The sequence below is a fragment of the Pecten maximus genome, chromosome 6 (assembly GCF_902652985.1).
Source record: "Pecten maximus chromosome 6, xPecMax1.1, whole genome shotgun sequence".
Classification (NCBI taxonomy): domain Eukaryota; kingdom Metazoa; phylum Mollusca; class Bivalvia; order Pectinida; family Pectinidae; genus Pecten; species Pecten maximus.
Genome location: NC_047020.1, coordinates 40641946 through 40904460, shown reverse-complemented (window position 1 = coordinate 40904460; position 262515 = coordinate 40641946). Strand labels below are relative to the sequence as shown.

General features: G+C 36.0%; 6 protein-coding genes and 1 long non-coding RNA gene across 22 annotated transcripts; 3 read left to right on the top strand and 4 right to left on the bottom strand.

The window, feature by feature from the left end:
- Positions 1-8626: 8626 nt before the first annotated feature.
- LOC117329792 (CD109 antigen-like) lies at positions 8627-41266 on the bottom strand. Of its 9 annotated transcripts, XM_033887934.1 has the most exons (36): positions 41245-41266; positions 39867-39925; positions 39353-39513; positions 38876-38901; positions 38475-38628; positions 37225-37295; positions 36378-36503; positions 36013-36052; positions 35733-35817; positions 34902-35013; positions 33263-33493; positions 32374-32601; positions 31827-31925; positions 31132-31200; positions 30230-30421; positions 29750-29899; positions 29073-29255; positions 28392-28455; positions 27195-27450; positions 19014-19131; positions 18325-18438; positions 17682-17783; positions 17267-17395; positions 16672-16810; positions 16133-16309; positions 15153-15391; positions 14741-14815; positions 14178-14355; positions 13148-13362; positions 12100-12249; positions 11765-11827; positions 11534-11643; positions 10616-10763; positions 9670-9772; positions 9030-9112; positions 8627-8755 (listed from the first exon to the last, which is right to left on the bottom strand). In XM_033887934.1, exons 2-36 carry the CDS (start codon positions 39917-39919, stop codon positions 8744-8746), a joined length of 4455 nt encoding a protein of 1484 aa, XP_033743825.1. In that variant the 5' UTR covers positions 39920-39925; positions 41245-41266; the 3' UTR covers positions 8627-8743. The 9 variants fall into 9 exon arrangements, with proteins under 9 accessions (XP_033743825.1, XP_033743826.1, XP_033743829.1 ...); XM_033887935.1 differs by lacking the exons at positions 27195-27450; positions 41245-41266 and adding an exon at positions 27866-28115 and having other exon boundaries at positions 39867-39919; XM_033887938.1 differs by lacking the exons at positions 27195-27450; positions 41245-41266 and adding an exon at positions 26150-26342 and having other exon boundaries at positions 39867-39919.
- An 8131-nt stretch (positions 41267-49397) lies between these two features.
- On the bottom strand, positions 49398-59951 carry LOC117329790 (putative ankyrin repeat protein RF_0381). The gene is made up of 3 exons (XM_033887932.1): positions 59844-59951; positions 58172-58739; positions 49398-57645 (listed from the first exon to the last, which is right to left on the bottom strand). The coding sequence occupies exons 2-3, from the start codon at positions 58700-58702 to the stop codon at positions 56944-56946; spliced, it is 1233 nt and encodes a 410-aa protein (XP_033743823.1). The 5' UTR covers positions 58703-58739; positions 59844-59951; the 3' UTR covers positions 49398-56943.
- A 2555-nt stretch (positions 59952-62506) lies between these two features.
- Positions 62507-75074, top strand: LOC117329791 (NEDD4 family-interacting protein 2-like). The gene is made up of 7 exons (XM_033887933.1): positions 62507-62632; positions 65165-65264; positions 65636-65763; positions 67086-67161; positions 67694-67818; positions 68877-68943; positions 71870-75074. Exons 1-7 carry the CDS (start codon positions 62606-62608, stop codon positions 71971-71973), a joined length of 627 nt encoding a protein of 208 aa, XP_033743824.1. The 5' UTR covers positions 62507-62605; the 3' UTR covers positions 71974-75074.
- A 2091-nt stretch (positions 75075-77165) lies between these two features.
- LOC117329789 (DNA-binding protein SMUBP-2-like) lies at positions 77166-95934 on the bottom strand. Its single transcript, XM_033887930.1, has 16 exons — positions 95838-95934; positions 93517-93680; positions 92729-92921; positions 91777-91877; positions 91117-91277; positions 90075-90275; positions 89267-89491; positions 87980-88077; positions 85524-85706; positions 84764-84885; positions 83912-84006; positions 82914-83037; positions 81909-82085; positions 80692-80899; positions 79477-79609; positions 77166-78116 (listed from the first exon to the last, which is right to left on the bottom strand). The coding sequence occupies exons 1-16, from the start codon at positions 95906-95908 to the stop codon at positions 77361-77363; spliced, it is 3012 nt and encodes a 1003-aa protein (XP_033743821.1). The 5' UTR covers positions 95909-95934; the 3' UTR covers positions 77166-77360.
- A 6872-nt stretch (positions 95935-102806) lies between these two features.
- LOC117329788 lies at positions 102807-103165 on the top strand. Its single transcript, XR_004533264.1, has 2 exons — positions 102807-102883; positions 102931-103165. It is a non-coding gene; the product is annotated as an uncharacterized LOC117329788 (long non-coding RNA).
- A 114-nt stretch (positions 103166-103279) lies between these two features.
- On the bottom strand, positions 103280-183276 carry LOC117329787 (protein furry-like). Of its 3 annotated transcripts, none has more exons than XM_033887927.1 (65): positions 183203-183276; positions 182660-182754; positions 181866-182074; positions 176364-176417; positions 175109-175245; positions 174563-174593; positions 174254-174304; positions 173290-173369; positions 172705-172788; positions 172042-172165; positions 171363-171500; positions 170709-170807; positions 168019-168179; positions 167445-167601; positions 166838-166918; positions 165151-165455; positions 164533-164673; positions 164128-164195; positions 163659-163783; positions 163047-163232; positions 162501-162590; positions 161724-161983; positions 160452-160628; positions 159653-159808; positions 159296-159445; positions 158455-158627; positions 157628-157739; positions 156297-156456; positions 155271-155282; positions 148874-149028; positions 148466-148746; positions 147638-147888; positions 146819-146953; positions 146146-146420; positions 145196-145272; positions 144091-144241; positions 143634-143734; positions 142696-142878; positions 141833-141998; positions 141112-141322; positions 140191-140289; positions 139457-139688; positions 138348-138559; positions 135681-135791; positions 134723-134822; positions 133108-133205; positions 132407-132574; positions 131341-131481; positions 130736-130898; positions 129172-129344; positions 128327-128398; positions 125634-125651; positions 117785-117875; positions 117418-117509; positions 117027-117221; positions 115544-115668; positions 114144-114363; positions 113518-113608; positions 110909-110973; positions 110257-110355; positions 109679-109762; positions 109203-109313; positions 105745-105944; positions 105422-105519; positions 103280-103489 (listed from the first exon to the last, which is right to left on the bottom strand). In XM_033887927.1, exons 2-65 carry the CDS (start codon positions 182700-182702, stop codon positions 103323-103325), a joined length of 8775 nt encoding a protein of 2924 aa, XP_033743818.1. In that variant the 5' UTR covers positions 182703-182754; positions 183203-183276; the 3' UTR covers positions 103280-103322. The 3 variants fall into 3 exon arrangements, with proteins under 3 accessions (XP_033743818.1, XP_033743819.1, XP_033743820.1); XM_033887928.1 differs by having other exon boundaries at positions 138348-138556; XM_033887929.1 differs by lacking the exon at positions 125634-125651.
- A 33292-nt stretch (positions 183277-216568) lies between these two features.
- Positions 216569-249393, top strand: LOC117329785 (uromodulin-like). Of its 6 annotated transcripts, none has more exons than XM_033887920.1 (8): positions 216801-217069; positions 238686-238895; positions 239894-240058; positions 243646-243690; positions 244310-244436; positions 245835-245893; positions 247316-247360; positions 248921-249393. In XM_033887920.1, the coding sequence occupies exons 2-8, from the start codon at positions 238889-238891 to the stop codon at positions 248962-248964; spliced, it is 492 nt and encodes a 163-aa protein (XP_033743811.1). In that variant the 5' UTR covers positions 216801-217069; positions 238686-238888; the 3' UTR covers positions 248965-249393. The 6 variants fall into 6 exon arrangements, 5 of the variants coding, with proteins under 5 accessions (XP_033743809.1, XP_033743811.1, XP_033743813.1 ...); XM_033887919.1 differs by lacking the exon at positions 216801-217069 and adding an exon at positions 231131-231455; XM_033887922.1 differs by lacking the exon at positions 239894-240058 and having other exon boundaries at positions 216803-217069.
- The last annotated feature ends 13122 nt before the right edge of the window (positions 249394-262515 follow it).

The window sequence follows — 262515 nt, the reverse complement described above, 5'->3', positions numbered from 1 at the left end:
CTGTTACCGTTTGGAAACGTGTGTACCCGGACTTAACACTCTACCGTTTGTCGGGTTGCATTAGCAAGGCTATGTGGATCCAATGTCAGTATTTTGATGAACATCTTAAAACGCATTTAATTCAATGGGACAACTTCACGATTTATAATGTCATTTCATTTAACTGTTCAATATTTCATATCGCAGGTGCATTGGCATGGCATCTCGCTAAGTCAATTTCTATTATACTCTTGAAACCGGAATGAACAAGTTGTTCCTTTTTACAAGAACAAATTAATAACTTTCGTGTGTATCGGTCAGGAGACAGAACCCAACGCCTTCCTCTCATAGACGAAAACTAAAGGCAAAAAATGAGGTAGTGTCAAGGGAGACATGTCGAGGGAAGAAAGCCGTTGTTGAAAAAAAAGGAGAAAATATAATATTTCAAATCTTGTCACCTGCTGCGATCGATTTGGCGAGGTAAATGGGTACACATCTTGAGATAAGATATATTATCCAACAGTTCACAAATTAATCTCTAGTTTTAGACGTTAGAAATTTCTCTGTCAACACCTAGGGTATCACAGATTGCACGCGCTAACCTTCAGAACAGGAAGTAGTTCCAGAACTACTTTTTGTTCACAATTCGTCGTCGTCTGCTAATAGTAAAACAAGCAAAAATATACAAGCAAGCTACTTATTTCCCTAAAGATGACGTTTGAAATAGGGGAAACGTTTACTTTTGGTGCTAATGGTTAGAAGGGCAACACTATTGGATCATTCCGCCATATTAGTGCATATGTGATGTATAAGGTACAAATGAATGACTCAGGTGAGATCGTCAGTGCAGCCAAGAATGAACTGGTTAAATGACAACCAGATGAAGATAAATCTTCCTCGCACCTCGGACAGGGAAATCTCACGTGATACCCAGTGCTAGATTTTTCTATCTCGTCCGATTTGTCTGGTACCTTTACGTGAGTTTTGGCGGAATTTCAACCCATTCATGTATTCATCCGCGCAAGTTAACCAATATTATTAGAAACATGTGCATTCAAACTGTTTTTGTCTTGTATTTAATTACTATGCATTGTTTGGTTGGTTGTTGTTTATTATTAACATAATATGTACCGATTGATCATTGTTTTTCTTCTTTGATATAACCGAACTATATTTTTACGCGAAAGGACTGAATTCGAAGCGCAGATGAAGTGGTTAATCGGCTTTGAACCGGGAGGCCCCAGACGGGATACTCTTACACTCTAAACGCATATATAGATGGGTTGTTATTATACAACTAGATATATGTAAGAGGTGCGAGAAAAAAAATCTATTAATTGTAAGTGATCGAGATCGGGTTATCGCAGTCTCGGGCTAAGATTCGTTAACGCCTCGGTTGGGACTATGTTACAGAATCTTAGCCCTCGACTGAGATAACCCGATCTCGATCACTTACAGGTAATAGGTTTTATTAGTCTCCATTAGACCTGCCCAAAAACCTACATCAACAGCTCCACCCCCTCTTATGCATCCAGCCTTCTTTGAACCTCCCCAACCCTTCCCAACAAAGTAATTTCTCCGTCATCCAATTCTAAGATTTGTAGAAATGAATTAGAAAAGTATAGCGAAGTTTATGCATGAACAGGAACAGAGATTCATTCACCACGACATTTCAGTTGTAGAGCTCAATTTATACCTAGCGAAATTTTTTGTTTGCGCCAAAAAGATGGTTCTGAGTACCAGCCAGGTTACTTAGGAGGAATGATGGGGTAATTTCAAAGGTACTTAAGGAGACATATAGGTCTAGAGTCGTCTAGTTATAAGCTACAGGATACCTTAGTTCCAAACCAAAAAGACCCGAAAAAACAGGGTTTGGGGAATAAACTGTTAGCTGCTAGGATCGAGGAAAGTTGGGTAACCACTCAGTTTCCTGTATTGGGGGTGGGGAGGGTGATACAACCATACAACTATGTTACGACAATAAAACAAACTTCGAATAGCTTACCTACAATGAACGTCAGACAAAAACAAGGACGGGGAACAACCTAAACATCATACATGACAGCAAACCTAGAGTGTATGATCCACCAGAAAATCAATCACAATGTCCTGTTGAAACCTAGAAAGTGTTTAATGACAAAAGACCATCAAACTACAGTAATAATGACCACCCATTTTATCATGCTCCTGTAACGAACGTGTCCAAGCTCCTACAGAACAGTGGATTCTACGGAGTCTAGTTGGTCGACACATAAACTTGGACAGATGTTGAAAAATCTTGTTAACAAGTGTGAGCTCCTGGAAATTGATAACAGGCGACTGACAAACACCAGCGTAAGAAAACGACTGTGTCAAAGGTTGATGAATAATAACGTTCCCGACACACAATACACATCACTGGACACAGAAATTCCCAGTCTCACAGCAACTTTAGGTATTTAAACAATGTTCAGAGACAAAAAATGTCCGCGATTCTCTCTAACACAGTAACATTTGAATGTGAAGTCGTCGACAGTATACCCACCTCCCATCATGGTGATCGTTAATTCATGCAGCTATCACAAGTGAAGATTTTGCCCAACACCATTTCCCTGTGCTCAACTCCCACCGATTTGACAAAATCGGTGTTTTATTAGGCTCACAATCAGTGGTGGAACTTTTAATATCAACATTCACACCCATAATCACTCTTTAAATAAAATTCCAAAGTGACCGCGCGTGTTGTACTCAGATTCTGAGATAAATGATTAACATAGGCATGTCAATTGATGAAAGAGTGACGTCACTGTAGTTCCCGCGTTGTTATTTAATGTTAAATATGCGTAAGAGACATAAAATTTTATGAAATAACAAAATGTACTTCTGTTAACATCAGAATAGCATCACTGATACCCTATCTTAGTGTCTATTTGAATAAATATTGTGAATTAATTTTATACCTTTGTTTTCTTTTGTAATGATATTGGTATGCAAATGTTTTGGGTTGTAATGGGTACTTCTTCAAATGAGGATATTATTGCGCCGACAATGTGCATTTTTTTTTCAAACAGACTTTGATCACCGATGGGATATGCAGTTAAATCAAATTGTCAATGTCGTCACACAGGGGCTCGTTGTCGAATTGTCAGAAATGCTAGACACGACAACATTTAAAGAGAGGAATTTATAAAAAAAACATCTTGCGAAAAATCGGAAGTATCGACATGGTTTCTGGATGTGTATGCATACAGAGTTATAGTTATGTGGTTATTCACTGATGTACAGGAATACCTCACTCCAAAATCGAGCCCCTGTGAAGTTGAACATCGTCTGCTAACCTAGATAGCGACACTGATATGACGAGTTAGACTGGATTCTGTTTCGAACGAAATAACTTGGAATCGTTTTCACCTACTGTCAAGACGACTTTCATTTAGAATTTAAGAGATTATATTCCTCTGAAAATAACATTAATCCAGTAGACAGAAACAAGTGTTTCGGAGGAATCGAGTATGTCCTGTGCAATACCCGTTCAACGCCGCATCATTTCTAAATGTTAACCGTATATCATTGCGCCAAAAACTGTTTTATTTTAAACAATCAGAAATTATGTAATTGTGAACAATTTTAAGATATCTACAAACGTTTATAAAACATAATATAAAGCCAAAATTGTGCAAAAAACATTTCATGTGATTGCTATTAATAACGACATGAGGGACTATATTATTCCTTCTGGAAATTTCGGCTGTTCCGGTATTTGAACTTGATGACGTCAGTTATGGGGGTAGGGGCAAATTTAAACGCGTCTTAAGCTACAGTAAATAAAATAAAATTATGAATGTAAATATAAGCATTGAACTATTACCAAATGGTAGTATAAGTCGATATGAATAAAATTTGGGTGACAGAGATAAATATTTCATGTCTCCCCTAACGGGCGACATTCTATTTATCTGTCACCCAAATTGTATTCATATCGACTGTATACTACCATTTGGTGACAGTTCAATGCTTAAATATATATCAGGAATTCCGAACCCACGGTCCGTACATACATATAAGTTATATAGACAGTATGTTGGAAAAGTATGCCGATCCCCGAGATGTATATGCTGATGCTTAGGTATTAGTAGCACTGGTGTTGTCTGTCTAGTACCTGCTGCCCACATTGCATGATCGTAAGATGCGACTAAATTTTGAATATCTTTGTTTCTTTCTTTCTAAACACTTTCGGCCTTTAGTTGCGCGTTCGCCCTTGTGAGGAAGGCTTTGGGTTTTGTCATCTGCTACAGACATACCAGTGTCTAAAAAATGGTAGTTGCTACTCGTTTAACGCTCAGCACTTCGGGAATAGGACGACTGGATTGCCCGTTGGCAGTATAATGTGATCGGGTGAGATATGCTGCTGGATGTCTTCTGTAATATACTCCAGTAAGGTAACACTATAAAGTCGGCTTCAGTTTCGAACAAACACGAACATACAACAGCATGCCTAAACACGCACACAAACCACTCATGCATATTTCACAAACGGAAGGTCCTCCTTGAATGACCACAACTGTGAACATGATGTAGCATGATTAAGATTGTTTAAAAAAAATTCATTCGCCTCAAAATAAATAAGAACATTGGTAAACTAAGATGAACATTGTGGCGGGGAGGGGGGATCTACGTTACCAGTCCGTAGTGGGTGGTTCGAGGCGACCTGACCGTGTGGGTGCAGGGTTCAGTATGTTGTTCAGTGCAGTAGTCATCAACTACTACAGGAAGACCCCTGCCTCAAAATAACTCTGGCTGATAACGGAGCAAAGATTTCAGCAAACAGACAAACAAGGCATACATTTTGTTCAATATAAACTTCCACATTAGTAAATCAATTTAACCCATTGATATTTCCGATATTGTATCTTTGTATATATATGAATAGGTTGGACAAGCAAACTAAGTGTAATATATTAACTCCGCAAGCAAAGGGTGTTGGAATATAACTTAATATACATCGATCGTAAGGGAATAAAAATGTTGCAAATCTGCACAAAGAATATTAAGATTTAAATCAAGCGATCGGTCTTGATAGTATCTTTTAAACATAATCGGTTTGGATAGAACATTTTATTTTATGACAGTTTTGTGGTCAAATGAAATTGATTTCGATGACATCTATCAAAATAAATTAAAGGGAGGACTTAGTCAAGTTTATTTACTTTGTTATCATTTCTAAAGTATTTCATGAAAGTGTATTTCAGTACTCCTTATGAATTATCCTTGGCCATTAATTGATAACATCTTATGTGTTCCATGTTTTTTTTTAATTAATTGTAAGGAGGATTCTGAATCGTATAATCAAACAACTGTGCAAATGTGCGGAAGTCGTCTGCACACTTTGACTTGTGAGCAAACGCAAACCCGTCTCATGACTGTAAATATTGGTTTGCATTTGAAACCGTGAGCGGATAGTTTCACAGGTACGGGTCTCGTACCAAACGGAAGCAGTAAATTGTTGAAAAACGATTACTGTAGGACAGGAATATAACAGACGTGACTTTTTCAAACGAAGGGACAGCAATGAAGAATTTGCGATCGAGTCTTCTAAAATAACGTAATATTGCTACCTGTATTGTTAGTTGACTGCACGCGTCCATATTGTGCAAAATGTATATTTTCTACAATTTAGTCTGGACGAAAAATATGTGGAGGGTTGGGAATCGGGTAAGTGAATGGTAACTTTCCATGTTTTTTTCCAGTTGCACTCGGATTTCTGTAAACCCAATGATCTTTCCTTGAACCAGATATGCACACCATTCTTAAAATTCAGGGACAAAAAAATATATATATAATTTCAAATAATGTAACATCCGACTTCCGTATGTATTTCTATCACAGAAATGGGATGCTACATAATTAGATAAGTAATATGCATTTGCCCATAGAATACTAAATAATACAATATTTTAATAAGTATGAGATCAAGAATTAAATTTGTATAAGTGCATCAAATACTTATTTTTAAAAACACTCGATTTCTGTGGATATACAATGGGAATAAGCCAACTAAAGGGAACATTAGCCGTACTCGATTTATTTTTAAAAGAGTAACTTAGTTTCAAATAGCTGCTTATCAGAAAAAAAATCAAATAAGTTAACAATTTTCTATATAAAATGTTAGTCTAGCCAGATACCTATCATATTGTTATTTAGTTCTATAGCCAAGCACTTGCCATATAGAAATGATTATTATAATCGTAATATTGCACCATATGCCAACATGGGGATCCAAAATCCAATAAAATTTATCATTGATAAAGTTATTTACCATCAACCTGATGTTGAGATTTGATACTCAATATTTATTGAGTATAGTAATTATGAGTTTTGATCAACCTTAATTATCAGGCATAAGAAATTCTTGATATACTTCTCTGATGTGCAACATGACCTTCAGGATATACAATGTATACTGCCCTACTTTACAGTTAGTGAACCATCTAATTATCAGAAACATATAAGCATACGTCTTATCTCATTGTAAATTTAAGTATTAGTTTTATGTAACATGAAGTTACAAAGAGTTCATTAGTTTATAGCTTTCACAGCATATCAATAACTGACATTCACGAGGACTGAATTAAAATGAATGTTCTACATGTAATCACAAGGATGAGGCACGATTCCGAACCCAGAGATTTTTTTATATATTGTCAAGAACCTCGATCTGGTCGTTTATAAATTAACAGTATTTATACCATTTGTAACGACCGTGACATGCTCTTATTAGAATATTGAGTTATGGATATTAACCGAAAACTATCCAATAATCATGAGGACAAATCGAGGCCCGTATGACATCATAGTGATATTTTAAGTTTTATTAAGTTTATTTCAGTACAGGATTTGAACAATCCTCTTCATCGGACTCAAAAAATAAAAAGCAATAGTACATAATACTTATAATATAGACAAATGTACATGTTAAATAAATAATATGGACTGTAAGGTTATATTAATAGCCAAATTAATTGTTTGACTCTTAAAATAATAAGGTCTTGGTTTGTCCAATTTTATGTTTTAAACGGTTTATGTTAGCGGCAGACATCAAATGTTCTCTTAGAGTATTAAATATCATATTCATCTGCGCTTAGTGGCCACATCTTTCAATAATAATTGCATCTTCTGTGTTATGTGAACGTAGACATACCGGCCGAATATGTATGTGTACATAATTTCATGAACACTAATTCTCCTATGGTACTCCTTTGTGTACAAACTGTAAATAAATCTGTCTTTGGTCGATTTACATCGGCAAAACATGATTCATCATTAAATCAATTAATTGCGATGCATTTAACAATGTTGTCAAATCAAAATCACAAGAAATAAGTATGCGTGAATCACTCTGTGTTTCGATCGCTTGGATATGTTTACAACCAACTTTGTTCCCGCCAGAGGGCGCAAAATGTTGCACTCTGTTTGGAGTATCGCTATATTTGGCGTGAGCTGACGATACTGGACAGGGCTACGTAGCAGATAACTATTGACTGAGGATTCTTTTGTCAGGGTATGTATTTTATCGATTCTGTTTGAATTAGCATGTTTGACAAAATTGTCCTTTTAAGCTAAATTTTACGGTTATATTGATGTTAATGCATTTATCGCGGTAATCTAATCTGAGCTCCTCATGTTTCATAAAGAGAAAGAAGAATTGATGACGTTTACTGTAAACGCGGAAATTTACGCGAAGGGGGAATTAACGTTAAAAATGCGAAGGTCTTAGGCCACAAAACATTTACCTGCAAGAATATTTTGTGATGTATATGGTATTCATGGAACATGTTCAAAATAAAAAAGGGTACACCGATCGCGTAAATGAATAACCCCCAAGGGTATAGTTTATTTGTATAAAATCGCGATATTATACCATCGCAGAAATAACCACGTTTACAGTAGATTGGCACATTCTATGAAAGTTTAGAGAGTATAGAGACGTGGAAGAGGAAGATATGTTACGCGACTCCAATTTCAAAGGACATGCCTCAAGATTCATGCAGGCGGTCGGTGCGGCGGTGGATAACATTGATGACATTTGAAACAGTATTTACGTCATATTTGACTTGGAAAGAATCATATCAAGTTTAACGATAATAAAATCAAACAAACCCATCATGTTCGCTGTTAAATATTGTCTACATTTGATATTGCGTGAAGTACTTGAATCTGTCATCATTTCCTCGTCATGATTACCTCTGATTAAACAATTACTGTGAAATAGTTCATTTTCGTGGTTGTGTCGTGTTCCCTGATTATTTATAACTCTTAATCCACAAATTGATAACGAATGCTCATTAATAACTCTATTCTTAAGTTAAAATATTTATGAAATACTGCCATCAATCACGATAATTATATGAATATTCTTAAATATAGGCCCTAAAAATGGCAACATCATGCTGAACGGGAACATTGCGTCCAAAGCATGTACATGCTTTATATTTTCACTTTTCAAAGTGTTTTTAATTTCAATTTGAATTTATGAGTCTATTTTACGTGTATCATTTATCTGTGAATTCAATCAAGCGCTACGTGGTGTTTTTACAAAAACCTCGAAGTTTGGGTCCCAACGCAAATAATTTGTTTTGCAGTATGTAAGGTAAAAGAATAAAAAAAGAAATTTATTAACAAATCATCATTTATTTACATAGAGAGAACAATATAAAATGGACATATATGTGAAAATAAAAATAAAGTTCAAAGATCAACAAACTTCAACCTATTTACATGCTCCAGTTTAAGGCTTTCCCTGAAAAATAAAATATTATTGCTATTTCACACCGATATTCCCATTTGATTTGAGTTTGTACAAAAAATATTTGAATTAACATTATTTCAAATTTAGTTAATTGCATTTTTTTTAAGATCAATTGAGAGGAACGTTTTTCAAGTTCATGGATTTTACATTATTTCACACCGGAATTATCAGCATCATGCACGACATTTATTTCTAAACATAAACATAATTAAGTATTTACTGCAATATTTAATAACTGAGCATTTTCACGATATTTGTTACTTACTGGGCATCCACATTCCTGACAAACGTCACAGACACCGGAGTTCTTCAGCACCGTTGATTGGTAGAACTTTGTCACTTGGTTAGCTGTTTTGAAAGAAAAAAATACGAAGCATTGAAATAATTTAATTAACATTCGTTTACTGAAACGATATGTAAATTTTGTTTTATTCCTTTATAGCCGAGTCATTGCCCGACACTCCTCAATCGAGAACCGTCGGTATTTTCCGTATAGGAATCTTTGACGGAAAGTTACGACGAATCCCGATTGGAACATTATTTAGATTAATATTTACATACTAATATGAATACTTGGTTGCTAAATGACTTTATTCACAAATTAGCACTGGGTAACATTGAAAGATTAAATAAGGTACATTTTGCACTCATTGTTACTGATTTAACCAGTAATGAAAAAGAAAAACCCAATTCTGCACTTTGTTATTAATATTACAGCGGTCAGAAGGTCAGGTTATATTCCAATATTCATTATTGATGTTTTTTTTCTTCGCAGATACTTCCTGGATTCATTAAAAAATCGCGAAAAACAAGTGATTTATATAATATTTAACAGACCATATATAGCATTCCTACAGAATGTTTACAGCATTCTTACAGAATGTTTACAGTCGAGTGTATCTTACTTGGTTCGTAGTAGTCGTAAACCCTGATAGGAGCTGGCTGCGACTTAGCGACCTGGTCCGTCCTGAAGGCGTCCATAGTAACACACAGAGGGGTTGGTGTAATCTACATCAATAGAAATGGAGACATGCCATCAATATTTATCACCAAATCTCATTGGACATTACGAACATATAATTGTTATATTAAGATTATTTAAACGAATTCAAATAGTTATTTGAGGGAGGAAGACAAAGCAACGGTCCGCTTCCTAAGGCAAAAAAAATATATATTTAAATCAAAAAGTCAATTTATTTTGTAAAATTTCCGAAAACGCAAAGGAAACACGATACAAAAACCATGGTCATTGGACTATTTTCATATGGCGTCTATAGCCGAAATTACGGACACATGATATTGTATTGCCTTTATATGCATGCTATCTACTATAAATGCACATTCATGACAAATCGATGGTTAAACTATGATGAATGCCAAGGGTCGATTTTCTCATCCATTATAAGTATGCAGGTAACGTGCCATCTACATAACTAAGTGGATTTTCTAAAGATAATCCTGTTTCTCCTCTCATGATACTACTATTGAAGCCAGAATGCAGATAAACCCAAGTTAAAAGATATTTCGTATTGTTTGATAATTCGCTTAGCCCGAATGAATTCATATCGTCATAAATCATTCCTTCAATAACAGTATTTTAAATTTGTACAATACAGTTATCAGAGTGAATATCTAATTTTGAAATTTCTAAATTGTTAGTACTGACGTCACTCATGAAACAACTTAAATGTTTGCGCCTTACGGGGCCTCACGATATACAACACAGGAACAAGCGTCAAAAGGACGCTGATCTAACGAGTCAAGATGCCACTATGATTATGATTTAATTAGGATAGTGGCTCTATGAATGCAAAGAAAATGTGATAATGTATTCTTCTAAACGATACATACCTCGTCGAAGTACAAAATGACCTTGCGGTTCTCTGTCTCGGCTTTCTTCAGAGATGGCAGTTTGTCTATGCTCTCGAGGTCTGCGGCGAAACCGGTTGGTACACCAATTTCCTGCACGGCCATACCGCTAGCCCCAGTTTTCAGCCACCTGTCATAAAATAATTGAAATTCAAATTACCAGACAGATATTGAAGCGTCAGCCTCCCGTTGGAGAGATTACTAACTTTTCCTTTCAAATATATCCAGTTACATATTAGCCGGGAGCCACTCATCTTCGCTAGACAAGGCTTCTGATTACGTTACACAAGCCTTGGCTAATTCAGATGGGATTCACTCGGAACGCAAATTCATGGTCTGAACTTATACATGAAACACGGATATGTCGAAGTTGACGGAAGCAAGTAAAGCTATTCGACTTATTCGGTAGTTCGACTTTAAAATGGTTCTATGTACGGGCATATACAATAACGCTTTTTTATTACCAATAAATCACAATTCATGGGTTGGCTACCATGTGCATGTATAATAACATGACGTGCCAAAACATGAAACTGCATATGAAACCAAACATTTTATATCACAACAATGAAAGTTAATGAATTAAACATATGCACACAATACAGAAGAGTATACAAATCTAGTAGCTAGCACTGATCATACCACACATAATGCAATACACAAGCACACTCGTGTTGACATTTTCTGGATAAAGCATAAACTTTAAAATATTGTAGCATTATCTTTATCGTTCCATTATAACTATTATACCTTTTATTGATTATATGAGGTGGATATTTCCTAGACAATGAAGAATTTAAACCAAACAATCCAGCACACATTGTCACCCTAACTATAACAAAACATGTATAGTTACTTACTATGATCTTAAAAACTAATAGAATAAAAATAGTTTCTTACTTAGTACACGAGCGGACCTTCAGAGAGTTGATCGTTTCCTCAATAATCGTAACATCAACTTCAAATGATGGCTCCTCTACCTCTTGCTCAACGTTGAAGAACACAGATACCTGGAATAAATGTTACTGCGTGAGCCAATGTTTAAGGGGACTTAACGGTGAAAATGGACTCCTATTTTCAATAATATTATCAGCATTTAGTTGCTATTTTTACAGTTTTCAACTGACAAACCTCGACGAGGCCCATTCCACTTCCGGATGCTGTAACAGCCACGTGACTTGGTACAGATGACAGCTGAAGGAACAGAATTGAATCAATTTATTTTTCATTCATGAAAGGATGTTCTTCTCTGTTGCTATAACCAGTTCCTAGTGATTAAGTTTTTTTGGTCTAGATACCATCATTGCATTTTTATAATCGGTATTTATTTGATATGACTTAAATATGGAAGAGACAAAATGCTACTTAAATCTCTAGTAAAAAGGCGAGTATTACGACATACAAATATTTATTAAATTAACTTTTTTATTTTTTTATTTTTTTTTAAACAAACAAAAAAAACTTACTTCTAGTGATTGAAGAACCAACGCATTCTGTCTGGTAACATTAAACATGTGTGTCACTTGTCCAGCTGTGATTCCGATTTGCATGTCGAAGTGATCAGAATAACCAATACGGGAGAATTCGGACAGAGCTTGCAGTGCCACAACAGTATCCTAGTTAAACAAATCAGAGAATATCGACACGAAAAATTAATGATAGCGTAATATTTATCATCGACAAATCGACACAACAAGGGCAGAATACTGACATATTTACATACAAGGAGACTATTGAAAAAGTTCCGAGACAATGAAGCAAAGTGTTCCAGAGAGTACAAATATGAGGACTTTTTTTCAGAAGCAGAGCATCAAATCTTGACACGGATTATACAGTATAGGGGCACATTTTCCCGATGACAAGAAGGGTCTTTGGTAATTTTTACTTTGACTCGTTATCAACAGTTCTTATCAGGTACAGATGAACTGTGGAAAGAAGAGTTGATTCGAATTGTACAAAGGACTCACGGTGATAGTAATAATACATGGAAATGTGAATTTTGGGAATAGAACATTGAAATGTGAATATAGGGAATAGAACATTGAAATGTGAATAAAGTGAATAGTACATTCCAATGTGAATATAGGGAATAGAACATTGAAATGTGAATAAAGTGAATAGTACATTCCAATGTGAATATAGGGAATAGAACATTGAAATGTGAATAAAGTGAATAGTACATTCCAATGTGAATAAAGTAATAAATGCAGCACATGTCGAATGCAACGCATCATACAACATCATATAGCTGTTTCGTCATTCAATTACTCATATAATTCCAGAGTTCAGGAAAATCACAAAAAGGACATGAAAAAATGTTAAGATAAAGAAGGAGAGGGGCACTTAACACATTTTTTAATCAGTTTTAAAATTCTTATCTGGATGATTTTAAAAAGGCATAGAAAATTGTTCCCATTCAAATTACAAAATCGTTTCACCTTCCTCCGGTATAAACTATCATTATTTAATCAACCTGCAACCCGAGTTTCCTTCCTGATATGGGTAGATGCTTACCTGGGTAGATGAAAATCCGCCGTTTGGATTTCTCTGCTTTGTAATCCATTTCATGAAAGGCAGTCCCTCTGTAAACTGACTGTTTTGAGCAAAGACCATGAGGCCGTATGAGGTCATCTCAATGTCAACAGGCTTGGACTGTTGATGGGGTGGTGACCAGTAATGACTTGATGTTGGCCTGGCTGATTCTGGTTCGTGCCAGTGAGTCATACCATCTGTGAAAAACATTGTTGTAAGTCTAGTGATGCATCATATCTAATAACTTCTTTTTCTCTTTAAGTAGATTTCAAGAATTGGAATAGCACTTGCTAAGTTTTATATGTCGAGTTCCATTTCTAGATGGTAACATTCCTGCTTTACCATTATTTTCATGCAACAGTTGATTTGATATTCTAGAGCGTGTTCCATGTATCAGTTCTCCGTTAAAACCATTATAAACACCCAAGCATTAATCAAACAATAGGCTAATCGGAGAGTCCACACTATATTGAGCGGTTACAAAAGAAACAGATCGTTAATGTTGCAATGCTGTCTGTCGGGTAGCTTACACTTGTGTTCTATAGTGTCCTTAATAAAAGAACATTTAAGATTCCCTGTATATATGTGGTACAATAACAGTCACTTGGAAAGCTGACGAATTTGTTTCCTTGCTGAGGAAGATAGTCAGGAAAAAAATTGAAGCAAACACGTGTACGTCAACAAATCATCGCTCTTCAAGAAACAACTGGCGGTCAAAACGATATAATTAATGACATTAAGACATCAGGCTCTCTTTATCAAATTAAAAGTTTAGGTCAATTGATGGCAAACAAAGGGCCGTGGTGGCCGAGTGGTGATGGTGTCCCGATGCTTTATCACTAGCACTCCACCTCTGGGTTGAGAGTTCGAAACCTATGTGAGGCAGTTGCCTGGTGTTTTTTCTCCGGGTTCTCCGGCTTTCCTCCACCTACAAAACGTGGCACGTCCTTAAATGACCCTGGTTGTTAATAGGACGCTAAACATAAGCAAACAAACCAACAAGATTACAAACCTTTTCTGATTGCAGATGCCATGAGCTTGTGGAAGACTGATCCAGAGACAGAGCTTTGTGCTAATGTTAAAGCGTAAGTGGAAATCGCTAGGCCATAGGGGTCGGTCATATGCGCCACTTCTCCCTCCAGGTACGTCTTCGCTTTAGTGGCAGCTGACTGGATCCTAAGGTGCACCCCCTTTTTAGAAAAAAAATTACCGGTCCAAATTTAGCATTGAGAATTTATAATTTAATTGTCTTAAGATTGTTCGATGCAATTTCAAATGCATCCGTATGCAAAATATTTTTTTTTAAACAAAGACGCTATGAATATTTCGTCACTTCATCTCACATTTTACAAATTTTAATAGATAGGTGTGGCGCGCTTAAAACAAAGCGCATAATTGAACTGCACATTTATGAATTGGTGCATTCATAATACTAGAAAAGATAGAAATTACAATCAACACAATGATAATCAAGCGGAATGCTTTCAGCGCGAAAAGTTCTGAAATAAATATTAGTCATCACTGGACACATATTCGTAGATATATTGCAAAGCACTCTTCTCAAATATTACTTACACCCTGCAAGTCATTGTTCTCCATTAAGGCAATAAGAACGAAGGCGGTCAAAGAGGCTCCGGAGGCGGACCCACCCTAAATGTCAAATAGATGAAAAAAATGAGTGTTTTTTATGGATAAAATGGTTATTGTAACAGATTAATTCTCAACGAGTTCTATTTCTGTTTATTTTTTGTTTGCAAAGATTGGGTAAATTTGAAAAAAAAAAAAATATTAATCAGAAAAATGTTCATTATGTCTACATATTTAGAAACAACCTCGAACTTTTGAACACAAATAGACTTTTACATTATGTAATGGTCATCAATGAAAGCGCGAGATACGTGTATAGTAAAGTATTTGAACTATCTAGTACTTATTTATTGATTTCCATAACAACCAAACATCTCCGTATGTGGTTACGTCATCATACCTGCATATTCTTATGAATAATACGGCCAGGCTCGGGGAATGAACCATTGGACGCCTGGCGGTTTATCATCCAATCAATAGCTCTGGTTAGAGTTTCGTCGTCGATAAAGATGTGACGTTTAGCCTGGTGGAATGACTTTGCAACAAAGGCCGTTAACCACATGCTACCTGAAGGATCTCGGTCTCCAAACGCACTGAATGACCCGTCCTTGTGTTGGAAAGTCAGTTCTCGTTGGTATCCTTCAAACAAGGTTATACAAAATTGTAATCACGTTTATGTTTAAGTAAATTGTATGACAACTGACGTAAGACTACTAAAAACATTCCCTTCTTTTTGGAGAGAAAATAAAATCGCGAAATATACATTGAAGATGAAGTCAAAAGAGAAAATGTTTTATACAATTTGCTTTTGGTAAAACCGCGGATATTTTAATCAACGATAAAAACAACATTTACAGAAATTGATTTGAACAATAAATTTAGTTAAAAGTTCATACAAATGAATATGACATTGTAGTTGAATTGTTGAGCTATAGGAGAACAAAATTGCTATACAGAATAAAAGTACAAACTTTCGAAAAAAAAAAATACTAGAAGTACAAGAGCTCTTCTTTTTCAGAAATGTATTGCTGCGGTAGAGATCAATCGACCAACGTCCTTTAAATAGGTATCTTCATTAGTAGCAGAAGAAATTATTGATCTTTTCGAATGTTTGAAAGTTAGTTATTAATGACAGCACATTTATGATTATATTCATGTATTATAACCTAACTGTAGGTTTTGATGTGCCAGTGGTAAAACTGAACGGCATAAACTCTTTGAATTGCATAAAGTTCGTCAAAGGAATATCTATCAAAAATTTAACAACTACTTTACTTTTTTTAGTAATTGATAGATAAATATAAGTTAACGTTAGGTGTGGAATTTTCATTTGAGAAAGGACATAACAATTATAGGATTGACATGGATAAACAATGAAACCTTTCTCCATGAAGCTAATCGCTTTGTCTTCGACGCTTGATGTCAACTGGTGCGTATCGGTGAGATAGTTTGTAACAAACACATCAGGTGCAAAACCCAGCATTGTCTGTTCTCCACATCCGGTCGGCATGCGCAGAAGCTTGTCCAATCCATTGACTGTTGGTCCCATTAAATCACCTGAAGGAAACGGAGTAGCACATATTGATAAATGGGAAAAACTAATACATTTTCACATATTGTAATATATTGCACAAAATTACTCGAGTATGTGTAGATGTTTTGTCGTTAAAATCCATTATGTACCTGGTTGTTCCGTTATAACCGCACTGATTCTCTCATTTTGAAACTTGACATTGTCGATATTTTAAATGGTGGGCGTCGTCGATGAAGCAGAAGACCCTCTCTGAACACATGGTATAGTTTTCATTGTATTTTGTCAAGGGTCTCAATCTAAATTTTGTTTATATTTTACGCTCGTTTTATTAGTTTATTGTTTTTTCTGTTTATTTATTGTTTATTTCAAATAGAAGAAAACTTACCAATGGCCGATACACGTACTCTCTGTGACCCGGCGACTACTCCCACCGGTAGGGTGACATCAACTGTCTCCGCAAAGTGGATGTTATGTTTGAGGTCAACAAGCATCGGTATGTTGTACTCTTTCGGAACACCTTCAGGCTAATTTTGATAAAATATATCACATATCCAGGTTACATTTAATTTAATAAAAACTTAAGCATACAAACCAGCAAAACGATATCGATTACTTTCAATTTGAGGATGTGCGTGCATGAAATACACCATCAAATGTATTATAACTCAAAGTACAAATATTTGCAAGATAGTTATTTTCGCATCATATTGAGTCACCGTGAGGTAAGTGAAATTGAATACCCGCTAATATTACCTTCTATTCAGTATGTTACCTGTGGTTATAAAAATATCATTATCCTGAATACGCAAAATGGTCGCAAGAAAGCACACAATACCCATATAAAACATTTCACATCGTTTTGCTTGTGCCTGTTTAGAATGTACAAAAGATATTAAAAAAAAGATGTCCGTGTTGATGATCCTAGCAATAGGATACTTAAACGTAGAATGACAAAAACCTGAAAATGTGAAAATCTGTACCTCGATCAGGAGCTGCCGTCTAACGGCGTCTGCGGCCAAGGTAGACTGGGCTTTCACATTGATGCTGGCAGATCCCAGGCCGGAAGGAACCACGGGGAAGAACACAGACTTTGATCCACCGGCCGTAACCTTACAGGGAAAAAATGTGTTGATTTCGGAGATCATTCGTTTATTTATTACCAAAGAAAAGAAACATAGTTAAAATGCCTTCAAAATAATGGTCTTGATACATTAAATGATGTGAGCATTATAGCGATATATTGATATTGCTTATCATCGTGTAAAATTGTAGCATAATTTATCATGGAAAACATATTTAACCTAACACATAAATCAGACGAGTTATAAAGACACCATTGCATGTGATTATAAGTCTAAGATATGGTATACACAATATATATTATTTATTACTTACATGGACGGTTTTCCTTATTGTCTGGGATGCGTAAGACTCGGCGCCTTGTGTATCAAACACGACATTTACCAAATCATCGCTCTTGTCTAATGTAACAACGACCTGGTAAGAAAATGCATCGCTATATTTAAATACAAGAATGAGAAAGAAACGTTACATTTGTTCATGTTGTAGTCAATTTAGGGCGTCTAAAGGAACACCAACAGATGAAAAAATACAGAAACAAATTAAAAACAGACAAAGAAAATCAAAAACAAAAGAATTACAAAGATAAAGATCAAAAGCAATTAAGGCTGTTTATTGTCCTCTAACTACAAGACACAATTTTCACAGGAAGCTCCACTTTAATTCGGTCAAATGATCAACACACAATGGGATGCACTGTCCAATTAACAGAAAGCATTACAGAAATTTTCCCGATACATTAGTGGATGAGTATAACAAGGATATTGTAGACGAATAATTACTATTTTAATCAAATTAAATGGGATCATTAGTGATTGGACATAGTGATTTTACTGTAGTTGTTCATATGAAATTCGGGTTAACTGTATGTATCATCACTCAGAAATTGGTAAAAAAATAAATAATAATAAAATATCAACTGATAAAAATATACAAAGAATTTGAATTCTATACGTACGTCCATATCCATTGTCATGTAATTGAACACATTGGCCTGTAATACAAGTTGTTCTCCCCTTACAACGGAGTAAGGCAATGTCAGACTGACAAAGAAGGGTCTGAAGGCTTCAACCTGTAAAACAGAGAGGCCTTTTATTATTACATCGTAGTGAATGGACAAATAGATGAAAATAGAGACAGTCATGTAATAGGTAAAAGGAACCGCAAATAATTATCGTATTTTTCCCGATGCACTTCTTTTTTTGATACACTTGGTGCTACTGTATTTTTAGCATTCTTATTCATTATTGTTTGCCGAAAGATGATTGGATAAACTAAACAAGATATAAACCGTATTTGATATAACCCACGAAAACATTTTAAATGAAAATATAAATATATATGCTAACAAGACACTTGTTTGACATTAACGGGTTGATGTCTTTTTTTTCAGATGCTGAATATGAAACTGGGCGTCATTTGTACCCGTTGAACATTTACTGTGAAGAATGTAATTTTCAGGAGATCTTTGTTTTCTTTATTTCCAATGATAAGATGAAATCGCGAAAATTTTATGAACCATAGCCCGTTTAATAATTTCCGATTTTCAAAGCGTTTTTTGTAAGAGATATAAAAAAAAGTTTTATCGGTTAAAAATGAGACTCTTTACGGTGTATATTTGGCGTTTGTGTTTAGACAGAAACTTGCCTTGGCGCTTGTAGGAGCGATCCCCAAACCACTTTGTGTGTGGACAGCAAAGGCGCTAGCTACCCATGAGGTAATCGTATCTGGAACTGTGGCAGCTATGCTCACATGACCGTCAGCTCTACGGAGGTAAACAAAACGAAATATCAAATAGATGATTGTCATTTGTTAAATATTTACAGATAAAAATTTGAGCAAAGAAGAACAATAATGACTTAAAGAGGTGTAAACGAAGACATACGTCATATATGCAAACGAATGTTAACTTAAATTCAATTCAAGATTCAAAATTCATTAATTCACCACAATGCTTAGTATTTTAATATTGATATAAAGATTGCAAACAAAACTAGTGACGTATTAAAGACTTTGAAAGGAAACAAAACGTAGGTATACGTCATACGCGAATTTTTTTTTTTTTTAATTAAACTTGTTATTTCATTGAATTATTTTAATATACAAATCATATACAAATCATTGTTATTGACGAGATACAGAACAAATAACATTTAACAGGTCATAGTTCATAATATTCAGAGTGTGCGTAAGGAAATATAGCATTAGCAAAGCACAAAGAAAAGCTTCTACTATATCAACACAGTGGGAATGCAGGAAAAAGTTGTGATGTCTGGTTAATAGCGGAAATATTCACAAATGCTGGCAAAGGCTCGGTAATGTACATATAAAGGATGTCTTGTAAAGAAAATGAAAACACAAAATTGATGGCAATCTCCATATACATGAAAAGGTGATGAACAGATAGCAAAAATAAAAATAAAATGTAATTTAAAAAGTCACAAAACGAGACCAAAAACCAGAGCCTTTAAAGATAGGATAGGACAAGACCCTTTCTTTACACATAAGAGTAACACAGCTATGAAGAAACATTAATTAGTCTGTCTTCTGATACTGTTATTGATGAACAGGCTTCATTTAGTTGGCACATTTCGTTTCACGTTCGTATAATTGTAAATCTATCGATGAGATGTTATAACGTATTAATTATCGGCAAAAGTTACCCGACAGATTTATTGAGCCAGAGCCACGTTTCAGGGAAATCGGAGCGAATTGTCTCCACTTCTTTAAGCGCAGAAGATCCCATACCACCAGAGGACGCACCGCTAGCCATACCAGCACCGGCTGGAAACATTCCGGCAACAGTTGAGAAAACCCCGCCTCCCGCCATAAAAGGAGGCATCGTTGGATACATGTCTTGAAAAAATAAAACATTTAGCAATCCTAATTAGTACTTAAAGTTAAAGGAAATTAAGAGACAACATTGTATCACTTTTTCAAACCAATACGTCTTCGGTTCAGCGAAAGTACACATCCACTGAAAAGTCATCATATCAACTACAAATGAACCGTGCTGTAAGTCGTCCCCATACGGCTGCTTTAGTAAATACCGGAATCATCCGAGGGTAGCCAATCCTGGGGATATCTGATATCGGCGGCGGAGGTGGCTTGGGGAGTAGGCACTCTTATGCGATATCGAGAAGGTAGTAAATATATGCTGCGGATGTTTACTTTTCGCAATTGTAACTGTTTATATACGGTCGCAAGGGCATTATATTTCGGTTTTAAAGTGAAACGCCGATCTACAACACTACCTTAGTACTAGCTATGGCATCTACGGAGTGATCTATATTTTATGCATAGAGATGTGACAAGAAAAATGTGTATGCAAAGTATTTATAGACAAAGGCATGCAAGGACAAAAGCGTATAAAAGGTCATGTTTGTGTAGACAGGAGTGAAAGAAAGAAATACAAAACAACTACAGCTATGATGTAAAGAAATTCCTTAAGACAGTTTTAGCTATAAATAGATTGTCTCTTTATTAATATATATTATATTTCTTCTAAGAAATATATTGTTAATGTAGCTATAAGTCAATGAAGGCACCATTCGCTTCTCGCCTGTATAATTTAGTTACTATTGTTTTTACCATAAAGATGTTTTAACGTATATCAATTCCCCAGAAAGAATATTTTACCCGACGGTTTCATTTAGCCAGATCCATGTTTCTGGGAAATTGGAGCGAATCGCCTGGACTTCCTTAAGCTCAGATGAGCCCACACCACCAAAGTACGAACCGCTAGTCATACCAGCACCGGCTGGAGCTACTCCGGCAAGAGGTTGGAAAATACCAGGAACCGCCGTGGGATCTTAAAACGAATAAAACATTAAGGAGTCCTACAAGGTGCTAAGTTATACGTTTCAGCAACCAGAACAGTATCGAGCTTCCTGATTACCAAAGTATGTGGTACAGTATTTCAAACATCCACCGAGATGTCAAAATGTCAGCACTCGCCAGATTTCGTGCATGCTGGAATCAACAGAGGGTAGCTGATTGTGGAGAATATGAGGAGACAGCAGAGGTCGAGTCTACTCTTCCAGAAGAGAAGAATGTTTACGTTTCGCAATTTATAGATGTTTACCGTTTTCAGTTTAAACTTCTGTTATTGTCAAGTAACGAGACAAAGGTATTGGGCACAAGTTATTTCAACTGATGAAATACCGTCTGTCTTAGACGTTTAAATGTTTGTATTAGGTCTGAAAGACAATTTATTCAGTTTTAAAGATAGATTAAGGCGCCAAACAAAAAGACCACTATAACACTTATTTTATAGCCAAGTTATATATGGTACCTAATAGGATTTCGACTATTTGTCTTAAGTAATAAACAAGTAGCCTTTAACGTCATAGTGGTGATATTAATCCTCTAATCAACTCCTATTCAACGGACCAAAATTGTTTTATATAAATATAGTTTAGAGGTCCAAAGGTTGAAAAAGTGTGGTATTTGTTATAGCTGGTATTCGTGCACAATCGCCAAAAGCAGACGAATACATATAGGGCTGTGGTTTCAAATGTAATCTTTAAAAATGAGTTTTAAAGACGCCCTATCCTTCTCTATGCTCAATAACTGAATCAAATAAGACGATAAAGTGGCTTAACATATCTGTTTTATTTTTATATCAAATATTTCAATACGCAATTTTTGAGTTAGTCTCCCTTTGTGAGCTCTTCAAAAAGGAGATAAAATACACTTCCAATTTTCCGATTGATAGGGCAAAACAATACAATACACATACTGTGGATACCTGATGCAGGGGCTCAGTAGAAGTAAACAAATATTAGCTTGATGAGTTTTAGACTTATTTGAAATGTAGTTACATTTATCGTATGTACAGATAATAAAACAATATCGAAAATGAAACCTTAAACCTAGCAAAAAAGAATCAATTGAAAATATCATCTATCAGTGTTTCAAGCCTGGCTAGCTATCAAGTGATTTAATGTGCAAAGCGTAATCTAGCTAAGACGGGACCTTGCTTGATTGTTTGCTGATACGGTATTAAAGAAAAGCTGTTTACGAAAATAACGTTTACCCAATCGTATTATTAAGCCATAGCCATGTTTCTGGAAAATTGGAGCGAATTGTCTCAACCTCTTTCAGCACAGAGGGTCCTATCGAACCTTGCATCGGCGGTGCAGTAGCCATAGCCATCGGGCGAAACGTAGCAAAAGTGGTGTCTTGAAACAAATAAAAACGAGCACCCTTCAAAACTTTCCTGATAACCTTAGAAGTTATAACAGTACTAAGATGACGTTTTCACCCAATACTTTTATTGAGCCATCATGTCTCCGGGAATTGTCTCCACCTATTCTAGCACAGATCCAGATGCAGATGTAACAAAACCGCCAGCATCTACAGCTGGGGCAATACCACAAAAACTGCAATTTACACAAATAACTTCTGATCATCCAACCAACCTGGAGGTCTGTTAATAATGTCTTAAGTCGGCCAGTGCAATGCGACAATCGCAGACTTGATCAAGTACATGATTGTCAATCCGCATACAGTAATCATCGAAGACTGCCGCAATTACACGCTTAGGTCCAGGTAAAACTACCACCGCTGTGCAGCAAATCTAATTAAAATAGATCTCTCATTACACTACGTAATCTTTATAAATACAGTCAAGGTCGAAAATGAATTTGAAACAAACTGTGTCATATCAAACTGCATTTAAGAATTTGAGGGAGATGATAGGATCCTAAAGATCAAGAGGAGCAGTTAGAAAAAACAAATTTGGCCTGAACACTTGTGAGACGTTGAATTTCTTATGGCATAGAGAAAATAGCTGGGGCGTTGACTTAATAACAGATTCCTAGCATTTTCTAGAATGTAAAAGTGGGGCGTTGACCATTATCTCTATACAGCACATTACATGGTCATTGAATTACAGCAGGGCTGGCCTGTATTAAAGACACGCATTTGAACAGAACCTTAAAATATATATTTGGAAATAGACGATATTCTGGAGAAAAAACATTACTGTAGCATAAAGCTGTTTCGCCCTCCTTGAAATCCTAATTCGAGTGTAGAATACCAGCAGATAAAAACAAAAACTAGCAATAAACGATAAGCAATGTATGGATAAAGCTTAAATATATATATATATATAAGGAGCAAAGAAAGGAGCTTGAGATGGTTACGTTTTATATTATATAACTACTTATGACGTTTACCCAACGGTTTTGTTGAGCCATAGCCATGTCTCTGGGAAGTCGGAGCGAATTGTCTCAACTTCTTTCAGCACAGACGTCGCTCCAATACTTCCGGTGCTTGCTCCAGAGCCAGATGGTGGCATAACGCCAGCATTTATAGCTGGAGCCATACCGCCCATGGCCATTTGTGGAAAAATACCGCCACCAAACCCACCGCCACCGCCAATACCCGGTATACCTGGGTCTGGAAGTAAACAGAGTATAACAATTCTTCTACCAACTTCCAGTAATGCACTATCTAGATCTTAACGACTCATTTTCATAGTATATGAAGTCGGTAGGTAATGTTGTCAGCTTCCGCAACTCTCAAACTGCCTGGTTCCAGTCAACGATCGATAACGTGAATACGTACATGATTTCCTCTCATCCCATGCTGAAGACAACTAAATGTTTAGATTCGGGTAAACTTGGTTATTATCTCAGCCGTGTAGTTTTAAAACTAAATGCATTTCTTTGGTCAATGAAAAATGAAATAGCCACCATTCCATTTATGTCTTCATGTATCCCTTTTTTATTTCGTGGTTGGGTTCGTATTTCATGAAATGTTGTTGTCTCTGTTTTAACTCTTTTGTTTTAATAGAATATAAATCAAGTAAACTATTGCGTAAGTTTTGATGTAGCATTATTCTGAAACGCAACGGGCCTAAAAGTTAGACATGCACAGATGAGAAATGAAACCGTCATAGCTGTGTCTCGATACGACTTCAGGCATCACAGAGAAAAAGCTGACAAAGCATTTTTAAGTAAAAAAGCAGAAAGGTAGGTAGGTTTTGATTACTACTTTATAACAACTACGTGTGATGTTTACCCAACGGTTTCGTTGAGCCAAAGCCACGTCTCTGGGAAATCGGAGCGAATCGTTTCCACTTCCTTTAGAGCAGCACCATTGCCGGGATTGGCGCCACCACCAGGTGCCATAGGTAGTTGTGGACCTATTCCTGGTCCCGCTGTTGGCTGATGATTTGGTGCAAGCATTGGGTAATCGGGAAATGAGGGATCTAAAATGAAGTTATAGTCCTGACCGTATTGTTTCACATATAAATAAAGGTCTCCTGATGAGAAGCATGTGAGTGACGTACGTAAACATCTCACAAAGATACTGTAAACGTGGAAATTAACGCGAGGGGGGAATTTACGCTCGAACTCAAAACGAAAGTGGGTCAATCGCAAAAATTACCCCCGCGCGTATAGTTTACTTATCGAAATCGCGAAATTACCTGAAATCGGCAATATTCATTTTCAAATAATCGTTGATAATTCTTTAACTGAAGTCACATAGGGAAAGTGCGCTATCGCTGAAAAGGCAAGGGCAATTGTTTGTTGTTTTTTTTTAATTTAAAAAAATGGGTCATCGAAAAGATCCCCAACCCCTCCATACAAACACACACACACGTTATGTTTACGTGAGTTGTGGCTTGTATCGATTTCATTTACTTAAAATGAATATGGTAGTTTGTTATGCTTGTAGATTTCTAGTGTTGTTTAAAGCAATTTTTGAAATGGATTAAGAAGCACATATAAGCCCCTAAATGCGACAGATACATTCCCTGTGAATTGACATCATGCATAGGGCTGATCTTGATTTTGGTAAAGCAGAAGACAAAATAACCTATCGATGGGTTAAAGAGGGAACTAGCATTTGAAGAAAGAAAGCATTAATATCTAATAGATCACTGCAGAAATCTACAATTTTACTCCGTAATATAGCCAATTCGCTCTGACAGCATTTACCCGATTGTTTTGTTCAACCATAACCATGTCTCTGGGAAGTTAGAGCGAATCGTCTCCACTTCTTTCAGAGCGGTATTACCAATAGGAACACTAGGGTCATTGGGGACCATACCAGGCATAGGAATTGGTGCTACAGCACCGGCATTAATAGCATCAACGAATTCTGGATCTATAAACGTAAAGAAAAACATGTTCGGGTGTATTATGTTCAAATCTTACGTGAATTTTATCGTGTACTTATGCTGTCATCTTCGAATTTTGCGCTGAAAATATTCCATGAAGGTGTAAAGAATTGCCTTGATGCAAAAGCCTGGCAACGTATGGAGGCACGTTCTAGCATATATCAACCTCCCACTTCAAATCTGAAATGATTAATAATCTTAATAAAAATTCAGTCTCTTTTCTAAAAGAGACCATCCGACATTGTGGTTTAGGTACAAGGAAAATGTAATTATTTACATCTATATCGAGAACAAGCAACGGATAGGATATGCTTAAAATACCTCTGTTTTGATTTTTTTTCCAATCCTACTCCAGACAGCCTTGCTTCCTAAACCTATTATGCTACATTTTTAACAATGATTATTTTTTGATTGATTATAAAATCAAGGAAGGAAACTATTGCACAGATTGATTCAGTCGTATTCGGCAACGCCATAGGCCGAAGAGTTGGAAACTCAGCAGATATAAAATGAAACCGTCGAAGATTTGTCTCGATATGATTATAAGCAAAACAGAGGTAAAGCCGATGATGCTTTTTTTTTTAGATAAAAAGCAGACAGGGAAGGCAGTTTAGATTACTTTTTTAACGCAACTACTTATGATGTTTACCCAACGGTTTCGTTGAGCCAAAGCCAAGTCTCTGGGAAATCGGAGCGAATTGCTTCCACTTCCTTTAGAGCAGCACCATTGCCGGCATTGGAGCCACCAGGTGCCATAGGTTGTTGTGGGCCAATTCCTGGTGCCGGTATTGGCTGCGGCATTGGACCATGAGGAGCCAAAGCAATATCAGGAAATGAGGGATCTAAAAAGAGTTTATAGTCCCGGACATATTTGAACATTATTGAAGGTTTCCTGATGAGAAGCGTGTGAGCGACTTACGCAAAGGTCTCGAACTCTCACAGTGACAACTAAAAAGTTGCGACATGAGTTTCACAAAACCCATATACTTATTAATGGGGAAATATCTGAAATCGGCAATATTTATTTTTCAAACAGTAATTAATAATTCTACAAATAATGTTACATAAAACTTATCAGGGAAACCGCTCGATCAGTGAAGGGAAATTATAAATTACTCACGACATCGTAGTACAAACGGGTTTGCAAAAGTTGGCGCTAACGCATACACACACATTTTTATTTTTTACGTCGGCTTTGGCATTTTTATCGAACGTGGCAATATTAAACAATAAGTATTGGTATCATTAACTGATAATATATGTGGTCGTTCTTACTGCTTTTAATTCTCTAGTGTTCAGGAAATATAAACTATAGTGTAGTGACATTATCTATCGGTATTTTTGGCTGTCCAAATCAACTTTGGAAATGGATGAAGAAGCAAACATTAATAGCACATTAACAATGATAAAACACCACTTTTGATGCCATGAAATTCTCCAAAGATACCTGTCCAATAGTTATTTTCGTATCTTATGTATTCCTATAGCTGGAAACAAAGCTACAAACTTTAAAAAGGTATACTTAATATCTGCTGTACCCTTACATTGTAGGAGTATTAAAACTAACCATGGGAAAGCGTGCAAGAGTATATATATATGTAGCTACTACTACACAGATTGAGGTGGAATAACAGAGTACATAATATGCAAAAACATATGTTACGACAGAAGATCACACACAAAGGAACATCTACCCGACTGATTTATTCGTCCAGAGCCACGTTTCTGGGAAAATAAGGCGAACACGGGCTGGTTCTTTGAGATTCGCTGATGCGTGACTATCTACTGGTACATGTTGCGGTTGAGGATTTGATGGAATAGCCGCACTACCGGCCGCCACGCCACTGCCCATTGCAGCTGCCCCGGGCAATGCTGCTGCACCAGCCAAAGCATCAAGTCCGTTAAATCCTCCAAATCCACCAAGGAACCCGTGATGGCTGAACTGGGGGTCTTCAGCAGAAGAGAACAGTCAATTTGTTTGCTTAAGTGTTAATTTTTTTAATAACAAATGAATAAATAAACTTGTAATGTATCCAGACACAAGAGAATACGCCATTCGTTTCGTCATGAAATCCTCTTTCTGCAGCGGGACTGTGGTACACATATATACAAAGCGCTCCATCAATAAAATGAATCTTTCAAGTTGTGTGAATATAAAATATCTTGTACATAAGCTTTGCCCGGACGCACAGACATCGAATTATATATAAACCTTTTACAAAACGGTAGGTTAATCACCTCTACAGGGTAGGATACTAATCGTGAAGATTGGTGTAGCAGCGTGCAGGTTATAGTAACTACATACTGCAAAACAGGGTTGATGCATATGTTATGGCAGAAGTTTGTACACAAATAGAACATCTACCCGACTGATTTATTTGTCCAGAGCCACGTTTCTGGGAAAACGAGGCGGACACGGGCTGGTTCTTTGAGATTCGCTGATCCCTGGTTATCTACGTGTGGTGCTTGCGGTTGAGGATTTGAAGGGATAGCCGCACTCCCTGCTGCCATGCCAATATTGCCGATTGAAGCAGCAGGTAATGCAGCACCAGCCATGGCATGGATGCCATTGAATCCTCCAATCCCACCAAGGAATCCGTGGCTGAACTGCGGATCTTTGGTACAAGAGAACAGCCGATTCGGTTTTTCCCAGTTGTCTCAAAACTTGCATTACACATTAAATAGTGACTAAATGAATTGATAGTAGCGCCCTGTTATATCATATCAGACTACAGGTACCGGAATTCATAATAAAATTTGATGTGTTGTTAGGATAGGTGCCTATTTCCATGACCATTTTTTTCAATATAGATTTTTTTTTTTTTTTTGGAAATTGCAAATATGATCTATGATTTCACCACTGATTTAAATGATAAAAGACATCTACTTACAATAAACCGGTGGTTCTACATGGTGATATACCAGTGCATCAGTGAAGATGATAACTCCAGCGTTCTGTAATCGAAATAATATGCTCGTAGACCTTAAAAATGATTGATCAGAAATCGAAGTTATTACTTATTTCTGAAGATACCTGCGCATGAATTATGAAAAAAGAAATGATATTTTATGAGAATTAATAAATACATTTCAATATAAAAGGAAATTGGTCACAGATATCAAATTTACATATAAGTTGTGAATAAATGTATGTATCAAATGAGAAACTGTTGATCTTATTAATTAACAAACAAAAATAAATAAAAAGTGAAAATAATTAAATAAAAAGTAAAAATAAATAAATAAAAATAAAATGTAAAAAATATCTTCAAAACACCGCATCAAAAAGGGAAAAACCTTTAAATACTAATAAACAATACCTTCATTTTTTATTATTAATAGAATGACACACTATCTAAACAAATAAGAAATATTAATATAAAATTCCCTGAATTTAATCTAGGATTTTGAAATATGAGAACCGGTCTATCAAAGAAATAGCTCACTAATGAAAAATGAAAACAATAAGATCTTATTCATAGAACAGTCCAATGTGTCAAGAAGTTGAACGTCTGTCTTTGTGGCGAATTATAAAAAATGAGCTGTCTGAAACATTAAATATGTGCACTTACCGCAAAAATCTGCTTTGCGTCAGATCCACCATAATATGTTGTATAGGGCCACCATATCATCCGCTTCCTCCTGCCGATAGCAGGCGCGATTCCACCTCCAAAGTTACCTCCAATTCCACCTCCAAAGTATATTGGTCCGTTGTCATGTGTAATAGTATCATACGTCTTCAATTCTGCGGTGACCTATAAAGTATCGATTCAACCCAATTAGACGAAACAAATCATAAACAACGCAAACATGAACGTTCACACATACACACGCAAAATCGAATATCATGAACGCACAATGTGATTATGTAGCCTTGCGCAATAAGGCAGTGTTGCTTTGCGCACTGCTTTTGGGTACACCACTACATGATTATGTAGTAGTACTCAAATATCATTATCATTATTACTGGTGTGATTTTTAGCGAACCGAGTCTGTGGTGCCACGTGATATCTAAATGAAGCGTAGGAGGAGTTGCTGAATATTCAAGTGCGGATGCAGAGTGGCAAAGTTTTACGTATTTTCTGTACAAATATGATATCTATTCCATCACAGTTAATCATAAATATGAATGTAAGCTTCTTTAATTTATAAATCTTATAAATTACTGCACAGCACACATGTGACGAAGGAATGCCCCTTTAAACAATTCAATGCTAAAAAGAACATGTATTGTACACGTGGACCGTACCTCTGCCGGCGTGATGTCATTTCCGCTCTTAAGAAGAAGGACACTCTGGTCGACGGCAAGTAAATTGACAATGGAGTTGGGGTCAGCTGATACGTCAACGTTGATGCCTTCACCGGGTTGGGCTTTTGTTTTGTCGAAACTGATGGATACCTACAATAATGTAACTCCTAATAACTGATATCCAAGCATGAAAACATTTGTCATGATTAAGTGAAGTTTATATCTTTCGAACGATGCCTTTATCCAATGTTCTGATTATGTTACATTTATATATTCTTGAAATCCCTAATTTGCATAGCATACGCTCGTTGAGAACAATATACTTTGTCAATAAGGTTTGCTGTACAAATATCAGTAATTGGAATATATTTCAGCTGTTATTTTTTGAATAAAATGTTTAATTCTTTTGTTATACATCTTATATTTTAATGCGGGTTTGACCAAACCAGTATGATGAGAAATCAATGTATCTTTATTTACCTCGTTTTCAAACGTTCCAGAAACGTCAAAGCTTATGCTGTCTGTAACAATTTCTCCATCCGGTCGGACGTAGTAAGCAACGATTCTCGCATTTGGTGCCATTTTAGAATTCAGCGGAACATGGAATGGGAATGCTGTAGCACTGCCCCCATCGACTGAACCTGATACTGCAATAGTGCCTCGACCGAGCACCTATAATAACGACATGCATCGTCATCATACAGAGTGCCTAATATTCAAGATAAATAGTGTAAAAATAGTAATATATATGTTGTAATATTTTTTTCGGTTGGTAAAGTAACTATGATAGAAGTTATATGACATAACCAATATGATATTTAAGAGTGTGTAGTGTCCGAGATGGTAAAGATGTCAATAGGATCATGATTAGGACGAAACATCCTTCAGAGTAGATCAAATTCTTTTTCCATTTCGGACACTACATAAAACAGTGCTAGTACGCTTCACATTGGTCATTAGTCTGATGAAGGCGACAGTGTAGTCATCGAAACGTCACACTCTTAAACATCATATTAGTTGCGCCATTTAACTTTTATCATATAGTAATTGATATGATAAAACAAACGCAAAGACATAATAAACCAAAATGAAAACTTAATAAAGGCATGGGCACTCCACTTAGCAGAATATCTCATATTTAAGATAATACGCAAAATATTGAGGCGCATCTAGCTTTAAAGACATAATAAGTCCCAACGAACCGTGAGTTGCATTCGACAAGACTGCTCGGGTGAACCCAATACATATCACGGTTGTTAATTCTTATGGACTCAAGTTTATATAAAAAAAATGTGAATGGCTAACCACACAACAATTGTTGTTTTTGCTTTTTTTTTTTTCTTTTTTTTTAAATAAATACGTTTTACCAAATTATTTCTTACCTGGTAAACTAGCTTTTGGATTGGTGATGTGGACACTACCCGAAAGTCAATAACGTTGTCGTGACCGGCCTTCAAAAGATAAAACATTGTTAAAGAGAACATTTCATTAACCATCGCCAAGAAAGCATCCGCATGAAATATGTAAACGATAACTTCAGCTGCATCACATTTTGTATATGATAGAAATTTATTGATAAAATTTTCAAACTGTTACGTATACACTTTCTGTCAATAAATGGTTCTTGAAAATTCCCGCTGAGATATCATCATTAAGCTCTGCTTTCAAATTGTAAGTAGGACAACGCTCATGACAGTACCATAAAACAATCAATTTTCGTTGGATTTTAATTTTCATTAACTAATACAAACGTTTAGTCCGCGAATTCATCAGTCTGTGGATAAGCTTTGTGTTAGGAACATATTGAGTTATATACGGCGACACCTCGACATTTCCGTCAGAACAGTGAAAAAATACTGTCTCAAACGGAAGGATTTGCAATTCTAAATGACATCCTATTCTCTTATCAAGCCGTTTTTTCATTTTAAATTTCGATGTTCCGGTTTCATTTGATTTTGGATGTAGTATTAATTTGTAAGATCAAGCAACCGCAAAATTATACTTTTATGAAATCCACGAAATGTTAGCACCACGAAAATATCTCATTTTACAGTAAATCAAAAGTAGTATAACTCACTCGCAGGTTATTTGACTCCAGGAATATCTGCATGAAACTGTCTGAGGGAGAGTAACTCCTCTGTATCGTCTTATACTGCGTAATGGATCCGTACTTAAACTGAAAATAGATTTTTTTTTTTAAATATTCTAAATTATATTTTATTTTGTACAAAGTATGAAGATCAGATTGTTGACAACGTGAATCTAAATATGATCATCAAATGACTTCAAGAACTGAACTATGGCAATGATTTATGACATTTATTGGTCCTGACCTGGAAATAACAGAATCTATAAAATAAATAGATATAGCTCCTGCATAACATTAAGCATTTTATGAGTGGGCGACTGGTTCGCCTACTGTCACAATGAGACAACAGAAACATACCACAGTCTCTAAAAAAACGCACACACGATCACCATTCGCAAGCAGCTCGCACATAGGTGAGACCATTCTTGAATTAACATAGCGCGTTAAACAATAAAAATAAAATAAAAACCAAAAGAAAACAAAAAAACAAAGACAAAAACAAAAACAAAAACAAAAACGAAAATTAATCAATCACTGTTAGGTAGATGCTGGTTGCATTTTGTGGGATGTCAATCTTAGCCTGGACGAGTCCTGTGTCTGTGAGGGTAAATGTCTGATCTTTAAGCTCAAAAAACATCGTACGAGGGCCATAGTAATACAATGGTGTAGTGGTTTCTGGTAAATTGGCAGTAACACACGTATGTACAGTCAACCTGCCCGAGGACGCGGTCAGTGGTGTGTCATCTTGTTGGACAACCTTGGCCTGAAAAAAAAATAAAAACGAAAATGTTGATAAATGTGCGATCGTAATTACTAAATTACAATACCGACATTTGAGCGGATAAAAACTGAGATGTAATAGAACAAACATGAATTATACTACATCATACATATTCAATTTCAATATTGCAATTAATTCCGAACCGTGTCACTTTTCGAATGAATCAAAACGTGACGGTGACGTAACGATAAACCTCTACTAGCAGTCTTAAAGAATTATACAAAAGACATAGTTCTGCATTTGATTGTACATGGAGACCTCTGAATTTGTGCCTCCGAAAAGAAAAATAATATTTTGGACGAAGCCGAAATTCAAACACAAAATCAAGGGGGAAACATAAATTTATACTTGATTGTACACATACACCATTGAATATAGTACCCAACGTCTTCTGCTTAATCGACAACGCATTCATATACATCTAGTCCAAAACCAAGTAATTTCACGTTTTCAAAAATAGAGGCGTGGTTGTGATAGCGTAATTACTAAGGATATTATACAATATGCTGTTTTTCAGTAATGAATATGTGTATGATTACATAACAGCAAGGACATAAAATTCAGACGGATTGGCATACGGAATAGTCGTTATTCACAATATCCTAGACGGTTTGTAGAAGTATTAAACGTTGGTCATACTTACATATGCAATGTATTGAAGACCTGGCTTGAACGTTGTAGGGTTAGATGGGAGAAGTTCAATCTTCTCGGCGTGAGTGTAGAAGGACATCTCGCTGGAACCGTTAAGAGTAACCTGTGTGAGGCTTTCAGTTACGTTGGCCTCAACTATGACTTTATGACTGTTCAAGTAGTTGTGGTAGTGTTGGTCTGTCAGTCCAGACATAGGCAGTGTAAACTTAGCTTCACCGTTTATCTAGATATCAAACATAAGTACATAATTATTAGGAATTAATCACGAGAATATGATGTGCAGAAATTCAAGAAAGCCATGCATCTATATTAAAGATTTAATTCCACTGTCCAATAAGTAACACAAAAATACTTTGTCCAATGAAACTAGCCCGAATTAAAGTATCAACAAAAAGTCATGGATTTCGTTAAAAAAAAGAAGTTCTAAACCGGAAACAAGTCATTCATAATCCTAGAAGGGATGAATCTGGGTTTCCATAGTGCATGAAGTCTGGAAACTTTTATCTGAAACGGACTGTAATGTATTATTGTTTGAATAGGATGGTCGGTAATACCCGGATGTTGTCGATACTACCCAGTAGATACAGATGTTAACCATGAAGGTTATTACAAGGTCGCATAACTTGTGTAGGCTAAATACCTTGTACATGTAATTATTTATCTTAATTATGGAAAATGTTCTGAAAATTGAAAGTATTTCATTTGTGTCCATGAAAAACTATTTAATAAATGAAATTTCAAATTAATTTTACATCAAATGACATATGGCAGATATTATGATATGTAGTTTTTTTTTTTTTTTGTCTTTTCAACACACATTTCACACGACCTAGATATATAATATCACTATTTTTCAATCAAACAATGATTGAAATAGTGTAAAACAAGAAGAGAATGTAAACTATTAAACAACACAGAACTTTTAAAAGTTGAGATAAGACGATGGCAATATAGGAACAAAAATAAATTGATACGAAGACAATTAAAAAAACACGTGGATAATAGACGAATTGTTTCAGGGGAGTTATCGTCTGTTGACATGTAAATCCTAATAAAAACTCAGTGGTGGTTACTGTAAGATATCAGCGGAATTCTCGGACTGCATACACAGACCACCCAACTCCATCAATGACTGCTCGCGTTCTGGTTTTTTTTATTCGGACCACTCGTATAATAATAAACAAAAGGTAGATGAAAGAAAATGTGTTCCGGGAGGTACTAAAAAACATCACAGATGCTGACCTCATTATATGTAGCTAGACTGAATTCACTACAGTTACAACAATACTATACAGGCATTGACGGATTTAGTTCATGTCAGCCTTTATATCACAGAGGGAAACATTTTGATATAAAGCAGTATACAAAGGAAACACAAAACGTGAGCATCTTTCAAGACAAAGAGAGTTAGATACTTTTGAGCCAAAATGAGTTAAACTGCGTAATACAGCTGTTTCTGTGTTCTAGAACTCAATGATTTTACTAGTACTACTCGTTCAAAATCGTGATGGTGAGATGAAAATGACCCCGAAATTCCAATAAATTTTCAATGTTGAATTTTTAAAAGAACATTAAGTACATGTACATGGGTATATTCTGAACCGTCTCACTAACCCTAGATTACAACTTACATCCATCGTCAGTTCAGTGGTTGGAATAGGTGACGTGGAGTAGTAAGAATGGTAAAAGTCGACGTGAGCCCTGAGTTTTACAGTTCCATTCACCGGCTTTCCATAGGTATACCTGTGTATAGGGAAAAACAACAATTATTACAAAGAATATGTTTCAATAAAATCTATTTGACTTAACCTCGTAATACTAGGTAATCCGAATTAAATCATTGAAATGAAATTGCTGAATTGATAAAAACTTAGAAATGCACAAAAATTGCGACATCATCTATTGATACTTCACAGGCCTGGGGTTTATGGTTTATAATATCCAACATATATTGGATTTCAAAGAAATAAAAGAACGTTGTTCAAACTAGCTATAATAAGAAGCTGCAACAACAAGCATACTTTGGACGTCTATGGCAGGATAATTGACCAATATGTAGTTTTATACCATTGACCCTTGACAAAATACAAGGAAAATAAAATCTGGTCTTCTGCTTCATCGCCATGTAAACCTAAGTCGAATGAAGGACGTTTCATGCTCTCAAGATAAACACATACCTTTAATGCGTATGTATCCTTAACTTCATTTTCATATTTCATCGCTTGTATGTAACAGAACACACGAATAATCAAATTTTAGATCATTGCCTCCGAACTTTTTAGATCATTTAACCAGGACCTCTGGCTTACTAGTCTTATGCTCAATCGACCGAGCTAAAGAGAAGATCTCTCCAGCCGAATAGCATATTGCGGATAGTATTTACCAGTGTTACATGTATGTAATAATTTTGATCTCTATCCTGATTTAGTTGCAAATGCATTGGTCAACAATATAACACTTACTTTGCCTTAACTGTTCCTTTAATGTCTGTTGCCGAAGTCAACGAGTAGGAGGGCAAGTCAACTGTTACTTCGAATTTCGGCAAGACTGAAAAGAGCAAAATGATCTGCCTAAATACATTGAAACGTATTTCTTCATACCCTTAGATCATACATGTAACTAGAAATTGCTGTTTAAAAAAAAAGACAAATAAACCCTGTTATTCCCATTTTTACAAAGGGTGAGCATGTCAATAATGAATTTACAGTTTCATGCTTAAAAATACAAAGACATATTACTTACCATACTGAGCAACCGTGAACATCTTGTCTTTGGTCATACCCTGAAACGATCAGATGTGGCAGTACAGAACAAGCATTTAACGTTTCATAACCAACCAATTATAAGAATAATTTTTTTTTTTTCAAAATTTATTTCATTTTGAAAAACAAATATCAAAAACTAGTTTTAATTGTTAACTCTTCAGCAGTCAAGATGATGAAATTGTTTTAAAACACTGATAAAAAGTATTTTTTTAGTAAATCACATGAAAATTAACTTTTTAATAAATCTGTCAAATTGTATTACTTTTATTGAAATATTTCTTTATCTGTGTCAATAGTTTAAAACAGAGTTGCACAATATCTATAAAATAGAAATCTACTTACGTGTGTCTTGACCCGGATTTTCCAGTCTCCGAGTACCGGCTTTGTGTCCATTATCATGAAATTAGTAAGTACTCCGGTGGAATCTTTTACTCCCAGTAATTGCTTTATTTTATTGCTGTTTGGATCCTGGGTAAATTGTTAAAAAAAATGAAAATATAACAAATCAGCGTACCAATCGATAAAAGATGTCATACCTCAGTATTATGATGTAAGAATTTACTATATTTTTTTTTCGATTGAAATCGAAACTCAACTGATTACGTTTCCATGCTGTATTTCAATTTTGCGTTCAATTCGTTTCTATTCACGTTATTGTACAAATGAAAAGTAGTTAGTGTTGAAAAGCACCTCGGTTGATTTTTTCAGGTTAACAAAATCCTGTATCGATCTCATGAAAAGGCTATAATTAAACACTGTGAAAAATATGTTAGCTAGTGATGAAGTGAATAACATTTTGATATATGAATTCAGTAACAGATACTGTATTCGGCGAATAATAAATAAGTTTACAGCTGTTTTGTTTTCCTAGTGCCTTATTAGCGATGGTGGTTGCAAATTGTGAGCAAATTTCAACAGTTGTAAATTAAACACCGTAGAAGATTTTTTTGCTGACAATTTTTGCACTGTTCTAATTTAATTCAAAAAGAATCAGAAAATTAAACTGTGTGAAGCAGCTTCTTACATTGTAATTAAAGTAATAATTTAAAAGAAATGTGCTGCGGAAGATGACGGTCCGCACATATAATTTGTATGATGGAAAATCAAAATACTTTATAGAATTGAAATGATTATTATAGATTAAAAATGGAGGGAATTATGTATGAACTATTTTGACACTATCACTTACGTAAATCTCAATATCCATTGCTCCAAGGTACACTGTCAAGTTTGGATATATGGCAAATGCTCGGAAGTTGACTGAAAGTATACATTATATAGAATACATTACTGAGGAAATTTTAATGGAATTCCTCGAAGAAATATAATGCAAAATACATCAATATTTATATAGATATATATATATACTTAAAACAAAACATTATATTGTATCAATTTTCAAAAGCGACGAATATCAATAATGATTTTTTGCAACAAACGGGATGAAACAAAACATTCGAGATATTACAACAATACTGAACGAAGTCGGAGAATATATACATCATGCAATAGCGGGGATATTGAAGATGAGTATCACTTTATAATAATATGTGAATGTTATAAACATATAAGAAACAAGCTTATAAAGAAATATTATTCTCTAAAGCCTAGTATGTTCAAATTTATTCAATTATTGAAAACAGATAACAAAAAAGATTTGTCAAATTTAGCAAAGTTTCTCAGATTAAGTAACAAAAAGCGAATAGTTAATTAATGCTATGCAACAGCGATAGACAAATATGATATGTGGGTCATACATTAATGTGAGATTGGTTAATATGATGTGAGAATAATAGTTTGATGAGCAGATGAATGGAATACGAAAAAATTCATAAATGTAATGTGAGGATGATAGATAAAGGTAATGTGAGAATGATAGAATGTTAGATAAATGTTTTGAGAATATTGTATCATAATATATATATACTGTGAGAATGATAAATAAATGTATATATAAATAAATCCCTAGAGTAACATTTGAATGTGATGTGAGAATAATATATGTACTATATATATAATAGATGTAATATGATATATAATAGATGTAATTGTAGGTAATTGTAATGTAGGATGTCTCTCTACACTATATATGTTGTGAGTGTTGTGTCTGTATATAGTTTGTGTCGTTTTTGTTTGCACTGTATATATATGCACTGTACTGATGAACCAAATGGTTTAAAGTAATAAAGAACATGAACCTGAACATGAAGGTAAATGATTCTTTAATCAAATGCTGGGAATGTTATATCAGGATTTCAATTTGCTCTTTTTTCAAACATAAAAGAAAATAGGTTAAAATAGAATTATTAAAGAAGAAACATGTAGTATGTTTAATAATTTCCTAAAAGACAATGCATTGCTTTTGCTTCTATACTTTTTTCATCCTAAGAATTTGAACCGTGTAAATGTTATTACTGTTTTAGTATAAAGAGAGCTGACCTGTCTGTCCTGGTTTGTACATGGCTTTATCCGTTTGTACAAAAATGGACATGCCCTTGGCTGCATAATGGAGACTCATTGTGTTTGTGAAGTCGAGACCATTTGCGCCTTCAACGGTAAGTTCATACGATCCACTATGAATAGTATCTGGGACCTAAAAGGAAATAAATGCGAAAATGAAATAAAACCTGAAACTCTTAAGAAAGTGTGGCAAGCACATTAGCTGTTTACAAATTGCAATATCAGCTCTTGCGAATTACAATTAACGAAAGAATTGTTAAATTGCATTTCACTTTATTTTATATCAGTAAGATATATATTGAACCTATATAAATTAACGAAAATTGAACAATATATTTGTCTTTTTTGAATTTTGCATAACTTAACAAAAGAATGCTTACCGCAATTTGCATGGTACCGGGTGCATCTGAAAATGGATTTAGATATTTTTGTTTTAAATGCTTGTAAAGTGCATTCCAACATTTATGATACGATGTAAGTAAAACATATATTCCATGTTTTTGCTTATTAATAAATCAATCAATTTCGATGTAATAGTAAATGTTTTCTGAGCAAGATCGACACATTTGAAAGTACAAAAGAAGAAAAACAACTTGTAGCTCAATGTCATGACTGTCTTTTTTCCCAATTTTACATTATTGTAGAAAAGACGCTGATGTGAGTAACAGCACATACAATTGGGATGATCGGTCCGGAAATATAGAAATTCCGAAATGACAAAATCAAATGTCAAAATAAAGAAAGGGAAGTGCACAAACAATACAATTTGACTAATTTGGTACATCTTGGATACTAGATAATCTTACAAGAACAGGAAAAACGAAATAAGAACACATGCAGTAAAAACATGTACATACGTTGTTGGAATGTAGCAGACGAAGAGGCTACCACCGACTTGTCGGAGTGCTGAACGAGTTTCGCCGTGACGAGAACATCCCCAGTGGCGCGTAGGATGTTGACACTGATGTTCAGAGGAACGCCTGGCCGGACGTCTTTTGGAGCAATGACGACATATGTGCTGAAATGATAATGGATGTAACGTCATCCTTTTTACAATATAAACTTATAATATTTTCTGTTTGCCCTTTCAACAAATTGACATAAAGGACCGCACTGCACTCCATGAGAAATTGACAACTGGTGTTTATTTCAGATATGTGTGTCACTACCGATAGATGTTTCATTGATTTCATCGTGATAGTATATATATATAAAGATTATATCACCGCTCCTGAAACAATGAAATTGCCTTGATTTCTAAAAAGCCTTCAATTTCAATAAAGCATACACAATTTATTATTGCAATACGATGTTTGATCGCGGAACTACCGTTAAGACTACAATTAAATGAAAAATAGATATCAAACTTACTCTTTAGCCGCAGTTAACCCTAAAAATAGGGTGAATAAACAAGCCGAAATCATTTTTATCTGAAATAAAAATATAATAAGTCAAATAGCATGCTAAATACAAAGTAGTGCTCTTTGAAAAAAAAAATAAAGAAGAAAATGTATAAAATTCCAAGTTTATACTTCTGTAAAATATTTTCGGTAGGTAGCATTTCATGCATAAAACTCGAAAATATCAAAATCGACAGGACCAAATAAATGCGACCTGTCCGATAGTTAACTTTAGCATGGAATTGTGAATGAGTTGTAATCGTCATATTTTACCCCGTAAATTAAGTATTTTTCCTCAATTTGATCAGCTATAATGACAAATATAATATAGTCAGACATGGTGAAGTTAGTATATCAACCATCGTCGTCGTCGGCGTTATCAGTAGTCGACGCAGATGTCGCCGTCGACGTTTGTCTTATGCATTAGGTCGACTATACCAGCATCGAGAAGCATTAATAACGTTGATGTAAGGTAGCGCAGAGCTGGTATTTTTCGAGGATGCTGAATTACTTGACCCCACATTCAATGAGGTTGTCAACAGAGGTGTCGACACGAAGCCACAAAATGATGTGATTTCAAGCAATGTAATGTTAATTTTTAAATTTATGTATCCATACCTACTGCAAACGTACATATTTTAGCGATAATCTTATTTCTGCGATTTTGGCGCCGGACGTATTCCGCTAAATTATAATTGTGCTAATACTAAGTAGTATTTTCTATATACTGATGCGATAGAAAATAACTTGTGCGCAAATTTGTCAATGCTGAAATCTGTAAGACATTTGTTTAGCTATTTCATAATCACCAATGAAAACCAACGTCATAAGGTGATAAGCGTCCACATTATTTCAATCTATCTGCAAGGACTTATTAAATTCACCATCAGCAAATATTCATAACAAAAACTCTCTCCATGTATTCACATTGTATGCAATTTGCATTTTAAAAACGTACGTGTAATTAACGGAATAAACGGTGTCAAAATTAGTTAAAATTTATCAAATTAAAATATCCTAATATGAAAGAAATTCTTAAAAACTCACGAAATGTGACTGATTTCGCCTCAAAACGGTTCTCTAGTAAGATTTATAATGTGTCCACTTTACTGAATAAGAATTTATATTTTGATATCAAAATAAAATAAAATAAAGTTTTAAGAAGTCCCAAAATATGTCTAGTTAGCCTCAAAACCAGTCAGCAGGAAAAAGTTTAAGTACTTTGAATTAATGAAACATAAAACTTGTCAGATTTAATTTTGATTACAGATCTACCCCTTGAAATAACCCCATTTATGACGGTACTTATTTTAAATGTAGCAGCTGATAATGAAAATAAGACACCTTACCTGTGAGGAGTTTGCCTCCAGATGATCAAGGTATCGCTGGTCTCGAGGTATTTAACCTCCCTCCCACGTTACTGCGGTATGCGTCACGTGTTGATTGGCAAGTGAGTTCTGCAAAGTCTTCATAAAATACTGTATTAGCCCATATCTCAACAGGATGCGACACTCCATTCTTCTGTGGCTCATCAGGTTGGCCCCTTATCTGTTACCGTCTGGAAACGTGGGTTCCCGGACTTACCACCCACCGAGTAGCACCATTTGTAGGGTTACATTAGGAGGGATATGTTGATCGAATGTTAGTATTTTGATTAACCCCTTAAAATACACTAAACACATTGGGTCAACTTGACAGTTTATGGCGTCATTTCGTTTTACTGTTAATTAAATTAATTAATTAACTTAATTGTTTAGAATGTCTCGGCAAAGAGCCAGAACCCAACGCCTTCCTCTCATAAACGAATAAACGAAAACTCAACAAAATGTCAAAAATGAGGTAGTGTCAAGGGAGGCATTAGGACGAAAGCAGTTGTTTGAAAAAAAAAGATAAAAAGGATACTATCTCAAAACTAATCATCTGAAATCACGGGCCGTTCTGTGGTCAGTGGGGAAGTCAAAAATTTATTAAAAAAAAAAAAAAAAAAAAACAATTTATTAAAAAAAAAAGTTTTACTCATGGATAATTGCTGCAATGGCAAAACAACACAGAATGGTTCTTAATCTCATCTCAGCTTCCCAAGAAACACAAAGCTCTCCGGATAGGAATCGAACAAAAAATAACAGTGAAAATGTAGATGTGAGCATATTTTAAAGAATAAAATATAAACAGAACACAATCATAAATATGATATTCAAGACAATCAAAACAACACCGTACAGGTTGACTTTTTTTCTACTGTTATGTATCTATTACTTATGATTCCATGCAGGAAAAAAAACTTGAGTTGATAAACTTGGTAAATTGAGGTCAATGATGAGTCTTGTTTAAACTTGTAAACAGATTTTAGAAAATAAAACTAAGGTTATCTGTTTTTGAAGTGGTTAACTCCTTATCTAACAAATTAGCCAGAAATATTGACATATTTGGTGTATGAAACAGTTTTTAACATATCTATCAATAGAACCACATTGCTGAATTGTCATGGCTGTAATTAAAGAATAAACACTGCTGGTCTATTAAGGACAAGATAGATTTGCCGAGGTGAAAGGGTACACAACTTGAGATAAGATATAGACAAGGTGTGATCATCCGCTAAATACAACAGGAATTCCCAAACCACTGGCAATAGATACATATACGCTATTAGACAATATGCTGGAAAATCCCGATGTTTAGGTGTTGGTACCACTAGTGATGCCTGCCCTACAGGTAGGGCGTGAGACTTTAACCTGCTGCCCTGATCGCATGGTGTCATCCTGTTTCTCCCAAAACTGAAAAATATATATCCTGTTTCTCCCAAAAACGTATGTAAACAATATAGGGGGAGTGTTGTTTTAACAGTTAAGTTAACTGCTACCTGTACAGGTAAATCAACGTTCCTGTTACCTGTACAGGTAAATTAAGGTGTCTATTACTGAATTTATCAGTTGAAAAATAAATAAAATAAAAGATTTATCCATATATTCACAGATGGTTTGAATTTACAAATAAAACGTGTAATTTAATAAGAAATAAATAGATAAAAATTAAAAGTTATGTATGTATACATGTTTATCTATGATAAATTTATAGAAGTGATTATAATTGACTTCTTTTAGATTTATCCATATATTCATAGATGGTTTAGATTTTAAAATAAACTTGGAATTTAATAAGAAATAAATAAATGAAAAATTATGTATATAATTTATAATAAATTTATTGAAGTGATTATAAATGACTTCTTTTAGATTTATCCATATATTCATAAATGGTTTGAATTTAAAAATAAAACGCGCAATTTAATAAGATAAATTAATTTTTACATTTTTTATATAATTGACTTATTTTTATATGTACCTCCATATTATAAATTATCAACTTCAGGAAAGGTGTCACTATAATTCAGGAATGATTTTATCTGTACCAATTAAGCTATTCGTTCAATCTCAGAAGAGTATGGTGGTAGGACTTTACTCCGGGTTGGATACCGGGTACATGGTGAAGAACAACTACAGAGACACTACCTACTGGAGATGCTGTGATAAAGACTGCCCTGCAACCATCAATACTACCAGAGACATATATATATCTGTATATATGTCTCTGACACTACCAAGGATGTTCCTGTAAAATTCGGTCATCAACACAACCATCCACCTAACCATTTCCAGGGGGAAGTTCAGAAGATAATGAACAGCATCAAGAAGAGGTGTAGGAAGGAACTCAAACCCATACCCGCCATCTACGACGAAGAAGTATCCAAACTATACAGACACAGGACTGGGCAGCTGACAGACCACTACAATTAACGGCGACATCGACTACATCAACTATGGCGACCGAGCAACATATTTATTACATATGGAGTGATAAACAACATACATGTACTACATATATGTAGTTACATAAAGTTCTGTGAACAATGTATCATCCTTGCTATAAATTCAACTTTTGTTATACAGTACAAATATTATAGAGAAAGTAAACTATTGGTTTATTTATGATATAAATAGTGTTCATTTGTAATGTATGTATGAATGTATATATGGTGCTTATTATATTGTATTTTGAAGATAATATAGTGCTTTTAAGTTATCCATTGTACAAGTATCATATCACCAGTAAAAAGTACATATATGTGTGTAATACATTATTTTTAACTTTTTAAAGTTTAGAATATGTTTGAAATATACATGTATATTCACATATATATGATTTTGTCAAGGAAATAATATGTAATTTAATATCTCAAAGTATAACATTAAATTGACATTTTTGTAGTTCTATCACCCATCTACCTGTATTTACATGTATTTACCTGGATTTTGCAATAAACGAATGAGAGAGATAATTACCTTCTGTGTTTACTAAATAATTAGACCCCTGTGTAAACAAATCCTGTTTCTCCCAAAAAAATTTTACCTAGATTTTCAGTTTTGGGAGAAACAGGATTAAACCGATCGCATGATCATAAGAGGCGACTAAATTTGAGATGTTTTCTGAACAATTGTCTTCCTATTGTCCTCCCTTGACACTGCCACACTTGGGCCTTTAATTAGTCGCCCCTGTGAGGGAGGATTTGGGTTCTGCCATCTGACCGGGACATACCAGAGTATCTAAAACTGGCAGTTATCGCTGAAAACAACTTAGGCATTTATACAAATGCGTTTCTTCTTTAGAACAATTATCGGTAAAAAAGGCTATGCTCTCATCTGTTAACCAAATGATGACGTCGCTTTTGTGTTTTTGAATGGCGAAAAGAGTTGTTTAGTAATATTTTCAGTCGAAAGAGTCAACAAAAAAAACAACAACAACAACAAATACCACAATGTATTCACCTGTGACACAGAATGGAGTATTTAATTTTTCGTGGTTTAAATCTGTTTTTAAGCGAATGTTGTTTGTATACTGCAATCTTAATCATGCTAAATCACTAGGGATTTTTTTTTTTTTTTATCAGCAGCTGTTGTCATTCAAGGACGATCCTCCTTGTTCGCAGGTGTATTTTTTGTCCTGCTAAAGTTGAAGATTATAAAACTACTACAAAAACTGGTCCAATCCTCGAGCTCTGTTTGCTCCAAAGTTGTAGAATATAAAATACCAAACAATGTGAATGGCTGTAAAATCTTGGCATACCCCTTGATGAAAGGGGGCAGGCGTTTATTATAAACTTTTAACATATATATCATATATTTTATAATTAAAAACGTAATTTTTAGCAAAGGTAATCGAGAACTGTGCCATACTGGCCTTAAAAGGAGGCCAGGCGCCACCCGAATTACACTTATTAAGAAACTTTCCAAGATGGCGTCATAAACTTCCAAGGATGGATTATATAGTGGGGATAACCTTAGTGTTGCAGGGGCTTGACTGAGCCCTTGACCAATCAAAGCTATGTATTTAGCACGGGGGTCACTGAGGCCCCACAGTGACCACAATGACCCTTGACCAATGGGAAGACACTAATTAGCATATTATAATTACATGCATATTAACCCAATAATGTGTGAATCTTTATTGTACAAAAATATGTCTATAAATAGACATTTGTTGTGAGTGTGTAAGTGTTTGCGTGTGTTTGGGGAGGCTGCGATATATTTGTGTTTGTCTCCTTGTGATAGCGAGGAACTGATGTTGACTTTATAGTGCTACCTCACTGAAGCATACTACCGAATGCATCCAGCAGTACATCTCACCCGGTCAAACCAGCCGTCCCATTCTCAAAGTGCTGAGTGTTAAGCGAGAGTAGTAATGGATATTCCCTGTTGGTGCTATGGAGTTATATCATTGTTTTTCTTCAGTGATTTTCTTTTTCGTTCATTATAAACGTATATACCATTACGAGTTTGTATCTGCATATACTACGATAGGCTGTAAAAGCAAATTAAGTGTGGTGGATTTAACGAACGGAAAATCGACCGTTAGGGAATGAAAATGTTGTTAATCTGCGATGTGTCTTCCATTTTGTTTTATGACAGTTTTGTGTTTGAATGATACTTATTTCGATGACATCTATCAAATTAATTTAAATTTAGATTACAAATGTGTCCAATGTCAAACACAAACATTTGATCAAACAGTATTCCTAGGTTTCAGACATCATTTAAAAGATCTTGTACTTTAAACTAGCCGAGTCGTTACCAAGCAGTATTAGTAACGACCTTCGGAACTACGACGTATGTACGTATGGCTAATCCAGTGGTCATCTTCAATCGGTTTGGAACCCGATGACTAAGGCATACGTGATATATTGTGTCAGATGTCTGAAACACTTTACAGTGACCTGGAAACGCACAAGATAGCTAGGTTGTTTATCACCGTTAAATAAACAAATCGCTAATCTTCACTTCAAATCTTCAAGGTCGGCGACCCAGATAAAGTACAATTCGGTTATTTTGTTTAATAAACAAATGGAGTCGCCTTAGACGTTCATTATTTCCAATATAAATAATAAGCATTAAATGATTAATGTTTAAGATTTTTAATAAAACGTATTACTAGTTAAGATAGCATTTTAATAAAACATTCAATAAAGACCAATTTTCGTGGTATTTATCTAGTCGGAACTGAACGAACCCATTGACCTCAGACAGACAAAATGCTACCAAATCGGTATCTAAGCAAAACTATCACTATTAACGGTTATTTTGTATTTCTTGTGAATGTTTCATATTATCTATAGAAAAGGACATTTCTCACGCACACAAAATACGCAATTTAGGTACGAAATAGTTATATAAATATGAGGACTACGGGGTGGACTATGGCCTTCACATATGCTGTTTAAAAAAAGATGCTGTTTTGTTACGCGATACGACGTTTGACATTTTCGTTGCTCCTTAATATGGCAGGATTCCGCTGTCGCTACCCCATTTCTCATTTTAAGGGTGTTGCATTACCAGGATTAGACAAAGTTTGACGTGACGAATGCACATGTACTTAATGTGGGCAGGAACTAGTTATAATGAAATTGTCTAAGTTTAATTTGTAACATCATTTCTTGTCTATTTATGCACCGATATAACATTGGAATCGATTATGTAGTAAAACAACATGAAACGTTTTTTTTTTTTTTTTTTTTTAAAGTGCTTTATAATCGATTCCAATGTTGTATATAGACAAGAAATGTTTTTACAAATTAAAATTAGACAATTTTATTATAACTTTAGTTCCTGACCCCAAGTACCTGTGGACGAATGCCCTCGATGGAGCAGACACCGCTAACCTACTGGAGCTCCCTTGTCTTATCCCCTTGTTCATTTATACTTTTTCGTAATCTGTCCTCATTTTATGGATGCCGAGACTCGCATTGTATTGCTGACTTCAATCTTAAGTTGTGTTTCAAATATGTAAGGACGTTGGGGCTTCAAGCTGAAATCACGCAACAGATAAATTTCTAAACGTCGGTAATAATAATACAGAGAATATATCGTATATCTGCCTGGCACATACTAGATACACACTTCAGTTTCTTTCTTTGTTGAAACGACAAAAATTGTCGTTTGAAAGTGCAGTGGCAATTTGAACTGTTGTCTCGAATAATAAAATGAGCATTTTTAACAAGTACTCAGGGTTTGTTTGTTTGTTTATGTTTTACGGCCCATCGACAACTAGGGTCATTTAGGGCCAAACAATATACTAACATGTTTTATTTTTAAAGTTAAAATCAGACAACGTCATTTTTAAAAGCGTATTGTATATTTAGATCATTATGATAAAAAAGTTGGTTAAAAATGGTAAAATATGTATATGTACGGATAGATTATATGAACTTTGTTATATAAATAGAACGTCAAAGACAGTAACGTAAAAGACATCAAAGTCTATAAAATAGATCGATTTCTTTTAAGTAGCTAAATATTGTTTTCGAATCCACGGAACTGAAAAGGGTTTTCATATCCGGGACTCGAAAGTATTTATCACGAATGTGCTTGAAATCGGAACATTCTATTAAAAAATGCTCCACTGTGAATTGAGCATCACATGCTCCAGCACCACACACGGTGGATCCTCTCGTTTCAAAAGGAACGAATGAGTAGGATATGTGTGCCCGGTACGGAGCCGAGAGAGGACTATTTCCTCTCTACGATCCTTCCGACTTGGTTTTGATGTTTTAAGTTTTGGTTGTACTTTAAAAAGTTTGTTGCTCGTCTCGAGAGACCAGCGTTGCTGCCATTTACTCTGAATGGCAGAACTAATTACAGGTTTGAAATCTGTATATGGTATTTTAATATTTGTTTGTTGCAGATTTAGAGCAAGTTTTACTTGGCGGTCAACCAGTTTGTTGCCTTTAATTCCGACATGGCTCGGAATCCAAAGTAATGTTATTTTGCATTTTTTTAAGATACGAGATATTCGTAAAACAAGGTTTTGTATGAGTATATTCTTTGGATCTCGTGATTGTAAATTCTGAGGGACAGATAGAGAGTCGGAACAAATTATTGCCTTTCTAATGCGTTGTTCTTCGATATGGTCGAGGGCCAAATCGATGGCACATGCTTCCGCAGAGAAGATAGAGGCATCATCTGGTAAGCGGATTGAAGAGCAATGGTGATCGGAATAGCATGCTGCGGAGACCTTTACTCCATCTTTTTAGCCATCAGTGTAGATCTGAACGTGATCGGGAAAATCTTTAATGCATTCCCGAAAGGAGGATTTGTGTTCTTCGGGTAATGCACTCGATTTTGCCCTCACGTGTAGAGTAAGGTTAATATCAGTTGTTTCGACAAGCCATGGCGGTACATCCGATACGGTATATTCGCCTATGTTAAGTTCATGAAGAAAATTCGAAATTCTAATGCCAAATGTTGGTAAGAGTTTTTGGTTTTGAGTGAATATGTTTCGGTATTGCGGATTGACAACAAGATCAAAAGCCGGATTTTTCGGGTTGGATTTCAATTGGGCGGTATATTAAAGCGCAAGTTTTTTTCCTTCGGTCATTTAAAGATGGTTCATTTGCCTCTACATAAAGGCTCTGCACTGGTGTTGTACTCAGGGATATAGTAATAGACTACAGCTCGAAAACTGTCAATTTGTCAGACGTTTGAACTAAAAGTATTGCATATCTTTGGATGAGATACTGTTTGATTAATATATGTCTCCCAATAAATATAGTACATCTAGAATTAAAACATTTTTTGCTGTTTTAACTCCACAACTGCAACAATTTGGTTGTTTGAAATTTAAATTTTGTTTTATTTTACAAAAACGTAAAAGTCCAACAACTATCTCGTCAGAAGGTTAAAGTGTCCGGACATGGGTGGATTGTTTATTAGGGGGTCACAACTCTACCGCACTAAACGCCATGTTTATTGAATGTGCCGACTGCTCTGACCTAGCTTGTGATTGGTCTATATTTGTATTGTCGTATTTTTAAGATATTTGTGATATTGATGTATAACTGTACCGCTTCCTTTTACAACACAATTACAAACATATTGTCAGTCCAGTTAGTCCTCATTTAGTCTGCCATAAATATAAAATACCTTAGAGTTACCGTCAAATAATTCAAAGATCATTAAATTTTGTAGAATTTTATTCAATAATTCAAATTAACATTTAAAAAAAAATCTAAATGTAATCTTTGTATTCATTGAGGTAATATCAGATTTTTTTTATAAGACAGGTACAATTTTTATATAGGGTAGAATCAAATAGGCAGTAACCAAACACAAAAGATGACACAAAGAAAGTGTGTGTGGCTCGACTGTTATAGACACAGAGTGTGTGTGGCTCGACTATTATAGACACAAAGATTGTGTGGCTCGACTGTTATAGACACAAAGAGTGTGTGGCTCGATTGTTATAGACACAAACAGTGTGTGGCTCGACTGTTATAGACACAAAGATTGTGTGGCTCGACTGTTCCAGACACAAAGAGTGTGTGGCTCGACTGTTCCAGACACAAAGAGTGTGTGGCTCGACTGTTATAGACACAAAGTGTGTGTGGCTCGACTGTTATAGACACAAAGTGTGTGTGGCTCGACTGTTATAGACACAAAGTGTGTTTGACTCGACTGTTATAGACACAAAGAGTGTGTGGCTCGACTGTTATAGACACAAAGATTGTGTGGCTCGACTGTTATAGACACAAAGAGTGTGTGGCTCGACTGTTATAGACACAAAGATTGTGTGACTCGACTGTTATAGACACAAAGAGTGTGTGGCTCGACTGTTATAGACACAAAGAGTGTGTGGCTCGACTGTTATAGACACAAAGATTGTGTGACTCGACTGTTATAGACACAAAGAGTGTGTGGCTCGACTGTTATAGACACAAAGAGTGTGTGGCTCGACTGTTATAGACACAAAGAGTGTGTGGCTCGACTGTTATAGACACAAAGAGTGTGTGGCTCGACTGTTATAGACACAAAGAGTGTGTGGCTCGACTGTTATAGACACAGAGAGTGTGTGGCTCGACTGTTATAGACACAAAGAGTGTGTGGCTCGACTGTTATAGACACAGAGAGTGTGTGGCTCGACTGTTATAGACACAGAGAGTGTGTGGCTCGACTGTTATAGACACAAAGATTGTGTGGCTCAACTGTTATAGACACAAAGAGTGTGTGGCTCGACTGTTATAGACACAAAGAGTGTGTGGCTCGACTGTTATAGACACAAAGAGTGTGTGGCTCAACTGTTCCAGACACAAAGAGTGTGTGGCTCGACTGTTATAGACACAAAGTGTGTGGCTCGACTGTTCCAGACACAAAGATTGTGTGGCTCGACTGTTATAGACACAAAAAGTGTGTGGCTCGACTGTTATAGACACAGAGAGTGTGTGGCTCAACTTTTCCAGACACAAAGAGTGTGTGGCTCGACTGTTATAGACACAAAGTGTGTGGCTCGACTGTTATAGACACAGAGAGTGTGTGGATCGACTGTTATAGACACAAAAAGTGTGTGGCTCGACTGTTCCAGACACAAAGATTGTGTGGCTCGACTGTTATAGACACAAAGATTGTGTGGCTCGACTGTTATAGACACAAAGAGTGTGTGGCTCGACTGTTCCAGACACAAAGAGTGTATGGCTCGACTATTATAGACACAAAGAGTGTGTGGCTCGACTGTTATAGACACAAAGTATGTGTGGCTCGACTGTTATAGACACAAAGAGTGTGTGGCTCGACTGTTATAGACACAAAGAGTGTGTGGCTAGACTGTTATAGACACAAAGAGTGTGTGGATCGACTGTTATAGACACAAAGAGTGTGTGGATCGACTGTTCCAGACACAAAGAGTGTGTGGCTCGACTGTTATAGACACAAAGAGTGTGTGGATCGACTGTTATAGACACAAAGAGTGTGTGGCTCGACTGTTATAGACACAAAGATTGTGTGGCTCGACTGTTCCAGACACAAGGAGTGTGTGGCTCGACTGTTCCAGACACAAAGTGTGTGTGGCTCGACTGTTATAGACACAAAGATTGTGTGGCTCAACTGTTATAGACACAAAGATTGTGTGGCTCGAGTGTTATAGACACAAAAGATTGTGTGGCTCGACTGTTCCAGACACAAGGAGTGTATAGCTTGACTGTTCCAGACACAAAGAGTGTGTGGCTCGACTGTTATAGACACAAAGATTGTGTGGCTCGACTGTTATAGACACAAAGAGTGTGTGGTTCGACTATTATAGACACAAAGAGTGTATGGCTCGACTGTTATAGACACAAAGAGTGTGTGGCTCCACTGTTATAGACACAAACAGTGTGTGGCTCGACTGTTATAGACACAAAGAGTGTGTGGTTCGACTGTTATAGACACAAAGAGTGTATGGCTCGACTGTTATAGACACAAAGAGTGTGTGGCTCCACTGTTATAGACACAAACAGTGTGTGGCTCGACTGTTATAGACACAAAGATTGTGTGGCTCGACTGTTATAGACACAAAGATTGTGTGGCTCGACTGTTATAGACACAAAGAGTGTGTGGCTCGACTGTTCCAGACACAAAGAGTGTGTGGCTCGACTGTTATAGACACAAAGATTGTGTGGCTCAACTGTTATAGACACAGAGTGTGTGGCTCGACTGTTATAGACACAAAGAGTGTGTGGCTCAACTGTTATAGACACAAAGAGTGTGTGGCTCAACTGTTATAGACACAGAGTGTGTGGCTCGACTGTTATAGACACAAAGAGTGTGTGGTTCAACTGTTATAGACACAAAGAGTGTGTGGCTCCACTGTTATAGACACAAACAGTGTGTGGCTCGACTGTTATAGACACAAAGATTGTGTGGCTCGACTGTTATAGACACAAAGATTGTGTGGCTCGACTGTTATAGACACAAAGATTGTGTGGCTCGACTGTTCCAGACACAAGGAGTGTTTGGCTCGACTGTTTCTGACACACAGAGTGTATAGCTCGACTGTTCCAGACACAACGAGTGTGTGACTCGACTGTTACAGACAAAAGAGAGTGTGTGGCTTGACTGATCCGAACACAAAGAGTGTGTGGCTTGACTGTTTCCGACACAGTGACACACCAGGAGTTAGTATCTGCTTGTAGATTGTGGCTTCCTCACTGAAAATACGAGACACTCACTGCATGTTATGAAAGATACCAGGGGAAAATGTCTGCCAATGAACAAACATAGAAACACAGGACATTGCTCTGTGATCTCAGCTTCCAAAGAAATCAAACTCCTCCAGGTAGGGATCAAACACTTACCTCAGATCTGCACTTCTCTACAGATAGAACCATCATGACACCCTGAAGTCTTAGCATTGTAGTAATGGACCTAAAACCTAATGTTCAGTCAGGATGTTGCATAGAGGGATTACAAACCAATGGAATTGGCAAACACTTGGTAAAGACCTCAAAACAGATATTCTAAGTAACTAAGCTAGTCACCAAGCCCAAATCTGTAATATACACCTGTGTATCAATCAGAGTTGAGCCACACACTCTTTCACACCGGTGTATCAATCAGAGTTGAGCCACACACTCTTTCACACCGGTGTATCAATCGGAGTGCAGCCACACACTCTTTCACACTGTTGTATCAATCAGAGTGGAGCCACACACTCTTTCACTCCGGTGTATCAATCAGAGTTGAGCCACACACTCTTTCACACCGTTGTATCAATCAGAGTCAAGCCACACACTCTTTCAGACCGGTGTATCAATCAGAGTTGAGCCACACACTCTTTCACACCGGTGCATCAATCGGAGTTGAGCCACACACTCTTTCACACCGGTGTATCAATCAGAGTTGAGTCACACACTCTTTCACACCTGTGTATCAATCGGAGTTGAGCCACACACTCTTTCAGACCGGTGTATCAATCAGAGTTGAGCCACACACTCTTTCACACCGGTGCATCAATCGGAGTTGAGCCACACACTCTTTCACACCGGTGTATCAATCAGAGTTGAGCCACACACTCTTTCACACCGGTGTATCAATCAGAGTGGAGCCACACACTCTTTCACACCGGTGTATCAATCGGAATGCAGCCACACACTCTTTCACACTGATGTATCAATCAAGAGTCAAGCCACACACTCTCTCACACCGGTGTATCAATCAGAGTTGAGTCAGACACTCTTTCACACCTGTGTATCAATCAGAGTTGAGCCACACACTCTTTCACATCGGTGAAAAAATTGACATAGACGTACTAAACTCAGTATCAATGCTGCATTAGGAACTATGAGAACCATGACAGCTGTTCTGAATAGACTGGACTACATGTACAAGTATCACAAAAACCATACACAATTTATATACATGTAATTGCAAAACATGATGGAAAGATCATGGCATACACAGAGTAATAGTACAAGCTTGTACATATTTTAATTTTAGCAGTAATCTTATTTGAGTGCTTATAGCTTTCGGAAGTATTGAGCTAAATCATGACAAAATTTGAATGTGCTAAAATTATTACATTATACTGATAATTCTCCGTGTACAAAACACAGCTATAAACATTCCCATGATCTGCACATAGGCAACATTTACCAAGACAAGATCACAGTCAGTGTTAGAAAGTAAACGTTCTAGTACTCAATATAGTCATAAATCTTTATGGCACATGCAGAATTATTGGCAATTTGCACATTCCAACTGAAGTTGGTTCATTTCTCAAAATTGCAATTTCATTGCAAAAACATATTTTGTTTTTTCTCTGTCTTAGGCATAAAAAAAGTACACTGTAATTATATGTATACAATGTATATATAATATGGGGTGGGAAAATATGGCCATCCAAAATTCACTCAATAACTGATAAATGAGAGGTAATTATGAAAATATTGAATATTGAAGTCTCACAATAAAAAACTCAATTTTGCACATGACTTCAAAACATTAGTTATATTCATACTGAACTCTTAATTAATTCACCTGGGAAATAAATAAATAATACTCAACTCATCCCTGTGTAAAAACATCTTTGGTGGGTTCATCATATTACCTCCCTTCAACAATGATCGCAATTCATTAAAAAAAAAAAAAAAAAAAAACCTTCAACAATGATCGCAATTCATTAAAAAAAAAAAAAAAAAAAAAAAGTTATACATAAAGGGCCATAACTCTGTTTAAATGGGGAATGAGGCTTGACTTACAAGCACAACACTAAATTTGTGAATATCTTTAATGCAGCAGATTCGGTGAATGTATGAAAAAACATAAATTTGAAAACAAGGGCCATATAACACTAATATATAACATGTACAATGTAAACTAGAGATTGTCTTCCCTTGTCACATTTACTGTTCATTGCAAAATAATATTAACCTTGCAGTTGACATGACCTACATTTTATATGTATTTTATCCATAACCTTGAATCATAGACATGGGCATGAGCCCTTTTTTAATTCAAGCAATATTTACCAGTAGATAGATTCATAATTTTACTGTGATCATTGACTTGTAGACTTAACTTAGCTTCAATTTCATGACAAAGAATGATCACAAAAAATCACTTATGACAAATAATAAATAATCAAAATCTTTTGTAATAGATATATTCATAGTAACAGTGACCTTCAGTTGAAAGTTGCAATGACCTAACTACAGTACAAATAATAACATCTGTATGTAAAGTTTCAACAAGAATCTAGATAGCAACATAATAATAAATCTTATCATATGTGAAATCCTGATATAAGCTCCTAATCCTAACGAATGTCAATTACTTCAACTTGGCCTTATTGACACAGGCAGATTTGATGTATCACAAAACAATGCAAAACATAAATGATAAAAGGAAAGAAACTTCACAGGTGTTCTTTCAAATTATACGTTGCATAAACTGATTACAATTCACTCTATTGTGTACGGCACACAACACTATTATAACATAAATCACCATCTTTTGGAAAGACATTTACACACAAATACAACACATTCAGTTAAATACACTATACTAGGTATATTATCATAAATCTGCAAATTATTCTTAGAATAACAAACTAAAATCATTTGATTTATAATCAATATTGCAAATAAAGCTTGTAGCTTTTGAATATAAGTGAAAAAAGTTTTTTCCTTCAGATGATATGAAAAAAACAAGATGCCCACAGTGCCTTTATCGCTCACCTGGATATGGCTGTAAATATGAAGAAACTCTACCTTTCAACAGAAGAAGGATTTGCTATATTTCCCCTACTTGTCCCACCCCCCACTAGAGGCCCCTGGGGGGCCAGGCCCACCTTTAATGCAAAATTGATTCCCCCTCACCCAAGGATGATTTAGACCAAATTTTGACAGGATTCGATGCACATTTCCAATGTTTGAACCTGCCCCTTGGGGAGGCGGGGCTGACCCAATTTTTATACAAAACTGGTTCTCCTTCACCAATTTGAAAGGATACCCCATATCAAATTTGGTTGAAATCTGCTCAGTGGTTCAGGTTTATGACTAGTACTAGTACTAATGTAATGTTGACAGAGAGGACAGATGCTATGCCATGGCATATAAGCTCATTGGTTCTTAGGACTCGGTGAGCTAGAGTGTTCTGGAAGTATGCAGGTATATAAACTGTATGATCGCATGAGTTGAACACATTTCTAAGATTTTTTCAATATTCATATAAAAGTTGCATAGTGATGATGATCTCCAATTAGTTCAACACCATTTAGGGTGATCGGGCCCCAATTTCATCAATATTCCTTAATTTCAACATTTCCATAGAAAAGGGTTACCGTACCGTACCGTATTTAAGGAATGTTTCTTAACTACATGCAAAAGATTTCCTTAAATCCATTAAACGCTTTCCTATGGAATAATTTAAGGAACGTGGATGAAATCAGTGCCTAGATAAACGGATTGTAGCACTAATACTGTGGATACCTCCTACATCACATGACGATCATGTCATGTAATTTAGTTGATGCCACATGTGCAGTCTTGGCCTTCTTTCCAAAAACACCTTACAGATCGAATCTGATATCACATATATATATTATAGTTTTTATAATTTATACAGTGTTATTTTCAATCTTATTTTCCAGGAAACTGTGACTGCATAAATTGGAAAAATGTTTTCATCACTTTGGGAAAATAATAGAACACAAAAACTATCAGTGTTAATAGTTTCCCATCAATCATTTAAATGACTATGATTTTCAGGAAGCTATTCCAAAAAATATTAAAAACATACAAAACAAAACTTCATAACTTGATCAAATAGACTTGAGAAAATCAAAAATAATCTGTGAAATGAAAATATAATCACCGGTATCTATCAGTGTTCAGACATTATCTACTGTCACTACAAAAGCAGTCTTTGTGAAACATATATGTGAAGGTCGGTGTTTATGGGCATTTAAGCTGTATAACCCAATAACTAGCTTCCAGTGTGGTCAGCACTTCGATTAGGTGACTGTTTCATTGTGATCCGGTACACGCAACAAATGCTGATCATTACATTAAGTAACCATAACAAGATGTCATATTTAGCTGTTGTCCACATTACCTTCATAATGACAATATATAGCATCTGAGGAGCTGGGGTGTATTTTCTCGATGCAAAAAAGAAAAAATGGCCATATATAAAATTATAACATTCCAGCAGTAATATGCATGTCTTCAATTACATCTTTCACCTTTAAAGCTACTTCATCTGCGTCTCTGTGTTTGCAAATTCGGTAAATAAAAGGAAGTCTTTCAATGATTTAGGTAGTGTCATTTCCCTGATATTATCATCAATACTGGCAGGTATGTTATTTCTGATGGAGATCCGGCAGATCTCCTTCAAGGAATACAATGGATAAAGCATACTTTGTATCCATGGCGATATCTTATCGTAACTACTGCAGATATTGAGCTGCTGCATCTTGTATGTCAGCTGTGCACTCTGACTCGAAGGCTGAAACCCAGCAGCCAATAGAAGACGCCAGGACATCAACTCTTTGCTGTATGGACCAATCACTTCCGGGTTTTCAAGAATGGATTTGGAAAAACTTAACGACACCAGTTCCGTCATTTCATCTGGTGTGAGGGAGGCCCCGTACGACAGAAGCAACCGTATCTTTTCAACAGAATTGTGAACATAGGCAAAGATGAGTGGTTTTTGCTTCCTCCACCCGCCTCCTTTGTTGACATCAGCACCGTGCTCAAGAAGAAGCTTGACAATGTTGCAGGGCACATTGACAGAGGAGCAAGCAGCCCCAAGAGGTGTACATTGATTATCATCCAGCATGTTGATGTCCATGCCTAGTTCTAAGAGTTCTCGTATCAGCTCAGCATCTTTGTATTGCACAGCTGTTGGCAACAGTGTTGCTTTGGAAATATCAGCATTGGCCTGCAGCAATACCTGTAATGATAAGATTTTCTTTCTTTACAGAACTAGATTTAAAAGAGAATTATAGTACAAGCAAACCATGTTATATCTCCTCCAAACAACATTCAGTTACACAACGGCTAAGATCACTTGACCTTCGGACAGGTGAGGTAACAAATAGGATAGCAGAAAAATATACACCCATTTATAATAATGTCACCGTTCACTACAAAGTCAATGTTCAATTTTCTAACAGTTGGAGGAAAATAGTCTTCATTCTATTAAACACAACCTAATATCATGATTATTATGTTTCAATGAAATCGATAGAAAACCATAGAAAAAGATCTCCGCATAAGAGATCTTTTGTGTTTGTCTCCTTGTGATAAGTGCACAACTGATGCCGACTTTAAAGTACTACCTCATGATCACTGAAGCATACTGCTAAAGATATCTGACTTTGAAACTTTCATCTGCAAAGAAATTTATAAATGAAAGAACTACAAATGAATATACCTATATATAGATGCTGGATGTTAAATATCTGTAGTTATTTTACCTTTGTGATCTGTATCGGAGGGAAATAACTTGGATGGCTTTGGCCAAGATTGCTGGAGCCTGGTCGATGCGTCCAGAATTTAGCATTACGACATGTAACTCTGATTGGACAGTCACCATCAACGGTCTGAATGTTAACATCACAGTTGTGTCGTACCAATAATGATACCATTGCTAAATCATCTGCCTCGCAAGCTGTGAACAAAGGTGTCCGGCCCATGTTGTCTTTCCAGTCTACATTAGCACCACTGTCAAGCAAAAATTGTAGAATTTCTAGAAAATCGTCCGTCTTTTCATCGTCATTTCCATCTATTATTCTGTCACCTCCTTCACAAGTGTAATGCAGTGCAGTCTTACCATCATTTCCTGGAGCACCTATATCAGACCCCTCCTGCACTAACATTTTCACCATTTCTACATTGCCCTGCTTACAAGCCAGACTCAGTGGTGTGAGGTTATTAGTTTCTTCGGGCACAAAATCTGGACAGTCCAGTGGCTCAAAGCCGGTCTCAACTCCATCACTTGATGCCATGCTCTCTCACGTCACAAAGGCAGCCATTGTGTTGTTTCTATGGCAACAAAATTCATATTACCAATTATCACATTAAAATCTTCAGTGTGTTGCATTAACAATATCTTATCTTGCAACAAGCATTGTATAACTTTAGAGTATAGTCAATAGCTTAGAATCATGCTTTATTATAAGTTATCAGTACTTATCATTGGTCAATAAGATTTAGAAAAGGTATTTAACTTTAATTGATTGAAAATGAGAATATGCTGTTGTATATATTCTTTACACCATTATAACTGCCTTCCAAATGTTTTGAGCTTCTTATTTTAATATGAATTTTGAGTAAATATATAATTATCATAGCATCCTGAATGAATCTGTCATGCTCCTCCCGAGTCCTATTTTTTTTTTTTTTTTTAATATAACTTTCTGTCTGAAGCGATCATTTTTTTTTGGTCTTAGTTTTCATTTGATTAAGTTTTGGATGTTTCTTAGGTACCTTGACCAGTGGCAGTCCTAAAATAAACCACAATATGAACATACAAAGACTTATATTAGCGTACTACAGTCACAGGGTGTCATTTTATACATTTTTGTGATGAGCAGTGTAAATTATATACTTAGCTAAGGGATGTATGAAATTAACATCTTTAAAATGAAAAGATTATAATTAATTATCGATCAACCATCGATAACTAGGATTTTATTCTAGTTTGGGTATTTTATAAATAGGGATCCTTTTGAGATTAAGGGGACTTCCAGAAGATAGTGTGGCACTTTTCATTTTGATTTTTTTTTCTTCAAATGTTTACAGGGACGGCTTGGTGGATATTACTTTTTTATTAGGCTAACTTATATTCGTTAGCTTCATATGCCTTGTTATACAAAATTATCTATATGCCTGCATGCAAAAGTGTCATCCTTAAAGTGCTCTAATATAAACAGAGAAGTGGATTATTTACGCTTGTCATAACATCATGCAAAAACCTGACAATATGAACCTGGTCACCACAAGGCCTAGTATACGCACTAGTCTGGCACTGGTATAAATTAGGTCAGGGTTACCGAATTCCTTTCACGATAGCAGCATATTTATCAGCTTTAAGGACGTCATTTAGCCCTGGTAAAATAACATATTAACAGGGTTGTAGATGCTCACGTTTCAGCCAGATGTCTAGGTATTTTGAACGGTCAGGAAAAGGCTGTAGTGTCTCTATTGCAGACGATCATTTACATCAGGTCTGGCCGAGTTATAGTTGACATGCAGAAAGCACATGCAAATTACTATCGACCAATCAGCGAAAAGAACTATCAAAAAGTAGACTGATTTGTTTACACTTAATTATTTAACGACATAACTTTTCCGTCATAGATTTTCTAGTTATTCTCATTTCTAAATTATTCCAATAAATTCTTTATTTCATTTAATTTCACATGGCGGTTTGATTATTGAATCTAAATCGATATGACAACTAAGGGACTTGCATCGATGTCGCAAAATCTTGTTTGGTGCTAAATAAGAACCGCAATAGTTACATAGGCCTAGTTGATTGTCACGCCACTTATGAACGCCAAATTAACATATATTCAATTAATTGATCCTATCTTCAATTAATTGAAGATAGGTTCAATCTAATTGAAGATAGGTTCAATTTAATTGAAGATAGGTTCAATTTAATTGAAGATAGATTCAACTCAATTAAAGATAGGTTTAATTCAATTATAGAGATAGGTTCAATTCAATTAGAGATATGTTCAATTCAATTAGATATAGGTACAATTCAATTAAAGATGGGTTCAATTCAATTGAAGATAGGTACAATTCTATTAAAGACAGGTTTAAATAAGACTAATTGAACCTATCTTCAATTGATTTGAACCTATCTCTAATTGAATTGAACCTAGAGCTCTCGAATTGAATTGAACCTATCTCTAATTGAATTGAACCTATCTCTAATTGAATTGAACTAATATACATTGTATACATGCACATACAATACTGTCTGATAATTGGCCTACTGTAATTATGTATAGCTATTCCTCAACAGAATTACATCAAATGGTTCTTTACTGACTTATATAAAAAGTCAAGTCAAGGTATTGTATGTCATGATAATTATGAAAATGTTTGTACTGTTCCCTATATGCTTGTTTTGCATTTGGATGAAATAAAAACTTAAAAACTTGTAATTGGCGTTTGCTTGACATTCATTCAGTTTTCACAGATCTTTTGATCAGTATTCGTTCTCTTTGATATTAAATTCATAAGGATTTTCAAACTCAGGTTGTTTCTAATACCTTGTCAAATAATTCAGTATCTGACAATAATTTGTATTTTACAATGCTGCAACTTGCAAGTGATTACATTGCTGTACTAGTCTATTATCTTATTATTAGTTAGAATCACGTCACTTGATAAATATACTGTTTGGTGATATTGAATAAACTTGTACGTTATCAATAAAATTAGCTCATTATTGTTCAACTAATTAAGTTACTACCTGGTATATATATTTTTTTCTTGCAGTCAATATTAAGTCCAGATTTGTTACTTTTCTTGCAAACCACAACGACTTAATAAAATGTGTTCCCTCCACCCCCATCCAAAATGTCAAGACTGATGGTGATCACAACTATTTCATCAACATATGAAAAAAAGAGGTTTTAAGGAAAACCTTCAAAAGGTTCTAATTTGTTACTCTCTATTTTTAGGTTTATGACGCACTAGAATGCACCAAAGAGCTTTATATATTTCTTTTTTTTTTCGGGCGGGGGGAGTAGCCGCACCCCCCCCCCCCCCCCCCCCCCCAAAAATCCTGTACCGCCACGTGACACTCACACAGTGACACTCACAGTGTGCACAGCTAATTATCAGTCGTTCGGCAGTCAGTCACGTAACAATAACATATAAACACATGTCCTTCTGGACTCAACTATTAACGAGGTCAAGATGATATTATTTTTACCGTTTGTTCTGGAAATATAATGGCGGATGGCGGTATGCGAGTTTGGCGGTAAAACGGATGCATTAGCGGGGTAGGAAATCCGTTCTGAATAAATTCATGGCGATAAGCGAGTTTGGCGGTATAACGGGTGGCGGTATAACGGGTGGCAATATAACGGGGTTTTACTGTAAATTTGTAATTTAGAGATCCAGCCGCGCGATATCTGTCATAATTTAAAATACACCTAATATGTTTTAATTAGATGGGTACAAATCAAACATCTTGTCATATTTGAAACGCAGATATCTTTAATTCAAATACAGATACACAGTTCAATAGGAAGTTACTATATCTTTATTTAGAATAGATCGAAATGTCTTATTCCAGATACTAAATTTAAAGATATCTGTATTTTAAATAAAGATATCTGTATTTTAAATAAAGATATCTGTATTTTAAATAAAGATATCTGTATTTTAAAATAAATATGTCTGTAATCTGATTATAGTTATATATATTGTCAGAGTCTATATTCTCTCTCAGTTTAATAGATATAGAGAAGTTTGTAATTTGACAGATTATAAATGACAAAAAGGGAGATATATCTATCTCTCTTTTAATTCAGACAGCTGCATGTACATTTTGTATTTGCCAAAACCCCAAGCTGTGTGTTGGGAAATTGTACATTTGTGGTAAATGTTAGTATGCTTGGTGAAAATTTTGCTCTTCCTCAAAGTATTTTATTTGTAGAATGTTTATTTTTATTGGTTCTTTTATAAGACGTTAGTAAAAAAAAAAACTAACCGATGGTAAAAATGCCTAAACATAGTTATTTCCCCTTGTTATTTCCGGATCATATATCGAATGTTGATTCGTTGTTTATATACATGACAGGTGCGAGCGACCGGATATTGTTGAGCGACCTCAATATCCATTAGTGGATGGACGAAGAAGAGACTTTTTGACGATTTATACAATGGATAGACCAATTAGATATCAAGTTGTAAGTATATACAGGTCTTTGATGGCGTCTGTGATCCATATAAACAGATATCTGATGTTGGAGACACCGCGTAAGCCGTTTCAGTAACCAAATCGTCAGTCGTTTTGTCGCAGCTGTCGCGAACACGATCAGCTGTCAGCCATGTTGTTGGTTTTGTATACAAAATATCATTTGGTCATCAGTTGTCAAGATGTCTATATATGGTATGAGCCAATTTATATTAAGGACACAAGGTTGAGATGGAATCTTGTGAAAATAAAACATAAATACTTGTGACACTGCCTGGCGAACTCGAGTAAGCGCTAGTAATAGAAATCATAGAGAGCATCCCACTTGTGCATATTACTTCCTATGATACATTGTAGTTAAGTAATACTTCATGCAGACACTGGTTATATAGTCTATAGCTATTTCAGATAGTTCGAACATGTCAAATGAAGAAGGTAAAAATGTTTTTTTTTCCGGCAAATTCCATTGAAAGCTTACAGTAATTGGCACCACAAAAATAATAGGCCAAAAGACTGATCAACAGACACATTATATTAGCAGGTTGTATACATTGCAGTTCAGCTATGACCAGCTTACCCATGGCTAGCTCAACTGGGAAACTATGACACAAGTATTCCACAAACTGTGCATATGATACATAACAACCATATTAAAATTATTGGATTATTAGTTAACCGATATGCGAATTACAGTCACAATGTCTACCTTTTTCATTAACGACATATTCTAGTTTTTATGACCAACTTCATCATCATACTCTGAGTATATATTATGTATTTTAGAACTTTTAAGGTGTATATGCAATTTTATGATACTAAAGTGTGTGCATGGGGCAGTGCAACCAGAAGGAAGTCGCGAAAGATAAATTCCAGTTATGGGAAAACGCCACCATACATCACAGAAGTCAAACCAGACTTATATTGATGTCATTCAGTGATTCAGTGACAGACAAATCATAATTATATGCCTCAGATTTTAGTATTTAGTTATTACTATATATTCATTGTTTAAAAATACACCGTGCACGAGACAGCTATTTATAACCTGTGATCAGTACAAGCTGATGTCATGCTCTGTGGTAAACTAAGAAATTATCCATGTATGTATTGTCAAACATAGTGTTAACAAATCATTTTGATTTTTTGATAACAACAGACATCTCTTAATTATTGGCAAACAAGGTTTTACATGTAAATGTTGCGCCCTCACACTAGGTAGGGCAGGCCATGTGAGGTATTGCGGTAAAGTTGGAAAGATTGACCACCTGGTCATGGTGAGTGATCTGGATTAGCATTCATGTCCAGTCAAAACAATCCACAGGTGTCCCAACTAGCGACTGGTAATTTTGAAGATCTCAAACAAGTTTGTTAGATATTTAATAATGGACTGTGTTTGCCTTTCTAATTTAAAGGCCGACTTGTGATGTTGTGACCTAATTCTTTACTAATATATACTGAAGTATAGGTATATGGTTACAGTTACACTTTCGTTAATACAACATGTTATGTAGACTGTGTTTTCAGTTTATTAAACAGGCCATTTTTTACGAAATAATAAGCCTATATTCAATAGTTTTTGATTCAAATAAAACATAATTATACCCCCGCAACGAAGTTAGGGGGGGGTATACTGGAATCAGGTTGTCTGTCTGTCCGTCCGTCCGCCTGTAGACACATTTTGTCCGGACAACTCCTCCTAAACCGATGGGCCGATTCAAAAGAAACTTCACACAAATATTAATGATCATTTGTAGATGTGCATACCACTTTCTTTTTCTCAAAATTATGGTTGCTATGGCAACTGGTCACTATAAATAGGTTTTCCGATAAGAACCATAACTTTAAGTTTGTCCGGACAACTCCTCCTAAACCAAAGGCCCAATTTCAATGAAACTTCAAACAAATATAGAGGACCATGTGTAGATGTGCATGCCCCTTTCTTTTTCTCAAAATTATAGTCGCTATGGCAACTGGTCACTATATTACTGGGTTATCTTAGTTAGCCTCTAATTAAAAGTTCCAATTCACCATTGACTCGTGCAGATTGCGGGGGTATTAGTCAGCCATCCTGGCGACAGTTCTAGTTATATAAACATATATATACATACTCTCAGTATACAGGTTTCAGGTAGTCTAACTTTTTGTCTTACTTGTTGTGAAATGTATATACTGGTTTGGATACAGTATATTTGCATCTTATTAAACTCATCGCTGAGATTTTTGCCGATATCGTCTCTGATAGTTTGAACTCACACCTATTTTCTGAAACATAATTTCATTTCTTTCGAATAGATTCATCAATATTTATTTTTGTTCAAATTGACCGGAGGGTTACAGTATTCTAATCTGTACAAGTAGACAATATTTGTGAACACAAATTTACAAGGATGTAAAAATACAATAATTCTGCTGCCACTGTTATAATCAGTGTCCAGTTTGATTTCTGAGGTAAAGATTAATTAGCTGCAATAGCATAGATATGTTTGAGTGATACTTGAAGTTCTAATATGTGTATTATTTCCAGTTGACGAGCGAGGAAGATGATGTACCTGCTCAACCTCTAGCTGTTGCTATGGTGCTGCCCCCAGTGGAACAACCACCAGCGCCACCTAGTGAGGAACCTGGTATGTGAACTAATATCATATTGTTGGGGCCTTCAAAGTTGAACATGGCATGTAATAATTGATGAAGTATAGAAGTAATGAATGAGATTTGAAGAAAAGCTACTGTAATGTATAGGTTTCTAGCTCTTCGTCTGTCTTGCACATATAAATGCAAACCAAATTTTGTCAGTGCTCTTGCGGCTTCCTCTTCAAAAAGACCATGACTGTTTACAGGGCAATAAACCTGACAAACACCAGCAGTTGGTAATTTGTTTATTGTCAATCAATAAGTCCACCCCCTATTTTGAGGCAAATTTGAAGAGTGGCTCCCTGGCCTGGGTAGATAATATGATAAATATATTTAATATTGTTTTGATGGTTTATTTTATCAGAACACATGTATGGCACAAAGCTTCCGACTTATGATGAGGCCACAACTTTACCTACTTATGAGGAGGCAGAGAGATCAAAGGCTGCAGAGGCTGAGCGACAACAGGATGTGGAGGGACAGAACCAGGAGGTAGATATATCAGTAAATATTGGCCAGAAAAAATAATCCTTTGTCCTGATTACAATATATAGGCCCTTGGATATTAAATTCTGTAATGTTTTCCTATTCTTAAACGAATTAAAGTAATGAGTTTCCTTGACTTAAGGAATGTTGATGAAGCTGTCCCTGTATGTTGATGAAGCTGTCCCTATGAAGCTGTCCCTGAATGTGTTGATGAAGCTGTCCCTGTATGTTGATGAAGCTGTCCCTGAATGTTGATGAAGTTGTCCCTGAATGTTGATGAAGCTGTCCCTGTATGTGTTGATGAAGCTGTCCCTGAATGTTGATGAAGTTGTCCCTGAATGTTGATGAAGCTGTCCCTGAATGTGTTGATGAAGCTGCCCCTGTATGTTGATGAAGCTGTCCCTGAATGTTGATGAATCTGTCCCTGAAAGTGTTGATGAAGCTGTCCCTGAATGTTGATGAAGCTGTCCCTGAAAGTGTTGATGAATCTGTCCCTGAATGTTGATGAAGCTGTCCCTATGAAGCTGTCCCTGAATGTGTTGATGAAGCTGTCCCTGTATGTTGATGAAGCTGCCCCTGAAAGTGTTGATGAAGCTGTCCCTGAATGTTAATGAAGCTGTCCCTGAATGTTGATGAATCTGTCCCGAATGTTGATGTAGCTGTCCCTGAAAGTGTTGATGAATCTGTCCCTGAATGTTGATGAAGCTGTCCCTGAAAGTGTTGATGAATCTGTCCCTGTATGTTGATGAAGCTGTCCCTGAATGTGTTGATGAAGCTGTCCCTGTATGTTGATGAAGCTGTCCCTATGAAGCTGTCCCTGAATGTGTTGATGAAGCTGTCCCTGAATGTGTTGATGAAGCTGTCCCTGAATATTGATGAAGCTGTCCCTGAATGTGTTGATGAAGCTGTCCCTGTATGTTGATGAAGCTGTCCCTGTATGTTGATGAATCTGTTCCTGTATGTTGATGAAGCTGTCCCTGTATGTTGATGAAGCTGTCCCTGAATGTTGATGAAGCTGTCCCTGAATGTTGATGAAGCTGTCCCTGAATGTTGATGAATCTGTCCCTGAATGTTGATGAAGCTGTCCCTGAAAGTGTTGATGAAGCTGTCCCTGTATGTTGATGAAGCTGTCGCTGTATGTTGATGAAGCTGTCCCTGAATGTTGATGAAGCTGTCCCTGAATGTTGATGAAGCTGTCCCTGAACGTTGATGAAGCTGTCCCTGGTTGCCACATTGTCTGAAAACCTTCATATAACCTAAGCTGTTGTAAGTTTTGAAAGCCATGTTGTAAGCATCTATTTACACAATTATATGTCGATATGTTTCAGGATATGGAACACAGCAGACATATGCTTAGAGTAACTTCCCTTGGAACAGATGGCATGTTTCTTTGCGCGTTTGTTGGTAAGAACTAGAAACCTGACAGAAATATCTAAATATTAAACTTATCTTAAGCACAAAACCACAACATTAGTTTCACTAAAAACCCACCAGTATATATGATTTCAATTGCTGATTGACTAATAAGGATTTTTATATATGTGTCTGTTAACTTTTTTTTGTCTTCGGTATCGACTTTTATATATCAACCAGTCTCTTTGAAACTCTGTAGGCTTTATAATCATTACATTGAGATGTGTTTCACTTTGCCTGAGCTGCATTTTGATTCAACAAGTTTTGAAAGAGTTATTGCCCTTTATTTATTTCAGTATTTTCTTCTGTATCACCTTTCAATTTTAGACTGATCACTTCAAAGGTTGGTAGGCTTTATAAATAAATCATTACACATAGTTCATGAGATTTTTGGAAGTATTTTGGTTGATAATTTCTATATTTTATACTTTTTGACACAGGGACTTTGGTAATGGACATATATTGTTCTGCACTGTGATACTCTCGTGAAATGATTGTTATATTTTGAATGATTGTATTTCAGTTGCATTCTTTTTTAATTGGATTGGATTCCTATTCTCCATCTGTGTGTTCACCACCATTGCTGGGCGATGTGGTGCCCTCTCGGGACTTGGTCTGTCCATCGTCAAGTGGGTGGCCATTGTGAAGGTAACCTATTAAAACGCTTAGTATTCTACACCTTCAAAGTAAAAAAAAAACCGACTTTGTATGAAAGTTAACACCGTCATATTGAGTCAGAATATCAACCTAGAGCTATAGAATCCAGTAATGATAGATACTGCATGCATTGTATTCGGAGATAACATGCCATTATGTTGTAGATAGACTTGGGCTTAATCTACTTTCACTTTCACTTTCGAAATTGTTTGACCCATGGGACTTATCCTGTAATAATAAATAAATGGAAGATCTAGTGTTTGGGGATCAAATCATGGAATTGGAGAATTTTGATTTATGGATAAAAATATGGGAGCAAGAGACATGTGAATATGAATCGGACAAATTGAACAAGAAAAACACAATCGGTTGACTATGGATGGGCTTCTAACAAAGGCATTTGATTATTGCCTCAACTTTCACATATTCATTACACTTTATGAATATAGTTAAATAATTCATGTGAAAAGCATTAATAAACTGGTTGCATATTCATCTGCTGTTTGAAAACTTGTCCAAATAAATGTTGAACTTGTGTAGGGGTAGGGGAGAGTAGACTGGCTATTACATCACTGCTTGACATCAGAATTGGCTACATGTGTGCCCCCATCCCCTACAGGCTGTGGATTCTCTCAGATTTCTTTCTTCTATTTGGGAACATTGAAGAATCCTGGAATAAGGCCTGCTATATCTCATTGTATGTGATAGGAGGAGGCAACTGAAAATGGCCTGCAAAATATGGGACATTTTCTTTAGCATCTTCTACTTTGTTGAAGAGTAAGGCCTGCTATATCTGACTGCATGTGATAGTAAGAGGTAGCAATTAGTTGGCTTCCTTGAAAATTTCGTTTGTGTTATTTCTTTGAGAGACATTGAAGATCTATTGACTTCATTGTAACATTTTGTGTTTTGAAAAATTCATTCTGTCTTTCTGTGCCTTATTTTCTCTGTTGGATGAATCAGGCTTTTGTAGTGTCATTTTCAACCCCTAAATGAGTCATATTTGGACTGTGACAAGAACATCAACCCTTTTTTTTTTTACTTTTCAGCAAAACGACTGGGCTTCTGGTTATGCAGAGAGCGACTCCTGGATATGGTGGCTTCTTATACTCTGTGGTATGTAGACTAATCTATTCTAAGCGATTCCTGTACTGAATAAGAAAATCAAAAGGGGTGCACTTTTTGTGATAATCTTATTTTGTGATATTCTTGCTTGATTATGATTGCACCTGGTCCAATGGTAGTTAAGTCATATGATTTCATATTTAGCCCACCATCATCAGATGGTGGGCTATTCAAATCGCCCTGCGTCCGTGGTCCGTCGTCCGTCCGTCCCTCCGTCCGTCCGTCCGTCCGTCCCTCCGTCCGTCCCTCCGTCCGTCCGTAAACAATTCTTGTTATCGCTAATCCTCAGAAAGTACTGAAGGGATCTTTCTCAAATTTCATATGTAGGTTCCCCTTGGTGCCTAGTTATGCATATTGCATTTTGAGACCAATCGGAAAACAACATGGCCGACAGGCAGCCATCTTGGATTTTGACAATTGAAGTTTGTTATCGCTATTTCTCAGAAAGTACTGAAGGGATCTTTCTCAAATTTCATATGTAGGTTCCCCTTGGTGCCTAGTTATGCATATTGCATTTTGAGACCAATCGGAAAACAACATGGCCGACAGGCAGCCATCTTGGATTTTGACAATTGAAGTTTGTTATCGCTATTTCTCAGAAAATAATGAAGGGATCTTTCTCAAATTTCATATGTAGGTTCCTCTTGGTGCCTAGTTATGCATATTGCATTTTGAGACCAATCAGAAAACAACATGGCCGACAGGCAGCCATCTTGGATTTTGACAATTGAAGTTTGTTATCGCTATTTCTCAGAAAGTACTGAAGGGATCTCTCTCAAATTTCATATTTAGGTTCCACTTGGTGCCTAGTTATGCATATTGCATTTTGAGACCAATCGGAAAACAACATGGCCGACAGGCAGCCATCTTGGATTTTGACAATTGAAGATTGTTATCGCTATTTCTCAGAAAGTACTGAAGGGATCTTTCTCAAATTTCATATGTAGGTTCCCCTTGGTGCTTAGTTATGCATATTGCATTTTGAGACCAATCGGAAAACAACATGGCCGACAGGCAGCCATCTTGGATTTTGACAATTGAAGTTTGTTATCGCTATTTCTCAGAAAGTACTGAAGGGATCTTTCTCAAATTTCATATGTAGGTTCCTCTTGGTGCCTTGTTATGCATATTGTATTTTGAGACCAATCGGAAAACAACATGGCCGACAGGCAGCCATCTTGGATTTTGACAATTGAAGTTTGTTATCGCTATTTCTCAGAAAGTGATGAAGGGATCTTTCTCAAATTTCATATGTAGGTTCCTCTTGTTGCCTAGTTATGCATTTTGCATTTTGAGACCAATCGGAAAACAACCTGGCCGACAGGCAGCCATCTTGGATTTTGACAATTGAAGTTTGTTATCGCTATTTCTCAGAAAATAACGAAGGGATCTTTCTCAAATTTCATACATACGTTCCCCTCAGTGCCTTGTTATGCATACTGCATTTTGAGACCAATCAGAAAACAACATGGCTGACAGGTAGCCATCTTGGATATTGACAATTGAAGTTTGTTATCGCTATTTCTCAGAAAATACTGAAGAGATCTTTCTCAAATTTCATATGTAGGTTCCCCTTGGTGCCTAGCATTTTGGGACCGATTGGAAAACAACATGGCCGACAGGCAGCCATCTTGGATTTTGACCATTGAAGTTTGTTATCGCTATTTCTGAGAAAGTACTAACGGGATCTTTCTCAAATTTCATATGTAGGTTCCCCTTGGTGCCTAGTTATGCATATTGCGTTTTGAGACCAATCAGAAAACAACATGGCTGACAGGCAGCCATCTTGGATTTTGACAATTTAAGTTTGTTATCACTATTTCTGAGAAAGTACTGAAGGGATCTTTCTCAAATTTCATAAGTAGGTTCCCCTTGGTCCCTTGTATTGCATTTTTGGACCAGTCTGTCCTGAAAACAACCTGGCAAACAAACAGCCATTATCGTTAAATCTCAAATTTCTTATATAGCTTGGATTCCCTTGTTTGAAAAGTACTGGAGGGATGTCTCAATTTGCACAGATTAGTAAAATGAAAGGAAAAGTAGAGAAAAGATCAATCCGACATGGAACCTATGAAGATCATTCAATGGTGGGCGCCAAGATCCCTCTGGGATCTCTTGTTCATATATTTCGGTCTAAATTCAGATTTGTGAAATCTTCAAAGTCACGGGGTTTGCAGCATTATTTTTAAGAGTATGGACCGCAAAGATGTATCATTCATTGCCCAACTGTTAATTTGACAGAAATGTTCTAAAATTCTGTGTGGTTGGAAATTTCTGTCAAGGAACCCAAGCATCTGCATCTGGTTAGTATTCATTGAAAAAAATATTGGCTTCTACTCCTACTATATCAACAAGGTGTAAGCTCTAACACAAAGTTGGGAAGTTATGGGTAGGCTTTGATTCACTTTGAATGATAGTTCCATTTCACTAAAATATCAAATACACACAAACAGTAAATTACCTTGGTTTAGAATCCTTACATGCATGTTATTCTTTTTTTGTGTGACAATCATTAAAGATGAGAAAATGGACAAAAAGCGGTTGTGATAGCCCATGATGCATCAACTGTGGAACGTAAGAAGGCTATGTATTTCCGAGGAGTTTTGAAATGGGCGATCTGATTGGTCGACAACTCTGTAAACAATGTTAACTTTAAAATTAATTGTCTACCAATCACACTTTCCATTCTTCAAGCCTTACACATCGTTGACAAAGTAGGAGTAAAGTCTAATTTTGTTTCTGTAAATACTTAACCAGATACAGAGCCCTGTGGTCAAGGTGATCTTGGCATGGTATGTTGAACTGGAACTGCATCCATGGCTAGTTTAATATCTGCAATTCATATAGTAAAACATTTAAGTTTCTTTGTTGGTGTCTTTCGGTCAAGTTGTAACATTAATCTCTTGTATCTTTACAGGGTTCATGATCTTCCTGAGAGGTGCAATACATTACGCTAAGATCAAGTACGAGTGGAATCGTCTAGCTCACAACATTCGCTCCCAGTATTTCTTTACACTGTGAGTTGATGCGTCTCGCTGGACGAATCGATCCTGGATACTTTGATCAGAGGTGGTGAAAGATTAATATTGGAACTCTGGGTGAATCCATATTACCTTGATGCGAATCCATATTACCTTTATGGGAATCAATATTAACCTTGATGGTATAATTTAATCGTGAATTAATTTTTTTTCATCATATTCATTGTATATGGAACCAGCAAGAATGCCATTAGTGAGGAATTGATTTATTTTGATGCTGACAACGGCAAGACGTCTGTTGCCATAGTAAATATATTGTATCAGTTTTGCTGCAACTTCAGACGAAATCTTTTCCCGGATTCAAGTTTTCAGCTTTTTGATAAGTAGCCATGTGGAAAAAATATGTAGGGTGTGTGCCAAACATGACCTGACTGCCATGTGTATCTGGTAACGATGTATTCAGTCTTGAAAAGTAAATAAATTTTAGTGAATGTGAAAAAGTTTTGCACACACCATAGTAAAATTTTCTTCAATATTTTATTTCCCAATGAATTGTTGAGTAAGGGTTCTACAACTCGTCGGAGTTAAAAAGAACATGCGACTCTTCCAAGGTTGTATTTGGTTTCTATTATTTAGTTTTTGTGAATTTTTTACATAAAACTTAAAGAAGATAATGGAAACAGTTCATCTGTGGTAACTATATATTCTGTAAATCCATAAAAAAATGTCACAATACATAAAAACTTCAGGTGATGATGGAGTACCATTAATTAAGAAATTTGCAATGTAGACTATTTTATCTAGCTTTGATGAAATACATGGTAGTGCATGTTTATACAATGTAGTACATGTCAGGTTTGGACAAAATTGAATGTTCTGGTGTTATTAATGAATACTTTCAATACACAGATCTCAAAGTCGTCCCCACACATGTATTATATTGTATGAAATAATGTATAGACTGCATTATATTTGATGCACTCCTTTTTATACATATTTAAATGTTGTTGTGCTGCCCAAAGTCACTTGCAGAATACAAATCCTCTTTGTACCATGTAATTTAATATTATTATATGATCTTTTGACATTTTGTAATTCATAATTCATTTCTTGGATTGGTTCGATGGTTCCTTAGCTTGCCAGCTTTTTTTTTTCGTTGGGATGCAGGCATGTTAGTTTCATAAATTCTCTAGTTGAACGTCTTGTAGATTTTTGCAAAACCAAACGACACGCCCCTCCCAAGTCTTTGGAAAAATAATTAACATTACTTCCATCCACTCTAGACTTCAATTATCACATTCAGTGGTTGCTGGTTAACTTTGATTAATATTTTTATGATTTCTTTGCTGTTTCTGGCCTACTGTAAGAGTGTAAAGGTTGTAATTAAATTTAAATACTGGTTAATAAACAGTAAAGCTGTGAATTATGCTTGAGTATATCAAATATATGCATGGGTCAGACAATCAAAGATTTCCTAAAATCAAATTTTTTAACGTCAAGCATCTTTAATAAGTTCCTCAAGGCAACTCATTGTGTATATAGGAAACTAAGCACTTTTGTCAGCGTCCGTTTTAAAAATATTGACCACAAAATTCTTCTTCACTTTCTTTGTTCGTGTTAATCAGTGATGAAATTTTGTTGTGCTTTGTGTCATCCGAATGTGACATTTCAGCATCTCTGGTGCTTTATCTTGGACTGCTTTCTCATAACCTGGTTGAAGCAATGCAGATGGCACAATACTACTGCAGGATAATATTTATTTAACATGTTTTTTTACAAACGTGCATGTACCCAACTACAGTACCATGATGAATAGAGCTCAAATTGCACAGTTTTGAAGTTATCCATCATTTATATGTTTAATTATAAAACATAACAAACTGAGAAAGTTTATTTTTTTCTTCTTCAAAAATACTGAATATTTTACCATTTGCTGGGATATTTGAATTAACAGACCTTGTTTTACATATAAATTTTGAAAACTAGTGACATTTGGCCTTATTGTTTCGCACAGGCATATCTGTACAGGTTTCCAGTGTTCGGAGGCTCAGTCCTGAACTGTACCTGTTGCTATTAATTCCGATTCCAATGTTTCGACCGCCTATGTGAAAGCAGTCTCACATACAATATTGTGCCTGTGTATGATTGGTTGTCTTCCAGCTGGGTCAGTCTGTACCTCGTTTGCTTACCATTATGGTAACCCATATTTCTCGACCTTCTGTAGCAAAAACAGTCTTCACTCTTTTACTAGACTCTCTTAAGTTGATTATATGTTCAGAATGGTACACCAAAAGTTTGATATTCTCAATGATATAAGTACAGGGTTATTTGTTAGTATTCTTAATTTTGGTCATTTTTTGGCATGGTTGGGTTTTTGATTTATGAAATCTGACGGACCAAGTGATTCTGTTTTAATTTTCTGCAAACCTTGACAAAGACTTAACAAGTCCTGTATTAACATAGGCAAGTCGAATAAGATTGCAGTTATCGCTTAATGTGTTAAATTTAGAGATAAAATGGTTTGTCCAAGTAAAGAGAGCTGAAGTGATAGCAAGTCTCAACATCGTAGCTCATTTACATATTATAAATGTATATTTATATTTAACAAGTTACTTGGCAAGTCTTGGGAAATTTTTATTTACTGCAAAATCATAATGCTCAATTATACAAAGTCATTAATTATACAGGACAGTTTTGGTACCAATTTTTTGGGGGGTAAATGTATAATTTTGTATATTTTTTTTTTAGAAGATTAATAGATGTATCTTTCATGCACACAAAATCTTTGACTTATAAATTAATTAAGATTTAGAATGATAACATGAACTAAATTAAGATTCGGAATAATGAAATAAAGGTTTAGAATGAATAAGCTGGAAGTTTTTAAATTCAATTTTATGAATTAATGATTTTAGTCCTAGGTATATCTACAGAGTTATAATGGTCCTTTATAGATTTGTCTTTCATTATGTGATGTATTGTCAGAAATGTGTAACTATATTTATCTAGTGATACAGATACTTACTGTGAGTTTATATAGAAGTTTCCATCTTATTTCTATGTTGATATACTCCCAGTAGTCTGTAGCGACAAGATCTTCCAGAGTATGGAAATTAAAAATAAATTGATTTTATCATCACAGGTATGGTTTCTTGTCTTTGTTATAGATCAACTAGCTTTGGAATCTGATGGTTAAGTTCTCAATTCTGGACACCTGTATTAACCAGACTAACTAGATCATCCTAGTCTGTATACATTTCTATGTAAACAGAACCTGTATAAGCTGTACACCTGTATAAACCAGAGAATCTATAATTTGAACACCTGTAAACCAGACCAACTAGATCAAACTCGGTCTGTATAAAGTTCTATGTAAATAAAACCTGTATAATCTGGACACCTGTATAAACCAGATCTCTAGGTTCTACTGTATACATTTCTATGTAACCCTGTATAATCTGAACCCCTGTATAAACCAGAGAACCTGTGTAATCTGAAAACCTGTATCAACCATACTTACTAGATCAAACTATGTATATATTTCTATGTAAATAGAACCTGTATAATCTGGATACCTGTATAAACCTGATCTCATGGTCCCACTGTTTACATTTCTATGTAACCCTGTATAATCTGGATACCTGTATAACCAGACAACTAGGTCCTACTGTATACATTTCTATGTAACCCTGTATAATCTGGATACCTGTATAAACCTGATCTCATGGTCCCACTGTTTACATTTCTATGTAACCCTGTATAATCTGGATACCTGTATAAACCAGACAACTAGGACCTACTGTATACATTTCTATGTAACCCTGTATAATCTGGATACCTGTATAAACCTGATCTCATGGTCCCACTGTTTACATTTCTATGTAACCCTGTATAATCTGGATACCTGTATAAACCAGACAACTAGGTCCTACTGTATAAATTTCTATGTAACCCTGTATAATCTGGACACCTGTATAAACCAGATCTCTAGGTCCCACAATACATTTCTATGTAACCCTGTATAATCTGGAAACCTATAAAAACCAGATTTTAGATCATTCTGTATACATTTCTATGTAACCCTGTATAATCTGGACACCTGCATAAACCAGACAGCTAGGTCCTATTGTATACATTTCTATGTAACCCTGTATAATCTGGACACCTGTATAAACCAGACAACTAGGTCCCACTGTATACATTTCTATGTAACCCTGTATAATCTGGACATCTGTATAAACCAGACATCTAGGTCCCACTGTATACATTTCTATGTAACAACCAGACAACTAGGTCCCACTGTATACATTTCTATGTAACCCTGTATAAACTGGGCACCTGTATAAACCAGACAACTAGGTCCTACTGTATACATTTCTATGTAACCCTGTATAATCTGGACACCTGTATAAACCAGACAACTAGGTCCCACTGTATACATTTCTATGTAACAACCAGACAACTAGGTCCCACTGTATACATTTCTATGTAACAACCAGACAACTAGGTCCCACTGTATACATTTCTATGTAACAACCAGACAACTAGGTCCTACTGTATACATTCCTATGTAACCCTGTATTATCTGGACACCTGTATAAACCAGACATCTAGGTCCCACTGTATACATTTCTATGTAACAACCAGACAACTAGGTCCCACTGTATACATTTCTATGTAACCCTGTATAATCTGGACACCTGTATAAACCAGGCAACTAGGTCCCACTGTATACATTTCTATGTAACCCTGTATAAACTGGGCACCTGTATAAACCAGACAACTAGGTCCTACTGTATACATTTCTATGTAACCCTGTATAATCTGGACACCTGTATAAACCAGACAACTAGGTCCCACTTTATACATTCCTATGTAACCTGTTCAATCAGAACTTCAACCAGGTTCAATAGACCAACCATCTATACCATTAACTCCCCTTCACCCAAGGATGCTTCAGATCTATTTGATCAAAGTCTATCCAGTCGTTCTTGACAAACTTATAATTTAAATAATTTACATAATCCATTTCCTCGATTGGGTCCACCTCTCTGGCATTTGGGGAGTAAACATCCTCTATTTATACATGTTCCACATCAGATCGCCTTCCACCAATAATCCTCCAGACAATTTGATCAAAATCCATTTTGTTGTTTAGCACATGAAATAGACGAATGACGAACTTACAGGACCTAGTGATCTCATAAAAGTTTATAAAACTTGCTCCATAACTGGGGATAAAAAATATTTTAATCAATCCGAAGGAATCGAGAGAAAAACATTTAATTTTTAATCAACAATATTTGGACATGGAACATCATGAGTAACTCATAATACATGTGTTACCGTTTTTCTAAGGTGGTCCCAAGAAAATGTATCCAACAAAACAGCACCAATATGTTTCAGTGTCCATCAATCTACATATTATCATTTTTTCTTCTTTTTACCCGACTTTGAACGCTGTGAAGTCAAGTCGCTCAATTTTTTATCAAGTTTTCTGTGGAGGGCAGCCTGGCGTGTTGGATCCGGAGGTGGAGGCTTCGTCATACTACTACGATACAATACGCCCTCCTTGACATGTACGGAACGTGCCTGAGCTTTTGCTACATCTCCACAACCATGAATCTCCGGAATATGATGAGACAGGCAAAAACGCCTCATACAAAACTCACAGTTTTGACCCAGGGTCTTCACTTTCACTTTGCATTTTTTGAAACCACAAACTTCATCAAGTTTCTGAGCAGCAGCTATCAGTCCATCAAAATCATCAGCATCCACTTTTTCAATTTTTGCAGTGGCACTTGGTGGACGTACCTTTTTCATGCCATTCTGCTGCTTTGCCGAGTCCTTACGAGAAGAAGTACTTTGAGATTTTTCAGCCGCTTTTGCTGAACATTCCTTTTGTTTTCGTAAACAATGGATTTCATGTAGGCTAAAGTTTGCATTGATGACATCTTTACTACAATGTGGGCAAACCAGCTTGTCACTTTTCTTCTCCTCTTTCTGTCTTGATTTTTCCTCTAAATGACCTGTACTTTTGGTCTCTTCTCGCTCATCTAGAGATGGCTGAACAGACGTATCGGTTGTCATGGATACAGACTGGCTGCCAGGTTTGGAGACCACAATGAACCTTTCCTTGTCTTCTCCCTTACTTATATGAGTTAGAGACAGCTTCTCAGCCAGCTATAAGAAGCATAAAGTCATATATTTAATCAGAGGATTATATATCCCTGACCATTTCATGATACAAAAAAAAATCATTACTTCAATAAGAATTCTCCAAAAGACACATTCTTTCAAAACTTATCACATTATATTAACATTTGGCACCACAGCCTCCCATTGTCTCAATGTTAATCTGGGCTGCATGTATGAGCATATAGATGCAGTCAAGATCACATGACATGATTGTTATGTCATTTTGATCAACATCATGGAAATGCTTCACTGTGCACTACAAATCAATCAAACGCAGCGAAGATAGTGATTGAGAACAATTGTGTTACTATGGCATCATTTTGGCGCTACATTGATCATCGTCATGGCAACACTTTGTAATGTGGGTCAGATTGTTTGCAATTCAATCACAGAAAGGAAGTTGATTTTGAAATGTTATACTTTCAAATGAACATACTAGGAAATATTTGAAAATGGAGAATATATTATTTAAGAAAGGCAGAGTTAACATAAGCAAATGTAAATTTAACAATTAAATGCTTGTTAGATTGTATTTATTTTCAATACAAATGCAATCTGGGTGACAGATAAATATTCATGGCACTTAACAGGCGCCATTCTTTTGATCTGTCACCTGGATTGAATTTAAGATTTAATTGCATTTAATTGTTAAATAAAGACGCTATATCTCTAACAAAAATTACTGAAAACAGGAATAGACTTATGTATTTTTTTACAATACCAAGTTAATACACTATAACAACCCTCCACAATTTGAGCTTCCTTTTTTATCTTTTAAATTCAAACTAAATATTAGATAATCAATTGCTTCCCAAGGAAATTCTTATTTAATTAATGGCATTAAATATATCCAACTAACACCAATAAACGAAAAAAAAAAAAGAAGAAAAATCAGAAAAATGGTCACAGATGAGACCAAAAGTTACATACAAAGGTTACAGCGCTACAACATCATAATTTATAATGAAATGTCAAATGTCATCATTTTATTGTTTCCTGTAACATCATAGAATTGTTGGGAATATGGAATTCCTTGTCTCAAACCTTAAATAGTCTGACTGGGAATTTGTATATGTTTGAGTATATGAGAAAATTATTAAACAAGAGCTTGTTTTGTGGACAGAGATATCTCAACCCTCATGTAAGAGTTTGGTTGCCCAGCTCTCGACAAGCATCATGCTGAACAGCCAAACTCACACACCTGAGTTGAGATATACCTGCCCAAGGAACAGACCCATGTAAGATTCTTACCGTCTACCTTAAATTTATTCACAAAACTCATTAATCCAGAAATGAAAATCTTCAGAACAATTGATACGAGTCAAATTACATTGTTTATACATACCTCGTGTACCAGCATTCTCTCGAAAGATGTTAGTGTTGCAGGGAATTCCATACAATTCACTTCTGTATTGGCAACAAACTTTTCCAGCATCTCACGATACTTTTCTGTCTTTTTCTCTGTTTCTGCTTCATCACTGAAAGAAGATTTTATATAATTTACATGTAATAACAACTATATCACTATTATTAAAATTCAAAGTCACTGAAAGAAGATTTCATATAATTAACACGCAATAACAATTATATCACTATTATTAAAATTCAATATCATAAATACTGTTCCATATGATTGCCATTTCAAGATTTAAAAATAAAATTTTCCACATTGATGAATTAGGGTTTGTTGGGGTCAAAAGTATGAATTTTGTAACAATGGTCTGCTTCACTCAACAGGTGTGCTGTTTGGGGCAAAAAACCTTTACCCAAACTTGACATAATATCATGAATACGGTAGTCAACGAATAGTAGCGTCACCAACCTGATAAGGCCTTACCATTGTATTGTCATCACATTTGTATGTATTTATTAATGACTATACATAGATAATTATATTTCATGATATGTTTAAACATTTATTAATTTATTTTTTATGATTGTTTAGCTTCGAATTTAAAAGACAGATATCTAAATCTTAATTAGTGATGAAAAGTATGGAAATATCAAGTAATTCCAGCATTTTTCATTTTATGAGCAGGTGATGATACCAGTGTTGTGGATATGTGTCTTTACCTGCCCCATACCTGTATATTTACCTGTCCAACACCTATGTATTTACCTGTCCAACACTTGTATTTAGCTGTCCAACACCAGTGTATTTACATGCCCAACACCTGTATATTTACCTAACCAATACCTGTATTTACCTGACCCACACCTGTATATTTACCTGTCCAACACCTGTGTATTTACCTGTCCAACACCTGTGTATTTACCTGTCCAACACCTGTGTATTTACCTGTCCAACACCTGTGTATTTACCCATCTAACACCTGTGTATTTACCTGTCCATCACCTGTGTATTTACCTATCCAACACCTGTGTATTTACCTGTCCAACACCTGTGTATATATATATTTACCTGTCCAACACCTGTGTATTTACCTGTCCAACACCTGTGTATTTACCTGTTCGACACCTGTGTAAGTACCTATCCAACACCTGTGTATTTACCTGTCCGACACCTGTGTATTTACCTGTCCGACACCTGTATAATTACCTGATATGTTTTTCATGGTGTTTCCGATCCTTTGAGGGGCCAACGACAGATGCAGCACTGCTCTTACTATCAGAAGAACCATGGCTCTGTTTAGACTTTGATACAGAAGATTTTGGCCTGGCTCCACTTCCTTTACTCCTTCTAACAGAGTTCAGAGTCAAGAGATCATCAAGATGCTCAGGACGAATGCTTTTACTGAAAACTCCAGCTGAATATCCAGAAAAGGTTTAAAAGATAAAATTGTTGCGATCATTATCATAACATGGAAATCTCTCTACAAAGGCAACTCTCTGGTTTTGTGTTATAAATCTGGGAACCATTTACAAAATTTGAGAAAGATTCTTTAAATAATTTAGTAAGAGGAAGAGTTCTTTACTACTATGATAGAGAGAAAGATTGAAATTCAGACACAAACTAAGCAATTTTAAAAATATCTTTTACTGAATACAAATGTATACCATGATAAATGTGGTGGTTATTGTATTTTATACGGAATTAGAACTCGAACATGTACCTGGTAATAATCACTTAATCAAACATAAATGCAACTTAATCAAAACTATTGTCACCTAATCTTAATCTAAGCCACCCTTTAATCAGTTCTTAATACCATTTTATCTTTAGAGTGTGTCGTTAAATGTTCCCAGTTTTGCAAAATTTGCTTTGAGTTCAGTTAAAACTTTTATAATCAATATTTTGATCTTTATCTGTGTATGTTTATTTGCAACATTACTTACAAATCAATTAAAAAAGAAAACAAATTATAAGAATTTAACTGGTATAATTATATACATGTATATATAATTCAATAGAAGTACTGTTTGCAGAAGCTTAAGACACCTATTCCCTTTCTGCTAAATGAATAGTGCTATGAGGTTTTGTTTTTTGTTTGTTTGCTTGGTTTATCACCCCATGAAAAGCCAGGGTCATTTTGAGGCGTGGTCTCCTTGTAGTAGTTGTTGACTACCGCACTGAACAACATACGGGAGGCTTGTCGCATGCCATCCAGAGCAAATTGGGTAAAGTGTCTTGCCAAAGGACACAACCATGACGGCACATTTTTCTCAGTTTTTCGAGAAACATAAGCCAACACGGGTAGGGAGCGTCGGACCACGTACCTCAGATCTTCACCTGAGGTTACGTGAACTGCGCTCTAATCGACAGAACTATCACGGCCCTGCTATGAGGTAGATCTTGTATATCACAAGTGCACCTACAATCTATGTAGTCCTGGGCTGTCTGCACCTCTCCATGACTGGACAAGTAATCTACAAGGGACTTCAGGAACTCGTCATGTGACACTGTCTCACTGTCACAAATCACCGCCAGGTGGCGCCGTGCCCTTGTCACTGCTACGTTTATTCTTCGTTTCTCGGACAGAAATCCAACTTCACCTGAAACATTTTAGCAGAACACTCTGCACATACAAATCCGATCTGTTGATAACCCAGGTATTTGTTTGTGGTCTATGCAGACAAATGAATTAAGTTTACCTACCAAAACAAGATCTAGGTCCTCTCAGAAGACTCCAAATCATAATATTGAAATATTTTATAATATGCTATAAAGTAAGTTTGTCTATATCTAAATATAAAGTTTGTCTATTTTTAAATGTCAGCATTTCAGGCATACTAGATACTGATCAGACAACCCCTTCCCTCTCCACCTGCGCCCTCTCCACTCTCTCCACACCTGACTCCACCCCCTCCCTTTTCTGCTTCCCCCCTCCTCCCTATTGAACATTGTGACCCCTTCCTCTCTCTCAGCCCCTGACTCCATCCCCTCCCCTTTCTCCATCCCCCCCCCCCCACCCCCTCGCCTCTCCCCACCACCGAACACTGTGACCCCTTCGTCTCTCTCAAGCCCTGACTCCATCCCCTCCCCTTTCTCCATCCCCCCCCTTTCTCCATCCCCCCCCCCCCCACCCCCTCGCCTCTCCTCACCACCGAACACTGTGACCCCTTCCGCTCTCTCCACCCCTGACTCCACACCCTCCCCTTTCTCCATCCCCCCCACCCCCTCGCCTCTCCTCACAACTAAATACTGTGACTCCTTCGTCTCTCTCAACCCCTGACTCCATCCCCTCCCCTTTCTCCATCCCCCCCCTCCTCACCACCTAACACTGTGACCACTTCCTCTCTCTCCACCCTACACTCACAACCCCCTTCGCACACTCCCTCCTCCTCCACAGATTCATGCTTACTAGTAGAATAGTGTTTTACCTCTCCTGTTACTTCGAACAAGTGTAATGATGACCGCTTCCTTCTCACGTCCTTGAAAGCCGTCAACTGACTTTATTTCCACATCTGGAAACTTTGGCCAGATTCGAAGACGTAACAGTTCCACCTGGATTAAGATGTGATAAAATAATTGGTTAACATATTTTCATCTTGTGACAAGGGAAAGGAATTGTTTTCATCAATTATGTTTCCCTAGTTTTCCTAGCAAATTATTAAATTGTATGCATTTTTTTTAATCAATTTTAGTTTATTTATTTGTGATGAAATGAAAAGCTCAAGAAAATTGATTCTGATTTCAAAATTTAAAGTAAATGCAAAAAGTAATTTTCAAAATTAAAAAAATGGAATTTCATGTAACAGTGACAACTTAAAAACCAAATACCTGTATCTTGTTGTGAGTTAGGACTTACCTGTAGCCTGTGGTGAGATATAGGACTTACCTGTAGTCTGTGGTGAGGTATAGGACTTACCTGTAGTCTGTGGTGAGATATAGGACTTACCTGTAGGCTGTGGTGAGATATAGGACTTACCTGTAGGTTATATGGAGCTATGACATTAGGACTTACCTGTAGCCTGTGGTGAGATATAGGACTTACCTGTAGGCTGTGGTGAGATATAGGACTTACCTTTAGGTTATATGGAGCTATGACATGAGGACTTACCTGTAGGTTATATGGAGCTATGACATGAGGACTTACCTGTAGCCTGTGGTGAGATATAGGACTTACCTGTAGGTTATATGGAGCTATGACATTAGGACTTACCTGTAGGTTATATGGAGCTATGACATGAGGACTTACCTGTAGGTTATATGGAGCTATGACATGAGGACTTACCTGTAGGTTATATGGAGCTATGACATTAGGACTTACCTGTAGGTTATATGGAGCTATGACATGAGGACTTACCTGTAGGTTATATGGAGCTATGACATGAGGACTTACCTGTAGGTTATATGGAGCTATGACATGAGGACTTACCTGTAGGTTATATGGAGCTATGACAGCTATCTCCTGTTGTTTCACTCCTAAGGTAACCAGTCTATCTACATGACTACTGACAATGTCTGCCTCTCCTGCACGAGCAAAATGATTCTTAAAATATCTGGTCAATCACCATAATTGCTTAAAAAGTTTTTATAAGAAATTTCCAAAGACCAAAATAATAACTTTACTAATAACTTTAATATACTTTTAACACAAAATGATTGATTCATGCTTTTTCAAAGAGTTAAATTATAACACATCAACTCTGACAAAAAGTAGGAAGACAGCTTATTGCAGGACACTGTGAGAGAACTTTTACTGAAATTGGTGGACTTATTTCTGGACAGAAATGGTACTAAAATGACTCATTTCTGGATAGAAATGGTACTAAAATGACACATTTCTGGATAATGACTCATTTCTGGATGGAAATGGTACCAAAATGACTCATTTCTGGATGGAAATGGTACTAAAATTACTTATTTCTAGATAGAAATGGTACTAAAATGATTTATTTCTGGATAGAAATGGTACTAAAATGACTCATTTCTGGATAGAAATGGTACTAAAATGACTCATTTCTGGATAGAAATGGTACTAAAATGACTTATTTCTGCATAGAAATGGTACTAAAATGACTCATTTCTGGATAGAAATTATACTAAAATGACTCATTTCTGGATAGAAATTATACTAAAATGACTCATTTCCGGATAGAAATTATACTTAAATGACTCATTTCTGGATAGAAATTATACTAAAATGACTCATTTCCGGATAGAAATAGTACCAAAATGAGTCTTTCCTGGATAGAAATACTACTGTTAAACCTTCTATCACTCTGACCTTCATTCCCTTTAGATATTTCCTCAGGTGTGTCCATTTCTGGCAGATCACAGCCAGCTGTATCGATCAACAGTAGGGGTAAGCTGGCCTCCTCCTCCTCTGCGTTCACATCCTCCAAGTCACTACAATGATAAGGGGTCTAAGCATGTAAGTTCAACAAACTGGGGGTTCGATCGGTGAGGCCCGTCTAAAGTAAAGTTTGGTTTGTTTTGTTTAATGTTCTATTAACAGCCAGGGTCATGTAAGGACGTGCCTGGTTTTGGAGGTGGAGGAAAGTAGGAGTACCCAGAGAAAAACCATCGGCCTACGGTCAGTACCTGGCAACTGCCCCACCTAGGTTTCGAACTCGCAACCCAGAGGTGGAGGGCTAGTGATCAAGTGTCAGGACACCTTAACCACTCGGCCACCATGGCCCCCTCTCAAGTAAAGATTACAGTTACCAACAGCAAAGGGCATATATAAGGACATGTGTCAATGAGACACCAACAGCCAACACATATGAGGATGTGTTTAGGAAGACACCAACAGTAACATGATGATGTGTTTAGGGAGACACAAAGCCAGAGTCATATAATGGACACCTGGGGACGGATATGTGGGGAGACACCAATAGTCAGCGTCATATGATAATGTGTTTAGGGAGACACCAACAGCCAGTCATAAGAGGTTAATATCTGGGTCAGTGTATTGCAAAACGTCTTACGTGGGAAGATTACCAACCACTGTCCGGTGAGTGGTCAGTGTATTGTCACTGCCTTACCTGAGAAGATGACCAGCCACTGTCGGGTGAGCGGTCAGTTTGCTGTGGTAGAGTTTGTCAGATGACCATTGCATGATGACCTGGTGCATTCTGTATTGTGTGGTCAGCATGCGGATGACTTTGGTGTGGTAGAGGTCAATGATTCTCTCCATCAGGGTCAGTTCCAGCCCATCTTTGGCCGCTCTGCAAAATACATAAATTTTTAAGTGAAACTTGTATGAGTAAACATTCATAATATATACCGTTCCATATGACAACTCAAGGACTAAACCTTGATATATTTATTACATTATGGATGCAGGCTTATATAGCCTCTATATCCATATCAATGTATTACAACAACAAAAAAAAGTTTTAATTTTATCAGTTCGATGGATAAAGTTAGTGATCATAAATCATAACAGAAGCAATTGTTTGTCCAGTATTCATCTAGCAGTATTTAAAAGGATTCTTGAATTTATAACACATAACACAATTTATTCAATTGATCAACTCTCTGAAGCTGAAGAAATTCCTCCTTCCTTCCAAATGACATAAGTTTTTTTCAGTATTGTAATTCATAGAGTGGCCTCTGGTTTCATTAAATTTGTCCATCTGGAGAAAGTTTCTTGCAACTCTGCTATATCATATACCGTAAATATTCGCGTATAGTGCGCACTTTTTTTCAAAAATTGACAAGTGAAAAAGACCACTGCGCACTATACGCAAGTACAAGCCTTTTCCCAGTCAGAATGGATGTGATTTGACTGAGATTTGTGATCGTTTCCTTTCACAGCAGGATTGATTTAATACTTATATATAACATATATAAAGCATTAAGAAAGTAATAGTTAACAAATAATCAAAGAAATGAATAGTTATTTTAATGTTTAATTTCTTGAAATTGTGTATTTAATATCAGCAATTACGTGGATTTATCTAAGTCGATCGTGAGCCACATGTTCCGTACACATACGACTCACTTGAGCATGTTCCCGTATTCAGGTCCAAAACGATGTATAACATCTCAATTAACATCAAACAAAACTTGAAATGATATAGCAGTACTTAGTTATTTCATACTTCTAAATTAATCACCTTATAAATCCAGAATGTTGCCAGAAACTGATAATGTTCAACTTGTTTATTTACGGAAGCTGTAACAGCACGCATGCGCAATTAGGCACGGGTAACACTAATGCTTTGATCTCGTGCGGCAGTCACTGACCAACTGGCCTTATAAAATACGATATGACTGTGAAAACTACTGGGTTACTCTTATTTATCGTCTGCACTGTAGATTTATCCATTACACATGTTAATTCATTGATATAAAAGTTGTGACCAGCACGACGACTGCAGACTTGTTTCCGTGCTGTACTGTATACAAAATGGCGGCCTGTGTTACATTACGTAGCAGTCAGCTTACTAGTCAATCTTGTTATAATTGAGCTTAATTAGCTTTGTATGTTCGTGGAAAGATACCACAAGAGACCATACCTGCGTGAAAATCACAAGGTAATTGAGGTTAGGATTAATTATTTTGTTGGTACAACAGTGTAGATGGGACCGCTGCAATTTGCAAGCTGACTAGGCCTGTGGCGGTATAATGTAAACAACCTGTCAATCCAATGTGTCAAATCTGACCGGTGATTCCAATTAAATGTGGTACATTGTGAATTAGCTTTCATAAGTTACAAATTCCTATCATCTTATGCTTTAGAATTCATCTACCGCTCAGTTGAAAATAGAAAAAAAAAATTGTTATTTTTTTTTTTTTTTTTGAAAATGAACCTCAAAAACGTACCTGCGCACTATACGCGAGTGCGCACTATACCCGAATATTTACGGTATATTATTCAGTATTTTGAAAACGTTTATCATGTCTCCTATTGGCTGTTCGTGCATAAGTGTTGTAAGATTATTAAATATTGCCATATTTGTTGTTCAGTGTTAAGTGTTGAAGCAATCCTCAGTTTTTTGAAGCATGGAAATGAAATGGACTTCTCAGATTTCAGGAAGTCTATTATCATACATTTAACCTGGAAAGCACCTCCTTTATAAAATACCAAGTGCAAACCCTGTTATTTATAAAACCCTCATATACTGGCATATTTATAACTTCATATATACCACAAGTTTAATCATGGTTGAACTTCTGTATATTGCCACCATTTGTCAGTGGAGATTTGTTTTACAAGGGAATGAGGCAATGTTCAGAGGGAATGCTCCAGCAAGTCAGATAGCAAATGAAATGAGGGAAATATAATGAAGTTTGAATAAATGTTAATTGTTTCCCCAGTTAGTCTACCATATATAACTTGTAACAAGGTATTGCTAAATGATAATAGTCCCTAAGATAAGTTCTTTGCTAGAGACTGCATTGTCATTTTTCAAAGGAATTTATTGGTTCTAAAATCAAAATTTTCTTTTTGAAGACTTTTATTTAGTGTAACATTTCCTGAAGAGTTACTCACTCTTGACTGAGGATGGTTGGCGGTAACTGAAGGTGATCTCCAGCAAGTACACATCGAGGGGCCCTCAGAAGGGGAATCCAACACGCAACCTCAATAGCCTACAAAAGAGAATTTCAATAAATGTAAAGAGAATATATCAAATTAGTGGGGCCCTCAGAAGGGGAATCCAACACGCAACCTCAATAGCCTGCAAAAGAGAATTTAAATAAATGTAAAGAGAATACACCAAAATAGTGGGGCCCTCATAAGGGGAATTCACCATGCAACCTCAATAGCCTGCAAAAGAGAATTTAAATAAATGTAAAGAGAATACACCAAAATAGTGGGGCCCTCAAAAGGGGAATCAAACATGCAACCTCAATAGCCTGCAAAAGAGAATTTAAATAAATGTAAAGAGAATACATCAAAATAGTGGGGCCCTCAGAAGGGGAATCCAACACGCAACCTCAATAGCCTGCAAAAGAGAATTTAAATAAATGTAAAGAGAATACACCAAAATAGTGGGCCCTCAGAAGGGGAATCCAACATGCAACCTCAATAGCCTACAAAAGGGAATTTAAATAAATGTAAAGAGAATACATCGAAATAGTGGGGCCCTCAGAAGGGGAATCAAACATGCAACCTCAGTAGCCTACAAAAGAGGGTTCATGTAAAGAGAATTAATAAAAATAGTGGGGCCCTCAGAAGGGGAGTCCAACAAGCTACCTCATCTTTGACAACAAGTTTATGATTACTGTACAAAGTATCAATCAAACCAAAAGCCTTTGATTTTGCCATGAAATGTTATTCTAGGGGTAAATAATGCAAAAGTGAATATAGCCCCTTTAGCATCGATGATGGCTGAAGTTAGGTGTAACACTCGTTCGATGAATAGAAACAATTGTTTGCATGAGTAATGTGAATAGCAAAGAATATTACGGACATAGTCAGGGACAGATAGACGAATAGAGGTATCAAACAAGCATGCTGGGTATTACTAAAGCAATACATGTCCCCTACCTGTCCCTGCTAAAAATTGTAACATTGACCTTGACGCAAAAACCCTGAAACTAAAACTTCATATTTTTTGTTAATCAAAGTGAAGTTACATACCAATTTTCACCCACATACCTTTAAGCATGGGTGAGAAAAAAATGTGGAAAACTGAGTAGACGGACGGACCGGCAAACAGACAGACATACAGGAGGAAACCTGCAGTCCCACCATTTTCACTTATTAGGGGACTTGTATAAGAAATGGTTTTAGGGGGATACAATTTTTTTTGAAGCTATAAATAGCACAGCTTACCTGGGAACATTCATCAATAACAGTCAAATTAAAGTGTTTTTCATCCAGAAATTTTAATGGTCCCTCTGGCGAGGCCGACGTGAGTGTTGCCAAGACAACATCTGCTCGTTTCAAGATCTCTTTTGTAGCCGCCTGCTCACGTTGCGCTAATTCTTTCCGAAGGAATTTCATTTCTCCCCGCAAAGTGTGCTTCTCTCCTTTGTCCCTAGTTCTCTTCATCTGTGACTGTAACACAGAAAGATTCTCCGATTACCGTCTTTAAAACTCTTAGACTAAAAGCAGAACTAATAATAATATTATCATTATTTTACAAATTAATGGAATTGTTGCTATGGTGATTTGGCAGTTTACTGTTAAAATTAATATATACACAGATTTTATTCTGACTGAAGGACTTGAGAGTGTATCTTTTCCAAATATTTATCTAAGAATGTACTGTATGTTGGTAAAATTCAAGGGTGACTTGATTTAGCTATATACATGGTTATTAATATTATGCAAAAATAATGGTTGCTATTGTTACCGTACCCACACCTTTTCTAGGTCCTTGTTGATAGGTGGAATGGTTGCTATGGTTACCTTACCTAGGCCTTATCTATGTCCTTGTTTAAAGGTGGAATGGTTGCTATGATAACCCTACCCAGGCCTTATCTAGGTCCTTGTTTAAAGGTGGAATGGTTGCTATGGTTACCTTACACAGGCCTTATCTAGGTCCTTGTTTAAAGGTGGAATGGTTGCTATGGTAACCTTACCCAGGCCTTATCTAGGTCCTTGTTAATAGGTGGAATGGTTTCTATGGTTGTCTTACCCAGGCCTTATCTAGGTCCTTGCGTACATCTTCCACTAATTTTGTTTCTTCGCTGTTGGCTAAAATGGCGTCAAGTGAGTATTTCTGAATGTGCGGTAGAACACGTGCAGGATGGCCGAGTCGTACGATTTTTAGTTTGTTTCGGGCAAGTCTTTCCACCAGATTGTCTACAGCAATGTTAGACGGGGCACACGTCAATACCTGAAATCATGTAACAAATTCAGACATAATATTAGTAAGAGATCTTAGGGATCTTAATATATATATTTTTATTGAAAATCTTTGCGTTTTAATGCAATATAGACTTGGGTGGGTTTATTACTGAAGATGGACTTATTGACGGATACATATGGCTGACAATACTGTAAATAACTTTGATTTCGCAAATATTTTATTTTGTGAACGTCAGATATATTAGCATAAACATGATTTTTGAATGCTGATCTAGGAATGACTTTGAATTCACAAATGATGAGCTATCAAATTTAAAGTCATAGACTCTACAAGTCTCCCATATTGGTAACCGAAAGCTTGTTATAGGTGGGTTTTTCTGTACAAATAATGGCGAAGGATTTGAATTTGCAAATTGACTCTCCTCACATATTAACATGAAAATAAATCCCACACAAAATACAAAAGTGATTTAGAGTATATCAGTTCATGTACCATCCTTCCAGTGTTCGGGTATTTCTTAATAAATCCTCCGTGCCTTTTTGAAAGACGAGTGTGTTACCACTGTGCCACCTCCAGGCTATCTTATCTAAGACCATAGCATCTTTGGTACTAATCATGTCTTATAAAAATTGGCTAAAAGAGAAAGTAGACTAAATCTTTACTTGGAAAAAAGTTAAGTCTACAGACGAATGTATCTGTAAGACTACTCATATGAGCGTATCCACTGTAGGTTTTATCTCGGCAACCACTACTACAAATATGAACTTTTGACCCGCTTTCATTTACCTTCATATCCTATATCACATTTTTATTTCTATAACTCCTATAATTAGTTTTAATCTATTTTAACCCCAGATTAAACTTATACCTTCATGCCGAGTTTGACAGCCTGTGTGATGACCTCCACAACTGTTGTAGTTTTTCCTGTACCTGGAGGGCCGTGAATCACAGCTACCTCGGGTTGAGACAAAGCAAATCTCACAGCCTCTCTTTGGGAATCATCCAAATTTTGATTTATGAAGGTAATTTCTAAGAAAAAAACAATTATAATAGTAATGAATGAAAGAAAAAAGAACACTATAATAAGGACAAAGCTAATCTCACAATCTCATTGCTTCTTTTTACGAATGTGATTTCTGAAATTTTTTTAAGAATAAGCAAATATTACAGCCTCCACTTGAGAATCATCAAGATTTTGTTAAATAACATAATTCCTTGAAAAAAAAATACAAGGCAGCATATTATAGTGATGTCCTCTACTAGCCCCTGCTAAAATATACTATCAGTGACCTTGACCAAAAACCCTGAAACTCAAACCTTTCCAAGATATTATGGCCCTTTATCATTGTGTGAAGTTTGAACAAAATCGATAAACGAATGAAGCCGCTAGATTGCTGACAAACTTTGGTGTTATGTGCATACATGTACGTACAAGACAGATGGAAAGGGAACCTATAGGCCGCAATAAAAATTTCTCTTATATCTTTAAATTCAGACTTAGACTTACCTTAGACTTACTCCGACTTACCTTTAGGGATATACGGCGGCGTTAACTCCCTTTCCCCAAATAGCACTCCTACAAGTTGAGTGGCAGGACAAGGAGGAAGGGACTGCAGGTCACGGAGGGCTCTGTGTGGAGAGATCGTGAATCAAGTATTATTCTGCTATTATTCTGTACATCTAACATAATTCATTGTATTTTTCATCATGGTGATCAACATACTTCCCTTTGAAAAGGCAATGACAAACATTGGCAGAAATTTGTTTAGAGTGAACTCCCCTGATTATAGGTGGTGCAGAGTACATTGCGGCCCTCTGACAATGCGCTAAAATCTGAATGTCAAACAATTGTTGTTCAATACGTCTTTGAGTAAGCCATTCTCTTACAGAGAACTGAGGCGAAGAATGAAGATGAAAAGGAATGGTGGTCACCTTCTCACAACATGAGGTTTTTTGGTTTCCTTCCAAAGCAAGATCCCTTTTGTGCTTTCATCCATGCCAACAACAGAATACACACAATTGTTTGGCAAGTGTTGTTAAACATGCATGCTGGGTATTATTATTGAAACCGGCCCCTGCTAAAAATAGTAACAGTGACCTTGTCCCCAAATTTCTGAAACTCAAATTTAATTTGTCAGAGATATTATGGTCCTTCATTATTGTCTAAGGTGTAATCAAAATCCCTTAACCCCTTCACCCCTACTGACCATATTGGACTTCAAATTATGAAAGAATGGCAGAGTCCACTGAAGTTTCTTAGGGTTGAAAGGGTTAAGGAATGACGCTGCTAGAGCACCGACAAAGTTTGTCATACATACATACATACGTAACAAGGTACACGACGGACTAACAAGGTACACGACGGACAGAGAGGAAACCTATAGTCCACCTGACTTCACTGTAGAGGACTAATACAGTTTATAGCTATGACAGCAAAGCTGAAATTTTTTTTATATAATATTACACACATATTCACTTACTTTTTTAATCGCTTGTATGTCACATCGTTGGCTAGTTTCTGTAGTTTGTACGGGCCCTCATCACTCAGAAGAAAGAGATCCTGGTTATCGTCAAAAGCTACACAAACAGAGGTTTTACTGGCCCGAGTAACTATCCCTGACCCCATATCCTCGGCTTGGTCACCTGAAGACTGACTCAGCCCAGCGATGTCTCCTGTAACAAGTTATTAAAACTGGCATACACATTGTTATTTACCTTTTTAATAAGCTATATTGCCTGTACCAGACAACTACCTCATCTATCCTGTAATAAGCCTAAGAGGCCAATATAACCTATGACTCAATGTCTTTGTAAGGTGCTTATTACAGGACACTGAATTTTGGTAATTTTATCAAACAGTAATTGTGTAATAAGCAGAAATCTGTATTAAGTCCATCCTTCTTAATAAGAATTTTTAATATATATACATGTATATATATATATAAGCTTAGGGTGGTCGGGTGGCACAGTGGTAACACACTTGCCTTTCACCTAGGCGGCCGGGGTTTGATTCCCAGATCGGACGTGAAGAAGTATGGGGTCACCTGCCCGACCACGTGGGTTTCCCCCGGGGTACTCCGATTTCCTCCACAGTAAGACCCCTCGCGCGCTTCCATCCGGGCCAACAAGCGTGATTACTATAAGTTAATATAACTTGTTTCGCAACTGTTGTAAAATAAATAAAGTTTACCTATACATATATAAGCTTACAGAAATTTTATATCAGATAAATTTAAGGACGTAATTGTTTATATCATTTAAACAATACCTGGAGTGAAATTATGGGAAGGCAGTTCCTGTTGATTCCTGCCCATCTCAAATGTAATGACGATTCTCCCATAAAATCCTGTCCGTCGTCCCACAATGCATAGTTTGGGAAGGCATACTCCTCTTCTCTGTAGCTCTTTGATTGGCAATTTCTCAGTCAAAGCCCTGTATTGGAAATCAAATGCAATTATTGTCAAGCATTCTAAACCTGGCACTTTGAAAATAAATCTAGACTGTCTCAGTCAAAACCCTGATTAATGAAAGTCAATTGAAATGAGTTTTAAGTAAATGTAACCCTGGTAAATACTAGCCACAATATACCACTCGGCTAGAGAGATCTTCTCTTTAGCTCTGCAATCAGTTGAGGGTAAGTCTAGTAAGCCAGAGGTCCCAGTTTGATCCCTAGCGGAGGCATTGATTTAAATTTAATTAATTATGTGCTCTGTTACATAAACATGACTCCTCCGAACTAGTTAAAGACTGACACAACATGTTTCAATTCCAATAAAATATGGCGCCGCTCTAATTTACACACAAATTAATTACAGTAAACCGAATAATTCGCTCCTGTTTCCACTTTATTCAAAATACCAAACTTGGCCAAGTTGATTGAATTACGAGGTTGGTGTGTCTCCTTTTCACTAAAACATTTCTTCAGGTAGAGTTCTAAATTCTTTCAGAACTTCTGGATTTTCATCAATTTTAACCCTTGCAATACTAAAGAGTCTTAGAATGAAACAGCTGATACACTAATTTGTTATTCATTTTATACAACATATACAGCATTACTAAATGTACATTATCTTGAGGTACTATTTAATAACTTGTGTATAATCATTTTTATTCAATATTGGGCTTGTACAGTACCCGCTCACATGGTCAAATCAAACTTCACACCAAATCTTATTCAAGCAAACTTTTTCTTCTTACGTTTAAGTAACAGCCATCAACAGAGGTTGAAGATTGCTGTCCAGAGGCCATTTAAATGAATAAATAAATAAATTTATAAATTAATTAATTAAAATATGAATTAATAAGAGTCACATCACTTTGCCATATACACAAACAACCATATTTGAAGTAAGGGATGGGCATCATGGAACAACTTCCAATGAAAATAAGACACTGAATAGCTTTTATGAGATTGATGACTTAAGAAATGAAGTCCCAATTAAACAACCATAATGACGGACAGGATATCAAGATTTTACATATGTAACAGGAGAAGGAGAAAATGTAGCAGCCAGACCGGGGTTTGAACTCGGGACCCTTCAAACTCTAGACGGACACTCTACCGCTGAGCTACATGTACCTGGTCACTGATGATCGACCCAGTCCAGTTCCCCTACACATTATATGAGTCACCCTTAATGTATAGCTGTATTGTAGTAGTGTATTATCTGGGCATGGTAGTTAAAAAGCTCAGGTATCACAAAAACAAAGGAATATCGCGATCGGCCTACATGTAAATCAGTAGTGACATTTAGATTTTGGGACTTTTTTGGCTTAGTTCATCGATTTTTTGAAAAGTAACACTTAAGACATAAATTTTGACAGACCTGTAGATGTTAATAAATGTCTTAAAAGTCTTTGTCAATGATGTCCATCTTTAGACTATTTCATAAACGAATAACTCGGGTCACATTGGTCAAACCGTTAAGCAAACACAACAGACCCATAAATACCAACAAGCAGGCAATCACAAATCATTTCAACTACCACACTGAAAAACCATGGTTAGAAAACAATCATTTTTTCCACATACAATATATATCTGAGTGGAACAAGATCGCACCAGATATCATATATAACCTCCTGTCCAACAGCTGAATCTTTTAAGACTGCCCTCCTGTCAGTATATATCCCACAAAATCAATTAATACCTATACACACATATCTTTTTTGGCTTTTTAGGAAACGACTGCATCTCTTTTTCTCTCTGTCATGACATCATCTTCAACTTGTTGAAGTTGGTCATTATCATGTAGAACTAGTATAGAAGCACAGCTAACTTTTTTCCTCAACAAGTTGGAGACGACGCTCCCGTAACCACAGGAATTGGACGTTCTGTGATTAATTAATAAATTAATATAAATATTATCAGGAGTTTTCTTTGGCCTTGAAACCAGATCTAGACATGTACCTATTTTTACTGACGGTCGGAACACAGTGGTCGTTCGTCTATGGTCGGAAATAAAACCACGAAAACGAAAGCGACTTATATCAGATTGGTCAGTATCGACGTTTGGCAGAACCTAATCGACTAGAAATGCAGGATTATATATATTTTCCTTCCTCGTGAACTTTCTGTGTTGAGCGTACCTTGTTTCTTCTACTTCTGTCTCCCTTTCCTTCTCCAAAAGTCGCAAATGCTTACTGATGAACTTTTCCATGCTTGCTGTCAAACATCAGACGGAAGTTTATAGGTGTAGATAAACTCCATGACGAAGTCGGAATCCGGACCGGAAATCTGGATCGTGTAAAATAAATGAACTTACTTTGAGGGTTCACTTTGTGTGAAATGGGTCAAACATATCAAAATTTTTAAACATCTTCATCTGAATATCTGAATTAATAAAAAACAAGAGATCCCAGAGGGATCTTGGCGCCCACCATTGAATGATCTTTATAGGTTCCATGTCAGATTGATCTTTTCTCTACTTTTCCCTTCCTCTAAGTCTTACTAATCTGTGTAAATTCAGAAAAAGCCCTCTAGTACTTTTCAAACAAGGGGAACCTATATATAAAATTTAAGATTTAGCGATAATGGCTGTCTGTCGGCCATGTTGTTTTCGGATTGGTCCCAATATGCAAAACTAGGCACTGAGGTGAACCTACATATGAAATTTGAAAAAGATCCCTTCAGTACTTTCACAGAAATAGCGATAACAAACTTCAATTGTCAAAATCCAAGATGGCTGCCTGTCGGCCATGTTGTTTTCTGATTAGTCTCAAAATGCAATATGCATAACTAGGCACGTAGGGGAACCTGCATATGAAATTTCAGAAAGATCCCATCATTACTTTCTGAGAAATAGCAATAACAAACTTCAATTGTCAAAATCCAAGATGGCTGCCTGTCGGCCATGTTGTTTTCTGATTAGTCTCAAAATGCAATATGCATAACTAGGCATCGAGGGGAACCTGCATATGAAATTTCAGAAAGATCCCTTCAGTACTTTCTGAGAAATAGCGATAACAAACTTCAATTGTCAAAATCCAAGATGGCTGCCTGTTGGCCATGTTGTTTTCCAATTGGTCTCAAAATGCAATATGCATAACTAGGCACCAAGGGGAACCTACATATGAAATGTGAGAAAGATCCCTTCAGTACTTTCTGAGAAATAGCGATAACAAACTTCAATCGTCAAAATCCAAGATGGCTGCCTGTCGGCCATGTTGTTTTCTGATTGGTCTCAAAATGCAATATGCATAACTAGGCACCAAGGGGAACCTACAAATGAAATTTGAGAAAGATCCCTTCAGTACTTTCTGAGAAATAGCGATAACAAACTTCAATTGTCAAAATCCAAGATGGCTGCCTGTCGGCCATGTTGTTTTCCAATTGGTCTCAAAATGCAATATGCATAACCAGGCACCGAGGAGAACCTGCATATGAAATTTGAAAAAGATCCCTTCTGTTCTTTCACAGAAATAGCGATAACAAACTTCAATTGTCAAAATCCAAGATGGCTGCCTGTCGGCCATGTTGTTTTCTGATTAGTCTCAAAATGCAATATGCATAACCAGGCACCGAGGGGAACCTGCATATGAAATTTCAGAAAGATCCCTTCATTCCTTTCTGAGAAATAGCGATAACAAACTTTAATTGTCAAAATCCAAGATGGCTGCCTGTCGGCCATGTTGTTTTCTGATTGGTCTCAAAATGCAATATGCATAACTAGGCACCGAGGGGAACCTGCATATGAAATTTCAGAAAGATCCCTTCAGTACTTTCAAAGAAATAGCGATAACAAACTTCAATTGTCAAAATCCAAGATGGCTGCCTGTCGGCCATGTTGTTTTCTGATTGGTCTCAAAATGCAATATGCATAACTAAGCACCAAGGGGAACCTACATATGAAATTTGAGAAAGATCCCTTCAGTACTTTCTGAGAAATAGCGATAACAAACTTCAATTGTCAAAATCCAAGATGGCTGCCTGTCGGCCATGTTGTTTTCCGATTGGTCTCAAAATGCAATATGCATAACTAGGCACCAAGGGGAACCTACAAATGAAATTTGAGAAAGATCCCTTCAGTACTTTCTTAGGATTAGCGATAACAAGAATTGTTTACGGACGGACGGAGGGACGGACGGAGGGACGGACGGACGGAGGGACGGACGGACGACGGACCACGGACGCAGGGCGATTTGAATAGCCCACCATCTGATGATGGTGGGCTAAAAATCTACCCATGCATACAGAGCCAAAATGAGTCTCAAAAGGATTTTTTTTCTCCCATAGTATGGAATAGTATCGATCAGTTACAGGAACCTGCCAGAACACGTAACTATGCCCAATGTGTGAATTAGCTAACTTTATTCATTTGAACAATTTTTGTTGCCATTCATACAATCATGCTTCATTTTGGTTATTAAAAAGATATTGGTAATGAATTTTAACACTCTTGTGACCTGTTCTGATTAGTATGTTACTAGCTAAATACAACCAGACAAGCATTTAGCTTAATTCATCCACATGGCATCTGGTATTAATAGCAGAAACATATTAGCCCTTACTGATCCTACTTTATTTTCATCTTACAATAATTGCAAAACAAGTTATATCAACTTAATATATTGTTGGCCCAGATGCGACGGGTCTTATAATTAGTGTTAGGAAACTAGAGAAACTGAGAACAAGAGCTCCATCATGCCAATAGTTGAAACACAAGCCAAAAACCTGCAATTTATGTTAAACATAATTGCCTTTAGAGGTATTGTGCAAAATCTAAGAGAAATTGAATAAAAAATAGAAAACTTCTTGCATTTTCTACACAATGCCCATATTTGGCAATAAAAGGGGCATAACTCTTCTTATAATCGTGAAATTCCATAACTCGAACTCACTTGAGCTATTGTGCCATAGAATATTTGAAGCAAGTTTCCTAAAAATCTGTTGATAACTAAAGGCTAGAGAGCGTTAACAAGGAAAAGTTAACGGACAGAGAGATCGATGGACGAACGGACGTACAGCGCTTTTGTTTTTGTTTGTTTTGTTTTTGTTTAACATCCTATTAACAGCCAGGGTCATTTAAGGATGTGCCAGTTTTTCGAGGTGGAGGAAAGCCAGATTACCCGGAGAAAAACCACCGACCTACGGTCAGTACCTGGCAACTGCCCCACATAGGTTTCGAACTCGCAACCCAGAGGTGGAGGGCAGCTGTGTTAAAGTGTTGGGACACCTTAACCACTCGGCCACCGCGACGTACAGCGCAGGGTATATCATAATACGACATGTCATGTGGTAGGTCAGGTGACCACCATACCTTTTCATGTCCGATCTGGGAATCAAATCCAATCCACCAAGTTGAAGCTGTAAGTCAAAACTTTCACTGAACTAATAATATAACAAGAAAACAAATTACATTCTTAATTATTTATTCAAGAATATCACTAATCATTTATTCAAAATCTTTGATTTTAAAAATATTCATGAAATTAGCATGCACAGATCTTACAGGAATTCATATATATATTTATATACTGAACATATAGGATACACATACAATATGTAAAGTGTAATTACCGTATTCAACCTAAGAATTGCCCCGTGTATTTACAAAACATGAGGAATGCACTTATTCAAATCATTAACAGGAAAAAGCTTCCATATGAAGTCCAGATGGGGAAAATAGATAAATAAATAGATAAGGCCAGTAATGATCAAAATGAAATACAAAAAAAACCTGTTTTCTTTTGTTTCTAAGCAGCATATTTTATGGACCCTTAAGAAGGTGAGAGTGCTCTCTAAAAGGGGACAGGTGCATTTTTTAGGTTAAATACGATAGTTGAATGTTCTGTGATTGTATTGCGACATTACAGTATTATGCAGATTATTATAATGGAGTACCTCTCGCTTAGTCTAGCACTTGTTAAATCTCTCTCGATTAAAGAAATTAAAATTCACAATCATTTAGCACCACAGATTTAGTCCAAATCGATGGATTATTACGGTACATATATATGCCTAAACTGAAGAGAAATAGCAAATTTACAGTGATAATTATAATTGGGATACGACACCTTTGATAAATATCCTACTGTGTTTCTTGTGAAACATTTCAAAATATTAAAACGGTCACATTTTCTTAAACTTTGTTAATTAAAAACTGACCCGTCAGGTCTCAATGGGCTAAATTACAAAATGGGAAACTATTTACTCTGGGCACTATTAATATTCTTTTGAAATAACATACAACCAAAATTTGGGGACAGAATTACCCCTTTTTCAGTTCGAGTAATAAATGAATTTGTGACTGAAGGCTAAATAACATTTATTTCACATGTTGACAAAATTTGGCACAAACAATGTTCATGCAATCTTTTTAAATATTTATATTTGATTGCATTTCCAAACAAATAAAATGACTTGAAAAGGAACAATTTTCAAGGTTTGTTTGGAGTTGTCAATAAATGATACATTTAAATTAAACATTAAAAAAATCACTTGGAAATCTTGATAAAACAAACACCATAAATATTTAAAATGCATATCTATCTAAATGCCATATAAAAAATTCTAAAATGCCAATTAAACCAAACGAATATTCAAGAATCCAAAATATTGATAAAAATAATCACATTAAGTTATACATCAATTTTTATAGATTGAATACATATTTTGTAATTGCTTATCTTACCTATCAATAAAACCATTCATGACGGTCGATCAGAACCGGGTATATACATTGTTACATGTTTTGACACTTTTGTTTTAGAGGGAAGACACATTTATGTTTCCATTCATTATCTACAAATATTGTAAATAATCAAAATGTACTTAATAAATACTAGAATTTCAGAAACATACAGTTAGTTCCCATTTCTCTGCAAATAGTGTGATTATATTATGAGAGAGAGCAAGGATGTATCTTTATATACTACATACATCTCTGCAGAGAGATCCAGGATGTATCTTATTATAAACTACTGGTAACTACACTCTCTGGAGAAAGAGATATATACATTTTCAGAAAAAACAACAAGTGCAATCAATGATTGCGAAAGCTCACCGGCGGCAGCAATCACAATATTCAATCATTTTTTATGTATGTATAAACTTGTCATTTTGAACTTGTACGTGACGTAATATCACTCCTAGACCTCCTATGGATGTATACCGTAAACCAAATTAGAAGGGTGTGGACTTACAAGCTTTCCAAAAACTTACCCCAGAATCTTTAAGCGGGTTTTGGTGCCAAAAAAATTAAGTCCACAAAATGGTAAAATACGAAAAAATCACAATTTTTTTCTGCATGATTTTGCCATTACATCACTCCTGGACCACTAATGAATGTATAAACCAAACTAGAAGGGTGTGAGGTGTATACTTTTGGACTTACAATTTTTCCAAAAACTTACTCCAAAATCTTTAAAGTGGGGTGGGAGGCCGACGCGGACGCCGGGGGTACAGCATTAGCTCAGTTACTCGTAACAGCTAACATTAAAATCAGCCTTCCAAAAACACAAAATATATACATGTACATGAAGCAGTTATGAATACAATACATTAAGCTATTTGTCAACGAATAAATACATTAAGCAGTTGTTCCTATTGTTATTTATAAAATATTCACAGACCTTCATACTTGTTTATTATACTCTCCTCTAGTGAGTTATCTCCCTTCTCTTCCTCAAATCCAAGTCCATATAATTATATATCTGTCAAATTTATAACTGACAACTAATCAAATTAATACCTATTAATTGTCTTTAAAAGAAGATAAAGTGATGTCTTATAAACTAGATGGAAAATCAGATATTTTCATGGTGCCCTGTAGTTTTCATTATCATCATGTTACCGTTTGGTAGTACTTGAAAATGACACACACAAAATCAAATGAAATCTTTTTATTTCAAACAGCACATAGTTCTGTTTGTGATAATATATACCAGATTTCATCACATTTAGGTACAAAGAGAAAGAGTCCATCATTATGCTGTCAAAAATGTGTGGCAAAGTTTTTTTTTGTTAACATTAGCCAAGAGTATCCCCAAAAATAGACGAAAAATAAAACCCCACAAAAATGAATGACTTCACAGTAAGTGTTATTTATAATCAATATACATTATGTAATCCAAATACATACAGTAAACATACTACATCCTTTGTTAATACTATACACTTAAAATCGTATTTGTTAGAAATAAAAAATATCTAGTTTTCAAAATGGTTAGTTACTGCAGATCAATGAATTTTTGTAGTGCTTAATTTTTATGGATTCTGCTCTCTTGGATCATTATGCAGAGAAATATTTTTCTTAAGGAAAAAGATGAGAATTCTCAGCTTTTACTTATTAAATAGATGCATATACACTTAATTTGTTAGTGCCATGGAAACCGACTTCAATGTGATTATCCTAACAAGCAATCATTACAAAATTGATTAGCTTATGAATATTTAGTAGCTTTTAGTATATTAGTTAACACATAAATATTTTATTATTTTACATATAAATACATATAAGAGATACAAAGATAACTGTATACGTTCATCACAAAAGCTATTACCTCTTGACTAGAATATTTTCTTAATAAGATATATAATAATATATATATATATACCTCCTAACAACCTTGTCATACATTTATTCAGAAAATAGGTCATGGGTGCAAAACAGAAAGAATGGCATAATAGTTTAAATATTTCTCCAAATAACCGGACAAACAAGTCATGTGTACAGGAACTCCTGTTGCTAGGGTTCCTCACGTATTTACTTCTCACTGTTCAGGTTAAAAAAAATGTCTACAGGAAAAATGCCATCAATATTAGGATCACAGGGACTAAAATTTGATTAATATATATACATTATTGCCAACTTCCAAATTTCCTCAACATCCAATTTCAACTAGTAAGACACAACATTCCTAGAATGTATTGCTTATCCTTGTCATGACTGGTTCTCTTGTTCAGCACTCAGTGATATTTCCATTCGTCCTACAATAAAGTCATTTGACAATGTCAGATGACCTTTCAGGTTTGTCAAATGACAATGTTGGCTGACCTTCAGGTTTGTCAAATGACAATGTTGGCTGACCTTCAGGTTTGTCAAATGACAATGTTCGCTGACCTTCAGGTTCATCAAATGACAATGTTGGCTGACCTTCAGGTTTGTCATATGACAATGTTGGCTGACCTTCAGGTTCATCAAATGACAATAAAGTCATTTGACAATGTCAGGTGACTCAGGTTTGTCAAATGACAATATCAGCTGACCTTCAGGTTTATCAAATGACAATGTTGGCTGACCTTCAGGTTCATCAAATGACAATATCAGCTGACCTTCAGGTTTATCAAATGACAATGTTGGCTGACCTTCAGGTTTATCAAATGACAATGTTGGCTGACCTTCAGGTTCATCAAATGACAATGTTGGCTGACCTTCAGGTTCATCAAATGACAATGTTGGCTGACCTTCAGGTTTGTCATATGACTATATCTCCCCTTTAGACGATGGCCCCTAGCCACATAACCAGCTGGTCTCTAATCAACCCTTGGCATTGATTGTAACATGATTCTAGAAATGACGAATGTGACCTCCTACATCATTACATCGTACTAGAAGATGGCACTTCCTCTAGTCACAATGTGCTTGAATCCGATGTAAGACTAAGGTGACTAAGATCTGGTGTAGACTTTGACACTCCGAGCGGGAGAACTGACCATCCCGACATCTGTACACTGATCGTCATCAGCTGACTGTGTATGTGGTTCAGGTCTACGTCCAGTCCAATCAGGGCGAAGATACCTGTAGATGAAATTATATCAATGTCATCACTTTTGATGTAATCAGTCTCACTTTGACATGTAATCAATTCTGGCATAATTTCCATTCTTGATTTGAGTCCCCTTTTATACAAATCTTGCAGCAATTTTTGTACAGAGCATTTATCAATTTTTGTACAAAGCTTACATTTGGAATAGAGTTTATAGAAATTTTTATACGTATCAATTTGAACAGAGCTTCCAAACATTTCTGTACATATTAATTTGCATGGAGCTTATATCAATTTCTGTACAGTGATTGATAAATTAACTTTCAACCACTTTTTCTTAAAATTTTAAAGGGGAAATAATTAGCTGTATTTCTACCCATAATTTCACTGCCAATCTCGTAAATATTTGCAGAATCATTGCATTGTATTATATACAGAAAAATTCCATTCCCATTTTGAAACAAACTGATATTCTCTCAAAAAATTTTATCTATAGAGCTGGCAACAAAATCATCCCCTAGTGACTGCTCTTTAATGGAAGACTTGATGGATTCGAGACTCTGAGAGAAAAGAAGATTTAAATATTTCATATTGAAATTTCAATAAGTGATCTTTTTGTCCATCAATGTTAATACCAATAAACTGTCACATGATGTAATACAATCTTCGGGAAAAGAGCCAACGCCATTCTTCTAATTTAGGTTCTGTGGGTTCCGTAATCCCGGCTTGGATACCTCTGAGTATGCAGGGCGATTGAGAAAGTGGGGGCAATATTATCGTAGAATTCAATCGTCAAACAAGCAACAGGATTTGAGGGTTCTTGGATATTTATTTGGTCTACCGGTTTCGCCCATACAATGGGCTTCTTCAGGACAAAGTTGTAGGCTATTTCTACCCCTAAAGTACTAAAAATGTGGGACCATATGTATTGTTGTCTATGACATCATTAACAAAGGTGAAAGTTGTGACAGCATTAACAATAGTCAGTATTGTGACGTCATCATAATGGATAGTATTATGACGTCATAATTGAATTAAAGATAGATAACTCTATTCTAACAAGAGAGATATAGCTATAAAAGGTGATAAGTAATTGATGTTGACTTGCAAGTCATAAATAATTACTAGTTAGTGAACTACAAGCATGGATTATCGTCCCAACACAATGACCTAGCAGATGCAAATCTATTAGAGGTATATATAGATGTACAATGAAGAATCAACCCAGGATGGCAGGGATCCATGCCACATGGGAAGTTATTTTAGGCCATATTAAGAGAGGACCTTTCCTTCAACAGGCCTTGGACTGAGAAAACATTGAACTTAATAGCAAGATATTTAAGCAATTGTACCTTAGCCTAAATCTACTTTGATATTTTATAGCATTCATTTTTGATAATATTATATATATATAGCTTTTGTTAATTACCTAACTAGTAATTATTTATGACTTGCAAGTCAACATCAATCACTTATCACCTTTTATAGCTATATCTCTCTTGTTAGAATAGAGTTATCTATCTTTAATTTAATTATGACGTCATAATACTATCCATTATGATGACGTCACAATACTGACTATTGTTAATGCTGTCACAATTTTCACCTTTGTTAATGATCTCATAGACAACAATACATATGGTCCTACATTTTTAGTACTTTAGGGGTAGAAATAGCCTACAACTTTGTCCTGAAGAAGCCCATTGTATGGGCGAAACCGGTAGACCAAATAAATATCCAAGAACCCTCAAATCCTGTTGCTTGTTGCGATTGAATTCTAACGATATGATGTAATACACATTTTTTTCTTCCAATATTGAAAAAGAACAAAATATTCTCCAAGGTATCATTATCCTTGAGCAACAAAATCATCTGAAAATTGCCCTGAAACTTGTATCTGCAGTCACATGTTCTAATATCCACTGACTGCCTGACCCTATTTGCATGTTCTATAAATAGCTTACCTGTCCTTTTCTCAGCCTGAGATGTACAGAATATGTTGAGGAGGACAGTGACATCATCCTCTGTTGCCTGTCCAAACATGTCATTTGGCCACAGGGACCTGTAAAAATGAATACAATATTATCACAGGGACATGTGATAAAGGATATTTTACCTCTGGGACTTGTAACAAAAGGATAATTATTTCACCAACAGACCTGCTGCGAACACTGGTTATATACTGGGTAAATTAAAGACAAATGTATAATTAATGAAATAACCGCTCTGATCACTGAATTTGTAAAATTATTATGTAATATCTAAAGTAATTGCAATGAGACCTTACCTATAGGAGCGGAGTAGCTGTATGGCTTTCACGTGTTGCTGACCATTGAGGTACTCGGCCAGACTGGACATAGCCTCCTGTTTGGTCAGAACTTTTCCGGAGTCAATGTTGACCGGTGAGTCTTGACCATTCTCCATCTCGCTGAGAGCCTGTGTAATCTCCTCCTTGAGTGACGACACTTGGGAGGAGATATCTACCACCTGTGTTTAAAAAATACCTGGGTATACATGATAGCTACACACTAAGATATATTTCACAATAGGTTACCTTAAAATAAAGACACATAATGTATACTTGGTACTTGTTTTTGCAAAAAAAAGAGGGAAAAACACATTTCTGTCGTGTGCTCAGGGAAAAACACATTCCTGTCGTGTGCCCAGGGAAAAACACATTCCTGTCGTGTGCCCAGGGAACAACACATTCCTGTCGTGTGCCAAGGAAAAAACACATTCCTGTCGTGTGCCCAGGGAAAAACACTTTTCTGTCGTGTGCCAAGGGAAAAACACATTTCTGTCGTGTGCCCAGGGAACAACACATTCCTGTCATGTGCCCAGGGAACAACACATTCCTGTCATGTGCCCAGGGAACAACACATTCCTGTCGTGTGCCCAGGGAACAACACATTCCTGTTGTGTGCCCAGGGAACAACACATTTCTGTCATGTGCCAAGGGAAAAACACATTCCTGTCGTGTGCCCAGGGAACAACACATTCCTGTCGTGTGCCCAGGGAACAACACATTCCTGTCGTGTGCCCAGGGAACAACACATTCCTGTTGTGTGCCCAGGGAACAACACATTTCTGTCATGTGCCCAGGGAAAAACACATTCCTGTCGTGTGCCCAGGGAACAACACATTCCTGTCATGTGCCAAGGGAAAAACACATTCCTGTCGTGTGCCCAGGGAACAACACATTCCTGTCGTGTGCCCAGGGAACAACACATTCCTGTCGTGTGCCCAGGGAAAAACACATTCCTGTCGTGTGCCCAGGGAAAAACACATTTCTGTTGTGTGCCAAGGGAAAAACACATTTCTGTCGTGTGCCCAGGGAACAACACATTCCTTTTGTGTGCCCAGGGAACAACACATTCTGTCATGTGCCCTGACAGGAACCAGGGTCTCCAGTGAGATAATCACCTTCTGAGCCAATTCAAAGAAGTTTCCTCCATCAGCTGAGTGACAGAGACTGTATCTAACACTATGTACAAGTCACACTGACCCACTCCATCAGCTGAGTGACAGAGACTGTATCTAACACTATGTACAAGCCACACTGACCCACTCCATCAGCTGAGTGACAGAGACTGTATCTAACACTATGTACAAGTCACACTGACCCACTCCATCAGCTGAGTGACAGAGACTGTATCTAACACTATGTACAAGCCACACTGACCCACCCCATCAGCCGAGTGACAGAGACTGTATCTAACACTATGTACAAGCCACACTGATCAACTCCATCAGCTGAGTGACAGAGACTGTATCTAACACTATGTACAAGCCACACTGACCAACTCCATCAGCTGAGTGACAGAGACCATATCTAACACTATGTACAAGTTACACTGACCCACCCCATCAGCTGAGTGACAGAGACTGTATCTAACACTATATATGTACAAGCCACACTGACCAACTCCATCAGCTGAGTGACAGAGACCATATCTAACACTATGTATAAGCCACACTGACCCACCCCATCAGCTGAGTGACAGAGACCGTATCTAACACTATGCACAAGCTATATTGACCCACTCCATCAGCTGAGTGACAGAGACTGTATCTAACACTATGTACAAGTCACACTGACCAACTCCATCAGCTGAGTGACAGAGACCGTATCTAACACTATGTACAAGTCACACTGACCCACTCCATCAGCTAAGTGACAGAGACTGTATCTAACACTATGTACAAGTCACACCGCCCCACTCCATCAGCTGAGTGGCAGAGACAGTACCTAACACTATGTACAAGTCACACTGACCCACTCCATCAGCTGAGTGGCAGAGACAGTATCTAACACTATGTACAAGTCACACTGACCCACTCCATCAGCTGAGTGACAGAGACCGTATCTAACACTATGTACAAGCTATATTGACCCACTCCATCAGCTGAGTGACAGAGACTGTTTCTAACACTATGTACAAGCTATATTGACCCACTCCATCAGCTGAGTGACAGTGACTTTATCTAACACTATGTACAAGTCACACTGACCCACTCCATCAGCTAAGTGACAGAGACCAAATCTAACACTATATGTACAAGCCACACTGACCCACTCCATCAGCTGAGTGACAGAGACTTTATCTAACACTATGTACAAGCCACACTGACCTGCTCCTTTTACATTTCATCAAACATTATCATCAATAACAAGAGGCCCAAAGGGCCTTAACGGTCACCTGAGATTTGAAATATTTCGGCCAACTAAATTGACCCTTTTTGGCCCCACCCATCAGTCCTAATGGGGTCAGTCTATGAAGAGTATTTGATTCTAACATATAGTAGATAAGAAGATTTTTGAAATTTCAGTCAATTTGACCCTTTTTGGCCCCGCCCACCAGCCCCTGGGGGTCAACCAGGGCCAACATGTACATAACATCAAACTGTAATCCCATGCTGATAATTTGAACCAAGTTAGAATGAATTCCAATAGAAATCAAACAAATAATAGTCAAAAATGTGATTTCCCTATATAAACTATAGTAAAGTTTACCCCCTCCCCAAGGGCAAACGTGAGACCCCAGGGTCATGAAATTCACAATTTTGGTAAAGCACCTGAAGAGCCTTCCATCTATGAAGAGTATTTGATTCTAACATATCTGAGAGTAGAGAAGAAGATTTTTGAAATTTTAGTCAATTTGACCCTTTTTGGCCCCGCCCACCAGCACCTGGGGGTCAATTAGGGCCAACATGTACATACCATCAAAGTGTCATCCCATGCTGATAATTTGATACAAGTTAGAATGAATTCCAATACAAATCCAACAAATAATAGTCAAAAATGTGATTTCCCTATATAAACTATAGTAAAGTTTACCCCCTCCCCAGGGGCAAACATGAGACCCCAGGGTCATGCAATTCACAATTTTGGTAAAGCACCACAAGACCCTTTCATCTATAAAGAGTGTTTGACTCCACCGTATCTGAGAGTAGAGAAGAAGATTTTTGAAGTTTTAGTCAATTTGACCCTTTTTGGCCCCACCCCTCAGGCCCCTGGGGGGTGACCATATAATTCACAATTTTGGTTGACCTTCAGCCATAGAAACTTTCTGCCAAATTTCATTGAATTTTGTTAAGTGGTTTTGGAGAAGAAGTCGAAAATGTAAAAAGTTTACGGACGCACGACGGACGACGACGGACAAAAGGCGATTAGAATAGGTCACTTGAGACTTCGTCTCAGGTGACCTAAAAAGTTATTCCAACATTGGTTTTCACTACACATACCTGTGGGGAGGCACGGACACTTGTGAACACCTCCATCAACTTGATGTAGTTCTCAAACAGCTGGACTAGCTGGAAGATCAGGCGATACAACTTCCGACAGAGATCCAACTTCTGTAAAACAGTTAAATAATGGATATTTACAATTCTTCATTGAAGCCGTCTATCTATGACCTCTGAACTATATTTTTCGACCAATGACCACAAAAAATCTAATCTGTGCAGGGGTTTATGCTAAGAAATTTTGAATACAAGCGTTTCATTTTTAAAGTGTGGTGTTTGATCTCTGACTGATCTGATGAACACCAAAGTCTAATCTGGTGTAAACCTTGATGGTGTGATGCTATGGTGTGAATATGCACCAAATCTGCCCAGATGTTCATGAGACGTATGGTAATTACTACATACACTCTCCCTTTACTTACTAATTAAGTGTTACTAATTAGTGGAGAGGGGTATAATTACTGTATCATCCTTACCTGTTCCTCGCTACAGCCGACAACACTGTTACCACCGTCCCCTAATGACTGCTGTTTGATGGAAGACTTGATGGATTCTAGACTCTGATGGGCAAAAAAAATCAATTAAATCAAGATTTAAATTATATGAAGTACTGAATCTTCTTTTCTCTTAATATTCATACCATTAAACTGTCATCACATAATGAAATACCAGTTCAAATTTTCTTCCAATATTGAAAAAGAACAAAATATTCTCAAAAGTATCATCATCCTCGAGCTTGTATATAAACTATAACAGCCCACCACTTCCCCAGGGCTAATGGCAAGCCAGGGGGTAATGAAATTCACAATTTTGATAAAAGCACTTTCAAGCATTAAGATCCTCCCATCTATGAAGAGTATTTGTTTCAGTCATATAATCAACACTTTCAGTGGATCTTTAAAGCTATGGAAGATGCTTATGAAATTTTATTAGAACTGGTTCAGGAATTTCTGAAGAGTCAAAAATGTCAATAGTTTATGGACAAACAGGCTACAACTTGGGTGACCTAAAAACCATGACAGGTCCACAACATCCACATCAACAGAGTTCTGACCTGTTCTGCCTGGTCTTTCCTCATACAGTAGGTTTCAAAGCACTCCTTCATCTCCAGTAGGTTAAACTTGTGTCTGTCCGCCACTCGACTTCCACTCAGCTGTGTAATAAAAGAACATTTTGTAAAACAATCGGCTAAATATCAAAGATAAAATGTACAAATATTAGATTCAAGGTCAAATATTTTTTACAAGTTCAAATTGTACTTTAATGTTAGTTTTTATCAAATTTTTGTAGTTTTATGATAATAAAAGGTTAATGTTGGCCAATAAGTATGAAGTTCATGAAAATTATGAAACAGAATAAAAATAATCTGAAACAGATCATAATTTTTACTATTGATTTTTTTAAATGTTAACATTTAGTATTAAAGCTTGGGGAGGGCTACTAGCTTGTTTTTGTGAACTTCTTATAGCTTACTATTTTACAGATAATACTGCAAAATGAAATGGGCTTATTTGTGAGCAGGAGCTAATTATTTGCAGATAAATACGTTAATCACATATACTCTCCTCTTTGACATTTTTAAAGACAATCAATCTTATCGTTAGGAAATCAGTTTAAAACTGACAGGTGCTCACAAGGCTATAGCTGTTTGTCCATAAGTATATGTAGAAACTCTTGATAAAATACAGAATATGTGAAATACTCACCGTATCGTTATCAGTGAAGAAGTAAGGACAGTCAATGTGGACAAACATGGTATCCAGAAGCTGTCCTGGGCAGTGTTAAGGTCTCAAGTGTAACGTAATATTTCTTCGACATTATTTGAGAATTAAAGCTACACAACATACCAAATTTGTTTTAAACAAGAGGCTCATGGGGCCTGTACCGCTCACCTGGATGGATTAGACCAAACGTCAAAATAATGTTCATATTCAATTTGTTTTATTTGTAAATCTCTAACAATGCTATATATGGTTATAGTGTGGGATTCCGAACTGCTTTAAAGATTAATGAAGTCCAGACTCTCTAAGGTCTGAAAGACCTCAAGAATTGTTTTTAGAACATGCATTTATAACTTTATGACAAGTAGCGATTTAAAGGAATTACCTCTATTTCCCCTATTGGGCCCCGCCCATTTGTCCCCTTTGGGGTCAGAGTCACCATTTATGCAAAATCTGTTCCCCTTCCCCAAGGATGTTTCTGACCAAATTGGGTTCAGATCCATTCATAACTTTATGACTAGTAGCAATTTAAAGGAATTACCTCTATTTCCCCTATTGGGCCCCGCCCCTTTGGCCCCTTTGGGGTCAGAGCCACCATTTATGCAAAATCTGTTCCCCTTCCCCCAAGGATGTTTCAGACCAAATTGGGTTCAAATCCATTCATAACTTTATGACTATAGTAGCGATTTAAAGGAATTACCTCTATTTCCCCTATTGGGCCCTGCCCATTTGTTCCCTTTGGGGTCAGAGTCACCATTTATGCAAAATCTGTTCCCCTTCCCCCAAGGACGTTTCTGACCAAATTGGGTTCAAATCCATTCATGACTTAATAACTAGTAGCGATTTAAAGGAATTACCTCTATTTCCCCTATTGGGCCCCACCCCTTTGGCCCCTCGGGGGTCAGAGTCACCATTTATGCAAAATTTATTCCCCTTCTGCCAAGGATGTTTCTGGCCAAATTGGGTTCAAATCCATTCATAACTTTATGACTAGTAGCGATTTAAAGGAATTACCTCTTTTTCCCCTATTGGGCCCCGCCCCTTTGGCCCCTCGGGAGTCAGAATCACCATTTATGCAAAATCTGTTCCCCTTCCCCCAAGGATGTTTCTAACTAAATTGGGTTCAAATCCATTCATAACATTTTGACTAGTAGAGATTTAAAGGAATTACCTCTATTTCCCCTATTGGGCCCCGCCCCTTTGGCCCCTCGGGAGTCAGAGTCACCATTTATGCAAAATCTGTTTCCCTTCTGCCAAGGATGTTTCTGGCCAAATTTGGTCAAAATCCAATAAGGCCTTTTTGACTAGTAGCGATTTGAAGCAAATGTTGACGGACGGACGACGGACGGACGGACGACGGACGCTGCGCCATGACATAAGCTCACCGGACCTTCGGTCCAGGTGAGCTAAAAATGCCCAGCGCACAAAGAACTGTTATTAGTTGGTAATATTGAAGGGGTTTAATTTTGCTATACATGTATTTGCGTCAATAATATAGTGCGAAAATAAATACCCCACAAATATACACACACAAAAACATCTGAAGAGCTAATATATAGTGAAAATGTTGGTGCAAAATGTAAAATCTTCTTGAGTCAATTTTCCATTTTTGTATATAATTTACTTGCATTTCGACAATCCTTTTTTTCTTTACATACACCATATCTATAGTATTTATTAGGTGGTGTTGCTACAAATTTAACACATGCAAACTAGCTCTGACCGAGACAACCGGGAAATGTAAGCATTGTGAAATTAGATGACTGACACCCCAAAAGTTTTTTTTTTCTTTTTTTTTTTTTAAATATAGTGTTACTAAATTTCTATTTTCGAATCAGATTGTATTATAATAAATGTGGATAAATTGTTCTCTGTACATCCTGCTGTATTGATTCAGCAATTATATGTTGCCTGGTAATAAGCTACTTTGAGTCAGGACAAAATCAGTAATAAATTGGTGTACCTTGTGCATGGAGTATAAATTGATCTACTTTGAGTCAGGACAAAATCAGTATAAATTGGTGTTCTTGTGCTCGGAGTATAGGTTGATAAGATATGGGACTGATATAGGCACCTAGCTAGCTATATAATGTATCTTATTGATGTTTAAAGTGCCCTTTCCCTTTATCAGCATCCTATTGATAATTTTTGGTCTAGCCATCCCGTCTCTACCATTCTTGTAGTAACTAGGTGCTACCTAAATTGGAGGCCCATCACTTGCTATGAAGTGCGATTCGGTAAAGTGTCTTGCCCAAGGACACAATGACCTTAGCGCAGGTCAGTTTGTGATCGCTGCTTCCCTGAGAAATACACATTGCCCGAGGCAGGGATTGAACACTTACCTCAGATCTTCACCCGGGGTTACATATATTGGGACCCTTTGTGAACTCGAGGCCAGTCCTATAGCAGGGACAGCTCCCATGACCTTAAAGGTCAGCTTTCTGTCAAAGTGATATGCCAGACTAGTACAGCAGATTTGGTCCAATTTTAATAACTATCTCTTTATGATATGATGAATATTATTCTTATAAAGTGAGTTCTAGCATTAAAAACTTTATAATACACAGCATTAAGACTAGGAACTTCAAGGATACGGAAATAGGTGGCAATCTGTTTCAGGGACTCTGTTTTTGCGATGTAATAACTTGATTCTTTAGTCATAGTGTCCAGTCTCCTACGCAGCTCCTATGATAAACACAAATCAGAAACAGACTTTTAATTAATGTTTAGTATAAATCTATAACAGATATTGTCATCATATAAGAAACAGACTAAAGTATTTAATGCAAATCTATTTATAATAACAGATATCATTATCATATCAGAAACAGACTATAATATTTAGTGCAAATCTATAACAGATGTCATCATCATAATTTATCAGAAACAGACTATAATATGTTGTGCAAATCTATAACAGATATCATCATCATAACTAATCAGAAACAGACTATATATAGTATGTAGTACAAATCTATAACAGATATCATCATCATAACTTATCAGAAACAGACTATAATATGTAAGAGCAAATCTATAACAGATATCATCATCATGATTTATCAAAAACACTTTAAAATGAACATAAATTATAGATGATCAACAAACTCTAAGTTAACATGATTCTGTAAACTATTAAAGAGAATTTTTTTTTTTATCATAGCTGGCACAAATAATTCAGATTTAACAGATGGTTTTGACAGAAAAGTAAGTTTCTCACCTTGTACAACCTCGGGAAGATCTGGGTGGTGTTTAACATGAGGGTGGCGGATGATCCGGACATTATTCGATCCATGTGAGTCTTCCATGCATCCTCGACCTCGTCACTCTGCATCGTCAGGTAGAAGTAAACGCACTGAAGACCAGAGAAACTCGGGGATGCCGTACTGGAGCTCAGATCTACCAGATCTAGTTCACTGTTTGTGCTGTGTAGACTATGACTATAGATAACAAAATCAGGAAAAATAGTGTTAGTAGTAATCAAACAAGCACAAATGCCTAACTCTGGTATCACCCAGAGAAAAAGTTGAACCATCACAAATCATGGTTAGTACAACTTTTATCAAACAATATTCCAGGACTATTCAAGGACTTTTCAAGGCCCTTTTTCACATTTTCAAGGCCTGTTTTTAACAAAATATTAAACCATTGTACACAGTATATGACTAGAGACAGCATAACAAAAAGTTGTTTTTTTTAATAAGCCTGGCGTGTTGGTGTTTCGCACATTTTGTGCGACTCTTCAAAGCTTCCGCCTCCATTCTGTGTAGATCGATGATTTTAAACATCGCAAACATCGGGGTTTTTAACAGTCACATTTATCGTCCCTGATCATGACCCAGTTAATGTGTCACCTCCCACTTCATGTTGTATATATACAACAACTACTCAGCATGACAAACAGAACTTGACACACAAGTGGTGACTGCGGCGAAAAACGGATGTGCATGTACATTGCGCATCATGTTTTGCACAGTTAGAATTACCTCCCTTACTGCACCGGAATTGTAACAGAAACACTTGAAGTCAGGATAATGCAGTCGATAAAAGGGGTGCTAAACTAGATGGAATTTAGGATCTTTTAGACGGATGACATTCTCAACCATCGGGATCGAAGCGAATCACTACGTTTGTGAAAATTTCTTTATTATTAAATCAGACACATTAAACATTGAAATATGGCTAATGTTGTAAAATTCAAGTACTTTTCAAGGCCCTTTAGCTGAATTCAAGGAGTTTCAAGGCCAAAAATTGTTTTCAAAGACCTTTTCAAGCACACCCTCTAAATTCAAGTACTTTTCAAGACTGTGTGACATGCAAATGCCTAATGCTGGATCACCCAGTGAAATTAATAAAATAAGGCACTGAATCCGACAAACCTTCACAACTGTAAAGAAATCATTCTACAAGTTTGATAAACTTTTTTGTTGCTAACTTAAGTTTGTTAATTTTCTGATCTAAATAGTTCATAATTTTCAGGTGTGACCCGCCGAATGCGGATGACTTGACAGGTATGCATGCAATATCACCAATGTTGACCTCTGGCAAATCCAGAAATGGGGTCAAGTTGATTGACAGATGACACCAAAATGATCGTAGTTATGGGATAAATGTACTTACGTGGAGCTTGTAGTTAGTGGACTGGAATGGCGGCGTTCGTCCAACATCGGATTTTGTATAGTAATGGTTGTACCCATGGGGAGATTCTGGGGCACGCCGTCATCCTCCGGTGTCATGTTCTCGCTCTGCAATCAGATATAATAACACATTATGATCATACACTTAGAGTCATAAAAATCTTTCTATGTTTTAAGGAATCGTTTTCGATTGTGCTAATTCTTAAACCATCTTTACAAGGAACAAGAGGCCCAGAGGGCCTGTATCGCTCACCTGGTTTCATGAGATATGAAACAAGAACTATGCTTAAGTATATTTGCCACTGGTATTGCTATGTCAATATATATCATATGCATTTTATATGGTTACATGAACATTGTTTTTATTGTAATTCTAAAAATGTCAATTTAGCCAAATTGATCCCTTTTGGCCCTGCCCCTCAGCCCCCCGGGGGTCAGCCCCACCAATTGTACAATTTTGAATCCCTACCCCAAGGGGATGTTACCAAGCGAATATGAGCGATATATATATATCCACTGCTTAGTTTCAGAGAAGAAGTTGTTTATATCAATTTAGGCAAATTGACCCCTTCTGGCCCACCCCTCAGCGCTCAGGGGGTCAGCCCTATCATTTGTACAATTTTGAATCCCTATCCCAAGGGGATATTACCAGTCAAATATGTGAGATATCCATTGCTTGGTTTCAGAGGAGAAGTAGTTTATATCAATCTAGCAAAACTGGCCCTTTTTGGCCCCGCCCCTAAGAAACCCAGGGGGTTAGCCCCACTAATTGTACAATTTTGAATTCCTACCCCAAGTAGGTGCTACAAGGCAAATACGTAAGATATCCATAGAGGAGAAGTTGTTTATATCAATTTAGCCAAATTGACCCTGTTTGGCCCCGCCCCTCAGTGCCCCGGGGGGTCAGCCCCACCATTTGTACAATTTTGAGTCCCCACTCAGTAGTGATGCTACCAGGCAAATATGAGCGATATCAATTGCTCGGTTTCAGAGAAGAAGTCGTTTATATCAATAGAGCCCAATTGACCACATTTGGCCCCGCCCCTCAGGCCCCTGGGGGGTTAGCCCCATCATTTTTACAATTTTGAATCCCCACCACATAGTGATGCTACCAGGAAAATATGAGCAATATCCAATGCTCGGTTTCAGAGAAGAAGTCGTTTATATCAAAATAGCTAAATTGACCCCTTTTGGCCCCGCCCTAGAGGCGCCCGGGGGTCAGCCCCATCATTTGTACAATTTTGAGTCCCCTACCCATAGGGATGCTTCTGACCAAATTTGGTGAAATTCCGATCAGCGGTTATGAAGAAGAAGTCAAATAAGTCAATTGTTGACGGACGGACGGACGGACGGACGGACGATGGACGCCACGGTATGGCATAAGCTCACCTTGGTCCTTTGGACCAGGTGAGCTAATAAATAAATTTCAAAATTAAAGAAAAAATATTCATGTTGAAATGTTTAACCTCGTTATCGGAGATTCTCTCCTCTTTTAAACTGATACTGTCACTTGGTGTCACTGGCTTTTCTGCAATGGCCAGGTGACCAATTAGCTTGAGGTCAGGCACACTGCCGAAATGGTGGTGACGTTCCCTTTCGATTTCTGGAGAGTTTAGGTTGAATGAGTGCCGTCTGTCCAAGCTTGGATAGAAATCATTCTCCTGGCAAAATCAAACATTAGAAATTTAATGTTAGTCCATAAAACACAACCATATCAAAGTTCGGAAACAGAAATGATCAAAATTGAGTATAATCACATTTATGACTAATCAAATGGTTTTTTTTTTTTTTTTTAAGGGCTATGGCCAGTCAAACATACCCTAGTTAGAATATTTCAGACAATTAATACCATCTTACCTCAGAATCCTCCAACTCATTGTCCAGGAAGTCAAAGCCTTTGATGGTCAGGTTGATGTCATTGACATTAGGCTCACTCAACAGAATGTCACCTACAACATCCCAGTACAGGTAAGTACAGTTATAGACATGTAAAGCTGTCAGTCTAATGTCTGTTTAACAGCAACTGGTTATAACAGATTGCAATTCTGGGTAACATAAATGGCCACATTTAATAAATTCATCAAAAACTTGAGAAATTATTTCTCATCTCCCGGCCAGTTACTTTAAGAAATGGATGTTAAAGGAAAAGGGATGGGATATCTCAAAAGTTATTTTAGTCAATATGTCAGGCATGGAGGATATGCGGGGATGTCTCAAAACTTACTGGCTGCATTATCTGGTATAGAGGTCTCCTCTCCACTAGAGGCCACACTATGCTGGTGATCTAATGTATCACTTGACTGACTGAAGATCACCTAAAAGGGAGACAACCACAACAGAACATTTCAAAGTTGGGTAACTTGCAATTATTTACATAATTCAGCTTTGGTTGATGATGAAATAGTTTGTTGTGTTTTAATTAAAGTCATTGGATTGGTTTTCTTGTATGTGTATTACTAATCTTTTTCAATATATAGCAGACCTCCACCAAATAAAATTTACAAAACTTTCACATGATTCCATGATCTCATCTACGAATAACTGTCAGATCAGGATTGAATTGTTTATAATCAACATTAACTCTATATAATCATATAGCTAGAGAATGCGAAGAAAAAAATTGAATAAATAAAAACAGTTTTTATTAGTAAATAGGAAACAAATTCAGCTAACTCAACCATGGGTCAAGCCTCAAACACCATGCTGTCTTTGTTGAGTAATTTAGGGAAAAATGATTTTAACAAAAAGTCCACATGGCCTGGATCCTAAATAGATCAACATCATCCATACCCAGGATAAGCCAATTATAAACACAAAAAAAAAAAAAAAAACCACCATAGATCATCATGAATGTGTCCCATATTGGATAGAAATAAATTAGCCAACATCATCTCAGACAATTGTCCAAGACCTGTACTATGAACTTGTCAAGAGACCTTACACCATCAACTTGTAAAGAGGCCTTGCACCAAGAACTTTTAAAGAGGCCTTGCGCCAAGAACTTTTAAAGAGGCCTTGCGCCAAGAACTTTTAAAGAGGCCTTGCACCAAGAACTTTTAAAGAGGCCTTGCGCCAAGAACTTTTAAAGAGGCCTTGCGCCAAGAACTTGTAAAGAGGTGTTAAGCTTATACCATCAACTTGTAAAGAGGCCTTACACCAAGAACTTATACAGACACCTTACACCAACTAGTCAAAATGAACACACAGCCCTATCCTGTATCATGGAAATATCAGCTCAAAACCAACACTAAGAATATATCTAGTACACATACAATATCTGAAAGTCAAGAATATTCAATATAAACATACTGGCTTAGATCTCAACTATGAACATATCTAGAAGAGATATGCCCAGCTGAAACTCTGATAACAGGGAAAACCACACAATATAACAGGCCCAGACACCTGACACAGCTAAGTCAGTGGACAATGGTCAAAACATTCTCACATGTTTACAAATGCCGAATTCTGGTCCGAGGTACAAGCTCTTTTTTTAAGCTCTAACTTGAAAAAAAAAGCACTTTTTAATTTGAAAATTATTATAATTACAAAAAAATGGTTTCAAAAAAGAGCTTCGCGTGCAACACCAGAGAGCTGATAGCAGTCAATATGGATTTGGGCAAATTCACCCAGTAGGAAGGCATGATGGTTAGTGGACTTTCCTGGCAATTAACAGACAGCCATATAAACCTTCAAGCTCCTAAACAAAGAGATCAACTCTAAAAGAAATGAGATTAAAGCAGAACAATTTTTGGTGTAAAAGCGCTGAAAGCTGAACATCTTCAGTTATACTTCTAAATCAAGAACAAAAACAACCCTTGAAATTCTTCACTTTTGTCTGTGGTTAATTCGAATAAAATAATGTGATAATTAAGAATTTCTCAATTTCTAAAATCAAGGGACTTAATCAGAATCCGAAATTACTGAATCTACTGAAATAGGGAAAAAAAATTAGAGTACATCAAAAAACACATTTTATTTACTGAAGACATATAGCAAGAGTTTCACTGTTACAGTAAAAACAAGCATTTCATATCTAAACATAATGTATTCGTGAGCATTAGAACTCAAGACAACTTTTAAGCAAGCTTAAGACTATATACTGTATACACCTAGAGAGAGAGTTTAATATTCAAACTACCAAAAAGATTTACATATTGTATATCAAAACTGAGTACACATAGAGTAAATTTCTACAAAATTTGAAGAAATAAAATAGAAGTGGTTGTAAAAACCAAGCCTCGGGTAATGTAGAGTTTTACCCAGAATGCAAACTCAAGAAATATTTAGACCAGAAGGAACTAAAAATAGAACTTTGTCAGGCATCATTAATGATGAATACATAATACGATCAAAGTATCAACATTATTCTCAATCCGCCACCTCTGACACCCCTCCACCAAGCCGACTACCATGTACACTAAGTAAAAGCTCTGTCCTGATACACTTTCCATCAGATCTCTGTGTAAAAACTTCACAAGGGAAATCAAAACAGGTACAGTATAACCTGGCTAATCCAGATCCCTGTCCATTCTGGCTTTGAATTTTGGTCAAAGTATTTCCCTTTTCAATCATAAAACCTGTCTTTTCTGGACACTGTCTATTCTCACGGATAACGATCTAAACCATCTTTACAATTTGAAGAAATCCGTCAAGACATATGTTTTACAAGAACAATACATTTTATGGGCCTATTGTTACGTTGTCACCACCCTTAGTCTCCTTTTGAGGATGTGACTTAACCCAGATTTGACCTAGATTTGTATGGTGGGTATCAATCCTCAATGAATCAGGATGAGCTCTATGTCTTTGCGATAATTAGTGATACTTTGGGTCGAAATTAAGACTTTTCAGAACTTAATACTCGAAGAACTTTAATTTATCTTGAGAGTAAAACTGCCTTATCAATGTAAAGATTATAACTTTTACTACTTTGAGAAAATACATGTTTTTCCAAAAAGTTTAATTTTGACGACCTAAACTTTACTCAAACGAAGGAATGTCCCTTTAAATCTGTTTTGGGAGTGTCCCAGCATCAGTATCTTATCCGGGATGATGTTGTAATAAGTATGTTTCTGTTCAAGAATTAATTGATTTGTAAAGGAAAATTATATTCACCAATTTATGCTTCGAATTCCCATATCTACCAACCTTTTATAATTATATGTAAAATAAAAACAGGCCAAAACTATTCCTGTCCAGGAAACATCTGGTTTAGAGAGAGTTATACTGTACAAGTTTGATTTCAGTAATCTCTGAATAATGAACTTCTAACCATGTGCACAGTTGAATATGATCATTCCCTAAGTACCAATTAGCTGTAAGGAAAATCTGATGCCTAACATTTGCCTATAGATCTTCATGTTATCAAAATATTCAATGCCACAGGCAATATAACACCATGGTGATTTCAAGATCAACATATCCTCAAAGGTGACATATCACCATATGCATGGTGATCCCAAGATTCAATATATTCTCAAAAGTGAAATAGCATCATGATGATCTCAGAATCAACATGTCCTCAAAGGTGAAATATCACCATATGCATGGTGATCCCAAGATTCAATATATTCTCAAAAGTGAAATAGCATCATGGTGATCTCAGAATCAACATGTCCTCAAAGGTGAAATGTCACAATGGTGATCCCAAGATTCAATATGTCGACCATTGACAAGTCAGATATCACCATGGTGATGTAGATACAAGTCAAATATTGTCACAGTGATTCAAAGATTCAACATATCCACATAGGCAAAGTATTATTGTGGTGATCCAAAGATTCAACATGTTGACACAAGTCAGATATCACCATGGTGATCCCAATATTCAACACATTCACAGAAGTCAGATATTGTCATGGTGATCCAAAAATCAACATATCACCAAGTTAGCCTGAGAATCAACATATGCCCAAACAAGGTATGACAAAGCACTGGAGAGAATCAACCTGTTAAAATGGGGACAAATAGCTGATGTAACTTTCTGGTGTTAAATCAATTGGCAATGGAAAACAGTCGGATGGTAGCGGGTATAAAAGGACTCTGGGTAGTCTGGGTAGTTTGGACGGTGAATCAAAAGATGCAGGAAGGGTCGGTGTTAATAACTTATAACTAATTACTGTACATTAAAATTTTTTGTGTTTAAACAGTGAAATCTTTGAGTGAAGTACTTGGAAATAAATCTTCTTTCTTAAAACAGTGCGCAATACTGGACAAAATCTGAGCATTTAAGAAAGTTACTATCTGTTTCTAAACTAATCATTAAAAAAGCTTTACAATAATCTGTATCAATTAAAATTCGTCCTATAAGTTTACATGGTTCACCTGCAATGATATTAACTTAACAAGAAAGATTGATGTACTGTTTTAATTTCATGACTTTTTATGAATGATGCATTTTTTTGATGGTTTTTACGAATGATGCATTTTTTTTGGCAACCACACGTGTTTGAACTGAATTTGAAGGAATAGGATTTCTCCCCAACTGGTATATGTGAATATGACTCAATCTTAATAAAATATCTAACTTTGAATCCTTAATCAATAAAATTTTAGCAAATCTCAGTATACATGTCCATTGAAATTTAGGACACCGCCATTAAAAAAGGTAAATTCCTAGGATTTATTCCATCAAATCAACATCACTATCTATTCCATTAAGTAGATAAACCCTAATGCTTGTATCCATTAATATTTGGGTAGACCTCAATGCCTGTATCCTTTCTGTAAAACTCTATGCCTGTATTCATTCCATTAAAAGGAAGGTAAAAGTAAATGACTGTATCCAATAAAATGTAAGTAAACCTCAATGCTTGTATCCATTAAAATGTAGGTAAACCTCAATTCCCGTATCCATTAAAATGTAGGTTAACCTCAATGCTTGTATCCATTAAAATGTAGGTTAACCTCAATGACTATCTATTAAAATGTAGGTAAACCCCAATGTCTGTATCCATTAAAATGTAGGTAAACAACAAAACCTATATCCATTAAAATGTAGGTCAACCTCAATGCACGTATCCATTAAAATGTAGGTAAACCCCAATGTCTGTATCCATTAAAATGTAAGTAAACCTCAATTCCTGTATCCATTAAAATGTAGGTAAACCTCAACGCTTGTATCCATTAAAATGTAGGTAAACATCAACGCTTGTATCCATTTAAATGTAAGTAAACCTCAACGCCTGTATCCATTAAAATGTAGGTTAACAACAAAACCTATATCCATTAAAATGTAGGTAAACATCAACGCTTGTATCCATTAAAATGTAAGAAAACCTTAACGCTTGTATCCATTAAAATGTAAGAAAACCTTAACGCTTGTATCCATTAAAAGATTTAAGCATACTTGATCGACGTGACCTTGAATGTGAGTCAAGGTCATTCATTTGAACAAAATTGGTAGCCCTTTACCGCAGCATGCTACAGTCCCAATATCAACTCCCTGGGACTCTTGGTTATTGAGAAGAAGTCGTTTAAAGATTTTAGCCTGTTGACCCCTGTGACCTTGAATGAAAGTCAAGGTCATTCATTTGAACAAACTTGGTAGCCCTTCACCCCAGCATGCTACAGGCCAAATATTAGGTCTCTGGGACTGTTGGTTATCGAGAAGAAGTCGTTTAAAGATTTTAGCCTTTTTGGCCCCTGTGACCTTGAATGAAGGTCAAGGCCATTCATTTGAACAAAGTAGGTAGCCCTTCATCCCAGCATGCTACAGACCCAATATCAACTCCCTGGGACTGTTGGTTATTGAGAAGAAGTCGTTTGAAGATTTTAGCCTTTTTGACTCCTGTGACCTTGAATGAAGGTCAAGGTCATTCATTTAAACAAACTTGGTAGCCCTTCACTCCAGCATGCTACAGACCCAACTCCCTGGGACTCTTGGTTATTGAGAAGAAGTCGTTTAAAGATTTTAGCCTTTTTGGCCCCTGTGACCTTGAATGAAGGTCAAGGCCATTCATTTGAACAAAGTAGGTAGCCCTTCATCCCAGCATGCTACAGACCCAATATCAACTCCCTGGGACTGTTGGTTATTGAGAAGAAGTCGTTTGAAGATTTTAGCCTTTTTGACTCCTGTGACCTTGAATGAAGGTCAAGGTCATTCATTTAAACAAACTTGGTAGCCCTTCACTCCAGCATGCTACAGACCCAACTCCCTGGGACTCTTGGTTATTGAGAAGAAGTCGTTTAAAGATTTTAGCCTTTTTGACTCCTGTGACCTTGAATGAAGGTCAAGGTCATTCATTTGAACAAACTTGGTAGCCCTTCACCCCAGCATGCTACAGACCCAATATCAAGTCCCTGGGACTCTTGGTTATTGAGAAGAAGTCGTTTAAAGATTTTAGCCTTTTTGACTCCTGTGACCTTGAATGAAGGTCAAGGTCATTCATTTGAACAAACTTGGTAGCCCTTCACCCCAGCATGCTACAGACCCAATATCAAGTCCCTGGGTCTTTTGGCTATTTAGAAGAAGTCGTCTAATTTTTTTTTAGCATATTCGACTCCTGTGACCTTGAATGAAAGTCAAGGTCATTCATTTGAACAAACTTGGTAGCCCTTTACCCCAGCATGCTACAGACCCAATATCAACTCCCTGGGACTCTTGGTTATTGAGAAGAAGTTGTTTAAAGATTTTAGCCTTTTTGACCCCTGTGACCTTGAATGAAGGTCAACGTTATTCATTTGAACAAACTTGGTAGCCCTTCACCCCAGCATGCTACAGGCCCAATATTAGGCCTCTAGGCCTTTTGGTTATTGAGAAGAAGTTGCTTGAATGGAAAGTTGACGCCGGACGGACGGCCGGACGGCCGGACGACGGACGCCGCGCCACGGCATAAGCTCACTTGCCCTTCGGGCAGGTGAGCTAAATATAGGTAAACCTCAATGCCAGTATCCATTAAAATGTAGGTAAACCCCAATGTCTGTATCCATTAAAATGTAAGTAAACCTCAATTCCTGTATCCATTAAAATGTAGGTAAACCTCAATGCTTGTATCCATTAAAATGTAGGTAAACCTCAACGCTTGTATCCATTTTAATGTAAGTAAACCTCAACGCCTGTATCCATTAAAATGTAGGTTAACCTCAACGACTTGTATCTATTAAAATGTAGGTTAACCTCAATGACTATCTATTAAAATGTAGGTAAACATCAATGCCTGTATCCATTCAATTAAAATTCCTGGTATTTCTTAATGCCTTAAGGTTGTCCATTGCATTAAAAAATCTAAAGAATCCTCAATGCTATTATTATTCATTTATCGAAAATTTAAATAGACTTAATGTCTGCATCTGAACACATTATCCAGCTTTGTTTATTAATAACCAAATCTCAATAGAACACACATATCCAACCTAGAATCAAAGTGTGTCATCAAATATATCAAACAAAAAATATGAAAATCAACATGGATTATTCTTTTTCGTGAAGGCAAATTAATATTATGTTCCCTTTATCATAAAATTAACACAAACATATTAAGATTCCATCATATAAACATATCAACATCCTTATTGACATAATACATATAAAATCCTCATCATAAACACACATTGTAACATCCTCATCATAAATTCATTAAGAACGATTATATCAGATATTGATGAGTGAGACTAAATGTCTGATGAAGCGTCTATCTAATGCTGTGAGCTGTGAAATGGGCTCTGGAGGTGGAGGCAGAGAGGAGAAAGGATAGGTCCCAAAGCTAACCATAACAGTCAGTATACAACAACGACCAACATTTCCTTTTACCAACATTTCCTTTTATAATTTCTTTGTCAACAAAAATCTAAATTAAAATAATTTTTGAAATCAACATATCAACAAAAATTGCTGTTCTTCTTTCATACCTGGATATATCTAAAAAAAAAAAAAAAAAAAATGTTTATCTCTTTAATAAAAATGTAAAATATTTTTATGAAAATGAATAATTATGAACATTATCATTTCTAAGAATGAAATTTGGACATAAGCATTTGATAAAGGAAACTGTTGGCGCTGTTTCCATAGGCATGCAGCATGCAATGACTTTGCCTGTCAGTAACCATGGTAACCGGTCTCTCCCCCTTACCTTGTTAATAAATGTATCCTAATGAAGCATACACAGCATAGATAAAAGATAAGCAGGTTAATGTATAAGGCCTGTCGACATCACTATATACCCTATACATTTCATACATTATCTCAAATTATCTTATAAGGCCTGTCGACATCGCTATATCCCTATACATCTCATACATTATCTCAAATTATCTTATAAGGCCTGTCGACATCGCTATATCCCTATACATCTCATACATTATCTCAAATTATCTTATAAGGCCTGTCGACTTCACTATATACCCTATACATCTCATACATTATCTCAAATTATCTTATAAGGCCTGTCGACTTCACTATATACCCTATACATCTCATACATTATCTCAAATTATCTTATAAGGCCTGTCGACATCGCTATATCCCTATACATCTCATACATTATCTCAAATTATCTTATAAGGCATGTCAACATCATGATATACCCTATACATCTCGTACATTATCTCAAATTATCTTATAAGGCCTGTCAACATCACTATATACCCTATACATCTCATATATTATCTCAAATTATCTTATAAGGCCTGTCGACATCGCTATATCCCTATACATCTCATATATTATCTCAAATTATCTTATAAGGCCTGCAACTTCACTATATACCCTATACATCTCATACATTATCTCAAATTATCTTATAAGGCCTGTCGACATCACTATATACCCTATACATCTCATACATTATCTCAAATTATATTATTTTTCAATTTCCATATACATTATCAGTTTGTTTTCATCACAATTTACCTTATCTTTAAATACCTAATTTTAAAATTAAAATAATCAATTACATTATCATAATTTGCATGTTAAATTATCTTTTTCGAAAGAAAACACTTTTTTGAAAAATTGTCTTATATTATTTTATTTTTCATCTCACATAATCATTGTTAAAAAATTATCTTATCTATCAAGTCTCACACATCAAAAAATGTCTTTAACATTATTTCATAGGTTAGAAAATTATCTCCAAGACTAGAGATTGTCATATCTTATAGGTTTATATCTTACGTGATCTCAAAGATGAGGAATAACTTCATGTTGTCTAGCAGATTGAAAATAATATCACATTATGTAATGGATATGGATATTATCTAAAATTATGTAATAAGCATGGGAGCAATCTCAAAGGATGAAAATTACCTAAAATTTCCCAAAGAAATGAAAAATGTCCATGTTATTTTCCACTGTCACAATTCACATTATCTTCTATATAAAAGCATTCATTGATTTTACAATATTTCATATTCATATCTAATTTTACATCTTTTCAAATTGGCTTCCTGGATTGAAAGGCATTTATATCCTTGTAACTGCCACTGGTCTGTGTTAACTTGCTAAAGACAGTGAATAACCCATTTTTCTTTCATTTCCCACCTCTTCACAGGCACAATATGATAATACTAATGATAAGTTTATCATCAAGGGGTTTAATGTCCACTAATTGTGGCCTTTCAGCCTTTCAGTAGATGAGACTAAGATATTGTTGAATCAATGATTCTTGAAGGATATAGACAAATATCATCTCAAGTGGTGACCTATGGGTGATGTTAATTTAAGCAAAGGAGAAATCAGAAAAAAAAAGAGTTAAATATATAACAACTATGTCCCCTACCGGCCCCCATTAATGTATAATTATGGACCTTTAAAAGTGTCTGAAGTTTGATCCAAATCCTTGAAGAAATGAAGCCTCTAGAGTACTGACAATAATTTTCTAAAAATAGTAATGGTGACATTAACCCAAAAACCCTGAAACTGAAACTTGTCCCGAGATATAATGGTACTTAATTAGTATGTGAAGTTTGATGAAAATCCTTAAAGAAATGAAGAAGCTACAGAGCTAACAAGTAATATTGACCTTGACCCAACATCCCTGAAACTGGAAACAAGTCGAGATATCATGGCCCTTTGTAGATGTGATAAGTTTGATCAAAATCCCTCAAGGAATGAAGCTGCTAGAGCACTGACAAGGATTTTCTAAAAATAGTAACAGTGACCTTGACCTTGACCAAACAACCCTAAAACTGGAAACAAGTCGAGATTTTATGGCCTTTGTAAATGTGTTAAGTTTGATTCCTCAATTCCCTTAAGCTTAAAATCCCTCAAGGAATGAAGTTGCTAGATCGCTGACAAGGATTTTCTAAAAATAGAAACGGTGACCTTGACCTTGACCAAACAACCCTGAAACTTCAACTTGTAAAGAGATATTACGGTCCTTTATCATTTAGACAGTGAAGTTTAATCAAAATCCTTTATTCCATGAATGCAAAAGAGACTAAACAAACTTTTGTGTTAAAAAAAAGTCTGTACATACAAGACAGACGAAAAGAGAGGAAAACTAATAATAGCCCCCCCCCCCCCCCCCCCCCCCCCCCCTTTCCTTTCACCGGTAGGGGACAAATTATTATTGTTAATAAATTTAAAATGTTTTTCTAGAATTAGCTTGTGTTCTATTGGATGCCAGAATAGAGATATGTATTTAACTATAAGAATGATCTGTATGAGTATATGACACACAACCTACGGGGTACTACTAAACATAATGTATACAAAAATCTGAGGAAGGGTCTACTTCTTCACGAATCACAGACAATGTTGGTTATCGGAGCCAGCACACAATACAGATCTACAATGCGAGATGATCAATGTCCTGATACGTACCGACGGACTCTTGGGTAGGCGTTTCTGTCCGTAACATGTCAGCAGTTCGGCCAGTCTTTCTCTTACCCTTGTCTGTAACACAGCCAGTAACAACAATCACTCAGTAAGATTCTGTAGTTTGGCTCTTAAAACTTTATCTATTTTACAACTACGATGAAATAAGTTCTACCAACTACTTAATATTAATCCCTCTTGTTGGCCCGGGTGATGCCTGCAAGGGGTCTTACTGTGGGAGGAAACTGGAGAAAACCCATGTGGTTGGGCAGGTAATCGTATACTGTAAACGTGGTTATTTTCGTGGGGGGTTTGCGATTTTGTTATGTAAACTATATGAGTGGGAGAAATTTTGACGATCGATCATGGGGGGATTTGCAATTTTAATACCAGGTATGTTAATTATATGCGTGGGAGAAATTTTTCAAAATCGATCCACCCATTTGTAGTTTGAAATTACGCAAATTGATATCCAAATAATATGCATGGAGGAAATTTTCATGATCAAATCACATTTACGGACCTTTTCTTCTCCGAATGGGAATCAAACCTTGGCTGCCTAGGTGGAAGGTAAGTGTGTTACCACTGTGTCACCTCACACATCTAACCCCTTCTTACTATTTATCAGCTACCTAATTTGCCAATGTATAATCTCTTACCAAAAAGTAAGAGGTGGTCATATTACAGGATAAAGAAATTGCATTTATGTGTATTTTCTTCTTCTTGCAATATCTATATATACCATACTTTCTTCTTCTTGCAATATCTAAATATACCAGAGGATAAGTGGACTAGCCATGTTTCCTTGACAACAGAAATCCCAGAATTTCTTATCACTACAGATTACGTACCTGTGAATTTTGTGGTTTTTTCCAGACAGAGTCGTGATCCTGGTTTCCTTTCCGGACTGGAGAGGACTGGACCTCTGGGATACCATCCAGTGAGCCATGGATTTCCGTGTTTAGGTATCGTCTCCCTATGATACCGACCTCACTGAAGTCTACAGCAAAGTCCAATGTCCGTCCTACAAAACACAAAATGGCAGTTTCATCAACTTTAACAATGTAAGAGGAAAGTATACATCCTTTTAATATTTACAGTTCATACCAACTTTTCAGGACAATACTAAAACACTTTTCCAACTGCACCATTTTTATTTTTTTTTTTGTAATTTTCAAGGACATCTTTTAAATCTTTTCTGAACATTGGGTTAATGTGTTTATTTGAATCATTGCACTTGAGGTCCAAGGTCAGCTGTTAAGTAACATAAACAGGCAGTTGGAACTTTATTGTTAATAGAACAATTCTGTTGCATTATATAGCTCCTTCATTCCACCTGAAAACCCATCAGATCACAATACAGTATATTTTCCAGCACTTTCGAATTTGCTTTTCATGGCCCAAGCAACAAACCATACCTATTCAATACCTACAGAGTATCAGTATTAGTGTCACGTTTTTGTGACTACACTCCTAAACACAAATGACCACTGCAGTGCATGTACACTCGGGCGTGAATGTACAATATGGTATTAAATCAAACTTACAGATCCATTTTATCTACATCATAATCTTATGTTCACTAAGATGGTCAGCAGTGTAAAACTTGATTTGTCTTTAAATGTCAAGATGGCTAGAGAGTCTGTGGGTTTCTTGTCTCGGTTTAGAACTGGCCTGCTGCGGCCAACTAGTAGTTCAAGAGATAATTTGTGGGTTTGGTTTGGTTTATTTGGTTTAACGTCCTATTAACATCTAAGGTCATTTAAGGACGGCCTCCCGTGCGTGTGACATGTATGAGTGTGGTGAGTGCGTATGTGTGTTTTGGGAGGCTGCGGTATGTTCGTGTTAAGTCTCCATGTGATAGGCCGGAACTTCTGCCGATTTAAAGTGCTGTCTCACTGAAGCATACTGCCGAAGACACCCAGCAAGCACACCCCACCCGGTCACATTATAATTCCTGGGTAAATTCACAGGCAAAGAAGCAGACAAAGAATCAGATCAACAGAATAATTTTAACATGTCCCTCAATTCATGATGAGATCATCTGGCAAAATTCATCAGATGGATTGAAGATCCAATATTCAACTCAATCAGCATCTGATTTCAACCAGTACCATTTTTGGTTTGTTTTTGTTTAACGTCCTATTAACAGCCAGGGTCATTTAAGGACGTGCCAGGTTTTAGAGGTGGAGGAAAGCCGGAGTACCCGGAGAAAAACCACTGGCCTACGGTCAGTACCTGGCAACTGCCCCACGTAGGTTTCAAACTCATATCCCAGAGGTGGAGGGCTAGTGATAAAGTGTCGGGACACCTTAACCACTCGGCCACCGCTGCTCCCAGTACCACCCAACACACTAGATTTACATGGGTTAGTTTCCAGGAATAAACAGTGTAATCCAACACAAATTAACTTACCTGGTAATTCTTTCCTTGTAATGACCTCTGCCTCGGCGAAGGATGTGTGGGACATGAATGTGCCAACGTCAGTGGTGTGGGACGATGGTGGAGCAGCAGTGAGTGTCGACGAACGTCCTACAGCTAACTTCAGAATCTTCAGAGCTTCTTTCCAGTGGAAACCCTATCAACAGTACATTGAACTTTGACCCTACTCCAACCTCTTGGTTTCAAAGAATATAGTGTAAATGCTGAAGAAATTTTTATAATAGCAAAACCTACTGATTCAATGACCATATATTTGCACTAGGAGATCTTCAAACCTTAAATTGTAACATTCAAGCATGGTTTTAGACAAAAAAATTACTGTATAATTTAATAGTTTTAAGTAAATTACTGTAATTTGAACTGCTGGTAATAAAAGAATATTTTTTGAAAATCAGAGGTAAAAAATGACAATGACAATGTCTAGCTGGGATTCTTGACTGAAATCCAAATGTTTACTAGTTTCGTTAGGATCTCCCACTCTCCGTATATCATATTTTTTGAAAATGTTATGGAAATATTGAATACCCTTTCTGGCCTTTTGAAAAGAATCCAATTTTTGCTGGAGTGAAACAATGTACCTGTACATGTCTGGAAATCGTATGGAAAAGTTCAGGGTTGAGGGAAGATGCTGGAGTCGTGTTGATATCCATGTAGTGAACCATGCAATGTAGGATCTGGAAGACTGACAACTGGTTTGTCCCAGGACCTTTCTCCAGGACCTATTAAAAGAATATAATCCATTTAGTGAGCCATACAATGTAGGATCTGGAACACCACCAAGTGGTTTGGTCTAGATCCTTTCTCCAAGAGCTGTTTTTCCGATCAATCTCAAAATTTAACTGAACATGCACAACTACAAATAAAGAAAAACCTATACATCAGATTTGAGACAAGAAATAGTGATGATTAGGGCTGATTAAAACAAGATGCCTAATGGACCTGTATTCCTCACCAGCTTTTATTGAAACTTTGAAGTTGATCTAGGTCATTTATGCAGATGATTATCTGATTAGTACTGAATTCAAAATAAAAGAAGGCTAGGTCTATTCATTGAAAAGGCTTTTGTTACGCTTTACTTCAGCACACTAGTGGCCCAATATCTAGGTCTCTGAAGTCTCTTGGTGAAATATTATTTGAAGATTTTAGCACATTTAATCCCAGTGACCTTGAAAATCTGTCAAGGTCATTCATTTGAACAAACTTGGTAGCCCTACACTCATGCATGCTACAGGCCAAATATCAGGTCTGTGGGATGTTTGTAGAAAGTTGTGTTTAACATGTTTAGCCTATTTGACAACTATGAGCTTGAAAGTAGGCTTTAATGGCACATGAGTTCAAACAGGGCTTTTTCGGAGTGTTTTTTGGGGCCGTTAATAGACCCCATTCCCATTTGAAATTATTTCAAATTTAAGTCAAATTCCCAAAATTTTCAGTTTACTCTGGAAAAAATCTTTCCAATTCATCAATTTTCTTCCCAAAATGAGACAAAAAATCAAATCCGTGAGAAAAAGCCCTGTCAAAATATAAACAAAAAAATCAAATCAGTGAGAGAAAGCCCTGTCAAAATATAAACAGACAGATTGCCATACAGAAGAAACAAAGTAATCATACAATGACGTTCAGATAAAGATGTTGATACGTTACCTCTACGAGGAAGGAGATGAGACTGAAGGAAGCCTGAACATAGACGTCGAGGAGATATTTGATGACACACTTTGTCCATTGGAAACTGTCCTTGCCAAATGTTCCACGGCTGTATAAGGACATGATAGTCCCCAGGTTGTTGAGGCGATCAGATCTCTGGGAACACACCTGAAAAACAATTGTTTATGGTGAACGTTTGAAATGGTGCCAAATGACAATCTAGAAGTACTCTTTACAACAAGAAATATGGGTGACGTTTGACAATAATTTAAGGTTCAGCTAAAACACTGAAACTGATTTATTCTTAATTATAATACCCAAGCATGAAAGAATTTTGGACACCAAGGCAACAATTCTTTTAATAGATTCTTATTTCTATTAGAAAAGTATGACTGATAGTTATAAATTGGATCAAGGATATAATTCTTCTTCAGAAGCATTGAGTACTGTCTATATAGGCCTCTCAAGGGAGTAGAACAATAGCTTTAATAGGAAGGTAACCTTAAAAGTTTATAAAGAGGCTCATAGAATGAGATCAATGAATTGTGTTACGTCGGGAGCTGAAACACCTGTCAATTTAAGACTATTCTGATTTGAAGTAATATTAGAAACTTCACTAAAACTTACAGGTACATGACGATTATATTGCAAAATTAAATAAACATTTGAATGAACTTCTGAATCAATAGGTATGCATGTACCTGTGCAATATGGTCCGCAGCATCCCGACAACTCTGGCTGGGGTTCTCATAATTCTGCACCAATAACGGCAGGAGGGCAACAACATTCATCGGGAAACCTGGAAGGCAACAAATTCATTGTATCCAATGAAACAAATTTTGGGGGAAAAAAACAACTTCTATAGCTATAAACAGCTGACCACCAGTCAATACTATGGAGTCAGCTTTTTCTTGTAGTCTGTTTTTGTTCATTTTTTAGATTCAGTACATTAGTGCAAGTGTATGATATTACATATTTTTCTTATAAAAAAATTACGTATTTCAGGGAAATTATTTTCTTTATTGATTTCATGTGGCTAAACCACAGGGATACTGAAAATCGACCATCTGAAGTTTCGTTGGTTGTAGTTGACCATATACTGGTAAGGGTACCGACATTCCCCACGTTTTCTATGGGGCCCAGCACAGGGACACCAATATACCCACCCAAATTTTCTGTGACAACTAACACCCGGGGAATCACCATATTCACTCAAATTTTCTGTGGGGTCCTTCAAAGGGGCACCGGCATACCTGCCAACATTTTCTGTAGGGTTAGCCAGAAGGGTACTGTTCTATTCACCCTAACTTTCTATAGGGACTTACACTGGGACATCAACATACCAGGTATTCACTTATATTTTCCATGGGGTTCACCACAGGGACACAGAAATACCAAAACTTTATGCTGGGTCCACCATATGGGTACTGACTAGCTGCGATAACGTAGCTCTGGACGACGGACGGACAATTTCTGACAGATGGTCGTCGTCAGAGCTACGATTCCCTCCCATTGCTCGTAATGTAGCAAAACAGTGAACCTCGAAAATGCTACAAATAGCGGATATCGTTTAACTTTGGAGTAATAGTTTGTATAATTAAACGTTTCTAATACAATTTTGCAATGTATTAGCCTACCGTCTAATCTAGAAATATCATACTGCTCAGAGTTGTCTCCGTAATCCGCCATGATACTTCTCGAAGAACTCTCGCGAGGATTCTAACCCAAATATGGAACCCTTGATCCATATATGGATGAAGCTACTACGATAAATAAATACATAATCAGAGATATTTAACCAATCTTTTGTAACTCTTGTGAAGAAAGCGAATCTTACTTTGCATAATTAAATAATTTCAGAATGAATTGACCTTCCTTACCGAGATATATTACTCCGAATCTGTTTTTCTGTTGAAATCTCGCAGGAAACCTCATTAGCATCAATTTATTTTGATTTCCTTATAAGGAAATTGACCTTTACACTTGTATCAAAGATGGCGATATGTTTGAACTGATATCTCTGTGTGTCTTGCTCGTTTTGGATTTAACTATTTATTGTCAAACATTTGAAGTAATGTGCAGGTTTGTGGCTTGAATATTGATAATAGATACCAGAATCATCAATTTACATGTGTTTTTTTCATCCGAGAAAATTTTTACCACCGCTAATACTGCCCGATGTGAATCACATCGGGGCTTGCTACACTATCGGCAATGGGAGGGACTTCATACCCTGCCGGAGAGCAGTGTAGGCAGGGTATGAATATTCGTTCTAGGTACCAACATACTCAACCATAGAGGTGCTGACATACTCACCCAAATTTTCTGTGGGGTCCACCACAGGGGCACCAATACACACTGTCAAGCGAGACATCAGGGACCAGGTCAGCTCTGATAATGCACCCGATGTAAAACCCTGCAATGAAATGCCAACATTGATCAATATATAGGTAATATTTACATTAAATTCACTAAATATTGTGGTCTCTCATCACAAAAAAAAAGAAAAAAAGAAGAAGACAGCAAGCGTGATAATTTGGGCAGAAAACAGTTTGAACACTCAGTGATAAAGCAGGCCATTGTCTATGATTTTTACAAACGTTTTTCTATAATATTTTTATCTCAAACAGGTGTTTCGACCATATAAAAGCATAAATCATATTACAAAATAACAAACAAATAATTTGCAGTAGGAGATAGTGTTGTTTTTTTATTTATTTATTTTTTAAAAATTATTTGGTTTCATCCTTAACTCATTTGAATTTATCGTAAAAATTAGCAATAGGTGATTCCTCCAGGTGTTCCAAATGATTTAGTCCTCGATATCTTGGCCAGGACTAGTAGATGTGGCTGTGCAAAGCAAAGCATCTAAAAACTCCGGGATCAAGAATTCGAAAGAACGGTCCATACACCTATCTATGATCAGGTTTCAAACAAAGCTTGCCAAATCAACTTCTACAGAGTAGCCAAATTAAAGTAACTTGTATATTATTTAACATCTCAGATTAGGTTACAAGATTATAGTGTAACCATAAAGACCTGTTAATTTTTGCACAAATACCTTGTTCATTTGTCTGATGAAGGTGACAGAGTATAGTCACTGAAATGTCACCTAAAATCCACAATCTACAACTGGTTGTGATATATGAACATCCATTCTGACCGCCTCTCAGAAATTATGTGGACATTCTGACCGCCTCTCAGAAATTATGTGGAAGATATAAACAATATTCTCGACACTTGCACAGCGGAATCACACCAAATATGAAATTACCTTTAACAAAAGAGTCTGGATCCCTGGAAAGTTTGTCCACTTTATTTGTTGTTGGATCTTTTCCAAACGTTCTCGACACTCTGGTCGCTCCGGTTGTATGTTTGTTAATATCTGCAATTATTTACAAATTCAGAACAAAAAAGTTTAGTATGAATTCATCAATTTGTCTTCATACTAATTATGTCTCACATGAATACCGACTAATGCAATTAAGAAAAAATTACTCAAAACCAAAGAGCATTATTTAATACTTAAAAAAATTACATTCTGGGAAATAATTAAAGAATACACAGATGTATCTTTATCAAGATGTATGTGATCAAATGACATAAAAATGTCAACTTAAAAGACACATTATGTATTTTTTAATCATTTCCCAGAATGCAATTTTTTCAAGTATTAAATAATGCTCTTTGGTTTTGAGTAATTTTTTCTTAATTGCATTAGTCGGTCACTAAAATAACTAAATTCGGTCATCAATGATGACTTTATGACACCATATGTTTATCTGGGTAGTGCAAAACATGCCATACAAGTAACAAGAGATCCCAGAGGGATCTTGGCGCCCACCATTGAATGTTCTTCATAGGTTCCATGTCAGATTGATCTTTTCTCTACTTTTCTCTTCTTCCAAGTCTTACTAATCTGTGTAAATTCAGAAGAAACCTCTAGTACTTTTCAAACAAGGGAAACCTATATATAAAAGTTAAGATTAAGGCACCAAATGGAACCTATATATGGAATTTGAGAAAGATTCCTTCAGTACTTTCTGAGAAATAGCGATAACAAACTTCAATTGTCAAAATCCAAGATGGCTGCCTATCGGCCATGTTGTTTTCCGATTGGTCTCAAAATACAATATGCATAACTAGGCACCTTGGGGAACCTACATATGAAATTTCAGGAAGATCCCTTCATTAGTTTCTTAGAAATAGCAATAACCAGTTTCAATTTTCGAAATCCAAGATGGCTGCCTGTCGGCCATGTTGTTTTCTGATTAGTCTCAAAATACAATATGCATAACCAGGCACCAAGGGGAACCTACATATGAAATTTCAGGAAGATCTCTTCGGTGCTTTCTGAGAATTATCGATAACAAACTTCAATTGTCAAAATCCAAGATGGCTGCCTGTCGGCCATGTTGTTTTCTGATTGGTCTCAAAATGCAATATGCATAACTAAGCACCAAGGGGAACCTACCTATGAAATTTGAGAAAGATCCCTTCGGTACTTTCTCAGAAATAGCGATAACAAACATCAATGGTCAAAATCCAAGATGGCTGCCGGTCGGCCATGTTGTTTTCCGATCGGTCCCAAAATGCAATATGCATAACTACGCACCAAGGGGAACCTACATATGAAATTTGAGAAAGATCTCTTCAGTACTTTCTCAGAAATAGCGATAACAAACTTCAATGGTCAAAATCCAAGATGGCTGCCTGTCGGCCATGTTGTTTTCTGATCGGTCCCAAAATGCAATGTGCATAACTAGGCACCAAGGGGAACCTACATATGAAATTTGAGAAAGATCCCTTCAGTACTTTCTCAGAAATAGCGATAACAAACTTCAATGGTCAAAATCCAAGATGGCTGCCTGTCGGCCATGTTGTTTTCCGATCGGTCCCAAAATGCAATATGCATAACTACGCACCAAGGGGAACCTACATATGAAATTTGAGAAAGATCCCTTCAGTACTTTCTGAGGATTAGCGATAACAAGAATTGTTTACGGACGGACGGACGGACGGACGGACGGACGGAGGGACGGACGGACGGACGGACGACGGACCACGGACGCAGGGTGATTTGAATAGCCCACCATCTGATGATGGTGGGCTAAAAATAGACCTGTTCTATAGATAGATAAATTTTAGAGTTTTTTCCTAATGGGGATCTTATACATGAATGCCTACATTGTATGGAATTTATTGAACAACAGATGTGTTTCTTTACAACTATCGTAACATCGTAATCTATTTATGTCACAGCACTGTTATAGCATGTCTTATGATATTTACGATATAGTTATATTACATGGCTGAACAGATCAATTATGTAATAAAATTATTTTTGCTGATTTCTGAAAAACATAAATTTCATTATACATGGAGTCACATGTTAATAAAAACTTGAATCTATTATTTAAACAGGGTTCATACGGATTTTGTCAAACCAAACCTTTTCAAGGCTTTTTCAATGTCTTAATTAAATATTCAAGGCCCATTTTACCCGTCATCTAAGTCATCTTGAGAGGGAACAAGAGAACAAAAAGGAAACTTATAACTATCCACTTGATAAAAATACAACTTGACATGGTAATTATTAATGTTTGTAGGGGAGGCGACATGGACAAAGTTGAATCCAAATGATCAGTGACCAGGGTTTCACTTATCCTAATGAAACTTTAATATTCAAGGCTTTTTCAAGGCTGTAAATCAATTTTCAAGGCTTTTCAAGGCCCAAGGTGAAATTCAAGGCTTTTCAAGGCCAAAGGTGAAATTCAAGACTTTCTCAAGGCCCGTGCTAACCCTGATTAAATAAAATAATTAAAATAATTATAACTGAATATAACACTTGCTTAAAATCTTGTGACATAGATCATTCAACTTGTTTTATAATAAATTTTGTATTACATTGACACGTTTGCAAGATCCTCAACGTACTAACCTTTTTCAGTAGCCTAACAGACAGTGAGAATTCGTACTCAAAGTCACTTTCTAAGAGCGACACAGCTATCCAGAACATCTGAGACATGATGGTCAATTTGTCCTCCGTACCGTTCTGGTCAAGGTTCTTGAGAGAGTGTGCACTCCGTGACCTCGGCATGTTGGCCCGCATGCGGCTCTCCACCTCAGTTCCACTACGAATTCGCAGGTCTACTAAGAGGGAAACAGTATAGTAACATAGCAGAAGTGATGATTATTCATTTTCGCAGGAGAGGAAAAAAGCAATGACCAGACCGGGACCACACTCAAACCCAAATTTAATTTAGCAGCAATCACTTTTGTTTAATAACCAGTAATCTCCTAAAAATCTTTTTTTGCAAAATTTCCTCCAGTTTTTCCAGAAATATCTAAGTCATTAAAAGTGTTCATACACTAAACAGAAATAAAAGTATTTTCATATACGCCTCCCGTGATTTTCTTTTCTGACTAAGGGGTGAATTTGAAATGTTCTTAGTTGATATTTAAATATGTAATATAGTTAAGATTAGAGGCGGTTCATTTCTGTTGTTGTCTTGACATTTCATTTCAAAAAATTTTTTATTAACAAAGTTATTAACAAGTTAATTCGATTGATTAACACGCAAAGTCTATATAAATTATCTCTGAATAAACTGATTATCCATTATTTTGAATCATGAAAATTACAAACACAAACAGATGAAGGGAGATAACTCATTCCTGAATTTGAAATAACTAGAAAATGTCTGTAAGACATAAATGCCCCTACTGCCACTTGACACCCCAAAACACAGTTTGGTGAGGATCGCATCAGCTGTTCCTGAGATTAGCTAGTTACATTGCATCAGGCTGGGATGGGACACGAGGGGAAGGGACACAGCGGGACCAGACATGGCGGACATGGGTAACACTATATGCCCCCCTTCCCTATCATGGTGGGGTCGTAATAATTCATTCACACAATATACACATATGGCAGTCAAACTACCATGCCACATAGTCCTCACATGTTAACATCGTGAAAATGAACTGCTCACAACCAGTTTAGAGTTATCTATTTACTTAAAACAAACTGATGGATCCAGCACTTACGGGGAGCGGTTCGATGAGCTGGGCCCTGGGAATAACTTGTACTGCGGGCGTGATGTGGCGAGGGCTGGCGCGGAGCCATTAATGCAGAACTCTTCCTTCCTTCTGAACACCCTTCTTTTGCAAGGTTCGGGGTCGAAATGAATAACTCGCGCATGAAGTCCATAGGGCGAAATTCAAGATCAAGATTGTCCACTGCAGCTTCCAAGGTGAGGATGATTTCAGTCACATAGCCCTGATGGAAGAAAAAAAGTCTTAGCTATATAGGTATAGAATAAAGATTTATTTTCATGTTAAGGTTCAAACAAGCATAAGTATCTCTTAAGATTCATTATCTCCTAATATGGTACTGCAAAAAATAACCTAAGATCTATGAAATATTTTTGTCCGTAAAATCTTTCCCTGCAGAGATTATCTCTCCTTTTAACCAGCAATTAAGTGTCATTGTGGCGCGATTTTCCTGCTTTATTTCAAAATTAAGATTTGTCTTCTATTTCCACAGTGTCATGGAAAATGAATGATTTCTGGGTATCATCCAGATTTCTCACTGGAGTTATGCATAAAGATATCAAATTGTGTTATGATAAGAAGCAAAATCTTACGGATTTCAAAATTTAAGGCGTTTCTTTATCAAATAGGGCAGAAAAGCACTGAATTTAAATTTGGAGTGGTGACTAGTTTCAGTCTTAATATACAAACAGGAAAATTTATTAAGAAATACAAAAGGTCCAACATACCTGCATGTCCTCCCCTTGTTCTGCCACAGTCTCCACCAGACGTGACAAAATGTCAGACAGCATCTGGGTAGAAGGCCGGATATGCAAGGCCCGCAAAACCTGTAACAAATTAATCGAATATTTAAACCAACAGAAAAGTACCTTATGTGGAAACTAGGAGAGAGCTATCTTCCTCAGTTAGTCTTTGTTTTGACCGAGGTATAGCCATTTCTGTGGTATATAAACCAAGTACATTAATTACACGTCTTAGCCTTTGTTATCAATAGTTTTAATACTGAACACAACTAAAGCATTTAACGCTTGTTAATATATTTAAATCTCCTTAATCACTTGTAAACGACCAATGAATATATCAGTAAAATATAAGATCAACTACTTCTTTGTTGGGTCCTTTTTTTTTTTTTTTTTTAATAATTTTCGATTATTTTTAATCATCGGCCCACCACTACCGATCACATTTATCTATTCTAGTAATACATCTCCAACAAACTTTGGCTTGTTCAGGTACTGTACAAATATTGACCTATTCTAGTAATACATCTCCAACAAACTTTGGCTTGTTTAGGTCCTGTACAAATATTGATCTATTGTAGTAATACATCTCCAACAAACTTTGGCTTGTTTAGGTCCTGTACAAATATTGATCTATTGTAGTAATACATCTCCAACAAACTTTGGCTTGTTCAGGTCCAGTACAAATATTGACCTATTGTAGTAATACATCTCCAACAAACTTTGGCTTGTTCAGGTAGTGTACAAATATTGATCTATTCTAGTAATACATCTCCAACAAACTTCGGCTTGTTCAGATCCTGTACAAATATTGATCATACTGTCTTTTTTACATACTAGATTCTATATAACAGGGACTAGTCAGTCTGAGAGTAACACATCTGTCATGTACAATAAATTCATGGTTACCTGGAACGAGCGTCCAGCGTAGTGGCGGGAGGAACAGGACAGGGCCAGCTGGAGCGCCACTTGGGACCATCTTTGTTCCACTAATGCCAGAGGCTGCATCTTTTTAAAACACTTCACAACACATTTCAGAAAATACTCAAGGCGCACAGCACTTTGGGTGTTGAGCGTTCGAGGTGTGATGTCCTCACAGCTCCACAAGGGACGTCCTCGTCTATAAACAAAACCAAGGTTTTCATACTAGAAATCAACACCCAAAACAGTGAAGGAGGAATGGAGTGAGAATATCGTCATTTTATATTTCATATCCATCTGATAAAATGTTGTTTCAACAAATGTTTGAAATTCATTTTATCTATTAGTTATAAGATAAACAGAATCTAACATCAGGCTAAGCAAAAAAAAAAAATAATAAATTAAAGACTGCTTTCAGAAATCCGAAATGAAATGGAACAAGATCCTCAATTTCCAAAGTCAAGTTCACATCATAATATTATCAACATAATATTAACATATATCAATCACTCATTTTGACCCAGATGGAAGGACCAGAAGGGTCTTACGATGGGACATATGGTTGGAAAGGTGACCCTGTAACTTTTTGTGCCTGATCAGGAATTTGACTGGCCTGAAGTTTTTTTGTTTTAATTTGTTCCTTTAGTTGGACGGATAGATGAGGCCATTGATAATTTTGCAGGACTGTTTCCATTTTATTCAATCTTACTTGGCATCCATGAAATCCAGGATAGCCCTAACAATCTCGTCGACAGTGTTCAGTGAGTCAGGGTCAGAAGGCTGTTCTATAGGCGTTGACACATCAGGAGTCATCACAGCTTGACCACTGTCCAGGCTGAATGTTGACCTCCCAACAGACTCGTTCTCTTGACCATCTACAAAGTTTAAAACATCAATATGTTAGTTATATTTTAGCCAGCAACCTTTTTAAAACGCTGTTCCCCCAAGAAAGGGAAAACTCCACCTTTCCCTTTTTGTACATTTCTATGCGATTCTGTGCATTTATAGGTATGAATTGCTTATCATGGCGTACCGTACGAAATTTGCTACATCGTGAGGCCATGATTGGAACTGATCAGTAATTATCTGGCTCTCTACTGTTATATCAATGTACATTGTGAGGCCATGATAGGAATTGATCAGTACTATTATATCGATGTTTCAAATGTAGCAAATTTGCTACATTCTGAGGCCATGATGGGAGTCTAGCAGTAACTATCTGGCTGTCTACCAATATATTGATGTAGCAAATCGGCTACATCGTAAGGCCATGATAGAAGATCAGCAGTGACTATCTGGCCGTCTACCATTATATTGATGTAGCAAACTGGCTATATCGTGAGGCCATGATAGAAGCTCAGCAGTAACTATCTGGCTGTATTCATAGGCCTGCATATACAGCAGAAAAGAGGCAGGATAATCTACTCTAATCAAATCTACAGGGCCAATTATACAGCCATAAATATGAGATCTTTAAAAATATTTCCAAAGGAGCAATTAAATTTGTATATTGATAATATTTACCAGATCATATATCTTTTTCATAAATGAAATACGACATACAGAACTTACCTAATGTAGTGGGTAAGTCCTTGTCGTCCGCGGCGATGAGGCGGAGAGTATCGGTGATATTACTTCGGTACTCCAGTAAGATTCGGGCCACGCCTTCGTGTTCCTGGGCCGCGGCCAGTAACATAAGGTTCTCCAACAGCTTCTTACAGTGTTCATAAACCATCCCCCTCATATGGTCCAAACCTATGTTAAAAATATGCACCATTGAGTCATTTGATTTTTGTAACTTTTTTTCATAGAGACATGTATCCCCTATATGTGGTCCAAACCTAGCAGTGCTGAAATTATTTAGGTATTGTTAAAATCATTTAAATTTTGTTTTATTTCTATTTTTTGTTCTCTTAGAATATAACTGCACTGCCCTCAAAAAGTCCTGTTACAATTATTACATAAAATACAGCTAAGATAATATCGAAGTCTTTATTACAATTTGTTAGAATCATAACTTCTTAGGATGTTTTTGTTCATGATTTCAAATGTTCATGTTCATTTTCAAAAGTACATATGTTTTGTTAGAATGGAAATCCTCAAAATGCAACATTCTGGAAATTTCCCTATATGTTTAATACAAGTTTCAAAAACGCGTTTCTTACATTTTTTTTTACAGTTAATCAATCAAACAATTACTTTTATTTGTGTCAGTAAAAAAAACCCCCGTATTTTTATTCATTTTTGAACATTATGGAAAATCGGACCCTCCATTCTGCTCCCTGCAACTTCAAAGAAGTGAGGTATTTTTCAAATTATTTGCAATCATCACTTACAATGGACTATCTTACGGATATTACAACACTTTTTCTCAAATTTTGTTGGCTAGCCATTCGATTTAAACGTTCCCAGTGTAACAGAACTTTTGGAGGGCAGTGTATTTCAGAGAGATATCTTTCCAAGTGTAACAGAACTTTTGGAGGGCAGTGTATTTTAAAGAGACGTCTTACCTAGGAATATCACATGTAACATGAGTGGAAGGTGAGCTGACCAGTCTATTTCCAGCCCGTCCAGTACGAGGTCGGACAGAAACATTACTGCTATGTTACTCCTGTAATTAAAAACTTTATCAATAACAGAAAAATTCCAATCATTAATATAATCATGCAAATTTTCATCCATGCATATGTCACTTGACCGATACACATAATAAAAAAATCCACTGTAAATTATGTGCTGTAAAGACGGCATCCTTTTCGTCTAACATTGTACACAAAGGTTGTACATTTATTATGAATTTCAAATGTCTGTTGCTGTTTCATAAAATCACGAAATTTTACCATTAATACCTAGTATATAATTAATTTCATCTCGTTAGAACACAGTGTTGAGCCATATTTTTTTCAAATTTCAGACAATACCTGTTTCAGGAATGGAAGTCTATGGCAGGCCAAAAAGACTACAAACCTGTGGAAGCCTGCTGTGGGGTGTAGGCTTTCTGGGAGATATTCAGTGAGTGGGGCGAAGTATCCTCCATACGCCGGCATTGGCAAGGGATAGGGCATCGGCGATTCACTCCTCCTCGGCTCTCTACTAGTAGGCATGTGGAGGTCCTCATCTGTAAGGTCAAATTATTATTATTACATCGCAATATCACGTTATTAACAAACTTTACTAGATAGAAGTGTGATTTATAACACAGTAAATGACATCTGTAAGGTCAAATTATTATCATTTCATCGCAATACAACGTTATAAACCAGCTTTACTAGACAGAAGTGTGATTTATAAGACAGTAAATAACATTCATCAGGTTCTCGCTGTGACATCATTATGGTAGAATTGGAGACTATATGACAGTGCATCACATATACTGAATCTCTCACATCGGGCAATAATTGGAAATCCAAGAAGTGTGCTAAATTCAACGAAAATCAGATATCAAAGTACTTGTTAGAAGAAAGAGGATTTACTTATTTATAGTTTTACATTCACTATTATGGCATTACAGCTTTCCAGCTGACAAGAAAACAGAGGAAAATGAGTAGAACGGGTATAGTATGGAGTTAAAGGAGATAATGGGTTGGAAGAGAAGGGAGTCATCTGTTCTAGCGTGAGAATGATGAAAATTCTATTTATAGTAATGGTGACCTCAATTTTGGCCCCAGGTGGTTGATAAACACATACAAGGGATGGTTGTTGTGAACAAGTGTATGAATTTTAGGGTGCTCCCCAGAACATACATATGTACATGACTGTGTGGTATGTAGAGTCAGATTCCCACCCTTTACTGTCATATATTGTCATTCAGGGATAAAAGTGAATGTACATATTCAGTTCTGTATACATTTACAACATAGGTCTTCTTTATTTTGAATATGAATATGAAAATAAAACGTTCTAGATGAAAAAAACAATATTCAATTTCATTTGTCATCAGATAGAAAAAATTTTTTTTAGCTCATTGCAAAATTATTGTTCGATTTCATAGGGATTTGTCAGTATATGGAAAAAAATAGCTCTAATTAGACATTGCAAAATAAAATGCTAGGCCTATTTTTGACGTACTCACCCATAAGGAACTGATCTGGATTGGAGGAGGCACTGGATGAACTTCTTAGAGATGTGGTGGAATCTGTACGAGGGGTGCTATCAAAGAACAATAACATTCATTATAATCAAGATAAATAATTCACAAAATGTTCACCAAAATTCTGTAAAATCTAGCAAATGTTGCAGACAAGCGGGGCAGGTTAACTGATATTAGTATATAACAGTGTAATGTTGCTGTCTGTGCTTACATACTAACTTTGGCAGTTATAGGTGACAGTACAAAAGATAAACTTGGACAATGACACACAATGTATCAAGACACTGGTTTTAGTTGTGATATCTGATGTTCTTCTAACAGTGTATATAACTTATGAGATAGTCCATGGCATACAGAATAGAGAGCAAAAATCTCTTTTAGTTGTAAAAGTGAGATAAATAAATATTTGATTATGCAATAAATATCAATATTCACTCCAAGTTTCTATTTCACAACAAAAGGCCAAAGGTCATTACACCCTGGCTTGTTCGTGACACTGATGATCTATTTATAATTATAAATGATTACTGAGTAATGGGTGATTTGACATTGACCTTTTATGTGATGACCTTGACCTTTAGTCACATGGTTTCTAGTTCAACAAGTCAGGTTCTAAATCTCATTATGAAATATGTATTAAATGACAATGAGCAGAATGATGTATGTCGATGTCTGTGACCTTGACCTTTCAAAAAATTATGTACCGTTAAGGCTAAAACTAAGTTTAGAGCTATTCCATTGAAATATCTACCCAACAGAAGGACCCCAGATTTGTCAAACAAGAACCACCCATAGAAGTGATTTAATTCAAACCAGTATTAAGCTAATTTTTTCTTCAACATCCACCATGCATGGAATTTCTTTTTTCTAGATTGCTCCCACAGGGTATATATTTTACTGGAATATCCCATACTCTAATCTGGGGTGTATACCTTTCGCTAGGCAGGTCGTCATTAGCACTGTGTCTCTTTGTATGCAGTGTACCCTTCTCCAGCGGGTGGTCAGTGAACTGTGTGGCCACCTTTTCATCGTCAGTGGTGTTGATATGCAGCAGACTTTTCTTGATCTGAGAGAGGCGGAAGAACGGCGGCGTCTGTGTACGCTCTATACTCATGTTAAGTGTTTCCACAGTCTGTAGTTCATTCATCAGTTCATCAACTAGACGCTCTGGCTTGGCACGCCCCAGGTAGCTCACCACTCGCTTTGCCTGTTTATAGGAAGTAATAAATTCCAAAATTTTATTGATAATAAACCCTGCCCTTTAAAAGGAATAACTTAATCATCAGCTTCCTAAAAATAGCTCTTTTGCTTCATCAAAAATTTTATTTATTCAGTATTTTTCATTGGTAACTTTCCTACAATTGTGATGGAAATCTTATCCTTGAAGCTTAATGTGATATTGATTTGGGTTGATGGTAACATCACTGTTCATGCTATTATACATTTCTTAAATACAGTAACTTCAACTGCCCAGCTGGACTTTTTTCTGTCGATTTCATCTCTAGTTAAAATTTCCAAACATTTATGACTGCAAAGATATTGTTAAGCATCAATTACAATTTTTTTTTTCTCATTTTCCTGGTTATCTCCCCTGACAGAACTCACATATTGCAGTAGTTCGGAGGCAGCCATGTTGGTGATGATGACAAGGTAATGGATGACGACCTTGAGATTATTCGGCCAGCAGATGACCAGCGATGACCACAGATCTTCTACCTCTCTAGGATGGTCATCTCCGAACTAAAATACAATGACCGTCAATTATAACGAAGAAAAGGAAATTCTGAAGATCATGTATCACCTCTTGTTGAACCTTAATAGCTTAATCCTAAATCTGTAATTAACATACTTATTCATTCATTAAATGTTTTGGCATTCATTCACTTTCACTCTTTGGAATAATGCTTATCAATTATTTTCTCTGCTCCATGATTGAAAATAATGTATTTATAATGGATTCATCACAAATGTTTTGCGTAGGTATTTGAGTGCATTTCGTTAAATAGTTGTAAGAGTTGAAGAGCTTCTGTTGTTTCACCAATCATATACATGTACATATACTGTAACTGTTTTTATTCTTTTAAATTCAAGTGGTTTTTTTTTAAACTTAATCATTGTCATACTTGCAACTTCAAACAATTAACATATGCATGTAAACAGTGGGCATATGGAACATGACACATTCTATGGTTTTAGTTTTATTTAGTCAATCACGTATCATGTAACTCTTTTGAAATGTGACGTCAGCAGTGATTGGCTATTTCAACAACACAACACCTTTTTTTTAGACTTGACATCATGCCCTGATCCCGAGGCCTAAAAAATGCTCAAAAACATTTTTTTATCAAATACAGAAAATTGAGTTGTAAGATTCCAATAATTATTTCTTCTTCAGATTCCATAACCTTATTTTAGTGTACCTACCTTAACAGTGAGATGGAAAAGGTTATTGAGGACCATCTTGGTCGCCTCTGGTGATCCCCACCCCTCGCCTTTCAGAGGGGGCTTGAACGTATCGGTGTGTGTGTCGTGGAGTCGCGTCAGAAAATTATTTAACGGAGATGACTGCGGCAGTGAGGGATCCATTAGTTCCATGTTGTGTAACCATGGTAATAGATATTTAAGTAACATCAGACGCACTGCAGGCTTGGCTGTCTGGAATCGATGGGCTATCTCTGTGATGAAAAAGAATGCATATACAATCGACCTCATTATCTGACAGTAGTTGGGGTCATGAAATCTTCAAGGTATCCTGAGTATTTGAGGTACCAATTATATTATATTTACAGTCAGAACTGAATTTTTACTTGGAATTATGCAAGGTCTTCTAGTTATCAGAATTGGAAATAACAAAGGTTGATTGTAACAATATTTCTAAATGTGACTCATAAAGGAGGGCTGTACTGACTAAAACTAGATGATATTTGTGAAATAGCACAACAGCCCTCTCATCCTGCCTGGAATAAAAGCTAAGTACAAAATTAAACCAATGTTCAGAACATGTCAATAGCACAACAAATCTTTTTTTTTTTTTCAATCTGACTTCAAAGCAATGTTTCCTTCCCAAACTCAAATGACCTTTCAAGCAAAATGACAGCTAGGTTCTTATCAATTAGCGAATTGCAAACTGATTGACCGACAATGGACAGATGACTCCATCACAATCAATCATTACAATTAAATCTGAGGGATAATAACTGGGGTCAAACTGGACACTGGCTAGCTCAGCTGATACATTTAACCTGATATTACCTGAAAACATGGGCATTGTAAGGTCAGGCTGGACACGGGCCAACTGCTCGGACAAGTACATCTGGGAATGGCAGTAGGACACAGATATTAGAATGTCGTTCAGCGGCAGACTTTGTTGCCGCTGATCATCTGAAGAGTCCGTAAAGACTGGCGTCTCCTGAAAGAAGCGCGTGTCCAGTAGATGGAGAAGGTGTACAGCAGTTTCGTGTGTCTGTGTTCGCGGACTGCCCACATTCAGGACGGCCAGGTTAAGCATGGCGACATGGTCACATGGATATTCCCTATAACACAACAACACAAGTTATAAACCACTGAAAACAAATAACTTTACATATCATTGTCTAAAAAAATTGTTTTTATGTTTCACCTTACACAAAACTCTGCTTGACCTTTGACCTTTACACTGACCTTGTTTGGAAAACAGCTGCAAGTGCATTAAAGCAGCCATCAGCGACTTCATTTGCGCCTGTGTAACAACGATCTATGACCCAATCGAGAAGCCCCTGAGTGTCTGGATTAAAGTCTAGCAGTAGGACAACTGTCTCTTTGGCGAGCTCGTAGATCTGAAATACAAAAACATCAACATACATTTTATCATTTATCCTTTATTTGGATCCAATGAATATACTTGAGTCATACATATGTTCAAATTTGGAAATGAAATTTCAACTTTCATTTTTTGGGGGAAAATATGAAAAAGACCAAAATTTCTCTACCTATCTTAATATTTACAATGTATTCATTTAACAAAAAAAAATCAAATTCTTTGAAACTAACAACGTTTCATTCAATAGATTCTTTTTGTGAACAAAAAGAGATGTCTCCTCTTAATTGTCAATAAGCCTAATATTTGCTTTGGACCTAGAAAAGTAGGTCGCAGTCACCTAAATAGAGATAATTTTGTGGGTGATGTCCACCGCATGTACGTTTCTAGATTTTCAATGCAAAATTTTTAATCTATGATCACGGTTTAAAATTCACCTAGTACTAATGTCATTTACAACAACGCCAGGTTTTTGCTATTTTCACAAATAAAAATCCTTCAGAATGAATTCTGAAATCTACTAACATCTTCAACAATGTGTTTCTATTAATTTGTTTGGTTCCCTTATGAACTGAATTTTTATCTAGAGATAAATTCTTTGTACAGCATGATTAATCCTGCTTCCTCAGAGTGTGTTCAGTACACATAATCATCACTGACAAGTCATGCATCGTGTCGTCCGAAGGTGCAGTGTCCGTACTTTGTGGGGAAGGTATGAGATGGACAGAATGCATGCTAACACTGTCCTTATAGTGCTTTCTACACTTGTGACAACTAATACCTTCCTACCCCTCCAGGACTGTCCCTTTACATCTGTGCTCTCAAAACTTTTGAGTTACAACTAATTTTCACCTACCCCTCAGACAATTTTCTTTCATGAATTTTTTTTACTTGTGATCAGTCAGATAGTTCAGAAGATGTCTTCATGGTTTTACCCCTCAGAAAGTTTTCTTTCATGAAATTTTTTTTTACTTGTGATCATTCAGATAGTTTAGAAGATATCTTCGTAGTTTAAAACATGTATAAAAAGGGCTGAAGTTTTAAAACTCAAAACTAAATGCAAAGTGCAAACTACATGATGAACTGGTCATGCATTTGAAGTTTTTCACTGGCAGTCTAAAAGAAACTTCATAACAAAATATTTTACAAAAAACACACATTGTCAAGTGATTAGCACCTTATATATGAATTAAGGTATCAGATAATGTGTTTGAAGAATAATGAATATAAAACTGTATCACACGGATGTTTCATCCTCCTAAGATGTGTCAATGATGCTTGGGACATTATACAGTTATTTTATCCTTCAAGGACTCATAAGTGATGTTAAAGACACCATACACTGTTGTTTTATCCTTCTAGGACTTGTCAGTGATGCAATGAGCATCATACAGATGTTTGGTCCTTCTAGGACTCGGCAGTGATGTTAGGGACATCATACAGATGTTTGGTCCTTCTAGACTCGTCAGTAATGCCTAAGGACATCATACAGATGTTTGGTCCTTCTAGGACTCGTCAGCGATGCCTAGGGACATCATACAGATGTTTGATCCTGCTAGGACTCATCAGTGATGTTAGGGATATCATACAGATGTTTGATCCTGCTAGGACTCATCAGTGATGTTAGGGATATCATATAGCTGTTTGGTACCTCTAGACTCCTCAGTGATGTTAGGGACATCATACAGCTGTTTGGTACCTCTAGACTCGTCAGTGATGTTAGGGACATTATACAGCTGTTTGGTACCTCTAGACTCGTCAGTGATGTTAGGGACATCATACAGCTGTTTGGTACCTCTAGACTCGTCAGTGATGTTAGGGACATCATACAGCTGTTTGGTACCTCTAGACTCATCAGTGATGTTAGGGACATCATACAGCTGTTTGGTACCTCTAGACTCGTCAGTGATGTTAGGGACACCATACAGCTGTTTGATACCTCTAGGACTTGGCAGTGATGTTAGGGACATCATACAGCTGTTGTCAGTGATGCTAGGGATATCATACAGATGCTTGGTACCTCCAGGATATGTCAGAGATGCTGTGGACATCATTCAGATGGTTGGAATAATTTTCAAAAAAATGCAAAAAAAAAATGTTTAAGAACTATACTGAGAGACCAGCTACAAAGCTCTGGACACTCTGCATCTTGGCGATTGGTGGAGTATGATACAGCGATAGGATGAAGTTTGACAAGAACTTGAAGATTAGTTGATCTGGATAAAAACAAATTCTAAATGCTGCAGTGGCCATGGGAACAATATTCTCACCAAGAGCCTGTGAAGGGGATCTTTGGTAACCCAAGCTTGGGACATGACTCCCTTGGATGACCCCCAAAGGGCAATTCAGGTGGGCAAAATGAAACAAAATTTTTGCAAAACTGATATAAAAGCTCTGACTTGGGCTGCATCAGTCTAGAATCTACCCGCTTGTAATGCGACTATTTCCAGATCAAATTCAGTCCCATCATAGTAGTAATATATGTTAAAGGCAGGCGAGAAAAAAGCCGACATAATTCCTGAAAAAGCTCCATTAGTTAGCTCTACACAAAGAATAAAACTTCATATATAGTAGGAGGTATACAGCTGATGTGTGGGCTTACATATAGATTTATCACACATAAAGCGAGATTTATAACAGCTTCGTCAGATCTTTCTCCCATCAATATTACAGTAATCTACCTAACCAACACTCTGGTGACTTAGCAAAATTTTCAATAAAAAGACAATTATTATTATTTTTTTCCCCAATCAAGTTGTAATCTATGATGAAGAAATAAGATGATAGGACTTGGAAACAAGAGATCCCAGAGGGATCTTGGCGCCCACCATTGAATGATCTTTATAGGTTCCATGTCAGATTGATCTTTTCTCTACTTTTCCCTTCCTCTAAGTCTTACTAATCTGTGTAAATTCAGAAACAGCCCTCTAGGACTTTTCAAACAAGGGTAACCTATATATAAAATTTAAGATTTGGCGATAATGGCTGTCTGTTGTTTTCGGATTGGTCCCAAAATGCAACACCAGGGACCAAGGGGAACCTACATATGAAATTTTCAGAAAGATCCCTTCAGTACCTTCTGTAAAATAGCGATAACAAACTTCAATTGTCAAAATACAAGATGGCTGCCTGTCAGGCAGGTTGTTTTCTGACTGGTCTCAAAATCCAATATGCATAACTAGGCACAGAGGGCAACCTACAAATGAAATTTCAGAAAGATCCCTTCAGCAATTTCTGAGAAATAGCGATAACAAACTTCAATTGTCAAAATCCAAGATGGCTGCCTGTCAGCCATGTTGTTTTCCGATTGGTCTCAAAATGCAATATGCATAACTAGGCACCAAGGGGAACCTACATATAAAATTTGAGAAAGATCTCTTCAGTACTTTCTCAGAAATAGCGATAACAATCTTAAATTGTCAAAATCCAAGATGGCTGCCTGTCGGCCATGTTGTCTTCCGATTGGTCTCAAAATGCAATATGCATAACTAGGCACCAAGGGGAGCCTACATATGAAATCTGAGAAAGATCCCTTCAGTACTTTCTGAAAAATAGCGATAACAAACTTCAATTATCAAAATACAAGATGGCTGCCTGTCGGCCATGTTGTTTTCCGATTGGTCTCAAAATGCAATATGCATAACTAGGCACCAAGGGGAGCCTACATATGAAATTTGAGAAAGATCCCTTCAGTACTTTCTCAGAAATAGCGATAACAAACTTCAATTGTCAAAATCCAAGATGGCTGCCTGTCGGCCATGTTGTTTTCCGATTGGTCTCAAAATGCAATATGCATAACTAGACACCAAGGGGAGCCTACATATGAAATTTGAGAAAGATCCCTTCAGTACTTTCTCAGAAATAGCGATAACAAACTTCAATTGTCAAAATCCAAGATGGCTGCCTGTCGGCCATGTTGTTTTCCAATTGGTCTCAAAATGCAATATGCATAACTAGGCACCAAGGGGAACCCACATATGAAATTTGAGAAAGATCCCTTCAGTACTTTCGGAGGATTAGCGATAACAAGAATTGTTTACGGACGGACGGACGGACGGAGGGACGGACGGACGGACGGAGGGACGGACCACGGACCACGGACGCAGGGCGATTTGAATAGCCCACCATCTGATGATGGTGGGCTAAAAATATAAAGGGGATTTTATCAGGTTTTATTAGATTTAATTTGGTATATCTGAATTATTATGTTTAATACAAGGCTTATTGAAAACATTTAATTTGATTTTGAACATCATTATAGAATATATTAACATTTTCTGTGAAAATAATTACTTTCTTTAAATCAAACAATGATTCATTTCAAGGGAGGTAATCATGCAAAATCCCTTAATTATCAAATTGTAATGGTACTAAGATGTCAACAATGATACATAAATAATTAAAGACAAACACATTTCAGGACCTCAAAGGTATTATGTGAAATTTGATACACTACTCAAAACTAAGTACCATATTCAACATAATTAGCAAAATATAAAAACACCAATTAATCATAAGCTATGATGACAAAAGCTATTAAAATAACAAATTTATGCAAACCTGATTTCACATTGAAAGAAACTTGATATTGTAAATGGTAATAGTTAAACACCCTCACTTCTGTTTTTGTAAGTACACAGCATAGAACATGGTGAATACAGTAATTTAAAGTTTATAGAATTTCACAATTACACTAGTCATGCATACTGGGTATTGCCAATGCAATACGTGTCCCCTATCGGCTCCCGCTAAAAATAGTAACAGTGACCTTGACTCAAAACCCCTGGAACTCAAACCTCAAACTTATCTTGAGATATAAGTCCTTATCATTGTGTCAAGTCTGATCATAATCTTTCAAGGAATGAATCCCCTAAAGCACCGACAAACTCTGGTGTTATGCAAATAGATTATGTACAAGCTGGATGGAGAGGTTTGGTTTGGTTTGGTTTATTTTGTTTAACGTCCTATTAACAGCCAGGGTAGTTTAAGGACGTGCCTGATTTTGGAGGGAGTACCCGGAGAAAAACCACCGGCCTACAGTCAGTACCAGGCAACTGTCCCGTAGGTTTTCGAACTTGCAACCCAGAGGTGGAGGGCTAGTGATAAAGTGTCGGGACACCTTAACCACTCGGCCACCGCGGATGGAGAGGAAACGTATTATCCCCCACTAGTTTTATCGATAGGGGAGTCATAAATTAAATGTTACAAACTTTATTTATTTTACAACAATTGTTATACTAACTTATATTAATCACGCTTGTTGGCCCCGGATGGAAGCGTGGGAGGGGTCTTACTGTGGGAGGAAACCGGAGTACCCGGGGTAAACCCACTTGGTCGGGCAGGTGACCCCATACATTTTCACGTCCGATCAGGGAATCAAACCCCGGCCACCAAGGTTAAAGGCAAGTGTGTTACCACTGTGGCCCCCGACCAACTGGTTAATACTGATTAGAATTGAAACTTAATATCCTATTTTTGTCTGGCAGTTATTTCTGACAATATATTTGATATCCTATTGATAAACATATTAATATAATAATATATTCTCTCATTAAATTTATTTTGCTGAAAATTAAATACTATTATAATGATAATGATATTATATATGTTACAATGCGGAAAAAACTCATAAACACTTACAAAACACAACTGAGGCAGTCTCAGAACACTCATGAATTGTTCAAAATACACACAAAATATGTAACAACTGAAAAATCTGGCTAATAAAGAGGAAGAATACTACATGCTAGAAATATGCTATGTACTTATAATTAACAGATCATCAAGCAAAGTAACTATCAGCATTGTGAACGAAAAAACAATTCAAACGTAAATTAAAGACCGTGTAGAAATGCTGGTGATGATCATCCTGGATACAGCAGAAAAAAAGGACTTAAAAACATTCACAAAACTCACATTTAATAAAACAGTGCAAGTACAGCAAACACAACAACCGTCCTTGAATAACAAAACAACAAAAGAGGAACGTATGCAGTCCGGAAATGATGAGAATGATGATGAGATGGACAATGAATACGAAAATATCTGAATGAAAAATAATGATAAGACTCTCGATAAAAAAATTTATGAAGACTCAAAGAGATTTTGACCAGGAAAGTTCAATGATAGGGCACTGCTGCAGCGATGAAGAAATGAAGATGATCTGAACGAAATGAGAACTCAACTGAAATAGGCAGGCAAAAGGTCAATGAGAGAATAGGACCAATGAAAACAATGCCATGCAGGAGTGGACAAACTCACCTGCTCCTTAATCTGTTGCCATGGCGACAAAGATACACAGATACACATATGTTAGTACAGTTTCTCAATATCTTGATTGTTCACTGGTATTTTCTTACACATCAACAATCCTTTTCTTACACATCAATAATCCAGCAGTTATGATCTTTAACTACATGTATATTGAATGGTCTATTTTATGGTCTATAATGAATTCCCCCATGCCCGATCCATTTCTTTTCTTACACATCAATAATCCAACAATCTGTATATTATCTGACATACCCTGCAGTTTTGAAAATAAGCTTTTAAATAAAGATTCCATTGCTTATTTTCTACATCCTATATTTAAAACCAGCTAATTTTTTTAGATGAGCTTACTTTCCACATCTGCTTATTAAAAAAAAAAAAAAAAATCTTCATACCTGTTACATTTCAAGCTGAAGACCATTATGTCTACCATTATTCGGCATGGATATACAACAATGAAAGCAATTTCAATAGTATTATAATCATTCTTTTTTATTTAATTAAAAATCCTTAATAAATGTTATCTCATATTGCGCAATTTAGGAAACAGTCTCATAGTGTGAAAAGTAAATCAGGCCTGTGACGCCTTGGTAAAACTACTGTGGAGAGTGTCCTGTTTTCTTGATGTTTTTCTCTGCAAGGAATTCATGGCTTATTTTCAAGACTCGTTTATAATCAAGCTAACAAGATATTCAAAAACAATACCACATAATCAGACGTTACATCTCATGTAGAGAATTAGCAACTCTGACAGAATGTAGTATGATAACTTTGAGTGGGTCCTAGGGTCAACCATTCAAAACCTGTCAGACTGTCATCTGATCAATCAAATAAAAAAAAAATTTTTTTTTTTTCATATTTAATTTGGTATTAGATATTTTAAAACCCTTCTCCTATCTTTTTATTATATTATATAAATTTCCATTTCTACATCTGAAGTACACTATAACTCAAACAAGTGGCCCAATGGACCTGTATCGCACACATGCATACCCAGTGTTTAACACACAAGCTTACCCTGTCATTGTGAGAACTCAGTAGCATGTCCAGCCACTGGTATATGTATCCGTCATCGTTCAGACCACTGGGGTCAAAAACTGGTCCACAACACAGAACAGCCGACATGGCTCTCACAGCAGAGAGCTCTAGCTCGGAGCAGCTCTCATCCTTGCTAAACCTGTGGATTAAGTACACTCTTATCATTACTAAACCTTAAAACACTAATGGGGATAGATACAGTATCAAAAGATGTAGCGTTTATTCAATTTGTTAGTGCCATCATCAATAAACACCTTTTTTTCATATTCAGGGCTTTTTCTCCCTAGTTTGGGATGAGGCCTTTTTGCCTCATTTCGGGAATAAATTGGTGAATTGGGAAAGAGTTTTTCATGAGTAAACTGCTAATTATGGGAATTTGGCCTAAATAGGAAATAATTTCAATTGGAAATGGGGCCCATTATCGGCCCAAAAAAGCCCTCAGTAAAAGACTTGATATTAAGTAATGTTGTACTTTGGAAATGATGGTGTATAATTATGTTATGACTATACACAAATCAGCTCTCTAGGTATAGGACACAAGAAAAATTTCAGATATAAACACAGTTGCCCACTGTGACATTAAAGTTCACCAAGGTCATTCACTGAACAACTTAATGGACCCTCTTCTCAGTTTGCTCTTGTGAAAATATCATGCTCTGGGCCATTTTTGAATCATTCAATAAGTACTCCTTTTGTAGATTTTAACAGAACTGTCCCCTACAACCTTTAAAAGAAGTCAATGTCATTCATCTGAACAACTTCCACATAGGCCAATATCTAAGCATCCTACTGGATGCCCTTTGGCAAGTGGTGAGCTAAAAATTAGGGGTGGGTTAAACCATGGTTTGTACAGATTTTTCTTACCAAAATTCAAGCACTTTTGAAGTACTTTTTCTCAATTTTAAGTTAAGAGCTCAAAAGACTACTTGTAATAAATAATCAACCACTGGAATCTGAACATTATCAGAATTAAAAGTAAATAATGCTGAGGATTGAAATCTTTTTAGAATTTTCTTCTGATAAATATCTCATTTTAAGTAATCTGAAAAAGCATGTTTTCAGCAACTTAGTTTGTACTCCAGTACTTTTTAAGTTCTTAAAAGCACATTCCAGCACTTTTACTGCTTTGACCGAAAATTCCAGCACTTTTCCTGCAGTGCACTGACCCAAAATTTCAGCACTTTTCTAGCCCTGACCACAAATTGCAGCATATTTCCAGCACTGACCCAAAATTCCAGCACTTTTCATCATCTGTACGAACTATGTAAACTTTGTCGTTTTCATGTCAGTATGAATGCAGTATCACTCACCTCCTATCTATAGTATCTCCTATGGTGTGACTGAACTTGCCGCTCCAGGTTGCAAACAGGTGAAACAAGCTATACCTCAAGTCTCTTGTCAGCAGGCTTCTCTTGATCTCAGCTGGGAAAGCATAAAATTCTTATATTAATCAAGAGGCCCACAGTGCCTGTACCACTAACCTGAAAATTCTCTTGGTAATTGACCTAAATAACCTCAAGCATACTGGAGGAGACCTTGTGCTCAGCATAATGAAGGAAACCCTGTTTTGACCAGTCAAACTCTTACCCTGGGGCTGAGATATTCTTGTCTACTGAACAGATCTATGTAAGATTTCCTAATCTTCCCTGACAAACCTAAGTTCTAATATGCAGCTAAGTTATTCCTTACATTTCAAGGCTTGTACTCTTTCGACGAAAATCTATATTTTTACAATTTGTATTTTACCATTGCTATTTAAGGGTTAACTGTAATATTTTTTTTACGTTATTGAGCAATAACACAAAAGTTATTGCTCAATAACGTAAAAAAAAAATATTACAGTTAACCCTTATAATTTAATTAATAACGATAAGAAACAGTTTCATTAAGTTTAACATGTTTATTTTGCTCCAGATATTTAAAAACGCATCGATAAATACAAAATCCTGTGAAAAACGATTACTCCGCTGACGTCACAGTTTATTTTTTTTATGTTATGGGATGATAACATAATTTTTTGAGCAAATGAAAATGCTTGTTACAAGCAAAATTAAATTATTTCTTTTTATTAACATCTTCATTCATTGTTGTTTTTATAAAATACTATGAAAGGCGGCAATCCTAGATTGTTACTTACCAGGTGTGTGAGCGATGAGCTCACGGACAAATCGACTGAAGTGCAGGCGTATATCATGAAGGACTGGAAGATCACGGTCACTCTCACTCTCCAGGTACTGGCGGGCACCGTCTATATACTCGACAAACGTCTTGATGAGGCAGTTAGAGTCCGTGTCAATCACACCTGACTCACTGTAACATAAAACATCTAATTGTACAATACTGTAATCACATTATCACAAGTATACTGGGTATTGCATTATGTACGTATGCACAAGACAGACAGGGAGGAAAGCTATATCCCCCTGTTTCACTGGCAGGGGACTAACAAGCATTCTTGGTAATGCTAATGCAATAAATGACCCCTACTTTTCCACGCTAAAAAATAAATTGTAACAGTGACCTTGACCCTAAAACCCTAAAACTTGTTTTAGATATTTTGGTCTTTTATCATTATGTAAAGTTTGATTAAAATCCCTCAATGAATGAGGTCGCTAGAGTGCTGACAATCTTTGGCATGACATTTTTTACATACCTGTTGGGGATTAATAAAGACATTTATGTATGTTGTAGGTAAATATATCTCCGCTGATTATTCAAGACAAATATAGATTCTTTTCATATATCCATAATTTTGTCGAAATTGTATAAAAATCACACTATGAAGTATCACTATTTCCAAATTCTACAATTGGAATTACTTCCCTTGTGGGTGACACATCAGGAAAGAAATAAGACTGACATAATTTTAACTTTAACATCATTTTAATAATATATTTGTACTTGTCAATGACAAAATCTTATACTGGGAAGTATGTTCCCTGTCTTACATATGAGAAAACATCTCACCATGTACCTACCTCTGTGCAAATGTTTTGTTCTCAGCCATCAGTTCAAATATATGAGCCAACTGCACTCTAAGAGTGTCCTTCTTACGACGACGGTTCTTAGTCTCCTGTTTACGTTCAATTGCTTCCTTGAGGAAGGGAAGTAACTCATCAATGAGGTCCCTAAAACAACAAGGATGCACACCACCATTTTATATACAAATTCTTCAAAAGTCTAGCAATGTCACACAATGTGGATCGAAATAAGGTTTAGTAACTTATACAGCTAATACAGGAAAATGAAACAGCATTTCACTGATCTAGGCGAGTTTCACCGAACACAAATGACCTTAGTTCAACTGGGTTGGTGTTCATGAGACCTAAACTCACCTAAAGGCAGCTGCATTGGTGTAGCCGAGACCGTTGACAATAGTGTCCCTCATGTCCGAGTTTTCACACTTCATCAACGGTATGATGAGTTTGAACAGGTCTGTACAGCTGGTACTGGCTTGGCGACTATCACTCTTCTCAGACTCAGGAGACGAGCTGCAAACACAGATAATATATGATTTAAAAGTCAACTCCGAAGACACATTCTAGAGTTTTTCTTCTCTAAAGCTGAATTATTATAATAACAGATAAATTAACTTCCCTGAGTAAGAACCAAACACACTTAATTTTGTTCATCTGTGTTTGCATTAGTCTGATATTTTACTAACTAAGTTATAGAAGCCCTTGTTTGGTGTTTGGATGGTGAAATCAAGGTTTCAATACTGTAAATGAATTCATTTTTAAATTTAGTGCACTCAAATTTTTGTGCATAACTGAACTGAAGCAATTTAGCACAATGATGATTTGGTCCATTCACAATACTTATCATAGAAAAAAATATACTGTAAGTATTATTTAGCAGCATCATAATTTAGCATTATTTAGCAGAATCATAATTTAGCATCATTTAGCAGAATCATAATTTAGCATTATTTAGCAGGATCATCAATTAGCAGAATCATAATTTAGCAAAATGCTTCTGGCACAAAAATCTCTAAAATAAGATTACCACTAAAAGATGTTCATTTACAGTATACACAGAATTTGATGGCTTTTTATTGTCCTATCAACACAATATGGTCAAGACTTTATATTACACACAGTTACTTCAAATGCCACTCTCTATTTTGTGTCATACCCTTGCTCAGGTGAGGAACATCTGAAGGAGTTCAGGCTATCCTTCTGAGCTACAGAACAAGCCAAGATGATGTAGTTCTGCCACAGCTGCATGTGTACATCTTTCTCTGATGTCGGTTTCTTACTGGACGTTCCTGACCTCAAGATGGACGATGTCCGGAATTCATTGATCATGTTGCTGTAAACAGAGCATATACATTTATATAACAGTATTGACACATTATAAATTTGATTATGTCTGTACAACATGAACATTTTGCTTCCAGGTGCAAAATAGTTTCATTGGTTGATCAATTTCTATTAATAGCAATTATGACGTTGGCCTTGATCTTGACTTTGGAATTCTGAAACACAAACTCTTTCTTACAGCTTTTCATTTATATGTGAGCAAATTGATTCATCAATTTGATAAAAATGTAACATTTAAGGCAAAAAACTTGAAAAACCTGCAGATTTGCAAAGGCCTTGAAAGTCTTTGTCAAGACTTGACTGATCAAATCCCCAGGTCTGTCCTTGTATTATCAATGGACAACTCTGATCTATAACCAGTCAAACCTTTTGGACCACAATAAATAAAAGCGTCCTGCGTATCCTTATACCTTGTAGTTGCTTGAGGAATGACAGCATAATGTATGGGAAAATTTGCTGGAGTGTTGTCCACTGACATATGAACACGATGTACACTAATTTGAGTGTGGTCAGCTGACATAAAAGGATCAGGGTTGCCATTGAGATGCCAAAGTGGGAGATCTCCGTCCAAGGGATTGTTCAAAGTGGGAAATTTAGCGCAGGGACATTTTGACGACATATAACTGTTTTATACAGTAATTGTCAACATAAAGTACCCGAGGCTATAATGTTTTATTAATTTTACAGGATAAAGAATTAAATATTTTCAAATACAAATCTAGATGTCATATGGTTAGTGATATTGAGAAAAAAAGTGATTTTGTCTTTCATTTTGAATGATCAGTTTATAATTATTATTTTCAAAATTAATATAAGGGTAAATTCAAGAAAATTGAGAAATGCTTATTCAATTAATGACCCAAAGCAGTTACATATTAATTATACATGTATTTATATTTAATGTTACAGGAGCCTCACATCAAGGACTTGAGAGGTGGCAACCCTGACAAGGATTATGAAGTGTACTTGCACCAATGATCAAGAAACTGGTCATATGAAGATTAAATAATACACTTACTACTAAACCAATGGGCAATTTACTACAAGTGTGTCTGGCTCATTTATAAGGACAATGACCACTTACTTTGGGTCAAGTAGAGTATGCATGCTGACCAGTCGGGTGTAGACAATTGGCCAGGAAGCAGCCACTGCATGTGGACATAGGGTCATTCCATACTCGCTGGACACAAAAGTGGCTATGCACCGCATCCAGGGGTCTACCTTAGAGAAAACTGACTCGGACCTTTCCTCTATGTTGTTCTCCTTGGAAACAGGATTCCAGACTGAGGCTGCCCTGTCAATGACCCAAGCAAGGTCAATGTTTGGCGAGGTCAGCAGGACAGGCTGAAATCAGGCAACATGATTGGTGGATAACGAGAAACTCTATTTTGTAAATCAGGTGGAAGGAATACCTGGCAGGGTTAATGATTAAGTTAATAGAAAATTTATCTGAATTGTGGTAAAGATATTTCTAAAGCAAATTAAACATAGCTTCATATAAATACCCTCAACCATCCTAACAGGTAACAATGTGATTATATAATATATTACCGGTAACAATTTTTCCAAAGGAGGTAAAGTGTGACCTTTGACCCTTTAACCTTGACCAATGACTATCAAAATCAAACCAGATGTGTAAGTTGATGCTATGGTAATTCTATGTGAATATGACCTGAATCTGTTATCAGAGAGGTTCATGAGATATCTTGTGCAAATTACATATTTTTCATTTCACTAAAGAGAATATACAACTCAATACTGCAGTCCAAAATAATCAACTTATCTGTAGATTTTCATTCATTTTGATAATTTTATAAACATTTTTTTTTTCTGAAAAAATGACAAAGGAATCAATACTCACTTTCTCCGAGGCTGGAAGGGAGGGCAGGAGTCGTTTAACCACGTCTGGACATGCTTTGTCGATCATCTCTAGCAGGCAAGGCTCAGAGTACTGCCAGGAAGAGATCATAATACTTTATTAAGACTCTTGTATACACACTCTATAGCAAGGCTGTTTGAGTAATGTCTCCCTTATTATGTTCTAAATTTCTTTTTTTAATTGCAATAATCAAAAGTCGAGAATATGACATGAAAACAAAACCTAACTCTAAATAAACATTGGCAAAAATAACGTGATAAATAAAATCTTACACTTGTGTACAGTGAATATGGAAATTATTAAAACTGTTAAACAATTTAATGTCACTATCCTTTCATTTGAAATCGTATCTCTGCTGGTATTCGTGAGAGAGGCCATTTTTGTATAATTGGTTGTTCTGTGGGTAAAACTTCATGCCATCTGAGGAATTTAAAGCAAGTGAAATATCAAAATTTCAAGTTAAATTAATTTCACTCTCGGGTAAGATCCATTTCTCAACTTCATGTTCACTTCATCAGAATGCTTTACCTGTGCCTGGCAGCATGTGAAGATATTCCTGACCTCCTTTAGTAGGAGAGCGGCGAGTTTGCGTGTAACAACACGGCAGCTACACAACATGGCAAGTGAAAGCCCCTCCACCTCCCGTAAGACGAGAATGTTGGTGGCCTCTGGCAGAGTCCGTAGTGGGGCTGACCCGTCTCCAGTGATCCGTTCCTATAGTAACAATACAAAAACTGAGCTAGCCTGCCATATAAAATAGACCAAAGCCCTCCAAAGCAGCTTTAATGAACAAGGCCTACATTTTTCTATTAATACTTCTTAAAAGCTTTTTTATGAAATATTTTTTCATGTTGATACTGAAGTATTTTTAGGTAAGACTAACCATTCCCCTCAGAGGAGCCTTTCACAATTTTGTGCAATGGCAATGACCCTTTGTTGTGTAGTGACAATGTTGATTTCTAGTAAAGACTAAGTACTGTCGTCCCCCTTGGGAGACCCTTACCCTCTATTGTGCAGTGACAATGTTGATTTCTAGTAAAGACTACTGTCGTCCCCCTTGGGAGACCCTTACCCTCTGTTTTGAAGTAACAATGTTGATTTCTAGTTAAGACTACTGCATCCCCCTTCGGAGAGCCTTACCCTTTGTTGAGCAGTGACAATGTTGGTTTTCCACTGGACCAAGAGTTGCATGAGAAGCCGCAGGGCTCCGTCCAATAGCTGTGTGTTGGTATCACTGATATCTCGCTGTACAAACTGTACAAAACCTGAAAACAAGTTTGTCGTCACGATTACTGGATATATTACCTACAAAGCTCAATCATAACATACTCTTCAACTTTAATCATTGATAAGAAAGTGCTTCCCATAGAAGCAGGACATTTTAATTTTTGTCATCTTAATAAAATACTCCTATTAATAAAAGTTCCAGCACATAGAACTGGGTACTGAAAGTTAGAGTAAAGGTTCCCAGCAAGTTTAGGAGTCTCAGGTAAGTTGCGGACCATAAAAAACTTTTTTTTTCAAAGGTACAATCTATCTTCATGACAAAATAATCATATTTAGCAAGATATTATATTATTGCTAGTCAAAGAGCATATCAATTACTTACCTCTGACAACATGTTCCCTCCACAGAGGTGACTCCTGCATCAGGTTCTGTAGGGCTTGGAATGCATGGCTGTATCAGAGAGAAATAATATCATTAGTCGAAGATTAAACAGATTACATATATAGTACCAGCATCTGATCACAAAACCCTATACAACTGTAAGTCTTTATGTTTTTATGGTTTACCCTGTCCCTCATCCGAACCAGTACTTTAATTTACCTTCAAATTGTAATCAATAGATTAAAAATCTTAAGGATTTTCCATTTTTTGTTCGATTCATTAAAACAGACAATGAAGAAATTTTCATCTATGTGATGCAATAGCCCTGGAATTTTCAAAAAGCTTTTAAAAAAGGGATTTATCATCTTCATAACAATTTGTGGTTATTGCAAATTCCAAAACTCACCCTTTCAGCTCCTCGTCCAGATGAACTGTAAGTCGTGTCAGCAGATCGACTAGTTCCTGGCAGCTCATCCCGTCTGGGATGAGTCGAGGAATTGCAGCAATACATGTTCGGAACAGTTCTATCTTTGCCTTTCGTTCTCCTCTGAATGAGCACAACATATATATGTGTGGATTGTGGATCTAAACTGTTAACTCTTATAACATAGCGATATATTTAACTTAAAGTTCTATTATCATAAAAAAGTTTCATCATTTTGTGAGCAAGTGGTTTTATTTTTTGCAATTTTTTTGAAAAGAATAAAATTGTTAAAATATAACTGTAAGTGTATTGAAAACATACAATTTTAAGAGAAGAAGCTATGTTCTTGGAAAAACTTTTTTATTTCCCTGAGCTCAATTCTCATTATAGAAAGGGAAGCAATGTTATTGCCAAACTTTGTTTTGTCTAATGATTCTCCGTACTTAAAGAGTCGCTTTTCTCTGCACCAAAATTTTGGTAAACAGCAAACATTTGAGCCTTTGAAAAGAACAACTTTTACAACAGGACTTTTTAAAAATTAACAAATAAGAAACTTTTTATAATTACATAAGAACATACACAACAATCATCAAAACTCACGTCATCAGCTCATCTGGCTCCTTGTTTACGTTTTCTGACTTGGTTAACAAGAGTTGTCTCCCCACCTGGAGGTCCAGTGCATGAAGCATGGAATCAAAGGCCTTGAGTATATGTGGATAATACTGGGCCAAGCCTATGGTTTTCGCCATCTGGTCCGTCAGCATCTTATTTAGAAACGTTCTCTTGACCCTGACTGTGGCTCCAGATGGCAGGGTGGCCTGAGTTTGTGGCATTGGAGGATCGCCATCCTTCTGTTGCAGGCTATCGGCGATGACCAAGAATGCTCGCAGACCAATACTCATCCTCTGTTGACAGTTATTAAATGTTCAGTGATTAAATGTTCAGTGGTTAAATGTTCAGTGATTAAATATGGAGTGATCAAATGTTCAGTAATTAAATTTTCAGTGATTAAATGTTTAGTGACTAAATGTTCAGTGATCAAATGTTCAGTGATTAAATGTTCAGCGATTTATTATTATAATTGTTCAGTGATCAAATGTTCAGTGATTAAATGTTCAGTGATCAAATGTTCAGTAATTAAATGTTCAGTGATTAAATGTTCTGTGATTTATTAAATATAAATGTTCAGTGATTAAATGTTCAGTTATCAAATGTTCAGTAATTAAATGTTCAGTGATTAAATGTTCTGTGATTTATTAAATATAAATGTTCAGTGATTAAATGTTCAGTGATTAAATGTTCAGTGATTAAATGTTCAGTACTTAAATGTTCAGTGATTAAATGTTCAGTGATTAAATGTTCAGTGATCAAATATTCAGTGATTAAATGTTCTGTGATTAAATGTTCAGTGAGTAAATGTTCAATATTTTACCAGGACTACAAAACTGTACTCAAACAATAAGCTGTGGACATTACACTTGATGTATCAGAAATAAAAGAAGGCCACCAATATAATATAAATCTGCCTAATTTCACATGGCAAATATTTTGGGGTTGTCCCAGTTGGAACTAGTTTGCGGGTATTAAATTTCACACAACACCGCCTTGTAAACACTCTACATTAAGCAGGTAATACATCTATACATTTCAGTAATACAAAGATAAAGAAGAAGAAAATCGGGACCTTAGAATTTTATGCAAACAAGCGGGTTATTCAAATAAGCGATATGCAAATAAGTGGGCTCCTCTGTATATACTGTGAATACATGATATATATTCATCATATAATAATTTGTAATATATACAGCAGTGTGTATACATTATTCATATTTATTGTATGATTATAATTTGTTATATTAATATTCATTAGGGATTTATTCAATGACCACAAACATAACAAACTTGAATCCCCTACGAATACTACCAACTATACTATACATGCCTTTAAATTTCTATGATGGAGATGAGCATGTTAAAATTCTCATGCCTCAGAAAAGAAAGTTAAAATTTTGGACACAACCTTTGACCTTTAACCTTAACTGATGACCACCAAAACCAAATCAGATGTAGAACTTGATTCTGTGATATTATGGTGTGAAAATGATCTTGATCTTTCCAGTGGTTCATGAGATATTTTTAGCTTTGCATGGAGAGAATCATGCAAAGACACATGCACGACCAAACGCACAGACGAAGTGATTACTATATACCTCCCCCTTTAATTAAGTACTAATTGCGTTACAGTACAGTTTATACAGATAAGGTTTGTTGAGCTCTGTTGTCATACCTCCGGGGTGAGAATCTTGGCTGACCGCCCCACACAAAGTAGGTCAAATATGATCTCCTTCATAGCAAAGTCTTGTCTCTCCTGAAAATAAATCAAATATTTTTCAACTAGGAGAGAGGGTGGATGAATCATCTGATAGAACAAAGGCAGCCCATATATTATATAATTTGCTATGTTAATGTAAGAAATCATTTGATGGATACAAACTTTTTGGTGATAAGCATAATCATAATGGTAAAGAATGAAGTTTTCTAAGTTTGCTGGGCTCATCATCCCGTGAACAGCCAGAGGTGGGTTCTCATTGTAGTAGCTGGTGACTACCTCAATTAACAACATACAGGATGTCTGTAGCATGCCATCCAGAGCATTTAAGGTAAAGTGACCAGTTCGTTCTCAGCTTCCTGAGAAAAACAAACTGCTACAGATAGGGAGCATTGAACCACGCATCTCGGATCTCCACCCTGAGGTCACATGGCCGACACTCTAAAAGACTGTTATCGCAGTCCCACTTAATAAGAAACATACTTTGTGGGATTTTTTTTGAAATTATTAAGACCCTGGTTATTATTTTGATGAAGAAAAGTAAGGATTGAGGAGTTCAACAAACCTTTGCAATGAACTGGATTATCTTGACAAAGAAGTTGAGAGGGACATCCCGAGGGGTGACCATCTTGGAGCCCCTGGGGAAGAGGCTGCTGACGATGCTCTGTAGACGGCTGTGAGTGATGGTGTTACTTTCACACTTTATCCTCACCATGTACACCCTGGAATTACAACAAAATACAATCATCACTTAATTTGTAGGAGGGTGTGATTGAAGAATCCTTTTACAATAATTATCATATTTTCCAGAAATTCTCACAACAATCCTATGTTTATTTGCTGGGGTTTTCATCCTATGAACAGCTGGGACCATTTTGAAGCAAGACCTTTTTGTAGTAGCTGGTGGCTACCTCAGAAAACATCCTGCTGGAATCTCAATGTATGCTATCAAATACAAGAGACATAAAAGTGAGACAGTCCATTATCCTGATATCCTGAAAAAACGCAATCCATCCCGGGTAGGGATCAAATGAATCACCTTGGATCTTCACCTGAGGTTGCATCATGAGTGACGATCCAAGGATTATAGTTTAATCCTTAGTGGCTGTTAAACAAGTTAACCCTACGTGCATACTCACCATAGAAGTCTGTGCAGCGAGTCGAGAGCCATTCGAGATATTTTTTGGTCTTTATTCTTCAGCTGCGACAAACAATGTGTGGTTAGGAAGTAGGGCCAATTGTTGAGGAAAAATGTCTTTTGGCTTACACACAACAGGCACGTCACAAGAGGGAAACAGTGCTGCAGACAAAATACCACTCAAAATAAATACATGTCATTGAGTTATAAGACTACAAAAAAAAGTACTGTATACTAATAGTCCTCACCTCAGAAGTATGTTATCGAAAATTGATCATATAGTTATAAATCTACAATATAAAACTATTTGAGTGTAATAACTGATTTTTGCACCCTATGGGGCACAAGGACTAAGGGCTATTCCATTAAAATATCCACCTGACCCCCCAAGGATTCCAAAATAAATCACTTCTATCCAAGGTTGGATTTCCTTCCTATTAGTTCTATGTAATTCATTAAATAAATTCTATAGGTGGTACCCCTTAACAAATCCTGGAGTCCTGAGGTAGGATAGATGTTTTACTGGAATAGGCCTAAGGTACAAATTTTTAACCCTTAGTCTGTATAATATAATATTCAACCTAATAAGTGTAACTGCCCCAATCAGCACACCCAAGTAAAGAGGATTAGTGCAGTAATTGAAAAATATAACAAGAGGCCCAGGGGCCTTAACGGTCATCTGACTCTAAATTAAAACCCTTATATTATTGTAGTATGCATTCTCTGTAGCAAGTATATAGTGGCACTGTTGGCCACGGTGGCCATCTTGGATATCTGACCGACCCAATAAATAATAACACTTGGTCTGGACCATCTAAGGATCATTTCTGGTAAGTTAGAGCTGAATCCCACCGGTGGAATTTGAGAAGAAGTTTGAAATAGGTGTTGTTCAGGAAAACCATGATTGCGCAATCATGTTACAAAATGGCTGCCATTGCTGCCATGCCAAAGTTGCCATGCCAAAGTTTTTACAAGGCCGAAAAAATAACAACACTTTGTTGGCACTCCTTCCTTAACATCCTCACCAATTTCGAGCTCAATGGCACCAGTGGAACTGGAGAAGAAGTTTAAAATGTGTTTTTTAAGATGGCGGATATGGTGGCCATCTTGCATTTCAGACCAATCTAAAAAATAACAACACTTGGTTGGGATCATCTCAGGAACATTTCAGGCAAGTTTCAGCCCAACAGCACTGATGGAACTTGAGAAGAAGTTTAAAATGTGTTTTTGAAGATGGTGGTTATGGTGGCCATCTTGGATTTCGGACCGACCCGAAAAATAACATCACTTGGTCGGGATCATATCAGGATCATTTCAGGCAAGTTTCAGCTCAATAGCACTGGTGGAACCGGAGAAGAAGTTTAAAATGTGTTTTTCAAGATGGCGGCCATCTTGGATTTCGGACCGACCCGAAAAATAACAACACTTGGTCGGGATCATCTCAGGATCATTTCAGATAAGTTTTAGCTCAATAGCACTGGTGGAACTTGAGAAGAAGTTTAAAATGTGTTTTTCAAGATGGCGCCTATGGCGGCCATCTTGGATTTCGGACCGACCCGAAAAATAACAACACTTGGTCGGGATCATATCAGGATCATTTCAGATAAGTTTTAGCTCAATAGCACTGATGGAACTTGAGAAGAAGTTTAAAATGTGTTTTTCAAGATGGCGCCTATGGCGGCCATCTTGGATTTCGGACCGACCAGAAAAATAACAACACTTGGTCGGGATCATCTCAGGATCATTTCAGGCAAGTTTTAGCTCAAAAGCACTGGTGGAACTTGAGAAGAAGTTTAAAATGTGTTTTTCAAGATGGCGGCTATGGCGGCCATCTTGGATTTCGGACCGACCCGAAAAATAACAACACTTGGTAGGGATCATCTCAGGATCATTTCAGGCAAGTTTCAGCTCAAAAGCACTGGTGGAACTTGAGAAGAAGTTTAAAATGTGTTTTTCAAGATGGCGGCTATGGCGGCCATCTTGGATTTCGGACCGACCGGAAAAATAACAACACTTGGTCGGGATCATCTCAGGATCATTTCTGGCAAGTTTCAGCCCAACAGCACTGGTGGAACTTGAGAAGAAGTTTAAAATGTGTTTTCAAAATGGCGGCTATGGTGGCCATCTTGGATTTCGGACTGACCCGAAAAATAACAACACTTGGTCAGGACCATCTCAGGATCATTTCGGGTCAGATGACCTAAAAAGCTCCTAACCTCATTCATCTGCTAATATAATCTTCAGTCTTTTAATAAAAAAATTCTGGATTATTTTTGCTTACATAAATATAAGATATGTCCAAAACATGAAAAAAAAAATTCCACCCCGATTTCACAGGAAAAATTTTTCCCTGTACCACCGTTTTATGAAGTGCAACCCCTTTGTGTTTTTGTAAGCACAGTGTGCTTATTATTTAAATACAGTATCACATTTATTTGATCATGTTTTGTAACCTGAGGCCAGCCATTTGAAAGATAGAACTTTTTTCTTTAACAGGATATATAAGTGGGATTCGGGACCCTTAAAATATCAAAAATTGATTGATTTTTTAAATTTTTTTGTTTTTTTTTCTCATAAATAGTATTTCCAGCACACGGGTTCAAGTGACGTTAAATATTCTAAACTTCATGATTAAACATGGTGTATTCTTATAGATATATTTCTACCAATCAGACAATGTAAGTGACATACAAATATGTGTTTTTTCTTCATTGTCAAATCTAATGCTGGCGTGTACAGCATATCCACCAAATTCTTCAGCACTGGTACGTTCACCTCATTTTTGGCCGTCTAAAAAATTAATAAAAGAAATCAGTTAATAGAAGCATACACAATACAATCTGTATCTAAACCTTAAAGTTTTAAGTAAAAACTAAATCTGAATCTAAATGTTGATTGAGTTTAGATATTTTACAGTTGCAAACATACTTTCACTACCTCTCCTTCAAATATCATTAACACAGAGAGAAAGCCTATAGTCCCCTCCTAGAAATAAGCTAATAGAAGTATACACAATGTAATCTGTATCTAAACCAAAAAATTTTAAGTCAAACCTAAATTTTACATTATAATGAGTCAACATCATCGGCTAATAGATTGAGTCTAGATGTTGATTGAGTTTAGATATTTTATTGTTGCAAACATATTTTCACTGTCTCTCCTTCATATAGCATTATAGAACATAGAGAGGAAGCTTATAGTCCCCTCCTAGTTTCATTGGTTGGGGACTAATAAATTCAGACTGTACACCACTGGATTTTCCAAAATTCATAGAAGTGATGATAATATATTAAGAATGACATCAATCGTAAAGAAATGCCTGAGATATCATTCTACAGCACTCACCGCGGCCACAGGCAGGAGAATATCCACAAACAAGGTGGCCAGTGCATGCTTGATGTCACGATCCTTCACCTCCAAGAAATAATGTCCTAGGTCCTGCATGAACATCACACATGCCTCAAAGTCCTCTATAGGGTGCATCTGGGTGTACAAAACACAATAACATTACAATAAAGCTCCAATACACTATTGATTGTTTTTTCTCGTGCCTGAAAAGAACTTCTCTGTTGTTTAATTAAATACATTTAATTCATAACTGGAATAATTGTGGTTCTGATACAACATAATTAACTATATAGTCTATTTTTATTTATAATTCTTCAGCAATTAATGTAACCTGTATCATAATTAATAGCGTAAATGATAAGCTTTATAATTAAACGTTGGAAGGGCTTATTACAGGACAATGAAATCATATTTGAAGGTAATTTTACTTTATATCAATATGGAATAGGAAATTGTATGCTTTGGCATTGAAAGACCTGAACGAAACATTACTTTGACCTTGACACACATCATAATGACCTACCTTGACCTTACCACCTGACAGTGACCTACTTTGACCTTGAAGCTTCTGACAGTGACCTTCATTGACCTTGAAGCACCTGACAGTGACCTACCTTGACCTTGAAGTACCGGATTGTCATATACCTTAACCTTGAAACACCTGACAGTGACCTACCTTGACTTTGAAGTACTTCAGACTGGTGAGGAGACTGATGATGCTCTGGGCGGTATAAGGAGTCTGGTCGCGGAGTTTCAGTTCCTTTAACTCGGACATAAAATGCTTCTTCACAGCAGTGAATCTGTACAAAAAGGCAACTCCTTGTTACAAAAGTATGAGTAAACAAAACAATTTTTTTTTTGCTGGGACGCAGTCAGTTACATTGGGCCTTATTCTTGGGTTCTAAAATGTCCCCTGGACAGAAAACAAGAGAGAAACTACTCCCGACCCTGCAAGGGACACCACTTAGTCGCCTCTTAATGAGATATACAGCTGGTATATTCTTTATCTTAACCAGCTTCATGAGAAAAGCAAACTGCCCTGAGTATAGATTGAACCACATATCTTAACCTAATGTTGCATTAGTACTAAGAATGAGCTGACACAAAGCTCGACACAAAACGTACATAAAAGTCAACCCTTAAATTGAAATCGGTGAAAAATGTAAATATTCACTTAACATCAGTGACTTTTGACTTTTAACTAAATGTTTACTCATCAGTATGATCAAATATTTCAATATACTTTAAAATGAATAAACCTACTCTTGTAGCCCATAATAGGTTTTATAATTCGGTACAAGATCATGAAATGAACTATGACCCCTGAACTCTGACCTACCTTGACTGGACAAGTACACCAATGACCTCTGAGTACAGGTCAGTCAGGATACTGATGTTCCCAGAATTGGGGTTGGTCTGGATTCTGAAAATGAACCAATCATACTTAAGGTTGTATGTTACATTATACAGATGTGTTGTCACCCTTATTCAGAATTATCAGTTTGCAACTTTGCATGTGAGGACTGAATGTTCTTTTTCGAATTGGTTATAGCAGATACGTAAGTAACCGAAATTAGTTTATTGAGGATAAAATTTTAGAGAAAACTAAGGTCACTGAGGAAGAGGACAAGAGAGTCACTGATCGGGAAATGACTTGAATAAGTCTTTAAATATTCCAGTTTACAAATTATGTGAAGTCTTGTCTTAATGAATACTCAAGCATTAAAATTTAATTTGTTTTATCTTTAATCTATTATAAAATGAGCCTTTTAGTTTAAAGGTTTTTACTAATTATGATGTCTATGATTATAAAATGAATAACTGTCATTAACTGACTGATTTTTCGTAGATGTAAATTCAATCACTAATAGATCTTTGATTATCATAGTGCATGGAATATTTTAATGAAGAAAACTACACTCACCCATCCTTGTACTTGAAATGTCGGAAAGCCTGTGTGATTATGTATGTCACCAGATCATTGTGTCCGGGATGGAAACCCAACTGTGATGTAGCAAAACATATCTTTTTAATTTCAGATAAAAATTTTTACTTCAACATAAACCCACTCAACTCACAGCATGCATATGTATTTTCAAAGAGAATGTATTCAATTTGGTAAATCAGAAAATATCTTAAAGTATATATGCCAGATAATGCCCTCATGCCGACTTAAGTAGAAATAAACTGATGAATTTTCTTTCACGATTTCATTTAACTCTATGACATGATTATTAGACCAAAATGAACATCCTAAACTAGATATGTCAATTCAATCTCATAACTTTCAAAAGCAAAAACTTCCATATTCCCATTTTAGATTTAGGAGTATTTGTTGATATTCATGTGAAATTTCTGCAAGATTTTCCTCCTGTAAAGGCCTTATACAATGTATTTTTGACACTGACAGTGTATTTCTGGTTCTATTTTTATTTACAGTGACCTTGACCTTGTAACTTTTTTAAACAGTGTATCACTATGTGAAATTTTGAAATTCTGACCCACTGTATTCTGATATAATCTCCTCAAACAAATGTGCTGAAGGACGGACCATACGGCAGATGATCAGACAATAAGATTACTACAGGGTATCTTTGGTTTGTTTGGTTTGTTTTTGTTTAACGTCCTATTAACAGCCAGGGTCATTTAAGGACGTGCCAGGTTTAGGAGGTGGAGGAAAGCCGGAGTACCCGGAGAAAAACCACCGGCCTACGATCAGTACCTGGCAACTGCCCCACGTAGGTTTCGAACTTGCAACCCAGAGGTGGAGGGCTAGTGATAAAGTGTCGGTACACCTTAACCACTCGGCCACCGCGGCCCCCTCTACAGGGTATCTGTATAGCCATGCCTGACCCTTATAATAATCACCTGACCATAGAGATACATACCTTAGCTAAAACTTCTATCAGCACCAAGCAGTACACAAACTCAACTGCAAGCTGGGTAAACAGAATTTATCAAGATAAAAAATAAATATTATAATACCCACATTTATTATCAAATTTAAAGTAATTGTACTTGCATATATATTTTGTTGAAATGATTTGTACAATTTTTTTTTTTTTTTTTTGCAAATAACACATTTTGACATAAAATGTTAAATGCTAGTCAGAATGACATCAGCATTAAGTGAATTTACAAGAGAGAAAAGGAACTGTGGACGGATGAAGAAGGTACAAAATAAATATCATACTTACATCTCTTCTCTCACAGAGGAAGTCTTTACTTCTGTAAAGAACATTCAAATTATCAATTAGCGTTATTACCATTATTCGATGACAGGCCATTTATTGTGAGAGGTAAATTTACCTCTGACAATGACTAATTCGTCATGATTTCCTGCAATCGATCATGGTTTGACTCTAACATGAAAACTTTCAGGTTTTACTGAGATTTACAGTATGCTTGGAAAGTGAATAAATTATCAAAACTAACAGAAAAAAAAAAAAAATATATCTTAAAATGGATCATCTCCAAAACCCTGATCCCCATTTTAGTGAATGTTTTTGGAGATAATTCCTTTTTTCCCTTTCTGTTCACAACGATCAATCAATAATCAATTATCAATCATTAGAGAAATTGTCATCATCAACTATTATTTTTAAAACAACTACCAAAACTAAATTGTACCTGATCTTGATCAAGGTGCTCTTAACATCATAAAATCTCCCCAGATAATTTAAACAAATGTGCCTTACATTCAAACTAATTTATAAATGTATGCCTTTTGCTATACAACTTACCCCTTGCTTCTGTGCCGTTGTCGAGTGTCTGGTTGAGAGCACTCATCCATCAGATTTTGACGTTCAAACCATCGGAAAAGACTGCGCAGAATGGAAGGCAGACATTGCTCAGCCAGACAACCAAAGGAGTTGAGCAGCTGTTGCATAAAACAGTGAAATATTGTTTCATTCATATAATATAGTCAAACATGTCTAGGTATTATTATAGAATAAATATCAGTTCTTAACTGAACTTAATCTGTACAGACATCAATAGCAGCAATACTTACTTGATCAAAATTAACATATTGTCGTCGAATGTCATAATCTGTTGTTACATAATATCATAATCTGTTGTTACAGAATGTCATAACCTGTTGTTACAGAATGGCATAATGTTGTTACATAATGTCATAATATGTTGTTACATAATGTCATAATCTGTTGTTACAGAATGTCATAATCTGTTGTTACAGAATGTCATACTGTTGTTACATAATATCACAATCTGTTGTTACAGAATGTCATACTGTTGTTACATAATGGCATAATGTTGTTACATAATGTCATACTGTTGTTACATAATGTTAAAATCTGTTTTTTACATAATGTCATAATCTGTTGTTACAGAATGTCATAACCTGTTGTTACATAATATCACAATCTGTTGTTACATAATGTCATACTGTTGTTACATAATGTCATAATCTGTTGTTACAGAATGTCATACTGTTGTTACATAATGTCATACTGTTGTTACATAATGTCAAAATCTGTTTTTTACATAATGTCATAATATGTTGTTGCATATTGTCATAATATGTTGTTTCATATTGTCATAATCTGTTGTTACAGAATGTCATACTGTTGTTACATAATGTCATAACCTGTTTTTACATAATGTCATAATCTGTGGTTACATATTGTCATAATCTGTTGTTAAAACATAATGTCATAATTTGTTGTTACATTATAATATAATAATTAGTTGTTACATAATGTCATAATCTGTTGTTACATAATGTCATACTGTTGTTACATAATGTCATACTGTTGTTACAGAATGTCATACTGTTGTTACATAATATCATAATTTGTTGTTACATTATAATATAATAATTAGTTGTTACAGAATGTAATAACTTGAAAACTACTTTGAGACGGCTATCTTGCCATGATATAGATATATATATAATTCCAAATTATTATAGAATACATTTCAGTTCTTAACCGTAATTAATCAATTTGTACAGACATCAATATTAGCAATACTCACTTGATCAAATTGAGCATCTTCTCCCCTCTGTAAGGACTTTGATAGTGGTTTTTCCTGAAAAGTAAACATATATTGAGATATAATATTGACAATTTTAAAACTATAATAAAACTACAATAGTTTATACGATGCTTGCTGACACAAACCTAGTATTCAATAGGTAAAATAGAATTGAACAAAACGAATAGCTAATAAACTCTCTCCTTTCGGCCAAAATCTTGAGAGCCAAAACAAATAGACATGTTTTTCTTTTCTAAATTAAAAGTCAAAGCTTATTTCGAGTGTTAAAAAGATATATAGTGTTGTTTGTCAAGGGCCTACTTATAAAAAAAAAGATGTTGTCAAGGGCCTACTAATAAAAATCAAAGTACTGAAAGTACTGTAGGAGGCGTTAGTCAGATGTAAAAGGAGATATTTGAAATAAAGCAAGAATACAAATTAAACTGATACCAACATGACTAAACATTTCCACTTAAATGTGTCAAACCAACCGGACATAATGGTTTTCACAGTCCTGATGAATGTAATGGTTTAGACTGTTCCGATATACATAATGGTTTTAACCATCTTAAAAGTTGCAAACCTACTTTTAAAAGTAGTTAAACATTTCTTATTTCAATCAAACCTTTACTTAAAAAGTCAAACATTTTAATTTTTTTTCAAATCAACGTCTACTTAGGTACATGTCATTAACATTCATACTTTAAACCATCTTTTATACTTAAGTAGTTCAAAATTTGCATTTATGTGTTTAAAACAAACTTATATTTTATAGGCCTGGGTATTAGAAACGTCGAAACAATAAGATATGCATTTCAATAAGTTATAGCAATACACGATATGTATTGAAAATACAGGGAGTGTCTGCTACTTTTTTTGTTGAAAGTGTGCAATGTCTTTCAATATCTTTCAATATCTTGTAAACAAAATTGTTTATTCCTTTCTATTTTGATCTTAGAATAATATCAAAATTAGATTGACAGCTTTTAAAAGTTATTACACTTTTTTTTTAACAAAGACCTCATTTTTAAGGACAATTATTTCAAAATTAGATATCAATTCCATCTATTTTAATAGATCCAATGTCAATATTAACAATAAACTGTGATTTGTGATTTGTTGCTTTTTAATTTACCACCAAGATGTAGATAATAGCCTAGTAGCTATAGGTACTGTATATAAATATACAGCGTTTTACATGCAAAATATTGAAGAAAACTTTTTTATATTTGATATCAATTCAATATGATTGTATAAGTCCCTTGGGGTGGGGAAAGAACCCTGGGCCTATTTTTACATCAGGATTGTGTTCATCTCTTGGTGTCCAGCAAGATTATGGAGTTGAGATCCGAATGGTTTCACAGATAAAACAAGAGGCCCAGAGGGCCTGTATCACTCACCTGGTTTTATGAGATATGAAACAAGAATGATGCTTAAATTTATTTGTTGCTGGTATTTCTATGTCAATATATCATAAGCATTTTATATGGGTACATGTACATTGGTTTATTGTTATTCTAAAAATGTCGAAATTAGCGAAATTGACCTATTTTGGTCCCATCCTTCAGCCCCAGGAGGTTAACCCCAACATTCGTACAATTTTGAATACCCACCCCATAACCAAGCTACCATACAAATGTAGGTTTTATACCAAATTGTGCAATTAATCCATGAAATGAAATTGACTTTGGGTACAACCCCATAGGGATTGCTACCACACCAATGTGAGTTATATCCATAACTTAGTTTCAGAGAAACCAATTGACCCCTTTTGACCCTGCCCCCCGGGGGTCAACCCCACCATTTTTACAATTTTGAATCTCTACCCAAAAGGATGCTACCAGTCAAGTATGGGCTATATCGATTGCTTAGTTTCAGAGAAGAAGTTATTTATGTCAATTGAGCCAAATTGACCCCTTTTGAGCCAACAATTGAGTTGCAATTTATGGATAATTTTTGATTTTGGCAAGAAAACATTCTTTAAAGGGCATGTCTGCATCATTTTTAATAATTTGCCCTTGAAACTTCACACACACCTTCATAAGAGCCGGTTCTTTAAAATGTGAATGAAGGTCAAGGTCAGAGAGATAAACTCAATATGTGTAGCCAGTTACACATGTTACATGTATCTGTTTGCCAAATATCCAGCCTTCATGTGTATGTGCAGTTTTGGGTCATTTTTTCATTTTGGTAGGAATTTCTTTTTAAAAGTGCCATATCTGCGTCATTTTGATTATTTGACCTTGATACATTGCACACACCTTTAAAGGGGCGGATTCTTAAAAATGTGACCCAAATTAATAATTTTGAAAGAACTTTAAATTTTCTTCATCATTTGACCCCCGTGACCTTGAATGAAGGTCAAGGTCAAATATAAGTATAACATTTGTAGCCAGCCATACATTATCGATGCGCCAAACATCAAGCCTTCATGTGTATATTATAGATAAAAGAGCAGAAACCTTTATTCTGCAATTTTGGATTATTTTTTAATTTTGGCTGGAGAAAATAGCTTTATGATTCTTTTCCAAGTGCCATATCTTTCTGCCATATTTGTATCTGATGACAATAAAATATGCACATTCGAACCCATAACAAGTCGTTGGCCTTGACATTCTCTGACAATATATCATTGAGAAAAGTTTGCCCTAACCACGTGCTAACCAATTTCCAATGAAAATGAAACAAATTATGCTAAAATACGTGTGATGAGTTTCCTATATAAACTATAGTAAAATGTATCCTCTCCCCAGGGAGAATGCGACACATAGGGGGCCATGAAATTAACAATTTTGATAAAACAGCTTTAGAACCTTTTGTACACCATTCTGCGATATCTTGGTCTTAAGAAGAAGACTGACGCATGACGACATATCAAATTATAATGGTGTATATTATGAGCTGAATGTCAAAGGATTGTAAACTCTACAAATTGTATTATATTATCAGGCAGTCAGCCTAAATGTATGTTTCATATCTACCATATTAGAAGTTTGATGTTTTGTACGATATATATATATACTTAATTTTTACACATACATTAAAGGAGTTAGCTACTTTCATAAATTAAGATGTTTTTTTCTAGAGTTTACTAGGCCGGATGAAATATGATCATGAGCAATCAGTATGGTCAATATGAGATTTGATAAAATGCCTCTCGTAGTCAACCACTCATGATCACTCAACTTCTTTTTGTAGGAGTCAATATTATATGTAGGAGAATTAAACTCTCGCGATGTCTGTTGCACATAAGTACAAAGAAATACATTATCACTTAAGCCGAAAAAATTCACACTTAAGTAGCAATAACACATAATAGTCAAAAACCCAATATATGTGATCCGTGATAAGAAACAGTACTTATAAGCATTTTTGGCAATTTATCCTGAAACAGCTATAGCCTTCCATATTTGACATCCCACAGATTGTTGCTTGTATATATATATATAGTTTTAAAGGTCAACATTGGAAAAAACCTAAATGGTTATACATGAATTCATAATAAATAGAATTATTGACAAAAAAGTTTCATTTATTTTCACACTTTCTGGAGACCAATAAGGAGATTGATGAGCATTTTAAGGGATTTGTTCATGACATGAAAATCAAACATTTTTAATTAAATTTCAAAAGCAAATATAGATTTATTTTGAAAGTTATGAGGAATATTGATATTTGATAAAGTCTTATATTATATGGATTTGATATATCGATTGCCAATAGATATACATGTATTTATCATTTTACATGAAAACAACAAAAAGTTATATTACATGAAAACAACAAAAAGTTGTACTAATAGGTTAAAATGCAATTGGTATACATTTTGTTAATCTACAATTACTTTGTATTGTTTAAATATTCTATGTAATACAAACATTCCACAGCTTGGTGCATACAAATGTATACATGTATATATATTACATGAAAACATTTGAAAAGGTTGAATCGTGAGCTGAATAATATATAAATAAGACAAGCTGGTTCAATAATAATTTAGCATTTTCATATATATTACGAGTGCGAGTAGCTACTGCATTAAACCTTATCACAAAAACCCAGATTATGTATATTGTCTCTGTCGGGGAAGGTACAGCACAAATGACCACCACGACAGATATGTGCCAGTTTTCTTAGTTTTAAAAAATAAACGATCGAATTCCATCACGCCATCACGTAGATCACTCTAGGTCTACCGATTCATAGATTTGAAACACAGGGACTTCGATCAGTTATCGCAGTAATCCGAAGGGTTCTGGTGTTGATATCGCCTTAAAGCTGATTAAAGTCTGCATATAGTATTTAGCAAGATCGTCAGAAAATTCGGACTATAATCGCAGTAGATATTGTGATTTTGTGGTCTGGCCAGGCTTGAACAACTTATCGTAAACAGTTTCGTCCTAAATAAACAAACGCTTATTTCAAACAGATTTAAACTTTGTAAGCAACTTGCCTTTAATTCATGTTGATAGATATTAATTTCTAGCGACAAACATCACACTTTGATGCTTCGTGTGAAGCCCGTGTCCACGTGCCTCCATTTTGACAGAGTGCTCGCTCACGTAAACAGACGGAACACGTGATCGCTAAATATCGGACCAAATCTCATAAAATCTCGTGAACAAACTACCAAGTTGTAAACAAAAGAAATGTTGTTAGCCAAAACCTGGAGGGTATTATGAAAATCGGGAATTTGTTTGCGCTTGTCGTCTTTATTCCTAGTAGTTATAAACAAGTGTCCTCTGTAAGGTAACGTCAGAATCTCGCAGTTATCTCCCTTCAAACAGTATTTTCGATATAGATTTGCAAAAATCGATGCAGGTGTAGATATTTACAAGACATTATTCTTATTGTTTATTCAAAATAGTTCCTGAAATGTTCACAACATTATCAGCATAGTTAATACATTTCTGTGCACATCTACTTTGAATGACGGACTACAATGAGGTGCCTCATACTTGGAACTAATAGTATAAGCGAATCATTATCCCTAGTTACAGAAATTACCACCAGAGGTCTCAAATTCCGGGCTTCCGCCGAAGAGAAATTTATACTGAATATACCTTTTTTCATGTAATAGCACTTTATTTGTAGTCTTGATAGTTTTCATAAATGTATATATAGTTCAACTACATCATATATGAACCGAAAGAGACTACAAAATGAACTGTGAAAGGAAATATACCGAAAATGAAAGTGAGAGATTGTGACGTCACAACTCGTAGGTGATTGTAATATGGCAGGCGTAAACGCCTCCATAAAAAGATGTATAACCACATTTTTTACTAAATGATATGATTAACTGTTAACCCTAGCTTGCCGCAAACGTCGACAAGAAAAACTAAAATGAACATGTGTGCTAAAAAAAATTTCTTGCAGGGTTAGGTGGGTATTTTCTTGTGAGCGAAAAATACTGAAATAGTATACTTCTTGTGAAGAACATCCTAAAAAATAAACTGGTACGAAAATCTCAGAGATCAACTCAACTGTGTGAAAACATACCAGCGGTTCAGCTAACACTTGTTCTACTTTCTTTTCTGCCATGTTACAGAATTCGAGAAACAGTGTCTGTAGTATGTACTCTCCAGGCTTAGTACCATCATCCCCGCTGCGACTGCCAGGACAACTGTTGTTCCGTCGCCATGGAAACCGTATCATCAACATCTCCCTACCGTCTTGTCCATCTTTCTTTTCCATGTTTCCTTGTGTACCTGTTTAAGAGCACAAAACACAAGAATTAATTTTTTTCTCAAATCGGATTGCAATAAGTATTCGGACTAAGCTAATAACAAACACAAGAATTTGATATGTTATAAAAAAAATATTCTCAAATCGGATTGCTAATAACAAATCTTTTTAGTTACGGACATATATGGTTCACCAATATATCTTCAAATGTCAAAAAATACCAATATTACAAGGAAGATGGCATTGACCATATACTTTAAACATGAATTCAGAATTTTCTCGATATATTTTCTAAGGTCAAATTATAGAGAATAGTTATTATATGAATAGAGAAAAAAATGTGGCACATGATTAAAAAAAGAGAACAACAGATTTGTTTCATACCAGAGTCCAATAATTCAACAAGTGGCTAATATATGTCAAACAACTGGACATGACCTGTTATAGTTTTTCTTAGGCCAGCCAATGATAAAAAATATAGCTATGATGTGTCAACGAAGCTATATCACATACAGCTCCCTAGGACACTATATAGCACTAATATACAACACTGCTTCACTCTAAACTAAAAAATTTAAAGATAAATGTTAATCTTGTCTTATACAAACTTTTTTCTTCAATATTTGCCATCTTTTGAGCAGTGGAATCCATGTCCCACCTCAGATGAAGTGATCACAAGTAAATGTTGATCATGTCATGGTTTCTGCAAATTAAAATAGTAAATTAGGGTGTCAAGGTGAATGTAAACCACGACAAAATCTACAGAGTTCAATTATTTCAATTAAAAACACAATATTGAATAAAATTGAAAAATATTATTTAATTCATTTTAAAGCCAAATTCCCAAAATTTGCAATTTACTCCTGATAAAATCTTTCCCAATTCACCAATTTTCTTTCCCAAATGAGACAAAAAGGCCCCTTCCTAAACCAGTGAGAATACGCCCTGCTAGCATTTATGATCTTACTTCCAGCTTCTGAAGCAAAGAATCGAAATTATCGAACAGGAGGATGCAATTTGATGGGCGGAACGTCACATTATTAATCCCCCACAGTTGCTGTCATAATTCTCATCATCAAGTTACAATTATCATAACACTAAGTGCATACTAATCTGTTAATAACTCATCTAGAAAACACGAATGATTGTACCTTATAAGTTGTTTTCATCTCAGACGATAAAATGTAAACTTCGTCGATTCTACCGGAAGTTAACTATTCCCTTGCGGTAGCCTGCTTGACTAAGGGTAGATAACTCGCTGCTAAAAACTGTATGTTTTTCATTTTTTTTTCTCTCTCTGTTTTTATTTTTAGATTTTTTTTTTTTACCAAATCACATGCCAACAGTAAATATTTAACATACTAGATTCTCCAGAAACATTGCTACACATCTGCTTATTTTGTTTAAAATGTAAATATGGCCAAAACATGTACAGGGAAACTCATGATGATCATTCGATATTAATTGACAATTCATGCAGGGAGCAATGTTAATGTCGAACCTTCACTTCATGAGAATATCTCGTATATCTTTAATAATATATTTAATAAAAGATAAGCGTATCATATACAACAAAGGTCTAAATATCACAGTATATGTGCTATATACATATGTATATTTATAATTTCATAATATTTAGAACTGTCAACAATATATATATTATATTGCATTGGAGAATCTTACAATCTGACGAAACACACGACACATGATGCCATTTAATACGAAGATTTCCGATGTTTTATCGGGCTTTTAAAAATCTGATATCGGCCAATATCAAATTTTCAAAAGGCCGAAACAACAGCAGAAACCTTCGGATAAGGATATGTCATCCGACAATGAGAAATTACATTCCATGCTTCATATGTTCATACATGTAGGCAATGAAATTGAATAAAGATGCTACAAGCCTGCGTTTACATATGCCGATACCAAATAAAAGCCAACTAGCATGGCTTATCATATAGCTCCGTTCATAGTAATGAATTTGACTAAATCCACAAAGAGTTTTGTCTTCATTCGGAACTTAGTTTCAACAATTCAGCTATAGATGTCGTTCACATTTCTACTTTGTATATGTGGAAATTATGTGTTTAAGAAAGGCGATATACTTATTGCACTGTGCATTTTGAGATACATTTTGCAGGTTTAAACCCAAATGCTGAAATTTTGTAATATGGAAACATGTCGATAATTTAAAATGTACGTTCGTATCCGAGCACGCGCCACACCGGTAGGTATAATGTGACTGAATCACCACATTATATTTTACACGCGTGTACAATCTGTACACATGACCAAGTGTCTACAATAATATAAATTAACGTTTTCAAAACAGCATGGAAAGTAAAACATTGGAAACACTGGGAAACATATTCAGGTCATTTGATCTGGTTTTCATATAGGGAAGCACGCGTTTGAGTTTTATGACAACCGGATTGGTTTGATATAGAGATTGCAGTACCATGCACGGAATCATCGTCCTCCTTCCTTCCGTCCTCTGTATTGAAATGTGATGCACTATCCAACTCCCACAATTGTTTGAGGATATCAACAAATAAATAAATAAATAAATAAATAAAAAGATTGATCGATGGATGGATGGATCACTAGCGGATCCAGGGGGGTCCTGGGGGTCAGAACCCCCCCCCCCCCCCCCCCCCTTTCGGAGCCTTAAAAATGCCTTGGCGGCCCCCAGACCCCTCGCCAAAAAAAAAATTCGGCTCGCGCATTATAACTAACTTAATATTACTGGACCGCCACACCCCCACCCCTACCTTTCGAAAATCCTGGATCCGCGCCTGGGAAAGATGGTTTTATCATATTTCTTTAGGATATCTCTGCGGCTGCCTAAACAAGAAATATATTGAAAATGGATGCTGTTCATATCTTAATTTTACAGAAAGTAACGAAATAAATTTTCTCTTATGTATGCTCGCGATGATCCCATGTTCTGATCGTCATTTGTTTTAATCCATCTTGACTTTATAAATATGGTGTATTAACGAAAAGTCAATAACTTTCTCTACACGAGCAAGTTACAAACTTTTGATATTATTCTCGCACATGAAAGTCACATTAGATATAACTTTGAATGCATCGATGAATTCGGCAACTTACTCTCTAGAAAACGATTCCGAATGATTGCCAATTTGCTAGATTCTTTTTCCGCTGCGAAGCCCCCCTGGAACCCCCTACCAGGGCGCTGCCCTAGACCAACTGGGGGCCTTGGCGGTCCCGGACCCCTCGCCAAAAATCAACAAAAACAGAAATCGGCTTGCATTATCACTACCCTTTCTCAAATCCTGGATCCGCGCCTGTCAGATATAACTTTGACCGTATCGTTGGATTCGTGCAACTTGTTCTCTAGACGATCCCGAATGATTGCAAATTTGTTATATTCATTTTCCGCGGATGGATGGATGGATGGATGGATGGTGAGACAGACAGACGGACGGACGGACGAACGGACGAGGGAGGATCGACTTGTGGGGTCTTTTGAGAACTTGTGGGGTGCAAAGTACTTTTTTTTCTAATTTGCGAAGGAGCGAAAACACGATGGCGAAGGAGTGAAGGAGTGAAGGAGCGAAGGAGCGATATTGGAAATTTGGCTCTAACGGAACACCATAGGAACAAATATGCATGGGAATATCCCTACCGGGGGGGGGGGGTTAATGTTTCACGGACACTGAGACCACGTGCCTTCCTGTGTGTACTGTCTTTGCCCATGACAACTTTAATAACAAATTGAACTTTACTTGTAAATAAAGGTCTAACTAACCCATTTTGAGCGCGGCAAATGTTGAAAGTTTGGCCCAGAAAAATGATAACATTACAATTTTGACAATAATAAAAATTCATGCTGTAACTTAAACAATCAACACACTCTTGACGGCGGTGATTCAGTCAATTCTCGGGAAAATGTTACATATGTACAGAATGTAACAGCCTCTTTACTAAAGTAGCATTGGCGCCGTTGATTACATAAACTACGAGGGCTGATTGATATGTTGTGAGCCTCGTATTGAAGGAGGTACTCAAGGATGTTATTTTTAAGTTCTACTATTGTCTTACTATATACTGCCATGTGCCCAAGGACTGGTCTTATTTTGTTAGTTTATATCGACGAGGTAGCACTCTAAAGTAAACAAGATGGACAAAATCGGTTAGGGTAGGGTTAGGGTAAAAGAGTTTGTCATTGCCATGGCTGTCATTCACGATTGTGGCTTAAAATTGATTGAGCATCCGTCTTATTCACCTGATCTCGCTCCATCAGACTTTTATCTATGTCCAAAACTGAAAAGTTATTTCAGGCACCCTAACCTTAACATGCAGTGGTTGCCTTTCTGAACAGCCATGAAAAGAAAATCTATGAGAGTGACATTGAGACACTTAAACACCGCTGGCAAAAGTGTATAGAATATAGATACTGGAGGGGATTATGTTGAAAAGTAATACAATATGTCCGGTAAAATTCAAAACCTTAAATACGAGGCACACAATTTATCAGTCACCCCTCATAAAATAACTACATGTATGACACATTTCATTTGTCATTTCGCATGTATTCATGAGCAATTTGTTTTACTAAAAGTTCATTTCAGTGTGTATCTGGTAATATTATTATATAAATATTTCTCTCGGTACAACCACGACAGGACATTCAAATCTATATCTTCGGATCACCAACACAAAGTGTATATGATGCATTGTGCCAATACATGTAAATAGCTATATAACATAGTAACACAAATGACAAAGGAAGGCACCTTTTTGACTCGTGCCCTGACCGGGCCTCGAACTCACGATCTACGGCATCCAATCACCTAGCCAGAAATACCCGCAGCTTATATCACTGCGTCACATCGGCGGTCTTTAAAAGAACGTTTCAATGGCGCAGTGATGGTCGACATTGTCCTCACTAAACTGACCAATCAGAGAGTACGGAAGAAACAATTGTTACGTCACACAAACCCAAAGGTTTCAAGAATTTAAAAACATGTCAAAAATATTACATTACACGTTAAATATAGCTGTTATCAACCAAGAACAAAGGAACACACAAATCGATTTTATATTTGTATGATTGTGATTAGCACTTAAGATTTGAATGTTTGTAATTAGCACTGTATATTTGTATGTTCGCATTTAGCATTGCAGATTTGTATGTTTGTAATTAGCATTGTAGATTTGTATGTTTGTGATTAGCATTGCAGATTTGTATGTTTGTGATTAGCATTGCAGATTTGTATGTTTGTGATTAGCATTGCAGATTTGTATGTTTGTGATTAGCATTGCAGATTTGTATGTTTGTAATTAGCATTGTAGATTTGTATGTTTGTAACTAGCACTGAAGATTTGTATGTTTGTAACTAGCACTGAAGATTTGTATGTTTGTAACTAGCACTGAATATTTGTATGTTTGTAATTAGTATTGTAGATTTGTATGTTTGTAACTAGCACTGAATATTTGTATGTTTGTAACTAGCACTGAAGATTTGTATGTTTGTAACTAGCACTGAAGATTTGTATGTTTGTGACTAGCACTGAAGATTTGTATGTTTGTGACTAGCACTGAATATGCGTATATGTGTATACATGCAAATTGTTCTTCATCTATGTCCAATTTACGTTCATTTCCGGTCTAGAGTCTTTTAACTTGGGTCACAATTCGTTTTTCATTGATTCATAGATCATGTCTATCACGCGATAGGCAGAAAAAAATGTACCATATATTTTGATGACGTCATACACAAACAACCATTTTTTTCGCAAAAACTTATTGGTTTTGGTGACTTTTATGCAATCGTTACCATACAAAGATAATGAAGACCAATCATATGTCATTTTCCTCTGAATACACGGACACAAAATTATAATTGAGATTGAAATACGTTTCTTTCTGGTAAATAGCGCGCGGAAAATTTGAAACATTGTCCTGCGTTTGGTTAACATCAAACTCTTACTATTGTTAATTAAACATACTTAAACTGTGGTGTACCTAGCATCAATTACGGGTCTTAGAAGGACGAAAGAGTTGTGTGATGTCCCTATCATCCATGACCAGTCCTAAAAGAACGAAAGAGTTTTGTGATTTTCTAGCATCAATGACGAGTCACAGAAGGACGAAACAGTTGTATGATGTCGGTAGCATCACTGATGAGTCCTAGAAGGACGGAACAGCTGCATGATGTCCCTAACATGTGTTTTTATCCGATAAGGATTAAACGAGATATTGAATTTGCATCTATGTATAGATCGTAAACCGATGTGCACTCTTTATACAAACAACTTCACGATCTATTCAGTGTGTACCTCAGGCTTCAGTCTGTACATCGACAGACAAATATATTATCTCGTACAATATTACTTGTATGTATGATACATAGAAATAGGTTTGATATTGAGAGATTTTTTTATATCTAATTACTATCTACCATACCCATAACATCTTAAATTTATTTATCATTCATAGTAGTCAACATTTTTAAAAACATGATAATTACGCTTGACAATATGGTGTACTGCGTGTGAACACAACTCTCTATCTTATTCATATATACATGTTAGTTTTCTTTTAAAAAAATAGTCAACATTATATTTCATAAATATATAATTATGTCATTATATATATAAATCATACATCATAAAAAGTCAACATTATTTGTTAAAGATATATAATCATATAAATATACATGTAAATCATAAATTATGGAAAGTCAATATTACATATTACAGATATATAATTATATAAATATATAAGTAAATCATGTACTCTAAATAGTCAACTGTAGTCATTGTTTTATCAATAATTATTATTTATAGTATATATGTATATCAATATATGTAAATCATGCATCATAAAAAGTCAACATTATTTATCATAAATTTATAATTATGTAAGTAAATAATATATTATGGAAAGTCAACATTACATATTATAGATATACGATTATATATGTAAATCAAACATTATAAATAGTCAACTGTAGTTATTGTTTTATCAATAATTATGATTTATAGTATAGATGTATAAGACAATATTGTGTACTGCACGTGGGCACTGTCTGATTCATGTAGATATGTTTATATTCTTTTAGAAACGGAACAGATCATCCGGCTGAGGATGTTTAGGAAATCTACTGCAGTTGTATCACTATATATATATGGACTCTATCCACAAAGCTAGGGACGAGAAGACTAAACATGACAGAAATGTTTATATTTTGGCTACGTTTAGTGCTTGTCTTATAATTATCAGATTGATAACTGCTTTAGCTAAGATATTTCGATGCGATCTCGTGGAACGAAGATTATCAAATGACAAGTTTCTTTAAATGGAACAAGTAAATAATTACATATTTGGATTTATCAGAAAGCTAAAAAGGAAGTGTAGACATCCGTTTCCGCCGCTGACAACAAACGTTTAAACGACTTTTGAGAGTTTAATCAAATTAAGGATAAGCACAAGACATGTGTTTCACAGTAAAATGGACGTTTGTGTTGATCCTATACGCTCAAACATGTGGAGACATTATTTATGGCTCGTCTGTTATTGACGTAACATCAGATACATCATTAAAATCCTGGACTGAGGCATCGGTGTCAGAAACTTGTCAGTTGGCAGGTGGGACACAATCCAGTGGAGTGTCTTTGTCATCACTGACCTTTAACCTGACGGATTCAGAGCTACCGACAGTCGAAGCGTGGATTGGTGCCACAGTTTCGTATTCAGGATGGCTGGAGCTTCAAAGTTGCAACTATGGCAAGGAAAACGATCTGGCATATCGCTATGATATTAGCATAAGCAAAGATCCGGCGGAAACATGTTTAGAAAAGTGTGGAAACGCGATATTTTATCTTACTAACGAATGGTGCTACTGCTCTGCGGGCGTTACGTATTCTGAAATATCGAACTGCAACGTGATCTCATGTCCTAACGATAGATTCTGTGGCAGTCAATCGCAGATATTCAGCACATTTACTTACTACTGTATGTGTAAGTATGCACCTGCTGCATCTATAATAGAAGACAATGTGATTGGCGAATGTAAGAAAGTTGTGCATGACGACAAAGGAAACGTTGACATAGTGACGGCCGATTGTGAGGACCAAAACCCAGTTTTATGTAGGAATTTGGAAAGTAGAGCGCAATATATTCCTGGTGGAATATCGAGATCCTGGGCTGTGTGTGCCGGCTTGTGTAACGCAGAGGGCGCCATTATCGCTGATCTGGATGGTGCCCGTTTTGCATTTAATGGGGACTACGTCCATTGGATAGGTGTTATTCGCATTGCGCATGTCACATGGGAGACAACTCACAGTGGGGTACCTAATTATTGTTTATCCGTGACATTAGATGCCAATGGAACCGCCACCAAGAAAGTCCGTGACTGTTCTACACTGCTGCCAAGCCTTTGTGAAATAATCCCAGTGGTTACCGTAACGCAGTCTGTTTCACAAGAACAGACAACTTCTGTACAGACTTCTTCGTCGACGCAGGCTACAACAATGGATTCAAACATGTCGGGACAGAATACAACAATGGCTGCTTCGGCGTCACCAACAGACAAGACAGGGCTGATAGTTGGTATTATATTGGCAGTCATCATCGGCCTGGCGCTTGTCGCTTTGACACAATACCTTATAACAAAACGAAGACGAAAGCGGAAAGAATTGGAGGAAAGGAATCGGCTAGGTTCTCTTAAGAAGTTACCTCATTCTCTACGAAAAGCGGGAGAGGAAAATAAGTTATCATTCATGGAAGCTGGAAACGACCCTCACATTTATAATGATTTACATGAGATGCGACAGTCGAAAACAGCTCATGCTGATATGTATGACCATGTTGAGACCGGGAGAGGGTCGATGAACCTATACTCAGAACTAAACAAGAATGGACAGGGTCAGAAAGACACAGAAGCCACAACCTACGATACAATGGCTAGTATAAACGCGGAGAGGGAGGCGGGAAAAGAGAGGCCAATGGTAGCGATTCCTCCCTCAGATAATGGCACTTCTAACTCCCCCGGGGAAGTTTAATGCATGTAGGATTACCTATATAGTATATGCAACATACCTTTGACCAATAACATGAATGTTCTGTAACCTAATTTAATTTTACGGTGATTTATTTTAAAGATTTTATTCTCATTAGCTGTATCGCAGCAACATATATCTGCGGTCTTGGCTTTCATTTTGATACATATATAGGTAACATGTTCGCGGGTATAATTTTCGCGAGTTTCCTTGCTGGCAAATATCGCAACAATAAATCGCTCACAAAGATTTATTGGTTTGCAGTATATGAAGTCTAGTTTTACTTTTCTGTGATTTCTGAAAAAAGAAGTTAAATGTTTTTTGTTTTTACGAACTAGAATAAAACTATAGCCAGTTATGTTTCGCCGATATCGGGATTATTCAAAGACGAATCCAGAGCTGTTAACAGGATGCTATATCCGCAAAAAACCTCTTGCATGATATTTTATGATTGAGTACCGAAATAAGTCGAATTGAAATGTTGGAAAGTATATTTGTTATTGCTACAGCTATAGCAAGTATCTGATTCTCTGTGAAAGATTAGACTTTCTTATTCAGATTTATGTTTCTGGAGTCCATCCTAAAGGTGTATAGTGCATAAAAGTTAATCTCCACGAAAATGTTATTTTCGCGCTTTTCACGGTTGGACCATACCAAGAATTTAACAATGACAGTGATTCAACTTCCAGACATTATTGTAACCCCGAGCTACCGAAAAATGTCGATAATAGACAAACGCTACTTTATTCGACTGTTTCACGTTATGACTACAATGTAAAAATTTGAAATACAATCGTACTCCCCCTCTAAATTTAGTGTGTTCCTTAAGGTCTTATAGGCGCTTATTTTCTGACACTGTTAACATATACACTACAGTTCTGTTACACTTGGAACGTTTAAATCGAATAGCTAGCCAACTAAATTTGAGATAAAGTGTTGTAATATTCATAAGATAGTCCATTGTAAGTGATGGTTGCAAATTATCTGAAAAATACCTCACTTCTTTGAAGTTGCAGGGAGAGGGAATGAAGTTCTTTTTTCCATAATGTTCAAAAAATAAAAAAATAAATAAAGAATATATGAGTTTTTTAATGACACAATTAAAAAAAGTAATTGTTTAACTCATTAACAGTAAAAAAAATAAATAAAATTAAGAAAAGCATTTTTGAAATTTTTATTAAATACAGAGGGAGATTTCCTGAATGTTGCATTTTGAGGATTTCCATTGTAACAAAACATATGCACAGTTGAAAAATGAACATGAACATTTGAAATCATTAAAAAAACATCCTAAAAAGTTATGATTCTAACAAATTGTAATAAAGACTTCGAGATTAACTTCACTGTAATTTACGTAATAACTTTAACAGGACTTTTGGAGGGCAGTGTATATACATGTATATATATATAATTTTACTATATTTATTTTAGTACCATGGGTATCAATTTATGCATTTCTGTGACGATCAGTGCATACAATGTGAGCTTTGTAATCATTTAAGGTGTTCCCATGTAAAATAAATATATTTATTTTTCTCTTTACTGATACCATGCAAAAGAGAGATTATGAATTGTGTTGTTTAGTGTTACCTTGTGAAATAGAGAGTGTTATAATTACATTTCGTATTACGATATAAAATATATATATTCATAATTAGATAACGTGTTACCATGTAAAATGTTGAATATTGTAATGACATTCAATGTTATCATATAAAATGTAAATTATTGTAATTACATTTATTTTCCAATAAAAGTGATGGAACGGGAATTTATAAATATTTTGTGTCTACAACAAAACAAAGGACAATCTTACTGTATAACATGACATACTCGTTTGTTCTCTCTTTTGTTGTTTAGAACTTTCAAATTATTTCGTGGGCTCAAATTTTCGTGGTTAGCCCATGCAACAATGATATGATATATTACATTTATATTCGTGGTTTCATAGCAACCATGAAATCAACGAAAAATTATACACAACGTACGTTTCATCTGATACTGTAAAATAAGTTCCGATGTTTATATATATCTATACAGTAACAAGAGAATATGCTTATTCAAATAATGTGCAAATAATTAAACTGTTTCATCTAATGACAAGGTGTGTTTAAGTCAATTATTTTGAAAAAAAAAATATATATATCAGTGAATTTATGATTGACATAAATTGAAAGTTTCTCTTACGATTCTTCAACTGTTTGCTATTTTACCAGAAACTTGAAGCAAATAAAGGTTGTTTTTTTTTATTCAGGAAACATTCGCGGTGTAAATATATTTCAAATCCAATTACACTCAATCACACAAATGAATGGGGATACCAACATGCAAACGAAACCATAATTCTAACTCAAAATCAGTGAAATTTGGTACAAGGAAAATACGATCAGGTGTTTCAAAAGAATAAGCGTCTTCTGTTTTCACCGACAAAAAACTGCCATGTTATTGAAGATTTATTACATCCGGGTGAAGTCAAATCCTCAATATGGTAGCCAATGACAACGGATTTGACTTGCTAGGACAAATACACATCACAGGCGTCTGTCTGTCTTTATATCACACACGATAAAAACATTTTTTAAAGGATATCATGATGTTGACCTTAATTCTTCCCCCATGTCCTCATCAGCCTGCTTCTCGTTAACCTTTTATTGTTAGTAGGTTTTCCACCAGTCGACTTCTGTCACCAGAATCGTTAAAATTGCAACAAGTAATTGAATGCATGGGACATGCGAACACTGTATGTAGGGGAAGTAGGAATATTACTATCTAGGAATGGCTAGTTAAAACATCACGCCTATCATACAGCATGGTAACATATTTAATGAGTTTGGTGATAAAATCTTCCGAAAGACAATTAGCATACAGTATTCATGGGAACACAATCCGTTCCACATTGTTAGCCGACATGGTTCTTACTTATGCCATACGAGGCTGATTATATTGAAAAAACAAGAAAAAAACAAAACAAAACAAAAACTAAAAAACCCCATCATAGCAGATCACAGATCTTGCAAAATCTTTCAATGTCACCTGTAGTTACATTGATGTTGTGCTAGCTTTATATACTGTAAACAGCTTAATTTGTCGCGCTTGAATTTTAGCACAAAGGCTAATTAAACGGATTAGCGGAATAAATTAGCGCATCGATAATGCTTGCTATGTAAAACATTGTAGATAAACTACCGTAAGCGAAAAAGAAAAAAAAAATTGCCATCGCAAAATCGCTAAAATTTACAGTAACAAAACTTTATTTGCTATGTCATTGTTATAATTTGAGTTTTTCTTGGAAATAAAAATAACAGTAAACAATTTGTTGATTTTTTGTCTCCATGCATACTCCATACTAATTATGTGGATAGTTTGGTTTAGATATCGGCATTGGAGAGAAGACAAGATTTATATTTGGTTTTCCGTTTGGAGCACGGGAACTTGGCATTAATTTTCAATCAACGACCTAAATATGTAGATATGTAGATAATATAAATGCATCTATAGACAGTATGTAGGGTTACTACACAGGGACATGTCTAGTCTTATACTAAAAATAGCAAGAAATACCTTTATATAAAGACAAGAACTTTATTTATATGTATTTCTAGCTATTTTTTAATATAAGACTAGACATGCCCCTGTGGTTTCGAATTCACAACCCAGAGGTGGAGGGCTAGTGTTAAAGTGTCGGGACACCTTAACCACTCGGCCACCGCGGCTATACTATTACTATTATTAATATGGACCGTATGTTGGGTCACTGTACAACGTGTGAAACTAGTGAAACTAGTGAAACTATATTTTAAATATATAGAATTTAGGTCGGGAATTTATGTTTCCACTGGTTTGGATTTCATTTTGTTCAGATAATAAGTCGAAGTTTTGAGCTAGTTCGAAACTTCGGGATATCAAGTCGAAATTTCGAGACATTAACTCGGAATTTCGAGATAAGTTGAAAATTTGAGGAAAGGATTCGCGATTTTTTTGGGTAGAAACTCAAAAGTTCAAGAGAGTAACTCGAAATTCGGAGATAAGGAATAAACAAAAAACCGATGTGGCAGAAATACGCTTCCGCAGAAAAGCAGTTCAGTGCAGATGTGTAATATTTTGTGACATTTATTTCCTGGTTGTACTTCAAACATATGTGTCCTCAGTGCGCATGCTCAGCTCGGTACAAGTGCTTGGTAGACATTTATATGCATCGTGTATAGTGATATTCTGACAGGAGACGAAACGTGTTTGTTCAGCATACATGAAAACAATGAAGATTCAGAATATTTTCGTGAATTGTTTCATATTAATGAGGTATCTAGCGTTGACAACCGGCAACCGCCACTTCGTGTCCGAGTCCTCAGTCAGATCAACCTGGAACGACACGTACAAGTCGCAGGAAAAATGTGACCTAGCAAGCGATGCAGATTTGGTAGGTTTCGAGGACCTGCCCGGGATCGGAGACATCGGACCAGTCTGGCTAGCGTCCGGTACTGTTCTGACAGAATGGATTCATATGACCGGCTGCTTTACTGTACATCCAAGAATTAATATTAAAAAAAACCAGACTTTCACAACAATAGAAAATTGTTTGAAATTTTGCGGTGGAAACTTTGGGATCACTGATAATATCTGCATTTGTTCAGGCTATTACAATCCGTCTTCATCGGGATGTTTAGCGTGGGCATGCTCCTCTGAGGATAATATGTTTTGCGGAAATACCAAAGGAAATCATGGATATAGTTGTGTGTGTGAGTATGTGTTGCAAAACACTTTTGTAAGACAACCTGATAATATAGACAATAATTGCGTGTCGTACGATTCCAATGGCTCATCACTAATTGCACACAATTGTTCCGATGAACTTCCATCGCTGTGTTTTGACATTGGTGTGGGAAAATATCACAAACTCGATCAGCAGCTCCCATGGGCAAAAGCAGGATTCCATTGTTACGAAGATAACAAGCAATTTTATTCTTCTGGCAGTATGGCAGGGACAAACGATTTGTAATGAACACTTGGAAAACATGGATTGCGGTGTTTCGTATCAAAATGAGGTCGGAAGATGTACCGTCCAATCTTTTTGACAAGTTTTACTGTCCTGCTATCGAAAAACACAATAACAACACGAAGCGTATTTTGAAGCCTTGTACGAATCGCCTACCGTCATTGTGTGTTGAATGGCAGAATGTTTCTACAACTTCTACAGCGCCCTCAAACGGATTTAATCTTGTCATGATAGCTTCCACTATCCCAGGAATTGTTCTATTTATTTTGATTCCCGTTTGTATTTATGGTATAATAAGACGACGGAAAAGGGAACGAAAAGGTAAAAAAGAAGAAAAGCCGGAAACAACGGGCCCGTCTTTACCGACTGATCACCATGACAACGACGAACAAATACATGACCCGAACCAAGGAAACTGCGAAAATGAAATTTACAACGTCCTTCACGAAGACAGACGACAGCCATCTGATGACAAGGAGGACTTGTATGATCATGCATCCGCAAGCAACAACGACATGTATGGTGTGTTTCGCAAGGAAAAGATTTGCGGCGAATCCGACTATGACAGCATGGCGGCCATACGGTCCGACTTGGGAATGTATGGGACAATAGTACATGGAAATTCTACCACAGAAGGAGAGTACGGCCATCTAGCCCCCCGAAGTTCAAAGTGAGGCAATATCACATGACACGTTTTGCTGTCTCAAATCATCTGTCAGAGTTGTGTATTTGGACACAAAACAAGGATTCGAATCCGTTTTCAATGATTTTTAGATTACTTCAAAGATGCCACAGCGCCGACTAGGAGTAATTATGATTGATCTTTAAGTCAAGAGTAGACTATTGTATATATATTTTTTATCAAATATTCAATTAAGCATTGATGTCATTTTTTTTAGTTTCATCGGGGTATGAAACAAATTTTGTTTGCAAACTGTGCATGAATCCGCGTAGCGGATTCTTACAGAAGTTTGCAAACAAAATTTTCTTACAGAAGTTTGCAAACAAAATTTGTTTCATACTCCGATGAAACTAAAAACAAAATGACATCAACGCTTATAATTGATTTTTGAAAATGATTTTCTAATTTAAAACATGTTTTATGTACATGTACAATTTTACTGGTTTTAAATGGGATTCTTTTTCTCAAATCAATACGCAACGTCAATTGTCGTATTGTGACGTCACATTTTTCGCGCCATTCTCGGAATTTCTTTCATTTAAGCATTGAACGGCTTTCAGTTGGCATTCATATTGACTATGAAAAGAATTTTTCGACCAATCACATTTGAGTATTTACCATGAAAACAAAGAAAAATTAATTATAGTTAAATGCTATTATGACACACAAAAAGTTTGTACTTCTTATTAGATCTTTTAAATTCTATGTGTAAAAATAATTAATTGCATACCGCGATTCTTACATATAATGCAAACGTATCTAATATTGCAATTTTTTAATAGAATTTAATCTTTTTTAAATTAATTTTTTTAATTTAGTGAAATTTATGATATTTCAGCGGTAGGAAAACCATGTAATATTAATCTTTTTTTTTTCATTTGTGAGTTAATTTACAGGTTCTTCCTTTTTTTCCTTCTTTCTTATTCTTTCTTTATATTAAAAAAACTCCAACTGCTTGACCGATCTTCTGAATGAACATATAAAATGAAACTGACCATTGTCCATAGTGACACTGACCATTGTCCATATTGACACTGACCATTGTCCATATTGACACTGACCATTGTCCATATTGACACGCAGAAGATCAGTATACAATTAAGATTAATGACACAGAAGAGAGCATAGGTAACTTATATTGTGGATGTAGGTTAACCTGTTAACATATGGTGTGATGGTATTGAGTAGATATGCTGATAACCATTACATTGACAGAGAGTTCGAGTTTATACCTAATCAGTACTCAACACGCAGACTTAAACATATTCTTTAGAACACAAACTACAATGGAGTTGTTACCATACCACAATAAATAAATAAAATAAATAAATGAATAAATAAATAAATAAATAAAATCAGTAATGAAAAAAGTGTGATATTAAATGTTCTTCATGGTTGAATGACGCAGTTAGATGAGAAAGTTATGGAGGACGAGTCGACATCTATGTATGTTTAAACATATTTTATCAAATATATACAATAGGATTGGGCACAAGTTTTCCAACTTATATCAAGCCCTTTCCATACAATATTATATAACACATACAAAATATACAAGATGACATTAACAATAAAATAATTATTTAGTGTGGAAGTGTGGATAAGGGAAGGGTAAGGATGGGGTGTAAGAAGGTGCAAGTATGTGAAAAGAATGTGACAATCTCCTTCATTTTAATTCTTTTATGAAATAATTTAGACATTTCCACTAGTAATTGAAACATCTTTTTTAAGACTGCGTGACATCTATGTAGAAACTCATACAGAGCTTTCTACAGGGATACCGACACATGCCTTACAGCCATGGGGAGACTAATGCATGTCAAATATAGACTTCGAATGTCACATATATTGTCTGGGGAAAGGGGAGATACACATATCTGATAAAAAAATAAATAAATAAACAAGGAAAATCTCGGTTGCTCATATCCGTATCTTGGACGTGAGAGAGTCCCGATACTTCTCAGAACACTTAAAGCCCTGATAATTGACAATGTAAATTTAAGTGGTTTTACATTGCACAGGCGACACGAGCGTTGTTAGTCACACATGTTATACATTGAGCAGCAAGGATATTCATGGTGTGATATTTTTGCACAATTACAATCGATATATTGTACAGTTGATTACATACTGTTTAATGTACCGTTTTTGTTTCGTTTTTTTACGTTTTTTTTGTTTATCTTTTAATTTTATTTTGTTTATTTTTTTTTATTTATTTTTTTTTTATTTATTTTGGTTTTTGTTTTGTTTTTGTTTTTTGTTTCTAGAATATATTAAGCAAGTGTTTGAGCTTTAAATGTCATGCCCTGCGATAAAATCTGCAATAAGAAAGTAAAACACTTCAGGATATCTCTACATTAACGCTACAGATATTTGCTAGGTAGTTATTTTCGCGCTATATTCAATGACCACAAATATAGCGAAATTCATTCCCCCGCGAATATTACCAAATATTCAGTTAGGAAATATATTGACACCGATTATCATACAATCCAAGCGTCCAAATTTATCCGTACAAGTAGGGAACATTCTTCTTCAGTTCATTGATGCAATTTTTCCCTTAAGCCATATATGTATTACCCTATTAGAGCAACACGGTACTTTCTCGAATTTTGATAGTTTTCAGAAAACGCCATTCGAAAGTTTTGAATCATAATGTGACAAAAATATGTTTCAAATATCTATTAATTATTCTTTAGATCCATGTGCTAGGTCAATATCAAGATAAACAAGAAATATCTTTAAAAAAGATGAACAGCATAGTTTTAATGCTGGTGGTTATAATGTAAAACTGCAGGTGAAATAAATTAATGAACTTATTAATTAATGCGTTTCAGCATGGATAACAAAATTATATAAGTTTGAATCATTTTTGGTGATAATAAGACTGCATTTGAATCAGGAATATAATTTTATTGACGTGTAATTTTAATAGATACATCCACTTTCGTTTCGTCTTTAACTGCACATTGACCAATCATATACTTCATCTTGACCAGTAACGCCACCTTTCGCGTCATATCCGGGGCAAAAAGAAAACTATACGGCTATGCCGAAAAATTAAAACATATCTCATAGCTAAATCTGTCAATCAAGGTCATTCGCGAGTTAGAACATTGATGCAAAACTACTTTGAAGTAAGTTTAAAACAACAAGATACCTTCTTGTGAGATAGAACCTTGTTGCATTTAGTTTGACTAAAATCCCATTTAATGAAGGAATTGGGTATATATTTAAGAGAGATATTATCTTTATCGGCTAGGTAAAACCGTAATATGCACTTAGTCATCATCGTGAGGTTTGACGAGGAAGAATACTATTATGTACTTGTCCGTCCGTCCGTCTGTTCGTCCGGTGATGTACTCCTGACATTTTTTGATCAGTTTCTTTTGAAGCTTGTAACTCACTACTCTGGTACTGTGGAATAGAAGTATGTACGTTTCATGTCTATCCTTGGGGCTTGCTTTTGACGTTTAATATTTGGTAAGCTGCTTAATTGTTAATTTTGACAAATATGCTTAAAATGCAAGATTCGGGAGAAGAAGGAAAGCTTATGTGGCTCAGACATATCGCATTGTTGCCGCGACCTCATACAATATTGAGATCGTGGAAAGATCACCTGCAGCTTGTAGCTTGTCGCAACCTTATGGTGAGATTGAGGCTTGCCGAGTGCTGCCCTGCCAAACTCACACGAGGATTGATATATCATTGTTCGCGGAACAGACCAATGTTTCATTATTTTTTTAGTTTTTATGAAAGATTTTCATCGCGCCATCTACATTGCTCCTTGCAATGTGCATCAAAATTGATGACGACCTGGTTACTCAACATAAAATGATGACGCTACCCATGTATATTTACTTAAAAGAAATTGAATGTTGTAATTGTGAATGAGTGCATGCTTCATATTTTTTACTGATTGGAAAATTGGCAGTACATAGTAAGCTTTATTAGATAACACGTATTTTACTTTATATTTTCTATGCCATTTTTATTATTTAAATATCGCGTTTTTCGTGCGTCTCCAAGCATTTCATCTGTTAAATTGTTTCTTATAAAACATATTCTCTATTTATGGTGTTTGATATCTTCTGTAGCTGTTTACCTAATAAAATTGTCTGATGACAAAACAAAAAATAAAACCGATTGCATTTTCTTTATTTCGGCCAAATGAATACTCATCGTTTTTGCATTGAGAAATATGGAAAAACAGAATCAGTTTTGTGTAAATAACATTTGGAGCAATGTAGGGTTTCGTATCGTTTATCAATTATGACAATAACTTTGTATCTACTTAACACAGTGTATAAAGTTCTCGTGTATTTATAACTCCCACGCCCACGCTCACGCATACTCCCACACCCACGCTATTGCCTACTCCCACGCCCACGCCGACGCCCACCTTCATTATATCGTCGGTTACTGTATAATTTTAAAATTCACTCCCTCTCTCTTCAAAGTTAACGTTTTCGCTTTAATACAATTTCACGAACCCTTCAGGACACAAAAACATACATTTACAACACTATTTCAGATGAAGTTCAACACCTGATAAGACTTTGGTTGTCAATAGTCGACGTTAAAGGATTATGCTCTTTTGTGATCGCTAATGGTTTCACTAGAATGTATGTCTCGTATACTGAAAAAAGCAAATACTAAAAGCAGTCAAAGCATGAATGAAAAATAACTTAAAAAATTAATAATTATCTATTATCCATAAAACGAAGACAAAATCAAGAAAAAAACTTCAAAAGCTGCAGTTCCTGGTCAGTGATACAATAATTGTGCACATACTGTCGTGTGATACCATGTTTTCATTCTTGGATTTGAAGATAGTTCCGTGCTCAGAGAATAGAACTGTCATCTGCCCAGCTCTATGTAGAAGAAGTTAGGTATCGCAATATTCCAAGGGCGAATAGAATCTGTCGTTATTGTGACCAAAACCAGGTAGAGGTTGAGTTTCATTTTGTTTTAATATGTCCATTCTATAAAGATAATCGAAAGAAGTTCATTGAAATGTATTACTGGAATCGCCCATCATCATATACACTTATCCAGCTGTTGTCTGTTCGTAACAGGAAAGAGCTTTGTAAGTTAGGGAAGTACTTGAAATTGTGTTTTACAGCACGTGCTAGATCTCAGCTTTAGCTTATATTGTTTTCACTCATATCAGTTTACCAACATTATAGCCGTCTATCCCCTGACTACACTATTGTATACTCCACTCACTTATCCATTCGGTACATCAACGCTTATAATTGATTTTTGAAAATGATTTTCTAATTTAAAACATGTTTTATGTACATGTACAATTTTACTGGTTTTAAATGGGATTCTTTTTCTCAAATCAATACGCAACGTCAATTGTCGTATTGTGACGTCACATTTTTCGCGCCATTCTCGGAATTTCTTTCATTTAAGCATTGAACGGCTTTCAGTTGGCATTCATATTGACTATGAATGCCAACTGAAAGCCGTTCAATGCTTATATTTACCATCTGCGATTTTTTATTTGTCGTGCGATTTTTTTTTGAAATTTTCAAATTCAAATTTCAGTTGGCAGTTCATAAGCTGGTGAACTCGCAACTGAATTGGTAGGGTTATATAGTGGCAGTGCCATACAATGGTAAATATAGAAGAATGAAAAGAATTTTTCGACCAATCACATTTGAGTATTTACCATGAAAACAAAGAAAAATTAATTATAGTTAAATGCTATTATCACACACAAAAAGTTTGTACTTCTTATTATATCTTTTAAATTCTATGTGTAAAAATAATTAATTGCATACCGCGATTCTTACATATAATGCAAACGTATCTAATATTGCAATTTTTAATAGAATTTAATCTTTTTTAAATTAATTTTTTTAATTTAGTGATGATAGATCAGCGGTAGAAAAACCATGTAATATTAATCTTTTTTTTTCATTTGTGAGTTAATTTACAGGTTCTTCCTTTTTTTCCTTCTTTCTGATTCTTTCTTTATATTAAAAAAACTCCAACTGCTTGACCGATCTTCTGAATGAACATATAAAATGAAACTGACCATTGTCCATAGTGACACTGACCATTGTCCATATTGACACTGACCATTGTCCATATTGACACTGACCATTGTCCATATTGACACGCAGAAGATCAGTATACAATTAAGATTAATGACACAGAAGAGAGCATAGGTAACTTATATTGTGGATGTAGGTTAACCTTTTAACATATGGTGTGATGGTATTGAGTAGATATGCTGATAACCATTACATTGACAGAGAGTTCGAGTTTATACCTAATCAGTACTCAACATGCAGACTTCAACATATTCTTTAGAACACAAACTACAATGGAGTTGTTACCATACCACAATAAATAAATAAGTAAATAAATAAATAAAATAAATGAAAAAAGTGTGATATTAAATGTCTTGATGGTTGAATGACGCAGTTAGATGAGGAAATTATGGAGGACGAGTCGACATCTATGTATGTTTAAACATATTTTATTGTATCAAATATATACAATAGGATTGGGCACAAGTTTTCCAACTTATATCAAGCCCTTTCCATACAATATTATATAACACATACAAAATATACAAGATGACATTAACAATAAAATAATTATTTAGTGTGGAAGTGTGGATAAGGGAAGGGTAAGGATGGGGTGTAAGAAGGTGCAAGTATGTGAAAAGAATGTGACAATCTCCTTCATTTTAATTCTTTTATGAAATAATTTAGACATTTCCACTAGTAATTGAAACATCTTTTTTAAGACTGCGTGACATCTATGTAGAAACTCATACAGAGCTTTCTACAGGGATACCGACACATGCCTTGCAGCCATGGGGAGACTAATGCATGTCAAATATAGACTTCGAATGTCACATATATTGTCTGGGGAAAGGGGAGATACACATATCTGATAAAAAAATAAATAAATAAACAAGGAAAATCTCGGTCGCTCATATCCGTATCCTGGACGTGAGGGAGTCCCGATACTTCTCAGAACACTTAAAGCCCTGATAATTGACAATGTAAATATAAGTGGTTTTACATTGCACAGGCGACACGAGCGTTGTTAGTCACACATGTTATACATTGAGCAGCAAGGATATTCATGGTGTGATATTTTTGCACAATTACAATCGATATATTGTACAGTTGATTACATACTGTTTAATGTACCGTTTTTGTTTCGTTTTTTTACGTTTTTTTTTGTTTATCTTTTAATTTTATTTTGTTTATTTTTTTTTATTTATTTTTTTTTTTATTTATTTTGGTTTTTGTTTTGTTTTTGTTTTTTGTTTCTAGAATATATTAAGCAAGTGTTTGAGCTTTAAATGTCATGCCCTGCGATAAAATCTGCAATAAGAAAGTAAAACACTTCAGGATATCTCTACATTAACGCTACAGATATTTGCTAGGTAGTTATTTTCGCGCTATATTCAATGACCACAAATATAGCGAAATTCATTCCCCCGCGAATATTACCAAATATTCAGTTAGGAAATATATTGACACCGATTATCATACAATCCAAGCGTCCAAATTTATCCGTACAAGTAGGGAACATTCTTCTTCAGTTCATTGATGCAATTTTTCCCTTAAGCCATATATGTATTACCCTATTAGAGCAACACGGTACTTTCTCGAATTTTGATAGTTTTCAGAAAACGCCATTCGAAAGTTTTGAATCATAATGTGAAAAAAAAATGTTTCAAATATCTATTAATTATTCTTTAGATCCATGTGCTAGGTCAATATCAAGATAAACAAGAAATATCTTTAAAAAAGATGAACAGCATAGTTTTAATGCTGTTGGTTATAATGTAAAACTGCAGGTGAAATAAATTAATGAACTTATTAATTAATGCGTTTCAGCATGGATAACAAAATTATATCAGTTTGAATCATTTTTGGTGATAATAAGACTGCATTTGAATCAGGAATAAATTTTTATTGACGTGTAATTTTAATAGATACATCCACTTTCGTTTCGTCTTTAACTGCACATTGACCAATCATATACTTCATCTTGACCAGTAACGCCACCTTTCGCGTCATATCCGGGGCAAAAAGAAAATTATACGGCTATGCCGAAAAATTAAAACATATCTCATAGCTAAATCTGTCAATCAAGGTCATTCGCGAGTTAGAACATTGATGCAAAACTACTTTGAAGTAAGTTTAAAACAACAAGATACCTTCTTGTGAGATAGAACCTTGTTGCATTTAGTTTGACTAAAATCCCATTTAATGAAGGAATTGGGTATATATTTAAGAGAGATATTATCTTTATCGGCTAGGTAAAACCGTAATATGCACTTAGTCATCATCGTGAGGTTTGACGAGGAAGAATAATATTATGTACTTGTCCGTCCGTCCGTCTGTTCGTCCGGTGGTGTACTCCTACATTTTTTGATCAGTTTCTTTTGAAGCTTGTAACTCACTACTCTGGTACTGTGGAATAGAAGTATGTACGTTTCATGTCTATCCTTGGGGCTTGCTTTTGACGTTTAATATTTGGTAAGCTGCTTAATTGTTAATTTTGACAAATATGCTTAAAATGCAAGATTCGGGAGAAGAAGGAAAGCTTATGTGGCTCAGACATATCGCATTATTGCCGCGACCTCATACAATATTGAGATCGTGGAAAGATCACCTGCAGCTTGTAGCTTGTCGCAACCTTATGGTGAGATTGAGGCTTGCCGAGTGCTGCCCTGCCAAACTCACACGAGGATTGATATATCATTGTTCGCGGAACAGACCAATGTTTCATTATTTTTTTAGTTTTTATGAAAGATTTTCATCGCGCCATCTACATTGCTCCTTGCAATGTGCATCAAAATTGATGACGACCTGGTTACTCAACATAAAATGATGACGCTACCCATGTATATTTACTTAAAAGAATTTTCTATGCCATTTTTATTATTTAAATATCTGTGTTTTTCGTGCGTCTCCAAGCATTTCATCTGTTAAATTGTTTCTTATAAAACATATTCTCTATTTATGGTGTTTGATATCTTCTGTAGCTGTTTACCTAATAAAATTGTCTTATGACAAAAACAAAAAATAAAACCGATTGCATTTTCTTTATTTCGGCCAAATGAATACTCATCGTTTTTGCATTGAGAAATATGGAAAAACAGAATCAGTTTTGTGTAAATAACATTTGGAGCAATGTAGGGTTTCGTATCGTTTATCAATTATGACAATAACTTTGTATCTACTTAACACAGTGTATAAAGTTCTCGTGTATTTATAACTCCCACGCCCACGCTCACGCATACTCCCACGCCCACGCTATTGCCTACTCCCACGCCCACGCCCACGGCCACCTTCATTATATCGTCGGTTACTGTATAATTTTAAAATCCACTCCCTCTCTCTTCAAAGTTAACGTTTTCGCTTTAATACAATTTCATGAACCCTTCAGGACACAAAAACATATTTACAACACTATTTCAGATGAAGTTCAACACCTGATAAGACTTTGGTAGTCAATAGTCGGCGTTAAAGGATTATGCTCTTTTGTGATCGCTAATGGTTTCACTAGAATGTATGTCTCGTATACTAAAAAAAGCAAATACTAAAAGCAGTCAAAGCATGAATGAAAAATAACTTAAAAAATTAATAATTATCTATTATCCATAAAACGAAGACAAAATCAAGAAAAAAACTTCAAAAGCTGCAGTTCCTGGTCAGTGATACAATAATTGTGCACATACTGTCGTGTGATACCATGTTTTCATTCTTGGATTTGAAGATAGTTCCGTGCTCAGAGAATAGAACTGTCATCTGCCCAGCTCTATGTAGAAGAAGTTAGGTATCGCAATATTCCAAGGGCGAATAGAATCTGTCGTTATTGTGACCAAAACCAGGTAGAGGTTGAGTTTCATTTTGTTTTAATATGTCCATTCTATAAAGATAATCGAAAGAAGTTCATTGAAATGTATTACTGGAATCGCCCATCATCATATACACTTATCCAGCTGTTGTCTGTTCGTAACAGGAAAGAGCTTTGTAAGTTAGGGAAGTACTTGAAATTGTGTTTTACAGCACGTGCTAGATCTCAGCTTTAGCTTATATTGTTTTCACTCATATCAGTTTACCAACATTATAGCCGTCTATCCCCTGACTACACTATTGTATACTCCACTCACTTATCCATTCGGTACATCAACGCTTATAATTGATTTTTGAAAATGATTTTCTAATTTAAAACATGTTTTATGTACATGTACAATTTTACTGGTTTTAAATGGGATTCTTTTTCTCAAATCAATACGCAACGTCAATTGTCGTATTGTGACGTCACATTTTTCGCGCCATTCTCGGAATTTCTTTCATTTAAGCATTGAACGGCTTTCAGTTGGCATTCATATTGACTATGAATGCCAACTGAAAGCCGTTCAATGCTTATATTTACCATCTGCGATTTTTTATTTGTCGTGCGATTTTTTTTTTGAAATTTTCAAATTCAAATTTCAGTTGGCAGTTCATAAGCTGGTGAACTCGCAACTGAATTGGTAGGGTTATATAGTGGCAGTGCCATACAATGGTAAATATAGAAGAATGAAAAGAATTTTTCGACCAATCACATTTGAGTATTTACCATGAAAACAAAGAAAAATTAATTATAGTTAAATGCTATTATCACACACAAAAAGTTTGTACTTCTTATTATATCTTTTAAATTCTATGTGTAAAAATAATTAATTGCATACCGCGATTCTTACATATAATGCAAACGTATCTAATATTGCAATTTTTAATAGAATTTAATCTTTTTTAAATTAATTTTTTTAATTTAGTGAAATTTATGATAGATCAGCGGTAGAAAAACCATGTAATATTAATCTTTTTTTTTCATTTGTGAGTTAATTTACAGGTTCTTCCTTTTTTTCCTTCTTTCTGATTCTTTCTTTATATTAAAAAAACTCCAACTGCTTGACCGATCTTCTGAATGAACATATAAAATGAAACTGACCATTGTCCATAGTGACACTGACCATTGTCCATATTGACACTGACCATTGTCCATATTGACACTGACCATTGTCCATATTGACACGCAGAAGATCAGTATACAATTAAGATTAATGACACAGAAGAGAGCATAGGTAACTTATATTGTGGATGTAGGTTAACCTTTTAACATATGGTGTGATGGTATTGAGTAGATATGCTGATAACCATTACATTGACAGAGAGTTCGAGTTTATACCTAATCAGTACTCAACACGCAGACTTAAACATATTCTTTAGAACACAAACTACAATGGAGTTGTTACCATACCACAATAAATAAATAAATAAATAAATAAATAAATGAAAAAAGTGTGATATTAAATGTCTTGATGGTTGAATGACGCAGTTAGATGAGAAAATTATGGAGGACGAGTCGACATCTATGTATGTTTAAACATATTTTATTGTATCAAATATATACAATAGGATTGGGCACAAGTTTTCCAACTTATATCAAGCCCTCTCCATACAATATTATATAACACATACAAAATATACAAGATGACATTAACAATAAAATAATTATTTAGTGTGGAAGTGTGGATAAGGGAAGGGTAAGGATGGGGTGTAAGAAGGTGCAAGTATGTGAAAAGAATGTGACAATCTCCTTCATTTTAATTCTTTTATGAAATAATTTAGACATTTCCACTAGTAATTGAAACATCTTTTTTAAGACTGCGTGACATCTATGTAGAAACTCATACAGAGCTTTCTACAGGGATACCGACACATGCCTTGCAGCCATGGGGAGACTAATGCATGTCAAATATAGACTTCGAATGTCACATATATTGTCTGGGGAAAGGGGAGATACACATATCTGATAAAAAAATAAATAAATAAACAAGGAAAATCTCGGTCGCTCATATCCGTATCCTGGACGTGAGGGAGTCCCGATACTTCTCAGAACACTTAAAGCCCTGATAATTGACAATGTAAATATAAGTGGTTTTACATTGCACAGGCGACACGAGCGTTGTTAGTCACACATGTTATACATTGAGCAGCAAGGATATTCATGGTGTGATATTTTTGCACAATTACAATCGATATATTGTACAGTTGATTACATACTGTTTAATGTACCGTTTTTGTTTCGTTTTTTTACGTTTTTTTTTTTGTTTATCTTTTAATTTTATTTTGTTAATTTTTTTTTATTAATTTTTTTTTTATTTATTTTGGTTTTTGTTTTGTTTTTGTTTTTTGTTTCTAGAATATATTAAGCAAGTGTTTGAGCTTTAAATGTCATGCCCTGCGATAAAATCTGCAATAAGAAAGTAAAACACTTCAGGATATCTCTACATTAACGCTACAGATATTTGCTAGGTAGTTATTTTCGCGCTATATTCAATGACCACAAATATAGCGAAATTCATTCCCCCGCGAATATTACCAAATATTCAGTTAGGAAATATATTGACACCGATTATCATACAATCCAAGCGTCCAAATTTATCCGTACAAGTAGGGAACATTCTTCTTCAGTTCATTGATGCAATTTTTCCCTTAAGCCATATATGTATTACCCTATTAGAGCAACACGGTACTTTCTCGAATTTTGATAGTTTTCAGAAAACGCCATTCGAAAGTTTTGAATCATAATGTGAAAAAAAAAATGTTTCAAATATCTATTAATTATTCTTTAGATCCATGTGCTAGGTCAATATCAAGATAAACAAGAAATATCTTTAAAAAAGATGAACAGCATAGTTTTAATGCTGTTGGTTATAACTGTAAAACTGCAGGTGAAATAAATTAATGAACTTATTAATTAATGCGTTTCAGCATGGATAACAAAATTATATCAGTTTGAATCATTTTTGGTGATAATAAGACTGCATTTGAATCAGGAATAAATTTTTATTGACGTGTAATTTTAATAGATACATCCACTTTCGTTTCGTCTTTAACTGCACATTGACCAATCATATACTTCATCTTGACCAGTAACGCCACCTTTCGCGTCATATCCGGGGCAAAAAGAAAATTATACGGCTATGCCGAAAAATTAAAACATATCTCATAGCTAAATCTGTCAATCAAGGTCATTCGCGAGTTAGAACATTGATGCAAAACTACTTTGAAGTAAGTTTAAAACAACAAGATACCTTCTTGTGAGATAGAACCTTGTTGCATTTAGTTTGACTAAAATCCCATTTAATGAAGGAATTGGGTATATATTTAAGAGAGATATTATCTTTATCGGCTAGGTAAAACCGTAATATGCACTTAGTCATCATCGTGAGGTTTGACGAGGAAGAATAATATTATGTACTTGTCCGTCCGTCCGTCTGTTCGTCCGGTGGTGTACTCCTACATTTTTTGATCAGTTTCTTTTGAAGCTTGTAACTCACTACTCTGGTACTGTGGAATAGAAGTATGTACGTTTCATGTCTATCCTTGGGGCTTGCTTTTGACGTTTAATATTTGGTAAGCTGCTTAATTGTTAATTTTGACAAATATGCTTAAAATGCAAGATTCGGGAGAAGAAGGAAAGCTTATGTGGCTCAGACATATCGCATTATTGCCGCGACCTCATACAATATTGAGATCGTGGAAAGATCACCTGCAGCTTGTAGCTTGTCGCAACCTTATGGTGAGATTGAGGCTTGCCGAGTGCTGCCCTGCCAAACTCACACGAGGATTGATATATCATTGTTCGCGGAACAGACCAATGTTTCATTATTTTTTTAGTTTTTATGAAAGATTTTCATCGCGCCATCTACATTGCTCCTTGCAATGTGCATCAAAATTGATGACGACCTGGTTACTCAACATAAAATGATGACGCTACCCATGTATATTTACTTAAAAGAAATTGAATGTTGTAATTGTGAATGAGTGCATGCTTCATATTTTTTACTTATTGGAAAATTGGCAGTACATAGTAAGCTTTATTAGATAACACGTATTTTACTTTATATTTTCTATGCCATTTTTATTATTTAAATATCTGTGTTTTTCGTGCGTCTCCAAGCATTTCATCTGTTAAATTGTTTCTTATAAAACATATTCTCTATTTATGGTGTTTGATATCTTCTGTAGCTGTTTACCTAATAAAATTGTCTTATGACAAAACAAAAAATAAAACCGATTGCATTTTCTTTATTTCGGCCAAATGAATACTCATCGTTTTTGCATTGAGAAATATGGAAAAACAGAATCAGTTTTGTGTAAATAACATTTGGAGCAATGTAGGGTTTCGTATCGTTTATCAATTATGACAATAACTTTGTATCTACTTAACACAGTGTATAAAGTTCTCGTGTATTTATAACTCCCACGCCCACGCTCACGCATACTCCCACGCCCACGCCCACGGCCACCTTCATTATATCGTCGGTTACTGTATAATTTTAAGATCCACTCCCTCTCTCTTCAAAGTTAACGTTTTCGCTTTAATACAATTTCATGAACCCTTCAGGACACAAAAACATACATTTACAACACTATTTCAGATGAAGTTCAACACCTGGTAAGACCTTGGTAGTCAATAGTCGGCGTTAAAGGATTATGCTCTTTTGTGATCGCTAATGGTTTCACTAGAATGTATGTCTCGTATACTGAAAAAAGCAAATACTAAAAGCAGTCAAAGCATGAATGAAAAATAACTTAAAAAATTAATAATTATCTATTATCCATAAAACGAAGACAAAATCAAGAAAAAAACTTCAAAAGCTGCAGTTCCTGGTCAGTGATACAATAATTGTGTACATTCTGTCGTGTGATACCATGTTTTCATTCTTGGATTTGAAGATAGTTCCGTGCTCAGAGAATAGAACTGTCATCTGCCCAGCTCTATGTAGAAGAAGTTAGGTATCGCAATATTCCAAGGGCGAATATAATCTGTCGTTATTGTGACCAAAACCAGGTAGAGGTTGAGTTTCATTTTGTTTTAATATGTCCATTCTATAAAGATAATCGAAAGAAGTTCATTGAAATGTATTACTGGAATCGCCCATCATCATATACACTTATCCAGCTGTTGTCTGTTCGTAACAGGAAAGAGCTTTGTAAGTTAGGGAAGTACTTGAAATTGTGTTTTACAGCACGTGCTAGATCTCAGCTTTAGCTTATATTGTTTTCACTTATATCAGTTTACCAACATTATAGCCGTCTATCCCCTGACTACACTATTGTATACTCCACTCACTTATCCATTCGGTACATCAACGCTTATAATTGATTTTTGAAAATGATTTTCTAATTTAAAACATGTTTTATGTACATGTACAATTTTACTGGTTTTAAATGGGATTCTTTTTCTCAAATCAATACGCAACGTCAATTGTCGTATTGTGACGTCACATTTTTCGCGCCATTCTCGGAATTTCTTTCATTTAAGCATTGAACGGCTTTCAGTTGGCATTCATATTGACTATGAATGCCAACTGAAAGCCGTTCAATGCTTATATTTACCATCTGCGATTTTTTATTTGTCGTGCGATTTTTTTTTGAAATTTTCAAATTCAAATTTCAGTTGGCAGTTCATAAGCTGGTGAACTCGCAACTGAATTGGTAGGGTTATATAGTGGCAGTGCCATACAATGGTAAATATAGAAGAATGAAAAGAATTTTTCGACCAATCACATTTGAGTATTTACCATGAAAACAAAGAAAAATTAATTATAGTTAAATGCTATTATCACACACAAAAAGTTTGTACTTCTTATTATATCTTTTAAATTCTATGTGTAAAAATAATTAATTGCATACCGCGATTCTTACATATAATGCAAACGTATCTAATATTGCAATTTTTAATAGAATTTAATCTTTTTTAAATTAATTTTTTTAATTTAGTGATGATAGATCAGCGGTAGAAAAACCATGTAATATTAATCTTTTTTTTTTCATTTGTGAGTTAATTTACAGGTTCTTCCTTTTTTTCCTTCTTTCTGATTCTTTCTTTATATTAAAAAAACTCCAACTGCTTGACCGATCTTCTGAATGAACATATAAAATGAAACTGACCATTGTCCATAGTGACACTGACCATTGTCCATATTGACACTGACCATTGTCCATATTGACACTGACCATTGTCCATATTGACACGCAGAAGATCAGTATACAATTAAGATTAATGACACAGAAGAGAGCATAGGTAACTTATATTGTGGATGTAGGTTAACCTTTTAACATATGGTGTGATGGTATTGAGTAGATATGCTGATAACCATTACATTGACAGAGAGTTCGAGTTTATACCTAATCAGTACTCAACACGCAGACTTAAACATATTCTTTAGAACACAAACTACAATGGAGTTGTTACCATACCACAATAAATAAATAAATAAATAAATAAATGAAAAAAGTGTGATATTAAATGTCTTGATGGTTGAATGACGCAGTTAGATGAGAAAATTATGGAGGACGAGTCGACATCTATGTATGTTTAAACATATTTTATTGTATCAAATATATACAATAGGATTGGGCACAAGTTTTCCAACTTATATCAAGCCCTCTCCATACAATATTATATAACACATACAAAATATACAAGATGACATTAACAATAAAATAATTATTTAGTGTGGAAGTGTGGATAAGGGAAGGGTAAGGATGGGGTGTAAGAAGGTGCAAGTATGTGAAAAGAATGTGACAATCTCCTTCATTTTAATTCTTTTATGAAATAATTTAGACATTTCCACTAGTAATTGAAACATCTTTTTTAAGACTGCGTGACATCTATGTAGAAACTCATACAGAGCTTTCTACAGGGATACCGACACATGCCTTGCAGCCATGGGGAGACTAATGCATGTCAAATATAGACTTCGAATGTCACATATATTGTCTGGGGAAAGGGGAGATACACATATCTGATAAAAAAATAAATAAATAAACAAGGAAAATCTCGGTCGCTCATATCCGTATCCTGGACGTGAGGGAGTCCCGATACTTCTCAGAACACTTAAAGCCCTGATAATTGACAATGTAAATATAAGTGGTTTTACATTGCACAGGCGACACGAGCGTTGTTAGTCACACATGTTATACATTGAGCAGCAAGGATATTCATGGTGTGATATTTTTGCACAATTACAATCGATATATTGTACAGTTGATTACATACTGTTTAATGTACCGTTTTTGTTTCGTTTTTTTACGTTTTTTTTTTGTTTATCTTTTAATTTTATTTTGTTAAATTTTTTTTATTAATTTTTTTTTTATTTATTTTGGTTTTTGTTTTGTTTTTGTTTTTTGTTTCTAGAATATATTAAGCAAGTGTTTGAGCTTTAAATGTCATGCCCTGCGATAAAATCTGCAATAAGAAAGTAAAACACTTCAGGATATCTCTACATTAACGCTACAGATATTTGCTAGGTAGTTATTTTCGCGCTATATTCAATGACCACAAATATAGCGAAATTCATTCCCCCGCGAATATTACCAAATATTCAGTTAGGAAATATATTGACACCGATTATCATACAATCCAAGCGTCCAAATTTATCCGTACAAGTAGGGAACATTCTTCTTCAGTTCATTGATGCAATTTTTCCCTTAAGCCATATATGTATTACCCTATTAGAGCAACACGGTACTTTCTCGAATTTTGATAGTTTTCAGAAAACGCCATTCGAAAGTTTTGAATCATAATGTGAAAAAAAAAATGTTTCAAATATCTATTAATTATTCTTTAGATCCATGTGCTAGGTCAATATCAAGATAAACAAGAAATATCTTTAAAAAAGATGAACAGCATAGTTTTAATGCTGTTGGTTATAATCTGTAAAACTGCAGGTGAAATAAATTAATGAACTTATTAATTAATGCGTTTCAGCATGGATAACAAAATTATATCAGTTTGAATCATTTTTGGTGATAATAAGACTGCATTTGAATCAGGAATAAATTTTTATTGACGTGTAATTTTAATAGATACATCCACTTTCGTTTCGTCTTTAACTGCACATTGACCAATCATATACTTCATCTTGACCAGTAACGCCACCTTTCGCGTCATATCCGGGGCAAAAAGAAAATTATACGGCTATGCCGAAAAATTAAAACATATCTCATAGCTAAATCTGTCAATCAAGGTCATTCGCGAGTTAGAACATTGATGCAAAACTACTTTGAAGTAAGTTTAAAACAACAAGATACCTTCTTGTGAGATAGAACCTTGTTGCATTTAGTTTGACTAAAATCCCATTTAATGAAGGAATTGGGTATATATTTAAGAGAGATATTATCTTTATCGGCTAGGTAAAACCGTAATATGCACTTAGTCATCATCGTGAAGTTTGACGAGGAAGAATACTATTATGTACTTGTCCGTCCGTCCGTCTGTTCGTCCGGTGGTGTACTCCTACATTTTTTGATCAGTTTCTTTTGAAGCTTGTAACTCACTACTCTGGTACTGTGGAATAGAAGTATGTACGTTTCATGTCTATCCTTGGGGCTTGCTTTTGACGTTTAATATTTGGTAAGCTGCTTAATTGTTAATTTTGACAAATATGCTTAAAATGCAAGATTCGGGAGAAGAAGGAAAGCTTATGTGACTCAGACATATCGCATTATTGCCGCGACCTCATACAATATTGAGATCGTGGAAAGATCACCTGCAGCTTGTAGCTTGTCGCAACCTGATGGTGAGATTGAGGCTTGTCGAGTGCTGCCCTGCCAAACTCACACGAGGATTGATATATCATTGTTCGCGGAACAGACCAATGTTTCATTATTTTTTTAGTTTTTATGAAAGATTTTCATCGCGCCATCTACATTGCTCCTTGCAATGTGCATCAAAATTGATGACGACCTGGTTACTCAACATAAAATGATGACGCTACCCATGTATATTTACTTAAAAGAAATTGAATGTTGTAATTGTGAATGAGTGCATGCTTCATATTTTTTACTTATTGGAAAATTGGCAGTACATAGTAAGCTTTATTAGATAACACGTATTTTACTTTATATTTTCTATGCCATTTTTATTATTTAAATATCTGTGTTTTTCGTGCGTCTCCAAGCATTTCATCTGTTAAATTGTTTCTTATAAAACATATTCTCTATTTATGGTGTTTGATATCTTCTGTAGCTGTTTACCTAATAAAATTGTCTTATGACAAAACAAAAAATAAAACCGATTGCATTTTCTTTATTTCGGCCAAATGAATACTCATCGTTTTTGCATTGAGAAATATGGAAAAACAGAATCAGTTTTGTGTAAATAACATTTGGAGCAATGTAGGGTTTCGTATCGTTTATCAATTATGACAATAACTTTGTATCTACTTAACACAGTGTATAAAGTTCTCGTGTATTTATAACTCCCACGCCCACGCTCACGCATACTCCCACGCCCACGCTATTGCCTACTCCCACGCCCACGCCCACGCCCACCTTCATTATATCGTCGGTTACTGTATCATTTTAAAATTCACTCCCTCTCTCTTCAAAGTTAACGTTTTCGCTTTAATACAATTTCATGAACCCTTCAGGACACAAAAACATATTTACAACACTATTTCAGATGAAGTTCAACACCTGGTAAGACTTTGGTAGTCAATAGTCGGCGTTAAAGGATTATGCTCTTTTGTGATCGCTAATGGTTTCACTAGAATGTATGTCTCGTATACTGAAAAAAGCAAATACTAAAAGCAGTCAAAGCATGAATGAAAAATAACTTAAAAAATTAATAATTATCTATTATCCATAAAACGAAGACAAAATCAAGAAAAAAACTTCAAAAGCTGCAGTTCCTGGTCAGTGATACAATAATTGTGTACATACTGTCGTGTGATACCATGTTTTCATTCTTGGATTTGAAGATAGTTCCGTGCTCAGAGAATAGAACTGTCATCTGCCCAGCTCTATGTAGAAGAAGCTAGGTATCGCAATATTCCAAGGGCGAATAGAATCTGTCGTTATTGTGACCAAAACCAGGTAGAGGTTGAGTTTCATTTTGTTTTAATATGTCCATTCTATAAAGATAATCGAAAGAAGTTCATTGAAATGTATTACTGGAATCGCCCATCATCATATACACTTATCCAGCTGTTGTCTGTGTAATGAAAATAGATAACACATACCGATCAGGCATCGTTGTGTATTGTTTACATGTGTTCATCCGGGTCCTGAACTATTCTCGTGCATTCTCCCGCACGCTTGATTATGTAATCCTACCCTTGCATGTAAAACACTTGAATGACTCAGATGGTCTATATCGGAGGGTATAAAAACCGGCTCTGACAGAACACTAAGACTCTGATCTCGGCATCCAAACTGCACAGACAGAAGCGGAGAGACCCTAAGAAAGGTAGCTAGTTATGGTAAGATAGATGTGACCACGGTCTTCTCCTTGATCCATCAACTAATCGTTTTAACACAGAGTGTTTGGCAGAGGCTGATAGGTTAGCGACTACAATTTAGTTGGCGACTACAAGCAGGTAGTCGACGGTCAAGTCAGCAACTACAAGGTAGTCGGCGGGCATGTCAGCGACCATACTATAAGTAGTGTTGGTGGTCAGCAGCAAACACCAGGGGTTGGGTGGCCGATGAAAATACATAGGAACAGTCAGAGCGTATAATCATGTTCGATTACACATATTGCTAGTCACTGAATCCCCGTAGCCGTATAGTCAGCGGTCACACACAGACCGGCGACCAGTAATTATAACTAGCCGTTGTGAGTGGTACGGGACGAGTTATAGTATTAAGATTAAGTGTCAGCGGTCAGACAGACCACTGTATATATAAAACTTATATTTTATGTGTTATATGTTCTCGTTAAATGTTAAAGGCTACCAAATAGTAGTAATATTTGTATATATTTGCATCTGTAGACTAGTCACTAACCAGGATCTATTAGAGGTAGTGACGAACCCATTTGTAAACGTCACAAATTTTGGTGGCAGCGGCGGGATCCTGGTTATTTGACAACTTGTTTGTGACATTTTAGTAGTCTACAGTTTATAAACTGTTGTTGATGTAATAATAATAATAATAAAAAAATTGTTTGTTACTTATATTCTCTCTGTGATTTAATATGGCAGAAGGCTATACCAGTGACCAGTCTGACAGGGAATCAGATAATGGTCTTGACTTTAACAACACCGGTCATATTCATTTTGATTTCTCAACCCCTATCACACAACCCAATATACCGATGCGGAAGCACGCAGTTGTCGACTCTGGGTTTGGAACCAAAGAAAAAGATACTCGTCTAAAACCGGAGAAGTTCTCTCCAGACTATAGTCTTGGATTAAGGGACGAAAGTATACAAAAGTTTGAACAAGAGATTAAAGAGCTCGGAGAACAAATGAAACAGATGCAGGCTAGCAGTCACAATCTATTGCCTCGCACTAAACCAGTGACATCTGTACCGTGTCCGCTGGGTGTGGATAATGATCACAGACTAGATGGTCACAAATATGACAATGTAACCACCAGAAAAAAAAGAATGAGTAGAGTTGCCAGCAGGAGGGATGCTGAAGAAACAGATGATGAAGTCAGGGACATGTCGACAAAATATAAAAGTAAAATGGTTACCGTGAAAGCGGCAACATATGACGGCACATCTCCATGGGTTGACTTCAAATCACATTTTGATGCTTGTTCTCGAATAAACCGTTGGACTAATAATGAGAAAGGTCTCCACTTAGCAGTAGCATTGCGGGGCCAAGCTCAAGGGATACTGGGTGACCTTGACATTCCTAAGCAGCAGGATTATGAGTCGCTAGTCAAAGCCTTGGAGGAGAGGTTTGCTCCCCCAAACCAGACTGAGCTTTATAGGGTTCAGTTAATGGAGAGGCGTCAAAAAGCATCGGAAAGTTTACCAGAACTGGGACAAGCGATTAGACGGCTTGTGAACTTGGCATATCGCACAGTGCCAAATGATGTTAGGGAGACATTGGCTATGCAACAATTCATTGAAGCACTTGCAGACTCTGAGATGCGCATAAGAATCAAACAGTCGAGGCCTAAGAATTTGACTGAGGCCATACAACTATCGGTTGAATTAGAGGCATACAACCGCTGTGAGAAGAAATCAAAGGAAGGCCAATCATATCTTAGAAATACTAATACTGAAACATCTGAGGGGTCAGAGATGTTAAAACTTCTCCAGGACATGCAGAAAAAGCTAGAGTCTCTGGAAAAGGACGTTGGAAAGATGAAGTCTAGAAGTAGGTCTAATGTGGTCAGGAACAAGAACTGCTTTAACTGTGGTGAGGAGGGACATTTTCGTAGAAATTGTCCCAAGCCTGACAAAAAGAATGACCCTAATAAAAGTCAGAAACAACCAGGGGCCCAGCAGGTGAACACCCATCGTCGACAGAGACAAAAGAAACCAAGAGCTGGCATTGGGTTGTCTACAGCCGTGCAGGAAGCAGGCATGTATATAACTGCCGAAGTTCATGGAACTAAAGTAAACCTATTGGTTGACACAGGGGCAACAGTCACCATCATATCAGAGCGAGTGTTTGATAAAATTATAGAATCGGCTAAACCTCGCCTGAGTAGAGTTCACCAAGATGTTTTAACAGCTAGTGGTGAGAAACTTGAGGTCAAGGGCAAAGGGAGTTTTGTCATCCGGCTTAATGAGACAAAAGACATTTATGTGGAAGCAATTATTGCTAAGATTAATACCGATGGTATTCTGGGTCTAGACATAATGCAGGAGAGAAATGGGTCTCTTGATTTCAAGAAAGGTGTTCTCACACTTGATGATGTAACGGTACCGACATTCTACGAGGGTGCTATGGGTTGCTACCGACTTTCACTTACAGAGACGGTAACCATTCCTGCCAACAGTGAGGTCGTGGTCCAAGGGAAGGTATGTTTACCAGAAGGTGTAACAGCCAGCAAACTACTTCTAGTTGAGAAACCAGCGACTTTTCTTAAGACAGAGAGAGCATTAGTCGCTAGGGCACTTGTGCAGTATGATACTACGGTGCCTGTAAGATTAATGAATCTGGGCAACGAGAGTCAACAATTTTACCCAGGGACAACGATTGCTCAGGTCAGCACTATTGATGGTGTAATGGGAACCGTCGACGAACCGACACCTAACAAAGTAGCTGGACTTAGGGCAGATATCCAAACATTGTTGAATGACTCCAAAAATAATCTTACAACAGATCAATACAACGCTGGGTATGAATTGCTGCTAAAACATCAGAACCTGTTTGCCGTTACCGACGACGATCTGGGTAGAACAGACTTGATTCAACATAAGATCAACACTGGGGGTGCCAAACCCATAAAACAGCCAGTAAGAAGAGTGCCAGGCAATCTTGGTCCCGAGATTGATAGACAAGTAAAGGATATGCTTGACAGAGGGATCATACAGAAATCCTCCAGTCCATGGAGTTCTGGGATCGTCCTCGTGAAAAAGAAGGACGGGAGCTTACGATTTTGCGTGGATTATCGACAGCTGAATGCTGTTAGCATTCCGGATGCGTATCCACTTCCACGTATTGACGAGGCTCTTGATCAAATGTCAGGTTGCTCGTGGTTCTCAACACTCGACCTAAACTCCGGTTATTGGCAGGTTGATTTGGCTCCTGAAGATCGCCAGAAGACTGCATTCGCGACAAGAACAGGTCTTTATGAGTTCACGGTCATGCCTTTTGGTCTAGCGTCAGCTCCTGCGACATTCGAGAGACTGATGGAAGCGGTACTAGCAGGTTTACAGTGGCAGACCTGTTTAATTTACCTAGACGATATAATCGTGACCGGGAAGACATTTGAAGACATGATTGAGAATCTGCAACAAGTTTTCAAACGCTTACAAGAAGCTGGATTAAAGCTAAAGGCGAGAAAATGTTGTCTGTTTGCCAAAGAAGTCATTTACCTTGGCCACAAGATCTCGGAGGAAGGTATCTCCACCGACCCAGATAAGGTGAAGAAAGTTGCGGAGTGGCCAGTCCCAGTCAACATCAAACAACTGCGGTCATTCCTGGGGTTCTGTAGTTATTACAGAAAGTTTGTCAGGAACTTTTCTGTGATTGCGAAATGCCTACACAAGCTGACAGAAAAGGGACGGAAATTTGATTGGACACCTCAGTGTCAGGAAGCGTATGAGATTCTGAAAAGAGAATTGACAAGTGCAAAAACTCTGGCCCACCCTGATTTTAGTAAAGAGTTCATACTCGACACCGATGCGAGTCATGAAGCTATTGGGGCTGCACTATCACAGGAAATTGATGGCATAGAGAGACCCATAGCATTTGCAGGACGAACATTGACCAAGGCAGAGAGGAAGTATTGCGTAACGCGTAAAGAATTACTGGCTGTCGTCAATTTCACAAAATACTTCCGGCATTATCTGTATGGCAGAAAGTTTACTGTCAGAACAGACCACAGTTCGCTCAGATGGTTGCTGAATTTCAAAGACCCAGAGGGCCAGATGGCAAGATGGCTTCAGGTGTTAAGCTCATATGACATGCACATCATTCATCGACCAGGGAAGCAACATCAGAATGCCGATGGACTGAGCAGGATCCCTTGTCGTCAATGCAACTTTGACCCAGACTGGGAACTGAAGGCAGACAATCGAGCAACTGAATCTACAGCTCAGATAGTGAGGAGCATAGACCCTTGTAAATCTGATGAAAAAGAAAAACGTGAGAAAACCCTGAGCGAAAAACAAGAGGAAGATGATGACTTAGGTCTGGTTATTGACTGGGTCAAGAAAGGGGAAAGACCTGGGTATAAGTCCATAGGTGGCAGAAACAAAACAGTGAAATCCCTATGGTCACAGTTTGAAATACTGTCCATTCAAGATGATCTATTGGTGAGAAAAACACAAAAAGGAGTAGTTCATATCATAGTTCCTAGAAACGAACGTCGCACAATCCTTGGTCATGCCCATGATAACAAGACAGCTGCTCATCTGGGAACAAGAAAGACTCTTGCCAAGATCCGCCAACAGTATTACTGGCCTGGGATACAAGATGATATCAAACGATATGTCACTGGTTGCACGATGTGTGCTAAGAGCAAGAACATGACAAAAACCAAGAGAGCACCTATGCAGATAACTGAATCGGGATACCCAATGGAGCGCATAGCTATGGACATTCTGTGCGAATTGCCGGAGACCGATGATGGCAACAGGCACATCTTGGTTATCTCCGACTACTACACAAAGTGGACAGAAAGTTTTCCAATGCAAAACATGAACGCAGAGACCGTAGCACGCATACTGGTAGAAGAAGTCGTCTGTCGATTCGGAGTCCCCAGTATTATCCATTCAGATCAGGGCTCTCAGTTTGAGAGTGCATTGTTTCGGGAAATGTGTCGTATACTGCAAATTCAAAAGACCCGTACCACTCCCTACCACCCGCAGTCAGATGGTATGGTTGAGCGGTTCAATAAGACACTGGTTACCATGTTAAGGGCATTTGTGAATGAGCGACACACTGACTGGGACAGACACTTGCCATATGTCATGATGGCATATCGGTCAACCGAACATGAGACCACTTCCAATTCCCCAAACTTCATGATGCTTGGAAGAGAAACTTCTACTCCACTAGATCTACAATACTCAATGCCACGAAATCTGAAAGCATTACCACAGAATACATGGGCGTGGGAGCTACAGGAAAAGATGGAAGACGCACATCAGTTAGTCAGAGAAAGTGTAAAGGGACGAATGCTTAGACAGAAGAAGCTTCATGATCAGAAACTCTCCTGGCAACCACTCAAAGCTGGTGATGATGTATTCGTTTTCTTTCCCAACGTCAAGACAGGACAAAGTTCAAAGCTAGCCTGTCGCTGGAAGGGTCCATTCCGAGTGATATCAAAACTCACTGACGTCACATATCGCGTACGCTGTGGGCGAAAAGGGAAGCTACAAGTAATTCATGTAGACCGCATGAAGCCAAAAAAAGTTCAGATGCTCAGGAATGAGAATGCAGAGGATTTTGCAAAAGTTAAAGAGCAACAGACTCAGGTTGACGAGAGTTGTTTCGAGAGCAAGCAAGTTGATGACAGTAGAAGTGATTGGTGTGAGGAGAGTGCTACTTTCAAAGAGAGTGAAAACGAGTCTGGGAGAGACCTTAAGAATATTAGTTCTAAGAATATAGAAACTAACCCAAAACAGGGTCGCAGACATAGGAAAGCACCTGCCAAACACTCTGACTATATTTTGTACTAGTCTATGTCTTGAGATGTTTTATCATAAAATACCTGTATCACATGAAGAAGATATACCACTAATCAAAGCTTTTGGTACTTTCAGAGAATGGTAAACACAAAGACGACCCCAATGAAGGCATGTCCTATGTGCAAGTTCAGAACCGCTGGAACAGAAGAGCTCAGGGAGCATCTTGTGATGTGTGGTCTGAAACACTCTGAAAAGAATGCATTTGCCTGTACGCATTGTAACTTCACGACTACAAAGCAAGTATACCTTACTCGTCATGAGAAAAGACATATCGAAGAGAAGGGTATGGACAAAAACAGCCAACCTGAGACCGTCCATGTGTCTAATCTACCAGAGGATAAGCAGACCGCAGGATCCAGTGACAGCTCAAGCAGCTCCAGTAGTGATAGTGACGATGGGTCGGATGATGATTCCTATCCTTCGCCTAAGGAAACAGAAGATTGGCAAAAGCAGGACCCTGGGAGCTTACTGTCCGAGGAGTCGGAGAAAGAAACTACTGAGCCAGTTGTCCCATCTGACAACAGACCTTCAACCTCAGCTACAGCAGTGGCCACAAATCCTGTACCCCCGGATGATTCTTTGATGGGTCGGGTGATCAGGAAATCAACAAAACCTACACTGCCATTTCATAAGAAGAGAATAGCAGAACAAAGTGGTGAACCAGGCAAAAGGCTACGTGCCACAGATCTGCGACATGTCATCCCGAAACCAGTAACTCTGGATCATCCCACGAAGCGACATACGAGTACGGTTAGTCGACGTTTTGTTAGTGTTGGAGTCCAGACGGAGCCCGCCATGAACAAAACTAAGCGGACAGTCACGACCACTTGTCGATATCATGAGGCAGGCAAGCAAGTGAAACAAACCACGGTAGATGAAACCTACTTTTATTTGGATACCTTCACTGGAAATAGAGAATAGGCTAGATGCCCACAACATTTGGACGGACCTCACTTAAACGAAGTGTCCATACACTAGTGTTTCAACACTGCTGGATTAATAAAGAAAGTTTATTTGTTTTGTAAATAATTGTTTTCCTTTGGTTCTTATGATTTCGTTCTAACATAATTAAGAAGCATGGAAGCTTCAACCTCGAAGGCGTGGGTAGTGTAATGAAAATAGATAACACATACCGATCAGGCATCGTTGTGTATTGTTTACATGTGTTCATCCGGGTCCTGAACTATTCTCGTGCATTCTCCCGCACGCTTGATTATGTAATCCTACCCTTGCATGTAAAACACTTGAATGACTCAGATGGTCTATATCGGAGGGTATAAAAACCGGCTCTGACAGAACACTAAGACTCTGATCTCGGCATCCAAACTGTACAGACAGAAGCGGAGAGACCCTAAGAAAGGTAGCTAGTTATGGAAAGATAGATGTGACCACGGTCTTCTCCTTGATCCATCAACTAATCGTTTTAACACAGAGTGTTTGGCAGAGGCTGATAGGTTAGCGACTACAATTTAGTTGGCGACTACAAGCAGGTAGTCGACGGTCAAGTCAGCAACTACAAGGTAGTCGGCGGGCATGTCAGCGACCATACTATAAGTAGTGTTGGTGATCAGCAGCAAACACCAGGGGTTGGGTGGCCGATGAAAATACATAGGAACAGTCAGAGCGTATAATCATGTTCGATTACACATATTGCTAGTCACTGAATCCCCGTAGCCGTATAGTCAGCGGTCACACACAGACCGGCGACCAGTAATTATAACTAGCCGTTGTGAGTGGTACGGGACGAGTTATAGTATTAAGATTAAGTGTCAGCGGTCAGACAGACCACTGTATATATAAAACTTATATTTTATGTGTTATATGTTCTCGTTAAATGTTAAAGGCTACCAAATAGTAGTAATATTTGTATATATTTGCATCTGTAGACTAGTCACTAACCAGGATCTATTAGAGGTAGTGACGAACCCATTTGTAAACGTCACAAATTTTGGTGGCAGCGGCGGGATCCTGGTTATTTGACAACTTGTTTGTGATATTTTAGTAGTCTACAGTTTATAAACTGTTGTTGATGTAATAATAATAATAATAAAAAAATTGTTTGTTACTTATATTCTCTCTGTGATTTAATATGGCAGAAGGCTATACCAGTGACCAGTCTGACAGGGAATCAGATAATGGTCTTGACTTTAACAACACCGGTCATATTCATTTTGATTTCTCAACCCCTATCACACAACCCAATATACCGATGCGGAAGCACGCAGTTGTCGACTCTGGGTTTGGAACCAAAGAAAAAGATACTCGTCTAAAACCGGAGAAGTTCTCTCCAGACTATAGTCTTGGATTAAGGGACGAAAGTATACAAAAGTTTGAACAAGAGATTAAAGAGCTCGGAGAACAAATGAAACAGATGCAGGCTAGCAGTCACAATCTATTGCCTCGCACTAAACCAGTGACATCTGCACCGTGTCCGCTATGACAATGTAACCACCAGAAAAAAAAGAATGAGTAGAGTTGCCAGCAGGAGGGATGCTGAAGAAACAGATGATGAAGTCAGGGACATGTCGACAAAATATAAAAGTAAAATGGTTACCGTGAAAGCGGCAACATATGACGGCACATCTCCATGGGTTGACTTCAAATCACATTTTGATGCTTGTTCTCGAATAAACCGTTGGACTAATAATGAGAAAGGTCTCCACTTAGCAGTAGCATTGCGGGGCCAAGCTCAAGGGATACTGGGTGACCTTGACATTCCTAAGCAGCAGGATTATGAGTCGCTAGTCAAAGCCTTGGAGGAGAGGTTTGCTCCCCCAAACCAGACTGAGCTTTATAGGGTTCAGTTAATGGAGAGGCGTCAAAAAGCATCGGAAAGTTTACCAGAACTGGGACAAGCGATAAGACGGCTTGTGAACTTGGCATATCGCACAGTGCCAAATGATGTTAGGGAGACATTGGCTATGCAACAATTCATTGAAGCACTTGCAGACTCTGAGATGCGCATAAGAATCAAACAGTCGAGGCCTAAGAATTTGACTGAGGCCATACAACTATCGGTTGAATTAGAGGCATACAACCGCTGTGAGAAGAAATCAAAGGAAGGCCAATCATATCTTAGAAATACTAATACTGAAACATCTGAGGGGTCAGAGATGTTAAAACTTCTCCAGGACATGCAGAAAAAGCTAGAGTCTCTGGAAAAGGACGTTGGAAAGATGAAGTCTAGAAGTAGGTCTAATGTGGTCAGGAACAAGAACTGCTTTAACTGTGGTGAGGAGGGACATTTTCGTAGAAATTGTCCCAAGCCTGACAAAAAGAATGACCCTAATAAAAGTCAGAAACAACCAGGGGCCCAGCAGGTGAACACCCATCGTCGACAGAGACAAAAGAAACCAAGAGCTGGCATTGGGTTGTCTACAGCCGTGCAGGAAGCAGGCATGTATATAACTGCCGAAGTTCATGGAACTAAAGTAAACCTATTGGTTGACACAGGGGCAACAGTCACCATCATATCAGAGCGAGTGTTTGATAAAATTATAGAATCGGCTAAACCTCGCCTGAGTAGAGTTCACCAAGATGTTTTAACAGCTAGTGGTGAGAAACTTGAGGTCAAGGGCAAAGGGAGTTTTGTCATCCGGCTTAATGAGACAAAAGACATTTATGTGGAAGCAATTATTGCTAAGATTAATACCGATGGTATTCTGGGTCTAGACATAATGCAGGAGAGAAATGGGTCTCTTGATTTCAAGAAAGGTGTTCTCACACTTGATGATGTAACGGTACCGACATTCTACGAGGGTGCTATGGGTTGCTACCGACTTTCACTTACAGAGAAGGTAACCATTCCTGCCAACAGTGAGGTCGTGGTCCAAGGGAAGGTATGTTTACCAGAAGGTGTAACAGCCAGCAAACTACTTCTAGTTGAGAAACCAGCGACTTTTCTTAAGACAGAGAGAGCATTAGTCGCTAGGGCACTTGTGCAGTATGATACTACGGTGCCTGTAAGATTAATGAATCTGGGCAACGAGAGTCAACAATTTTACCCAGGGACAACGATTGCTCAGGTCAGCACTATTGATGGTGTAATGGGAACCGTCGACGAACCGACACCTAACAAAGTAGCTGGACTTAGGGCAGATATCCAAACATTGTTGAATGACTCCAAAAATAATCTTACAACAGATCAATACAACGCTGGGTATGAATTGCTGCTAAAACATCAGAACCTGTTTGCCGTTACCGACGACGATCTGGGTAGAACAGACTTGATTCAACATAAGATCAACACTGGGGGTGCCAAACCCATAAAACAGCCAGTAAGAAGAGTGCCAGGCAATCTTGGTCCCGAGATTGATAGACAAGTAAAGGATATGCTTGACAGAGGGATCATACAGAAATCCTCCAGTCCATGGAGTTCTGGGATCGTCCTCGTGAAAAAGAAGGACGGGAGCTTACGATTTTGCGTGGATTATCGACAGCTGAATGCTGTTAGCATTCCGGATGCGTATCCACTTCCACGTATTGACGAGGCTCTTGATCAAATGTCAGGTTGCTCGTGGTTCTCAACACTCGACCTAAACTCCGGTTATTGGCAGGTTGATTTGGCTCCTGAAGATCGCCAGAAGACTGCATTCGCGACAAGAACAGGTCTTTATGAGTTCACGGTCATGCCTTTTGGTCTAGCGTCAGCTCCTGCGACATTCGAGAGACTGATGGAAACGGTACTAGCAGGTTTACAGTGGCAGACCTGTTTAATTTACCTAGACGATATAATCGTGACCGGGAAGACATTTGAAGACATGATTGAGAATCTGCAACAAGTTTTCAAACGCTTACAAGAAGCTGGATTAAAGCTAAAGGCGAGAAAATGTTGTCTGTTTGCCAAAGAAGTCATTTACCTTGGCCACAAGATCTCGGAGGAAGGTATCTCCACCGACCCAGATAAGGTGAAGAAAGTTGCGGAGTGGCCAGTCCCAGTCAACATCAAACAACTGCGGTCATTCCTGGGGTTCTGTAGTTATTACAGAAAGTTTGTCAGGAACTTTTCTGTGATTGCGAAATGCCTACACAAGCTGACAGAAAAGGGACGGAAATTTGATTGGACACCTCAGTGTCAGGAAGCGTATGAGATTCTGAAAAGAGAATTGACAAGTGCAAAAACTCTGGCCCACCCTGATTTTAGTAAAGAGTTCATACTCGACACCGATGCGAGTCATGAAGCTATTGGGGCTGCACTATCACAGGAAATTGATGGCATAGAGAGACCCATAGCATTTGCAGGACGAACATTGACCAAGGCAGAGAGGAAGTATTGCGTAACGCGTAAAGAATTACTGGCTGTCGTCAATTTCACAAAATACTTCCGGCATTATCTGTATGGCAGAAAGTTTACTGTCAGAACAGACCACAGTTCGCTCAGATGGTTGCTGAATTTCAAAGACCCAGAGGGCCAGATGGCAAGATGGCTTCAGGTGTTAAGCTCATATGACATGCACATCATTCATCGACCAGGGAAGCAACATCAGAATGCCGATGGACTGAGCAGGATCCCTTGTCGTCAATGCAACTTTGACCCAGACTGGGAACTGAAGGCAGACAATCGAGCAACTGAATCTACAGCTCAGATAGTGAGGAGCATAGACCCTTGTAAATCTGATGAAAAAGAAAAACGTGAGAAAACCCTGAGCGAAAAACAAGAGGAAGATGATGACTTAGGTCTGGTTATTGACTGGGTCAAGAAAGGGGAAAGACCTGGGTATAAGTCCATAGGTGGCAGAAACAAAACAGTGAAATCCCTATGGTCACAGTTTGAAATACTGTCCATTCAAGATGATCTATTGGTGAGAAAAACACAAAAAGGAGTAGTTCATATCATAGTTCCTAGAAACGAACGTCGCACAATCCTTGGTCATGCCCATGATAACAAGACAGCTGCTCATCTGGGAACAAGAAAGACTCTTGCCAAGATCCGCCAACAGTATTACTGGCCTGGGATACAAGATGATATCAAACGATATGTCACTGGTTGCACGATGTGTGCTAAGAGCAAGAACATGACAAAAACCAAGAGAGCACCTATGCAGATAACTGAATCGGGATACCCAATGGAGCGCATAGCTATGGACATTCTGTGCGAATTGCCGGAGACCGATGATGGCAACAGGCACATCTTGGTTATCTCCGACTACTACACAAAGTGGACAGAAAGTTTTCCAATGCAAAACATGAACGCAGAGACCGTAGCACGCATACTGGTAGAAGAAGTCGTCTGTCGATTCGGAGTCCCCAGTATTATCCATTCAGATCAGGGCTCTCAGTTTGAGAGTGCATTGTTTCGGGAAATGTGTCGTATACTGCAAATTCAAAAGACCCGTACCACTCCCTACCACCCGCAGTCAGATGGTATGGTTGAGCGGTTCAATAAGACACTGGTTACCATGTTAAGGGCATTTGTGAATGAGCGACACACTGACTGGGACAGACACTTGCCATATGTCATGATGGCATATCGGTCAACCGAACATGAGACCACTTCCAATTCCCCAAACTTCATGATGCTTGGAAGAGAAACTTCTACTCCACTAGATCTACAATACTCAATGCCACGAAATCTGAAAGCATTACCACAGAATACATGGGCGTGGGAGCTACAGGAAAAGATGGAAGACGCACATCAGTTAGTCAGAGAAAGTGTAAAGGGACGAATGCTTAGACAGAAGAAGCTTCATGATCAGAAACTCTCCTGGCAACCATTCAAAGCTGGTGATGATGTATTCGTTTTCTTTCCCAACGTCAAGACAGGACAAAGTTCAAAGCTAGCCTGTCGCTGGAAGGGTCCATTCCGAGTGATATCAAAACTCACTGACGTCACATATCGCGTACGCTGTGGGCGAAAAGGGAAGCTACAAGTAATTCATGTAGACCGCATGAAGCCAAAAAAAGTTCAGATGCTCAGGAATGAGAATGCAGAGGATTTTGCAAAAGTTAAAGAGCAACAGACTCAGGTTGACGAGAGTTGTTTCGAGAGCAAGCAAGTTGATGACAGTAGAAGTGAGGAGAGTGCTACTTTCAAAGAGAGTGAAAACGAGTCTGGGAGAGACCTTAAGAATATTAGTTCTAAGAATATAGAAACTAACCCAAAACAGGGTCGCAGACATAGGAAAGCACCTGCCAAACACTCTGACTATATTTTGTACTAGTCTATGTCTTGAGATGTTTTATCATAAAATACCTGTATCACATGAAGAAGATATACCACTAATCAAAGCTTTTGGTACTTTCAGAGAATGGTAAACACAAAGACGACCCCAATGAAGGCATGTCCTATGTGCAAGTTCAGAACCGCTGGAACAGAAGAGCTCAGGGAGCATCTTGTGATGTGTGGTCTGAAACACTCTGAAAAGAATGCATTTGCCTGTACGCATTGTAACTTCACGACTACAAAGCAAGTATACCTTACTCGTCATGAGAAAAGACATATCGAAGAGAAGGGTATGGACAAAAACAGCCAACCTGAGACCGTCCATGTGTCTAATCTACCAGAGGATAAGCAGACCGCAGGATCCAGTGACAGCTCAAGCAGCTCCAGTAGTGATAGTGACGATGGGTCGGATGATGATTCCTATCCTTCGCCTAAGGAAACAGAAGATTAGGCAAAAGCAGGACCCTGGGAGCTTACTGTCCGAGGAGTCGGAGAAAGAAACTACTGAGCCAGTTGTCCCATCTGACAACAGACCTTCAACCTCAGCTACAGCAGTGGCCACAAATCCTGTACCCCCGGATGATTCTTTGATGGGTCGGGTGATCAGGAAATCAACAAAACCTACACTGCCATTTCATAAGAAGAGAATAGCAGAACAAAGTGGTGAACCAGGCAAAAGGCTACGTGCCACAGATCTGCGACATGTCATCCCGAAACCAGTAACTCTGGATCATCCCACGAAGCGACATACGAGTACGGTTAGTCGACGTTTTGTTAGTGTTGGAGTCCAGACGGAGCCCGCCATGAACAAAACTAAGCGGACAGTCACGACCACTTGTCGATATCATGAGGCAGGCAAGCAAGTGAAACAAACCACGGTAGATGAAACCTACTTTTATTTGGATACCTTCACTGGAAATAGAGAATAGGCTAGATGCCCACAACATTTGGACGGACCTCACTTAAACGAAGTGTCCATACACTAGTGTTTCAACACTGCTGGATTAATAAAGAAAGTTTATTTGTTTTGTAAATAATTGTTTTCCTTTGGTTCTTATGATTTCGTTCTAACATAATTAAGAAGCATGGAAGCTTCAACCTCGAAGGCGTGGGTAGTGTAATGAAAATAGATAACACATACCGATCAGGCATCGTTGTGTATTGTTTACATGTGTTCATCCGGGTCCTGAACTATTCTCGTGCATTCTCCCGCACGCTTGATTATGTAATCCTACCCTTGCATGTAAAACACTTGAATGACTCAGATGGTCTATATCGGAGGGTATAAAAACCGGCTCTGACAGAACACTAAGACTCTGATCTCGGCATCCAAACTGTACAGACAGAAGCGGAGAGACCCTAAGAAAGGTAGCTAGTTATGGAAAGATAGATGTGACCACGGTCTTCTCCTTGATCCATCAACTAATCGTTTTAACACAGAGTGTTTGGCAGAGGCTGATAGGTTAGCGACTACAATTTAGTTGGCGACTACAAGCAGGTAGTCGACGGTCAAGTCAGCAACTACAAGGTAGTCGGCGGGCATGTCAGCGACCATACTATAAGTAGTGTTGGTGGTCAGCAGCAAACACCAGGGGTTGGGTGGCCGATGAAAATACATAGGAACAGTCAGAGCGTATAATCATGTTCGATTACACATATTGCTAGTCACTGAATCCCCGTAGCCGTATAGTCAGCGGTCACACACAGACCGGCGACCAGTAATTATAACTAGCCGTTGTGAGTGGTACGGGACGAGTTATAGTATTAAGATTAAGTGTCAGCGGTCAGACAGACCACTGTATATATAAAACTTATATTTTATGTGTTATATGTTCTCGTTAAATGTTAAAGGCTACCAAATAGTAGTAATATTTGTATATATTTGCATCTGTAGACTAGTCACTAACCAGGATCTATTAGAGGTAGTGACGAACCCATTTGTAAACGTCACATCTGTACGTAACAGGAAAGAGCTTTGTAATTTAGGGAAGTACTTGAAATTGTGTTTTACAGCACGTGCTAGATCTCAGCGTTAGCTTATATTGTTTTCACTCATATCAGTTTACCAACATTATAGCCGTCTACACTATTGTATACTCCACTCACTTATCCATTCGGTATTGCCGCTCAGAAATGTTAAACATCTGTAACCTTACTTTGATATTTATTTTAAATATGATATATTTTGATAGATCTCATGATTGTATAGAATTATGTAAAGTAATCATATCAATGCTGTCTATCTTTCGTTAATTTGTATTATATATTAAGGATTGTAAATTGTATGATGTAATCTGTTAGTATGCTTATGAGCCGTAAGGCTTAAAGTGAATAAAACATTGAACATCGTACCACGTGATGACACAACGTTAACAGTAACCGGAAACCTACGATGGCTGATAGCGGCCGACAAAACACTCCTATAAGTAAAAAGTGTTCTGTCTGACATTTTGTCAATTCACTAGGAGACAGTTTACACATTTTGTAAAAAAAGTGAACTGTCATGACACTTTGTCAATTCATGCGGGCAGTTTACATTTTTACTTTCACAAAATAAACAGAGGAGAGGAGGTAGTTACAGTTAAGGTGGGCTGGGTGGGGGTATAGGATTATATTACGAGACTCCAGAGCTGAGAACAATGCCTTACGTGCGATAAGTGATAAAGGCAAATATACACATACGACATAGCCGCCATATAGAGAAGTTATGGAAAATTCCGTATGAAAGAATTATAGTTATTTGAAGACAACGATATTATCATTAAAACATAATTAAAAAAGATTTTACTTTCTTTCACCAAATAATCATCTGGGACAGTTAAGGTGGGCGGGGCGGAGGGGGGAGGGGGAGGGGGGGATGGGGGTTGGGAGTTGTAAGATTATATTACGAGGAAAATGCACCGCTAGGTGTGTTGTTCTCATGCACTCTGTTGACCTTTGCATATCTTAGATTTTTACGGTATTGACTCGTGGATAACTATATCTTAAACCTATTTAACTGTTTATAGACATACAAAATGTATTTACGGTATAAACTCGTGCACAGCTATATCTTAAACCAATATCACTGTTTATAAGAAGAACTCGCCGTTTAATGAGTATGATGTCTACAGTTATTGGCGATTTAAAGTATATATACCAAACTTGCAGAAATGCTTCTCAATAATTACGGATGACAATGATATGGTATGGCATACACCCTCAATTGCATGGAGTTATAGCATATAATATACTCTTAAGCTGATTTACGATTCGTTATATTTAACCTATTCAACAGTTATTATGATAACTAAGGATAACATGTAAACAAATGGTGTAGGTAAAATCCGTCAACTGTTTATTCGAATATATTAAAATCGATATAAATTGCAATAGGGTCTTAAATGAGTTTTTCTTACTTGTGAATTTTTTTGAAACGGGTCTAAATTTTTTTTTTTTTTTTGTAGTTTGCGAGCAGTGGAGAGCAAATACTTAGAGACGGGTTTTAAAGTCAAAATGCGGAGGTCAATATCAAACAGACCACCTTTTTGTTTCGATTGTCAATTCATGACGTCACAACATTGTCCATATTATGACGTCAAAATCGATTTATGACTGGCGCAGCCAATGAAAAACTCCAATGTATATCACACTAGTGACATATGTAACAAGAGGCCAAGGGCCTCGTAGCTCTCTGGACGTTGATACAGTAACGTGCCAATTTTAGTCTTTTTTTTTTTTTTAATTTTGCTATATATTCTTTGTATTTTTAACTTTTTCAATGAATTTTCCTGACTTTGTGTATTGATCGTTTTAAATGAAATTTTGTACTCTTATAGAGAATTGTTTCCTGTTTCATCTCATAATATTTTCACTGTTTTCCGATGTATATGACTAGAGAAATCATATATTTTTTTTACAATACCTAATTTTTTGAACGCCATGTTGACGTTATTTTAGTAACGTCATATAGAGAAATGGCGTCACACGGAAATTATCAGTGTAGACAATTCTGTATTGCTCCATACATACTCAACGGAAAAATAAATAAATATTATGAGAAGAAGCTATGGACATTTCTTCATAACATGACGAAATTTTGTCAAAATCCGTTCACATAGTTAATGTTTCATATCAGTGTGTTTGCCAGGGACGTATACGTATACCTCGCGAGACACTCTGTACACTGTAGCAGACGACATAATGTGTATAAAGTAACACGCATAGCAGCATTTTTTTGCTGCGGCACAGGGATACGTGTGTTGCAGCACATTACTATATACACATTACAGTGGGTTGATATAGGAACTTTGCCTCATAACTCCTCAGAATAACGTTCGGCATGTCCCTGTTACACCGAATATGTCCAAAATGACACCGTAAATTGACGATTACTCGAAAATGAAAACATTTAACAACTCAAATTTCTTGTCAAATCTAGTTCGTGTCGACCCCAATCATGTGTCTTGAAATCCATTCTGACAGTCCCACTGTTTCTGATATCCTCTATTCACAAAATTTTAATAATTCTACTTCCGGCAAAAACATGAGAATGACTGCGTAAGCTCTCCTGGACTCCGTCCAGAGAGCTAAAAACATTACATGAGCGATTTCACCGGAAAATAGACCGATTACGTGATGAGTAATATAGATAAACTAATACGGAAATGTTACAGTTTATAATACGAGTATAACTGATATACAATACCTGTAATACACCAATAATAGATTCAGGGGGATATCTTTTTAATCATGTTTTAATGATAATATCGTTGTTTTCAAATAACTATAATTCTTTCATATGGAATTTTCCGTATCTTCTCTATTTGGCGGCTATGTCGTATGTGTATATTTGCCTTTATCACTTATCGCACGTAAGGCATTGTTCTCAGCTCTGGAGTCTCGTAATATAATCCTATACCCCCACCCAGCCCACCTTAACTGTAGCTACCTCCTCTCCTCCCCCAGATGTTTATTTTGTGAAAGTAAAAATGTAAACTGCCCGCATGAATTGACAAAGTGTCATGACAGGTCACTTTTTACTTATAGGAGTGTTTTGTCGGCCGCTATCGACCATCGTAGAAACCCCAGACAAACATTTAGAACATTACTCGCGCGAGTTAATGATGAAACGTTGTCAAATTTCGAGAACACAAACATTCTACAGCTGAATCAGACATTGAGAAATGTTTATCTCTTCGTTTTGTCAGTTTGTCGGTTGAAGGCAAAACAGACGACAATTGAACTTTTTTCGGCGCCCGGTAGAACATGCACACATTTAAACGAGGTAGCGGTCAAAATCATGTTACGATTACTAGATCATGTGATGCAAATTACGATGACATTCTCGGGAAAATAATTGAAATTGATATTTATTTATTATCAAAGCATATACATGTATATGTAAAATTCGATGCTATATTTTGATATGAATAAATTTTGATTTTCAAAGTCTACAGTTGTTAGGGAAACACAATTTATAGTGTTTGGACAGGAACCTTGGGTTTGAGCGGCAAACCCGATATATCGCCAAACTCGTTATATCGCCAAAATCGCGGAGAACAGAAGGTGGCGATATAACGAGGTTTTATTGTATATCTTTCAAAGTTTGTTATTTTTATAACTTAGTTTATTTTGAACGCAGGCATAATTGCTTCTATATTCAGATCGTTGCCCATATGATATTCAAACAAAGATATATTAGTGTTTATGTTGTGACGTTACTCCAAAATTTGTCCAGGCGGTTTTCGAAAATTATAAGATCTTGGCCTTGAACTACATATTCTGATAAAGAATTCCAGCTGTCCACCATTCTAAGAATGAAAGAGTATTTCCTCATTTCCAGTCTACTTCTTGATTTATTTAGGCTGAATGAATGTCCCCGTATCCTTCTCTTTCGCTTTATTGGAAAAAGTCCGTGTGATGCTGTTGATTCATAGCCACCCTTCAAGATTTTGAAAACTTCAATCAACTCGCTCCGGTTACAAAGAAAAGGTAAAAACGGGAGTTTAAACCGACGTAATCATTCCTCATACGAAATTTCTTTCATTCCCAGTAGTAATTTCGAAGCTCGCCGTTGAACGTTTTCAAGCAGATCAGTGTCCTGTTGTTTGTATGGTTTCCATATGCATGCTCCATATTCAAAATGGGGTCGAACAAAAGTCTTATATAGTAAGCAGAACGATTCTTTTTATCCAAGTGTGTATATTGGGTTGCTTTGTTCATGGTTGCTTGTAGATGATTTCTAAAGTTTGATTTATTATCGACAGTTATTCTAAGGCCTTTCTCTTCTGTTTCCTCTGATGAAATTACTGTTGTTCTCAGACCATCAACATTCTGATATAAATGTTTATCGTTGGATCTTTTCTTCTTTCCTAAATTCATTGTTTTGCATTTTATTAACGAAAAAGGATCTCTTCGGGACCTGAATTCGTTACGCTTAAACATGTATCGTTGACTTTTTTCATTAATCAAACAACATAATCACATATTAACATTACATAATAATTTTTGTCTGTTGACTTTACCATTTAACCCCCATGACTGCTTCTTCGGGCATCATCTGAAATTGCTGCATTATACAATTACGTTATACCTATTTTCCCTTCATGAATATCGACATGCCAATCAAAGGTAAACATCATTCAGGTGGGAGTTTAGGTCTTATACACGATCATTATTAGGCCATTTTTTAATTTGGTTGTTTCATTTAGATATTTGGTGAAACTATGGATTCACTTTTAAGCATTTTTGTGACAGTCAGTGTTTAGGCTGTCGGCGCTGCAACATCTTTTAGGAAAACCTCAGGATCTAAATTTCACAAGCAGTGTCTCCTACATGAAAAATCTAAGGAATAAAATACAGCTTTACAAATTTATTTTTGACCCTGTAATACCTTCATTTAAAAGGTTTTGCAAAAAGAATGTGTCTTTAACTTCAAAATCATTCTCACATAGAATACGTCTAAACAGTCTTTGGTTGCTACTTGAGATTGGTAATTTAACTGGGTAGGTATGCGCTGAAATTGATCTTATTGTTCTCGGGGTAATTATACTCGATATAGTTTTAAAAGTCGATCGTAATACTAATACTGGGTAGTTTAAATTGTGGTGTAATTGTACACTGGGTTTGTAAGAATGGGGCTTTGTTGTAACGAGTGACTTGAGCCAGCATGGCGGTAATGGATGACACCAAATACACATACCGGTTATACAAATCAGAATGTTGTATCTTATATTATACACCGTTGACAGTGCCTCCTAATACATTAGTAGCTCTTATGTATTCGCAGAAATCCGGCCATGATTGAATACCAGGTAATTGTTTTCTGATTGAACCAATCAAACAGTCGCGAACGAACTGTGAGTCGAAAACTTCTAAACCCGGAAGTTAATTATGAACAGTTAGAAATGGCACCCAGATTGGGATTACATAGTATATACATTTTTTCATTTTTGTGTATTGTAAGCACAGGTAAGTGTAACATACTTATTTACCAATATTCATATTGTTATATCATTCATAATTGTTTTGTCTTTAAGTTAGAATAAATCAACTAAATTAACATACCGCACTATTGTGCATACTCCGAATTAGTTTCGTGGTTGGCATGGCATGGCATGATAGGAACAATTATAAATATATCATTTATTAAGTAAGTAATATATTATTTTTTCATATTTACAGATTTTCTTTCATAATTATGTCCGTTGTATCTAACGAAATGTTTTCTGTAGCTATGGAATCGCCAAATAAATGTATGATATTCAATCAAGATGATTTGTTATTGTTCTTATATATATTGTCACAATAAAAGGAGATCTATAATGCTTCAAAGGATAGAAAACACACACAAATTTATTCATTATTCTGATTCAAAGATTAGTTATCTTAACGGAATTGATCCAGTTTTGATAAAAAATTAATAAAAAGTTGTTCAAGTATAATTTTTTTTAAATGAATAAATAAATAAAAAGTTGTTCACGTATGATTTTGATGAAAAAAAAAAAATAAAATGATAAACAGTTGCCCAAGTGTATAATGAAATAATGACTTACTGAACTGTTAATGACAGGTAAAATATCACAAACAAAAAATCATCAATATAATTACAAAAAAGGTACATATTTTTATAAAGTACACTGCAAACAGGTGTCTCCTTACTTTAGACATACATAGCGCAATGCATACATATACCTCCCGAGTAACACACATATTGGTTATACCTTATTGTTCGTGTGTACGTCACATGCTTTAATCGCTTTGGTGGTTGTTATTATTTAACGACGCCCTCTCAGTACAATAAGGTCGTTAAGGGGCGATGCTTTTAAGATATGACAACCAAAAGGTGAGTTTTTTTTTTCAAAAGATAAACTTTATAACAGTTTACAGCTCAAAAATCTATCAATTTTGAAAAATCATTGGGTCATATTACTTGGAGCTTGGTAGTTACGATCACAATATGATAGTTGTGTAATGTTTTGAGGATTATATTTACCCGTCTCTTACTATCTTATCATTCTTTCGCGATCAGGTAAGTGCTCCAGGAGTTAGCGAAAATATCATATCCACGAAAATAATCTTATTTGCAGCATCGTGATTTATTGTTTTATTTTCTAGGCTCTGATCCGTGTACCGGATATGCCAATTTTAACGTGACGGAAACGAGTGCTCCTAGATATAAAGAGACAACTTTTGCTAATAGCAGTTGTGACAGTACCATCGAACCACAATGGTACCGGATATTTGGTAATGCCGGGACAGATTTAGCCACAAGCGGAGTCAATAGCACCACCCAGTGTGGTACCCAGAATCCATTGTGGATGAATGGTAAGGTTTATATCTTTATAATTTTCAATTCATTTTCATTATTGCAATAAAAAAATGAATAAATAAATAAACAAATAAATAAATGAAAATATAAAATAACAACAATGATAATAATGATTTCTTGTGCAATATGAAGCCAGATGTTCAATCTTGTTGAGATACCTAGTGGTTCCGTTGTTATCACCTGGGATCTTATTTGGGAATTAGTCAATGTGACTCAACCTGGATTCGACCTATGCTTGTATGGCGTTTGTCGTCGATGAAGCAGAAGATGCTTGCCCTCAGAGAACACATGGCCGTATTCTCTTTGTGCCTTTGTAAATGTCGTCGTAGTTTCGCGTTGTATTGTCCGTTCGTCCTTCCTTCCTTCCTCACATGATCTTGTCCGAAGTCTATCTCCTACGTATATCTAGCAAGTCCAAAATATTCTATATTGCCGAGACATCGGAGCTGTATTGTTCGACAATGATTTGAAAAAAACAACAACAACAAAAAACAAGAAAAAAAACAAAAAAAAAAACAACAAAAAAACAACAACAAACAAACAAGCAAACAAATCTATAATGTAAATGCAAACAAGAAATGCCGAAATGCAACCAAAATATTGATTCTAATTACATCATGTAAATCAGTCTATGTAGATTTACATGGATACATTTACAACAAAGAGAATAAACCCAGGTGATCTGGAACGATAGGCGTCTTCTGTTTCATATAAAACATCCGCGATCCAACTCGAGGTAAAATCCATAGGAATAGCAAACCGTTCAATAAAAGTCATAGATCTAGATCTGTACAATTATAACTATATCAATAATCGTTTTTATCAACATAATTCAATGAAAAACAATTTCGGTTATCAGAAGTAAAATTAGATAAAGGTCTCTATCAAACAAATCAATTCACGTAGGTAAGATAATATGTAGCGATTAAGTCAACCGTATACCTGTTATAGCAATTTTTGACTTTAAAGATACTTTGTTTTCTTTTAAATGTAGGTAGCATTCCGGGGATGTCGGACGGGGAGGTGAACAGAACTGTCTGTGTTTTAACGGCTTTTAGTCCTTGTCATACTAATTTGAACGTCAAAGTCAAAAATTGCTGTGAATACCGTGTGTATTATCTAGTTCCGGCAACAAGATGTCCTCAAAGTTATTGCGTTGGTGAGTATAAGGAAACATTTCATTTATAGTTTAAAGCTAAACATTTACAAATATATACATATGTATTGTGCGAACACTTTATCCATAAACAATTCTATACTTTTAGCTATTTTTGTTTATTTGGATACGCCTTAATAAAGGCATATTTGAAATATTTGAAATAATGGCATCAATGAAAAATCTTTTGTTATATACAAATATTGCTAAATAAAATTACTCATAACTATCCATCCAAGCTCACTGAGCGATTTCGATAGTCATGGCTACGCCACTCGAAGGATTGGCACAAGCACACGGGAGTGTAAGGTAGCTTACATCACTTTGAGAAAAACTCACAAAATAAGTCTTTCTCCCTCTGGCCTGGGTTCCCGGACCATCATTAGGATACAAAAGTTATTATTACAAAAGCAATCTTATAGGCATTGACTGTTTGTAATCTATATATTTAGGGAGATGTTTATTATACAATATTCTCAGACTCTTTAGAATGCAGGTTCATTGGTGTCCATAGGAAAGTTTAAAGTGTTTTTGTTGTGTTTTTTTTGTTGTTGTTGTTGTTGTTGTTGTTGGGGTTTTTTTTTGTTTTGGGGGGGGGGGGGGGGGGGGGGGGGGTCCTCCGTACATTTGTCCGCCCGTACTTCTCTTCCCACTCTATCTCCTATATTACTTGACACTAACACTTTATACTTGGGCAGATGAGGCGATGTGTAATGTGTAAAAATTAGAAGATAGCAATGTTGTGCAAGGGAAGCAACTCATATATATATATAAGCTTCATAATCTACACTATATATATGTTTTGTAAACAGCAATGAATAAATAAATAAATAACGAGAATCTATGAAGTTTAATAGAATGTTTGTAAAAATTGGGTGTGTTTGGGTTGTTTCTTTCACCCAAAGACATAGACGCCAAAAAGGGTCATTTTACTATCATGAGCTATATAGGTCTTCATTGATGACGTTAGAATCTCTGAGCCCCAAGCTAATGCTGTGAGAAAAGCAGACACCTTGGCATAAAACGGGTTGATTCATCCATGGAATAGTTTTTATTGTGACAGAAACAGGTTTTACAAACTCGTGGTTGTTGTATAATTTTTTCTTTCACTCTTGCTAGCTCTTTTTCAAAAGTCAGAAAAAACACTCGATGATTCTTCTGTTTTTGTAAAATTTCAAAAATAACTTACCCGAGTGAAAGAAAGATCAAACACAACAAGCATTCGTTGTGAACCTCTCCATACAATTGGTCATATAGCAATAACGACAGTACAGACTAATAAATTGTCGAAATTTCGAGACAAACTGTCCCTTTTTCAAGACACAGGTAAATTGTAAACGATCACATATAGACATAGAACATGGAACAGTTACAGTTTTACAGTTTAGTGGATAAACAACGAACAGTATCGTTATGTTTGTTTTAATGATCCCTTCGGTCGATAATTCATTCGCCAACGGCCTATTGTTATTAAATAGAAAACACATTAGGTGGAGTTCAGATGGATAGATGACACTAAATAAATAGTCTAATAAAATGTTTGATAACTAACAGCGCATGTTAAAGCGGTGCTATGTAGCAAATGTTTTTATCTCCACAGTAAGTTCATTTCGTCCCACAATATTCGCCCACACTTTGGGGCAGCAGTTAGCAATAACAGTATTGGGTTATCTGTCATTGTGATTAAACTATCTTAATCCTGAGTAGAATAGTATCACTTAACGTACGTTGAATGATATATAAACCAACTGCATAAATATACAGAAACATTTACTACATAGTACACGCTGCCATCACATCGTTTTAACTTACGCTGTTACTTATTAAACATTTTATAAGGCTATTTATTTTGTGTCATATATCAATATGCACACCACTTGATGCGTTTTCTATCTATTAAAAAAAGGTTTGACAAAGTGAGGGATCAAATATTCTATCAGTACGAAGCGGACATCTATTTAGAGTTTGACTATTCAGACGTAGCACAATAATTGCTAACAATTAACTTGGATCGAAGGGTCCTTATATGATATTTTTGATGAGCGGTACTTCTTTTGTTTGCCACAGAACTTAACATAGAGAGACTGCCAGGGTTGGGACCATGATGTCAGCCTCTGTGTAAACATACACACACAAACATTTCTCTTGCAAAAGCACATACTTAACAGTACACACATACAACCATCACTTAGCATAACCTTTCAACATTGTTCGCTCTATACATTAGATACAGTGAGTACATTTATTTTGAGTCGAACAATATGTAATTATAAAGTAAAAGAATTAAAATTGTAGAGTAAATTCATCTGCAAATTTACTTGACATACATCTTTTTACACCATCATCAACTCTCATTAGTTTATACATAGTGTACTTTATTACATTTTTACTAGTGAAATATCAAAAATTATTCATTCTATAAAAGTGATATTTTTCACTAATTTTTTCACTAGTGAAAAATATCACTTTTGCTGATTTGACCAATCAAATTCAAGATTAGAAAATACCAAAATAATTGACCAATCAGAAAGCCTGACATATATGTCAGCACCTGGACAGGGGAAACTACTGTTTTTTGTTTACAAATTATCGCTGTAGTCCTAGTTAGCATACGGGGTAGGGTTTTTGTTGATAAAAAATGTAATAAACAGAATATCTAACAGTGTCTTCAGTAATACCAAATATATTTCACTCGTGTGGCTAATATTTTGATATTTTTCACTCGTGCTTCGCACTCGTGAAAAATATCAAAATATTAGCCCCACTCGTGAAATATATTTGGTATTACTGAAGACACTGTTAGATATCCTCTATTTATTTATTCAGTCATAAACATTCACACTGATTCAAATTCACACTGATTCACATTTACACTGAATCCATTTCTCCATGACCGACGCACTAACCAACAAAGCTTTCTCACCATCATTCGATATTTTGAAAGCAAACATAGGTGGAGGAATGTGTCGTGATGTAAAACATCAGTCGGCAGTTTCCGGAAAGCCGATCGCCTCTGACAAACATTAATTTATATTTGTTGCTATCTTGACACTTTGGCAGTCAGCTTATTTTTCGTGGTATTTATATGGTATATCCTACTTTTTTTCTCATATGTAATTGATTTTATTGTCAGTCACCGAGAAATAAAAAAAGTTTCTATATGGTTTCACCATGGGATCGATTTCCTCATGCATTTCACGAAAAATGGTGGGAGAAAAATAGTCCTCGGGTGCAGAATTTCCCTATCCCACATACTTACGTATGATGGACTGAATTGATCAACCATTATCAAAAACTTAATTCAATGGCAAGATGAAATAACGACACCTGGTAATAGGACTATTTTCAGCATATCGTTATTAGTGTAATTTGCCATATACTGATGGTTGATCATGATGCCTCATAAGATGAAAATTAGATTGATGTGCGATTAACACTATACATATTAAAATTGCTAACGAGACAATGATTACTAAGAGACGTATAATTAATTAATCAACACTGATTTATATGTAATATATCAGGAGTTGTGGCGAGGGACATACTTATACTAATATCAGATAATAAATCCTTTATAATGTATATTTCAGACGACGTCCCTGTGGAGCCTTGTTCATCAGCAGACAACTATGACAGTGAGTAATATAATGAGCGCAACTAACTCTCAATTGATTTGTAAACTGAAAATTTTCATTAGAAATAATCTTTATTAATCATCAATCATAAATCTTTTTTTATCACTCAGAGCCAAGAGGTTATGACTATCAGCTAAACCAAACTAGCCAGAGTCTAAATGATCTCGACTTTCTATAATTCTTACAATGTTTACAATACACTATACATGTTTCATACTCCATTGCTTACTTTCATTACTATTTCTTTTCGTACTTGCTTACATGCTCCTACCTTCAAACATGCATGCATATATACGTACATACTAACATACACAAATGCTCATTCGATCCATTTGACGCCTATACAGTCGCAAAAAAGACTCTCTGACATACGATATACAGACACTATGGCAGGCACTGACCGTCCTAAATCCTGCCACTGTCAGATATAAAGACAAGCAAAATTCACTGATAGCCTAACATACAAACACACCATCAGTCCTATACACATAAAAACATTTATACAATCATAAATCATTGCATTACAAGAATACAAACAATGAAGATTTGTTGTAATTATCCGTTTAAAAGTAACTTTATAAAATGTTAAAGTAATACATAATTTTATTTATATTTGCAGACAATGACAATGATCAAAATGGACAAGATTCTAGTCAACAGTCTCAGAAAGGCTCCGTTATTGTTGTTGTCGTCATTATCATCATTATCATCATCATCATTGTCATCATTATCATCATCATTATTTGGTAAGTATTAAGGTGGTCAAATGTCCAATTACCACAATTGGCACCTGTATTTTCAGACCTGTTAATTCTCAGTTTGAATTTGTACTTATAGATGCAATTTTTATTCATATTAGGTTTTTATGGTATTTGTCATTTGTTCTCTTTAAGGTGATTTGAAAATAAGTATTCGCTTTAATTTGGAAATAGATATTCGCTGTGATTTAGAAATACTTACTCGCTTTGATTTGGAAACAAACAATCGCTGCGAATTGGAAATATGTATTCACTGTGATTAAGAAATAAGTACTCGCTGTGATTTAGAAATAACTATTCGCTGTAATTTAGAAATAACTATTCGCTGTGATTTAGAAATAACTATTCGTTGTGATTAAGAAATAACTATTCGCTGTGATTTAGAAATAACTATTCGCTGTGATTTAGAAATAACTCTTTGCTGTAATTTGAAAATAACTATTCGCTGTGAAAACGCCTACATATTAACACGCGTTGCAATATAAATGGAGATTTCGATACAGGAGAGCCGGAATGAATATATAAAATGAAGTAAAAAGGTCAAATAAGTATTGACCTTGGGCAATATGCATGTTTCAGGTATGACAGACAATTGATTTTTATTTCTTCATTTGTTTTTTTTAGTCAAATTTAAAATTGAATGTATTTTTATTATGCCCTGCTATGAAATGGGGGCATATAGTCTTACCCATGTCTGTCCCGTTCTGTCGCGTCCCTATGCAATGTAACTGGCTAATCTCAGGAACTGCTGATGCGATCCTCGCCAAACTGTTTCGGGCTGTCAAGTGGCATTTATGTCTTACACACATTCTGTTATTCAGCTAAGAGATATCTAATATATATGTAGGGTAATATCAAATCTTCACATTGTTGTTATTGATTATTGAAAGTTGTTGTTGTTCAGCTTAGATAATAATATTAGAAGGGAAATATTAACTCATCAATGTTGTTGCTGGTTATTGATTGATTGATTGATATATCGATCGATTGATTGGTTGATTGTTATTGCTGTTGTCATTGTCATTGAGTACTGTTATATCATTTAAGTTAAGCCTTTTGAATCCGTGATATTGGAACTAAAAACTCGTATACAAAACAGAGTGACATGATGGGAAAATAAACTTTACTAATAAGTATAAAAAATATAAACCACTCGTAAAGCTGAAATGCATCTCCTACACACATCTTTTATTTTTATTGATTTTCCATAGATAGCATCATTTATCTGATAATCGTTTAGATTTCCATATCTATATTTTTTGTGTATTCAATTAAGTGAAACTAAATTTCTGACATGCCGCTTATTCTTTTATTCTTTTTTTTCAGTGGCTGATAATTTAAATGCTAATCTGTTTTACTTTTTTTTTTTAAATTTCTGAACTCAAGGAAGTGTAAGAAGAAGGCGTCAAACAGGGTTAAACCAATTAGTTATCTACCAGAAACAAGTATGTATATAAGTATTGAAGTAAATTAATTAATAACTGAGAGCGTTTTCGAGTGGCGTATGTATGGAAATTACAATTAACAAGTATGGTAATTAATTAATAAATAGACAGGCTAAGTGCCTGGTTTGTATGATAATTTAAAGTTGGATTAAAGATTTCCTCATTTTGAACATAGAGCTTGGCTTTAACTGATTGGTTTAAGGAAGGTCGCGGAAATGATAACACGTAGACAGTTTTTCGCATTCATTTTATTTTGTATAAAGGTTTCTGTCAATTCATTTAATGCTTTGAAGACAATAAACTTGTCAATTACTTTTTATTATTTGTAATGAATTATACAATTTCTACATATTTCTGTCTTTGTCAGTTTTTGCATATTAATAAGCGGATATCACTACAAGTCAAACCTTTACGAGCCGCATGATAACGTAAACAAAACAGACAGGAGTCAATGCATCTCAAGAATAGCTTTTTATTGTGGTATAGCCCGGCCAGAATGACCTGTCATTATGTAATTTGATAACCAAGTTAACTTCAGACGAGTCCATAATCACAAAGGGAAAGTAGGTGTATTGCATACGTGCGTATAAAACATCGTAAAATATATCAGTCACTGAGGTACAGGCGATGAAGTAATAAGTTCAAATCAAGTAGGGTCTTTTTCCCCCTTCGTTATAGTTATTTGTTATTTTTTACGTGTTAATGTATGTGAGGATTTCGACTCGGCTGTTGACAGATAGAACAGCATTTAACGAAATACCCAATAGACCAAGAACAATCAGTTTCATAAATTTTCTGATAATCAAAATATGTAAAAATGTTTGATAAGCTTAATCATTAAATACTATTTTATATATACAAATAAATAACGAAATCAGTTATTTCTTTTTTTCCTGTTTGTATTCATACATTGAGAGTGTGACCTTAATGGCTTGTATTTTGTGAATAATTAACAATAATCTGCAATATCGAATTAAACGCACCATTATAAGCTCACATGATTATGTCGAGTTACTCAGCGAAGTATACATGTGTGTTGTGTTCTCGAAACATCAATTAACAGCTTAACATACCTACGCACAAATATAAATCACCTACTTTGAATATTCTACTGAAGTTCAACGCGAGGAAAACATTCTGGTCAAGCTTATGTGAAAGTCGCACAAAACTTTTTTTTAAGTTAGAAAAAAAAAAAAAAAAAAATAAAAAAAAAAATAACGTGAGTGAGAGACACTATATCAACAAAAACACTCGTTGTGGTACCTCCATTTAAAACACCCTGCATATATGCAGCCGTTTTCTGTGTTAATATTGAATATTTTGGTGAAACTGTGTTTACAATTTAAACGGCTGTGTAAAGAAACGATAAACTACCAATAAAAATCAAATCATGCATATTTTTCATGTTTTCACTTTTTACAGGTATTCATTCGCATCAATCATCTAGGCGAACCCGTCCTCCTCCAGGTAAGTATTTTGTTTCATACCTCGGCCGACCTACTCTCCTCCAGGTTAAGTATTTTGTTTTATTACATAATACATTTGATTTTCGATCACTAAGCATAAGCTATATTTTGAACTATTGCACGGCTTAAATGACTATCGACGGTCACGTGCGAACTATTGAATACCTGTGACGCTTTGGAATTTTTTCACGTGAGAACTTTTGGGCACATATGATGTTTCGGAATTTAGCTCTACCCTTTCAAGCGTCTAAGTCACTCAGATGTCAACATGCAAGCGACAGTACTTCGAATTCAATGCGTACAAGAAAGTCGAGATTTCAGTTATTCAAAGTGTGTCTGCAAAAGTCCAGTATATTTGACCCCAGGTACTGTTAATCAACTGCTGTTCTTTGCACGCGGCCTTCGGCCTCGCGCAATTGAACAGCGGTCACTTACCAGTACCTCGGGTCATATATTCTTAACTGTTGCACAGACACCCATGATATATTTATATACTGTATTACGGCCTATCCACTCTCCTCCAGGTAAGTATTGTGTTCTATACCATGACCGACCTACTCTTCTCCAGGTAAGTATTTTGTTCCATACCACGGCCGACCTACTCTCCTTAAAGTAAGTATTGTGTTCTCTACCACGGCCGACCTACTCTCCTAAAGGTTATTTTATCAATGGAGATACTTTTCAAAATAATTAATTCTGTTAACTTCGAACAAGGCAGATTGAATGGGTAAAAATAACTTCTTCAAAACATGGTTACAAAAGAATAATTAGCGTGGTCGGGTGTCGCAATACTAACACGCTCGTTTTTCACGTTGATGAGAAGGTTCACTCAGGGTGCCCCGGTTTCCTCTCATAGTAGGATCTCTCGGGCGCTTCCATCCGGTTTAACGATTAATTCAGAAACATCTAAACTCAAAGCAAAAATAAATTGTATGATGTAGTGTTTTATTGAGTAAACATATAGCATTCTAATACTCTTGTTTGACAAAGAGATGTATTTAAAATCAACTAAATTTTATCACTTACGAAAACCACAAGAAAGATGCATTCATTCATATACTTGCTGTCCATTCTTTTGATCTTACACTTTAAACCGAAAATAGATTCATTTTCGACGGAAACCAAGACGATATGTTTTTGGATGTTACTTGTTTTAGCCCCTTCATCTTACCGCCTCATGTAGTTAATCAGTATGACATCCTTAAATTACATTAATTGAAACGTCAAAATTAACAAAAATTCTGATGAGGATGAGGATATCGTACATTAAGTGTTTTTTTTTTACAGGCTTCTCTCGTCATATCGCCAAATTTTGTTAACAATTTTAACGACAACTTGAATGGCGATATAACGAAATGATATTGCGATATGATAGATTAATGGCAGATAAATGTCACATGACAGTTGTTTGGTGGTTCACATGTTATCCTCTTTGTGATGCATGAAATAATTTTATAAAATTGCATGTAGTTTATCTACCCATGGTGTCATGGAGGACGACATGAGGATTTCATCGAGGGAATTGTATGTCAATTAGATTTTTAAAATTTGTTCCTTTCAGCTGCATTTTTGGCATTAAATCGACCAAGATATACTGTGGAATGACGAGGAAAATGATACCACACCGCCATTCAAATGAAACTCTTCGATTTAAAAAAATATATATTTATAGCTATATGTAATATGACTAGGACTTTTACAACTTACGTAGTACCTAAATGACAACAGCCTACAGTGAGAAGCGAATATATCGAGGACCAAAATGAGCATGATGACATATAATTAAATTTAAAAAAATATCTTGTATATAATTTATGAATAAGGATATGTAATACTAAAGTATGTCCATTATCAGTTAATCTGTTATTTGTTAAATCTATATTGATGAAATAAATATGACATGTTGAATAATTTACCAAGTGTGTCCATTATCAGTTAATCTGTTATTTGTTAAATCTATATTGATGAAATAAATATGACATATTGAATATTGTTAAAATTTATTTTCTGCTAATAAAAACAAAAGTGAAAACCGATGTAATAATGACACCGTAATTTAAAGTCATAATAATAAAAATCACAGAGAATACCAACATAATAACGAAAACGTAATTTTAATTCATAATAAAAAAACGAAGGCAAAAACAACAGAGAATACCGACATAATAACGAAAGTGTAATTCTAGCTCAAAATAGTATTGGAGATGGCAAATTACGGCTAAAAACAGGTGTCTATCACACATATCAACGTTTTTGAAAAATATAACGAGAACAAAACGAGTTGTTCTTGAATGATAAATTAGGGCAGATTTGAACTTGATGTAGTGGAATTCACACTTCTGATATAAGACCACTGCGAAAAGATGGTTTGTAGTATATTTGGAAACAATCTCATATTGAATTTGATATGAATTAAATATTAACGTTTTTGAAAAATACAACGAGAACAAAATTAGTTGTCCTTGAATGATCAATTAGGGCAGATTTGAACTTGATGTAGTGGAATTCACACTTCTGATATAAGACCACTGCGAAAAGATGGTTTGTAGTATATTTGGAAACAATCTCATATTGAATTTGATATGAATTAAATATTAACGTTTTTGAAAAATACAACGAGAACAAAATTAGTTGTCCTTGAATGATCAATTAGGGCAGATTTGAACTTGATGTAGTGGAATTCACACTTCTGATATAAGACCACTGCGAAAAGATGGTTTGTAGTATATTTGGAAACAATCTCATATTGAATTTGATATGAATTAAATATTAACGTTTTTGAAAAATACAACGAGAACAAAATTAGTTGTCCTTGAATGATCAATTAGGGCAGATTTGAACTTGATGTAATATAATTCACATTTCCGATATAAGACCACTGCGAATAAATGGTTTATAGTATATTTGGAAACAATGACATGTTGAATTGGATATGATTTGAATATCAACGTTTTTGAAATTTACAACGAGAACAAAATTTGTTGTCCTTGAATGATCAATTAGGGCAGATTTGAACTTGATGTAATAGAATTCACATTTCCGATATAAGACCACTGCGAATAAATGGTTTATAGTATATTTGGAAACAATGACATGTTGAATTGGATATGATTTGAATATCAACGTTTTTTGAAAATTACAACGAGAACAAAACGAGTTGTTCTTGAACGATAAATTAGAGCAGATTTGAACTTGATGTAGTGGAATACACATTTCTGATATTAGACCACTGCGAATAGATGGTTTGTAGTATATTTGGAAACAATGACATGTTGAATTGAATATGATTTGAATACACAGTGTCAGTATTAATAACTTAGATACGAAAGGTACGTAGTCTTTATCCTAGATATTAACGAAAATCACATTACACTTCACATCATTTATATCGATATCGTCCAGAAAAGATTTGAAATTAAATAAAAACGGACAACTTTTTTACACTTGCAAGACTGTTTAAAAGTTTAATTTCGGTTTGATAGAAGTATTTGAACAACAGATAATACATGTTATTTAAATAGGTCGACCTGTAAAATATACCGTGGTGTTTTAAATCTTACATAGAGATTATATAAAAGGACTATGTATGGTTTTGCCTGTTTTTGGCCCCCCAAATCCATCAAATTTTGAATTTCATTATTGAACTCTAAAATCATTTTATTTCAAATATAGACTACATCACTCATGCGATTGTAATAATATTTCATTGTTGTTTGTGCTATGGTTACCATGCTAACCTTTCCGAATACGCATAGAATTATTTAAATGTAAAAATATTTGGGCATTTTGGTCAATTTTACCTAGTTTTTCATGTAGCAACCATAGAGCGCATTCTTGAACAAACTTTATATTTCTCCTAAAGATGTCGTTTAAGTGCCCACATGATATTAAGTTTGTTCAAGAAAGCGCTCAATAGTTTCTAATAGAAAAACTTTCCAAAAATTAGTAAAAATTAACAAATGGCCAAATTTTCCTAATTTATGCATATTTGAGATGGTTGCCAGAATTGACACAGCAAATAGTTATCGTTTCAGTATTATCAGGAATGTATTCCATTTTGAAATACATTGATTTGAAAGTTTAATAATCAGTTTCAAAATTTGATGATTTGGGGGCCAAAATTAGGCCTAAACCATACAAAGTCCTTTCCATTTGAATATATTAAACCTTTAAAAGATAGATATACATAGATAAATAGGTATATAAAAACAGACAGGGAAAATAATTACATGCATAGAATATTTATCAAATTTTTACATTGTACTGCCTATGCGTGGCGCTATTGAAAGGCATTGCTTTGACAATTGATTTATTTTACTTTAATACATCTCTTCAGATATGCAACATCAAATCAGTGTATTCCTCTAATGCAAAGTGACAACAAATGACAAAAAGCTACATGTACATATTTATAAAGTCAATATTATTATAATATATATACCCAACCAATAAAGAACACCCAACAATTGCCATTACCTATCATTAAAGGATATTTTTGGCTATATCTCTTGAACGATCTTTATAGACAGGGAAGTATATGAAATTATACATTTAACAGAGGATATCTTTATCTACGTAGACATTTTCGGAGTGTCTCTTGAGTTATCTTTATAGACAAGTACATACAAACATTTGGAATGTAAACCGGAAGCTAATGCTCATATTGTATTTTGTTCTCTGAATTTCCCGACACTGTCTATTTCTAAAATTTAGCCCTCTGACATCACGAAACATTCACTGAGGGACGAAATAGATAAATGCTCTTCATACAATCCTGTATTTCGCGTTTTTGGCATATCTTTTACTTTAATTATTCCTCGTGATGTTGTTGGTAAATCGTTTTCAGTATCAACCTGAGGACCAACTCTATCTCTGGCCCAAACATGTTTCTCTGAGCTGTAATAAAACAAAATTTTGACATAACAATAATATTTATAATGATATTATAATAATATATGAAAATGAGAATAAAATCACAAAACGTACATATTTTAGCAGTAATCTTATTGTAGCGTTGAAAAGTTACGCTAAATTAATATAACTATATTATGATTATATATAAAAATGAGAATAAAATCACAAAATTTACATATTTTAGCAGTAATCCTGTGGTAGCGCTGAAACATTCCGCTAAATTATTATTACAATAGTTGTAGTTTTGCACATGGTTTTCTACAACGAGTAATTTGGTAGAGCAAATTTAACATTGTGCTTGTCTGTTTTTAATCAGGTTACGTGTGAACATTTTAGTGCGTAAATTGTTTAACATATTGATAAATTACAATTTCTGTTAAGATTTCCTGGACTGTCTTCTGATGGATTTATTTCATGCTTCACACAGACAGAAGATTCCTAGGATTAGAAATGGCTGTAGGTTAAATCTTATATTCGTTATACAGCTGATACTATCTTTTGTACTTAATGATGGCTTAACTTCGATTATTGAATATACAGAGGTTACACAAACTCGTGGTTATTGTATACGGTGTTTATTTATTTTGAGTTAGTTATTTCATAAAAGTTACGAAAAACACTAGCTTTATTCTACCACAATAGAAAGGGATAGATTGACCAGTTGTTTCTATTCACAATATTAGTTGGGTTGTAAGGATATGACCTAAAGCGAAATGCGTCTAAATAATAAGATAATGTGACAATTCCGGGAATGAGTGAGAAGATTTATTATAAATTATAACAAATTATAAGCAAGATTATTATTTTCATAGCAATGAATTGGTAGAAATCCTAATATATATATTTTTAAAAATATGACGAAAACATCTGCGAACTACATTTTTTGTGTTTAATGGACCTCGTGAAGCGGCCTTCAAACGTTAGCCAATCAAAACGCACTTTACCACGTGATTAAAAAGATAGTCCCGGTCAAATTTCACCGTATTAACCAATCAAAATGCGTTTAGAGTATGTTTCAATATGTAATATATACTTTGCTATTTAGCAGTTGTAATGAAGTTTCATGTATTTGGTGTTGACTAACACCAACCTAATGTAGTAGAAACATATTTACTAGGCTGGTTACCAATGCTAATGTTGTTTCTTGGACTTTTCATTTCATAGCTCCATGGGAGAATGTCTGTCGTTCTTTGTTATGCAAATCTTCGTCTATTTAACAAAGTCTACCTTTTTCAATTATTTCATTGAAGTAATTTTGGATGTCGTTCACAATCATCATATTTACAACTAAGTTTGTTATTACTGTACGTTAAGGTTTATATTGGGATTCCTCACACTGTTCTATTTATAGGATATCGGTTGTATTGGTAATTGCCACCAATAACTCTAACCATGCAAACTTATTTTTTCGTTACAATGAACAATTCCCTCAAATTGTTACACTTACCAGAGAAATGCCATCCCCGCATGAATTATCAGAACAACTTAAATTATTCCTAAAATCAGGCCAATCCAGGCGGCTGTTGACATGCTACCATCAAGGAAATCTGCAAGGTTAACAATACATTATTGAATGTTAGCAAAAATGTTGCTGGGTTAAGATTTTTTTTTAAATGTTTATATTATTCTTTTAGTAAATGATGTTCAAAATGTAAAAAAGATAAGTTGAAGAAAACGTATGCAAAATATGAAAGTTAGAAATGTCGATAAGATTATATTCATAGACTGATCGCAATATTAACCCTGTTGCTGTCAATAAATAACCGGATACTGCTGGAAGAAGTATTGTGGGTATTGTTCAGAACAGTAGAACTAGAAGTGTTTATAGCCAGATCAAAATGAAACATGAAATGTACTCTAAAATTTGAATGAAAACAAAATACAAACACAAATTAAGAGATACGTTGCTTTCAATCAATAACCGGATACTGCGACATACCTGTAAGAGTTTCGCTGGAAGAAGTATTGTCAGTATTGTTCAGGACAGTAGAACTCGAAGTGTTTATAGCCGGATCTAAATGAAACATGAAATGTATTTCTAAAATTTGAATGACAAAAACAGTATTAAGAACACAAATCAAGAGATACATTGCTGTCAATCAATAACGAAGACACTGCGACATACCTGTAAGAGCTGCGCTGGATGAAATGTCTGTATTGGTCAGAACAGTAGAAGTCGAAGTGTTTGAAGCCGGATCTAAATGAAACATGAAAAATATTTTGAAAGTTAGAAATGAACATTCAATTTTCAAAAACGCAAATCCAGCTGTCAATCAATAAAAACATACCAGGACATACCTGTAAGAGCTTTGTTCGAATAAGTGTTTTCTGTATTGTTAAAAAAAATGGAATTCGAAGTATTAGTAGTCGGAGCAGGAATTCTTTAAACAGACAACTAAGGTCTGGAATTGAATAAACCATTTTAAAAAGGTAGAAGATTACAATAAGCTTTTCTCTTAAAAATCAGAAACCTGTGAGGCAAGGAAGAAACATATTTCGAAAGAAAAAGAACCAAAGGCTTGTTAAGGCAAATTTATTTATCACACACTAGCGAGGTGACGGCTGAAGGGATACTACGGATGGAATTAAGAATGAGCAATGACTCTGTTTAGAGACTCCAAAGGAAATCCTATCTCAATCCTAGCCTTGAACGGATACTGGAATTGGCGCTTGACTACATGGAAATTAGCTCTAGTAGAAAATTACTGGAAACTTCAGAAATACATCCTAGATGACAAATACTAGTATCAAAAGGAGTGTAATTTGGAAATGAAAACATACATTATATTGATTATTTCTTAAACTTTCGTATTACTTTGGTTGAATTTAAGCGAAAATACTATGATTCTAGAAAATTTGACCTTGTTATATGACGTCATAGATGCCATGACGTCATCAGTAACTATGATGTCATCTATTGGTGTCTAATCCTACCTTCATCTTAGCAACGGACGCACTTATTCCAATTAACATGTCCGCTGATCCAATTTTAATCGAAAAGGGGTTTTTTCCGGATTTACAACACCGTTCACTTAAAACTTACTCATATGACGTCATAAATACTCTATAACGCCACAGTACCAATACATATATACGTCGTAATGAATTTGAAAATATAAGCATTTATTAAACTCGTTAAATATTTTTTTATAATTCTTGCAAGTTTATAGGATTTACCGAAGCAATAAACAGCACAGTCAAAAAACGTGCTAGGTGGCTTATATAGCTCATATACATAGAATGTCGCACACTCCTTCACTCGTATGGTCCATGTTCGGTGGCAGCTGGAGAAAATGGTACGAACACACACATTTACTGTCCTGGTCGCACCGTCGCTGGGTAAATCTTAAATAAAAAATATCTATATATAACATCACTTTAACAAATGATTTTAAAATTCATATCAGGTTAAATCTTTCTATTTCATACGGTATCACCTACAATATTTGTGAACACTTCGTCAAAACCACAGAGTATGGTTTACTACGAATTTCTTCTAATATTTAAAACTATGGCTACCAGTCACAGTTTTATTTTTCTATAATGTAAAACGTATTTTAATTGCATAATGTTTTATAACATTGATCAGACTATCATATTAACAACGCCAGGAGGTACAATGTCATTACTTGCATCAGTTTGGCAGGACCCCCCCCCCCCCCCCCCCCCCCCCCCCCCCCCCCCCCCCCCCCCCCCGGCCAATTTCTAATAAAACAGTACAGTAATCCAGTTTTGTTCGAATAAGTGATTTGTAAATGCACAAAAACAGTTCACAGTTCGCTCCCCGATCAGTAAGAGAAAGCTTTTTTCCTGATAAAAGGAACTTTGTATGGTTTGCCGCGGATCCTGAATTGTCTTTTTGGCAATAGAAGTGAGTGTTTTAGTAAAAGTTTTGATTGGGTCGTCGAAGTTAGTAAATGTTTCTGTAGTAAGCTCCCATTGCACATTCATTGGAATTGGACCCAATCTGCTTTGTGCACATTCCATCAAGGAATAGAATCATCAAGAGGTGTCCAAATATTCCTAAGAAAAATAGGGAAGTGGTCACTCCTAAATAGATCAGTATTTACCTTCCAGTCAAAATCGAGTAAAATGGAGGGATGGTATAAAAATAGGTCAATCTGGATATGAGAGCCTGTAGCAAGGTGTAAATAGGTAGGGATATCATTGTTAAAAAGGCACAATTTGTTTTTATCTAAAAATTCCTCAATACGTCTCCCTCTCTTGTCTGTATTTGGCGGTTTTGTTAAAATCACATAGAATCATGAAGGGTGCTAGGATGTTGGGAGACGATGTTATTCAGCTGTTCACAAGTGAAAGCAATGTTCGGAGGAAGATGAATTGAACAGTCAGTAATTGGTCTGTGCAATAATGCAAAGATAGCAATGTGCACTATGTGTTTGTGATCCGAAGATATGGATTTGAATTTTCCTGTCGTAATTGTACTCGATGTATCTACAATTCGTTTCTACATTGCGATCCAGGTATTCATATCATCTAATAGACGACTTCCACATTGATCATGTCAGAATATTGGACCGATTATCACTGCGCCATCGAAACGTTGGGTATCGTAGATCATGAGCTCGAGGACCGATCAGGGCACGAGTCATAAAGTTTCTTCCTTCGTCAATTGTGTTACTATGTTATATATATTTCAGATTTTTACGAATTTATTAAGCAGATACCCACCATCGTTCATCCAAATAGGATAGGATGTACCACACACGCGTATGCCTGGATCAGAGGTGGCAATATTCCCCAGTGTCCCGGGCGTTACGCGGTACCAAGCCTCGGTGATATCGCTATCACAATGCCGGGTCAAGAAGAAGTAGCTGTAGGTATTATTGGTAGATCGCCATTCATCATCTAACGACACGTGATTTGTCGGCAAGCATGGGTCCTCCTCTAGAAATTATACAAAAGTCGCACAAGTGAAAGCATCTTTAGATAAGGATGTTGAAATGAATGAAGATTAATGCAGTAAATGTTGCATTATGTCCGTACTCCTAGGCCTCATCAGTGTGATGAATGGAACAAAAGTGTGGAATCTAGAAGGGAAGTGAAGGAAGTCAACATAAATGATCCATTTTTTTTTATTTCAAGGGAAAGTGCACACTCCCAAAGCAGTTCACCTTTATAGTATAATTCAGTGACATTTACTATAGAAATTTAGATGTGGCGTGTAGGTTAACGACAAATCTTGGGGACAAAAGCACAACAGCAGAGCTAAGCATCAAAGACTTTCAAAGGAAATTCAAAAGACAATCAAATGAGCAGCAACTTTTAATGTGAAATCAATTATACATACCTAACATTCCGAATAACGAATATAGAAATGTGAACGTTACTTATAGCAATTTTAATCATCTTTTGGGTATGTTAACCCTCTTCTGAATAATCAGAAGGATATCGCGTATCGGTTTGTAAAAACTGTTATCGACATGAAGCGAACCCAGCAAACGTTTCTGATCTTTTACCAAAAGCAGAAAATTGTATGTAAATGGCATGACAGACAGCCAACCAAACTCCCAAGCATAGGCGCTTAACATCAAATTTCAGTCAGTATTTACAACACCTTCAATACTAAAATGTTCTCATATTTGTGAACCATCCTTGCAAAATGTACCATGCCAAATATCAACAATACAGCATTGGATACATCCAAACTACTAAATAACCTTAACCCAGACAATGCAATAGGCACAGACAAAACAGGGCGAACTTGATTCTGACGTGCCGGTGTGCCGGCGGCAAGGCGGCAACATTACTTGTGTCCCGAATATGCGTGCGCAGTTTTGGGACGTGCCGGTCGGCGTAAATTCCCGCCGATTTGGAAATACCGGCACATCGGCCAAAAACACTATTGGGACGTGTTCAACCGAAATGTGAGATGAAGTGAGAAGCTAGAGAATTCCAACTTGTTTTGAGGCTGTCAGGCTATTTTAGTCATATATATTGCAAAATAAGTTGATTTTGAATGTCCTGCAGCGTTCGATATTTACAATGCTTTTGAAATATGTTTATTAATATATAAAGTTATAAAATAAATAAAAAATAAATATGGTTTGGTGTATGTCGGCGATATTACAACTGAGCCGGCGGCAAGTTAAGGTTTTTAGATGAAAAACATAGAAAAAAATAAGTTTACTTATCCTTCAGTGGTGTATCAAAATTGCCAATGTTGTATAGATTACAAATATATATACTTTATTATCGGTAATATCTAGGTTTAACTGTCTATGTTTATATATCATGTGCCTTATTTTTCAGAATTGGACATGTTTACTGTACACTGCTACCTAGAATCAAGTTCGCCCACAGACAATATGTCTCCAAACTTTCTGACGCAAATAACACAAAAATATCTCCCAGCACTGCAGACATTTCAAACACTTCCTTACAAACAGGTCAAGTTCATTCAGATTGAAAAACAGCGCATATTACTCCATGATATAAAAAAAGATGCTAAAAACAACCAGCAAAATAGGTTTCATATCTAATATAAAATTCAAGGACCTTTCCGTTAAGATTCAATTGATATATATATATATTAGAAGATATGTTTAAAATGGATTATCATGGTATGGTACGATACTTAAATGCACCGTATATAATTAGTTTCCCTTTCATATCCTATGAAGGCTGGAGCTGGACGCTCAAGGTAAGAATATAAATTAAACATATTATTTTAATAAAAGGTACATCTAAACTTGAATAATAAAAGATGATCTTACATATCGTAGAAACATAAAATGTGGTGCTATCAATTCACCTTTATCTGCACAAAAACTAATATTTTTCTGTGACTTTTATCTTCACACAAAAGTGTGATGAAATGTCTTGTGTCTTATAAAAGTATAAGATAGATATATTTGTTGTGATAGTGATTTAAGACAGAAGTTTAAAAGGCAAGGAAAGGACCTTAAAAAGAGAAAGGAAAATGCAAATACATAGTGTTAAGATTTTATTTGCGGTTAACAATAAACAAATTTTAAATCTCTATTCTATATTTGTAAAATAATTAACATGTATTTTTCACCAGTAGGTTGATTTCGTGGCATACCTGTTTCGTTGGATGGTGATGCGATTGTCGCAGTTGTGTCGTAAAAGATTTTAGTGGTGGCAACGGTATAACCTGTAATTAATGTAAAAGACAGTTATGACCAATGTTATGGTGTTCCGTTAGGGAAACGAGTCTTATATTTGTATGAAGTTATCAATGGGTTATTTACTAAAATGAAAAGTAAATAAACGTGAGGCGCTATAAATTCAAAATATATTTATTACACTACCTATTTTAGATATAATTTTTGTCCAATATTACATCAATCTTGACATTGATAATCCATAAATTTCCTTTTTTTAAATAGGGCTTTGAAAAGATATTAACCAAAGCAAATACGAATATTGGAGCGGAAGACTTGCTGAAGGGTGCTGAAGTTTACTATCTTTAACAAATAGAGAGAGAAAAAAAAAAGGAATTATTATGGAGAGAATGAAGAAAGAATAAAACTATGTAATTTTATACACTCGCCAGTTTAATAGAAAGGTGGGTGACGTTAAAGATAAGTAAAATAAATGTTATTCCACTATTTTCAAAGATAACCATCAGACTTACTATTGCAATATCCACTGCAGGGTGGTGTCAATTTGTATACGTAAAATGTTTCGCAGTTCTTTAATGATATTTCCCACGTACGAAAGCAAGAAAAAAATCCACATTTATAAACACACATCGTCACATTGTCGGTATAACCAGCGGTCGGCAAATCTATAAGAAAACATAATTTTAATCCTTCGTTAACAACAAAAGAATTATTTAAATAAATATGGTTAGCGTATGGTGACTTTATGATAATATCATCACCATACAGTGACATTCATGATCAACACCGCGTTGCATAATTCATCTTAAATACATATTTTTCTACCAATATTTTCAAAAGCATGTTTTGTGGCTGCCAAACTCTGCAACATATTTACCAAATCGTTAAATATGATAAAACTAAACTAAGAGTAAAATCAATCAGAATTAAAAGGAAGAAGTGTATGAGAGGAAAGAGTCCATATATAGTTTTTTTCAAGAACATAATTCTTCAGGACAAACTTTTGTAGATATTTAATAATAGATATTTCTTTTGTTTTGTTTACAAGGAGAAATGATAACGTAAAATTTGTTCAACTACTACATGAGGGAGATACATGATTATAGCTCTTACTATGTATAGCTGGCTGACTTTAAACTAATGAATTATTAGTAAAGTGCAAGCCTCCAGATGCATTAATTAAGCTAAAAGTTTGGCGGTCCTGACTATTTCAACGATGTGCCGATCATTCGGAAGAAGCAAGATTTACTGATTCAATCATTGTTTCTCTTTAGTTATAGAATGAGGAATATGTTGGAATTGGAATTTATTCATTATGATATCAAATCATAAGTCATTTCAAGCGATACGAATCACGCAAATATATTGAGGATATCTAACAGTGTCTTCAGTGATACCAAATATATCTCACGAGTGTGGCTAATATTTTGACATTTTTCACGAGTGCGTTACTGAAGATATTGTTAGATATTCTGTTTATTACATTCTATAGCAAAATACACCGAGACAGCTCAATCTCTCACATAATTCATTGCGGTCCCCAGTCAACAACTCACAAATGCACGCTAAATCGTGATGTTATGTTTTCTTTCTTGCATTATGACGTCATATGACATGATTGGGAGCTAAATACAAATTTTAATTTTCCCCATTGACGTTTGCAAGCAGTGTTATGATTGGTCAAATCAGAAAAAGTGATATTTTCACTAGTGAAAAATATCAGAAAAAGATATATGTAGTGAAAAATAACACTTTTGTAGAATGAATAACTTTCGATATTTCACTGGTACAAATGCAATCAATAATATTATATAGAGGATATCTAACAGTGTCTTCAGTAATACACTTGTGTGGCTAATATTTTGGTATTTTTCAAAATATTAGCCCCACTCGTGAAATATATTTGGTATTACTGAAGACACTGTTAGATATTCTGTTTATTACATTTTTTATCAACGAAAAACCTAACCCGTATGCTAACTACATGAATAGGCCTACAGTTTCCTAACAAAAGTAGTTTTTATGTTAACCCCCCCCCCCCCCCCCCCCAATAAAATCACAGCACAGAGTGTGTATTAAGTGAAATATAATATGCCTTCTTAGAATTTTTTTCCTATTTCTTTTCAACGGCCTTCATATAAATCTTGGATTTGGTATTCTCTGTAAATCTTGCACGTCAAAATAATCTTCTGATTTGTAAAAATGAATATATGTACCTACCGTCATCAATAACCCGCAAATTATTTCCGCTACATGACTGTGCCGTAATAGAAGACCAGGGTTGTTCTCCAATAGACCCGGGCGCAGCCTGGTACCATCCCCATGACATCCCGCTATCATCAACTTGTATTGCATGACTTGTTACATAGGTACCCGTAGATCCACTGTCGTTTAAGGCGATGTGGTTTGTGGGAAGGCATGGATCGTCATCTGTAGTAAATCAGGTGTAAAGCAGGTATTTGTGAATAGATAATGATTACATATGTACACACACACATATATATATATATTTTATATTGCTTTGTCAACCTATGAAACCTAGTAGATCTTCATATATGATTATTTTCAATGCCAAGAAGCGTTGGCTCACTACTAATAATAGTCTGTAAATATACATTCTAATGGACACAAGGATAGCCTCGCATGAAGTGTCTTTCTGACTGATCAACTGAACACAATATGGATATTTCAACATAAATATAATGATGTTCGCAAAAATTCTGCATTATGAAACGTCTGTATATGGAGTGTCTTTTGAATTTGAACAAAATAAGAGAAACAACGGTAAATTTATGTGGCCGGAGAAGCCAAATTAGCGTATGCTGTGGTACGGCGTCCGTACTCACTCAACATGCTTGTGGGGTGCATTCACCGAGTCATTGTGTCAAAATATCTTCATCGTCAATGGGAGACGAATTTCAAAGTATTTTTTTTTACCCATATATCAACATTTAATCTCACTGCGCATGTGCTTTTTTAAAGACGGAATGAACGGAAATAAAAAAATATTTTGAAATTTTGATCGACTTGTGCCGTGCATTCCAAAAGTTGACAGACAAAACACTGCGTCCCACTAGTCGACCTTGGCCGTTCGGCCGTCCATCCGTCTATGTTTGTAGCATGCTGGTTTGAA

Excerpts from the sequence above, each read along its gene's own strand:
- LOC117329792 (XM_033887934.1), bottom strand. The coding sequence starts at position 39,919 with ATGATTTCGGCTTGTTTATTCACCCTATTTTTAGGGTTAACTGCGGCT. Across the intron at positions 38,902-39,352 it reads GTCTGCTACATTCCAACAAC|ATGCACCCGGTACCATGCAA; the intron begins GTATGTACATGT and ends ATCCATTTTCAG. Across the intron at positions 27,451-28,391 it reads TGTAGAACCACCGGTTTATT|ACCCCCAGTTCAGCCATCAC; the intron begins GTAAGTAGATGT and ends CTTCTGCTGAAG.
- LOC117329790 (XM_033887932.1), bottom strand. The coding sequence starts at position 58,702 with ATGGCATCAAGTGATGGAGTTGAGACCGGCTTTGAGCCACTGGACTGT. Across the intron at positions 57,646-58,171 it reads CTCCGATACAGATCACAAAG|GTATTGCTGCAGGCCAATGC; the intron begins GTAAAATAACTA and ends TTATCATTACAG.
- LOC117329791 (XM_033887933.1), top strand. The coding sequence starts at position 62,606 with ATGGATAGACCAATTAGATATCAAGTT. Across the intron at positions 62,633-65,164 it reads GACCAATTAGATATCAAGTT|TTGACGAGCGAGGAAGATGA; the intron begins GTAAGTATATAC and ends TATTATTTCCAG. Across the intron at positions 67,819-68,876 it reads AGTGGGTGGCCATTGTGAAG|CAAAACGACTGGGCTTCTGG; the intron begins GTAACCTATTAA and ends TTTACTTTTCAG.
- LOC117329789 (XM_033887930.1), bottom strand. The coding sequence starts at position 95,908 with ATGGAAAAGTTCATCAGTAAGCATTTGCGACTTTTGGAGAAGGAAAGG. Across the intron at positions 91,878-92,728 it reads ACATACAAGCGATTAAAAAA|AGCCCTCCGTGACCTGCAGT; the intron begins GTAAGTGAATAT and ends CTCTCCACACAG. Across the intron at positions 84,886-85,523 it reads GTGGCTGGTCATCTTCTCAG|TGACTTGGAGGATGTGAACG; the intron begins GTAAGGCAGTGA and ends TTATCATTGTAG.
- LOC117329787 (XM_033887927.1), bottom strand. The coding sequence starts at position 182,702 with ATGGATTCCACTGCTCAAAAGATGGCAAATATTGAAGAAAAAA. Across the intron at positions 164,674-165,150 it reads GAGCCAGATGAGCTGATGAC|AGGAGAACGAAAGGCAAAGA; the intron begins GTGAGTTTTGAT and ends GTGCTCATTCAG. Across the intron at positions 105,520-105,744 it reads CAGCTACTCCGCTCCTATAG|GTCCCTGTGGCCAAATGACA; the intron begins GTAAGGTCTCAT and ends TCATTTTTACAG.
- LOC117329785 (XM_033887918.1), top strand. The coding sequence starts at position 223,004 with ATGGTAAACACAAAGACGACCCCAATGAAGGCATGTCCTATGTGCAAG.